Source organism: Dama dama, chromosome 21, assembly GCF_033118175.1.
Source record: "Dama dama isolate Ldn47 chromosome 21, ASM3311817v1, whole genome shotgun sequence".
Lineage (NCBI taxonomy): Eukaryota > Metazoa > Chordata > Mammalia > Artiodactyla > Cervidae > Dama > Dama dama.
Genome location: NC_083701.1, coordinates 40,485,006 through 40,773,363, shown reverse-complemented (window position 1 = coordinate 40,773,363; position 288,358 = coordinate 40,485,006). Strand labels below are relative to the sequence as shown.

The 288,358-nt window shown below is 36.4% G+C and overlaps 1 non-coding gene across 1 annotated transcript; it reads left to right on the top strand.

Annotated features, from left to right (window-relative positions):
• The first annotated feature begins 152,315 nt into the window (after positions 1-152,315).
• LOC133042896 (U6 spliceosomal RNA) lies at positions 152,316-152,420 on the top strand. The gene has a single exon (XR_009689604.1). It is a non-coding gene; the product is annotated as a U6 spliceosomal RNA (small nuclear RNA).
• Positions 152,421-288,358: the final 135,938 nt, after the last annotated feature.

Genomic DNA, 288,358 nt, shown 5'->3' with positions numbered 1-288,358 from the left:
TGCTCTAATTCCACACTACAAATCTTTAAATGGCAGTTATATTTTAATTAATGTGATTATGTGCTGCCATTAGCAAAACCTCCCCCAGCACATTTCTCCTGCCAGGCCCATGAATGCCAGTAAACCATTAACATAAAAGGGCTGTTTGCTTATTAAATTCATCTACACAAATAGGCAAGGGTTGCAATTGTTGATTTGCCACTGAAAGAAGAGAATGAGAAGGAGTTGCTCTGTGCCTGGCAGTTGCAATTATCTGGTGTAATTAAGTCTAATTTATAAAGCCCCCCTCAAATGAGAAAGTAACAATTTTTGTTAATTAACAAGAGCATTTGTAAAGCTCGTTAACTCCATCATTCAGAGGCTGCCTGGAAAAAGGGGAGCATATGGCTATGACGATGGGACATGTTGCCTATGTGTATTTGTGCATTAATCTGTTTGGAAGGTCTAATGATTGAAATGGGAACTAGAAATGGAGGTTATATTACCGAGGAAAGAAGATCTACTGTTTTCATTTATCTTTACAGCAATGTGAGTGCTTTGTCATTATCTTCTGCATATGGTTTCATTATCCTGATACAGTGCTGAGCATTGCCTCATACCATCAGGCCCATAAGCCTGCAGGGTACAAGAGCACTTATCTTTCCTGATGACTGTTGAATCATTTAAAACAAGTTATTAGTGAAACAATTAAAATGATATTGGTTCACAATTGTATTTATAGCTGGCAGGCATAATGGAACATTCTGAATAGCAGTCGGGGGTTCTCAGAATGGATGGAAAATGCTGTTAATCAGAGACAAGAGAAACCTCTAAAGAAAACCTAAATTGCAAGAGCACATTAATTGTATTGAAGTATTTCATTTAATTGAGAACAAAGGGAAGGTAAAAATCATATTATCAATGTTTTATGAACATGAAGAAATAGGAAAATTACTATGTCATTTGTCACATATCTTTTGCTGGAATTGAAAATTAAAAAGGCAGTATTTAACTTTAACCAGAGCAGGCCAAATGCATCATGTTGTTATAAATTTTCATTTTCAAAGGGAGCTCCAGAATAAAATAGAACAAATAAGTTAATTAACTCATAAATACAGAGGAAGACCTTTGGGCAGAACACCCATGCACATGGGGAGGAGTCCAATGAAATTTAGAGTTTGTTAAATGGCTATAAAAGACATTGAGTACTGTCCGTACTCCATTCCATTCATGATTCTTAAGAAACTGCTGTGATCAGATTTTCAGCTAGGAGTATATAAATGTTATTTCTTTATTGCTATTGGTGGTAGAAGAGCCTGGAATTTGTCAGACATGGTTGACAACATGTAGATGAATGAATAGCCAACTTCTTTCACATAAACCAACCTGAAACATGCCCTGAGTGGTACTGTGAACAGGAACCAGTGATCACACCACACTGTATGTGTGGAGGTGTTGATATGTACTTGAAAGAGGTAGAAGTGAAAGACTAGAGCTGGAGTAGGTGGCAGTGAAAATGAAGCTGATTGGAATAAACAAGACTCATATTTGGGAAATCAGGTTTTGTAAGTTGCTCTACAGGCAGCAACTCTTTGCAGGAGGCCCTTTGCCTTGTCCCTTTAGCAAAGTGAAATTTTAACTTAACCTTTACACCAAAATCCCCTGTGCTTCACCAATCTCTAGCCTAGGCATACCTCTTAAATCTTTTGATCACACAATGCTTTGTCTGACCTGTTGATTCTTTTCTTAGATTGAAGAAGTAGGAATGGAGAATAAGTAGTTAATGCTCATGAATTGGCAGGCAGATCCTTTACCACTGCATCACATGGGAATCCCTGTTCATTTTGGGGTTGTGTTCAAAATATGGGCCCTGACATAAGTAGCTTTATTGATATCAGCAACTTAAAATCTTTACATTGGACAGAAATATAGATTACAAATAGCATAAAAATAGCACTAGCTATCAACCTGACCATTGCTAATCCAAGATGGCAGTTGTGTGGATAAGCATACCATGGATCTAGAACAGAAAACACATTTTTATGTACAGAAAAAACTTAAAATGGCTATTAAAATAATGTGATGACTTTTCAAATGAGGAAATATTTTATTGACAAAGTCTGAACTTGTTGACATAATTGCATCACAACATCATAGACAATTTAAGGAGACTTGAAGAATTGTGACTCTGAAAGGAATAGATTATAATAGTAACAGTTAACGCTTATTGAATTCTTACTGCAGAACAAGCATTGTTTTAAATTTATAAATTGAATTGCAAAAACTACATAACATTTCTCAAAAATCTCTATGAAATATTAATATATTTATTTTATAGATGAGGAAATTTACTTGCAGAAATTTTTTATAATTGTGTGTCTGAGGACACATAATCACTGAAAGAAGTCCTTTTCAATTGATTTGGTGGGTTATAATTCATTGAACTCAACATCTGAATGCATATGTTTCTTCTATTCATATATCCTCTTTCACTGAGAAAAATACTTTAAAATAAAATTCTTATGAAAATTTCAGTATATTAATTTTTCTAGTTTCTGAAATTTTTAACTATACACACACACACACACACACAAGGCAATGGCTACCCACTCCAGTATTCTGGTATGGAAAAATCCCATGGACAGAGGAACTTGGGGGTCACAGTCAGACATGACTAAGCACATATATATATGTGTGTGTGTGTGTGTGTGTGTGTGTGTGTTAAAGTTGCTCAGTTGTGTCTGACTCTTTGCAGCCCCATGTAACCATGTGTGTGTGTATATATATATATATATATATATATATATACACACACATATATATATGAAAATCGCTCAGTCATGTCCAACTTTTTGGAACCCCATGAACTGTGGCCTGCCAGGCTCCTCTGTCCATGGAATTCTCCAGGCCAGAATACTGGAGTGGGTAGCTGTTCCCTTCTCCAGGGGATCTTCCTAAGCCAGGGATGGAACCAAGGTCTCCCAAATTGCAGGTGGATTCTTTACCATCTGAGCCACCAGGGAAGAACATATATATATATATATATGTAAATATATATATATATACACATTTATTTATACAAAGATAGAATAATTTTCAGTCTTATCAGATAAATAATTAAGATAACATTTTCCTGGCTGCATTTAATTGTCTGTTGACGTGTAAAGTGAGGTAGTGGCAGCCAGGTAGTGCAAACAGTGATGGAGTGCAGAAGTTAATTATTCTTCACTATTTTTTTCTCCTTTTGGCTTTCTCCTATTCACCCTCATCCTGCTGCTGCCACCGCCGCTGCTGCTGAGTCGCTTTAGTCGTGTCTGACTCTGTGCAACACTATGGATAGCAGCCCAGCAGGCTCCTCTGTCCACGGGACTCTCTAGGCAAGAATACTGGAGTGGGTTGCCATTTCCTTCTCCCCACCCTCACCCAAGTACATGGAATTCTCTGGTCCCAGTACTGTTCCTGATTATGAGAAAAATGGCAAAAATATGACTGACAGCAATGACCACCTAGTTTTTCTGCCAGTAGATCTGAGTTGGTTTAAGCTCATTATTATTGAAAATTTGCCTACAACATATGTATACTCTTGACTCTTGCAAGAAGTAGAGATATGAATGTCTGTTTTTTTGCCTTAGAGTTTTTAAACTGCTACTGGTACCAAGTACTAGACTGATGGTACAGAAAAATATTTCATAATCTGATATACAGTATTTTAAAATTTTCTCCTGAAAATGTATAAAAAGGAAAATCTAACTCTTAACTATTTGTTTAGTTTTCAATCAAAATTTCAGTATGTTACACATGAGAAACTAGGAACGATATTTCACACAAAACGTGTAAATTGTGATGACAGGATAAGGCATAAGATGATGTGTATTGGGTCTATATAAGAAAACAAAAATGGACATGAATATTATGGCAACTTTCTTCTATTTGAAAGTCTATCTTACTTAGAAATACTAGGAACCAGTGTTTGATGAAGATATGAAAACTTAGTTATATTTGAGTTTCTTATCTATGTGTACCATTCCATTCCATTTGTTTTACTTACATCTTTCTTATATATTCTGGGGCCTCTTCAGAGAAGGCAATCTCAAATGATAAAGGATCATTATAAACAATTTAATGAGACAAAGTGAGTGTGAAGTTCAGAGAGTAAAGGAAAGATGGAGTTGTTTTTATTTGTCTCTCTTGTTATTCACAATGTCCATAGTAAAATACATGCTACAAGATGCAGATTTAATTAAACATGATGACTAAAGAGAGTACAGAAACTCTCAATATACATGCCATTAAACACTGAAATGGGCTATCCTGAGAGCTTATTGAATTTCCTAGCCTGAGAATGCTAGTAATTGTGGAGAATTAGTCTGTTATGAATCCTAGAAGAAGAGATAAAGGAGACCTCTTCTAGTCTGAAAATCTTAAGAAATGTTTATTAAACTATGTATGCCAAAAGGTCATTAGGTAAAAAGAGGAGTCCCAAATACACAGTTCAGCACCCTCTCACACATTAAAAGCTTTGTAAATACTATGCTCTATTACAGCTTAAACTACATTTTAACTCTTAAAATACTCAATATAATCACGCCATCAACGGCCAAAATCTGCTAGCGCTGAAAGCCAAAACTGTGTGCCATTGTTATTCTCACTGTACAAGGACCAATTTACACAAGGTGATTACTGAAAAAACAATAGCCACTGATAGACGTAACTCCTTTATATAATCAGATTTAATGTTTTAACTTAATGGCAAAACATAGACAACATTAGATGGGGGAAGGTATTCTTGGGTTGTGACAATGTCATAAAAATTTGACTCACAAGTTTGACTCCTTCATACTCACAAGGATGCCCATATACACAGGCACTTGCTATGAAAACTAATTTCAGAAAAAAACAAATTTTAGAGAAAATTATTCTTCTCAACATAGGTAATCAAGATAAATGGAATTTGTCATTACCCTACAGCATCTTTCCAGCTGGTGGTGCTATGTTTATTATTGTTGTTTTAGTCACTAAGTCAAGTCCGACTCTTTGTGACCCCATGGACTCTAGCCTGCCAGGCTCTTCTGTCCACGGGACTTCCCAGGCAAAAGTATTGGAGTCGGTTGCCATTTCCTTTTCCAGGGGATCTTTCTGACCCAGGGATTGAACCTCCATCTTTTATGTCTCCTGTATTGGCAGATGGGTTCTTCACCTCTGAGTCACCTGAGAAGCTTCAGTGGTGCTGTGTGCTCAGGACTAAATTCTGCTTAGGACACTGTTTTAATGGAGTTTATCCTGGCTACAGTCTGATTCCCAGCCTTACCACCCTCAAGACAACTGGGAGCCAGGGAAATGTACAAGGTAAGAAAAGTAATGAGTAATTTTTCATAGTATCTTTCTTTAAACATACCCAGGTTATGGTTATATATTTACTATCAAAATTTATCAAAGTTCACTCAAATAGTTGTTCTTTTTTAAATTTTTTCTTCCAGTTTTATTGAAATACAATTGACATACAGCACTGTATAAGTTTAAGGTGTATAGCATTATTATTTGATTTACATGCCTCAGGGAGTGATTATCACAATAAGTTTACTGAATGGACATCATTTCATAGATATAAAATTAAAGCAGAAAAAAAATGTTCTCATGATAAGAACACTTAGGATTTACTCAACTGCTTTCACATATAATGAGTAGCATCACTAATTATATTTTTCATGTTGTAAGTTACATTCTTAATATGTATAACCAGAAGTTTCTACCTTTTGACTACTTCTGTTTCTCACAATCTAGAAGTGTTTAAGAACAAGTCATGTGCTGAATTTTAGATTCTTCTACTTCAGAGTTACTGAATAAGGAGACTAGGAATGGAGAAGAAGACATACATTTCCTAATAACACTTTATTCTGTCTTCTCTTTGCACTCCTTCTTTAGAGAGAGAGAGAAAAGAGCCAAGAATATGAAGCTAAAGTCGAACCTGAGACCAGGATTGCAGTATCCCCTCATTTTGTCCAAATTCCAGCCTTCTTAAGCATTTCTCTGGTTTCTCCATGGCCAAAAAATAAAGCAGGAAAAAATGAGGAAATCAGGAAAATTATTGTTTGGTTATCCCAGTAAGAGGTCTTTCCTTACTGATAATGGAATTCAGTGTGGTTTCATAACAAGTCCAGTTAAATTTAATTTATGCTTTCTAAGTCATGTGAAAAGAAAGTCAAACCCTGCTCTGTGTTTTGAGAACTATCTTTCAAGTTTCTCTGGTATGTTGACATGTTACTAGAGCAGCGAGTTACCAAGTGGAGCATTCTCCTTGGCAAAGCTCCCTTAATTCCTCTGTTTGACTAATTTCAAATATTATTTTCCAATTGCATTTAATCTAACTACATCACATCTCCTGTTCCTTTAATCCTGGTCACTACTGAAACTTCTAGGCTCATCAGTTATTACCTATCTTGTTTATTACCTATCTTGCTTATATTTCCTTGCTTCATCTCTTCCTCTTTTTGCTTCCCTCCCTCTCAGTCCTTCACAAGGAATATTCTGAATCTTGATGCAATACTAAACCCTCTTACTCCCGTTCTTAACTAATTATTTATCAAAGGATCTGAAGGTGGGAAGATGTTCTATTTCCTAATCTCCGGATTCAGACCACACTTGTTGTCCAAGTGCCTACCTTTCCCACACACCACACCACCCACCCTAATGCTTGCCACCTTTTATTTCCCTAGTACCTGCTCTTTGGTTAAGGATTTATGTTGCATTTCCTGATACCAGGACACCATGATCTGTCACACCAGTTGTCATTCAGGCTGTCCACCCAAATGTCCACATTTATAATTCTTAACTTTTGATCTTCTCTGAGAACCTCACTCTGCTTATTTAACTTATATGCAGAGCACATCATGTGAAATGCTGAGCTGGATGAAGCACAAGTTGGAATCAAGATTGCTGGGAGAAATATCAATAACCTCAGATAGGCAGATGACACCACCCTTATGGCAGAAAGCAAAGAAGAGCTAAAGAACCTCTTGATGAAAGTGAAAGAGGAGAGTGAAATAGTTGGCTTAAAGCCCAACATTCAGAAAACTAAGATCATGGCATCCAGCCCCATCACTTCATGGCAAATAAATAGGGAAACAATGGAAACAGTGAGAGACTTTATTTTTGGGGGGGCTCCAAAATCACAGCAGATGGTGACTGCAGCCATGAATTTAAAAGATGCCTGCTCCTTGGAAGAAAAGTTATGACCAACCTAGACAGCATATTAAAAAGCAGAGACATTACTTTGGTAACAAAGGTCTGTCTAGTCAAAGCTATGGTTTTGATGGTAGTATGTAAGTATGGATGTGAGAGTGGGACCATAAAGAAAGCTGAGTGCCAAAAAATTAATGCTTTTGAACTGAGGTGTTGGAGAAGACTCTTGAGAGTCCCTTGGACTGTAAGGAGATCCAGCCAGTCCATCCTAAAGGAGATCAGTCCTGAATATTCATTGGAAGGACTGATGCTGAAGCTGAAGCTCCAATACTTTGGCCACCTGATATGAAGAACTGACTCATTTTAAAGGACCCTGATGCTGGGAAAGATTGAAGATGGGAGGAGAAGGGGACAACAGAGGATGAGATGTTTGTATGGCATCACTGACTCGATGGACATGAGTTTGAGTAAGCTCCAGAAGCTGGTGATGGACAGGGAAGCCTGCTGTGCTGCAGTCACAAAGGGTCAGACATGACTGGATGACTGAACTGAACTGAACTGAACTGAGAACCCCACCTGCCCTTCCACTCATGCACAGATTACACCCTCAGTTCAGTTGCCCATTCCCAAGAAGATATTATGGGTTTGTCACCAAGAAATGTCATCAGATCAAAAAAGTTGAACTCTAATTCCTTCATCTTTATTCAAAGCTGTATATTCAGTCTGACTCTCACATGATTTCACATAGTGGTACCTCTAAGTGACCTCTGTTTTCTATTTTCTTCACCTACAACTTTCTCCACCTTCCTCATCCCACTCATTAGCAATCACTTGCTCTCACATCTCTACCAAACTTTGATTGTAGCACTCAGGAGTTCAGGGACTATAATCTACCCATTGCAGGTTCCCTGGTGGCATAGATGGAAAAGAATCTGCTTGCAATGCAGGAGACCTGTGTTTGATCCCCGGGTTGGGAAGATTCCCTAGAGAATGGAATGGCAACCCACTCCAGTGTTTTTGCCTGGAGAATTCCATTGACAGAAGAGCCTGGTGGGCAACAGTCCATGTGGTTGCAAAGAACTGGACATGACTGAATGACTTCCACTTTCACTTTCAAGCTACCCATTTCTCTATGTATGCAAAGAGTGCCAGGTAGTAGTAAAACTAGGCAGAGCCATCCTTAATCACCATAAAAGCTTAACTTAGCTTCATGCTATTCACTTGCTTTTATCCTCAGCCTCAACAATAAGTTTGAGTTTGTCCCTGGCACAGTTGGACAAGACAACCAGACAACTATCAATCTCTTCTGTGCTCCACATGTAGAACACAATTCTAAATCAAGTACAGAGGCACCCTTCATCTTGTACACCTCTGCAACTAAATGAACTGATGGGAAAAATACCATAGGTCTGAAAACTGCTACAGAGGGCTTCCCAGGTGGTACAGTGGTAAACAATCCATCTAACAATGTAAGAGTTGCAGATTTGATTCCCTGGAGGAGGAAATGGCAACCCCTTCCAGTATTCTTGCCTGGGAAATCCTGTTGACAGAGGAGCCTGTTGGGTACAGTCCATGGAGTTACAGAGAGTTGTACCCGACTGAGCATGTACACACTGCTAAAAAATCCACTTTTTTTTTTTTTTTTTTTGCCTTGCCTCGGGGCTTGTGGAATCTTAGTTCTCTGACCAGCGTTTGAACACCAGCCCCCTACAGTGGAATCATAGAATCATAGCCCTTGGACTGCCAAGGAATTCTCACAAACTCACATTTTCTAATCTTCTACCTGATCTTTCAGTTTTAACACCTAACCCTCTTAGTGTATTATAATAGCTCTTTGCTGAGATGAAAAAGGCCTTCAGACTCTTGGTATATTTAGTACAAGTTTATCTCTGCCCACTCTAGCCAGATTATAGGCTGTCTTTCTTCCATGTAAAGTTGAGCTTTCTTCCCTGCTCTTCCATCTTCAGCAAGACCAGGGTTATCTTGCTTTCCTTGTTTCTGTCTTGTCTTCCTCCTGACTTTTAGGCACACATCCACATCAAAGTGATTTTCTGAAACACAAATCATATTATATCACCACTCTCCTAAAATCCTCTCAGTAGTTCTCCACTGCTCTTAAGTGAAATCTAAATATTTCAACTTTGCTTTCAAGACCCTGAATTACTTGATTCCAGATGTCTCATCTCTTGCACTTTATTCCTGTTGCATTAGGACTTCCTGCTGAATCTTTTGCCTAGAACATCACCCTTTCACCCACTCAACCCTTCACTTTGTAACCAGGCTGCTCTGCCCTCCAGTGAGTCACTCTAATTTCACCTCTACCTCAGGGTTCATTTGAATCTTCAGATTTCAAATTAGACTTTTACTTTCTTGAAGAAGCTACCTTCGAGGCTCCAGATTTGTACTGAGTGATGTGTTCCCATGAAGTCCTGTGTTACCCCTAACAGAGCCTTTATAATGTGCTTTAATTTTGTATATACTTGTCTGTTTCTCACTAGACACTAAGCACTATAAAGCCAAGTATGCCATTCATCTTTTTCACTGATTTTTCTTAGAAGACAAGCATTAGGATCTGACACATAAATATTTTGTGAACTATACACATTAGAATTGGCCCAAGATCCTAGATCCAAGAGCACAGGTAGATCAGCAATTCAAATCTGAAAGGATTCACAAAAGTATATGACCTATTTTGCAAAGACAACCAGACATGATGGTTGTGTGATCTAAAACAAAAGAAAACAAAAATTAAAGTCATTTATCAAAAAACAAAGGACACTAAAGAATCAAGATAAATGGTAAATGTTATAAAAATTCCTAACTCCTTAGGAATTACCTAATGGTTTACTCCAAAGAAAATAATGAGTACTCAGATTAAAAACAGCCTTTGCCTCCACAACCTTACCACAGCCTGACCTCAAATTCCAAACCAAGTAGAGTGTCTTCTAGAGAGAATACCAGTAGTCTCTTTACATTACCAGATGTATCAGAGGATCTGGATACATGGGCTGTGTGAGAATTCAGATGCATAGAATGAAACTATTTAGAAAAATCGTTGACTGCCAAAAATACATGGGAGACATAAATAGTATATTTTTATTTTTGACTGCTTGACTGTTTCTATTAAATACACCAGAGCACTCAAACTGGTTGAAAAAGATTTCTTCTGCTTGAGTTCAATACATTTACATTGTTTACATGAAGTGATCTCCCTGTATTCATTTTTAATTATAGATTTTATTTATTAAATGTCAATCATACAAGGCCCAAGTTCAGCGCCACAGAGGACAAAGATAGAACCTTGCATTTGGAGTGGTTCTTTCACAGAGAGAGTGGGCCAGCAATTTGTCAGAGAGGTCATGAATATTTTGGCCAAAACTTATCACAGATAAAGCTAGTGTTGCCTTGAGGTTATTTGAACAATACCCATGCAGTTGTTACAAGCAAATTAATGGTCACCTAAAGCCTTTATTTCATAACAAATATTCAGATTACTTGGTTTTCTCAAACTGTATAGTAGGATCAACAAGGCAGGTTATAAGCCTATCTATATCCTGGGTATTAAAGTAAATGAAACATTTTGGTTATAGATTCATAATTTATAAATCATTGAAGCATCTGGCATTATGCACATTATCTACCAGAAAACATACTGAAAGAACCAATTTATAAGGAGCAAATTTATTTAGATTTTGTAGGAAAAAAATTCTGAAAAATTTTTTGTGTCTGGCAAATGAAAATTAGTTATAATATTTCAAAATGCATAGCTCCTCATAGCTATTCTCTTAATTTCCTCTCTCCTGTTTTATTTTAGTGAACATTAAGATATTTGTATGTAATATTTCATGTACATACACTCCTGATCTCAAACTTTCTACTTCTATTTTTTTACACTATCACAAATCTCGAGATTTTAATATTACTGTCATACGTCTTTTAGTAATATCATCATCCCGAAAGTTGGAGAAGTACTTCTTTTTAGGTGAGGATTTTTTTTAAGTTTATTAATTTTTTTATAAACTTTAAGTCAAGCTTCACAAAATTTTAAACTATAATCTTGTTTAATCTACTTAATTTTTAAAATGACTATTATGATTGAAATGACCTTCCCACAGAAAATCATCTCAGTTGGCGGGGGAACAGGAATCTTTAGCATTTAATTCAGTAGCAAAGTCCTAGATCAGGGTCATAATTATATCTATGAAATGATGCCATGTGGTTGGGAGCCACAGGAAAACAATCATATACCCTTATCCTTAGATAGCCCAGAATAGCATGTCCCTGGAGCCTGTAGTTTAAGTGAAATGTATGGGCAAAGTCAGAGGAATGAATGCTGGAGGCAGCTCCCACCAAATTCTAGTTCTCCCCAAATGATTCACTTAAAGCAAGTAAGTCAACCCTCAGCCCATATAGCACACAATTAGTGGGAATGAAAACTCACCCATTGTCTTTCCAAAATGGCTGTTCCTTCCAGCACGACCCTTAAATCCACAGGTCTCCAAAATCTTGCTTACATGAAGCACAAGGAGTTTGAATTACTGGCTGAGTCATCAGGTCACAGAGACCTCAGATAGAAATTTCTATTGTTTATTTAGGAAATGAAAGAGATTTGTAGAAATATGGAAATTACAGTCTGTCATTTGTAGGGCAGTCTCTTTGTTTTAGGCATTCTGAAGAAATAGGCCAGTGCTATAAACAACCTCACACGAAAATTTTTTCAGTGCCACAACTTAGAGAAATAATAAAATGTAATTGATAGGCTTGGAGATCGTGAAGGAGCTGTTGTTTGTTGAGGGGGTTTTGCACCACCGTGTTCTATTACTGAAATAATTTACTTTTATATCCGGAGCTGATATTGAAATCAGTACATTTCTGGTACAAAATAACTTTCGGCATTTTAAATATCTTTTATGTTCAAGTAAAAACCAGAGAAGGAAGCCTTGGTGTTCCTAAACCACTCTGGATGTCTTATATTTCCTTCTTTTGGAAGAGTGTACCAGTCATTTAGTGCAGAGAGAGAACCCTTGTGCTCAGGCTATTGGGCGGTGGTTGAGAACACGCAGCCAAGCTGAATGCCTTGCCAGATTGAGGCGGTATGTTGCACTTCCCCGGCTGATGGATGCCGACACACACATTGCTCCCTAATCAGCCGACTTTAATAATATCCCAGCCCTGCTGAAGGGACTGGGTAGGTGTGAGCCTCAGTCCAAGCCTGACCCTGCTGGATTTCATTCAGCTGGAAAAACGAACATCTAACACCCACTGGGAATGGGCTTTGCTTATATGGGAAGTCCTCCCAGCCACTGCTTTAACTCCGTTGACCTTTTCTCTAACACTTAAAACTGCAAGGAACTTGGCGATGTTAGAGAGGGGAAAAAACACAGTTTTCAGAATTTTGGTTGGCAGGGATGCAAGCTACTGAGACCAAATGAATTTTTGCAATAAGAGGCCAACTGTGATTGCTGAGGTTCACTCATTTTTGTCTAGATAGCCTGCTGAGTGATACATGTGCCCTATTTTTAATGACTATTTCTGATCCTGGTGGTATACACCTGCTCACGTGCCTTTTTCTGCCCTAAATTAACAAATTCCTCAAGCACTTCAGCTTCAGTTGTGATGAGATTCATCTCTCCTTTAAGATGCTGAAGACTGGACACTTGCCTTTGGTTAACTAACTTTGGTCTGTAAACTTCCAACATGTCTCATTTTTCCCATAACACCTTGGAAGCCAGCACATGCTTGTAAGTATGATTGTCTTGGTTGTCAGCAGTTAGGAGGTGGGTGCAAACCAAGCCTCACTTTTCCCTGGACTTTGGTTCTTATTTTGCTCCTGTCCCAATTCATACCTGCTTCCCTGGTAGCTCAGCGGTAAAGAATCTGCCTGCAATGCAGGAACCCTGGGTTCAATCCCTGGGTCAGAAAGATGCCCTGGAGGAGGAAATAGCAACACACTCCAGTATTCTTGTCTGGGGAAATCTCATGGACAGAGAAGCCTGGCAGGCTACAGTCTGTGGTGTTGCAAAGAGTTGGACATGACTAAATGATTAAACAACAACCATAGATAACCAAAGAGAGGCAAATTTACACCATGTCCTAGAGCATATGAGAAATATGAGTCTGTGACAGGGAAGAAGAACACACATTATTTCCTATCACAATTCTGGACTTTTCATTATTTTCAAGTTTACCTCATACTGAGCTCCTTTGAAAAGTCAGTAGATCCAGTTAAAACACCATTTTTAGGAAGTAAATAATTTTATTATCGCGGGTACCACAAGACAGAATTCACAACACTTAACAAAACCATAAAAACAGTAGTTGCTGTTTCCTTGGAAAGAAATCCTTGGTTTCTCAACCCTCATTTATTACAAAATGAGTTTGATTCATTAGAGAGAATTGGGAATTATTTTCAATCCCAAGAGGGAAGGTTTCTACAAAGAAGTTTGTTCTTTAGTTAGTTTGCTCCACTAATGGCTTCTAACTCTGCTTTGTAAGATTTACAACATCTTTTTGTATGATGTGGAAGAGAGCAGAGGCTTCCTTCCATATTATCCTGGCTTATAGCTCTATTCATGTGTGTTTAACTTGCATTTGGTAGATACAAATGAAATGCATTGGTTCTCATTTATTTCAGGTACAGATTAGTTAATGAGTTTATAATAGCAGTCTTGATATTTCTGTAGGTGAAGTAGTCTCCAATTAGATGAATACATAGTGCCTGGTGAGACAGTTTCATACAAGCAAAACACCTACTATTTGGTGCCAAATGAATGCTATGCCTCTCACACTTCGTAGCTAATCAGTTACAAAGTGAATTGAATCCTCAAATATTGCAGACATATTGAGCTGTCTACAAAGTTTATTCAAGTTTCTCCTTATGATACAAACTCCATATTTTGCTGCTAAAAGTGTTATAATCTCCAGAGAGCATTAGTCCTTAACATTTCTGAAACATAGACATGGTGATTTTTATTCACATAGAAGTAAAAATAGAATCCTCTCACCCAATGTAGCAATAAATACAGGTAAACAAACAAATGGGAAATGAAAAGACTGACTCAGAATATCATATTCTTTCACTCTATTGGATAAATCCTATGCAGATGTTAATGACATTATTTACTTTCTGCATCAGAAGCAATATATTTCCTAAGGCAATATCACTAGTTTTTAATGATGGTGGACTGAGCTATGATAATAACTTAAAAAAAAGAAATGTAATAAATTTTACCTTAGGTCCTGTTATGTGAAAACTTGTATGAAACAGAAGAATGTTAGCTAAATAACATTTACTAGAGGTGAGTTGGACTTATAAGTGATAGCGTCTTAATTGCCAAGATTGCTGTATTAACATAGAAGTGACAAGTTTAAGAGAGAATAACATTTCAGGATTAATGCTTTAAATTAAGAACTCCGTAGGCTCCACTGCAATCTATCATGTTGAAGATGGGTGAAGTTTATATTCAAGGATACCTCTTACATTTTCTAGGATTTCTTGGCCTTATTAATTCAAATCTTACTCTCAATGCATGCATGTAGCCAAGATAATTACTAGAAGGCAAGATCAAAGCCAGCATATTATAGTCCTATTCCATTTTCTGCTGATGTGAGTGATCTGCCTTTCCTTTGATGTTGTATGCTTCTACAGCGAAAGCACAGAGGATAAAAATACTACACCATGTAATCTGGCATTTATCCCATGAGAGCAGAATTCCAAATGGTGACACATGTCAAGAAGTTAAAAAAAATAACTTAAAAGAGTCCTATGCTTTATAAAGTGACATACTCTGCATTTAAACACCATCAAACATCATTTTCCATTACAAATTTAGTCCCTGATATAAAATCCAAAGAATTTTTGTAACTTTAGTAAAAGAAAATAGTTACCATATTTACTAGCAATTACGTTAAGCCTGTGCCCGAGCCTTTATCCCACCTAATGAGGGGGGCTGAGAGGAAGCAGACACACAGGGTGCGCACATTTACATTTGTGTTTGTGCCTCGATTCAAGGATTCAGTCAGTCAATGGGTCCTCAACACGCACAGACAGCTGGTTTTAGTTTGCTGTGAATCTTCTGTCACCTTAGGTCATGAGGTTGAGCAACTGGCAGAGCTCTGGACTACTTGTTGATTAGAGAAAAAGAGTTCTTGTTCTATAACATTATGTTTAACTTAAGTGTTTCTTTTGTGCTATATAGTCGCTTTAGTCGTGTACAACTCTGTGCGACCCCATAGACGGCAGCCCACCAGGCTCCCCCACCCCTATATCTTTGGCAATATTCTATTAGATACAATAAGTTGTTAATATGATCTTGCTCTGAGAGTGTCCGTTCTTGTCCTAGTTCACATTTTAGAAATATATTAAATATGCAGGACTGTGTGTGTTCGTGTGTGTTTTGTTGCTTACGTGCGCATGAAAATAGACAATGCAGTATTCTTTCTAAATTACCTTTCCTGGTAAATTAAATTGAATTTTTGCCCCTCTGAAGGAAAATAGTATTTTCCATTCATTCCTAAGTCACTAGTTGATTCTGGTCCATTCTATTTTGGACTCCGAGGCCTCCAAGCTACCATGCTCAACATAGGAGTTTTGTTAGGAAAATGGAAAATTGTTTAGATTTCATGACTGTCATCTCTAAAGCACAACAACCAATATTGAGAGAATTGGTTTGATAAAATACAAAATAGCACACACACTTCACTTCAAATAAAAATCAAAACTATTTTTTATTTTGAAAAATAATTTCTTTCCTCTTTGCCATAAACTAAACTTTCAAGAACTTCCAAATGCCAGAATGATTGTAAAGAGTGGCAACTTGGCAAGACATATGTAGACATATTTAAAATACAGTTATATACACTTGTTATATACATAGTTTATATATATAGTTTATGTGCTTGTATTTATTTTTATGCTATATCTATAATATATATTAAAGATACTATAATATATTATATATATATTATTTCTTGCTTCTACCTTCACCATTGATTGAAATAATTCTCTAATAGTAAGGTAAAATAAAATAAAATAAAAATCATTAAATGTAGTTGAGAGCATCCCTGATGGCTCAGTTGGTAAAGAATGTGGGAGGCCTGGGTTCGATCCCTGGATTGGGAAGATCCCCTGGAGAAGGGAAAGGCTACCCACCCCAGTATTCTGGCCTGGAGAATTCCATGGACTATATAGTCCATGGGGCTGCATGTAGTTGAATACCAAATATAGACAAACAATTTTGGTGATCTTTGATATATCGTAGAATGCAGTCAGGAAAGCATACAGAATATGAGCATATGCCATATGTTATGATGACTTTTGGAGACTAAACATACAGCCTTCATATAGATCGCTAATAAAATTTTAAGGTACATTTTAATACAAATGTTTCTGAGATGGAATTAAAATAAGGATCAAGAGTCATATTTTGCCAACATGGGTTCAGTTGGAACAAATTACATCTGTGAAATCTCAGTCCCTTTAATTTGAGTGCTTCAATAAGAAAATACCATTTTGGGGAGGAGGGAATCAAGATGGCAGTGTCGGAGGACATGGAACTCACCTCTCCCATGAACACATCAAAAATACATCTACATATGGAACAATTCTCCCTGAAAACTAACAGGAGACTAGCAGAAACACTTCTGTAAGACAAAGGTTATAGGAAATATCCATATGGAATTGGATAGGAAAGAAAGAGATGTGATCAGGTCAAGACTGTGTCCCTGGGAGGAGACTCAGAGAAAAAGGGAGATTATAAAGGTGGAGACCTCCCCTGGAAAGTGAATTGTTCAAACCACATTCTGGGCACCCCAGCTCTGGGGTCTGACAAAAGAAAAGTAAGCCCCCTTGGCTGATTGATGAGTCAGTGAGATCAGCAGGAGGGTTGTGGGAAGCCCAATTTCTGCTCATGAAGAGTATACCAATGTTTGCTTGCACCTGAAGCAGGGAGGAGGGGCTAAATGGAAACCACAAAACTGGCTGATTGCTTTTTTCCTGTGACCACCTTGGTGCATGGCTCAGTCTGAGCCAAGCAAATACTCCAGCAGTTTGCCTTGTGTTGCTGCTCCATGCTGGAGGAAGAGTCGGCATGACTGAGGGAAAAGCTCAACTGTGAGATACTGTTGGGACTGAAACCCTGAGTCTGAATCGTGAGGAGGGAGCAATTCCTGGTGATTTCATAGGTGGCACATCAGAGGCAGACCAGGCCTCTGACGACAGCTGAACCTCCGCACCCTGTACCCTGAGCTTTGCTGAGCACCCACACTAGCCCCTCTTGTTCCATCAGTGCTTCCCACTAAGGCCAAGGGTGCTGGTGCTATGATGGCCACGGAGCAGAACAGAAGCCCTTCCTCACACCTGGCTCCGGCCCTAGCACCTCCAGCTCCAGCCTCACTTCCTACCAAGGTGACCTCTGCCAACACAGCCTGGGGAAAGACCTGACTTGTTTTCACATCAAATTCAGCTCTGCAATTAAAGCCACTGGGCACATCCAATTGTATAATGACACTCCCACATAAGGACACACCTTAAAGACTGCCACAGGTAACTGTTTCACCTAATTTCATAGACACAGAGAAACATAAGCAAAATGAGAAGACTGAGGAATTCATCTCAGCTGAAAGGGCACCCTTTAAACTTAAAGTTAAGGAGATCAGTCCTGGGTATTCATTGGAAGGACTGATGCTAAAGCTGAAACTCCAGTACTTTGGCCACCTCATGCGAAGAGTTGACTCATTGGAAAAGACCCTGATGCTGGGACAGATTTGGGGGAGGAGAAGAGGACGACAAAGGATGAGATGGTTGAATGGCATCACTGACATGGGTTTGAGTAAACTCCGGGAGTTGGTGATGGACAGGGAGGCCTGGCGTGCTGTGATTCACGGGGTTGCAGAGAGTCAGACACGACTGAGCAACTGAACTGAACTGAACTGAACCCTGAAAAAAAACCCCACAAATAATGAAATAGAAATAAACAATTTACCAGATAAAGAATTTGAAGAATTAGTAATAAGAATGCCAACTGAATTAGAGAAGAAAACAGATGAATAGAGATAATTTTAACAAGAAACTAGAAAAAAATATATAAAGATAATCAGAACTGAAGAATACCATAGATGAAATGAAAAACACTGTGGAAGGAATGAATAGCAAACTAGGTGATATAGAAGAACACATAAGAAATCTTGGAGGTAGAATAATGGAAATTCCCCCATCAGAAAAACAAAAAGAGAAAGGAATTTTTTAAAAAGTGTAACCAGCTTAAAGAATCTTTGAGACCAAGTGTACCAGCATTTACATTATGGTGGTCACAGAAGGAGAAGAGGGAGAAGGGGGTTAAAAATGTGTTTAACAAAATTGTCTTTGAATACTTCCCATGCCTGAAGATGGAAATACATCCCGGTATAGGAAATAAAGAGAGTCCCAAACAAGATGAACTCAAAGAGGCCCACACCAAGATACATCAAAATTAAAATGGCAAAAGTTAAAGAGACAACTCTAAAGTCATCAAGAGTTAATGAGTCAATTACAAGGGAATCTCCCTAAGGTTATGAGCTGATTTTTGAGCAAAATCCTTACAGGCTAGAAAGGAGTGGCAAGATATATTTAAAAAGCTGAAAGGTAAAGCAACCTATGATACTCTACTCAGCAAGATTATCATTTAGAATTGAGAGAGATAAACAACTTCTCAGACAAGCAAAAATTGAAAGAGTTTATCAGTACTAAAGTGATCCTGAAAGAAATGTTAAAGGATCTACTCTAAGTGGAAAAGAAAAGCAAGTAATTTTATATGCGAGAGGAAAAAAGTAAAAGCAAATATACAGTAAAGGCTGAGAATCAACCACTTAAACAAGCTGGTGAAAAGTGAAAGTGTTAGTCACTCAGTTGTGGCCGATTCTTTGAGACCCTATGGACTGTAACCTGCCAGTCTCTTCTATCTATGGGATTCTTTAGGCAAGAATACCAGAGTGGATTGCCATCCCCTTCTCCAGGGATCTTCCCAAACCAGGGATTGAACCCAAGTCTCCTTCATTGCAGAAAGATTATTTACTATCTGAGCCACCAAGCTAGTACAAAGATTAAAAGACAAAATATATGTGTGTGTATATATATATATATATATATATATAATCAAGTAAAACTATAGTAATTAGTAAATGGATAAACATAAAAATGTAAAACATAGCATCAGAAACACAAAATGGGAAGGATGTAAAAAAATGTAATCTGTCAGAGTATGCTTGAACTTAAAGGACTACATGTTTAAAACAAATAGATATAGGTATAGGCTGACATACAAGAGTCATAAACCTGCAATATATACACAAAAAACAAATAAATTAGCATAGGCATACAGCTAAATAAAATCATCAAACTGTAAGAGAAGAAACTAAAAGAAAAAAGAACAGGGAAGAATTAAAAAAAAAGTTGCAAGTAATAAAATTTCAAGAAGTGCATATCTACCAATAATTACTTTAAATATTAATGGAACACACGCTGTGGTCAAAAAAACCTATCTATATGCTACTTATAAGAGAAGCATTTCAGAACTAAAGACAGACTGAAAGTGAGGACATGAAAAAAAAATTCATGCAAATGGAAACAACAAGAAAGTGGAGGTAATCATAGTTATATCAGACAAAAAGTCTTTGAAACAGATTCTATAACAAAGGGCAAAGAAGGGTGTCATGCAGTGATTAAAAGGTCAATACAAGAAGATGGTAGTACACTCATTAACATATACACACCCAATACAAGAGGACCTAAATATGTAAATCAAATATTAACAGATCGAAAGGAAGAAATTGACAGCATTACAATGGTAGTAGGGAATTTAATATCTTGATTACATCAATGGACAGATCATCCAGACAGAAAACCAATAATGCAATTGTGGTCTTAGTGACACGATAGGTTGGCAAGTTGGAGTGAAAAGATATATATGGAACATTCCATTTAAAAAAACAGCAGAATGCACATTCTTTTCAAGTACATTTGGAACATTGTTCAGGACACATCACATGCTAGGTCAGAAAACAGGTTTCAACAAATTTTAAGGACATAGAAACTACTTCAAGCTTTTTTTTCCCACCCAAATGGTATGAAACTAGAAATCAATTACAGGAAGAAAAAATGGGAAAAGCACAAACACTTGGAAACTATAAACATGTTATTAACAAGCCAGTAGGTCAATGATAAAACCAAAGAGGAAATCAGAAAATATCTTGAGGCAAATGAAAATATATAAAGAGCACATAGAAACCAACATCAAAAACAAAGATCCCAATTAAAATATGGGCAGAAGACCTGAATGGACATTATCCCAAAGAAGATATACAGATGGCCAATAGGCACATGATATAATTCTCAATATTGCTAGTCATCAGAGAAGTGCAAATCAAAACAACAGTGAGATATCACATCATACCTGACTATGCCAAAAAAGTCTACAAATAACATGTTGGCAAGGATGTGGAGAAAAGAAAACTCTAGTAGTACACAGTTGTTGGGATTGTATCTTTGTGTAGACACTATGGAAAAACAGTATGAAAGTTCCTCAAAAAACTGAAAACAGAGCTACTGTATGATACAGCAACTCTACTGCTGAGTATATATCTGAAGAAAATAAAAACACAAATTCAAAAAGCTATCTGTATCCTAGTGTTCACAGCAGCATCACTTAAAATTGCAAAGATGTGGAAGCAACCTAAGTGTCCATCAACAGATGAAAGGATGAAGCTGCTGCTGCTACATCGCTTCAGTCGTGTCCGACTCTGTGCGACCCCATAGATGGCAGCCCACCAGGCTCCTCCATCCTTGGGATTTTCCAGGCAAGAACACTGGAGTGGGTTGTCATTGCCTTCTCCAATGCATGAAAGTGAAAAGTGAAAGTGAAGTCGCTCAGTTGTGTCCGACTCTTAGTGACCCTATGGACTGCAGCTCACCAGGCTCCTTCGTCCATGGAATTTTCCAGGCAAGAGTACTGGAGTCGGGCGCCATTTCCTTCTCCATAAAGGATGAAGAATATGTGGTAAATATGCACCATGGACTAGGAATATGAAGAATAAAAGAGCAAATAACTGATGGCTCACAGTTAATGGTTAATATGTGTATCAAACTATCATTTTGTACATCTTAAGTGTATACACACTTAAGTGTATACACACACGTATATTTGTGATTTTTACCTCAATAAAAATGAGGTAAAAGAAAATGTACCAAAGAATATTACTCAGCTATAAAAAATAAAATTATGCTATTTGCAACACTGTGGATATTTTTATGTTTAGTGAAATAAGTCAGAAAAAGACAAATACTGTATGATATCACTTACATGTGGAATCTGAAATATAAACCATATAGTGTATACAAAAAAAACAGAAACAGAGTTGCAGATACAGAGAACAAAATAGTGGTTACTAGTAGGGAGAAGAGTGGTGAGAGGGTCAAGATAAGGAATTAAGAGATACAAATTATTAGCATAAAATAAACAGTAAGGATATATTGTACAGCACAGGGAAATATACTCATTATATTGTATAATCTATAAAAGTATTCAATTTCTATGTTGTACAGTGAAACTAATATAATATTGTGAATCAAATATACGTTAATACAAAAAAGAAAATATAATTTTGCTCAATTTATTAATCTTGATCTTTCTGGCCTGCTGTATGTCTTGTTGGAAATACCAAGTCTTTATCCCTGTTCACTAAGTTCTTCTATTTCCTCACTGGTTAGTGCTTTTCAGTTTCTTTTACTAGGTCTTCATTTTCCTCAGTTCAAACACTGGATTTAAACAGCTATCAAGTATCTGAGGGCTTCCCCCCCCCACCCTCCTGGCTCAGCAGTAAAGAATCCACCTGCAATGCAGGAGACTCAGGAGATGTGAGTTTGATCCCTGGGTTGGGAATATCCCTTGGAGGAGGGCATGGCAACCCACTCTAGTACTCTTGCCTGGAGAATCCCATGGACAGAGGAGCCTGGAGGGCTAAAGTCCATAGGGTCTCAAAGAATCAGACACAATTGAAGTGACTGAGCGTGCTCGCACACAAGTATCTGGGCGCCTTGTTTGTCTGCTGCTGCTGCTGCTAAGTCGCTTCAGTCGTGTCAGACTCTGTGCGACCCCATAGACGGCAGCCCACCAGGCTCCCCCGTCCCTGGGATTCTCCAGGCAAGAACACTGGAGTGGGTTGCCATTTCCTTCTCCAATGCATGAAAGTGGAAAGTGAAAACTGAAAGTGAAGTCGCCCAGGCAAGAGCACTGGAGTGGGGTGCCAGTGCCTTCTCTGCCTTATTTGTCTACTCATACTCATACCTACTAATACCTAGGCTATCTCATACACTTACAACAGGTTTAACTACCACCAGATGCTAAAACTCCACCAATTCTACTCCTTGTTTCTGATCTTCTCTCTGAGTCATTGTCCAACTTCTTTGCCCAGTTTTGTCTTTGGCCATTTACATTTTCTGTTATTCAAACCCCATTGAGCCATAACTGTGTTTTAGGCACTGTTCTGGGCTTCCTAGGTGGTACTAGTGGTAAAGAACCTGTCTGCCAATGCAAGAGACCCAAGAGATAGAGATGTGGGCTCCTTCCCTGAGGAGGGCACAGCAACGCATTCCGACATTCTTGTCTGGTGAATCCCACTGACAGAGGAGCCTGGCAGAATACAGTCCATGTGGCTGCAAAGAGTTAGACAGGCCTGAAACAACTTAGCATGCAAGGCACTGTTCTAAAAGGGTTTACATATCATAACTAATTTAATCTTCATAAAATTCCATGACTTGATTACATTGCTACTCTCAAATTATGGTTACTTCCAATATACTCACAGATGGACTTATATCTCAAAAGTTATAAGTCCCAAATCTCTCTTTCCCCTCCACAGCTGACTCTTTGCCAGTTTCATGGACTGTGTAGTCCATAGGGTTGCAAAGAGTTGGACATAACTGAGTGACTTTCACGTCAAGAGATGGAACATCCATTCATTTTTCCAATTGCTTTAGAGTTCTTGGATCAACCTAGATTTATTTTATTGCTTTTCACAGCACATCCAACCCAACAGCAAACTTTGTTCATTATCGGACCACATCTCAAGGCCAATGTTATCATCTCTCTCAGAACTATTGCAATATCCTCCTCACTGGTCACTCTGAGCCTGAGTAATTCTATTGCATTAAAAGAGAAATTAGTAATTCTACATTTAACGTCACCTTAGGGTTTTCCAGCTTACTTGGAATAAAATGTGACATCCTTAGTATGGCCTAAAAGATTCTCGTGACAGTGCTAGTCCATTTTTGGATTGTCTATAACTCACTTAACCTACCATTTTTTACCTCATTTCTGTTGATCTCTTTCCTAATATCATCCTTATCAAAGTTGCTTTTCCTTACTGCATTAACTGTAAGTAAATCTACCTCACCTCATTATCCTATGTCCTTTTTTAAAACTAGCCTTAATTGTCAAATAATGTGTTCTATAGTATTTGTTCTTCCCTGGTGGCTCAGACGGTAAAGCGTCTGTCTAAAATGCGGGAGACCTGGGTTTGATCCCTGGGTTGGGAAGATCCCCTGGAGAAGGAAATGGCAACCCACTCCAGTACTCTTGCCTGGAAAATCCCATGGATGGAGGAGCCTGGTGGGCTGCAGCCCATGGGGTCGCTAGGAGTCGGACACGACTGAGCGACTTCACTTTCACTTTCATAGTATTTGTTTATAGTCCCTTTTCCTTACTGTAATATTGTACAAGTTCCATAGGACTATGGCATTTTACTTTTTTATATTATTGAATCCTGAATGCCTAAATTTGTGTTTGGGACAATTAAGTATCAATTAATTTTAAGTGAGTAAATTAGTAAATATCTTCAATAGTTTTGTGAATTGTTCCAAATTCACTAGTTATTATTTCTCTGGAGGTGGACCAAAGTACAGTAAGAATGATCAGTTCTCTAGAGGAATCCACTAATTTGGATAAGAAAAGGAACTGACATGTTAAGAACGTATTAGTGAAGCAATTAATATGATTTAAATGGTAATTAATTTAGCTGTTAAACAAAAGCAATTTGAATTGGTTATTAAAATTTATCTAAACTATTTAGCTTTGCAAATCTCTATGTGCTCATGAGGATGTTCTTGCTCCATTGTTCCTTAGTCATTTTACTTCTGATAGCACTGATATACTTTTCCTTATACATTATGCTTTAAATTAAAATTGTAATATCCTTTGCTTAATACATTTACTGTGATTATGTGGTCTAGACAAGACGCAATTTTCTTATTATTACTAGAATGTGCCTTATTTTTATTTTCCTTTAGCTGGGCCCACAGCTGTTTAGCTGTTCCAGTAAATGAAGGTGTTGTGTGTGTGTCTGTCACACATGTCTTTAGAAGGAATATATAGAACATTTGCAAAATAAATTTGTAGCTGGGAGGTAGATGCCTAGGCAGACACTGGATTACTTAGCCTCAATCACTTTTAAATGTAGCCATGTAATGGCATCCTTGCCAATAAAAGATGAGTCAAAGTGATGGATGTGCGTCACTTTTTGGTTCAGGACTTTAAACACTGCCCATATGTTCTATTATCTTCTCCTTCCTATGATGGAACTGTCTACGTTCCAAGTTCAGCTGTTTAAATTAAGAATGAAAAGAAAAGATGAAGACTCCTAGTGACCCCATGGGCTGCAGCCTACCAGGCTCCTCCGTCCATGGGATTTTCCAGGCAAGAGTACTGGAGTGATCGAACCCAGGTCTCCTGCATTATAGACAGACGCTTTACCATCTGAGCCACCAGGGAAGTCTGTGAAAGTGAAGTGCTAAGTTGCTTCAAGTCATGTCCAACTCTTTGTGACCCCATGGGCTGCAGCCTGTCAGGCTCCTCTGTCCATGGGATTCTCCAGGCAAGAATACTGGAGTGGGTTGCCATGCCCCTCTCCAGGGGATCTTCCAGACCCAGGGATGGAACCTGAGTCTCTTATGTCTCTTGCATTGGCAGGTGGGTTCTTTGCCACTAGCACCACCTGGGAAGCCCCACCCAAATGAAGAGCAGCCAATTTAACCAATCTCCAGTAATACACTAAAGTAAACAAAATTCTCTGGCCTTTAATCACATCAGTAGCTGAGCATTTTTTCCTAATAATGCACATTTTCTTATCCTGCAGCCTTCCTTTTGGTTAGAATGTGAATTTGGGATGTTGGAGCTCGAACAGCCATTTTAGACGATGAGATAAAACCTACATGCTGATGATGTAAGAAACTCCGATTACTTTTAATCTTGGAACATGTGAGAGCTCTGAGGGGCTTATTCCCAACTTTGTCTATATGAAAAAAAAATAAAATAAAAAAGTGGCTTTATTTTAGCTTTTATTTCAGGTTTCTATTACTGGAGATGAATCTAATTCCACCCAATAAACCACATTCTACTTTCTATTAATTTAATTATTTGCATTCTGTCAATTATTAGTGGAGAAGGAAATGGCAACCCACTCCAGTGTTCTTGCCTGGAGAATTCCATGCATGACAGAGGAGCCTGGCAGAGCCAGCCATGGAGTTGCTACTCCAGAATTGTACACAACTGAGTAGCTAACACACACAATTATTAGAGAGCTAATTCTGAAGCAGTTCTGCTATGGCCAGCAGGGTTACCCCAGTCTGAATATCAGCCTGTTCTCTATTTATTATCCAAGAGAATATGGTTCTTCTACAGGTAGTCCTTCTTTATGAGCTATTATGTCATAAGTACAGCTGAATAGGTATTATTGTAAACCTGAGATACCAGAGTTTTCATTACAAAATTTCCATTTATCTTGCTTGAAGAGTGGCCTATTTCCTTCCTTTGATATACCTAGAAAAAATTGTTGCAATAAAATAAAGGAAATTCTTCATGGAAAACCACAGCAAACAACTCAGGTCAGTTTTAAAGTATATTTTCCATGGCTTCCCTGGTGGCTCAGATGGTAAAGAATCTGCCTGCAATGTGGAAAACTTGGGTTCAGTCCTTGGGTTAGGAAGATCCCCTGGAGAAGGGAATGGCAGCCCACTCCAGGACTTTTTCCTGGAGAGTTCCATGGACAGAGGAGCCCTGCAGTGTCCATGAGGTTGCAAAGAGTTGAGACAATTGAGCAACTAACACTTTTCTTTTTCCTCCACACTCCACAATATTAAGGCGGATCCAATTAACTTTTAGTATCCAAATATAATTCTTGCTGTTATTTTTTAATAGAATTTGATCTAATATCATCTTTGAAACAGAGTTTCATTGCCCTCCTAACCTACTCTGCCTTTACTGCCTTTGTGTGAAATCCCTCTGAAGATATGGAACCCAGCTTATCATCAAACTCACATTCTATAGTTCCTGGCCAAGATTGGGATTTTTTTTAGAATCTCTCCTATTTCAGAACAAACTCCTATTATCACAGTCAAGAAAGGAAGAAAGAACTTTGTAAGTTGATTACCTGATATTTATCTGGAAAGACTTTTCTCTTGTTTATATAGCTATCAAAAGTAAGATTTTAGTCTGTTTCTAAAGTCTTAGGCAATTAATAGTTGAGTAGATCTTGAAAATAATAATATTAGGTAATAGTGATAGACTAAAATAGTTTAAGCCTAATGTGGATGTGTGTGCTAAGTTGCTAAGCTGTGTTGCACTCTTCGTGACCCCATGGATGGTAGCCCTCCAGGCTCTTCTGTCCATGCGGTTTTTCAGGCAAGATCACAGGAACGGTTTCCCATTTCCTTCTCCAGGAGATCTTCCCAACTCAAGGACCAAACCCACACCTCTTACGTCTCCTGCATTGGCAGGCAAGTTCTTTACCACTAGCGCCACCTGGGAGATCTAATGTGGATAATTATAACTATTATTTTGTGGTACACCGCTGTTTCTAAAACATTTTAACAGCAATTATTCCATTTGGTTTTTAGTATATGTGCTGCCGAAGTGAGCACTCCATTTGGTTTTTAAGCAGTTCTATGAAGTACAGTGCGGAGAAGGCAATGGCACCCCACTCCAGTCCTCTTGCCTGGAAAATCCCATGGGCAGAGGAGCCTGGTGGGCTGCAGTCCACGGGGTCGCGAAGAGTTGGACACGACTGAGCGACTTCACTTTCACTTTTCACTTTCCTGCATTGGAGAAGGCAATGGCAACCCACTCCAGTGTTCTTGCCTGGAGAATCCCAGGGACGGGGGCGCCTGGTGGGCTGCCGTCTATGGGGTCACACAGAGTCGGACACGACTGAAGGGACTTAGCAGCAGCAGCAGCAGCAACAGCATGAAGTACAGTGAGCAGGTGTTATCATATTACACATTAAAAAATATATATATATAACCTCTATTCAGCCATTAAAAAGAATAAAATTTTGTCTTTTGCAGGAACATGGATGGATTTGGAGGACATTATACTAATAAAACAAGTCAGACAAAGACAAATACTCCATAATGTCACTTATATGTGGAATCTAAAAAAAAAGGAACAAACTATTAAATATAACATAAGAAAGCAAACTCACAGATATAGAGGACAAACTTGAGGTTACCAGTGGGGAGGGGGAAAGGGAAAGGACGATATAAGAAAATGGGACTAAGAGGTACAAGTATTGTGTGTAAAGTAAGCTTCGTGGATGTATACACAGATATATTATACAACATGGGGAATACAGGCAATGTTTTGAGATAACTATAAATGGAGTAATACCTTTAAAAACTGTAAATCGTTACACTGTATACCTGTAATTTGTATAATGTTGTACAACAAACTTCAACCAAAATTAAATATTTATGTATCAAAAATAATAAAAATAAAGATATATAATCTAAGTGTCCTAAACTTTATATGAAGATCTCTATTTACCTATCTATCACATGCAAAGGTAAGTTTCTAGATTCCAGAGTCCATCATTTCTTACTCATCACACACTGTGTAAATTAAAGCTTAAAATCTCTTTGGAAAATTGTATTGCTATCTCATGTTACATGTATGGATAAATACTACCAATTCATGCAATAATAGAATAAAGGAGAGACAAAGCTTAGTAAAACTTCTTCCTGCTTCTCTGGAATATTGACCAGTAATGAGAACATGCTTTGAATTGAAGGAGTGGAGGTTTTAAATTAATTCAATATTTTAATGAAGTTAGGCTTCCCTGGTGCCTCAGACGGTAAAGAATCTGCAGGAGATTCGGGTTCAATCCCTGGGTTGGGAAGACCCCCTGGAGATGGGAATGGCTACCCACTCCGGTATTCTTGCCTGGAGAATTCCGTGGACAGAGGACCCTGGCGGGCTACAGTCCATGAGGTTGAAAATAACTGAACAAAAATATTGAAAAAAAAATTTTTTTTTTTTGTCATGAACCAGGTTTTTAATGATATGGCTTCTTCTAATGCAAAATTTGTTCAAAGAAAGCATCTTGTGCCAGACAGCAAAGCTATACTGGGAAATATTTATAATTATTATTACTAAAACCATTACCATCATTATGAAAAATAAATCATCTATTATATTTTAAGTGAGAAGGACCTTGTCTTTTTGTATGTTTTTATAAAACTAAAATTTGAGAATAGGGAAAATTTTTATCAATTAAGCAACAGGTAACTTTCTGATCTGTGTGCCTACAACCTAACGGTGTATTTTGAGAATGATGTGATTCCTTTTGAAAAGTCTGAGGCAGTGATCCTGATGCCTCATCATCCATGGGTGGCTGACTGCCTGAACGTTTTGAGAGAAGTATTTACTCAGTCTTTTCAAACAAATTGTGATATTTTTGTTGTTGTTTAACAAAATTTAATTTTTCCACAAAACTGCTTGATTGACTGGACCTTTCAGCATCTTGTATAGACAGCCAGTTTCTTTAATGAGTATTCCCAAGCCTAGTGAACAGTGATTTCTTAAAGGAACTCATCTGCTACAAATGCTTTAAGTATGATTTAGTTATTCAAGGCAGACACAAGGAAGGTTAAAAGGGGAGGTCATTGAAGCAGCTCAGAAACCACTTTAAATGTATGAAAAATGTGTATTTTCCCTTTTCTCTGGGTAAATTGCACAGTAAGCTACCTAAATGGTGCACACAGCTCTCATGGCTTGGGCTATAGACTACATATTTAAGTGGTCCCCATTGTGTTCACATCATAATGAAGCATTGCATATTAAGAATCACAATAATAGCAAAACTACTATAACATTATTAGCATGATTTTATTTTTCTTATGGCTTCTTGACTAGTTTGACAACTACCTACTGATTTTTAAGAAATGCCTAAATTGCCAGTTATACATACTTTATATTGTAGAAGATAGACAGCTTTAGCTTTACTCGCGGGGTCATCCACAGGAAGCTTTTCAGACAGATATTTGGGGGTCTTGAGTTACAACGAACCTTCCATACACAGGCCTCCTTGTTATCAATTAATTCTACTTACTTCTTCATCAATTTTCTCCCCCTTCAGTCTTGACGGTTTTATGACCTGGACCCAGGCAATACCCTTAGGCGGTCCATGTGATAATTGACACATTTTCTAACACGGTATAGTGATGCCCAAGTCACTGCTTTCAGGCTGTGACTTGAGCTTATTGGAGTCTGCAGCAGGGGCTCCTTTTATCCTCATACATCAGAATACACTGACAGCTCTCCCATGCAGGGACCACGCGGCTCTCTCCCCCAGGAAAATATATGCAAACACTTCCAGAACATTGTAATGGTTGCTAGGCATCACAATGGTGACATCTTTATGATAAACACAGTATGCAGAAGAAGGTCTAATAAAAGAATAACAAATTATTACATCCAGAGGGCAATTTTACAAGATTAACGGGTATAATAAATTACTGCTAGAGTCAGAATACCGTGTTACCTTTTAAGGTATTTCGCAGTGGAGACAAAATGAACTGGCCTATAAAAACCCAGAGAATGTAGGAGAGAATAATAAACTGCTTTTTCACGTATCTGAAAGATAGTCACAATCCTTGCCTTACAGTATGGTGAGTTCAGCAAGAGATTAGTGTAAATAGGGTCACACACAATTCATGCTAAGATGTTTATTATTATTTTTCATACTGTTATTGTATGTTCAGTTAACATTGGAATCTATTTAATATATACTTCCACCTTAACCAAACTTGTAGCAATTTGCTTCAACACATATAATATTGGATAGTAAATATCAGGGCTCGAATATATTTAATTAAAATTAGTAAACATATGCTTTTGATAGAATATTAGGAGTTTTGGTTTTCTTTAAAAGACAGTGAATTGCTTCTCTTGATTATTTTGATCTGATGTTCAAAAGTGAAAAAAAAAATTTCTACATTTCCATATTTAATCTATTTATTTTTAAAAGTAACCAGTACTTCTTTTTTTTTATGCCTGTACTTATGACATATTATGAAGAGGCAAAAATAGAGACTTTTGTTGCTTTAACACTTTAGATATGACATTTGTGATATATAGAATTATTATTATATTTTATTAATATTAAAAGAATAGTAGCTATTCAGATATTTCCAGTGGTGACTCTGATCTTTTCTAGGAATACATAAAATTCACAAAAAGAACAGAGGGGATGGAGGAAGGGAAAGAGAAAAGGAGAGAGAAGAAAGAAAAGGAAAGAAAGTAATGTCATGAGGTTGTTCAAGTATGTTCTTCCCAAATATTCTGATATTGAAGTTGAAAAGTTGTTTTCTATTAAAATATATTTCAATAGCTGCTTTAAGTATGATTTGTTGGTTGTAAATGATGCAGTCAGCTTTTTATTGATGATTGTTTTGAGCTGCTGGTTGCTGTTTTGGGTGGGACATTGAACTGACCCAAGAAAATTTTGCAGTAAAAACATTGCATTTACATTCCTTTCATTTTTTGTTATAGCGCATGAATATGTAAGGATTCCCAGGTGGCACTAGTGGTAAAGAACCTGCCTGCCAATGCAGGAGATTCAAGAGACATGGGTTGAATCCCTGGGTCGGAAAGATCCCCTGGAGTGAGAAATGGTTACCAGCTCTAGTATTCTTGCTTGGACAATTCCATGGACAGAGGAGTCTGGCAGGCTACAGTTCATGGGGCTGCAAAGAGTTGGACATGACTGGGTGAGGACACACACACACATACACACACACCCACATACACACTCACACGTGGATACTTAAAGTCAGGAGTATGTTCTATTTATCTCTTTCCTATCACCCACCACCCTCATAGTGCTTTCCACTGTGGTTGTCACATAGTGGTAATTTACAAGTGGGAGAATGTATCAAGCGTCCAGTGTCCTAACAGCATCACATTTAAGGGTCTAAAAGGATGGTCTTCCCCTGATCAGAATTATAAATAGTCCTTTTGACTGATCCTGTGTTCTCCTCAAGGTGAGGTTGCTAATGCTGATGGTATAGTTTTGTAGGTGAAGAAGAGGAGTAGGTAAGAGTGATAATTACTAGGTGTAGATTGGAGAAAGAGTTGGGAGTGAGGGATAGGGAAGGGATTGAGCTTCCTCAAGAAGAATTTATGCATTATCCAACTTACTGGGAGATATATAGAAAGAAAATGGAAGCTCGTTCAACTTCAGTGTTTTTAATTGGATATCTGTGGGAGTTCTTACCCATTTTTAAAATTGTCATCTAGAGAATGCTTTATTTACTCCTTCTTTGATGCACTCCCTTTCTTTATGTAAATCCAAGTTTCTGACCTATCTCAGAGTATTTCTTGCATATCTGAAGTTGCAACTTATTAAACTTATAGTTAGCTGCTGCATCTTATCTACTTTGCACAGGCTTCCCTGGTGGCTCAGACTGTAAAGAATCTGCTTGCCACATAGGACACCTGGCTGGATTCACTCTCTCCATTGGGAAGTTTCCCTAGAGAAGGAAATGACTACCCAACTCCAATATTCTGTAATAAAATTTCATTTGGTAGATGAAACATTTCAAAGTAAATATGCTACATACATAATGGACAAAAAGCAGGAGTTCTTGACAGAAAAAAAAATGTCAAGGTGAACCACCAGCCTGTGTTTTATAAATAAGTAGTAGAAATTTTTACAGAGAAGAGGTTTTAGCTTTCTACCACTGTATCCCCCAGGTTACATGCCTAACCTGTGTTCTGTAACTGCTAAAGATTAGCCCATTTTTAGTGTTCTTTATGACACTTTGTACTTGGCTTGGGGTTAAAAAAACTTCCACTAGCACCTAAACCAAAAAAGGTCTTTTTAGCTCTTATTTCAATAATATATTCTATGCACTTTATAGTAATGAAACATAGCCATCTTCCATGGATTAGCAAGAAGTATCACTGGTTTTTCACAGGCTTCCAGGTGGTGCTAGTGGTAAAGACCTTACTGGTAATGCAGGAGATTTTTTAGCTTCCCTGATAGCTCAGCTGGTAAAGAATCTACCTGCAAGGTAGGAGACCTTAGTTTGATTCCTGGGTTGGGAAGATCCCCTGGAGAAGGGATAGACTAACCCACTCCAGTATTCTTGAGCTCCCCTTGTGGCTCAGCTGGTAAAGAATTGGCCTGCAACGCAGGAGAGCTGGGTTCACCATGATTGGGAAGATTTCCTGGAGAAGGGAAAGGCTACCGACTCCAGTATTCTGGCCTGGAGAATAAGAGTCACACAGGACTGAGCTACTTTCATTTTCACTTTCAGGAGACTTAAGAGATGCAGATTCGATTCATTGGTTGAGAAGATCCCATGAAGGAGGGCATATCAACCTGCTTCAGTATTCTCACCTGGAAAATCCCACGGAGCAAGGAGCCTGGCGGGCTCTAGCCCAGAGGTTTGCAGAGTTGGACATAACTGAAGTGACTTAGCATGCATGCATTAGGAACTGTGCCTTTACTTACTCTCATGGTAATGAAGATTTGTTGTATGTATAGACTCCTCTATAGAAGCTCAAAATATTTTATAGTCATTAAATATAAATATTTTCTACCAATTAATCTTATATGCCAAGCATTACTATTCCCAGTATACAGATGAAGAGCCAAAAAGGCGGCTGTTGTGCCAGCAAAAGTTTGTTTTATATCTTGGGAGAGAGAAATGTGTATCATACCCAAGAATTTTCTACTAAGAATGCCTTGGAGACTGAAGTTTCGGAGGACTGCAGAAAAGGCATAAGTCAACAGTAACTTTTAAACTTCTTGGAGCTAAGTTTGCATGAGGGCTTATTTGCTAAGTCATGTCAGACTCTTTGTGACCCCATGGACTATAGCCTGCCAGACTCCTCTGTCCATGGGATTTTCCAGGCAGGAATAATGGAGTGGGCTTTCATTTTCTCCACCAGGTGATCTTCCTGACCCAGGGATTGAGCCCACATATCCTGCTTCCCTTGCATTGGCAGACAGATTCTTTACCACTGAGCCACCTGGGAGCTAAGTTAGTATTAGCCTAAAAAACAGAAAGAACATCCATGAATTCATTAGCCACTCATTCTTACTAGTCTGAATTCACAACAGGCTAAAGACACCAATGGATGTTTCAGTAATTTTGCTTTATTAAATGAGGACATTTTTCTTAGAGACCTTCCTGCCTTAACTTTAAGGAATGGGCACAAATACCTTCATTTGCTGTTCGGATGGGAATTGAGTGAATTGGTGGGTTACAGCTCACTGTGTGACTTTTTTTGTTTTCATTTTGTGTTTAGCCTTTCACCTGACCTCTGATCTTCAGCTTAGTTTAGCGCCTTCATTTTTTGGTTTTGTAAATTTTGGCCTTTTGTTGAATTTTTGATTTGTGTTCTTTTTCTTGACCTTTGCTCTTATATATTTTAGATCTTCATAGATAAAGCTAAGAAGATGAGACTCTTCCTCTAAGTCATTGAATGAATGAGTGAAAGAAAGAACTGCCAGTTGCAGAGCAAAGATCATGTCAAGAACAGGCTTGTAATGCTTTACAGATGGCTGGTATAGAGCAACACTTTTAGCTCTGTCAAAAGATGTAAAAACTTGAAAGGAGTCCTTTCTTGTAGATTTAAAGTTCTGATCAAAACTCTGTTTAGTATCAATATCCAGTATTAATGGCTATGAATAAATACCAAACCTATAGGAAGATTATTCTAGACAAACTTTTTATTTAAAATTGGTAAGTCTAAGTGCTTTACTACTATTCTTATTTAAGAACGATCATGTATATTTTAATTGTTTTCTGATTAAAGTCCTTCAATAATTTTTTTACAGAATTAACTAACTTAACACCTTTAATGGAAATAAATGCTATTTCTTTTATTGTGACAGAATGTTGGTGAACTTTAAAACATAGTAAAAATAGTTTATATTACCTAAATTTACTTAAAATGATCATGTATAATGTTCCAGAATTTCTTTTTGGGTTTTGCTCTGAACTTATTCACTGATTATCTCTAGTTCTGGTAATCATAAGATTGTTTTCTACATCTGTGACTCTATGTCTATTTTGTATATAAGTTCAGTCATCATTTTAATTTGCAACTCTCTAGTTACATTTAATGCCAAACATATCTGCATATGTTCTTTTGTTACCCTTATATCTTTTTTGGTGAGATGTCTATTCAGAACTTTTACCCATTTTTTAATTCAAGTTTATTTCTTTACTTAAAGATTTTTTTAAGATTTTTTGTGTATTTTGGAAAATAGTTCTTTATCAGTTGTATCTTTTACAAATATTTTCTCCCAGACTGTGGCTCTTTTTATTCTATTGACACTTTTTTCCCCCACAACAGAGTTGACATTTTAAATTTTAATGAAGTCAAGTTTATCAATCCTGTCTTTCATCAATCATGCCTTTGGTGCAGTATCTAAAATGTCATCACTGCATTCAAGGTTAAGTAGATGTTTTATAGTTGCTTCTTTTTTTTTTTTTTAACTATACATATAGGCCCATTGAGATGGTCTCCTTGTGTGAGTTTTGATGCACTGCGTTTTCCAAGGAATTGCTTCATTTTATCTAGGTTATGAATCTGTGTGCTTAGAATTGTTCATAATTCCTTTTACTGTCCCTAAGATCTCTAGTAACATCTCCTTTTATTTCTGACATTGGTGGTTTGTGTCTTGTCTCATTTTTTCCTAATCGGCTGGAGATTTATTTATTTTAGCAATGTTTTCAAAGAACTAGCTTTTGATTTCTTATTTTTGATATTGATTTCTGTTCTAGCCTTATTATTTCTTTCTTCTGCTTAGTTTGCATTTAATTTGCCCAATTTTTCTACTGTCTTCATATGGAAACAGATTTTTGATTTTAGATCTTTCCTATTTTCTAATGCATACATTCAATGCTATATATTTTTCTTTAAGCATTGCTATACTGTACCCCACAATTTTTGATAAGTTGTGTTTTCAATTTTATTTAATTCAAGTTCAGTTCAGTTCAGTTCAGTTCAGTCGCTCAGTCGTTTCTGACTCTTTGCAACCCCATGGACTGCAGCATGCCAGGCTTCCCTGTCCATAACCAACTCGCAGAGCTTACTCAAATTCTTGTCCATCGAGCTGGTGATGCCATCCAACCATCTCATTAAAATGTTTATTAATTTCTCTTAAGATTTCTTCTTTGACTTGAGTGGTATCTAGAGGTGCATTGTTTCATTTTCAAGTATGTGAGGAATTTTCCAGCTACCTTTCTTTTATTGATTTTTCATTTTATTCCTTTGTGTTCTGGAAACAGCCATTGCATGATTTCTATTATTTTAAACTTGTTAATGGGCACTTTATGACACAAAATGTGGTCTATCTGGGTAAATGTTCCAAATGAGATTGAGAAAAAGATGTCATCTGCTCTTATTGGAGGAAGTAGTCTACTGTTGTCAATTACATCCAGTTAGTTGATGGTGCTATTGACTTCTTAAACCAGTTGAAGTTCAGGAATGTTACTGAATGCACTTGATCCACCAGCCATTTGATTCCTTGTGATTATATGAGTACTCTACTTTGGTCTCTGAGCTTCCATGCCAAGCCTCTGAAACCTATCCATTGCCAAGATTTGGTGTTTCTGATTTTTATAGGTGAGCATGATCAGGCAATAAAAACAGTCAGAAAACATTGTCTTGACTAGGAAATACCAAAGGAGATGAATGGGTATTATTTCTAGTGCAGTGCTGGACATTACCTAGTAAACTCTCTTTGTATTTTCTGATTGTGTGGAGATGTGCACATGTGTTTGTCTTTCTGTTACTTAGTCTATTATACGGTTCTACTGAGGTAGATGTTCAGTAATTTAAAAAGAATTAAAAGCAAGTGATTCTTATTCATAGAAGTAAAAAAGCATTATTTTTCTGATAGAGAAAATTTTATCCTAGTTAAAAATATGAGTCCACTAATTATACTTCATTGCTTTATACATATGAACCAATTTTTCATCTTAGCAAACTTATTTCAACTTTCCAAATTGCTTACATACATGTGTTTTTCTTCGAATTGTACTTTGAACTGGTTTTAGCATCTTACTGGTTTCTTTAATTAACGCATTTAATTAATCTTAGACAAGTTCATTTTAAACTTGCATGTGAGGCACAATATTATCTTTTTGAAAATTATATTTTCATATAATTAAGACATAATAGTCACCTGTGCCTCAGTGATTATAATAATTATTAAAATATTTAAAAATTAAATATGAAATTGTACACATTAAAATTGGTGAAATGTGGTAATTCCTAAATTGTATTATATTTTCTTCAAAAAACTCTTGAATATATCTTCCTCCTTTAGTTCCCATTACCTTCATTTGAGTTTCTTTTTTTTCTGCATAACTTCCTAACGTATCTCCTTTCTTTGAGATTCCACTGTCTCCAGTCTACCCATTGCAATACTGCCTGAGTAATAATTCTAAACTCAACTGTTTATGTTGTGATTGTTTCAAATCTTGCAATGATTTTACTTCTTTATATTGAATATTTGGATCTTCACAATTTAAATCTTGCATATATCACTTCCAATGTCATTTGTTCCTTTATTTGTCTCAATTTACCTAACCTTCTTAGAGACCTTTCACTTAGAGTATTACTTTCTGGTTAGAGATACTTCAAGTTCTACAAGCTTATCATTGTCTCAAAATAAACAGCAGATTGAACACCTTTTTGTCTCTATTTTGTTTGTATTTAAAAAGGTAAATTGCTTTCTCATAGAATTAAGGGTTTCTGATATGTGTTACCCTTTGGACAAAAAGTTTATCAAATTCCAGTATATTTATACTACCTGTTGAGGTTTAATTTCACATTCATGCTCAAAGGTAGTAATCATATACATAGATTCTGAAAATAACTAGCAAGTTGACTTGGGTCTTCTCATTCTATTTTGTACATCTAGGATATAAATTAAGAGCATTTTAAGGAGTTTTAATGAACTAAAATAAAATAATACTTATTATCATTATATTTTGAGATTTTCTTGTAGTTGGTTTAGACAGATACAGAAATTGATATGGATATAGATATAAATATAAGTATGTGTGTGTTTAAAGTTTGGTATACACACAAAACATTAATTTTAAGCAAATCTTTCAATTAAAAGGAATCTGTCATGGAAGGAGTAGATTTTCTTTTTTAAAAAATTAATTAATTTATTTTAATTGGAGGCTAATTACTTTACAATATTGTAGTGGTTTTTGCCAAACATGGACATTAATCAGTCACTGGTGCACATGTGTTCCCCATCCAGAACCTCCCTCCTTCTTCCCTCCCCAACTCATCCCCCAGGGTTATCCCAGTGCACCAGCCCTGAGCACCCTGTCTCATGCATCAAACCTGGACTAGTGATCCACTTCACATATGATAATACACACGTTTCAATGCTACCTTCTCAAATCATCCCACCCTTGCCATCTCCCACAGAGTCCAAAAGACTGTTCTTTACATCTGTGTTTCTTTTGTTGTCTCACATGTAGGGTCATTGTTACCATCTTTCTAAATTCCATATATATGCATTAGTATACTGTATTGGTGTTTTTCTTTCTGACTTACTTCACTCTGTATAATAGGCTCAGGTTTCACCTACCTCATTAGAACTGATTCAAATGCATTCTTTTTAATGTCTAAGTAATATTCCATTGTGTATATGTACCACAGCTTTCTTATCCATTCTGCTGATGGACATCTAGGTTGCTTCCATGTCCTGGCTATTGTAAACAGTGCTGCGATCAACATTGGGGTACACGTGTCTCTTTCAATTCTGGTTTCCTTGGTGTGTATGCCAAGCAGCGGGATTGGTGAGTCATATGACAGTTCTATTTCCAGTTTTTTAAGGAATCTCCACACTGTTCTCCATAGTGGCTGTACTAGTTTGCAAGGAATAGATTTTCTTATGAAATACATATTTTTCATATAAAAATTATTTTTGCTGTAGACAGTTGAGAAACAAATTACAGAGAATTTTAAGATAAAATACTTAGTTCTTTATATATTTTTTAAAGTTGCATTAGACAAAATGGCATCACATTATTAATAATAAGTCTCTTTGATGACATACTTTTGTTTCCTAGCCCTGAAGTTGCTAACTCATTGAAGTGGAAACACAGATTTTAGGAAAAGTTTTTGCATAGAAAAATGAAGTATTTGTATCCTGAAAATATGGATATTTTATACCAGAATTTCACTTTGCAAATTGGCTTCACTTGAGCAAGCTATATAGAGTGGATGATATGTTTATACATATTGATTCACCTAAATTTTGTTCTTTTTAAGCTAGCCCATGGATATATAATACTCTTTATCTCTCATTTTTATTGCATTATATTTGTAAGAAGGATTGACAACATTTATTATAAATCTTAATTTATTTATTTGTTTAAGAAACACATTTTTCTCCACTTGTACCATGAGGACAACACAAACAACAAACAAGCAAAGCAAAAAACATTAATGCATTGCGAATCCCATTTCTAGGCATATGCCCTGAGAAAACCATAATTCAAAAAACACATGTACCCTAGTGTTCATCACAGTACTATTTGCAATAGATAGGACATGAACACAACCTAAATGTCCATCAACAGATGAATAGATAAAGAAGTTGTGGTACATATATACAGTGGAATATTACTCAGCAATGAAAAGGAAAGATATTGGATGATCTATAGCTATCTGGATGGACCTAGAGTCTGTCATACAGTGTGAAGTAAGTCAGAGAGGAAAACAAACGTTGTTTATCAAGGCATATGTGTGAAATCTATGAAAACGGTATAGGTGAACTTATTTGCAGGGCAGGAATAGAGACACGGATGTAGAGAATAGACATGTAGACATGGAGGTGGGGAAGGAGGGTAGGATGAATTGGGACATAGGGATTGCTGCATGTTCATTCTCGTGTATAAAGCAGATAGCTACTGATGTATAGCACAGGGAGCTCAGCTTGGTGCTCTGTGCTGACCTAGATGAGTGGGGTGGGGGTGGAGTGGGAGGAGGTCCCAGAGGGAGGAGATACATGTATACATATTGTGGATTCACTTTGCTGGTCAGCAGAAATGAACAAAACATTAGAAAGCAACTGTACGCCAATGAAGCATTTTTTTTTTTCAATGAAGCATTTTTAAAAAAAGAGAAAAAAAATAAAGTATGTCTTCTATCTTAAAGCTGTCTTTTTCAAGTGTCATTATCTCAGTCAATTATGAATTTCTGCTCAAGAATTCATTGACTTTTATCTTCAGTCTTGTTCCCATCTGTCTATAGCTATCGAAATTTTTAGAGAGTTTGAATACCATCTTGGCAACAGGAAGAGTTGCCTGGTTCCTATACTGGCTTATTCTGATGTTAATCTTAACTAGTCTGATTTCTAAAAGATCTTCACTGGCATCCATTAAAATATGACTGGAGTCACCTTATACTTGGGACCTTAGGCTGGTGCACATTGCTGAAGTCCACCATCCCAGGTCACGAGACCTGTTTCCCACCCTCCCTTCTAAAACTCGGGTTTATTTTCACTGTTTCTGTAACTTTCCTAGGGCACCTGCAACTCCTTGGGTCATATAGATCAGTGATTTTGATGGTGTAAAAACAATTGGGAGTAAAATTTTTCTGCAAAATTCAAAGCAGTGGATGGTATCATCTGTAACAATAGTTATCTTAAATCTTCACCACAGCAAACTGATAGCTTGCAAATGACAGCTACAAAGTGAATGGGTAAAATCACAAATTTAACTAAAAGGTAGACCAGTAGATTTTGATATAGCAAAAGAAACCACTTTTTGAGTTTTGGCATAATACCATTGAAAGATATTCACAATTATCTTTTTAAAAAAAAGTCATTTCACTAGTCCCCTGTCATTCTTATCCAAATGCTGGAATACTTTTCAATGACAGCAACATATCACAAAAGATATGTAACTAAAGAAGCAGATATGGGACATCAACTGTCAGGAATTTTTAAAAAATTAGAAAAATATAAATCAAAGCCTCTCTCATGACTATATATTTTTTTTAAATTTATTTTTTTTCTCCATGTTAACATTAAAATTTTTTGTTTGGATATAGTAAATATCATATTTTAGATTCCTAATACAGTAAATACTATGACTATGATGGTTCTTAATAATTTTTAAACTATAAAGTCAAAATGAGACCAATGAATCAGTCTTGCTGTAAATACCACACATAAGCAGAGGGCTTGGTGCATGCTTAGTCACTCAGTCATCTCCAACTCTTTGCAGCCCCATGGCCTACAGCCTGACAGGCTCTTCTGTCCACAGAATTTTCAGGTAATAATGCTGGAGTGGGTTGCCATTTCCTACTCCATGGGATCCTGGGGTGCTTCCCAAACTCATCTTGACTCAGTTAGACCCTCCCACAACTACTTCCATGCTGCCATCTCAAGAGCCCCATATTGTGCTGAGAAGCAAAAAGCAATGCTTGCTCATTTAGGCTTTTCTATCATTCCTTCCCACATCCCCAGACACATCTGATTTCTTAATCCATCCTCTTTCTCTTCAGAATGCAACCTCTCCCCCTACTTCCTCCTTCATCTCAATGGACCATAAATACTCTTATTCTTGTCTGGAAGGTCAAGCTTTTGCAGCAATTGATGCACAGTATAGTTTTTAAAGTATATTTTGAAACTCAGAGCTTAGAAATGAAGCAATGACCTTCATTGTTCTGTCATGTCTGCATTAACTTTCCTGGAAAAATGTTTTAACCATGGGTTTTATTCTTATTGGTTAAAAGATTAAAGGAGAAAATAAACATCTACCTACATTTGTACACACATGAATGCCTAAAAAGTAAAGTAAGTTGGATGATATTTCAGAACACTATCCCACTAAAATTATTTTTTACTGCATGGTGTACCCTCTTTAAATTCATCTATCCTATGGGTCATTTTCTCTGTAATAACATTCCTACTTAACCCCTCTTCTTTTATAAATGTCTTCATTTATGAATTTTTAGATTGAGCACTGCAAAGAATGAACTGTTGAATTCATATGTTGAAGTCCTAAAGCTCAATACCTCACAGTTTGACTGTTTTTGGAAATAAGGCCTTTAAAGAGGTAGCTAAAGTAAAATACGGTCCTTAGAATAAGCCCTAATCCAATGTGACTGGTGTCCTCATAAGAAGAGGAGAAGAGGTCAGAAAAAATGTACAGAAGAAAGATCATGTGAAGATAGGGGGAGAAGATGGCCATTTATAAGCCAAGGAAGGAGATCTGCAAAGAAATCAACTCTGTCGATATCTTAATCTCAAAGTTCCCAAACTGCAAGCATGATTAGGCCAGTTATCCTCTGTATTCTTAAAGATTGAGCATAAGTATTGGTTTTTCTAGGACTTTCTTGATAGCTCAGTTGGTGAAGAATCAACTGCAATGCAGGAGACCCTGGTTCGATTCCTGAATCTGGGAAGATCCCTTGGAGAAGGGGTAGGGTACCCATTCCAGTATTCTTGGGCTTCCCATGTGGCTCAGCTGGTAAAAAAATCTGCCTGCAATGGGTTTTTTCTAAAAACATTTTTTAAACATTCCACCTTATTTATATGTTTATCTTATTCACTATGGTATCAATTCCTACTAGACTATATTCACATATTATTTATTGACTTTATACATATCAAAATATAGTTATACCTATTACTATATCATAGTATTTATCTAATTGAATGTAATAATTTGCTTGATTCTATTTATCTTGAACCAAAATATCTTAATAAATGATATTTATTCATCCACCTTATTCAAGAACTTTTACTCACCAATAAAGTCGCTCAGTCATGTCCCATTCTTTGCAACCCCATGGACAGTAGCCTACCAGGCCTCTCTGTCCATGGGATTTTCCAGGAAAGAGTACCAGAATGGGTTGCCATTTCCTTCTCCAGGGGATCTTCCTGACCTGGGGATCAAACCCGGATCTCCAGCATTGCAGGCAGGCGCTTTACTATCTGAGCCACCAGGGAAGCCTGGTATAAACTGGATGTAAATTACCAGTATTTCAATATTTCTTTTTTTCTTAGTGAAAAATTAACTTTCTGGGTATTAAAGGGACATAGTGTTTTGAAAAAATGTGAAATCTTTGAAACAGGTAAAAAGATTATAGTCTACTTTACTATGGAATACTTGGTGTTGTCCAACTGGCCCTTGAAGCTATCTAATTCTAAAGGAGTCTGTTAATTGATTTATTTTGCAAATTTAGAGATAGACGTCAACTTTTGTAGGTCTGATGGCGATATAAATGGTTCTTATTCATTAATATGCCAGTGAAATTTGAGGGTTAGAAATGCAAAAATGCCTTGATTCCATCCTCCCCATCTGAAGAGATGATTCTAACATTCTATTTCATTGTCTTTTGGATATTAGGCAATTGTGCATCTATTTGTAAATTAACTTCAGCTTTCCTGATTGTGTGTGTGTGTGTGTGTGTGTGTGACTTTTATTTTTCAGTTACTTTGAAGTCTTACTGATTACTTCACTTATTAATAAGTTAAAAATCTGACATGTTTATTTTATAGTTATACGTCATATAGTTAACTTTTAAAATGATTATTTAATAGCAGTATATTAACAGAAATCATCTCTATGAAATATCAGTTTATCCATTGTAATCATAAATAGTTTACTATTCGTCAATTTTCTAGCTTGAAAAATCTATTACAAAGATGGACTTTGTACTTACTAAACAATAAGAGATGATCTCCATTCTTTCCTATTTTTCTTCTTCCTTTATTTTCTTTCTTTGTTATCTTTTTATAAATCATGTTAACTTTATTTGAAAGAGGCATTGGATTGATTTATATTACCTGGCTCTCACAGGACCATTAACACTTCTTTTGTTTATTTTTGTTCTTCACAGTTCATATATAAATTAAGTCATTTGAGTGAGATACTTTTTAAATTCATTATTTCTATCATGTTGCTAGCATACCATTATCCTGAAACCTGCTAATTTTAAGGTATTTTAATATTCTTTATAATATTTTGATTAGAATAATTTTGTTCTAATTAGAAATGTGAAATTCAAATGGAAGATGGCAATGCTCAACCTTCACTTCAAAGGATCCTACAGTCATTTCAAGAAGAGGTCAAAGAAATAAACTGTAATACATTAGCCTGGGGCTATGAGTGATCTCTCGCCATACTGGAAATTGGCAGTCCTTCTGTCTTTTGTCCTTAAGGACTTGAGTATTAAACTAATTGTTAAATATTCCAAGTGGACTGACAGTAAAATAACAGGCTCTGTTGACATGCATAGAATAGAAAAGGCTATTAATTTCACAAAAGATCCCTCTTTGGTTAATATTTACAAGCAGTCTTGATTTCAGTAACTTGTGACATACTATAGAGAAATCTTTAAAGTACAGATGGCCTGAACTTTCTTTGTTTCTGTTATGTAGAAAGGGTTTTAATGATATTTCAAGCGATTATATAAAATGATCCTTTTTGAAAGAGAATAAAAACACTTCATATGTTTTATTTATGGTGAGTGATATGCCTGTTATTTGGGGCATATAATTAGCTGCAGTAATAATTAGCATATCTGCATATTAATATTTGAACCACCTTTCTTTTAAAAAAGTAGTGCTTTGTTAAAATGTTTTTATTTCGAAATGCATTATTCTTCTCAATGTCTAAATATTGTAACACCTTTTGATCTTGATTTCATGACACAAATACCTCTGGTCTGATGCAAAATTGTAACCTCAGAATTTATTGAGTACCTTTCTGAATCCATTTGAATACTTCTGCTGGGCTCTTCATAAACCAAGTGATTCATAAGCACTTTGGATTGCTAATATTTTAGTGGGTTATTCTGAATAGGTTATATTAAGCTGGCCAAAATTTGTTTGGATTTTGGTCCATGTTGTATTTTAGTTCAGGTTCCTACCAGGATTACAGGCTGAATGAAATGTAAAATTCACAGATTCACTGTATTAGTTTTTTGTTATTGCAAAAATGAATTACCAAAAATTTAGCAGCTTCAAATAATATCCAATTATTAGCTCACAGTTCTGTAGGTGAGAAGACCTAATGAGCTCAATAGAATTATGATTGGAGTCTTAGAAGTCTCCAATCAAGGTGTCAATTTAAAGCTCTCAGGAAGAATTGACTTCATTCATTCCAATCACATTCAGGGTAGACTTCTGTTTCTTGTGGTCATGAATCCTAGTTTCTCACCCTTGTGAGATGTCAGACAGGAGCATCTTCTGCTCATAAATACCACCCACGTTCTTTCTCAGATGGTACCTCCATTTTCAAAGCAAGATACCTTGAGTCCTTCTAGCAGTTTGAATCCACCTGATTTCCTTTTCTTCTGTGATCTGGATAACATTTTCTGCTTTTAAAGGGTGCATGTGTTTGGATTAAGCCCAGCTGAATAATCTCCCTTTTGCTACATTATCATAGGAATAGTACCATCGGGTGGGCTTCCCTGGTAGATGGTAAAGAATCCACCTGCAAAGCAGGAGACCCGGGTTTGATCCCTGGGTCAGGAAGATTCTCTGGAGAAGGGAATGGCAACCCACGCCAGTATTCTTGCCTGGAAACCCCTTGGATAGAGAAGCTTGGTAGGCTATAGTCCATGCGGTCGCCAAGAGTCGGACATGGCTGAACGACTAAGCACACCAAACAATGGGGCAGTGGTCACAAGGGCCGTTTTAAATTTCCACTTACAGAGATATGTGTGAACTAATAGACAAGAAGACATTTAGGGGAAAAATGTGATCATTAGAATTTTGATTTTTAATCATAGAAGACTAAAGGATAATTTTGTATTTTGTTAAGTTTATAAAGTCTTGGGCTTCCCAGGTGGTGCTAGTGGTAAAGAACCTGCCTGCCAATTACAGGTGACATGAGATGAGGGTTCGATTCCTGGGTTTTGAAGCTCCCCTGAAGTAAAAAGTGGCAATCCACTCCAGAATACTTGCCTGGATAATCTCATGGACACAGGAGCCTGGCAGGCTAGTCCATAGGGTCGCAAAGGGTCGGACACGACTGAAGCGACTTAGCATGCATGCAAGTTTATAAAGTAGTTCTCTCCAAAAGCCAGCAAAATGATTTATATCCTTTAAGACAAAAATAAAATTTGTGAGTAAGTTGTGCTCTGGACTAAATGCTTTCCTATCCCCAAGTCCATATGTTGAACCCTAATCCTCAATGTGATATTATTTGGAGGTGAGGTCTTTGGGAGGTAATTAAGTTCCTTATCAATGAGATGAGTGGCCTACTTAAAAGAGACATGAGAAAGATGATCTTTCTCTCCATTATGTGAGGCTATAGTAAGAAGACAGCCGTGTGCAAGCTGGAAAGAGAGATTCTCACTGGACACCAGACTTGGCAGTGCCTTGATCTTGGACTTCCTTGCCTACAGAACTGTGAGCATGTTTATTGTTTAAGCTGTCAAGTTCACTGCATTTTGTTATAGAAGTCTGAACTAGGAGAGGTTGGAAAGACAAAATGTGAAGTCTCCTTGTAATGTCTGAAGAAAGATACTATCTCTCTGCACTTTCATCCAGTAATTCCAACTGAATTAACTTGCAAGTTTAGTCAATCATGGGTTAAGAATGTCTAGCCAATACTCTGAACATGTGAAACCTTAGGACATAGACATCATGCTTCATTAAGAAAGAACAAATTTATGGAACTCAAGACATTTTTTTCTTTTATATAAATATAAATATTTTTAATGAAATACTCTCATTTGCATATAGAGGTAAATTTTTGGAGAGCTACTTATCATTAGAGTCAACATGAATTTGATGCTCATTTGAGATTCCAAATTATTTTGTGTGAGGGACAAGTGAAATGATCAGGCACAAGAATCTTGAAAATGGTAAAGTTCTGTGCAGATATTAGCAAATATTAGCAATAATTTAGTTATGTGTCTTCTGTCCACTGAAGATCTTAGTTGCTGAGGAAACTGGCATTGAAGAATCAGTCAGTACTCTGACCAAAGACTTATAATCAGAATGAATGTTTTATCATCTTGAATCCATATGCAGCCAAAGATGTACCAAAGCCAAAACACGTGTGAGCCTCAACATAGAATGTATCTATACTATATTGCTATAAATAGATCAAGAATTTTTGGTCATAGTTTTTATAATAATGACTAGTGCATCTTCACTATGTCAGTGAGTGTTTCATGACCTAATATATCTAACTAGGTAGAAATAAATCTTCAATATCTCCCAAGATGCTGTGAAGGAGGTAATATCTATAACAAAATCAATTGAAATAAACTCATAATAAAGCCATTTTCTAAATATTAGAAGAATAATGGAAGTACATGACCCTAGACTTAATTTTAGAATAATAGAAAATACTTCAGTTAAGTCATTGCCTGGATTTTTTTGGCAAATCAAAGTGAATATGGGAAAATACAATGTTTAAATCAAATTTTCACCCAAACATATACTGTGCTTGAATTCTCATTATTTTCAATGAGCTTAATGTTCAAAAACACCAAATTAAGATAGGATGAAAGATAAGGAACTTGTTTTGTGGGTTTTGATACAGTCTTAGAAGACTCTTGAGAGTCTCTTGGACTACAAGGAGATCAAACCAGTCAATTTTAAAGGAAATCAGTCCTGAATATTCATTGGAAGGACTGATGCTGAAGCTGGAGCTCCAATACTTAGCCAACCTGATGCAAAGAGCTAACTTATTGGAAAAGACCCTGATGCTGGAAAAGATTGAAGGTAGGAGGAGAAGGGGATGTCAGAGGATAAGATTTTGGATGGCATCACCAACTCAATGGACATGAATTTGAGCAAGTTCCAGGAGCTGGTGATGGTCAAGGAAGCCTAACTTGCTGCAGTTCATGGGGTCGCAGAGTCAGACATGACTGAACGACTGAACTGAACTGAACTATACATATACTATAGGAAAATTTTTAAAAGTGATCAATGAAAACCTTACTTTTACTTACTTAATTGTTAAATTATCTCAATTAAAAGAGCTCGATATTATATGGTATTAAGATTTTAATCAGGACTTTTTTTGATGGATTTTTTCTTAATGTTTTTATAATCTTCACATATTTTTGAATCATACACTATGTCTATAAAATTTTTGTTTGTAAAAATGAGTTTATTCATATTCATCTAGAGATTTACTGATTTGTACTATTTATCCATATATGCTTTTTCTCCATCCATTAATGTGAAATTTTTATATAACATTAAAAACTGTATTTGAACAGATGCCATTGTTGTTTCTTAGTAATACAACAGAAAATGAAGTTTCATGGATTTGCATTAATTATTTCAGTATAGAATTGCTAGTAGAGCTATGCTAATAGTAACACAGTTATCCTCATTTTTATATCAGTCCTTGTAGGACACAATATTTAAATGACTTGGTTTGGTCACAAGAATGCCAACATTAGACAATTTGACCAGATTTGCCCTATTTTGTCCAATAAATTATCAGTATATGCACTTTACTATTGAAATAAGGCTTATGAGATATTTAGTAAATAAATAGAAAGCATTAGTCAATTTTCTAATAATGTGTTTGTCTATAAGGGAAAATTGTTTCTGCAGGTGATAAGTATTGACCCTCTAGCCTGAGATCTGGTTTCCTTGTCATAAAGAAACAAGTGATTACATAGAGAATGCATCTTCATAAGCATCTCTATAAGGAAATGAGAGGTAGGAAAAGGCATGAAGGAATATTACCTGGAAACCCTAAGTGAGGCATTTTATTATTTTTTTGAAATTTAGCCAGCATTGCTGTGATGGCTTCTGTGCTTTCTGCTTTCATAAATATGTCCTACTGGTGATAAGCACCATGAGGTTTTCTACATCAAGGGCTTCTTGCTAAATCCAATATTATAGAAACTTTTTGCTTTCCCTAAAATTACTGTGTCACTGAAGGCAACTTTTTTTAATAACCATTTTATTTATTTATTTATTTTTACTTGAAGGTCTTTGCAAATTTTCTCAGCTGCTATTATTGGTATTGTATAATTTATCCTTGAAAGAAAGACAGTCTTTTGTCTCTCTCACCATGTCACATAGTCACTCTGGTCCATAGACTTGTGGATGTTCAAAATGAGAAAAAGAAAAAAAAAATGTGACTTGGAACCTGAGTAGCAAAAATGCCTGAAATTTATGGAAATCCAAAGAAACAGACAATGATGTTGGTACTTTAAAGGACTGCTTCCTATACTTGGTTGGAAGAGCTGCAAAAACCCAAGATATTATCATTTCAATATTTATATATTGTGTAATAATTCTCTGTGTTTATAATTGTTTTTATATTTGGAAAAAATGACATATACTCATCATAATAGCTCTGTGGAATTGCATTTATGATTGCAGCCATGAATAATGCAACTTGAGTCATTAAACTATTTTTAATGATTGTTTCCATGATCATTTTGTGAATGAGTTACTACAACGGTCAAAATTTCTGATAACTATCTTTTGAATACCATAGGGAAAAAAATGTGGTTTTACTTTGGTTAGATCAAAATACTAGGGTTTGATAAAACTAAGTTAAATTTTAAATGATTGTCTTGAATTTTTCCCTTAAAAATATATCCTTAATAAACAAATTTTTTCATTTACTTTCAGTTCAGGTCAGTTCTGTTGCTCAGTCGTGTCCGACTGTTTGGGATCCCATGAACCAAAGCACTCCAGGCCTCCCTGTCCATCACCAACTCCTGGAGTTCACCGAAACTCATGTCTATTGAGTCAGTTATACCATCCAACCATCTCATCCTCTGTTGTCCCCTTCTTCTCCTGCCCTCAATCTTTCCCAGCATCAGGGTCTTTTCAAATGAGTCAGCTCTTTGCATCAGGTGGCCAAAGTATTGGAGTTTCAGCTTCAACATCAGTCCTTCCAATGAACACCTAAGTCTGATCTCCTTTAAATGTTATATATTAAATTTATAAGACATATAAATAACTGCCTCTTCAAGGATTGTTGAGTTTTTATGAAAAAAATTGTAACTTCTGACAAAGCAGAATTGGGACCAAAATATTTTGACCAGAAATTCTATTTTATGAAAACGTTTAAACTGACTACTTTTTTTCTCTGTGTTTTCCACCAGCTTTCTCTTCCTCTATTTTTCCATCTGATATATAGACTGCATAAGCATCTAAGAAAACTGGCAAAGTTTTGACCACAGTCCCTGTAGAGTAGATGATGGTCAAATGTTGCAGACTCTGATGAAGAATGGAGATATTTATTTCCATTGCTCTCAGAAATAAAATAAAATTACTATTTTTATTATCTAATACCTCACATCAACACTTCAGAAATAAGTGTTGATATGAGGGATTAAATAATAAAAACATGATTGTAACAAACTGATATTCAGCCTTCCTAAGACACAATATGCACTGTATGTTAACTTTGCTAAATTTAAATAAATGATGCTAATTAACAATTTTTTATACCTATTTACTTGCATATAAATGAAATTGGCAGCAACTTTCTTCTAAAAGAATAACTTGCACAATAAAAATTCAACATAATTTTCCACTTGTTTAAAATTTTAAATAATATTTAAAAAAATTAGGTCCATACATTCTAGGTAGTAGAATAGAAAATGTATTTGAGTAAAGCAAGACTGGAGAAAAGAGTCTAAGAATTGACAATAATACATGGGACAGGTGGCAAATCTAAACCAGAGCTATAGATGGACGGCTGGAAAAGAGAAGGTGGAATGAAAAATTCTAAGAAACAGTTGATTAGCGATTAATTAAAAGTAGGGAGTGTGAGTAATTAGAGAAACGAACATTACTTCTAGGAGTAGGACTTGGGCAGGACAGTGGCTTTGTAACTGATGAGACAGAAAATATAGAATGTATCAAGGGGAAGGGTGGTGGGGAAAGCTGTCAGGACTTGCTGGATGTCTAAAAGGTAAGAAGACATACATTCTGCAAGCTGTTAATTCACTGATCTACCTTTCTTAAGAATATTTAACACTTCAGACACTATAGGAATTTTCTTTAAGGGGCAAAGCTATGTTGACACTGTTGGAGTCATGCTGGATTAAAGTGTGTGACATAAAATCAAAATATCGGGTAGATTGTTTTCTGTTGTTTCCCTGCAACGTGATGGTAGCAAGTTAAATCTCTCTGAAACTTGATTTCCTCACAGGATTATTGTGAAGACTAAATGAGTGAACATGTCAAAATAGTTTCTGACATGTAACAAATGCTAAATAAATCATGTTAGTCCCCCATTTCTTATTGAAAGAGATCTCTGCTATCCTTCCAATCATCTCTGCTATGTCTCTACTTCATCACCACCATTTAAAACATTCTGAGGTCTATCTCATCTTCCTTCACCCATTTATGGAATTTAATCACTAAACAATCGTGTTTGGCAAGGCCTGCAATGAACCAAATGCTTCTTTTGATATTGGATATCTAGCAGTGGTTCTTCTAATCTTTCATCTTGACATAATGGTCACTGTTTTAAAATTCAAAAATAATTTTTATTAAATAACAGATTAAATGTATCCTATGTCACTGGAACTCTTACAAGTGAAGATCTAAATTCCTTAACCAAGCATAGGAACACTTTAATAATCTGTCTTTAGTCTTCTGACTAACCTCTTTTACAGCTCATCCTCAAATCTCTAGTTATCCTTCCCAAATCTCCGGCAGTTCTACCTTTTAGTCTCAGACTTAATCTCACATACCTTATCTGAGAACACGGTTGCTTTGGTTGAACATTCTTGTGGTTTAAAAATGCTTCTTACATTTAAAATATATATTAATATAAACTTACATTTAAAATAGGTGAATTTATATAAAATATAAATATATTTAGCATATTATGTAAATAATGAGTGTATATCTATATTACATAAATAAATATATTTCATATTGCACGCAAGCTCAGTCACTGCATTTGTGTCTGACTCTTTGTGACCCTATCGACTGTGGCCCACCAGGTTCTTCTGTCCGTGGAATTCTCCAGGCAATGGGTTGCCACACCCTCCTCCAGGCAATCTTCCCAACCCAGGGACTGAACCCACATCTCCTGCATTGCAGGCAGATTCTTGCAGATTCTTTACCACTGAGCCAAAGGGGAAGCCCATATTTCATATTAAGAACATATAAAAAAACCTAAGATTCCATCTTTGTACTGGGAAAATATCTTCAGTATATCATTCTATTCCCAATCAACCATTTCAACTTTTAGAATAAATATTTAGAGATTTAGCCTGTGGATTGTTTACCTATGAGCACAAAGGTACCTGTCACAAATTTATATGGCGGAAATTTTTGCATATGAAAAGCAGAATGTGTGCACATGTGTGCTTAAGTGTCCAAAATCCTGTTTCTAAATATGTATGTGTAGGATGGGCACAAATACATAAAGATATCTGGGAGATACACAAGGAAATATTCATGTTATTACTTCCAGATAGTGGTTATCAAGGAAGAAGAGTCAGAATTTTATATTTTTTACTGTACATTCTGCTGCACGGTTTGATTTTTAAATCAAATTTGTATATGTTAATCATACATATTAAATACAACTGTTTATAAGAAATATATGCTCTGAGGGAGGTGGGAGGGGGGATCGGGATTGGGAATACATGTAAATCCATGGCTGATTCATATCAATGTATGACAAAACCCACTGGAAAAAAAAAAACAAAAAAAAAACTGAGATTAAACAACAGAGAATTATGATTACAGAACAGAATGTAAGTGATCCTAGCACAAAAGTCAAGAGTGGGCTGGAAGAATAAATGTGCTGATTTTCTCATCTTGCATCACATCACATAGAATTCATAGATATAGTCTAGAAGAAAATTTTTTAAAAACCTTTTACATAATGATTGAAAATTCAGTTTTTTCATAACTTAAAAATATTCAGGAACTAATAACTTTCATGGCAAATAAACGTTTGTCTGAAGTTCAAAAAAAAAAAAAAAAAAAGAAATATATGCTCTTGTCCATAAACAATTAATTACAAAGATGATAATTTCAGGAGCAAGATAAGTCACTTTGCAATTGTTGCATCTATTCTTTTTAGATGTTCTCCAGGGGTACTAGTGGTAAAGACACCATCTGCCAATGCAGGAGACATAAGAAATGTGGGTTCTATCCCTGGGTCAGGAACATCCCCTTGAGAAGGGAATGGAAACCGACTCCAGTATTCTTGCTTGGGAAATCCTATGGACAGAGAAGCCTGGTGGGCCATAGGTTGCAAAGAGTCAGACAAGACTGAAGTGACTTTGCATACGCGTTCTTTTTAGTGTTCCTTGATCTCCCCTTTTTCGTAGCTGTGATTATTTCATTTAGATAGGTGTTCCCAGAATACTTTATGTCAACTCTCATTAATATATTGTCTGTGCGTGTGAATCTTTACAGGATTGAGCAGCAGATCTGAACACATGCTCTCTGCTGGCAGCCAACTCCCGAAGAATCAAAAGATGAGAGCATATAATTTATATCAAAATCATTAATTAATTAGGATAGCTATTGTCTCCAGGGAATGTGTTTTTCTAATTGATGTTTCTCTATTTGAAAATTGGAACAGTGGGCAAGTATTCATTTATTTTTTTAGATTTTTATTCCCCTCAGTGCTTGTTCAGTTGAGTATCTGTAGAAGTGGAGATGTTTAGAAATGCACACCTGGACCTCAAAAGTCACAGAACTTGAAATGACTTATTAGGGATTAATTTGTAAGTCTACCACAGTTTGGTAATTAATGACTGTATTGTAGATAATTTAAAGTTATATATATATATGTCAAGTACAAAGAATCAAGAATAGAAAAATTACAGTGAAAGAAACTCCAGAGTAAAAGGAGCTAGTGAAAGAAAGAGGAAAAGAACATTTAAGAAAATCCAAAGAGCATAGTATCTTAGAACCCGAGGTAGATTTCAAAAGGTCACAGGGTCAGAAGTTCTAAATGCTTGGTACATGACAAAAGATTTGAAGGGTCAGGAAGACTTGGACATAATGGCATGAATTACTGGAGAAAAAGAAAGTGGCATTGGAAAAGAAAGAAGGAAAAATACATGAATTGAACATTGAGAGAAAACAGGAGAAGATGTGGAGGTGGGAAAAGAGCCCAAATAAATTAATACATTGTTAATTTTGGAAAGTAGTTAGGGAGATCAGAAAGATATAAGATCAGGTGAACAGGTGAAAGCAATTGGGGGAAACGTGAGAAAGCTCAGGCTGAGAACTGTGTATTTTTGATGGGCTAAGCATAAAAGGCAGCAGGATTAGAGAAGAGCTTGGGGTGAGTTTTATAATACCTGTGGTAGAAAATGGAAGGGACAGTCAACTGAATCTAAGTTTGGGGGTGATGATTCTGGGGTAGCTTGAGGGCTTAGATGTTTCCCTAGATCATTTAAAAAGTGTTAGTCACTCAGTCGTGTCTGACTCTTTGCAACCCCATGGACTGTAGACCACTGGGCTCCTCTGTTAATGGAATTCTCCAGGCAAGAATACTGGAGTGGATTGTCATGCCCTTCTCCAGGGGGGCTCTTTCTGACCCAGGGATCGAACCCAGATCTCCCGCATTGGCAGGCAGATTCTTTACCACCTGAGCCACCAGGGAAGGTCATTTAAAGAAAGAGCCAATTTACTAGACAGTCATGCTCACCAGTTACTATGTAAGTATGCACTGTTTTTCTTTTTTTAATCTGCCTTTATCTTTTAATAAAAAAAACAAAACAAAAGCCTTTAGTTCTGAGTTGCCACAGCCTTTGCCCCTGAAAATCTCTGTGTTCTGCAGAATTATGTAAGGCTTTATACGAACATCTGCTTTTTATTTATCTTTGTTTATTTAAGTCCCCACTTTATTATTTTATAAACAGTAGCACAGATAACGAAATTAGGGATGGTTATTTTTGTTGGAGAAGAGTTTTAAACAGTGCTCAGCAAGAATAAAAAATTTTAGCTGTCAGGAAAAGTTGCAAATTCACCTCTTTGGAGAAAAAGCTGGTTAATATTTATTTATTTGAGCAGAAAATCTGAGTTCAATCCTTGGGTTGAGAAGATCCCCTAGAGAAGGAAATGGCAATCCACTGCAGTATTCTTGCATGGAGAATTCCATGGACAGAGGAACCTGGTGGGCTATAGTCCATGGGGTTGCAGAGTTGGACATGATGAGAGACTAACATTTTTACATTTTTTGAACAGAAAATGTGTTTTCTCCAATTTTAACTTATGCACTATGATAGTAGAAGGTTGTTAAAGGCATTGAAGCTTTTGGTAATGCAGATTTGAGGGTAGCACTCTGTGGCAAATCCATCTGGGCTGAAATACAGAAGGGCGCTTAAAGTATGATGGGACTGTGCTTCTGTCTGTCAATGTTTAAAAGCTGAGAGGGATATACTGGAGTTTCCATATAAAGGCAATTATACTAACAATTTAGGATTTTCAACACATGCATTTGATACTGTTGAAAAACAAGATTCAAGTGAGTAAACTTAAAGACTGCATTGGCTTTATTCAGGGGCTTCCCAGGTAGAGCTAGTGGTAAAGAATCCACCTGCCAATGCAGGAGATGCAAGAGACAAGGGTTCCATCCCTGGATTGGAAAGAATGGCTGGAGTAGGAAATGGCAACCTAATTCAGTATTCTTTCCTGGAAAATTCCAGGGACAGAGGAACCTGCTGGGTAACTGGGCAGGAGGTCACCAAGAGTCACACACAACCGAGCAACTGAGCACACTGGCATTATTCAACAACGCACGATTCGGGAGGCCTCCAACACAGCGAATAGAAAGGGGATCTAAGGAACTGTAAGAAATGGAGGACTTTTAAGGGCAGATGTGGGCAGAAGCAAGGAAGTTATCCTAGACAAAAATGCAGATTGGTTATGGTAAAGTCACTGACTTTAGGGGATATAATGGGTCAAATTTAGGGGACATAAGGGGTCAAAGAAGAGGTGGCAAGAGGACACAGAAGAACTGTACAAAAAAGATCTTCATGACCCAGATAATCACGATGGTGTGATCATTCACCTAGAGCCAGACATCCTGGAATGTGAAGTCAAGTGGGCCTTAGGAAGCATCACCATGAACAAAGCTAGTGGAGGTGAAGGAATTCCAGTTGAGCTATTTCAAATCCTGAAAGATGATGCTGTGAAAGTGCTGCACTCAATATGTCAGCAAATTTGGAAAACTCAGCAGTGGCCACAGGACTGCAAAAGGTCAATTTTCATTCCTATCCCTAAGAAAGGCAATGCCAAAGAATGCTCAGACTACCTCACAGTTGCACTCGTCTCACACGCTAGTAAAGTAATGCTCAAAATTCTCCATGGCAGGTTTCAACAGTACATGAACTGTGAACTTCCAGATGTTCAAGCTGGATTTAGAAAAGACAGAGGAACCAGAGATCAAATTGCCAGCATCTGCCGGATCATCGAAAAAGCAAGGGAGTTTGAGAAAAAGATCTATTTCTGCTTTACTGACTATGCCAAAGCCTTTGACTGTGTGGATCACCACAAACTGTGGAAAATTCTTCAAGAGATGGGAATACCAGACCACCTGACCTGCCTCTTGAGAAACCTGTATGCAGGTCAGGAAGCAACACTTAGAACTGGACATGGAACAACAGACTGGTTCCAAATAGGAAAAGGAGTAAGTCAAGGCTGTATATTGTCATTGTGCTTGTTTAACTTATATGCAGAGTACATCATGAGAAATGCTGGGCTGGATGAAGCACAAGCTGGAATCAAGATTGCCAGGAGAAATATCAATAACCTCAGTTATGCAGATGACAGGACCTTTATGGCAGAAAGTGAAGAAGAACTAAAGAGGCTCTTAATGAAAGTGAAAGAGGAGAGTGAAAAAATTGGCTTAAAACACAACATTCAGAAAACTAAGATCATGACATCTGGTCCCATCACTTCATGACAAATAGATGGAGAAACAGTGGAAACAGTGAGAGACTATTTTTTGGGGCTCCAAAATCAATGCAGATGGTGATTGCAGCCATGAAATTAAAAGATGCTTACTCCTTGGGAGAAAAGTTATGACCAACCTCAATAGCATATTTAAAAGCAGAGACATTACTTTTCCAACAAGGGGCCATCTTGTCAAGGCTATGGTTTTTCCAGTAGTCATGTATGGATGTGAGAGTTGGGCTATAAAGAAAGCTGAGTGCTGAAGAATTGATGCTTTTGAACTGTGGTGCTGGAGAAGACTCTTGAGATTCCCTTGGACTGCAAGGAGATCCAACCAGTCCATCCTAAAGGAGATCAGTCCTGGGTGTTCATTGGAAGGACTGATGCTGAAGCCAAAACTCCAATACTTTGGCCACCTGATGTGAAGAGCTGACTCCTTTGGAAAGTCCCTGATGCTGGGAAAGATTGAAAGTGGGAGGAGAAGGGGATGACAGAGGATGAGATGGTTGGATGGCATCACTGACTCAGTGGGCATGAGTTTAAGTAAACTCCGGGAGTTGGTGATGGTCAGGGAGGCCTGGTGTGCTACAGTATTTGGGGTCACAAAGAGTTGGACATGAATGAGCGACTGAACTGAACTGAAGGGGTCAATCAGGCAGATGACCTAACTAGTGCTGATTAGGTGATTCCAGATCGACTGGTTTAAGACTCCATTTCTCCATCTGCATCTCTGTTCCTGACCTGCACATAGGTTCAACATTATCATTTTTCTCGATTCCACATATATGTGTTAGTATACAAAGCTTGTTTTTCTCTTTCTGACTTACTTCCTTCTGTATAATATGCTCTAGGTTCATGCACACAGTAGAGGAAGGAGAGAGTGTGATGGATTGAGAAAGTAGCATTGACATCTATTCACTACCATGTATAAAGTATCTACAGGGAAGCTGCTGTGTAATACAGGGAACTCAATTTGGTGCTCTGTGATGACCAAAAGTGGTGGGATAGGGGTGGGCAGGAGGAAGTCTCAAGAGGGAGGGGATATATGTGTACTTAACACCTGATTCATGTAGTTACACAGCAAAAAGTATCACAACATTGTAAAGCTATTATCCTCCAACTAAAGTTTAAAATAAATAAATTGAAATATAAAAAAAAAAAGTCAAAACCACTCCATTTCTGGGATAGCTGGAATGTAATAAAATTAAGTCTAGGTTTGGTGACATGGGACTTAGCATAAATGACTCCATTTGGGGCCTGTTGTCTTGTTTTTAAAGGGTTTCATTGTTGTCCCCAACCCTATATTTTCCATGAGGAAGGCTATTCTCTGATATTTCTTGGTTATCAGTTGCATTTCTGTTCCTTCCAAGAAGATAGAACAAATCATCTGATTGATGAGTCATGGGGAGGCAGTAGCCTGTGTAGCTAGGTTCTTTGTTTCCCGTTTTCTCAGAAAGCTCATCCACATTGTATGTTTTTACAGGTGAGACCATCACATAATAGGATCATTTTCTTCTTCCTGGGACTAAGTGAATCCGCTGGTCTAATTTTAAGTTTCAAGATTCAAAACAACCACAATTGTTGCTACACATTTAAGGTATGTCCCTAAATTTAGCATTTTTCAGTAATAAAGATGAGTTTTGCCTTTATAGCAGTATCATCTGACAACACATTTGTCTCTCATAATGAACTCAAAACACAGGCAGTATAGATTTGTTAGTTGAGGATGGAGAAGATCAATTAATGTCCTTCACCAGAAAACGTCCTGATGGTAAAGGAGACAGTTGACATTTGTATAGAAATTACAATAATCTTGCACTGTGACTTTACAGGACTTTTCTCATACCTCCACTCTATAATCTATCTCATTGTTAAAATGGTTCATTTATTTATTTCTTATTCATTTCTATGTTCATCTCTAGTTGAGTGGAGCCTAATGTGTACTTAATAATTATTTGCAGAATGAATAAATGAATGGAACTCAATTATTTTTAATGAATAGCAATCTCATTCTCTTTTCTATAGCTTTAATTTTAAATTAATAAAATATAGAACCTGATATTTAAAAATTATAACACTAAGCATTTGGTAATTCTTCTATAACATCTAGCATATTATGATGAATAAAACATCCCATATTTTATGACTAATTTGTCATTTTACAATTATTAGGTGTGAATCTGAATTTTAAAAGGGTCATTTTAGTTAGATATAATGATTACAAAGTATTAATAGCAGAGATAGAAAATCGTGCAATTGATCCCAAAATAAAAAAAAAAAAAGTCACATGAAAATAAGAGGCAGCATGATGTAGACCAAGGTAAAATTATTACTATTATAACTGTGTTGTTACTGTTATTATTACAAACAAATGTTATCAACAGATATAATGAAGATACAATTAGACTTCTTAGTTTAACTAAAAATTAGCTGTGGAAATTATGGACAAAAATTAAATTGAAAATAAAGCCACAGAAGTCTATAATGATTTAAAAGAAAATGGATACAAAATATTACATCTCTGAATTTGAGACCATGTAGTTTAAAACCTTCAAAGACCTTGCTAGCTTTCCAATGAAGTTTGCATGCCCATATGCATACAGTGTTTTGAATAATTAGAACTTGCATTTTCACAAAGGAAACTGGGTTCTTTGTAGTTAGGACAAGAAAACTCAATTTGAAAATTATTACAGTGGTAAGACTGAAAAGAATTTTTCATGTTATTCATATATGAATTTGTCAACTCATACAAGTCACTTTTGGGATCGATGTGTATGTTAGTTTCTTGATCAGTTAATATTAACAGGGTACACAGTTCTGGTGTATACTAAAACACACCCTCTACTAAAACCAATGCAAGGAATGGGGGGAGTACCATTAATATGGCTAAGAGTTGTTGAAGCCATAAAGTCTCATTGCAAATATATTTTTCAGTGAAAAAAAATATATTGTTTAATGTGGCCATTCACAATTCACATGACTAGTATTTGTTCTTGATGACTAGATGTAATTGAATATTGAATATTAAATAAACAAATGGAAAAAATATTTATGTGCCAATATTTATGTGTTTGATCCCTGGGTCAGGAAGATTCCCTGGAGAAGGGCATGGTGACTCACTCCAGTACTCTTGCCTGGAGAATCCTTTGGACAGAGGAACCTAGTGGGCAACAGTCCATGGAGTCGCACAGAGTTGGGCATGCCTGAAGCGACTTAGCATGCATGCACATGGCATGAAAGGCGATCTACTCTGTATGCACAACCTCTTTATATAAGGAATATAATATTTTCATAGAAAAAGCACAAAATGGTTCAACTCTGCTGATAAATTTTTCCAAATAGATGTATTCATCCTAGGGAAAAAATGTGATTACGAACAAGGATCTTTACACACACGAACGTCAAACACTATCCTGATAGACTCTGCACCATGTTTGCATGAGAGCTAAGTCGCTTCAGTGTTGTCCTACTTTTTGCGACCTTACGGACTGTAGCCCGCCAGGCTCCTCTGGCCATGAAATTTCTCAGGCAAGATATTGGAATGGGTTGCCATTTCCTCTTCCAGAGGATCTTCTCAACCCAGGGATCGAACCTGCATCTTCTGTCTCCTGCCTTCGCAGGCAGGTTCTTTACCACTAGCACCTCCTGGGAAGCCCCATGTTTACTTTTCCCCAAACACTTCAAGCAGCTATTACAAGTCAGATTGTCAGAATCTAGGAAAAGGCTGCCCGTCTCAAAACCAAGTTGCAAGAGTAATAATTTAGTGAATTACATGATAAAATATAAAATTATCTGGTAAAACAAAAGAGAAAAAATGACAGATATTAAAAGTTATTGTACAAGGTGTATATTTCCTTCTTATACTCATAAATTCTGTTATTTTCTGTAACATTGCATGGTCCCAACCTTCCTATTAACCATGCTTTCAGTGGCAAGAGACACTAATTAATAAAATGAATTTTTGTAAGCCTGCTTGGGCAGTTGGATTTGGAAGAGTTTTAAGGTTTCAAAGAGTGCAATCATCCATTCCTAAAGAGTGATGCATTAGATCATGTATTGGTGGCAAGACAGACAATTCCAAAGTGCATTTTCCCCCCCATAATGAAAGCTTTAAATTTTCCGTTGTTTTTCTTAGAAATTGAATTTTTGTTGGAAATGGATTAGATTGTTGAAGATTTTTAAAAAAATATATGTCAAGGTTTTAGAAACCCCAAACTATAATTTTTCAAAGTCATAATTATATATAACATGGGAGAAATCTGGCACCGTTGTGTCCTTTAATAATATAGTTTTACAAGAAACTGATTTTTTTTTCTTTTCAGAATTGTTTATGGGGTTCATGTTAAATCATAGGAAAATAATTTTATCAATATGTAATCTTGGTGAAAAGCACAACATATTTTCTGCACTGACATAAGTAAACAGATGTACCTAACTTGTTTTAAAGTACTTTCCTTCTGAGAATCTACTCTTTCCAGTTACAGAAGTTTGTAAAAATTCAGAATATAATTTGCTAAGGTCAAGTCTCTTGTAGATATTTTCTACCACTGATGGAGGTGTAAATCTACAATGCAGGATTGTCTTTCTCGATGACCAGGGAACCATTCCGGTGAAATATAATCATCAAGAAAGAGGGTCCTATCTCATACTCACTGTGAGTTGGTAGGTGCCTACTTCCATGGGCAGCAATTAGAAAACATCAACAGACCTGTCTATTCTATTCCTCCAGCACATTTCCATTAGCTCATTCTGGTGTCCTCCCACCTTCTGTTTCAGCAAAGTTGAGCTCAATCTCTTTTACCAATTGCAGCAAACTCTCTGTTCTATTAAAATAGTTTTATATTTGCTAAGTGAAGTCTGCATTTATTGTTAATGTTACTGTACTATTAAACTGGTCCAGTGAAATTTATATATATATGTATATATATATACTCATAGCCAGACTTGATAGCCTGGTATGAATGATGCAGGGCTTGATATATGCTAGAAACAGCCTGTTCTCATTTTCACTTCCTGGAAAATCACAAAGGAAAAGGTTGCCATTTAGTTACAAAATTACTCTGTGGATGTTGTGAAAGTTGCAAAACACTTGAAAACTCTAGTTTTCAATTAGTGGAGAACCTAGGGAAGAGAAATATGAAGAACTCAGACTTCAAAAAAGCATTATTGCCTGCCTGATATCCAAGAAAGTAAAATGTCCAAATTTAAAAATAAGAATAAAGCTTGATATCTGAGAAATAATAGTTATAGCATAATGAATTTGTGTATGATGCTTTATTTTAACATTGTAGCCTATGGGGAAAAATAAGTTAAATCTCGATGATACGGAAATTGAAAAAAAAAGAAAAGTACTCCTGCATCATTCTACTCAAACTAGTATTCTTTCTGTTTTTAATTCAAACTGACTCAGTGTATTCCAAAGTTTTGGTGGACAAAGTTTATGAATTTGGAATATAAAGGAAATAATCTGTAAGAAATTAAAACCCTCTCTATATCATTCTGGGTTTCCCTGAAGGCTCAGTAGTAATGAATCTGCCTGCCAATTCAGGAGACACACAACCCTGGTTCGGAAAGATGCCCTGGAGTAGGAAATGGCCCCCCACTCCTGTATTCTTGCCTGGAAAATTTCATGGACAGAGGATTCTGGCAGGCTCTGGCAGTCCATAGGGTTGAAAAGAGTTGGACAAGACTGAGCACATACACACCCACAAATAGCATTCCAGTCCCAATCAATCAATTCAACTTAGAAGTTTTAGAAATATAGGATATGGATATGGTTACCTGTGAACACAAAAATACATGTCACACATTCCTAAGGCAGGAATTTTTGTATATGAAAGGTAGAATGTGTACATGTGTGTGCTTATGTGTGCCAAATCCTGTTTTTACATATGTGTGTGTAAGATCTGCACAAATGCATGAAGATATCTGGGAGATACACAAGGAAATGTTTACAGTATTACTTCTAGGCAATGATTCTCAGAGTCAAAGAAGAGGAGTTAGATTTTTATATTTCTTATTGTACATTCTGCTGCATGGTTTTATTTCTTAAATCATATTTGTATATGTTAATCATACATATTAAATATAGCTGTTTATAAAGAGAAAATGATCTTGTCCATAAACAAGTACAGAGATGATAATTTCAGGAGCAAGATATGTCACTTTGCGATTATTGCATCTAGTGACATAGGATGAAATATGTTTATTCCATGATTTTGATCAGTAGAAAGCATCCCCTTTGCTTGTTTGAGACTTAGAAAGACAGGGAGCCTTTTGTATGCACGGCAAATACATGTCTAGCAAGAAGACTATCTTGTAGAATTTAAACGGGGACCCTGAAATTCCATCTTATATCATAGGACACTAGTTTACATCTGGACCATCAGTACCTGGTAATAATAATACACTGACAACTGTATCTTGATTTTCAGAATTAAATGGCAAATATAGACACTCTATGACCTGAAACTGCTGGAGTACAGTACGATTTATGTAGAGACACCAGGCATTAATCATTTAGGTAAAACCAGTTAAATAGTCACGAGTTTGATTACTGAATTTAAACATTCAATACGGTTTAAGGCAATTAGCTTTGCGCATTTGGGGGGAATGAGAAGTGTTGTGTCTCGGGAAGGGCAATGCGGGCTTGTTAAAGAATCCATGACATATGAAGAGAGTTAACCTAAGTCGCATGCACCGAGCGTGAAATAGGAAATGCAGCGCTCTGAGCCACCGCTAAGATCCTCTTATCTCCTTGCAAAAGGAAACTGAACTTTACGTCTTGCCGGGGCGAGTGAGGCAGCCTACTATGTTTATCACGAATGGGGGCTGGGAGTCTAGTTAAAAGGATTTTATACTCTTGGCTTCAGAGCAAAACCAGCTGCAGAAATAACCCCCTCACCACCACCATTACCAAACACAATCTATTGAGCACCCACATCTACATGGATTCTGTCAGAGCCAGGCTAACGGAAATCAACCCCAAATCCCATTGGCAAATGGATAAATGAACATTGTTTTCATCCTGTATTCCTATTTTTCTTAGAATACTCTGATTTTTCAGGGTTAGGGGGCATTGTTTCTATGTTTTCTTTCAGAAGTGGTAGCAGCTCTCAGTTTGAGAAAGTGGACTGATGTTAAACCATAGGCAAGACCCTGTTATTGATAAAGAGTTACTGGCATTTCAAAGCTGTGAGACAATTTACCCTTCTGAGTCTCATAGCCAGGTTGGCTTATTTGAGATTATATTTCTAAAAAGCCACAGGAAGATCAAACCTTCCCTCTCCTTTGCCCTTGCCCTTGCTAAAGTCTTAACAGAAACATTTTATTCCTGATGTCAAACTCTTATTCCTTGTTGGATAATAGGTATGGTTCAAGTTCATATTTATCTATTTTTTCAGTGTTTTATCTTCCTTTTCGGATGCATTTTGGCCAGAAGCACACCCATTAGAATGGTAGAATCAAAGCTTAAATGTCTACTGCCCCTCAGCAATATATTACAAATGAGTTGACACTGCAATTAAAATAAAGACACCAGACAGATGTCTTCAGATAGAAGACCTATTTACACTACGTTTTGTTGACACCTGGTGACATCACATGAGCCATTTCCAATGATTTGAATAATGAGGGGAAGTCCTGCCCCTGAATCATCCACTCCAAGTATCATTTTAGATGCAATTCTGATTTATTTGGGAAGTCCTGGGACATAAGGAGCAAATTCCTATTCCTTACTCTAAAAACAAAGAAAAAGATCTGGGGACTATAATCCACCAATGAGACTTCCCATGGAGAATACTGAATGTTCTAAAGCAGTGGTTTTGACTTTAAGTTATGGTTAAGGATTAGGATAATTGAATTTTTGAAATCTAGGGCTGTTATTCTACCCAGCAAAGAAGACAAAGTAGATAATTTAAAGTTACTTTAATAAGGATGCTTATAAGATGGGAAAATAAATTTAAGTCCAATAAATCCTATTTCTTTAATGCACATGGATTTTCATAGATTAAAAATTAATCAAAACTTTTGAGAAATCAGAGACTGATGAACTTGAAACCTTAAGATACATTGTTGGGAAAAAAAGAAGTTATGTTGTTGATTTTTTATAATAATGTGCTATTTGTTAAAAATGAAGTGCTAAAAATATTAGAAGTCCTGAAGATTTCAGAGCAGTAGTTTGGCCTCAGTAATCATAATGACTAATCCCTTGGACTGCAAGGAGATTCAGCCAGTCAACCCTAAAGGAAATCAGTCCTGAATATTCACTGGAAGGACCGATGCTGAAGCTGAAACTCCAATACTTTGGCCACCTTATGTGAAGAACTGACTTATTTGAAAAGACCCTGATGCTGGGAAAGATTGAAGGTGGGAGGGAAAGGGGATGACAGAGGATGAGATGGTTGGATGGCATCACTGACTTGATGGACATGAGTTTGAGTAAACTCTGGGCGTTGGTGATGGACAGGGAAGCCTGGTGTGCTACAGTCTTTGGGGTCGCAAAGAGTTGGACATGACTGAGCGACTGAACTGAAAAATAATAAACTTTGATAAACTGCAGACTGCATTCTGAATTATATAATACATATCTAGTGCTATGCATAATTCTGATAAAAAGATTTATTATAGCGCATAAGTAGCTGGATAGAACTGAAATCAAGAATGAGAAAAAATATCAAAGAAAAAACTCAATCAGATTCCTATTATATTTCCATTAGCAAAAGATTGGAGATATCACTGAAGTTCCATTCATTTATGTGAAGAATGAGGAATTACTGTGATCACCTCTTTGATCTTTACACCTGGCTTTTAGCAGGTTCATTGGTAAATTTTTTGTAAAATTATCCTAATCCTTAAAAATCTTCTATGTTTCACACAAAAAGAAGCTTGGTAAAAAACTTTGACTATCTCTACTGGCATACTTGGGTCTTGAATCTTGGCTCTAACCTAACCTATACTTAAATTTCATTATTGGAACAATTATATAGGCACTAGGAATGTGTTATTTGTGGAAGACAAAGACATGAGAGAAAACATTTTGAATTGACCCTTTCTTTTCTGATAGGATCCAAGTAAGAGGACAATAGCCTATCTTTTGGTGCATGAGACAGAAAGGGTGTAGACAAAATACCAACTTTACAAAGATGCCAAATGGAAGGTTGAACTGAATTATATCTTTGATGATGTCTTTGAGTCACTGATATCACCTAGAAAATCTAACCTCCAGACATTTACTGACATAAATAAAAATGACCTAAACCACTGGTTCTCTGTTCAGTTCAGTTCAGTCACTCAGTTGTGCCGACTCGTTGCAACCCCATGGACTGCAGCAGGCCAGGCCTCCCTGTTCATCACCAACTACCAGAGTTTACTCAAACTCATGTCCATTGAGTCGGTGATGTCATCCAATCATCGCATCTTCTGTCACCCCATTTCCTCCCACCTTCAATCTTTCCCAGCATTAGGGTCTTTTCAAATGAGTCAGTTCTTTGCATCAGTTGGCCAAAGTATTGGAATTTCAGCTTCAACGTCAGTCCCTCCAATGAATATTCAGGGCTGATTTCCTTTAGGATGGACTGTTTGGATCTCCTTGCAGTCCAAGGGACTCACAAGAGTCTTCTCCAACACCACAGTTCAAAAGCATCAATTCTTCAGTGCTCAGCTTTCTTTATTGTCCAACCCTAACATCCATACATGACTACTGGAAAAACCATAACCTTGACTAGTCAGACCTTTGTTGGAAAAGTAACATCTCTGTTTTTTAATATGCTGTCTAGGTTGGTCATAACTTTTCTTCCAAGGAGTAAGCCTCTTTTAATTTCATGGCTGCAGTCACCATCTGCAGTGATATTAGAGCCCCCCAAAATAAAGTCTCCCAACTGTTTCCACTAATTCCTCATCTATTTGCCATGAAGTGATGGGACCAGATGCCATGATCTCAGTTTTGTGAATGTTGGGTTTTAAGCCAACTTTTTCACTCTCCTCTTTCACTCTCATCAAGAGGCTCTTTAGTTCTTCTTCACTTTCTGCCATAAGGTTGGTGTCATCTGCATATCTGAGGTTATTGGTATTTCTCCTGGCAGTCTTCATTCCAGTTTGTGCTTCATCCAGTCCAGTGTTTCTCATGATGTACTCTGCATAGAAGTTAAACAAGCTGGGTGAAAATATACAGCCTTGACTTACTCCTTTTCCTATTTGGAACCAGTCTGTTGTTCCATGTCCAGTTCTAACTGTTGCTTCCTGACCTGCCTACAGGTTTCTCAAGAGGCAGGTCAGGTGGTCTCGTATTCCCATCTCTTGAATAATTTTCTAGTTTGTTGTGATCCACACAGTCAAAGGCTTTGGCATACTCAATAAAACAGAAATAGATGTTTTTCTGGAACTCTCTTGCTTTTTCGATGATCCAACAGATGTTGGCAATTTGATATCTGGTTCCTCTGCTTTTTCTAAAGCCAGCTTGAACATTTGGAGGTTCATGGTTCACATACTGTTGAAGCCTGGCTTGGAGAATTTTGAGCATTATTTTACTAGCATGTGAGATCAGTGCAACTGTGCTATAGTTTGAGCATTCTTTGGCATTGCCTTTCTTTGGGGTTGGAATGAAAACTGACCTTTTCCAGTCCTGTGGTCAATGCTGAGTTTTCCAAATCTCCTGAGATATTGAGTGCAGCACTTTCACAGCATCATCTTTTAGGATTGGAAATAGCTCAACTGGAATTCCATTACCTCCACTAGCTTTGCTTATAGTGATGCTTCCTAAGACCCACTTGACTTTGCATTCCAGGATGTCTGGCTCTAGGTGAGTGAGCATACCATTGTGATCATCTGGGCCATGAAGATCATTTTTGTATAGTTCTTCTGTGTTCTTGCCTCCTGTACTTAATATCTTCTGCTTCTGTTAGGTCCATACCATTTCTGTTCTTTATTGAGCCCATCTTTGCATGACGTGTTCCCTTGGTATCTCTAATTTTCTTGAAGAGATCTCTAGTCTTTCCCATTCTACTGTTTTCCTCTATTTCTTTGCACTGATCACTGGTGAAGGCTTTCTTATCTTTCCTTGCTATTCTTCGAAACTCTGCCTTCAAATGGGTATATCTTTCCTTTTCTCCTTTGCTTTTCACTTCTCTTCTTTTCATAGCTATTTGTAAGGCCTCCTCAGACAGGCATTTTGCTTTTATGCATTTCTTTCTCTTGGGGATGGTCTTGATCCCTGTCTCCTGTACAATGTCTTGAACCTCCATCCATAGTTCATTAGACACTCTATTAGATCTAATACCTTGAATACATTTCTCACTTCCACTGTGTAATCGTTAGGCCTATGATTTAGGCTATACCTGAATGGTCTAGTGGTTTTCCCTAATTTCTCCATTTTCAGTCTGAATTTGGCAATAGGGAGTTCATAATCTGAGCCACAGTCAGCTCCTGGTTTTGTTGTTGCTGACTCTATAGATCTTCTCCATCTTTGACTAGAAGAATATAATCAATCTGATTTCAGTATTGATCATCTGGTGATGTCCATGTGTAGAGTATTCTCTTGTGTTGTTGGAAGAGGGTTTTTGCTATGAGCAGTGTAATCTCTTGGCAAAACTCTATTAGCTTTTTCTATGCTTCATTCTGTACTTCAAGGCCAAAATTGCCTGTTACTCTAGGTGTTTCTTGACTTCCTACTATTGCATTCCAGTCCCTTATAACAAAATGGACATTTTTTGGGGGGTGTTAAATCTAGAAGGTCTTGTAGGTCTTCATAGAACCGCTCAACTTCAGCTTCTTCAGCATTACTGGTCGGGGCATAGACTTGGATTACTGTGATACTGAATGGTTTGCCTTGGAATTGAACAGAGATCATTCTGTCATTTTTGAGATTGCATCCAAGTGTTGCATTTCAGACTCTTTTGTTGACCATGATGGCTACTCCATTTCTTCTAAGGGATTCTTGCCCACAGTAGTAGATATAATGGTCATCTGAATTAACTTCACCCATTCTAGTCTATTTTAGTTCACTGATTCCTAAAATGGCAATGTTCACTCTTGCCATCTCCTGTTTGACCACTTCTAGTTTGCCTTGTTACATGAACATAACATTCTAGGTTCCTATGCAATATTTCTCTTTAAAGCATCAGGCTTTGCTTCCATCACCAGTCACATTAACAACTGGGTGTTGTTTTTGCTTTGGTTCTGTCTCTCCATTGTTTCTGGAGTTATTTCTCCACTGATCTCCAGTAGCATATTGGGCACCTACTGACCTGGGGAGTTCATCTTTCAGTGTCCTATCTTTTTGCCTTTTCATACTGTTCATGGGGTTCTCAAGGCAAGAATACTGAAGTGGTTTGCCATTCCCTTCTCCAGTGGATTACATTGTGTCAGAACTCTCCACCATGATGTCTCTGTCTTGGGTGGCCCTACATGGGATCGCTCATAGTGTCATTGAGTTAGACAAGCCTGTAGTCCATGTGATCAGATTGGTTAGTTTTCTGGGATTGTGGTTTTCAGTTTCTCTGCCCTATGATGGAGAAGGAAAAGAGACTAATGGAAGCTTTCTGATGGGAGAGACTGACTGAGGGGGAAACTGGGTCATGTTCTGATGGTTGGGCCCATGCTCAGTAAATCTTTAATCCAATTTTCTGTTGATGGGTGAAGCTGTGTTCCCTACCTGCTATTTACCTGGGGCCAAACTATGGTGGAGGTAATGAAGATAATGGCGACCTCCTTCAAAAATCCCATGCATGCACTGCTACACTCACTGCCCCCAACCCTTTATCAGGCCACCAACAACCCACACCTCCACTGGAGACTCCTGGACGCTCCTGGGGAAGTCTGGGTTAGTCTCTTATGGGGTCACCGCTCCTTCTTCCTGAGTCCTGGTGCACACAAGGCTGTGTTTGTGCCCTCCAAGAGTCTATTTCCCAGTCCTCTGTAAGCTCTGGCAGCTCCGTGGTAGGGTTAATGGCGACCTCCTCCAAGAGGGCTTATGCCCTACCGAAGTCTGCTGCACCCAGAGCCCCTACCCCTGTAGCAGCCCACCACTGACCCGCACCTCCACAGGAGATGCTGTCTGTCTGGAGTTCCCTGGGTCCTGGTGCACACAAGGTTAGTTTGAGCCCTCTTAGCGTCTCTGGAAGGATGGGGTTTGATACTAAACATGAATTCACCCCTCCTACCGTCTTCCCGGGGTTTCTCCGACCGTGGACGCGGGGTGTCTCCTCACGGCTTCTCCAGTGCTGTGCTGCCACAGCTCCAGCACCGCTCTTTTAATCAAAAATCATCCTTGACTGATTAAATAGCTTCTTAGCTAATTATATCAACCGTTAAAATAGCATGTAATATCTTCCATGAAAGTGTCCTGACTAATGCATTTCCCATCATCCCTCACTATACTCAGAGATGTACTGCCTTTTTTCTCTCTTCTTGTCAAAAACATTTCCTCAATGTATATCATACACACTCTCCCCCAGTTCTTGTCAAGTTCATTGTAACATTGTCTTCTTATCCTTCTAACATTCAAGTCTCCTTTGGAATGCCCTTTCTCAGAAATAGCTTATCTGATCATTATAGATAAGGAAGTGGCCCTCAACCAATTATTTTTTTCTGTTACAAAAACATTTTTTGTTTTCACTTCATGGCACTTTTTGCAATTTTTAAAATTTATTTCTGGTTCCTTTAATCATATCACCTCATATTGTAATACTGAGGAAGGCAGAGTCAAGTGTGTTTTAGTTATCTCTGATACCTTCCTCCAAGCCAGGTATAACATACAGTAGGTCCCTGGCAAATACTTCTTAAATGAATAGATGCAGAGATTGGTGCTTCAAAGTAATACATGTAGAGGCAACACCATTTAAATATTTTAGTCCCTTAGAAGGAGAAGGCAATGGCAACCCACTCCAGTACTCTTGTCTGGAGAATCCCATGGATGGAGGAGCCTGGTAGGCTGCAGTCCATGGGGTTGCTAAGAGTCGGACATGGCTGAGAGACTTCACTTTCACTTTTCACTTTCATGCGTTGGAGAAAGAAATGGCAACCCACTTCAGTGTTCTTGCCTGGAGAATCCCAGGGACGGGGGAGCCTGGTGGGCTGCTGTCTATGGGGTTGCACAGAGTCAGACACAACTGAAGCGACTTAGCAGCAGCCCCTTAGAAAGCCAGATATTAGAGTGATAAGGACTGAGTCTGATGCTCCAAACATTAATGCTTATTATTTTTTCTACATTGTGATCTCCCTGCTAAAGTAGCATTTTTGTCAAATAAGTAAGGTCCTATGATGTTGCTATTATGTATTCTGATTTTCTTTGAGCATTTTAATGTGTTATATTTGTTATGTGTTTATATTATTTCCACTAACAAAGAAGTTTGAGTCACTATGCTTATTTCAGTTTTCATGTGATTGCTTGCTAAACAAATAATTGCAATTTACTTCAGTAACATTGTTACAAAATTCTCCTTTATTAATTTATATCTCTTTTAAGAAACAGTATGACATCTTTCTATTATCCTTTATTTCAGAAATAAAGTTGCTACAGTGTAATAATGTGAAAACAAGCTTAAATCAGGAATTTAAAAATGCTGTGTATGGGAAAATTATTTAAGTAATACTAGGAAAAATAGCAAAGTGTAATGGAAAAGCAGAAATAATAACATTTACCTGATTGTAGCTCAGATCATGAACCCGTTATTGCCAAATTCAAACTTAAATTGAAGAAAGTAGGGAAAACCACTAGACAATTCAGGTAGGCCTAAATCACATCCCTTATGACTGTACAATTTAAGTGACAAATAGATACATGGGATTAGATATGAGAGATGGAGTGTCTGAAGAACTATGGATAGAGGTTTGTGACATTGTACAGGAGGCAGGGATCAAGACCACTCCCCCAAAAAAGAAATGCAAAAAGGCAAAATGGTTGTCTGATGAGGCCTTACAAATAGCTATGAAAAGAACAGATGTGAAAGACAAAGGAGAAAAGGAAAAATATACCCATTTGAAGGCAGAGTTCCAAAGAAGTGCAAGGAGAGATAAGAAAGCCTTCATCAGTGATCAGTGCTGGTGAAGAGCAGGAACACAATAGAATGGAAAACACTAGAGATCTCTTCAAGAAAATTAGATACACCAAGGGAACACTTCATGCAAAAATGGACACAATAAAGGACAGAAATGGTATGGACCTAACAGAAGCAGAAGATATTAAGTACAGGAGGCAAGAATACACAGAAGTACTATACAAAAATGATCTTCATGACCCACACAATGATAGTGTGATCACTCACCTAGAGCCAGACATCCTGGAATGCAAAGTCAAGTGGACCTTAGGAAGCATCACTATGAGCAAAGCTAGTGGAGGTGATGGAAGTCCAGTTGAGCTATTTCCAATCCTAAAAGATGATGCTGTGAAAGTGCTGCACTCAATATCTCAGGAGATTTGGAAAACTCAGCATTGACCACAGGACTGGAAAAGGTCAGTTTTCATTCCAACCCCAAAGAAAGGCAATGCCAAAGAATGCTCAAACTATAGCACAGTTGCACTGATCTCACATGCTAGTAAAATAATGCTCAAAATTCTCCAAGCCAGGCTTCAACAGTATGTGAACCATGAACCTCCAAATGTTCAAGCTGGCTTTAGAAAAAGCAGAGGAACCAGATATCAAATTGCCAACATCTGTTGGATCATCGAAAAAGCAAGAGAGTTCCAGAAAAACATCTATTTCTGTTTTATTGAGTATGCCAAAGCCTTTGACTGTGTGGATCACCACAAATTGTGGAAAATTCTTCAATAAATGGGAGTACCGGACCACTTGACCTGCCTTCTTAGAAATCTGTATGCAGGTCAAGAAGCAAACCTTAGAACTGGACATGGAACAACAGACTGGTTCCAAATCAGGAACGGAATACATCAAGGCTGTATATTGTCACCCTGCTTGTTTAATTTATATGCTGTCCCTCAGTCGTGTCTGATTCTTTGTGATCCCATGAACCACAACATGCCAGGCCTCCCTGTCCATCACCAACTCCAAGAGTTTACCAAAACTCATGTCCATTGAATTGGTGATGCCATCCAACCGTCTCATCCTCTGTCATCCCCTTCTTCTCCTGCCTTCAATCTTTCCCAGCAAGTCTTTAAATTTATGGATGTTTTTGCATGTCGTTATATCTTTTTAATTTGTTTTTCCAACGTTTTGTTCTCAGTGTACATGTCATATTTATTTGGGTACATTTGATTTTAAGAATTTTATTTTCTGTTGTTATTGTTAAACATAATTATTTCCTTGATTTCTTGTATAGATTACTCATTTCTAGTACACAGAAATAGTGCTTTATGTTCTAAATTAATCTTATATCCTACAAACTTGCTGAACCTGTCTACTAATTCTACTAGCATTTTTTGGGGGGGAGATATTTAATGACTCTCTATATTACAAGGTCATGATATTTTCAAGTAGAGATACCTTTACTTCTTCATTTTCAGTATGGGTGCTTTTCTACTCCTTTACCTTACCTAATTGCTTTGGGTAGAAGTTCTAGTAAAATGTTGAGTAGAAATAATGAAAGTGGACATCAGATTATTTGAATTTTGCTCATTAAATGTGAATTGATTTTCATACATTGAATAAACCTGGCATTCCTAAAATAAATCCCATTTGGTCATGCTGCATAATTCTTTTTATATATTACTAGATTCAGTTTGGTAGAATTCTGGAGGGATTTTGGCATTATTTTTCCTTAAGGAATATTTTTAAATATTTTATAATCTATTTTAATTATTCTTTAACTTTGATGTCTATGCTGGGTCCGGGCTTTTCTCTAGTTGCACAAGGCAAACGGGAGCTATTCTCTAGTTCAGCGCATGGATTTCTCATTTCCATGGCTTCTCTTGTGGAGCACCAGCTCTAGGGCACTAGGACTTCAGTGTTTGCAGCACATGGGCTCAGTAGTTGTGGCTTCTGAACTCTAAAGCACAGGTTCAGTAGTGTGGTACATGGACTCAGTTGTTCCCCGGCATATGGGATCTTCCTGGACCAGGGATCAAACTCTTGTCTCCTGCACTGGCAGGTAAATTTTTTTTTACTTTCAAGCCACTAGGGAATCCTTTTCCTTAATAAATATTAGTCTCTCAGGCTTCCCTTATATCTCAGTCGGTAAAGAATCTGCCTGCAATGCAGGAGACCCAGGTTTGATTCCTGGGTTGGGAAGATCCCCTGGAGAAGGAAATGGCAACTTGCTCCAGTATTCTTACCTGGTGAATCCCATGGACAGGGGAGCCTGGCAGGCTACAGTCCATGGGGCCGCAAGAGTTGGACACGACTTAGTGACTTTACTACTACTACTTTCTTTTCATGTGATGGCTTTGCTAGTATTTCCAGGGTGTTTTTGGCTTCATAGAACGAGTTGAAAGTGTTTCCTTCTCATTTTTTGTTGAAAGAAATAATTATCTAATATGTTGGCATACAATTGTTCATGATGTTCCCTCATAATCTTTTCATTTTCTGTAAGGTCAATATCCACTTTCATTCTTCATTTTTCTAATTTGGATCTTCTTCCTTTTTTATCATTTTCAGTCTTATAGAAATTTGAATAATGGGATGAGGAGGAAGTCTAAATGTTCTCTCTTAATACAGAAGAAAGCAAATGAAACTATAAGATGGTTAAGGTGAGTGATATGGAACCAAAGGAAAATATATAAAATGTATTAATTATTTGATTTTCCAAAGATAAAATAATATAAAAAGCACTGGTATTAAATATAGAAAATAAACTGAATGAAATGAAGAAAAATGAAGTTGAAAATTAAAATGATTACCTATACCAAAGTTATCATTTTACATAATCAATTGTAAAAAATAAATTTCATTTTCATAATCAATGAAAAATGCACCTAAATATATTAATGAATATATATGGAATCTAAAAAAGGCAACTTATACAGACAGTAGAAAGATTGTTTCCAGGGGCTGATAGTAGAGTGAGGGAAATGGAGAGATGCTGGTTGAAAATTACTAATTTCCAGTTATAGGATTAATAAGTACTGATAATCCAATAAACAGCATGATGACTACAGTAAAAAGGGAAAATAGAAATGTAGGGAGATAAAAGAACACTTACTATGGTTAAGAAGCTATATGAAGCTATGCCTGGGCTTCCCTGGTGGCTCAGTGGTAAGGAATCCACCTACCCATGCAGGAAACACAGGTTTGATTATTGGGAAGATCCCCTGGAGAAGGAAATGGCAGCCCACTCCAGTATTCTTGCCTGGGAAATGCCTTGGACAGAGGACTGGCCAGCTACAGTCCACGGGCTCATGAGAGTCAGACACAACTTAGCAACTAAGCAGCAAAAACGAAATTGTAGGATTTTAATCCATGGATGTCATTCTCCATTTTCCTTTCTTTACCAAATATGGCATCCCACTTGTAATTCTTACACAAGATTTAAGTGTTCAGATGTATAGCAATTTATTCATTTGATGAAAATAAAATTACATATGTATATAGTGAATCATTCAGTAAGCTAACAGAGTTTACTAATGATATCTGGCACTGACTTTTGATTACATATTATCATGAACTTGCATCAGTTGCATTAAGTAAGAAGAAATTGCTTGTTTATAACTTAGAGTATGTATATATGTGTGTATATATATATATATATATATATATATATATGTGTGTGTATATATATATATATATATATCTCCAACTGAGTTGAGTTGAATTCAGTCGCTCAGTCATGTCTGCCTCTTTGTGACCCTGTGGACAGCATGCAGCATGCCAGGCCTCCCTGTCCATCACCAACTCCTGGAGTTTACTCAAACTCCTGTCCATTGACTCAGTGATGCCATCCAACCATCTCATTCTCTGTCGTCCCCTTCTCCTCCCACCTTCAATCTTTCCCAGCATCAGGGTCTTTTCAAATGAGTCAGTTCTTCATATCAGGTGGCCAAAGTATTGGAGCTTCAGCTTCAGCATCAGTCCTTCTAATGAATATTTAGGACTGATTTCCTTTAGGATGGATCTGGTTGGATCTCCTTGCAGTCCAAGGGACTCTCAAGAGTCTTCTCCAACACTACAGTTCAAAAGCATCAATTCTTTGGTGCTCTGTTTTCTTTATAGTCCAACTCTCACATCCATACATGGCTACTGGAAAAACCATAGCTTTGACTAGATGGGCCTTTGTTGGCAAAGTAATGTCTCTGCTTTTTAATATGATGTCTAGGTAGGTCACAATTTTTTTTCCAAGGAGCAAGCGTCTTTTTATTTCATGGCTGCGGTCATAATCTGCAGTGATTTTGGAGCCCCCAAAAATAAAGTCTCTAACTATTTTCACTAATTCCTCATCTATTTGCCATGAAGTGATGGGACCAGATGCCATGATCTTAGTTTTCTGAATGTTGAGTTTTAAGCCAACATTTTCACTCTCCTCTTTCACTTTCATCAAGAGACTCTTTAGTTCTTCTTCACTTTCTGCCATAAGGGTGGTGCCATCTCCATATCTGAGGTTATTGGTATTTCTCAACTGAATATATACATATTCTGAATATCTATACATGTATACACACACGTATAGTTATATATGCTGTTGTTTAATGTGAAAAATTAGTATTTCATTTACTAAAGATATGTGCTTCTTTCTAACTTTTGGTTTATGTAATTTGCCTCATACTTAAGCACATGTATTTGAAAGTTCAGGTTTTCCCTGGTGGCTCAGCGGTAAAGAATAGGCCTGCGATGCAGGAAACCTGGGTTTGATCTCTGGTCAGAAAGATCCCTTGGAGAAGGGAATGGCTGCCCACTATAGTATTCTTTCCTGGAGAATCCCCATGGATAGTGGAGCCTGGCAGGCTATATAGTCCATGGGGTGGCAAAGAGGTAGACACAACTGAGCTACTAAAAGCAGGAAAAACATATATAAAATTTCAGATCTGGACTATGATTTGAGTGAGACACATATTGCATATGAGGAAACCACAGGCTCAGCACCAGATGCTTTTTCCATCTTGTCCAGTCCCCTTCAAAACATATGTTGGCATCAACTAGAAAGATACATAACTTCTCAGAAAAGACTACAACAAAATGGGGTCAAATAAGCAAAATGCTATATGAGTTGCTGGAGAAATATCTGGTGACAGAAATAGATGGTGATTGTTATTCTACAATCAGTGTTTAAGAGGTGTTGAGGTCATGCTATGGACTTTAGCAAGGATTGAGGAAAGCAGTACGATTGTGGAGCGTTGCCTTTAAGTGCTCGATCCTTGGAGTGGCATTTGTCTTCCTTTTTAATTGTGGATTTGAGTTTAATTGCAGAGTTTAATTGCCTCTTTAAGAATGTCAAATATGGGGCCAGAATGTGTGGGTGTGATTTGCGGCCCAGTCTTAAACAGCTATGTGACTTACCCTCTGTGGGCCATGATGTTCTCTTTTACAAAGGGCTTTTGTGGTGCTTCAGTAAGTTCAACCACAAAAAGAAGTTAGAACAGTGACTGGTACAGAGCAGGGTCTCAATAACATTAATGTTGTTGCAACGATTATCTCAAAGCCAGATTTCTTTAAAGCCATTTGCCAACTAATCTCCAACAAGGTATTAGCTGTTTCGGTTAAGGTGTTTATACGTAATAGCATTAAAATTTCATTAGGTGACTTCCAAATCCGAAGGATAGGACATCCATTTGTGGTATTTCAGCCACTTTGTATCAGGCCCCAGGAGAAAAAAGGTGGCTATTGTAGTTGTTTGACAGACTGGCACTCCCGCGTTACGGTGTGTGGTCAAATGTTTTCTCCATTTGTCTGTAATGGAGGCCCAGAACTAGGAATTAAGAGAGAAAACAAAACAACTAAACTCGGGGAAGGAAATGGGTGCATGCTGAAGAAAGAGCAGAGCAGGAGAGTTAGACGGCAGCATGGCTGCCATTGGATACTCAACTTGCCTGATGGGATGAGTTGTGACGTTCTTCAAATGCTGTTGAAATGACCTTGATTTGTGGTTTCACGTGGCTTCTATATGTTTCTCCTGAAAATATAAGAATGAGAGACTCAAGTCTGCTAAATCTGTTATAGTGGATATTTGATGAAATTATCTAAATGAGAGAAAGTATGCATATAGACCGTGAACCTCAGTGATATTTGACTATTCTTTCGGGCCTTTAGATTTGTAAGGAAGCTACACTAACTCTTGTGAATAACCAACCAAGCAAACAATGGGGAAAATGAAAACAACTTAAGACTATCGTAGAGCTTTTATACCTCTCATATGGCTATTAGTTACTCGCTTGTTATCTGAGCAGAACTATGGCAAGTAGGGCAAATTAAAAAGAAACTGAAAGAAAAAGAAAGAGAGAGAGGGGAGAAATAAAAAGAAAGGAAGAAAGGAAGAAAAACAGGAGGAAAGAAGCAGAGGAAGAAAAGAAAAATGGTGGAAACACAAGACTTCTTGAAATAAAGTAATAAAATTAAAACATTGGGAGAGTGGGGGTGTTACTCTGCTCTCAGATGCTGTATGGAGAGCATTCAGTTAACCTGATGAAATGACTAAGGTTGGGAGGATCAGAGAGGTGATATCTTGACTGCTGTTCATTTGCCCTCGGATGGCAAAGGTTATGCTCTCTTCCTTTGAGTTATTTCCTGTCATTTTTCTTGGGATATATGAGCCATTTTGTTCAAGATACTGTTGGTAGTCGCTCTCTCAAAGGATTCCTAGTAACTTCCACTAGCTTGCTGTTTCTTTCTTGCCTGCCCCTGATGAAACTCCTCCCTGAAATCCTAGAATACGCAAGCTGGTTCATACCTCCAGCAGTGGTGATGGTTAGGCCATTCTGCAGTGTTCTCCAGAGGTAGGATTAAGCTGGTCAGTTGTAAAGACTACCTATTAAAACATGCTCCTAATTAGCTTACTGACTATTGGGAGAAAGCTCTCCTGGCTTCTCTGTGCCTAGTCCTTATTGAATGAGCTACTCCTGGATGAAATAAATGTGTTCTTTATAACAACGAGGTCATGTTTTTACACTTATTAGTCTTTAAAGCAAGCTGTTTCTTTATAGAACAAAGTGGGATTTGAGAGAGAGAGGGAGAGAAGATGATGACTTATTGAAAGAAAAAGAAAAGAAGCTTTTGTGTGTATGTGCCCATGTATTTTATTAAAAGTTTTAGTGGCTTCTCCAAGAGCAAGGTGTCTGTGCCTTTAATCATTTTCATTTTAAAAACAGAGCCTTATATTTCCACATCTTCAGCCGTCCCAGAGGGCAGCTAGGCCAACTTTAACAACATTAATTTCTCTTTATGACAGGACTAGTGCTGCCCCAGGTCTTCAGAACTGCCTAAAATGTCTAGAAAAGTAGATAATGAAGAGGATATTAGAATTGTAAACAAGAACAATTTTGTAATAAAAACCATATATTTTCTCCATTGGACTCTGGGCTTAATACTGCAGCAGCAAAAGTGTCAGGAGTCATAATTTGTTGATGGCTACTGAGCATTAGTTACAGTCAGAGCGTGTTCATAAAGGCCATGTCCCCCTGGCTTCCCATTACAGGGGATCTCGGCTGGGTAATTGCAATTTTGTTGTTCTAATGTGTCTCTTTCATTTGATTGTTCATTGTGCTCCCTGATGAAAAGAACTTGTGTCTTACAACTTCCCAAGCTGCTCACAGAGACTTTTATTCTTATGCAGAGGCGTTTTGCAGAAGTTTAAAGGATTTACTAATAGTGAACGTGGAAGGATCACCCTACTAAAAGTCAAAGGAGACCTACCCCCGATTAGCTTCAAATGTTTAGGAAGAACCCAGATCGGAGCATTGGAAAAAGAAGCTCTTCCTTCCCTGCTCTGTGTTTCTCCAGCAGCACAACCCGGCTTCTATCATCTATTCATCCTTCTTGCTGACAGGGTTTATGAGTCTGGTACAATAGACTCGGAAACAGTAGATTTTCCCCAAGAAACAGAGTGCTCTTCTTTGTTTGTCTGCAAGAAATGTGGGAGCGAAGCGTAAAGTGTTAATATCATATTATCTGTTAATAGCATAAACGAGACTGTCTTCTTAAGATGCAGGACTGCTGAGAAAGTTCGTACTGTGCTAAACCTTCTGTCTTTCTCTCATCCTTTGTTGTCCAATTCACATGGAAAAAGTCAAGCACGTAATCCTAAAAACATAACAACTTCCCATAATATGTTTTTTGCTTGCATGTCATACCTGCTTTTATTGTACTCGGTGGCCTATATTCCACAATCCATTCTCTGAATGTAGTTTTGCTGGAGAAACAACGGTACACAAAGCTCCTCAATTTCTTTTGAGATCATTTCCTATTGGAGGTAATCATGAAAAATATTTATGTTTTCTTTCAATTAGCCAGAACTTACTTGCACTGTTGTATGATTTTCTCTTCAAGATTGGCAGTAGCATACAAGCACATGTTTCAAAAAAGACAGTAGTTATTCTTATGAAGCCTAGAGTAAGATCCCAGATACGTTACTATTGAAGCAAAAAGAGAAAGCACATCATGTTTTATGAACTCCTTTGAAATATTGAGATGTAAAAAAACTAGGACAGAAACCTTCCATCTGCATTTATTAGCATCTAATTCATTTCTTACAGCTAGGACGCACAGGTAATCAGCTTCGTCCTTGTAGTGGGATCAGGTTAGTTGTAGGTGTCTTTCAGCTGAGCTAGGATTGTGGGATGCAATTCTGAGATAGAGTTCACTTGGACTCTGCACAAAGTGAAAGACAAAAATGACACTCTTCTATTATTTAGGCACCTGTCCAGAAGCTGGGGGCGGGGGGAATATCTTCCATGTATAGATTTAGCCTAAGAGAGCACAGATAACCACCTTGCTCTCTCTAATAAGATGTGAAAAGGGGCAGAAATAATGAGTATTACATTGTATTTTTCATGTAAAAGCCCAAGAAACAAAACGTCCTGAACACTGGCAGTGGTTCCCGTCATTTTCAAATGAAAAGGGCTATTTGTTCCCAAATTACAGCAGCCACTGGAATGCATACATTTATGGCTCAGAAATCCTCATTTTGAGAAGTAAAATTACCTTTCAGTAATTTAGTCACTGCAGGCTTTCTCCTGCTGACTGGTCAGAAGCTATCAGATAGCTTGCAGCTGCGGGTTGAAGCCTGACCATTTTTTTTTTTCCCTAGGACAGGCAGTTAGTTAGTAGAGCCATCAGTATGGCATCTGTCATCCTGCTAGGCCCAAATTGTTTTCTATGATGGATGTCACAGTCTGTATGATCAAAATAGAAGCCCTGCTGCTTTTAATTGCAAAATCGGAGTACTTGCACATTTGTTATTATGCCGAGGTTATTACCTCACACAAAATGAATTAACAGGTGAAAATAATTGATGAGAGGCGTCTCGGGATTTTTAGCCTCTTCAAAGAGACTTTGTAATTATGGCATAATGAATGTTCTGAGACATATCTGTGGGGGGCAGCATGAGACCACCAAAGATCTCTTCAGATTGATGATAAATTCTCTTGAATTTTACTGTAATACTGCTTAAATTTACTTAGCAATTAGTTTAATAGGCCTACATGATTCATGAGACCATACTGAGAATTTTTAAATAAGTTTGTCCCATCAATCTATAAATTAAGCTACTTACCTCAGCTTTCTTCCCAAGGTGATGGAAAACGTGAACACATCAGACTTTCTGAAACAAAGATGACAGGACAGGGGTTTGGGTTTCAGAAAATCCCTGACCGAATGGGGCTGGCATCTCAAATCCCTTGCCTTCCCCTCTTCCAATAACTTGTGAAACGAGCCTGACCGAATTTTGTCCAAATATAGTTTTAAGACTTTCCCAGCACATGAAGACTCTGCATTTGTCCTGTGAAGTAAATCGTTTAAACATTTTGCAAGCTGAAGTAATTGCTTTTGGCTTTGTGACCACTCTTCCATTCAGACTTGGTCATATTTCAAATTCATTCAGCCCCTGAGTGCATCCAGAGTGATGGAGTCCGGCCATCTCTCCCCTTCCTCGTGACATCCTGGAACTTCACGATGGTGTGGGGGAGCTCTGTCACCATCAACTCACTTCCAACCTTGCTTTGGAGCACAGAAAGCACTTTCCTTGTATTAACCCAGGGCAGCCACAGGCTGGGGTATGGCTTTTCATATGCACCTAACTCCATACAGAATGGTAGTGTGAGATAGACAACCTAAGAGTCCAAGGGCGGCACAATATTATCACGTGAAATAGAAGAGCATTTCAAGAAAAGGAAAGAAAGCTGAATACATCATGAGCATGCTTCTTTTCCATAACTGCATATTATTCGCATACAGTATGTGTCTAAGTCTCAAGGTAATTCTTTAATTAGCAGGAGCTGAAAACTCCATTAGTTGAGTACTCTTATGTGAAGTATATGTAAAGAAATCTTGAGACTAAGGTAACCTTTAGTTAAAAGTAAAGGAGAGAAAAAGTAATGGAAAACAGGACTGTGAGTGCTGAGGAATTATAAACTCAATAAAAGAGTCACATGTGGAAAAACATCTATATTCATTTTTTAAGTGACAGGGAGCTTTATCACAGATTCAAACTAGATTGATTAATCCATATTTCTAGAAGACATGCATTATTTACCATTGTTCCTTTTGTCACACACACACACACACACACACACACACTTTCCTACCCTCATAAAAGAATCCTTATAAAGCATCTCTTCTTTGTGAAGTAGTTTTACTGTTTAATTTGAAGTTTAATGTTTAAACTGAAATTTAATTTGAAGTAGTTTTAATTCTCGTCCTGAGATTAAATGAAATGCATATTTGAGGTGTGCAATCAATAGTAAGGTATGCAATTGATACTGAGGTGACTCTTTTTACATTATGTATATATCATCATATATAGAATATAAATGCGTAATAGATGTATATATCTCATCCCTTTCAGATCTACTGTCAGCATTTTGTATTTAAGAGTATATTATATCAAAGGGTCTCAAAAACAGGAAGAACAAAATACGTGGCCAGCAAATATAATGAATGCAAGGCAAGTAGCGGATTCATGGATTGCCCCATATGTGAAACGGACTGTGGTAACTCATACCAGGCTGCGTGTCACTTGCAGAGGCATTTTTCATAAACCTTCACATGCCTGCATTTATCTTCAGTCTAAACCCCAAGATGAATTCTCCAAAGACATTAACAATAGATAAATGCTTTTTAAACAAAATAGTCTATTTGAAAAAGTCTGTGACAAAGGTAGGAGAGTGTTATACAATCAAATTTCAATTGCTTCATAAACCAATGCACCAATCTGGCATATTACTTTATCGTGGTCTTAACTTTAATTGGAAGTAAAATAACCTCAAATTCAGAGGTTAATGCTGTAAAATTTTGATACCTGTTTCATTTAAATTATATTGGATTATTGTTATGAAACACCATGGAAAACACTCAAGGGATTCCAACTTGAACAACAAAAAAATGCAGGCGAAAGAGTGAATTTCTGAAAAATTTCATGGTAATGAAGGTCGAATGCAATTTAAAAAATTTGATTATTAAAAACAATGCCCGATCTTATTTGTAGCACCAACCCAAGAGCAATAGATTACATGATCTAAATTTCACAGTAAGCTATACAAACACAAATAGATGTCTCTTATGCAGAAATGAAGAACAGAGGGGCTGGGTGTGCTTTATGATAGCTTTGTGACAAATGACACATATACAGAGTGCACTATAACTGACTCTAAAGCAAATTCAGTTGCTTTTTTCCGGTGTCATTTTTTTTTTTCTGTGTATAATATTTACAGAAGTACAAATGTTTAGACGGTGTCTAGTGACTACAAACAAAGAACATTCAATTCAATGTGTATGTTAACCAAAGAAATTGTATTTTAGATGAAAAAATCTGATGTCTTTTTTAATGACTATAGTATGTGAGGCAGTGAGGATAGGGAAAGAGTATTTGTTTTATTCATGGGCCTTTGCAAAATAATTCTTGTGTGTCATAGAGGATGGTGAGCTCATGGAGTCTGAATCACTGACTTATCAGACAGTTCCATTTCCAGGAAAGAGAAAGATTTTTGTTGATAATTTAATGAGAATGCAAATAATTTCTTTGATGATGATCAGATTTTGGTAGTGTTTGTCCGCTGCTAGCGTGCTATGAATTCTGTGTAATTAAATGGAATTGGATTTTGGACCCAGCTTTATGTAGACGGCACTGGTCTCTGAGTAATATCCCATTCAAACACCTCACTCTGATGTATTGCATTAATAGATCATCAGAAGCAGTTGTCATTCCAATGATGTATTAGTGTAATACATGAGAATGAGACTCACTGATGATGTATTTAGTACTCACAAGATGGCAGTGTCCGAAGAAGAAATGCGCCCAGGAAGGAAACCATTATGAGACTCCAGGATGAAGTCAGTCAGCTTGCATCACTTTACTAGCTTTCAGGCTGCTAAGTTGGTATATGGGTGCTGAAGCTCCTTTTAGAGCACTTTCACTGGTATGGTGAGAAGACAGTTACTTTACCAGTTCAAAATATTTTCCATTGGTGACCTGCAAGACAGTGTACAGACATGTCTGGTTACCATTCAATATTTTAGTGTGTATCACTATCTATATTGGCAGAAAGCCTTGTGTACTCAGTGCTTGCTTGTGCAGGGGAAAAAAAAAAATCTCTTAAGGAGAATTTTCTGAGTTGATACACAACTATATTATCATAACAGCAGTTTTCCAACTGATATTTTCTGCCAAAGGGGAAGCTTTTGCTAGTAAGTGTATACATGCCACCAATCATGGGCACAGCTTCTGGCATTAGCTAGAGAGGTAGATATTTAAAGTAAAATATTAAACTTAGATCTGACTGCCATACATTTTCTGCTAATAGAGCTTGCAACACCTACTATAAATGTAGATGAATTAGAGACTTCAAGTGACCTCTATCTACCTCCTGCTGTGCTTTTTTCTAAAAGGGTAAGAGAGACTTTTAAATGTTTATAACATAGGGCTAAAAAGGCTTTTTTTATGCAATGGAATAGCAGTTACAGTTCACCTTCTTACAGCAGCTGATTGCATCATAAATAAAACAGTAGGGCTAGTCATCCCAGTTGTGGAATGGATACAGCCAGATAGCAGCCAAAAGGCATGGGTGAGGGTATGCATTTTCTTCCCAGGGTGTGGGCTGGTAAAAATTGGGGATGCCCTAAGGGGTGTGTGTGTGTGTGTGTGCACCTGAAGTTTGGAAAGGAGGAAGTGCTGGTAACAACAGAGGATGTCAAGGTGACGGCTTACACGTGTCATTTTCCTCCCTGGAGGGTAATAACTGAAGAATTGTTTCAAGGAAGTTTCCTGAGCTCCTTCTTATTCAGGAAATGGAAGTAGCAGTGGAAGGAAAGGATTCACCATAGGGCCAGCAGGATGCGAAATATGGTTTTTCCCATTTCTCTAGCTAGGCTGGAAGTGGCTTTCTCAGGCTTGCTCAGGTTAGAGCAGAAGATGAAATTTGGAAGAAAAACAGGGGGCATCATTTTTCTTTGTCTTAAATCTTTACTGGGACGTAGTTGATTGACAATGTTGTGTTAGTTTCAGATGTACAGTACAGTGAATCTGTTATACATATACATGTATCTACTCCTTTTTTAGATTCTTTGGCATTCTTTTGCTTAAGTGGCATTTCTACTTCCAGAGATATTTTCAATTCTTAAATTTTAGACAGAGGAATCATTTTAAGGTTTATGAATGATGAATAGTAATTCTTTTTTGTGAACTCATTTAACCACCTCCATTTTGTGTGAAGGCTAAATGTTACGGAAAAATGTATTGCATACTTTAAATTGATAAGAAAGATGATTTTGAAATGTTTAATATAATATATCTAATCTGTTTTAAGAATAATAATGTTATGTAATGCCCATTAAGGTGTACATTTCCCAAAATGTCTTTTGCTTTATCAAATTATTAACCTCTAATGCTCAGTTATATTTTAGACTCAATACTAACACTGCTAAATGTTTATTTTGTACTATGTAAGTTTTCTTAAATCTAGGAACTAAGGTTTTGGATATAGAAATTGAACTCCTCTTCATGGATCACTGCCTTGTTGTGGCAAAGGGGCTTGTGTAACTCAATGCAGTTATGAGACATGCTGTGTAGGGCCACTCAAGACAGATGGGTCATAGAGGAGAGTTCTGATCCACTGGAGGAGGGAATGGCAAACTACCCCAGTATATTTGCTGGGAGAACCTCATGAGCTGTATAAAAGGACAAAAAGATATGACACTGAAGGATGCGGGGAGGCCTGGTGTGCTGCAGTCCATGGGGTCACAAAGAGTCAGACATGAATGGGCGGCTGAACAACAACATAGACTTGAACTACAGAATGAATAAATGTTAGGTACCATTACTAAAGGAGAAGGGTAGGAGGGAGGGATAGACTGGGAGTTTGAGATTGACATATACACACTGCTATATTTATAACAATATACCTTTCCATAAAAATATACATTTTTTAATTTTAAAAAGAAATAAAATAAAATAAAAAATATTTTGAGGGTTCAAAGACACCAAAAGAAACAAGCCATGGACATAAACTTGAGGTCATTATACTATAGGTAACCACCACTAATTTTTAGGTGATATAGAAATGATTTTTCACACTAACTGGGTTCAGTTTCATTACATAATTAAACGCATATGTATATTCTTACTTTTGCCTCAACATGTTTACATGAAACAGGTTTAATTATTTGTCAAGTGAGTTTAAAGTCTTTACACTGAAAATGTACATGATTAATGCAGCAAATATTTGTTATAGACTTCCACCCGATTAAGGAATGTGTATTATCAAGTTTCTATGAAGTTAAACAACAGCGTTAACTATCTAAAACAAAAGCCCAGGGGTATTTTTTTTTTTTTTTTATATAGTGGAAACAACTCAGACACACCTCAGAATTCCTTTTCCTTCCTTCCTTCCTATCTCCTTCCCTCCCTTTCTGCCTGCTTTCCTTTCCTTCCTCCCTGTCTTCCTTGGGTAAGTAGAAAGGTTAGAAGAGAAAGGTTAGAAAGAGAGGCATTGTCACCTTCAAACTGTGAAAATCATGAAACAATTGTTTACCTAAAGCTGTAAAATATTTTTAAACTGTTACCTAGTTGCAAGGGTATATTAATGATATCTTCATGTATAAGATATGCTTTTCTAAATACATGCATTAACTGTAGTGGATGAGTAACAAGGATGCAAATTCACCATAAAATAAGTGACCAGAAAATTTACCACTGGAAAACTCTAGTGCTTTGAGGGATGCTTTCAATAGAAGACCAAAATAAATAAATAAATAAATAAATAAATAAATAAAAGTGAGACAATGAAAAAAAAAAGTGAGACTATGAAAGATTGAAAGGGTTAGTAGCTCAGTTCTGTCTGACTCTTTGAGACTCCATGGACTATAACCTGCCAGGCTCCTCTGGCCATGGACTTCTCTAGGCAGAATAATGGAGTGTGTGTGTTGCCATTCCCTTCTCCAGGGGATCTTGCCAACCCAGGGATCAAACCCAGGTCTGCTCCATTACAGGCGGATTCTTTAATGTCTGAGCTACGAGGGAAGCTTGTTAAGAAAAAAGAGCTAAGCTAAGTTAGTTTTATGGGAAAGTTTGGGATTTTGAATCTTTATACTAATAGTTTAAATGCATTCATTTTAAGTATATTTCAGTGTCTTAAATCCTATGAATGAGCTGAAACAATTTTATATGCCTCAGGTTGCATTAACTAAAAACAAGAAAAAGAATACTAACAGAAAAATGAATTCTGATCTTTCAAACATTGTGCTCTATTCAACAGCATCTAAGATAGCATTAAATCTAAGCTCTTACCTGGTATATGTCACATTGTCTAAGAAGTAACACCAACCAGAAAATCCAGAGTTCTCACAGCCATTGCAGGAGATCAACACCGATCAAAGTCATTTCTGATGGTTTGTAGCTAAAAAAGATATTTTAATGTGTAAAAAAATTAAATATGCCATACCAAATATCTCTATTCTTTTTCAGGAGAAAAACTATTTAATCCATTACTATATGCCTCATTAAAGTAAAAGATTAGATTGTTAGCTAATGAGGAATTGTAAGAAGTAAGTTCCACTGAACACTCGTGAAATAAAAAGGAAAACCTCTTTTAGCAAAATAAAAATCTGCCACTTCCATCTGATCTTAATACAGAGATCTTCATCAGTTAAGTAACCACTCAAAGTTTTCCCTAAAATTTCAGCAAGTGCTCACGGTGTTTGCACTGTTTGATATTTGCAATTCTTGGCTGAGTTTTGGTGCCCAGTGTCGCCATGTACTTGAATTCATCCCACCATTACCATACTAGTTTATCAACTATAACTATGATTTACCATGTAATAAGTGCTAGTTCTCTGATGATTCCACCTATGTCTTAATTCTAGATTCTTCCCCACACTATTCCATTGTTTGTCTGATTTCTTCCCCTTTTCACCAATTTTCCCACCCTCCTCCAATTATTGTAGGAAATACTCTTCTTTCAGCCACATAAATGTTGTCTTCTCCATTGATGGAAATTCTGCTTATCATTTTTCTCTATCTTTTTCGGGCTGTCTGATAGTCTCATTCTGAAAATGACTATTTTTCTTTTACTTTTTTTCATGAGGAGTTATTTTTCCCAATACTAGCCTTCATCTTCACAGATATAAAAACCTAATTGTGCACTGTGGTACAAACGAAATCTGAAATTATCAAGTGAAAAATTAGCATTAAAAATCATAAGACAACAAACAATAGGGCTTTTATGTGATTTTTGTAATTGCATAAAACTAGTTACTCTGCCAATAATTGTTTGTGCTTCATTAACATGCAAAATGGTTTTATAGACTAACCCACACACAAAAGAAACCATTTTTGATGAGAACTGTGCTTTGTTTAATGTTAGACACTATTGTATTTGCTTTCCTAATATAACAGTTCTAATTAGTACCTAGCACTCATCCTGAATTTTTCAGCTTGAACACTCTAAAGGTGACAATTGAGTCACAATTCCATGACACTCTTTGTCACTACCTGTCAAAATATAGCGAAGCCTTAGGAGTTGTGATCTAAATACTGAAAAAAAAAGTTAATAGTCCAGAAACAATATGTCTCTTGGTAATTTTAAAACAAAATTGCTCATTAGCTCTTGCTTAAAAACATAATACTAAGAATATTAACCCATTAAATGCAGTCCTGACGAAACCATATTTGTCCTAATAATTTCTTAGCATTTTTTTTATCATATGACCTTTATGCATTTGCCTGATTCATTTGATTTTACCTCCTTGATGAGGTAGCACAGGTAGATGAATATCAACATTTTAAATCATCTAAGCTGTAGGTGCACTGTTTTCAGAGATGCTTAGCTGTTCAACTTAGAAGCATGGGAAAAATATATATATATTTATATATATTTCCTGCAGTGAAGAAGTGACTCCATTGGTCAAGACTGTAAACCTAGCCATTCCGACTTGATTCTACTGTGGGAAGGATGTAGGTCCTTGTTTGGGGCCTGTCTCTAGTTAGAACTTTTATTGAATTCCACGACCTTCTCTACATGACACTAACTCTAGAAGGCCATATGACTTTGGAGGACTAAGTTTACTATGGGATGCTGCTATTCATCAGTCCTGATTACCAAAAAAATTATCAAGCATAAGACATGTTATTTTTGGGGAAATTATGGAAAATTGAGACTGATTTAAACCTTTACCAATGATTAGGTTCATAAGAATTATGGAATCACATTTATATTTTGGGGGGGTGCCAGATTCATGTCATTTTACACCAAATATTTGAAGTATCTTATAAAAACATTCCATATAACTTCAGTTTATTTAAAATGCTGATGAATTTGCTAATTTGCAAAGCTGATCCATTGAATTTGTTATCTTCTTGAATTAAATGAGGTTGACCAGTTGACCAGAAGCCTTTGTGGCTTTAGGAAAGCATTTTCTAGAGTATTTTGTTCCTCTTTGCTTCTCATTAAAACTGAACACAAATGGCTTTTATTAATCTTGTAATTTGTTGTTGTTCAGTCACTAAGTTGTGTCCAACTCATTGCAGCCCCATGCAGCACACCAGGCTTCCTTGTCCTTCACTATCTCCCAGAGTTTGCTCAAACTCATATCCATTGAGTTGGTGATGGCATCAATGTAATTTTAATGATAGAAAATAAAGTGACTATAATTTTATCCTTACAATTCTGAGTCATTTGAATCCTTGATTTCTGGATCACCTATAAGGAATTTTTTTTTTTTTTTTTTTTTTAACATATGATATATGTGTGAGTCTTAGGACACATCCACTTACTTATGTCCTGGAGATATTTGAATTTAAGAAGTCTTGAGTAGAATTTCCTGTCTTTGAAAAATAAAAGAATTGCTGATAGCCTTAATATTTTGGATACATATAACTTCTGAAAATTTTTTGAAGACATAATTTTTGCTACAAAGAACTTAAAATCCACAAATAAAGTGAATTGGTTTGATGATTGATTTTGGAGGAAAAATTGTGAACAAACATTTTAGTAGAATAATGCACACATGAAAATAGAATCCATAGATCAGAAAGTTAGGAGGGTCTTAACCATACATCATCTATCCACCTCCCAACTAAGATATAATTATAGATTCTAATTTTTTGGATAAAGAATGATTAAGCTTCTGTTTAGAGACATCTAATAATTGTGAATTTATTATTTTACACTATAGGATCCTTTCACGGTTTTTACCATAAGATGTGGCTTCAATATTCCTCTCCATCCATTTTTCTGCATGTTCTCTAGCTTGTAAATTACTCTCTTAAAAAATTTAAAACTTCTCTCTCTCTGTCTCACCTTCTAGCTACTCACTCTATCTAGTTTTCATATGAATACTATGTTCACAGTGTGCACAGTGGTGGATTCAGACTAATTCATTAAGTCATTATCTTCACCCTAAAGTAATTTATGGTCATGAATGGAGATAACTGATAAAGAACGATGTCGTTCAGTAAAACTTATGAGCAAGGGCTTCCCATGTGGTGCTAGTGGTAAAGAACCCACCTGCCAATGCAGGAGACGTGAGATGCAGATTCAATCCCTGGGTCGGGAAGATTCCCCTGGAGGAGGGAATGGCAACCCACTCCTGTATTCCTGCCTGGAGAATCCCATGGACAGAGGAGCCTGGTGGATGATAGTCCATGGGGTCGCAAAACAATTGGACACAACTGAAGAGACTAAGCACAACAGTTTTTTAGATGATTTTTTCTTAAGAGACAGAGACTTGATTTAATGGAAGTAGAAAAGAAAGTCAAGGGTACTTTCCTTAAGGAAAAAACAATGATATTTTCTTTCTTTTTTCTTTTTTTTAAGTTTTTTCCCTGAGGACTAAATGATACAAAGACTGAACCAAAACTTCTAGTATACAGAAGATTATGCATTAAGCTTTTGAGGCAACAAAAAGAGATGTTATACATAAGCTACTGTATATATTAGACAATCACTATCAAGCAAGGATCTTATATTGCCTGTATTCACATTCCTACAGTGACTATATCTTGAGTCATGGTAAAATAGACCTAGCTTCACTCCATACAAGTCCCAGGGAATTAATTTTTAATTTTAGCAAGAATCTTATGTGTTTCAAAAAGCTCATTAAATGTAATCTAGAATCCTGCATTGACCATGAGAGATTCATCTCAAACTTAGATAGTCGAAGATAATTCTATTTGGGATTTTGACATTTTTTTCACCCTTATTTGCTATCTGACTCTTTCTTCAATCTAATTTGCCTCACATTGTATTCTCCAGATTTTCCAGAATCCTTAAATGCAAAGAACAGCTACAGTATTATCAGAACACATTTTAAAACAGATGAAAACATGTAGCTACTTCTTTTGGAGGAGATCATTCTTCAATCACTAATAACATCCTCTATGTTAATTTGGGACCCCAATTCCACCACAAGGTGACATATTCAGAGCAGTATTTTGATGATAAGGAGGAGGAATCACAGTTAACTAAGTTCTCCTGAATAGCCCACTGACAAATATAATGACATTCAAACACCCTTCTATTCTTCATTCCACTGATATTCAGACCTCATCATCAGCTAAACCCAAGCAAAGTGTGTGTTTGAGGAAGGGAGGTGTTTTGCAACTGGGCAAATAATCAAAGCAGAGGAATGAATACAACCATCTGTATGGAAATTGGTAAACTGCAAATTGGTCCCCTAACTGGGATTAGGGAGAATGCATGTTTTCCCCAGCTTCGCTTCTTTCCCAGAATTTCACGTACATCAATAACAATGGCTTTTACTTCCCTCAGCTGAAGATGGAGAGAGAGATGCTTTAAAGTTGTCAATGTCAGGGAGGGTTTGGCCTGCATAGTTATGAGCCCATTATTTAGAAGAACAAAATGCAGGCTTGTTTTCTACAGTGAATTTAATATTTTTCCTGCTCTATATTATGGTGACAGTGCTGAAAAGGAGAATCAGGAAAAAAATGGAAAAAAAAAAACAAAACAGGAATGAATTTTTTTAACTCAAAAACAAACTGCAACCCTTTCCTGCGTGATGGCCATACTAGGATGTTTACCTACCAATATAACCTTTACAAGCACAGTTAGAACCAAAGAATATTTGATAATCTCTCCTTTTATTTTCCTGTTAATTACTTTTTATAGGAATCCCTTTTGGGGTCTCCTAGGAGACTAATATAATATAATAGGGTAATATAATAGGGTATGATGTAAGCACTGACATTTTGTTATTGTTGTTTAGTTGTTAAGTCATGTCCAACTCTTTGAGACCTCATGTACCCCAATACACCACTGTTAAATAATGTTTAAACTTTGAAGAAATAAACCAAAGAGAAGCAAATAAGAGTAGATGATCTCGTCTGAGTGATTAGATCTAAAGTTTATGATTTATGTAAGCCTAAAATATGAGTTACAGAATTCTGAGAAGTTCTACAATCTTTGCTAAATTGGAGAACTGAGGAAGAGCACATCATAAAATATGTAAGAATCTACATGAACGATTAGAATGTTTTGTCTTAAAAAAAAATATCATGTATATTATTATATTTTTAGCTATTTCTGATTATAAAGTATGCACTCTTTTCATTTAAATACAAGAAGAAAAATTCTTGGAAGCATTTTCAAATTTCACTGGTCTTTTTCCTCTCCCATAAATATGAATGTAAGAGCTAGCTGATTGGAGACACAAATATGTTGTTATGACATTGTGGGACAATATTAATACCTATAATTGTACTGGGTTGAATAGTAAACTCTTAAGAAGATACGTTCAAATTCTAACACCTCATACCTGTAAGTTAGTCTTATTTGAAGAAAAAAGAGTCTTTATAGAATAATCAAATGAAGTATCTCAAAATGAGTATCATCCAGGACCGAGCAAGTGCCTCCCAAATTCAAGGACAAGTGTCCGTGTAAGAAGAAGAGAGGTTTAAAGACAGAGGAGAGAAGTTAAAGAAAAGCTGAAGGTGGAGATTGGAGCACTGTATCCACATTCCAACTGACAACAAAGATTGCTGACAGCCTCCAGAATATGAGAGGGAAGGAGATGACAAACTTCTTTAGGCAGTTCCAGAAGAAATCAACCCTGCCAACACCTTGTTGTCAGACTTTTCACTTCCAGAAATGTAGGAAAATAAATCTCTGTTGTTTTAAGTTATCAAGTTGGTAGTCATTTTTTTTTGTTGCAGCCATGGAAAACGAATACACTAATTTTCATGATACCAGCATTCAGGTATCGCATACAGCCTTCCATGTGCAAATTAAAAACAGTCATTTTTCATCATCAGAAGTGTCACAGAAAGCAACAGACCAAATTCATAAATGAAAACAAAATTAACAAAGAAATGATAACTCCAACCTTATAATAAATAGTTTAGCATAGAAGAATGGAAAGCAAACTTGACTTCAGGGAACCTTCTCTGGGCACCTAACTTCTGATTACTCTATTTGAAGGAGAAAAAAAAGACATTTCAAGAACAGTTTTAGGGTCACAAGGAAATTGAGCAGAAAGTACAGAGAATTTCCGTATATACCCTAATCTGCACACACACAGCCTCCCTGTCTATTGACATCAGCATCAGACAGGTAGATTTCTCATAATATATTAATCTACAATGACACACCATCATCCTAAGTCCATAGTTTGCATTAGGGTTTATTCTTGGTGTTGTGCGTTCTATCGATTTAGACAAATGTATGATGATTGTTGCTGTCATTGTTTAGTCACTGAGTTGTGTCTGACTCTTTGCGACCCCATGGACTGTAGCCTGGCAGGTTTGTATGTCCATTGGATTTCATAGGCAAGAATATTGGAGTGGGTTGCCATTTCCTTCTCCAGGTGATCTTCCTGACTCAAGCCTCAAACCCTTGTTTCCTGCATTGGCAGAAAGATTCTTTACCAGTGAGCCACAAGGGAAGTCCAGATGATGAATATTCACCATTAAAGGATTATACAGAATAGTTCCATCCCCTAAAAATTCTCTGTGCTCCATCTATGCATCCTTCCCCCTTCTCCCAAATCTTGACAACCACTGATCTTTTTACTGTCTCTATAGTTTTACCTTCTCCAGAATGTTATCATTGGAATCCTATAGGATGTGAGCTTTCCGATTGGTGTCTTTCATTTAGAAACACATACGTAAGTTTTCTCTGTGTCTGCTCATATCTTGATAGCATTTTATTTTAGCACTGACTAATACTCCATAGTCTAGATGTACCACAGCTTATTTACCGATTCATCTTGATTGCTTCCAAGTTTTGATAATTATGAATAAATCTGCTATTAGTCTGTGTGCATGTTTTTGTGTACACATAAGTTTTTACCTTATTCGTGTAAATACCAAGGAGACAAATTTGCTGGATAGTATGGTAAAAGTATATTTAGTATCATAAAAATGGCAAAACTACCTTCAAAATGGGCTGTATCAGTTTGTATGGGCTGTACCAGCAATGACTGAGAGTTTCTATTGCTTTTCATCCTTGCCATCATTTGGAATCACCAATGTTTTGCATTTTGGCCATTTTAATAGATACATGGTAGAATTTCATTTTGTTTTAATTTGCAATACCCTAAGGACAGGTGATGCTGAGCAGATATTCATATGTTTATTTACCATCTTTTTCTATCTTTTTTCAGTGAGGTTCCTGTTCAGGCATTTTGCCTATTTTTAAATAAAGCTATTTGTTTTCTATTGTTGAGTCTTAAGAGCACTTTACATATTATGGATAATAGTTATTTATCACATATGTATTTCCCAAGTATTCACTCTCTTTCTATGGCTTGTCTTCTCATTTTCTTAATACTGTTACTCCAGAATAGAAGTTTCTCATTTTAATAAAGCCTAGCTTGTCAGTGATTGCTTTCATGGATCATGACTATGGTGCTGCATCTAAAAAGTCATCCCCAGAGCCAAGATCATGTTGTTTTCTCGTATGTTATCATTAGGAGTTTTGTAGTTTCCTCTGTAATTTTTAGGTCTATGGTTCATTTTGAATTATTTTTGGTGGATGATATAAGGTCTGTGTCTAGCTTTATTTATTTTCTCTCTCTTTCTCTCTGTTTTGCATATAGATGTCCTGTTGTCCTATCACTCTTTTTGAAAATGGTATTTTTTGTTAGTCTTAGGTAGTGTCAGTTTCCCAACTTTGTTCTTCACATCTAATATTGTATTGACTATTCTGGATCTTTTGACTCTCCAAATAAACTTTATAATCAGTCAATACCCAAAACATAACTCACTTGGGTTTTAATTGAGATTGTATTAATATATAGATGAAGTTGGGAAGAATTGGCATTGTGTGAATAGTGAGTCTCCCTACCCATGCACAAGTAATATCTGTCCTTTTATTTAGTTTTCTTGTGATTTCATTTACCAAAGTTTTGTAGCTTTCCTCACGCATATCTTGTACATATTTTGTTAGATTTATACCAAATATTTCTCTTGGCAAGATGTGCTAATATTAATGTGCTTTTGATTTCAAAATCTATGTGTTTATTTGTGTTCATTGCTGGCATATAGGAAAGTGATTGAGTTTTGTATATGAACTTTATTTATCTTTCAACCTGTTAGAGTTGTTTATTAGTTCCAGGAGTTTATTTTTATTAAATCTTTTGAGTTTTCTACATAGATGATCATACTATGTGTGAACAAAACCAACTTTACTTTTTCTTTTCAAACTATGTACCTTTCATTTTCTTTTCTTGACTTAATGCATTAGCTTGGACTTTCAGTTTGATATTGAAAAGGACTGGTGAAAGGTGACATCTTTGTCTTATTCCTGATTGCAGTGGAAAAGCTTTTAATTTCTGGCTGTTAATATTTTGTTATCTGAAGGTTTTTGGTGAATGATACTTCTCAAGTTAAGTTCCACTCTATTTTTAGTTTTGAGATTTGTATCAAAAATTTTGTCAAATCCTCTCATCTATTGATAGGATCAAATAAATTATCTTCTTAAGTATGTTGATATGATGGCTTACATCATATTGAGTTTTTCAAACCTGGGATAAATCCCACTTGGTTGTGGTGCGTAATTCTTTTTATACATTGTTAGACTCAATACACTCAGATTTTGTTGAGGATTTTTCCATCTGTGTTCATGAGAGACATAGGTCTATAGCTTTCTTTTTTTATAATGTCATTTCTGGTTTGGAGTTAGGTGATGCTGGCTTCTAGAATGAGTTAGGAACTACTTTCTGCATTTTAATCTTGGAAAGAGAATGTAGATAATAATGTAATTTTAAGTGTTACTAGGTATCCTAATTTTTTAAGCAGTGAAATGGAATTAAAAACAAAGACAATATATATGAAAATAGTGTAGACATTTAAAATACTATTTTCAGTAACAATATTACTAATAGCAAAAATTAGGATTTATTTTCAGAAACTTCACTAATTTGGCTTATGGAAAACTGTGTTCTATTTCTGAATAACACCCATAAATAGCAAAGTATAAGTGAAATAAAAATATATGCTATATATGTTCTGAAAAAGGTAAGGTAAATTTATTATAATTTGGAGCAATATTACAAAGAAAGCACTAAACTAAGTCCACTTTGAAAATTCCTTTTGATTATCTTTAAAAAAAGTGTCTAGAGATATACTTACTTTTTAAACAGACTAAATTTTTATAACTTGAAGTAAGTAGCAGTTTGGAACTCTCCATTATGGAAATAATAAACTTTTAAAATTAGACATTATGCCATGCTTACCAAGACTTTCATTAGCCCTTGTTTTTTTGAGGCCTAGAGCCAGGTGTATTTTCTCAGTGCTATTCTGAATCATTTCAAGTCAATTATTAGCAATAGATTTATTATCTATTTATTTATCTAGCAAAGGCAATGGTTTAGGAATAATAATGACACTTTTTTTTTTCCTTGAATAACTATATCAAGTTTCATGGTGAGGGAAATGCCTATTTATGAAATATAAACCAACTGAAAAATAAATAGCAGATATCAATGAGAAGGGTGACCATTTTCTAGGTATAGAATTTTAATACTTTTGTATTTGAAATTAGCAACCTGGAAATAGCTAAGTAGAAGACTTGCAGGTCTCTGTTCATTCTTTGCCTTTTGCCACTTTAAAAAAAAGTTATTTATTTATTTTTGGCTATGTCAGTTCTTAGTTGTAGTGTGCAGTTTAGTTGTCCAATAGCATGTGGGATCTTAGTTTCCTGACTAGGAATTGAACCCACATCCTCTGCATTAGAAGGTTTATTCTTAATCACTGGACGACCAGAGAAAGCCACTCCATTTGTCATTTTAATGCCTTGTATAACTGAGAGTAGTTGGTCTAGGAAAAATTGCATTAAATTGTCATTTTTCATAAGCCATTACTTAATTGTACACATATGCATGCATGTTACATTCTAGATACTGTGTAATGACATTGCAATTCAGCACTTGGGCATATGGAACTTACATTTGGTAATGGGATACAAAAATAAATGAAACATATATATGTAATTTCAGGTAAGGATGATTTTCATGAGAAAATAAAGTTTGGTAAGAATGGGAAAGCTCTAATAGTGTTGGTGGTGGAAGCATTTTTGTCCAACCTATTTTATATAAAAACAATGTCAAAAGGAGAAATACTCTGATAATGTGAATTTTGAGCAGAAACCAGGGTAAGGTAAAGTTTTGAGTCACAAATTTTTCTTGGAGGGAGGGATGTCTAGGGAAAATTTATAACCTGAGACTTGGGTCAAAACTACTTGAATTTTTTTAAGGAAAATTCAGAAAGCAGAGTGAGCAAGATAAACAATAAAATCACACAGGCTGAAGAGTAAAAATAGCAGGTATAAAGCCATGTAAGCTGTTGTAAACAGTTTGGTTTGTCTTCTAAGGAATTGGAAAACTACTGCCAGGATGAGAGCAATGTGCTAAATGATCTAATTTATAATTTGAGTGGATAGCACAGTTGTTTTAAAATAAACTCTGAAAAAAGAAAAACTCTGGAGAGAGATGAAATAGATCAGCTAGGAAGTGATTTCAATAATCTAAGTGTTAACTAGACACAGTCTAACTAGAGTGGCAGGGCAGAGTTGGTAAGAACTGGCAGATTCAAGATGTAATTTGACATTAGAATTGGCAGACTCTATTAATGTCTATTTATGAATTAGAAATGAAGTATAAAAGAAGAGATCAATTAATGATAATTCCAAAGTTTTTCAGCCAAGATATTTAAAATGGAAGTTTTTAACTTCCCTGCTGTGAAGGAGAAAATTGTCAGAGGAGTAGAGTTGGGTGTAAAATCAAAGTTTAGCTTTGAAGGTGTTCTATTTAAAATGTTGAATAGGAACTTTGGTATTTGTGTGTGAAGTTCAGTAGAAAGTTCCAGATTGGACATATACATTTGAATCACCAAAGTCCAGATGACATTTAAAATAGTGAATCTGACTAAAATTCCCTAGTAAGTGAGTGAGACAAAATAGCATTGGAAGGCTAAGGAATGGAGATCTTAAATGTTTACAGTTTTTGACCCAGATGGAGTCAGGTTTTATGGATAAGAAACTAAGTATGCCTATTGTAATATTATTTTTAAACAATCTTTCCTCTTTTAGTCAGGTAAGCCATAATTCACAACAGAAATAATACACTTAACTAGAAAAATTATTGACAGTTGATTGTGAGACAAATCTTTAGTTCAGTTACCCTCAGAATCTCACTAAATTATGCTTATTAGGAGAAAATAATGCTTAAGGATGTCCCCCCAAACAATAATTTATCACAAAGCCTTTACTCCAAAAATCACAATGTCCCAGAGTATTTCTTTTGACCTAGAATTAGTTGAAGAATTGATAAAAGAATCATCATAAATAGAAAAAAGTGACAGGAACTGATCTCTCTGAGGTCAATAGAGTTTGGATGAGGAAGCTTGTGATTCTATCCAAAGGGCAGAATCCAGACTAAAGGTCTCTCAGCTCTGTTTGATCTTTTGATCTCTACTTCATGCTTCAATGTCATTATCTGAAAGTAAAAGAGAAAGGCCATTTTTTCATTAAGATGTAAGCACTTAAACTTCAGTCTGTCTTCATTTCTCTCTTTCTTTTGTGGTATCAATTTATCTCACCTGATGCATGGTAGTCCAAATTCTCAAACTCTTAATAATGTGGAGACAAAGAAATCTCCCCACAAAAACCAAGTCAAACAGTGTACCAAAGTTATTAAAACATTCATGAACTCTGCAGCCAGGTAGACTTGCTTCTACCTCTAATTCTGTTTCCATTTAGCTAGGTGACTGCATCAATTGCTTAACTTTTTCTGGTTTTAATACGTATAACACAAAACAGCAATACTCAAGTCTTGATTTTACGTTCTTTCTCTGTAAGAAAGAATTATTAATCCTCATCTCTAACAGATGGGTGCTTTGGAATAACCAGGGAGACACTTATGATTTTGGTACTAAGAAAAGCATTTGTACTTTTGGAATACAAATAACCAGAGAGATGCTTATGATTTTGGTACTGAGAAAGAGAAAAACATTTGTACTTTCCTACATATTAGCCTATTCATAGGTGATTTTTATAGCAGCCATTTACTGTTTCCTGTTCAGTTTGCAAATGAATGTTGCTGTCTGAACATCTTGTATAAATTGAGAGCTTTCAAGTTACTCTTCCCAGATAAAAACCAACCTGCCAGTGCAGGGGATGTAAGAGCCGTGCCTTTGGCCCCTGGGTCAGGAAGATTCCCCGGAGGAGGACACCACAACTCTCTCTGGTATTCTTGCCTGGAGAATCCCCATGGACAAAGGAGCCTGGCAGACTACAGTCCATAGGGTCACAGAGAGTCAGTCACAGCTGACGCAACTTAACATTTAGCATGTTCAAGTTACTCTAACAGTCTAGCCACGATGGGTGACTTACTCCTTCTGTGTATTCAGAAGGGACTAAGGACCTCATCTGTTGTCCAACCTGGGATACTGAAATAGAGGAGTGGGATTGGGGAGGCAGGAAGGCAGAAACGAGGAAACACTAATATCAAATGGAAGGATTATATGGATAGGAAATAATTAGTGACGCTCAACTAAAAGAAGAGGGCTTTCAGATTGCTCTGAATTGCACCTGTCTCATGCAAAGAAAAGCCATATAGAGTTTATCTCACACAGGGAAGCAGGCAGGTAGCCTAGAGAGGCTGGATATAGAAAATAATAGCTGATGGACACTAAGTCTAAATTTTCAACCAGCAAAAATACAAAATGGCATCAGTAGGTGAATGACCAAGGTATTCCACAACAATTACTGGGGAAGAAGTGAATAAAAGAAATAACATCACAGTCCCATGGTGGTAGCTGCTCAAAGACTCAGACAGACATGATGTTGCTTAGGTAAACATTTTATCCAGGCTCTTTTTAAAATTTTTCTAAAGATATTTTTGATGTTTACCATTTTCAAAGTCTTTGTTAAATTCATTGCAGTATTACTTCTGTTTCATGATTTAGTTTTTTGGCTGCAAATCATGTGGGATCTTAGCTCCCTGACCAGGGATTGAACCCACATCCCTCACAGTGGAAAAATTCTTAACCACTGGACCACTAGGTCCCTTTCCAGGTCTTTTGACAAAGGACTTCTGTATCTTCTTAGACGTGAAATCAAAACTTCATTAGCTCAACAAATAATTTTCAAGAAGCTGCTATATATCAGCAATGTCTTTCAAAACCTTTTATTAACATCATGCCATCCTTCCTGTTCCTCCAGATTTGCTTATATTTTGTATCCTCAGAGTTTTAAATTACTTCTGATTCCTGGAAAATTCCTTAATATCTAGTCTTATTATCCTGCAGTCCTCTCTCCAAAATATTTCAGCCTAACCCTAGTATATCAGCTCAAAGGCTGTCTCCCTGCAGAAACCTCCCCTGACTTTATCAGGATGACTCCATCTCTCATCCTCCTGCCACCTGTTCATTTCACACAGTGAACATCCTTGTGAATATACAATTTTATTATATCATGATTGCTTGCATGTTTCTTTTCAGTAGAATTTAAGCAAGTGTATGCAGGCCCATCTTCTTCAATGCCTGTGTCTCCTCTTTCTAATCTCAGACCTAGCACTGTGCCTGATACAGTTAGTTTTGCCAAATGAAGGAGCCAGAGATGGCTGCCAGTGCAGGACTGGGGGCAATTTTGGGGAACATAATAAATAATCAGCTCTATATAGGCTATCATGGGGTACATAGTAATCGTTCCAGGTGACTCATGTCTCACCTGAGGCTCGGTGGGGCTCAGATGGTGAAGATCTGCCTGCAATGGGGGAGACTCGGGTTCCATCCCTGGATTGGGAAGATCCCCTGGAGAAGGAATACTCTAGTATTCTTGACTGGAAAATTCCATGGACAGGAGAGCCTGCCGGGCTACCGTCCACAGGGTTACTGAGTTGGACACAACTGAGTCACTAATACTTTCGCTTTTACCTTCTTCATGTCTTACTTTATAACCTAAACCTGTCTGAAATCTGGTGGCCATGAATATCTACCAAAATATAACTCAATATGAAAATCAAAATACAGTGGAATGCATTGCACTAACACATTCAATAAATACGTTTTGACTGATCCGTTGTGTGAATACATAAGAACAAATGAATGATGAATGAATGGATTCATTTTTCCATAAACCAAAACAAACAGGTGACTTTTATATTTCTTTTCCATTCTGAATTTAAATTGTGACTCTTATAGTCACATAACTACCAAAATGGTTTTAAACATGCAATCCTGTTAATCTAGAATGCTTTTTTCCTACAGATGGTTTTTTAAAAAATTATCCCTCATCTGTTGATGAGGAAAAATAACATTTTCTGTGAAATGGTCTATTCATGACTTTCTATAGAAGCTTCTACCTGAACTCTTTATTTTAATCTCCTTTTCTCTTTCTCTCTGGGGAGCCATTCTTCTAAAAGACCTACTTTTCTTCAAGAGAAACAATTACATTTAACAAAAGACAAGGACTAATGCTATTACTATGTATATTCTGGTGCATTGACTACTGGAAAATCATAGTAGATAAATTTATAAACATTATTGCTGTTTTGCACTGTAGGAAACTTGCAATTTGGTCAAGATACACATTTACTTCCTGTCCTTATATTCAGATCTCAGTTGTATTTTCTCCTTGGCATCTTTAAAAGCTGTTCTATACAAAAGAATTCTATTAATAATGAATCAGTCTGCCTTTATATCTCACTATGAGCCCCAAATTGCTTTAGATAAGTAAAGAGATAGGTAGCACCATTGATAAATAAAAAAAAATAATAACACTGTATCATATGATTTGTTATTACATTGAGGATTATATCTTGTAACTTATGAGAAGGAAGATTTAAATGGGTTTCCAAGGTCATAACCTTATGGTGATGAAAATATATACATAATCCAAAGTCTTCTTACTTTGTTTTTGTAATAACATATTCCTTCTTTAACAATAAAATATTAACTTATATATTTTTAAAAGTCTGTTATGATTATCATATATGTATGCTGAGAAGCATGCTTGTGTCAATAATATATATTCATTTCTTTCACAACTGGATTTTGGTCAGGCATCTTGAGAAATGATTAAACTTTTGAACATATGTATCTTTTTGTTTCAAGAAGTCTGAAAACACCACTGACAGAATGAAATTTTATAAAATGCTATTATTTGCTTATATAAAAATTTCTTTCTAATATAAGCATGCATAGCACATATAAAATCACGCACAGAGACCATAGAGTAGCTTTGCAAAAAGTACAAAAACACTAGCTATAATAACAAGTCTAAATTTAATATGCTCAGTTGAGATTATAAATAATATATGCACATACTTTGTATGGTAGCAATTCTGGAGGTGACTGTGATAATTAATGTAAAAGGAATAATTAATGATTGCTTTCTTAGTATATCTTGTTCTTTTAGAACATAGCCCTACTCTTAGAGTTAAGACTCCATTCTGTTCAAAACTAGAGATTTGAAAGTATTATTTTCCACAACCTGATAAAAAATGGGGGAAAGGAACTATGTCTATGTTTAGGTATTTGTGTAAAATGAAATATATATGAACGGTGAATGATTCTTTCCAAGAATATTTGAAATGGTTTGTGAGTATTGATTACTCCTATCTTATGTGTTTTGTCTTAAAGTTGATGATTATTTCAGTGCCAAATCTCTACTGTTATTTGATATTTATTTTTAAGACAAAAAGTGTCTAACAACAGTTTGTTTCCTCCTTTAGTGATGAAAGTAAAATCACAGGAAAATACAGATTCCTGAGATGACTAAGACATGGAAAATTCATCCTAACAAGAAATGAATATTATTCTTTTTATAATGAGAAGATTTAAGGCTATCATCCCAAAAGGAATGGTACTCTATGTGCTATGGGAGAATAGGTTCACACCTAGAAACTCCATCCCTCATTCCAGTTCAGTCTTGATGACCAGTCCATCTGAAATTTCTAGGAATAAGCCCAGAAGTAGTGATCAAGTTGCACCTAACAAGCTATACAAAGTCTGTAGAAACTGGTTCTCACCATGAGTGTCTCCAAGCTAGTAGTATGTGGTTAATCCCTGGATGGTCCCTGGGAAGTTTCCTGATTAACCGGATTTGCTGGTGCAGGGGACACGTTTCAGCATCTCAACTGTGACAGTGGCTGGCAGCATGCTACAAAGGACCGAGTCAGAAATCAGCGGCTCATTCTGTGAAGGCCAAGAGGAAAACCTCTTTAGAAGAAGTCCCGAAGGGTTTCATGCCTCAGAAGTGCTAAGATTTAGCAGTTGGAATGATTTTAGAGAAATTTACAAGGAAAACTTTATTATGAATTTCTCATACAGAATGTCCCCAGAGAAGCTTATCACTGTTTGTCAACTGCAACAGAAGGCATAATACTTTTTTATTAATAGGGTTCTCTTTTTTCCCCAAAGGGACTGTTGTAAAATACCATGATTAATTGAAGATTTCTCTTTACTTCTGATTTGCCTGATTGACACTATAACCCTTATTAATTTCCCCAGATGCCTAAAGCAGCAGTGGCAAAGGAACATAAGACGATGCATTATTTATTCTGATATTCAATGGTCATTTTCATACTCGTCACAAGTATTAATTTAATAAGGTCACATTACCATGCTACCCACCAACTCTGACATGTGTAGTATTGATAAAACTGATTAAACTCTCTAGATTAAGCACACTTACTCAAATCCATGTTCAGATACTTAAAACTCTTGTCATGCATTACCATGCATAATGTGTCTCATAGCCAGTTGCATTGAAAAATGATAGAACAAAATAATTAATGCCAAAAATTAGAAACTCTAACCAAATGTATCACATCTCTAGTAGTTTCCTCCTTAAAGCATTTTAACAATGGCAGGCTTAAAATTTAATGAACTTGATCAACTTTTGCTTTACTCATTTGCTTAGAGAACATAATATTTTTACTGATATTAATACTTCCTATATATTGTAGCCTTGTGAGACTCAGATAAAAGAACACTGTGTGTTACTCTGTCAGTTATATACTGGGGGCTGTATATTCTACTAAAATATGTTATTAATCTTTAATAAGGCATGATGTATGTCTCCACCCATGTAATAAATTCTAGAACTCTCCCATTACCTCCATGGGCTCTTGTTTTCAGTAAACATTTAAGTATATATTCATATGTTAGACATATAATATTTCTTAAACTAAATATTCCTTTAAACATAGACTTTAAATTTTTGAGGCCCAAAATTCATGTGATTAATACTTTTTCTTATCTTCAAGTATGAATTGCAAAACATTTGTTTCAAACTGTTGAAATTATTAGCAGTAAATTGGTAATATTTTCAGAAAGCCTAGGATTGTGCTGATTAATGAAGAGTTTGGAGATCTGTATTCAAGAAGTTGAAAATAATGGCTTCCAATATTTTTAAATTGTGTCTATCCTCTATTTAAATCCCAGAATTGCCTGTCTAAAATACATAGTCCTATCATTTTGCTCTTATAAAGTATTACTTGAATTTTTAGCCCATAAAGGAAAAGAAATACTGCTTAAGACTTGACGTTATTTTTCTTTTAATCCCATGACATTGTCTATACAATTTCTCTTCATTCTTCTAGAAGAACTTGCTTTTTTTTTTTTTTTTTCTGAATTAGTCTTTAAGGGCCAGTTCTTATGTAACCTTCTCTGTGACTCCTCATGGTTCCTCCTATGATGTTATCTCTCTAACTTGAGTGCCTAGAAGAACCTTTAAGGTTGCCCTGGACTATATATGACATTGCTGCATTGTGATCTTTTGTGGATGAGTTACTTCATATCCTACAGAGTCCAGAACTATGTCTGACATAAAGGTGAAAATGAAGTCACTCAGTCGTGTCCGACTCTTAGTGACCCCATGGACTACAGCCTACAGATTTCTTCATCCATGGGATTTTCCAGGCAAGAGTACTGGAGTAGGTTGCCATTTCCTTCTCCAGGGGATCTTCCCCACCCAGGGGTTGAACCCAGGTCTCCCACATTGCAGGCAGATGCTTTACCCTCTGAGCCACCAGCCTAACATCGGTGATTGTATAGATGAAAGAATACAAAAATGAATTATTTCAGGCCACTGAGAATTACCTAAAATTGTGTTACTTCTGAAGGCAGATCTTAAGAAATTTGGTGACCCAATTTCATTCCTTTTAATAGCTGAGCAATAGTCCATTGTGTATATGTACCACATCTTCTGCGTCATCCATCTGTCAATAGGCATTTAGGTTGCTTCCATGTCCTAGCTATTGTAAATAGTGATGCAGTGAGTACTGGGATGCACATGTCTTTAAATATTATGGTTTTCTCAGGAAATTTGCCTGGTAGTGGAATTGCTAGGTTATATGGTAGTTCTGGGCAATTGGGATTGACATATATACACTATCATGTATAAAATAGATGTCTAGTGGGAATCTGCTGTATAGTGTAAGAAGCTCAGCTTGGTGCTTTGTGATGACCTAGATGGGTGGGATTGGGGGATTGGAAGGGAGGTTCAAGAGAGAGGAGATATATGTATACATATAGCAGATTCACTTTATCATACATTAGAAACTAACACAATATTGTAATGCAATTATATCCCAATAATAAAAAAAAATCAGTGAAGTTTGTCCAAGGATCACAGATATAAAGAATGAAAAGATTTCATCAATATGAAAGTTAGCAGTCAGCTACTTCTGCATCCTTTGGAAAACTGCATTCTGTCTTTTACAGGAAAAGTGTCTCCAAGCTTCCATGTATAGGCCAGATAAGAGAAACTCTAGGCTGCCTGAATCAGTAAGAAAGGACAAGTCGGGATAAGTTAGGAGGAATTGTTGGGGCCAGGGGTCTGAAACTACTAGTTACATTAGAAAATCTGCTAAGATCCAAAATTTCAAAGGCAGAGGAAAAGTGGCTTCTTTGTTCTGCCAATGATGTGCTTGAGGCTCTCTTTTTGGGAACTAAATGAAATCCAGCAGTTATTCTTAGCTTCACAAGTCTGCCTCTTTCATCAGACTTCATGCTCTGTAAAGACTAGAACCATGCTTCTTTCCCTCCCAATTTCTCTCTTTCTAAGCAGAATCATTATGTTTAATAACAGGATGCGAGTTTGTTGAAAAATCGTTATGTTTGAATGTTCTCTAAGTGCCAGGCACTGTTAAGATTTTTACTTAATTCTCATAAGTGTCATATTCCTCTCTTTTCATATGAGATGACAGAACGTACATACATTTTGTTAAGTTGAATCTGGTGATGCTTTTATTTCACACATTTATATTCTACTATCTTGTGAGGTTCCCAGTCATATTTCCCCATGTATTTGGAGGGATCTAAGCTTCCCACCAATGCGCCCCGATTATTCACAGGTGTCTCTCAGGAAACCTCCTATGACTCCAAACCAGTGCACCATGGTCATAATGCCATCTTAGTTTTTCTTCCTTCCCTGCTCTTTACTTGTACACGTGCCCCATGGCTGTTACTGCTCATCACAAGGAGTGCTGTCTCTGGATGCTTTCAAAACTTTGAATTTCTGGACCAACAGAAAGATGCTGGATCCTAAGTCAGAGGAAAGGAGAGATGAGCTGCTTACTGGGGACATGAGGACCTTGTCTTTCTACTCACTTTACTTTCCAAGGCTAGCTGTACTTTCAGACTCTGTTAAGCTTGAAACTGAAGAACAAATGGCAATTAAGTAGTCACAAAAAGATGAACAAAGTCCTCGTTTGCTCAGTATATATCTCTTAAGCACCTTTTCAGTTCTAGGCATTGTTCTAAGCCCTTAGAACACATTTCATTCCAAACAAAATAAGAATGTCTACTTCGAAGTACTTACTTCCTAAGTGCACTCAGTCGTGTCTGACTCTTTGCAGCCCCTTGGACTGTAGCCTGCCTGGCTCCACTGTCCATGGAATTTTCCAGGCAAGGATATTGGACTGGATTGCCATTTCCTATTTCCAAGGATCTTTCTGACCCAGGGATTCAACCTAAGTCTCTTGCATCTCCTGCGTTGGCAGGTGGATTCTTTACCAGAAGCTTTACCTGGGAAGCCCTGTTTATGTTCTATATCAGTACCTTACCCTAGGATGCAAAGGTTTTAGGACCTCGGTTCTATTTTAGTCCCCAGCCTCAGTTCCTAACTTGCCCACACATGTAGCAACCAAGTCTGTCTTCTATAGCTCTCTGTGTTTTTGCATTTATAGTAGCTTTCATGTTTCTTTAATTACTACATAGATGTGGGAGTAATTCCAACAAACTCCAAGAAGCTTTCTATCTCCTTATCTCACATTTGCTCTACAGAAACAGCAACATAAAAAAAATCTATTTAGGAAACTATATTTTGTAAATATACCATGCTTCAAAATAAGCCACCATATATTTATATGTCTTTTGACTTTTAAATAACGTTATACAAATGCTATTATTGCTTTACATATATTATTTTGGTTTAACTGTAACATGATTTTTTTTAAACTAAGGGATAAATTAAGGAGTGATTTACTGAGAGGTCCATTTGGAAAGAAGTCTTTAAAAAAGTGAACATACATTTAGTATTTATAATGTGCTAAGAACTGTTCTACGTAATCTACCATTACTATACCTCTCTTTTTATTTTTTAAGGACACAGACAACTGTTCTCCAACATAGGGACAAGGACTATAAGCATCCCATCCAACAGAAATACAATGGAGGGCCAGGAAGTTTCAGTGTCTTGTCCAAGGTCGAGTTTCAGTTCAGTTCAGTCACAGTTGTGTCTGACTCTGCGACCCCATGGACTGCAGCACGCCAAGATTCCCTGTCCATCACCAATTCCCAAAGCATGTCCAAAATCATGTCCATTGATTTGGTGACACAATCTGAACATTTCATCCTCTAACGTCCCCTTCTCCTCCTGCCTTCAATCTTCCCCAGCATCATGGTCTTTTCCAATGAGTCAGTTCTTCGCATCAGGTGGCCAAAATATTGGAGCTTCAAATTCAGCATCAGTCCTTCCCATCAATACTCAGGACTGATTTCCTTTAGGATTGACTGGGTTGATCTCCTTGCAGTCCAAGGGACTCTCAAGAGTCTTCTCCAACACCACAGTTCAAAAGCATCAATGCTTCTGGCACTCAACTTTCTTTATGGTCCAACTCTCACATCCATACACAACTACTGGAAAAACCATAGCTTTGACTAGACAGACCTTTTTTGGCAAAGTAATGTCTTTGATTTTTAATATGCTTTTTGGGTTGTTCATAGCTTTTCTTCCAAGGAGCAAGCGTCTTTTAATTTCATGGCTACAGCCATCATCTGCAGTGATTTTGGAGCGCCCCACCAAAGAAATCTGTCACTGTTTCCATTGTTTCCCCATCTATTTGCCATGAAATGATGGGACTGGATGTCATGGTCTTAGTTTTTTGAATGGTGAGTTTTAAGCCAGCTTTTTCACTCTCCTCTTTCACGTTCATCAAGAGTCTCTTTGGTTCCTTTTTGCTTTCTGCCATAAGGGTGGTGTCATCTGCATCTTTGAGGTTACTGATACTTCTGTCAATCCTAATTCCAGCTTGTGCTTCATACAGACCAGCACTTCTCATGATGTATTTGGCATATTTGCTAAATAAGCAGGGTGATAATACACAGCCTTGATGTACTCCTTTCCCAATTTGGAACCAATCCATTGTTCATGTCCAGTTCTAACTATTGCTTCTTGAGCTGCATACAGGTTTCTCAGGAGGAAGGTCAGGTGGTCTGGTATTCCCATCTCTTTAAGAATTTTCCACAGTTTGTTGTGATCTACACAGTCAAAGGCTTTGGTGTAGTCAATAAAGCAGAAGTAGATTTTCTTAAGGAACTCTTGCTTTTTCTATGATCCAACAGACATTGACAGTTGGATCTCTGGTTCCTCTGCCTTTTCTAAATTCTGCTTGAATATCTGGAAGCTCTTGGTTCACATACAATTGAAGCTTCACTTGGAGAACTTTGAGCATTTCTTTGCTAGCATGTGGGTGAGTGCAATTGTGCAGTAGTTTGAACATTCTTTGGCATTGCCTTTCTTAAGGATTGGAATGAAAACTAACTTTTTTCAATCCTGTGGCCACTGTTGAGTTTTCCAAATTTGCTGGCATATTGAGTGCAGCACTGTCACAACTTCATCTTTTAGGATTTTAAATAGCTCAGCTGGAATTCCATCACCTCTACTATCTTTGTTTGTAGTGATGCTTCCTAAGGCCCACTTGACTTCACATCTCAGGATATCTGGCTCTAGGTGAGTGATCACACCATCGTGGTTTTCTGGATCATTAAGATCTTTTCTATATAGCTTTTCTGTGTATTCCTGCCACCTTTTCTTAATGTCTTCTGCTTCTGTTAGGTCCATACCATTTCTGTCATTTATTGTGCCCATCTTTGCATGAAATGGTCCCTTGGTATCTCTAATTTTCTTGAAGAGAACTCTAGTCTTTCCCATTCTGTTGTTTTCCTCTATTTCTTTGCATTCATCACTTAGAAAATCTTTCTTATCTCTCCTTGCTATTCTTTGGGACTCTGCATTCAGATGAGTATATTTTTCTTTTTTCTACTTTGCTTTTCTCATCTCTTCTTTTCTTGGCTATTTGAAAGCCCTTCTCAGACAACCATTTTGCCTTTTGCATTTCTTTTTCTTAGGTATGGTCTTGATCACTGCCTCCTGTACAATGTCATGAACTTCTGTCCATTGTTCTTCAGGCACTCTATCAGATCAAATCCCTTGAATCTATTTGTCACTTTCTCTGTATAATGGTAAGGGATTTGATTTGGGTCTTACCTGAATGATCTGGTTGTTTTTCCTACTTTCTTTAATTTAAATCTGAATTTTGCAATAAGGAGTTCATGATCTAAGCCACAGTCAGCTCCAGGTCTTGTTTTTGCTGACTGTATAGAGTTTCTCTGTCTTTGCTGAAAAGAATTAAGTCAGTCTGATTTTGGTATTGACCACCTGATGATGTCCATGTATAGAGTTGTCTCTTGGGTTGTTGGAAGAGGGTGTTTGCTATGACCAGTGTTTTCTTTTGACACAATTCTGTTACCTTGCTTTATTTTGTACTCCAACACCAAACTTGTCTGCTACTCCAGGTATCTCTTCCTACTTTTGCATTCCAGTCCCCTATAATAAAAAGGACATCTTTTTTCATTGTTAGTTCTAGAAAGTCTAGTAGGTCATCATAGAATCATTCAACTTCAGCTTCTTTGGAATTAGTGGTTAGGGCATAGACTTGGATTACTGTGATATTGAATGGTTTTCCTTGGAAACGAGCAGAGATCATTCTGTCATTTTTGAGATTACACCCAAGTACTTACTGCATTTTGAACTCTTTTGTTGACTATGAGGGCTACTCCATTTCTTCTAAGGAATTCTTGCCCACTGTAGTAGATATAATGTTCATCTGAATTAAATTCACCAATTCTGATCCACTTTAGTTCACTGATTCCTAAAATGTTGATGTTCACTCTTGCCATCTCCTGTTTCACCATTTCCAATCTACCTATGATTCATGGAACTAACATTCCAGGTTCCTCTGCAATATTGTTTCATAAAAAAAAAAAATACAGCATTGGGCTTTACTTCCATTACCAGTCACCTCACAACTGGGTGTTGTTTTTGCTTTGGCTCTGTCTCTTTATTCTTTTTGGAGTTACTTCTCCACTGATCTCCAGTAGCATATTGGGCACCTACTGACTGGGGAGTTCATCTTTCAGTGTCATATCTTTTTGGCTTTTCATGCTGTCCTTGAGGTTCTCAAGGCCAGAATACTGAAGTGGCTTGTCATTCTCTTTTCCAGTGGACCACATTTTGTCAGAACCCTCCACCAGAACTTGTCCATCTTGGGTGGACATACACAGCACAGCTCAGAGTTTCATTGAGTTAGACAAGGCTGTGATCCATGTGATCAGTTTGTTTAGTTTTCTGTGACTGTGGTTTTCATTCTGTTGGCCCTCTGATGGATAAGGATAAGAGACTTATGGAAGCTTCCTTATTGGAGAGACTGACTGTGGGGGAACCTGGGTCTTGTTCTGATGGGTGGGGCTATGCTCATCAAATCTTTAATCCAATTTTTACTGATGGGCTGAGCTGTGTTCTCTCCCCATTGTTTGGCCTGGGGCCAAACTGTGGTAGGGTTATTGGTGGTAACGGTGACCTCCTTCAAAAAGACTTATGCACACACTGTTTTATTCAGTGGCTCTGACCCCACAGCAGGCCACTGTCAACCCATGTCTCTGCCGGAGACTCCTGGACCCTCACCTTCAGTCTAGTTCAGTCTCTCGTGGGGACGCTGCTCCTTTCTCCTGGCTTCCGATGTCCCTCCAAGAGTCTGTTTCCTGAGTCTTGTGGAAGTTCTGTAATCAAATCCCACTGACCTCCAGAATAAAATTCCTGGGGATTCTCAGTCCCTTTGCTGGATTCCCAGGTTGGGAAATATATTGTAGGTCCTAGAACTTTCTTAACAGTGTGAAAATTTTTTTTGTATAATTATTCTGCAGTTTGTGAGTCAATTGCTCGGTGACTCTATGGTGGGGCTAGTAGCAAGATGAGAGCTTAGTTTATATTTATTTGATGAGAGTTTAGTTTATTTATTTCAAAACATTTAGTATTTCCTTTAATATTAAAGTCATCATTTTTGTGTAATGTTTCACTATTCTAAGTGTTAAAAGGAATCTCATAATGACTCTATTCAGATTAAAAGCCCACAAAATTTTGACAACTCGTGTATTATAATATAATTATACTTGCTTTTCTGTGTCTTGTGTCAAGTGGATTGCTTTGTTATGGATTTAATGCTATAGGATTACAGAGTCTGGGTTGTTTTAGCACTGCCCTGTTATCAAACATATACATAAATTCACCTAAATCTTAGAGAATAAAAGAATATTGGACAAATTGAGAGAGTAGTATTGAAGTGCATACATTGTCATATGCAAAATTAGATAACTAGTGGAAATTTGCTGAATGATGCAGGGAGCTCAAATCCTGTGCTCTGTGACAACCTAGAGGGGTGGGAAATGGGAGGAGGTGGAAGGGAAGTTCAAGAAGGGGACATATGTATACCTATGGCTGACTTATGTTGATATATGGCAGAAACCAATATAATATTGAAAGGCAATTATCCCCTAATTAAAAATAAATAAACTTAAAAAGAATATATACAGTCCTATTTCTAAGCAAACAGTGCATTGAATGAATACTTGAAAAACTTTCCCTTTATCTTTAAAAAAGTGTGGAAATTCCAAGCTTCAGAGCAGCTGGAACTTAGATATAAATTAAGTAATACCGAGGACATATTATTGAACTTTAATGCTTCATTATCATACATTTGTAAGGAAAAGGTTATAACAACATCAACAAAGGTTACAACAACATCAGAACTGGTCCCAAATTTGAAAGTATATTGGAAGCTGATAATCTCACACTATTAAAATTTGTATTCTTTAGGCCTCTAGAGGAGAAGCTGAACATAGCTTGCAGGGAGGTTGAGACATGTGTATTCAGTCTGCCTGCAGACTCTACACACAAAACTAAAGGTCTTTAGTTCACTGATTCATTCTCATCAAAATGGAGTTTAGCTAATATCTGTGGTTTCTCAAATATCCCCGAGGGTGCTTCACCTCTCACCTAAGCAGCAAATTAAAATTGCCCTTTTATCTACATGCAAATATATACATGATATATTTTATATATGATCTCATATCTATGCAAATTTGTGTCATCTATCATCTATTAATATCTATATAATCGACTATCTATCCAGCACCTTAAAATTTCAGAAATGTTTCCTCTAGATGCTAAACCGACTGATCTGTTGTTTAACCATTCTTTACTTCTGCAATGTGCAAAAACCCAAAAATGGCTTCCTATTGCTCTTAAAATGAAATTCTAGCTTCTCATTGTAATCTCCAAAGCTCTGGATGGTCAGACCTCTATTTCTCAGAACTCTTCTAATGTTATTCTTCCTTTGGTCATCAGTAGCATACTGGGCACCTACCAACCTGGGGCATTCATCTTTCAGTGTCCTATCTTTTTGTCTTTTTATACTGTTCTTGGGGTTCTCAAGGCAAGAATACTGAAGTGGCTTGCAATTCCCTTCTCCACTAGACTACATTCTGTCAGACTTTTCTACCCTGACCCTTCTGTCTTGGGTGGCCCCACACAGCAAGGCATAGTTTCATTGAGTTAGACAAGGCTGTGGTCCATGTGATCAGATTGGCTAGTTGTTTGTGATTGTGGTTTCAGTCTGTCTGCCCTCTGATGTCTCCGCTCAGCGCCTACCATTTCACTTGGGTTTCTCTTATCTTGGACAGGGGGTATCTCTTCATGGCTGCTCCTGACCTCGGACGTGGGGTAGCTCCTCTCAGCCACCGCTCCTAGCCATGGACCTGTGGTAGCTCCTCACTGCGGCTGCTCCTGATCTTGGTTGTGGGGTAACTCCTCTCAGTTGCCGCTCCTGACCTTGGACATGGGGTATCTCTTCTCGGCCGCTCCTGTGCCCTGCAGCCACCTTTCCTAGCTTTTGCTCCTCTTGTATAGATCCAACATGTGCTGGATCATTGAAAAAGCAAGAGAGTTCCAGAAAAAATATCTATTTCTGCTTTATTGACTATGCCAAAGCTTTTGACTGTGTGGGTCACAATAAACTGTGGAAAATTTTTCAAGAGATGGGAATACCAAACCACCTGACCTGCCTGTTGAGAAACTTGTGTGCAGGTCAGGAAGCAACAGTTAGAACTGGACATGGAACAACAGACTGGTTCCAAATAGGAAAAGGAGTACGTCAAGGCTGTATATTGTCACCCTGCTTATTTAACCTATATGCATAGTACATCATGAGAAATGCTGGGCTGCAAGAAGCACAGGCTGGAATCAAGATTGCCAGGAGAAATATCAATAACCTCAGATATGCAGATGATACCGCCCTTATGGCAGAAAGGGAATAACTAAAGATCCTCTTGATGAAAGTGAAAGAGGAAAGTGAAAAAGTTGGCTTAAAGCACAACATTCAGAAAACTAAGATCATGGCATCTGGTCCCATCACTGGCAAATAGATGGAGAAACAGTGGAAAAATGCAGATGGTGATTGCAGCCATGAAATTAAAAGACACTTACTCCTTGGAAGAAAAGTTATGACCAACCTAGACAGCATATTAAAAAGCAGAGACATTACTTTGTCAACAAAGGTCCATCTAGTCAAAGCTATGGTTTTTCCAGTGGTCATGTATGGATGTGAGAGTTGGACTATAATGAAAGCTGAGTGCTGAAGTATTGATGCTTTTGAACTGTGGTATTGGAGAAGCATCTTGAGAGTCCCTTGGACTGCAAGGAGATCCAACCAGTCCACCCTAAAGGAGATCAGTGCTAGGTATTCATTGGAAGGACTGATGTTGAAGCTGAAACTCCAATATTTTGGCCACCTAATGCAGAGAGTTAACTCATTTGAAAAGACCCTGATGCTGGGAAAGATTGAGGGCAGGAGGAGAAGGGGACGACAGAAGATGAGATGTTTGGATGGCATCTCTGACTCAATGGACTTGAGTTTGGGTAAACTCTGGGAGTTGATGATGGACAGGGAGGCCTGGCGTGCTTTGGTTCATGGGGTTGCAGAGTCGGACATGACTGAATGACTGAACTGAACTGAATTGAACTTTGGTCACCAACTTCCAGACACTTGCACTTCTTTTCTTTTCCTTAGACATTTCAAGCACTTTTCAAGCATTTTTGTCTTCTAGCCCTTACATGTGACTCAGCTGGTAAAGAATACGCCTGCAATGTGGGAGATCTGCGTTCGATCCCTGGGTTAGGAAGATCCCCTGGAGAAGGTTAAGGCTACCCACTTCAGTATTCTGACCTGGAGAAGTTCATGGACTGTACAGTCCTTGGTGTGGCAAAGAGTTGGACACGACTGGGAGACTTTGACTTCACTTCACTTCAGCCCTTAAATATGTTCTCCTATCTTGAGAAAACTCTTTGCCACTGTTTAATAATTGGAACGTTCTCATTCAAATATTGTAGCCTCAATGAGGTCTTTCCTTCCCATCACACAATTAGTCACTGTCATATCATCAGTCTACTTTTTACAACAGAATTTTTACTATTTGCAATTAATGTAGTCACTCATTTCCTTGTTGATCTATTTTTTTAATTCCCTGTGGTGGTTAGTCATATGTGTGTCAGCTTTACAAGGGCATAGAATGCTCAGGTATTTGTATAAATGTTATATCTGTGACTAAAAGAATAATTCTGTCTTTCTGCCAGTCTTTCAGTTGGGACATCAGTCTTCCTTGCTTTTGGACTTGGACTCTGACTGGAAATTACAGGCACCATTGGCTCTCCTGGATCTCTAGCTTGTTGACTACAGATTTTGGGCTTTTCAGGCTTCATACTCAAGTAATATCTCTATATGTACTGGTACGCAGAATCAATAGCATATATAGTTGACCATTGACAAACACCAGGTTTGAACTACTGTGGGTCTACTTTATACATAGATTATTTTCACTAAACAAGTAACTATAGTATTACATGATCTGGGGTTGGTTGAATCCTGTAGATGCTGAAATTTCAAACTGGCTGCACTAGTTTACATTCTCACCAACACTGTGCAAAGTTTACCTTTTTCCCACATGCTCACCAACACTAGCTATTTGATGATAGCCATTCTAACAGGAATCTTCTAAACATTCTAAAGGGACTTCCTTATAGCTCAGATGGTAAAGAATCTGCCTGCAATGCAGGAGACCTGGGTTCGATCCCTGGGGCAGGAAGATCCCCTGGAGAAGAAAATGGCAATTCACTCCAGTATTCTTGCCTGGAGAATACCATGGAGAGAGGAGCCTGGTGGGCTATAGTCCATGGGGTCACAAAGAGTTGGACATAACTAATAAGTGACTAACACAACACACACACACACACACACACACACACACACACACACACACACATTCTAACAGGTGTGAGATGATACTTCATTTTGGTTTTGACTTGTATCTTCCTGATGATTATAGATGTTGGGCATCTCTTAATGTCTATGTCTTCTTTGGAAAAATTCTATTCAGGTCTTCAGCCCATTTTTAAATCAGGTTGCTTGTTTTATTGCTAATGGAGTATGTGTGTGCATGTGGTCAGTCATGTCTGACTGTAACTCCATGGACTATAGCCCATGAGGCTCCTCTGTCCATGGAATTTTCTAGGCAAGAATGCTAGACTGAGTTCACATTTCCTACTCCAGGAGATCTTGCCAACCCAGGGATCAAACCTGTGTTTCTTATGTCTCTTTATCACTGTGCCACCTGGGAAGCCCATTGGGATATGAGTTCTTTATATATTTTTTAATATTAACTCCTTATTGGAGATACCGTTTGCAAATATCTTCTTTCATATAAAGTAGGTTGCCTTTTCATTTTATTGATGGCTTCCTCTGTGCAAAAACTTTTAGGTTTGACTAGGTCTCATTTCTTTGTTTGTTTTTGTTTCCCTTGCCTGTGGAATTAGATCCGAAAATGCTAAGGACTCATGCCAAAGGGTGCATTTACTATGTTTTCTTTCATCAGTTTTATGGTTTATATTTTTAAATTTAGGTCTTCAATCTACTTTAAGTTTATTTTTGTATACATTGTGATAAAATATTCTAATCTCATTCTTTTATGGACAATTGTCCACTTTTCCCAATACCACTCTTAAAGAGAATGCCTTTTCTCCATTTAGTATATTTTTGCCTCCTTTGTCACAGATTAATTGACCATATGTGTGTGGATTTATCTGTGCTCTCTATGCTGTTCCAGTGATATGTTTTTGAGCCAGTATCATACTGTTTTTATTACTATAGCTTTGTAATATAGTCTGAAGTCAGTCAGTTTGATATCACAAGGTTTTTTTTTTTTTTTTTTTTTCAAGATTGCTTTGGCCATTTAGGGTACTTTGTAGCTCTAGAAGAGCAGGAGATCAAACCAGTCAATCCTAAAGAAAATGAACCCTGGATATTCATTGGAAGGACTGGTGCTAAAGCTGAAGCTCCAATACTTTGGCCACATAATGCAAACAGCTGACTCATTGGAAAAGATCCTGATGCTGGGAAAGGTTGAGGGCAAGAGGAGGAGGGGGAGACAGAGGATGAGATGTTAGATGACCTCATCAACTCAATGAACATGAGTTTGAACAAACTCAGAAAGATAATGAAGGACAAGGAAGCCTGGTGTGCTATAGTCCATGGGGTCACAAAGAATAGGACCTGACTTAGCAACTGAACAACAGCAGCAACAACATACAAATCTTAATATTATTTGTTCTAATTCTGCAAAAAAAAAAAAAAAAATAGAAAAAGAAAAAGGACTGTAGCCTTCCAGGCTCCTCTGTCCATGGGATTCTCCAGGCAAGAATACTGGAGTGAGTTGCCATGCCTTCCTCCAGGAAATCTTCTTGACCAAGGGATCAAACCCAGGTCTCTATGTGTCCTATATTGGCAGGCCTGCAATGCAGGAGACCCCAGTTTGTTTCCTGGGTTGGGAAGATCCATTGGAGAAGGGATAGCCTACCCACTCCAGTATTCTTGGACTTCTCCTTTTGGCTCAGTTGATAAAGAATCTGCCTGCAATGAGGAGACCTGGGGTTGATCCCTGGGTTTGGAAGATCACCTGGAGAAGGGAAAGGCTACCCAATCCAGTATTCTGGCCTAGAGAATTCCATGGACTGTATAATCCATGGGGTCGCAAAGAGTCAGACACAGCTGAGAAACTTTCACTTCCACTTTCTTTATCACCAGGACCACCTGGGAAACTTCAGATAATATTGATACTTGTGATCCATGAATATCTTTCCATTTATCTTGTTATGTTCATCCATATCATAATTTTCAGAGTATAGGTACTTTTATTAAGTTTGTTCCTATATATTTTATTTTTCTTAATACAATTACAAATAAGATTGTTTCTTGTTGTATCTTTTTGATGGTTCATTTTTATTATATGTAAATGCAACAGTTTTCTGTATATTAAATCTTGTGTCCATCAAATGTAGTAAATTTATTTATTAGTTTGAATAGATTTTTGGTTGTGACTCTATGGTTTCTACATATAGTACCCTATCATTGATAAACAGGATGTTTTAGTTTTCTCTTCCTGCTTGGATCCCTTTTATTTATTTCTTTCTTTATTTTATTGTATAATCACTATGACTAGGACTTTCAGTAATACGTTAAATAGAAGTGGCAGAGTGGGCATCCTTGTCTTGTTCTTGCATTTAGAGGAAAAAATTTCAACTTTTGGCCTTTGAGTATGATGCTAGCTTTGAGTTTATCATAAATGGTCATTATGCTGAAATGCGTTTCCACCATTCCTACTATTCTGAGAGTTTTAAAAACATGAATGGGTGCTGATTTTGTTGATTTTTATCCATCATTTTGTTAATGTAGTCTATCACATTTGTTGATTTACAGATATGGAATCATGTTGGATTAAATCCCACATGGTCATGATCCTTTTTGTATATTGTTGAATGAGATTTTCTAATATTTGCTGAGAATTTTTGCATTTATATTTATAAAAAATACTGGTCTGAAATTTTCCTTTTTTGTAGTGTCCTTGTGTGATTTGTGTATCAGAGTAATGATGTCCTCATAGAGTGAATTTGGGAGTGTTCTATCATCTTCAAAATTTTGGGGAATGATTTGTGAAAGATAGGCATTAACTCTTCTTTAAAAATTTGGTACAAATCCCCTGTGAAACAATCTAGTCCTGGGTTTTGTTTGTTTGAAGACTTTTTTCTAACTTTGATTCAATGTCAATACAAGCAATCAGTCTGTTCAGAGTATCTATTTCTTTCTGAGTTACTCTTTTGTTTTAGGAATTTATCCATTTCTTCTGGGTTGTTCAATTTGTTGGAATATTAATGTTTGTCATGTTCTCTTATGATTATTGTATTCCTGTGCTATTGTTTGCAGTTTCTGCATTCATTTCTTGCTTTGTTTATTTGGGTCCTTTCCTTTTTTTTTTTTCTTTATGAGTCTGACTAAAGGTTTGTCAATTTTGTTTATCTTTTCACAAAACCAGCTCTTGGTTCTATTAATCTTTTTTATTGTTTGTATCATCTATATTTTATTTATTTCCTGTCTGAGCTTTATTTTTTCCTTCTGCTAACTTTGGGCTTTGCCCATTCTCTTTTCCTAATTCCTTTAGATGGTAGGTTAGGCTATTTATTTAAATTTTTGTTGTTTATTGAAGTAGGCCTGCAATGCTAGAATTTCCCTCTTAGAAATGTTTTTGTTGCATCTCATAGATTTTGAAAAGTTGTGTTTTTACTTTAATTTGTTTCAATATGTTTTCTGATTTCCTCTTTGATTTATTCAAAGACCCATTACTTTTTAAATAACATGTTGTTTATTCTCCACATGTTTGTGTGGTCCTAACTGGGTTGATTTTCTTCCCTTCCTATCAGATTCTGTGTCATTCCTTCTTTACAACCTCAGTTGAAGAAGAGCCATTCTGTAAGACTTTAGGTCAATTTTAGGGGAAAGTTGTTCTATATGTAATTGTAATTTTGATGTGCTTGTGAGGGGAAAGGAGCTCAATGTCTTCCTACTCCACCATTTTGATCCCTATTTTATTTCCTTTACATTTTTTGTGAGAGTACCTGAACTCACAGAAGTTAACTGGTAAGTTCTGAGTCAATATTTAAAATATTTATTGAGATTTTATTTTTCTGGTCTATATAAACAACGTGTGGTTATTAGCACTATGTTCAAATTTTGCTATCCCTAAACTTTATGACTTCTTTCCTATGGAAATTCTCTACTTCCACTGAACGGATGAATCTACCAAAGAACATATTGCACATAAAAATGTTTTACAATCTCAATTCCAAGATAGGAAATTCTACTTCACATTTTCCCTGCTACAGTAAGAGTTCAACACTAGCATAGACATTTGATATATATGCTCCATGATGTCTATTGTATTCTATATAACAGCCACATATAATATTTTGTAAAAAAGAAGCTTCTTATTCCTTGGGTCTTTAATTATATGATAATTTTAACTTAAAAAATACTACCGATTCTGTCAGAATACAGGCAAATATACTCCTTTAAATAGTGTTAGTTATTCAGTCATGTCTGACCCTTTGTAACCCATGGACTGCAGCCCAGCAGGTTCCTCTGTTCATGGGATTTTCCAGGAAAGAATACTGGAGTTGGTTGCCATTTCCTCCTTCAGGGAATCTTCCCAACTCATGGATCAAACTAGTGTCTCCTGTGTCTCCTGCATTGCAGGTGGATTCTTTACCTGCTGAGCCATCTGGGAAGCCCCCTTAAGTGGACTATAAGCTTTATGGGAGAAAGAACTTTTATGTCTCATTCACCATTGACTTCTCAGTACCTAGAATAATGCCCAGCTCCTAGTCGCTCTTTAATAAACTGCTGCTAACTAAATGAATATTGTTCAACTACTGTATTACTATTTTGAGAGGGATCATGATCTCAAGGAAAGAGCAGTTTTTAACTATGTAACATAATGAATAATGAGTTATTTATAATAGTCATTTACTTTCTCAAATTCTCAATATCTTCATCTTTAAAACACTAATACTATTTATTTCATTTCATTTGATAAGGTATTTGTTATTTATTTCATTTCATTTGATAAGGTATTTGTTATTTATTTCATTTCATTTGATAAGGTATTTGAGATAGTTTTAAACATTTATGGTGTTACTCATCATGAAATAAATGTAAAAATTAAAGAAAAGAAATACAACATGCAATCTAGGAAGAGGTAAGATGAAGATAAATTTGGAAGATTCTAAGTTTAGTAACTACTTAGAAAATATTTTTTGAATATTTGTTTTATTTTTATCTTTAAAATACCCCAAATATATGCATGTGTATATATACACACACACACATGTATATATATGTTAAACTACATAACAGCAATATCTATCCCATGATATTCATAGGTTTTGGGGTTGAGTGAGTCAGTGAGCAAAACTGAAAAATTCATATTTGAATGGGCTCTGCAAACAATGAATATACATTTACTATTATTCAGTCAGTTCAGTTCAGTCGCTCAGTCATGTCCTACTCTTTGTGACCCCATGGACTGCAGCATGCCAGGCTTCCCTGTCCAACACAACTCCCAGAGATTGCTCAAACTCATGTCCATCAAGTTGGTGATGCCATCCAACCATCTCATCCTCTGTCGTACCCTTCTCCTCCTGCCTTCAAACTTTCCCAGCATGAAGGTCTTTCCGGTAAGTCAGTTATTCAAATCAGGTGGCCAAAGTATTGGAGTTTCAGCTTCAGCATCAGTCCTTCCAAAGAACGTTCAGGACTGATTTACTTTAGGATTAACTGGCTGGATTTCCCTGCAGTCCAAGGGACTCTCATGATTCTTCTCCAACACCACAATTCAAAAGCACCAATTCTTCAGCACCCAGCTTTCTTTATAGTCCAACTCTCACATCCGTACAGGACTACTGGAAAAACCATAGCTTTGGCTAGAAGGACCTTTGTTAGTGAAGTAATGTCTTTGCTTTTTAATATGCTGTCTAGGTTGGTCATAACTTTTCTTCCAAGGAGCAAGCATCTTTTAATTTCATGGCTGCAGTCACCATCTGCAGTGATTTTGGAGACCCCCAAAATAAAGTCTGTCACTGTTTCCATTGTTTCCCTCTCTATTTTCTTTGAAGTGATGGAACTGGATGCCATGATCTTAGTTTTCTGAATGTTGGGTTTCAAGCCAACTTTTTCACTCTTCTCTTTCACTTTCATCAAAAGCCTCTTTAGTTCTTCTTCACTTTCTGCCATAAGGCATATCTGAGGTTATTGATATTTCTCCAGTCAATCTTGATTTCAGCTTGGGCTTCACCCAACCTGGCATTTCGCGTGATGTACTCTGTATATAAGTTAAATAAACAGGGTAACAATATACAGCCTTGATGTACTCCTTTCCTGATTTGGAAGCAGCTTGTTGTTCCATGTCCAGTTCTAACTGTTGCTTCTTGAGCTGCATACAGGTTTCTCAGGAGGAAGGTAAGGTGGTCTGATATTCCCACCTCTTTAAGAATTTTACACAGTTTGTTGTGATGCACACTATCAAAGGCTTTGGCATCATCAATAAAGCAGAAGTAGATGTATTCCTGGAACTTTCTTTCTTTTTCAATGATCCAACAGATGTTGGCAGTTTTATCTCTGGTTCCTGGTTACTATTACTAGTATTACTTATATTCTTTTGTATACCCTTCTCCCTAAACATTATTCTCTTATTTTATATTACTTAAAATATTTTCTAATTTTATTTTAGCCACAATCTCTTTTTTATATCCAGGTGTACTCTCTCCCTAAGGAGATTATAAGATGCTTGAAAGCAGCATTCCTTTTTTTGTTTTTTTGTTTTTTTAACTTGCTGCAAATGTTTTCTGGACCATAGTTTTTCTTTCCTGAGGCAACCTTCATGCTAACCATGTAATAGATATAACCTGGGAGCTGGTGGCTCAAGAGCTAAGTGGTTCAACACACTTAGAATTCAAAATGCCTAAAAACTAAAGAGACATTGTAAGTTTTTTAATACAAAAGGCAGATTTTACAGCCTTGAGAGAATCCTTCACTTTTCAGAATTGAATTTTCTGGTTTGTTGCAGTATATTGATTTTTATCTTGCTTTTCATGAGCTGTTTAGATGTTACTAATGAAGAGTATGTGGTTTCCTAGGTGGCTCAGTGGGTAGAGAATATGTGTTCAGTACAGGAGACGTGAGTTCAATCCCTGGGCTGGGAAGACCTCCTGGAGAAGGGCATGGCAACCAGTCCAGTATTCTTGCCTAGAGAATCCCATGGACAGAGGAGCCTGGAAGACTACAGTACATGGGACACAAAGAGTTGGACATGACCAAGAGATAGTAAATGTGTACCCTGAACTTCAGCCAAGACTGCTGAATAATTGGATAAAACATGAGGAATTTTTTAAACATTTAAAGATTACTTTTTAAATATTAAAATGAAGAACTACTGCAAACAAATCAAAGTTATCTAACTTGTTAAAAATATAAGAAACTATGTCAGTGTCTTTTAGTTCAAGGTCAAGGTCACAAACATTCTAATATGACTGAAGTGACTGAAGTGACTGAGCATGCATGCACACACACGATGAGCACAAAGGTTTGTTCATAGAAATATCCTCCTGCCACAATGAGATAATTTTTGCACAGTCTCCCCCTCTAGAATTGGTTTGCTATCTCAGGACTCAGAGGATATCATCAATATAAGACCAAAAAACTTGAAACATGTATCCATGTGTGTTACACATAACACACAGAACATTTAATGTGACTTATCTGATTTAAAGGAAAGGAAGGGAAATCCATCATGAAATTTCACAATATAACAAATGACTTTATCATATCTACAAATGATGGAGGTAAAAATAATGTATACGTAAATAAACTGTGTAAGTAAAGAAATCTTGCCTATATTAGTGAGAGAAGTAAAGTTCATCTCATACTAAAACCTAAGAAGAAAAATTTGGGAGAATAAGTAAGAAAGACAGTTCTGATATTTTATATGTGACTGGAAAGTGACATTACGGATGCAAAACCATGGATTTTTTTCTGTCCCTCCCGCCTTGGCAACTAATCTTCAGTGAACAAATGGAGATATCTTCATGGAATTTCCTCCAATATTTTCCAGAAGAAAACGTTTTTCTCTATAGAAATAGCAGTTAATTAAAAAAAAAACTATTATAATGTTTAACAAAGTATACCTAGTAAAAGAACCAAAGTTTTAAAAAAATGAACAATGTAACATATTATAGCAGCATAAACAGAACCTTAAAAACCCCAGCACAATTTTTTTTTTTTTGGTATAAAGGTATAAATGTTATAAACAGGAAAAAGGCACAGTCTGTTTGGAGTAATTATGGGAATACACATTTAAAACTAACAACATTAGCATCAATTAGCAATCTATAAAGAATTTATAGCTGCATTTAACATAATAGATTTTTTTAATCTTCCAAAACTGTTCCTTTATTGGATTACTTTTGGATAAAGCTGTTAGGAAAAACAACTCAAATTAAACTTTATATTAAATACAAATGTCTCAACTATTTTTAATTGTTTTATTATGGGTAAAATAGAACTTTGGTGTACTTTGAAAGGACATTGAAGGTTGTTGTTAGAAAAAAGTGACCACTGTGAAGAAGACAACTTTAAGCTGAGCTTCCTCTTTAAAAAATCCCATGAAATCCTTTGTTTGAAATAATGAAAATTACTTTGTGGTTGTGCAAAGCTATAATTCTTCTGTGATAAATCAAAGTATATATCTGATGGCAAAATTCATAAAATGATAATTTTTCATCCATTTCCCTTGGCTTCACACTTTGTTTATATAGTAGTGTGAGGGTTTGTTATTTCTCTATCTGTGAAGTTCAGACTTTTTTCAGGGGGTGAGAGAACATTTAAGATTTACTATTTTAACAACTTTCAAGTGTATAATACAATATTGTTACTTATATTCACTATGTTGTACATTAGATTCCCATAACTTAATCATCTTGTTACCCGAAGTTAGTATGTTTTGATCAACATTTCCCACTCAATCTAATTATAGAATGATGGTTACATGCAAAGGCAATAATAATGAAATATTTTATGTAAATAAACATTTCCAAAAATGTTATTTTAATTTCTTTATATAGCAAAGACATTTGGCATAAAATTCAGATATATGCATATATACTCTTGCTGTTTAGTTGCTAAGTCATGTCTGACTCTTTATGACCCCTTGGATTATAACTTACCAGGCTCCTCTCTCCATGGGATTTCCCAGGCAAGAATACTGGATAGGTTCTCATTTCCTTCTCTAATATATATATGTGTGTATGTGTGTGTGTGTATACATAGATACAAATGTACTTTTTATATCAGGATTAAAGGAAAATTGAGCAAAAAGTATAGTTTCTGCCTGTGGCTTGCTCTCTATTTCTCCTATTATTAACATTTTTGTATTAGTAGGGTAGATGTCTTAGAACTGACCAGCTGATACTGATATAGTATCAGTAACTAAAGCCCATAGAAAATTCTTCAAGAGATTGGAATACCAGACCACCTGACCTGCCTCCTAAGAAATCTGCATGCAGGTCAAAAGCAGCAGTTAGAACTGGATATGGAACAACAGATTGGCTCCAAATCAGGAAAGGAGTACGTCAAGGCTGTATATTGTCACCCTGCTTATTTAACTTATATACAGAGTACATCATGTGAAATGCCACGTTGGATGAAGCACAAGCTGAAATCAAGATTGCCGGGAGAAATATCAATAACCTCAGGTATGCAGATAATACCACCCTTATGGCAGAAAGTGAAGAAAAACTAAAGAGGCTTTTGATGAAAGTGAAAGAGAAGAGTGAAAAAGTTGGCTTAAAACTTAGCATTCCCAAAACTAAGATCATAGCATCCTGTCCCATAATTTCATGGCAAATAGTTGGGAAAACAAAGGAAACAGTGAGAGAATTTGTATTTTAAAAGATGCTTGCTCCTTGGAAGAAAAGTTATGACCAACTTAGGCAGCATATTAAAAAGCAGAGACATTATTTTGCTAGCAAAGGTCCATCTAGTCAAAGCTATGATTTTTCCAGTAGTCATGTATGGATGTGAGAGTTGGACTATAAAGAAAGCTGGGCACTGAAGAATTGATGCTTTTGAACTGTGGTGCTGGAGAAGACTTTTGAGAATCCCTTGGACTGCAGGGAGAGCCAACCAGTCAATTCTAAAGGAAATCAGTCCTGAATATTCATTGGAAGGACTGATGCTGAAGCTGAAACTCCAATACTTTGGCCACTGGATGTGAAGGACTGACTCACTGGAAAAGACCCTGATGCTGGGAAAGATTGAAGGTGGGAGGAGAAGGGGACAGCAGAAGATCAGATGGTTGGATGGCATCACTAACTCTATGGACATGAGTTTGAGTAAGCTCTGGAAGTTGGTGATGGACAGGGAAGCCTGGCATGCTGCAGTCCATGTAGTAGGACATGACTAAGTGACTTAACTGAACTGAACTGAAAGTCCATAGGCTACATTAGGGTTGACTTTTTGTGCTGTACATTCTAGAGTCTTGACAAATATTTAAAGACACATAACCACCATTACAAGGCTTCTTTGGTGGCTCAGTGGCAAAGAATCTGCCTGCCAAGCAGAAGACACCAGTTCAATCTCTGGAGAAGGAAATGGCAATCCACTCTTGTAGTCTTGCCTGGGAAATTCCATGGACAGGGATCCTGAGGAGCTAAAGTACATAGGGTTGCAAGAGTCGGACATAACTTAGTGACTAAAACAAAAAACAAACCACAATTACACCATCAGACAGAATAGTTTCACTGTCTTCTATTTGCCCAAACTGTTGATAGTGAGATTACTATATATGTTTTATGATTTACTAATTTATAACTGTAGTTCAGACTTCTCCTTCATCATGTAGATTCATATATTCAACTACTCCTTTGATGTGTAAACTTGGATGTTTAGCAGATATTTTAAATTAAAATGATAAATGTTGTTCATCCTGCAATCTCTTTTTCTAGTGTTTTACCAATTCAGTTTGATGGCCAATCCATTTTACTGACTGATCAGTCCAAAAAGTTTGCAGTCATTCTTGATTCTTCCATTCCATCATATCCTACATCCAGTTCATTTGGAAATCTTACCAGTTTTAACTTTAAAATACATCCAGAATTCAATCAATTTTGACTTCCTTTGTTTCTATTACCTTGGTCTGAGCCACCAGAGTACGTAGACTAAACTATTGCAGAAACCTTGTAACCGCCCACCTCCCACCCCCAGCTTTACATGGTTGTTGCCAAACTGTCTTTTATTATAGAAATATCAAAATGATTTGTTTTTAAAACATGACCATATATTTTTAAGCTTATGTAGGAATCCAGTGATATTTGATTACTTATTTTTAAATAGATACAAAAAGTTAGCTAAGTTTATAAATTATGTCTTCAAACAGCCTGGTTGACTATTACAACCTCTTTCAATTTAATTAGATATTTTGCTTCTTCAGCTTACTGAAAAGAGGTAAAAAGCTTCAAATCATTCTACTCTACTAAACAGCAGGTATCAGCTCCAACTGCCTCTGAAAATATTTAATATACTCAATCAAATTCTTTAGAGAGTGTTACAGTTCTGTTCATTCGTCCTTGTAGTAGATTTTCTTCTTTATTTACTGTGCTCCTTTACATTCCATAATAAAATTATATTTCAGATATTTCTGGATTCCCGGTAAACTTTGTTTTAGCCTTCTTTAGCCTTTCAATCATGGAGAAGGCAATGGCAACCCACTCCAGTACTCTTGCCTGGAAAATCCCATGGATGGAGGAGCCTGGTAGGCTGCAGTTCATGGGGTCGTGAAGAGTCAAATACGACTGAGTGACTTCACTTTTGCTTTTCATTTTCATTCATTAGAGAAGGACATGGTAACCCATTCCAGTGTTCTTGCCTGGAGAATCCCAGGGATGGTGGAGCCTGGTGGGCTGCCATCTATGGGGGTCACACAGAGTCGGACACGACTGAAGTGACTTAGCAGCAGCAGCAGCAGCAGCCTTTCAATCAATAAACTGAATATCCCACTAGCTCCACATCCTGACTTCTAGAAACACAGATTTTCCTTCTAAGAATCCTAAGACTAATTCAGCAGTTTTGGAAATTTTACTTATCTCAAATTAACAGACAGTATTGTCAAATATCTTAAGGTTCCATACATGGGTATATATCAAAACAAGTAATTTTTTTCTCATAAGGCTATGAAGTGGCTTAAAATTCTTCCACTGGAGAAAGTGCTACAGGCTACAGAATTTGATCTGTGGCAGTATTTAATTGAACAGTTAGAGGCAAGTGGTCAACTTTTTTTTTATGTTTGCAAGCCCAATTAGGTAGATTCAATTTGAGATAATTCATTTAAGGAGTGTTTTGTACTTGAAGAAGAAGTGAAGTCGCTCAGTCATGTCCAGCTCTTTGTGACCCCATGGACTGTAGCCTGTCATGCTCTTCCATCCATGGGATTTTCCAGGCAAGAGTACTGGAGTGAGTTGCCATTGCCTTCTCCAGAGGATCTTCCCGACCCAGGGATCGAACCGGGGTCTCCCGCATTGTAGGCAGACGCTTTACCATCTGAGCCACCAGGGAAGCGTTATCTTATATCACATATTTTAGTTTTTCTATAAGAAATCATGTGGTTCCACAGTCATAAGATGTGAATCAGTTCTTTTCTTGAAGGTAGCCACCATGGAGCAACTAAGCCCATGCGCCACAACTTTTTGAGCCTGTGCTCTAGCGCCCAGGCGGAAAAAGAAATTTTTATTTCTTTATTGCTAGGAAAATCACATGGACAGAGGAACCTGGTAGGATATAGTTCATGGGGTCGCAAAAAAGTTGTACATGACTGAGTGACTAAATATGCTAGAATCCAGGAGTAGCAATTATTGAGCCCATATGCCACAACTACTGAAGTCCTTGCACCCTAGAGCCTATGCTCCACAACTAGAGAAGCCACGTCCATGAGAAACCAGTGAACCACAACTAGAGAGTAGTCCCCACTAACCACAGTTAGAGAAAAGCCTTCAGAGCAATGAAGACCAAGCACAGCCAAAAATAAATAAATAAAATGGGGGTGGTGGTGGTTTCATTTAGGAGATTTCACTTACTAGAGTTGAGCATTAATAATTTTGGTGGTGATTCATGAAGTTACTCACCTAGAGTGTAAGTGAGCTGGTTTGCACGACTAACAAAATCTGGATGGACATAGTTTTCTATTCCTTCTAGGTCCTTTTTACTAGGAGAGAATTTGTTCAGTCAATTAATAAACAGAGTTAAAAGCTACCTAGGAGAAATCAGTATCTAAAGGAAGACCAAAATTTTCTCTAAAAATAATCTGATGTCAATTATAATATTCATGAACAGGTGTATCAGATTTTTGTATGCAAGCCTGAGTTTTGTCCCAATAAAAAGACATTGGAATAGTCCTAGGAATTGTTTGATGAAGTCACCTAGTGAAGGTGAAGGAAGTTGGGAGAGCTGGAGTCAACAAAGTCCATGACTTTTCACTGGCTGAGTCCTTGTCAAGAAAACTGAAGTCTGCCTTCTTAGTGCAGTAGGCAGCGCGTCAGTCTCATAATCTGAAGAAAACTGAAGTCTCTTCTTCCTGTTGGGCTCTGCTATCATTGCAGGGTGTAAAAGTTTCCTCTTCTGGTCTCCATACTTTATTTAATTAAGATTTCTGTGTATTAATTTTTCATATAAGAAACATAATTTAAGATGTGTGGCATATTTATGTTAGTCAAGAAAAAAGGCAGTCTCATATATCTAAGTATAATGCAAATGGAACATGTTCATGAAAAAATAAACTTTTCATAAATCATCATTCCAAAAATAATCAAGCAACTTTTGCCTTTTGTTTTCTCTTCACTGAGCTTTAAAAACTCTTATAATTCAAATTCTAAATGAGTCTGTCCATTCTAATTAATTGATATTATGTTCAAACTGGCAGAGATTTGTTTAACATCTATTCAATCAAAATACTAATTGATTTGGATATATGCGAGTGTGATATGTTTACTATACGTGTGTTTGTTTAAATATTGTAATGAGGAACAGTTGGATATCAAATCTTAGTGCTGAAAAAAATAGGTTCAGAGAAATATTATAAATACTAAACATCATTTTGTTTTACAAATTAAATGAAATATTGGTAAGTTATTTTGAATTAATTCACTTATTTCCACCATAGTATGCACCTTAATTGTGACTGGGTCTTAAATTTCTGGGTAAATATTTTTCTTGTTTTTGTTATATTTTACTTTGCTATAATACTTTCCATTTTATTCTGTAGAAATTGTATAATTGATTACAGTGATCAATAAATATTATATAAACTAAGTAGTAAGAAAATATGCAACAGCAGTTTGACTATTTTTCCTATACATATTCTGCATCTCACCCTTTGTATACATTTCTATCTATTTCTAACATGTTAGACAATTAAATGCTAGAAGCATCACTATGAACAAAGCTAGTGGAGGTGACGGAATTCCAGTCGAGCTATTTCAAATCCTAAAAGATGATGCTGTGAAAATGCTGTATTCAACAAGCCAGCAAACTTGGAAAACTCAGCAGTTGCATCAGATTGGAAAAGTCAGTTTTCATTCCAATCCCAAAGAAAAGCAACGCCAAAGAATGTTCACACTACCGCACAATTGCACTCATTGCACATGCTAGCTAGTCAGTCAGTTCAGTTGCTCAGTTGTGTCCGACTCATTGAGACCCCATGAACTGCAGCAACAATTGTTGAATGACTGAACAACAACAGATGATTACATTTTTATTAACCATTTGAATGTTTTATTGCTCTCTCTCGCTGTCTCACTCTCCTCTCTGTTTTTTTAATTTGTACTTCTTTGAGAACTTCTCTGTGCTTCTCAAGAATCTTTATTATTTGCCTGGAATCAACACAATAAAACTCAGGCTCCTTAATTTGTCAATAAAATTTATCATTTTGTTATAATTTATTTTCTAGGTTAAAATATTGTATCTTTTACATCTTCTCTTTCAATCAAGAGTTTGTGTGTGTGTGTGTGTGTGTGTGTGTGTTTTAATCATCCCTGGATAATATTTTTGCATTTTTCAATCCTTTGCATTAACACGGATGCAATCCATTTCTACTATAGAAGTTTAACCCTCCACGTAAGACTAAAGCAATCTTTCGCTGTTGTTCAGTCACCAAGTCATGTCCAACTCTTTGCGACCCCATGACTGCAACATGCCAGGCCTCCTTGTCCCTAACCATCTCTTGGAGTTTGCCGAACTTCATGTCCATTAAATCGGTAATGCCATCCAACTATCTCAGGCTCATTTGCCTTCTTCTCATCCTGCCCTCAAACTTTCCTAGTATCAGGGGCTTTTCCAATGAGTCGGCTCTTCACATCAGGTGGCCAAAGTATTGGAGCTTCACCTTCAGCATCAGTTCTTCCAATTCAGTTCAGTTCAGTCGCTCAGTCATGTCCGACTCTTTGTGACCCCATGAATGCCAGGCCTCCCTGTCCATCACCAACTCCTGGAGTCCACCCAAACCCATGTCCAATGAGTCAGTGATGCCATGCAACCATCTCATCCTTTGTCGTCCTCTTCTCCTCCTGCCCCCAATCCCTCCCAGCTTCAGGGTCTTTTCAACTGAGTCAGCTCTTCACATCAGGTGGCCAAGTTTCTTCCAATTATCTCCTCTGAAATTCTACACTGATTTACTATATTATTTTTCAGCCTGATTATAATGAATAGTGTTGCAACATCTTGTCCACCATCCTTTTGATTAAGACTTTATTTTTTCAAAATTTATTTTCTCTTCTAAATTAAATTGTAAGTTCCCTGAGTGCAGGGTCTAGTAAATATCTCCTGATAATGTTTAGCAAAATGTCTTACATGTAGTGGAAGTTCAATCAATAGTTCTTGCTAATTTCACATTCAAAACAGTTTAGTGTGTGTGTGTTCAGTCGCTCAATCATGTCCAACTCTTTGCAGTCCCATGGACTGTAGCCCACCAGGCTCCTTTGTCCATGGAATTTTCCAGGAAAGAATTCTGGAGCTGGCTACCATTTCATATTCCAGGGGATATTCCCAACCCAGGGATTGAACTTGCATCTCTTGCATCTCCTGCATTGGTATATGGATTCTGTACCACTTTGAAACAAGATCCATTGCACTTAAGATTTACCATGTGTTCTGTACATTATTAAGACTGATTATCATTTTGCTCCTGATGTTTCTTCAGAAAAATTTTGGCTGATGGACAAATTCATCTGAAAGGGCTTTCTTTATTTTTTATTGAAGGGTAATTGCTTTACAGAATTCTGCCGTTTTCTGTCAAACCTCAACATGAATCATTCATAAGTATATATATACCCCCTCCCTTTTGAAGCTCCCTCCATTCTCCCTTCTCATCCTACTCCTCTAGGTTGATACAAAGCCCCTGTTTGAGTTTCTTGAACCATACAGCAAATTTCTGTTGGCTATCTATTTTACATATGGTAATGTAAGTTTCCATGTTACTCTTTCCATACATCTCACCCTTTCCTCCCCTCTCCCCATGTCCATAAGTCTATTCTGTATGTCTGTTTCTCCATTGTTGCCCTGTAAGTAAATTATTCAGTACCATTCTTCTAGATTCCACATATATGTGTTAGAATATGGTATTTATCTTTCTCTTTCTGACTCACTTCACTCTGTATAATAGTTCTAGATTCATCCACCTCATTAGAACTGACTCAAATAAGTTCCTTTTTATGGCTGAGTAATATTCCATTGTGTATGTATACCACCACTTCTTTATCCATTCATCTGCAGATGGACATCTAGATTGCTTCCATGTTCTAGCTATTGTAAATAGTGCTGCAGTGAACAATGGAATACATGTGTCTCTTTCAATTTTTTTTTCCTCAGGAGTGGGATTGCTGGGTCATATGGTGGTTTTATTCCTAGTTTTTAAAGGAATCTCCATATCATCTTCCATAGTGGCTGTATCAATTTACATTCCCACCAAGAGTGTAAGAGTGTTCCCTTTTCTCCACACCTTCTCCAGCATTTATTGTTTGTAGACTTTTTGATGAGTGCCATTCTGACTGGTGTGAGGTGATATCTCATTGTAGTTTTGATTAACATTTCTCTAATAATGAGCAATGTTGAGCATCTTTTCATGTGTTTGTTAGCCATCTGTATGTCTTCTTTGGAGAAATGCCTGTTTAGGTCTTTTCCCCACTTTTTGATTGGGTTCTTTGTTTTTCTGGTATTGAGTTGTATGAGCTGCTTGGATATTTTGGAAATTAATCCTTTGTCAGTTGTTTCATTTGCTATTATTTTCTCCCATTCTGAGGGTTCTCTTTTTACCTTGCCTGTAGTTTCCTTTGCTGTGCAAAAGCTTTTAAGTTTAATCAAGTCCCACATGTTCACTTTTATTTTTATTTGTTACTCTAAGAGGTGAGTCATAGAGGGTCTTGCTTTGATTTATGTCTTCCAGTGTTCTGCCTATGTTTTCCTCTAAGAGTTTTATAGTGTCTAGTCTTACATTTAGGTCTTTATTCCATTTTGAGTTTATCTTTGTGTATGGTGTTAGGAAGTGTTCTAATTTCATTCTTTTACATGTAGCTGTTCAGTTTTCCCAGCACTGTTTATTGAAGAGGCTATCTTTACCGCATTGTATATTCTTGCCTCCCTTTTCAAAAATAAGGTACCCATAGGTGCCTGGGTTTATTTCTGGGCTTTCTATCTTGTTTCATTGCCCTATATTTCTGTTTTTGTGCCAGTGCCATGCTGTCTTGATGACTGTAGCTTTGTAGTATAACCTGAAGTCAGGAAACTTGATTCCTCCAGGTCCATTCTTCTTTCTCAAGACTGCTTTGGCTGTTTAGGGTCTTTTGTGCTTCCATGTGAATTGTGAAATTTTTTTCTTCTAGTTATGTGAAAAATGCCACTGGTAATTTGATAGGGATTTCATTAAATTTGTAGATTGCATTTGGTAGTATATTCATTTTCACAATATTGATTCTTACTACCCAGGAACATGAAATATCTCTCCATCTGCTTATGTCATCTTTGATTTCTTTCATTAATGTCTTATAATTTTCTGTGTACAGTTCTTTTGTCTCCTTAAGTAAGTTTATTCCTAAATATTTAATTCTTTTTGTTGCAATGGTGAAGGGGATTGATTCCTTAATTGCTTTTTCTGATTTTTCATTGTTAGTATATAGAAATGCAAGTGATTTCTGTGTTGATTTTGTATCCTGCAACTTTGCTAAATCCACTTATTAACTCGAGTAATTTTCTGATACTATCTTTAGGGTTTTCTATGTACAGTATCTTGTCATCTGCAAATAGTGAGAGTTTTACTTCTTCTTTTCCAACCTGGATTCACTTTCTTTCTTTTTCTTCTCTGATTACTGTAGTTAGGACTTCCAGAACTATGTTGAATGATAGCGGTGAAAGTGGACACCCTTGTCTTGTTCCTGATCTTAGGAGGAATGCTTTCAGTTTTTCACGATTGAGAATAATGTTTGCTGTGGGCTTATCATATATGGCCTTTACTATGTTGAGTTAGGTTCCTTTTATGCCCATTTTTTGAAGAGTTTTAATCATAAATAGGTGTTGAATTTTGTTAAAGGCTTTTTTTGCATCTCTTGAGGCAATCATATAGTTTTTACCTTTCAATTTGTTAATGTGGTGTATCACAATGATTGATTTCTGTATATTGAATAATCCATGAATTCCTTTAATAAACCCAACTTGATCATGGTGTATGAGCTTTTTGATGTGTTGCAAAATTCTGTTTGCTAAAATTTTGTTGAGGATTTTTGCATCTGTGTTCATCAGTGTTCAGTTCAGTTCAGTTCAGTTGCTCAGTTGTATCCAACTCTTCGTGACCCCATGGACCACAGCACACCAGGCCTCGCTGTCCATCACCAACTCCCGGAGCTTACTCAAACTTATGTCCATTGAGTTAGTGATGCCATCCAATTATCTCATCCTCTGTTGTCCCCTTCTCCTCCTACCTTCAATCTTTCCCAGCATCAGGGTCTTTTCAAATGAGTCAGCTCTTTGCATCAGGTAGCCAAAGTACTGGAGTTTCAGCTTCAACATCAGTCCTTCCAATGAACACCCAGGACTGATCTGCTTTAGGATGGACTGGTTGGATCTCCTTGTATTCCAAGGGACTCTCAAGAGTCTTCCCCAACACCCCAGTTCAAAAGCATCAATTCTTCGGTGCTCAGCTTTATTTATAATCCAACTCTCACATCAATACATGACTACTGGAAAAACCATGGCCTTGACAAGACAGACCTTTGTTGACAAAGTAATGTTTCTGCTTTTTAATATGCTGTCTAAGTGATATTGGCCTGTAATTTTCTTTTTTGTGTGTTTTCTTTGTCTGATTTTGGTATCAGGGTGATGGTGGCCTTGTAGAATGAATATAAAAGTGTTCTTTCCTCTGCAATTTTTTGAAAGAGGTTTAGAAGGATAGGCCTTAGCTCTTCTCTAAATGTGTGATAGAATTCTCCTGTGAAGCTGTCTGGTCCTTGGCTTCTGTTTTTGGGGAGATTTTTGATCACAGCTTCAATTTCAGTGCTTGTAATTGGGCTGTTCATAATTTCTATTTCTTCTTGGTTCAGTCTGAAAGATTGAACTTTTCTAAGAATTTGTCCATTTCTTCCAGGTTATCTATTTTACTGCCATATAGTTGTTCATAATAGTTTCTTATAATCCTTTGTGTTTCTGCATTGTCTGTTGTAACCTCCCCTTTTCATTTCTAATTTTGCTGATTTGATTCTTCTGTCTTTTTTGCTTGATGAATCTCACTAAAGTTTGTCAATTTTGTTTATCTTCTCAAAGAACAAGCTTTTAGTTTTGTTAATCTTTACTATTGTTTCTTTCATTTCTTCTTCGTTTACTTCTGCTCAGATCTTTATGTTTTCTTTCCTTCTACTAATTTTGAGATTTTCTTCTTCTTTTTCCAGTTGCTTTAGGTGTAAAGTTAAGTTGTCTATCCGTTGTTTTTCTTATTTCTTGAGGTAGAATTGTATTGCTATAAACTTCCCTCTTAGAACTGCTTTTGCTGCATCCCATAGGTTTTGAGTTGTCATGTTTTCATTGCCATTTGTTTCTAGAAATTTTTTGATTTCCCTTTTGATGTCTTAAGTAACCTGTTGGTTATTTAGAAACATGTTGTTTAATCTCCATGTGTTTATGTTTCTTACAGCTTTTTTTTTCTTCTTGTAATTGATATCTAATCTCATGGCGTTGTGGTCAGAGAAGATGCTTGATACAATTTCAATTTTCTTAAATTTACTGAGATTTGATTTGTGATCCAAGATGTGGTCTATCCTGGAGAATGTTCCATGTGCACTTAAGAAGAAGGTGTATTCTTTTGCATTTGGATGAAATGTCCTGAAGATAACAATGAGGTCCATCTCATCTAATGTATCATTTAAGACGTGTTTCCTTATTAATTTTCTGTGTTGATGATCTGTCCATTGGTGTGAGTGAGGTGTTAAAGTCTCCTATTGTTATTGTGTTGCTGTCAATTTCCCCTTTTATATCTGTTAGTGTTTGTCTTATGTATTGCGGTGCACCTATGTTGGGTGCATAGATATTTACAATTGTGATTTCTTCCTCTTGGATTGATGCCTTTATCTCTTGTAATCTTCTTTATTTTAAGGCCTATTTTGTCTGATATGAGGATTGCTACTCTGGCTTTCTTTTGCTTCCCATTTGCATGGAGCATATATTTCCATCCTCTCACTTTCAGTCTATATGTGTCTTGATATCTGAAGTGGGTTTCTTGTAGACAGTATATATATGCATCTTGTTTTTGTATCCTTCAGCCAGTCGGGGTCTTTTGGTTGGAGCATTTAATCCATTTACTTTTAAGCAATTATTGATATATACATTCTTAATGCCATTTTCTAATTGTTTGGGGTTGATTTTGTAGATCTTTTTTCTTCTCTCATATTTCTTGACTATATAAGTCCATTTTACATTTATTGTACAGCTGGTTTGGTGGTACTGAATTCTCTTAACTTTTGCTTGTCTGAAAAGCTTCTTATTTCTCCATCAATTTTCAATGAGACCCTTGCTAGGTACAGTAATCTTGGTTGTAGATTTTTTCCCTTTCAGTACTTTAAACATATCCTGCCATTCCCTTCTGGCCTGCAGAGTTTCTGCTGAAAGATCAGCTCTTAAGAGTATGGGAAAAAAAAAAAAAAGAATATGGGGTTTCCTTTGTATGTCACTTGTTGCTTCTCCCTTGCCCAAAAGGATTTTTAAAAGAAACAGTTCACACAATGTGTTACTGCTCTTCTGATTTCCTCTATGAATGCATGCTAAATTAATTCAGTCATGTCCTCTTTATTTTGAAGATGATGTTGCATTGTTAATGCTGCTATGACTGATGATAATAAAAATATTTTTCAATGATAATGTGTGGCTTCCAAAAAGTTATGTAATTTAACTACTCTGATTCTCAAAACAATCCTGAAGAACACAAAGATGCTAAAGTATATCACTTAAATGAGGAAACTGGAGTTGAAAGTTATTATGGAACTTACACAATTATACATATTAGCATTGGGAAAAATGCCTTAAAGTTGTTCTAATCCAGTGATTTCACTTACGGTTGAGAAAATTGCAACTCAAATAGGTTAAGTGACTTGTTCAAGGTTCCATAGAGAATGAATGGATAACAAAACTAGGGCTCCTTAAGTCCAGGATATTTAGACTGCACTATTCTGTGTTTTATTTAATTAAGCACATCCCAAAATATGTATTGTTTTAAAAAGTTGTTTAAAGCAGCATCTACCTGAAATGGACTAAATGTCAAAAGGACTTCATAAGTCATAGGTTTTTAATGTATTTGCTTCTCCTCAATAAATGGGAAAAATCTTTGGGAAGACAGGAGAGAAAGAGAGAGAAGGAGAGAGTTTTCTCAGGTAAGAGTGTTCAGTTTAAATCTTGAACCTTAATTATATTTAATTTTAAATTAAGTATGCAGAAAATATGTGAAGTTAACTATAATCTTAAACTTCATTCAGTGTTTTGACAGATAGGAACTATAGCAAATGGAAAGACAACATGAGATATTTAGAATTCTTCTTATTATAGAATTGATGCAACCACATTTGGTAATATTTGGTATCATTTACTTTAGTAACTGCAATTCGACTATGAATTATTTCTGCCATTATTTTAGAAATAGAATACTGTTGATAGTATTTAATATTAACACTCTCTATGTCTTAGATTCTGTAAGAAACAAATAAAATATGCAGTTCTGTTTCCAGGACAGTTTCATTTGCATTTCATTACACTTTTAACCCTCAATTTTTATTCTTTTAGAGGCTATTACAGGGGCTGGTAATCATACCTTATATATTATGAACAACACTTGGGTCATCAAAGAGATCATGTGGTCCATTCTTCTGATTCTGAGCATGACAGCCTTAGATCATTCAAATCTACCCTTACTTTTCTAATTTTTCAAGACACCAGGTGTAAAGATCAAATCAATAAAAAAGAAAGTATATTTCCTCAAAGGCAAATATGTGAAATAAATTGAGTTATATATTGTGAAGAATAAAATAATTAGCATTTGGTCTCAAGCTCAGAATCAAAGGATAAACTAAAACACAATACAATAGGTAAAATAACATTTTAATAAAACAATAACAATGTCATAAAGTGATATTCAATTTATTCTCAAATGATTGATTCAGGCAATACATGCTGGCAGATTTCAGGGAAGGGAAAAAATACATCCTAATATTTGATAGAAATTATCTTTTGCTATAACTAAATGTCATTTTGACTGAGTCTTTTGTAGAACTGGCAAGTTACAAGTCCGCATATTCATTTGAGCCTATGGGTATATGTTTCTACATCACCCATAACTTCTTGGATGTCTTTGAAACTTTTCCTCTAGGGTTGAGTCGACTATTTGTTAAATAATCTAAAATTATTGGCACCTCTGTGTGTGTGTGTGTGTGTGTGTGTGTGTGTGTGTGTGTGTGTGTGAGTTACTCAGTTGTGTTCAACTCTTTGTGACCCCACGGACTGTAGCCCACCAGGGGCCTCTGTCCATGCGATTCTCCAGGCAAGAATACTGGAGTGGATTGCCATTCCTTTCTCCTGAGGATCTTCCTGACCCAGAGATTGAACCCTGGTCTCCTGCATTGCAAGCATATTCTTTCCTGTTTGAGCTACAGGGAAGTCCTTATATACAATGCTTTCTTGAAATAATATGTACTCTGACCCCACTACTATATCTTATTTTTTAAAGCAACTTGATTCAATTCAGTTCAAGTATATTAATATTGCCATTGCAAATAATTCATTTGGTGAGGACAAAGAAGTTCTTGTGTCAATGTGATTAGAAGAGAGGGTGAGGCACTAGAATAAGTGAGATAGGCAGTTTGGAATTAATCAAGATAAGAGTACCATCTCATTACATCTCATATTTTACCCAAACAAAAGCATTCGTTGTATGCAATGTATGTTTTTCCTTGGCCTTATTATTGTACTTTGCCCTGTAATTGATAAATCATTCCTTTAATTAATCATTTCTACTTCTAGACAAAATATTAGATAGAATGCTTTTTAAAAATTTTTTTTTCTTGCAGCTTAAATTTCTGAATATATATATTATTGAATCAAGAATAGAAATTGCTTATTTGGGACAGAAGGCAGATATTAAAGACTACAGTGAAAAAGGGAAAATAAAACTATTTTAGTTACAAGGTAAAATTCAACACACACAAATCTGAAATATCCTTGAAATGATTTGAGGGGATTTTCTTTTACAGTGATGAAATGCCTGTGGACTCAGTAATGTATGTCACTGTGTTCATGATTGGTAGATGCAAAATGCCTATTCTTTTTCAACTTCTTTAAGTCACTGTTATAATATAAAATTATCAGTAGGTAATAATACAACAAAATCTGTAACACTCCTTCCTAGGTAGATATATTGCTGGAGATTTTCTGTCAATGAATACATGAGGGTGAAAGGGGGAAAAGCAGCCCTCTCTACCCAAACTTTCCTTCATGTTTATTGCACCTTGCAAAGAGGGAGGAGATCTGAGTATGGAACAAAGAATAAGTAACATAAAGCCATACAGAGCAGTGAATCTTACATGCTTCCTACTCACAGGTCTGATATACTTTCTCCCCAGAGGAAATAGTACCTCGCTTGTAAACACTGAAGACTGTAAACCAACAATTTACACAACAGAAAACATAAACAAGCAAATGTGACATCAATCTTTAGGTAAAATTTTATTTCCACTTAATTATCCTCAATGTTTTTAATAACACTCAAAATGGGCAAGAGTGCAGACAAACTGGAAGAAATTTAAACCCAGGCTCCAGTTGAAAATATTTAATACAAATACTCTGGTGCCAGTGGTCAATCAAATTACTACATACCAATAATTACATCTTTTGCCCTAGTTACTCACATCATTTCACTGAATAAGTTTCCTGGAAGTCAAACTGGGTATAACAAGTGCTTTCCCAGGAGTTCAGTCTATAGTTGTTGCTGGGAAACAACAGAACTATTGTTGATAATAAATCAGAATCTGAACCACTCACACTCACCTATATGATATTGAACTATGTTCATATATTTTGTGTATTTCCAATGTTTTATAGAGCCATCTATAATTATAATAGATCATTCATTCAGCCAAGAGTTAAATGACATTCTTTTAACGTCAATCATTATGCCAAATGATAAGTTTTCAAAGAAAACTGCAATCTGTTGCAAATGTCAGTTCCTTTCTTTGTGTTTATATAAAAACAGACTGAGGTTCAGACCCATTAGATCTCTAAGTTACGACTGCAAGGCCACCACAAGTACAGATTGCATTAAGTTAGGAAGAAATGGTATACTTGTCACAAAAGCATGTGTTTGTTTAAATAAATACTACTTTGAGAGTGTAAAAGTATTGTTCCATATTACTATCCCATGATCACAATGAAGATTCCCTCAAGTCAGGAGGGGATAAAAAGGAACCCATTGAAAAACTCACAGCTTCCTGTAGCTTAACAATTGACAATGTAATTGGACCAAAGAATTTTTTTTGATGTATTATTCATATTCTTTATGAGTCATATCACTATCTCTCAGCAACATGAGTACTGAGTATAAGGCTGTTGCTATATGTGTGTTTGTGTGTGTTATACACACACAAAAGCTATAGAAATATGCATTATATGTATATTTATATATACACATACATATTTAGAAAATATATTACAACCATAATTATTCAGAAAAAAATAGAAATGAGAGCAAAATGTCTACTTTACAAAGTATAAAACTTTGATAATGAACTCACATATCAGAAAATTCCACATTTAAAAGATATATTTTAAACATATATTGTCAGAACCATAAGCGTTACTGTTATTACTCCCAGAGAAACAAGCTTAGGAGTCATTTCATTGGGTTTCACTTTAAGAAGGTTTCAATTCTTAGTCAGAAAGAATATATGACAGGATATGAAAGGTCTTGTCACTATGACGATATTCTTGCAAGAAAAAATTAAAGTTGAGCAAGTCTTCTTATTCTAGAAATAAACTTCAATATGCCTTTCACCTTTCTAGACCCAGAGGAAGTTGCCCTTGGTTATCTGCATAATTCTCATTGATTCCAAGAAAGTATTTAATTGGATAGGAAAAATAAGAAGCTAATTTGTTCATCACATTTTTTATATGAACTTTGATTCTTCTGGGGTTATTTCTTTTGCTGTTGTTATATGACCCCTTTTCATAATATGGAACTGGTATTGTGAATGGTGTAATTTGACATAGGCAAAATCAATCTTTTTCTCTAAGTGGAGTTTCTTATAAAGAAGCATTTGAAATCAAGAGAGAGAGGCTTAGTTAAAAATCCTCATAATACAAACACACACACACAAACATACTAGCCTAGTTTTCCATATGCTTCTTTGAGTGATTGTTCCTGACCACATACACTGAATGACTGTGCTGATTAAATTCTGTGATCTTTTCTCCACATTTAATTCATCTTGTCAGGTATGGAAGACCAATGGCTTCATTTAAAAAAAAAAAAAAAAAAAAGACAAAACCACAGGGCTTTGTTCCTTGACCTTTAGTTCTGAGAAAAACACAGAAACACTGAAATACACCCATCTCACTGACCAACGTTTATAGCTAATTTCTATTTTATGAAAGAAAGCGGAGGAATTTTTCAGCTTTAAAAGGAGGCTGCTTTTTGGAGTCAAGGCAGTGTTTCTCCTCTGCCTTGGGCAACCGGTAGAGAAGGGCCGTCTGGGTTTTCTGTCGGATTCCCACACACAGCCTGTGAAGTTTCCCGGAGTCCAGGCTGGTTATCTCACAACTCTGTGCAGAGCTCCAGTGAATAATTTATACCAGGCAGGAGGTGACAAGTTAAACACGCCCATTTTGTCTAAAATGCTATGAAGGCATCAAGATGGGAGCCGAGCTGCAGGGTGAGGGGAGCGAGGGTGATGGGAACCCGGGTCCGTCTAGAAGCGAGGACGCCGCTGTAAAGAAAATGAAATGTAATGAGATCCGCTTTCATGCATAATTCATAGGTGAAAACACGACTGCATAAAGAGCTATGGATTTTAACAAGGCAAGCCTGCAATCACGCACATTATCTTCCCAGAGGAACTTTATATAATATTGGTCAAAAACGGGATTCTGAATCCCAGTACAAAATAAAGCTGACAGGTTTTCGAATGCAGCAGAATTTACTCTAGTGTAAAATGCCTGTGAAAGAAACAATTTCTGTTTACACCTGAAAGACTACTGCTTAGCCAAAATTTTACTTTAAAACATCTGCTATCTCTTCTTTAAATGAAAAAAAAAAAAAAAAAAGGAGGTGAGCAGAAGATTCACATTGACAAACATAACAAAAATGCATAAACTGTATTTACTGAAAGTTATGGGGTTAGGTAAAAGCGGACTTGGTAGGCATTTTTACTCCACTGGCAACAAAAGTTTAGATAGAAATGTAGGCAATGAAGAAGCTTTAAGAGCGGTAACATGTTAGCTATTGTCAGTGGAAATTTAATCTGGATGTGTTGTCAGAGCAAATATTATAATTAAGTTTTCAGGACCACTTTAGGGGCTAACACATGTCTAATGTGAAATGGTGTTTAACACATGAGGTTCTTAGTTGTGAGATTTAAGAAAAACATTGATTAAACTTGGGATGCCTTAAATTTTATCACCATCAAATCCTAAAGATGTCTTAAAGAATTGGTGGGATAGGAGTTGGGGATGGAGACAGTCCTTCATTGTCCAGACTTAGGATGTACACAGAAAACAACAGAAGGAGTCAGAGGCATCTTCAAAATATACAAGGTGGAGAGCTGTGTGGGCTTGTTTTCTTGGCTTATGCTGTGTCATATTTGAAAGAAAAGCAAAGTAATTACGTGGCATTCAGTCACGCTCTGGTATTTGACTGAAGAAAGTAGTAAATATTGAAAAGGTTTGAAGTATCAATATCATAGTGGTTGTTTATGGTGGGAATTTTTTTTTTTTTAAGGTTCCTAAGAAACAGAGATACTCTATAAAGCAGGTTGAAGTGGCTTAGATTTTGAATAATCTGTTCCACTTAAAACTGTTTCATTAAACTCATTTTGATGTTCCTCAGTTGTGCTTCAGGTTTTGACAATATTTGGAAAACATAAGATTTGGGAGATAGTCAATGGGACTATCACAGTGGGACTAAATTCCCACTTAATTTCTTAAGTGGGAATCACAGTTTTTGTGATTCAGTGGCAGAACAAAGCCCAGTCATGCCTGGAGCTGGTCACAAAGGAAGTTCTTCCAGGATTCTAGTCTTCCTCTTGTACTAATACATCCAGGTTCCCCCTGGAGGAGGGCATGACAATGCACTCCACTATTCTTGCCTGGAGAATCCCATGAACAAAGGAGCCTGGCGGGCTATAGTCCACAGGGTCACAAAGAGTTGGACACAACTGAAGCTATGCAGCATGCACACGTCCAGGTTCCAGCGATAAATTTGGAGCCTAAGGTTTACTATTGCTTTATGTTTTACTATTCTCTTTAATGTTACTTTGATATACTCTTGGCACTGTTTTACTGGTAAAGGATGTTTACAATCCCTTGTGCCCTATGTAGCCTAAGTGACATGAGCTTATCTGTCCAAGGCATCTAGAATTAACCAGCTAGTTATGCTTGTTTAAACCTAACAATTGAGTTTAATACTCCACTGCTTGATTTTTCTTATTTTCTTCCTTCTTTCCATCCTTCCTTCCTCCTCCAGTTCCTTCTTTTCTTTCACAAAAACACACACAGAGTGACTTATCTCTGCCTTTAATAAACCCAGGTTTGTAGTGTGGCTGGGAAACAACAGTTCAGGTTGACTATCTATTCCCGACCCCACTGGAAGGTGAGAGGAGCCGATCACATCTGTTCCCTCTACCTGACTGCTGTGGGCTCCTCCACCTCTTCCTGCCAGGGCAGCATGCTGCTGGGAAGTTTGCTATATGGAAGGATCAGTTTTCAAGCGCAGAAAGAATTTGTTTGCTTGTACACCTGTGCTCTAAAGGAAGTTTTCCTATTGCTCCTGCCAGTTGGATGACTTGCTGAATTCTTTAGCATATATAAAAATGCAAAGTGCCTGAAATGGGAATGAAATGATAACATGATTAGAATTCTCTCTTGGGGTCAGATGAGACAGATGGTTGCAGTAGGAGGATTTTCCTAGGTACAGCTTCCCTTGTCTGAGTTTGTTTCCTATTTGTTTCCCTTTCTGTGGAAGCAATGCACATATTAAATATCATACAGGACACAAAGCACATTTGAAATAAAGAGGTGACAGGCTGAGCCATGAATGTTAAAACTCCCATTGACTTAGTCTCAGGCACAAGCTTTGATAAAGGTCATTGGAGATCTGTTGGATCCCACAGCTCTCCTGCAACCTCCTGCATTCACAAAATCTCATTGAAAACAAATCATGTGTATATGAAGATGCAATCCCCAAACCAACTGAATTTGCTTTTTTCACTCATTCAGATAAAATCAGACTATATCATCATTTGTTTAAATTCTTTAAATGTCTTCTTACGAAGCTTAGAGCATATATTCCTTTTGGGGTTTGGCCTCTGCCTCTCCCTCCAAATTCACTTCTCACCATTGTCCCATCTTATTCTGCTTTAACCACTTGGATTCCATGATAATAAGGAAGTTGAAGGGATCTAGAAAGAAGAATGAAAAAATGTTGGCTTTCAGGGTAAGAACCATACTCCCTCCATTGTAATGAGAAAAAGATATAGAGAGACAGATAGAAAAACTAGGGAATTATTCTTTAATAATGTATCTTAATGAGTGACACAAGATATTAAGAAAAATTTTAGAAAGAAATTCAGATTTCATGTTTTCTTGTAAAATGACCTGTGGAAATTAGTGCCATTCTATGCATCTAGATAAGGAAATGATGGTAACTAGAAACTAGTATGGGTTCACAAGGAGTAACAATTTGGGGCATACTTTCTTTCTGGACAGTGTTATTAGATGAGAAGATTAGGGTATAGTGATAGCCTTTGACAAGGCCTCTTGTGATGGAAACCTTGACTCTATGCTTATAAATCTGATAGATTAGAAGCAATAAAAATGATTTTCCCCATAGCTGCCAACCATTAAAGCAACCTGGAAAGAGGGGTTTGGTTGCACATTACAGGGCTTTATCCTCCTCCCCTTTGTTTACAATGTATGAATAATTTGGATGAAAAAATGCAAGACAATTTTGAAACTGAATGGAGAATGGATAGTTTGCATGCAAATTTCTTTCTTTAAATCATGGCAAGAAGAAGCATGTGCTAGATTCTTGAAGTCTTTAATATGTTGTGTTTCCTTTTCTTTAAAACACTTTAAAGGTTGAAATGAAATCCATGATTTTAATAAGACTAGGTTTGGGATGGGGCTGAATAATAATTCTGAATGACTGAGAGTGCAGGGTAATGGCATCTCTCTAGTTCTAAACATGTTTGAAGGAAGGACGAGGTGGTCATCATTACTTCCCTCCTACCTGAGGAAGACGGTTTCCTTGTCTTTGCCCCTCTTTTTATCCTGATTTTTTTAAATTTTATTTATTTATTTTTATTTTATTTTTGGCTGTGCTGAGTCTTTGTTGTTGCACATGGGCTTTCTCTAGTTGTGATGGTCTGGGGCTGCTCTCTTGTTGCTATGCGTGGGCTTCTCACTCTGGTTGCTTCTCTTGTTGCAGAAAACAGGTTCTAGGGCATGTGGGCTCACTTCTTGTGGCACATGGGCTTAGCTGACCCCTGGCATGTGGAATCTTCCCAAAGCAGAGATCAAACCCGTCTTCCCCTCAATGGTAGGTGGACCCTTAACCTCTGAACTGCTAGGCAAATCCCCTGATTGCTTTTGGATTCACATTTCTAATCACTTCCTGATTCTCTCTTTTAATTTAATTCTGTCCTGAAAGCCAGGAACAGCTAACACACATACCAGATTTTCTCCACTTTTTAGATTATTTTTTCTCCTAATAGGCTCTAACTTCTTGACCGGAAAGAACATGACATATTTGGTCTAAACATGAAAAAGTTGAGCTCATTTGCCACAAACAGACACTTGTAATTAAGTAATATAGAAATGTGGAGTTTATGACTGTATTCAATTCAAAACGGAAGTTTCTATAAATGAACTTTATGCTGAGATGTTTGCGAGTTAGTTTCACTGCAAGAGGTAATATAGAGAACTTCTAAAGCCTCTGAATATTTTGGTAATTGTGTTTTTAACTGCCACCTATATTTTAATTAAGAAGAACCAGAAGATGGGTATTCCATTTATTTTAATATGTCAGATGACTAGTTCCTAGAAACCAGCTGATGTTTACTTAGCTGCTTCCTGAGATCAAGGACTTTACACTTTCTTGTTCATGTAACAAAATGCTTAAACATGCTGAATTATAATCTGTGAAGAAAAAAACAGGGGCATTGTAGATTGTTCAAGGGACAGTAAGAATTCATTTTAAGATACATTTCGTGGGAATGTGAGACCGCACTCATTTACCATTTACTGAATGAATTAAATAGAATCTCAAAAACTGCAGAATTTTTTGCTGGGAATTACAGAACTTGAGAAGAAATTTTGGAGAATCTGATGGCTGTCAGTAAGTCCTCTTGTCTGTTTTCCTTCTAAATTGTATTAATAGGATACAATTAAAAATACCTTTCAGATGTTTTCAAATTTTATGTGGTAGAATTATTATGGAATTAATATATGTTTCTCATAATGTATGGATCTGAACAACTTTCTACATAGTATACCAAATTTTAGTAGAGACACAAAGTATATGTACAAACTGAAAATGTACATTAGCATGTGATGGGTAAACAAATTATGGTATATAAGTATAATGGAATACTATTTGTCAATGAAAAGGGTTAATAAATGCAATGACATGGGCGAAATGAAACAAAAATAGCTGAGTGAAAGAAGCCAAACATAGAAGTATAAACACTGTATGATTTCATTTATATGAGTGTCTGAAACATGATCTTGATTATGCTGGTGGTTATACAGTGTCAAAATACATGTAACTGTATATTCAAAATTGGTGCAGTTTATTCTGTGTAAATTATGCCTTGGTAAAGTTGATTTAAAAACAAAATCCACAAAACAAAAAAACAACCTACATATGTGAATTTCTGATCACATGGTCCACCATGAAAATGTGTCACATCTCTTTTAAAACATCAAGAAAAAAATTGTTAACTTGTTGAGAATAATTCCTTCCTAAGTACAAAAAGTATCTGTGGTCTGCAGTTCTACCACAGTTTAAAGTGGAGGTTGCCTTGGAGAAAAGTGAAGAGATAGCTAATCAAGCATTTTTTTCAGATCTGCATAAGGTACTTTCAAAGCCTGTGTTTTGTGTTGTGTTTGAAAATTTCTTGGGGAGAGACCTTCTGTTGTCAGGAAACTTCAAGATAAGCCAGAGGGTGGGAGCATCTTTTATTCAAGAGGCCTGAGTGTAATAGAACTATCCCACATGAGCCAAGGGCAGGAGTGTGTTAATTGCCATGGGAAAGAATTTAGAAGGATGAATGTAGTAGGTCAAGTGGTCGAAATCAGTAGATGGGGTAGGTTTGTGTGATTCACAGTGGAGCCCTGCCACATAATCTACCATAGAGTCTGTAAATGTTTACAGCAGAGTTGGTGGCTTGACCCTGGGGTAACCCAGAGTAAAAAAGAAGTCAGAAAGGTGCAGGAATTGGACTACCAATGCCCAGTCCCTGGAAATTAGCTGACATTTTGCAAGGCCCAATAATGTTTGCATGCTTCCTACGTAAATCTGTAGCACTCACTTGGCTGTCTGGGTTGCACATTTATACAATCTTAATTTTACAAAATAAATGTAAAATTAAAAAAGTTATCTCAGTGCAACAAATTATTTTAAAAAGGCTAATCATGTCAGAGTTGAAAAAGGGGAATGAAATGTAAGGGCTGGCTTTCAGTTGGGTGAAATCCACAGACTCCAAAAGTCTGTTGACTATTTTATTGTGGCTTGTGGGTAAACGCCATAATATCAAATCTGTGTGTCCATACATATTCTGAAGACAAAATCTGTTTGTGTGGGACGTTGTTTTTGAATAATCTATTATGTTACACTGTCACTTGAGGTGGTCAAAAATTTGAGAACAAATTTAAGTAAACATTTCAAGTATAACTCTTAAAAGTTTGTTTTATAAATGTTAGATGCACTATTGTAAAGTTTTAAAACTGATAACTTTTGCTCTTTCACTATAATTCCCTTTAGAACTCTCTACTGCTAAATTCTTAACTACTTCTTTTCTTCATTCTAAAGGATAAATGAGACCAATACAGGGGGCCAGAACAAAGAAAATCAGTTTTCTTGTAAGTAAAGATATTCTTTATATTACTTCATTAAATATAATCATTGCCATCCTAGCAAATGTAAAATTAGAGGCAAAGAAACAGATAATTTTGTTTTTTTCCTCAACTTAGTGTTTGTCTAAATATTGTAGAACTATATTATTTTTTTCCCTGAAAGGGTAAATAAATTTTATTAGCTTATAGTAATTGGCTTACTTGACTGTTTTTGTTTTTAATATATAGATTAGAGTGTGCATATTGCTGAATGGCTTTTGGAGCAGTCTTTCAGTTGAGATCCATTGGTAGGTCAGGAAATCAGTTCAGAAAAGCTGAAATAAGCATTTTTTAAAATGAAGTAGTAAAAATACCTAGAAACCAAAAGCATTAGCCATATGTGCATGTGGGGTGTGTGTGTGTGTGTGTGTGTGTGTGTGTGTGTGTGTGTGTGTGTGTGTGTAAGTATTGGGTTGCAAAATAAAGGGTATTTCTTACTGTGGGGTGAAACAGCAAAAAATATTTCTTAAATAATTTGTAAAACTATTTTAGGGAATTACCTAAAATGTGATAGCTGAAATAATTGAGCAACCTTCCTATGATGAAAGAGATAGTAAGTGATAATTGAACTGAGCAGTCAGATTAACAAATTTGGTTACAATGAGACCAAACAGGAAAATTGGATTTAAGATGGCTCTCCTATATTTTTCTGGAGTCATTGGAAATCTCTTTTATTCCATAAATAGCTTAACTTAAAACACTACATCATATATTTTCAGAACATTTCAGAAATATAAATATCATCAAACCTCTGTGGGTTACATTTTGATGAAATATAAATATTCCGATAGGTTGTTTTTCTTAGTGTTCTACTTCATATGGACAGGACTCATCAGAAAACATCTCTAATATCTCTTTTACAGATGGGTTCCTGAACCAACCAAATCTAAAATGTACTCCATAAGTATGTCACAATATTTTCTTCTTTTTATAACCCTTATCATTACCCTGAATTATCTTGCATAATAAAAATATTTGTTTTCTTCCTCATTTTCCTACCTAAAACCCAATCTAATAAAAACTAGTTTCCTAACTAAAACTCAATCTAAAACCCACCCATCCATCTTTCCACAATGTAAACTCCACAAAGGAAAGTCTTTGCCTCTCTTGTTCACTGCTTGCCTCAGAAAAGTGTCTGACACAAAGTCATTCTTCAACGAATACTTATTGACTGTGGGTTAGTTGCTCAGTTGTCTCTGACTCTTGGCGACCCCATAGCGGGTAGCCCACCAGGCTCCTCTGTCCATGGGATTTTCCAGGCAAGAATACTGGAGTGGGTTTCTACTTCCTTCTCCAGAGGATTGTCCTGACCCAGGGATCAAACCCAGGTCTCCCTCATTGCAGGCAAACTCTTTACCATCTGAGCCACGAGGGAAACCTATTGACTGAGTCACCAGGAAAACACTTACTGACTAGATGACTGATTTAAGAAATGATGACAAAAGCCACTTACTGCTTTATAAAAACTTTCTAAGAGTGGAAATCAGGACTTCATTATCAATATACCATTCATAATGATTTTGGGGGGCCTGCTTTGTCTTCATTAGGCTTTATATTTTCTTTATAAGTAGGAGTGTTTGGATTCTAAACCTTGACTAACTTAGGGAATCAACAGGAAAAAAAAAAAAAAAAAAAAAAAGCTTATTACCAACTCCGACCAGCAATCACATTTAAAACCAGAATCAACAATTCTTAAGATGCAATGTAAATACAATTTGTAACTAAGGTGGCTATGTTACTATATCACTCTGTTCATCTGCTATTTAGGGCTCAATCCAACCAGTCCATCCTAAAGGAGATCAGTTCTGGGTATTCACTGGAAGGACTGATGCTGAAGCTGAAACTCAAATACTTTGGCCACCTTATGCAAAGAGTTGACTTATTGGAAAAGACCCTGATGCTGGGAGGGATTGAGGGCAGGAGGAGAAGGGGATGACAGAGGATGAGATGGCTGGATGGCATCACCGACTCAATGGACATGAGTTTGAGGAAACTACGGGAGTTGGTGATGGACAGGGAGGCCTGGTGTGCTGCGATTCATGGGGTCTCAAAGAGTCGGACATGACTGAGCAACTGAACTGAAGTGAACTGAACTGAATGAGCCCTTTGTGCAATAAAATCTGTCAAATATACTCCCAAGAATTCTTTTTTTCAGGCAGCAAATTAAGAGGAGTGGATGATAACTATCTCTAATATAGGCTGGGAAACTAATATATCTGCCTGAGTGCACTTATTTGAATGGAAAATAGGTGGATATAATGTATACTGAAAAGAAATATGATAAGGCCTTTAAGTTAACAGGCAGCTGACCCTATGTTGAAGGCTAAGTATTTAATACTTCAAAACTAATATTATCGGGGAGAAATTTTGCCTCTAAGTGGTAATTAAATTTAGTCCTTAAAAATTTGGAGAGGTAAGACATTTAAATTAATAGATGAGTTTTTAGCAAAACTGTGACATTGAGACCACATTCATTTTGTACCTACCCTATTTAAGATATTACTGCGATGAGAAAACCATTATTTGAAATATAGTATTTGGCAGATAGATACTGCAATAAATATGTTACATCTCTCTAACACACCATTCAATCCTAAAGGAAATCACTTCTGAATAATCTTTAGAAGGACTGATGCTGAAACTGAAGCTCCAATACTTTGGCCACCTGATGGGAAGAGCTGACTCATTGAAAAAGATCCTGATTGGGAATGATTGAGGGCATGAGGAGAAGTGGATGACAGAGGATGAGATGGTTGGATGGCATAACTGATTCAATGGACTTGAGTTGGAGAAGGCTCTGGGAGTTAGTGATGGACAGGAAGTCCTGAAGTGCCGCAGTCCAGGGCTTTGCAAAGAGTTGGACATAACTGAGTGACTGAACTGAACTGAACAAATGCTAGCAAAGTAATGCCCAAAATTCTTGCCCATAGTAGTAGATATAATGGTCATCTGAACTAAATTTGCCCATTCCAGTCCATTTTAGTTCACTGATTCCTAAAACATCAATGTTCACTCTTGCTATCTTCTGTTTGACCACTTCCAATTTGCCTTGATTCATGGACCTAAAATTCCAGGTTCCTATGTAATCTTGTTCTTTACAGCACTAGACTTCTAATACTAGGTACAATTAATAACTTTCAAGTTGAAATTCAGTTTATTTATATACATCCTCCTCCAAGGTCTCATCAAGTACTTCATTTGTTATGTTAGAGCAGATGTAGCAAAGAGCAAAGAGGAAGTATGTCAAATCAAACAGTTTATTATTTGACCTTGTGAATAATCCAGAGAAGCATGTACAGTGTTTAAATTCTGAGGCTTAAGATAAATATTTCAGAAAGACTCTCTACTTTGTTGATTGGTAAAATGCACCACAGAATATCATTTCCTCATTGTTCAGTGCAAAGAAATATGGAACTTTTTGAAAAGAATTGCTTGTCTGGTAAAGATGGAAGGTCTACTGAAATAGGCCTTAAAAAATAGATTGTGCTAGCTTTGCCAGCACATATACTAAAATTGGAATGATGCAGAGAAGATTAACATGGCCCTGTACAGGATGACATGTGCATTTGTGAAGGATTCCATATTTTTGGTATATTTGTAGGTTGTTAAGAGAATTATCTTTCTCATCACAATAAAAATATATTTTTTTCTTTTTTTGTAATGATGAGATTATGGATCTATATAAGATGATGTTAAACTTGTAGTAATCATATCATGATATATGTAAGTCAAATCATTATGCTATACAACTTAAACTTATACAGTGCTGTATGTCCACTGCATCTCAACAAAACTGGAAAAAAATAGATTATGCCATTAAAACATAAAATTGAAAGATAATAAGAATAGCAACAAAATAAGGTTAGTTTATTTTGTTGTATCCTGAGTTAGTGTCAGTTTCTGAATCAGGTTCTTTCTCACAAAAACCTTAGGAAGCATTGGGTTGACCAAAAATTTTGTTCAGATTTGGTCCACTGGCTAAGTTTGTAAGTGTTGGTAGGTAAGAAAGAATACCTCTGATACATGCAGTGTCTTACTTTGTGAAAACATGAAAAAATTTGAACAGTGACTTTTATTAAAACATAATTTAAAAAATTAAGAGCACGGCTTTGGTGTTTTAATTCCATTGTGTCAATTTTGATTTCCTTCAAACAGTAGAGATTGAAGTCTTCAAAGGGATCCCACAAGAGTGTATGTGCTAAAATGCCATTTCCAAAAGATCACAACTAATGCTCACAAGTTATTCTCACAAGGATCATAAACAACAGATATAAGCTTTTGGTAATATACAATCTGAGGAAGATTGGTGAAGCCAAGGAGCCACAATTGTCACACTCATAGGATGATAATGTTAGTTGTTCAGTCGTGTCCAACTCTTTGCGACCCCATGGACTGGGCTGTAACTCACCGGGGTCCTCTGTCCATGGAATTCTCTGAACAAGAATACTGGAGTGGATTGCCATTCCCTTCTCCAGGGCATCTTCCTGACCCAGGGATCAAACCCAGGTCTTCTGCACTGCAGGCAGATTCTTTTACCATGTAAGCCACCAGGGAAGCCCATATACTCAGAGGAATACCACTCAAATATCCATGCCTTTCAATGGAAGCACAGCAAATATGCATATACAATTAAATTGTTTGACATTCGAAATGTGTGACATTGCCCTATGTAACTCTAACACATTAGCCAGTATACGATAATCCCATGGTGGCAGTGATTAACTCAGGATGGTACAATCAAAGTGAAGCAATTTATTCACTGGTTGTGGGAAGCAGCCTCTTCCTGCACTGAAAAATGAAGCTATGTAAGTCAGGTTGCTGCAACTATTTATGCCCACTATGAGGACAACTAGTTTGTAGGTGAAGTTGCAACACAGAAGAGGGTAGAAAAAAATGATTAATTGTAAATCATTTAGTTTAAATAAGTCTTTACCTTCAGATATTTGACTGGTTACAAGGACTGCTTCTCTGGCTGAGTTTTAGTTATAGTTAGTTATGTAAATGATGTAGGGACATATACATTTATAAACAATACAGACACCTAGTGCTCTCAGGTGATTCCTATGATGGGTAAGATATTTAGAAATTCATTTAATACATACTAAGTGCAAAGAGCTACTATAGACTTTGAGAAGAAGAAATCATTATAAATTAATTGCTTTGAGAATAATTCTGAATCAAATAACTCCAACACCGTGAATTACAAATTATGTGCTAATATATCTATATATAAAGTGTTATCAATGGTGAGAAAACTGTGAAAACTCATAGACTGTGATTCATATGAAATACTTTTTCAAAGCAAGGCTTCTGCAATCCATTTTGGACCTCATTTATACTATTATCTATGTAGAATGGGCTAGGGAAGAGTGGAATTGCTGCAGTCTATACAAAACAAGTGAACAGGATTGGCTTGGAGTTGTGCCATCTTTGCAGAGGTAGTAATTTGTCTCAATGAAGATTGTTGCCTTGATTAATGATATAAAAATATAGAAGTTTGTAAGATCAGGTTCTCTCTAAGAAGGGAAAAATTTGATAGTATAAGCACACTTTTGAAATAACGTTTTATTTTCAAGCTGACACTTTAGACTTTTATTTGTTGTCAGTAAAATAGAGCAAAATTGGTTATATATATATATATATATATATCATTTCTTCCCCCCCCTACTTCTCAAGCCACATTCTCCACAGCACACAGAAATATTCATGCACAAGAAGATATATGACTAAAAATGAAGGAACTTCACACACATTGCAAAGGGGATGCTGTGGTAGTTAGTATGAAATATTAAGTAAAAGCTGAACAAGTGACTGGGGAAAGAGGTCTTCATTAAATAACTAGTTTTTTTTTGTGAGATTCAGACTATGTAATCTAGCATGTAACAATTTAGTACAGATATAAGCCATGTATAAGGAAAAGTTGGTAATAAAAGTAAGTGATTGATTCAAAATAAATGAGCTACGAACAGTATTTTTACTGAGTATTAATACATTTTTCTTGCTGTTATAGGATAAAGAGTTTTGATTCAATCAGTTAATTTGGGATTGGAGTGTAAAGAAGATACTCAAAATAGGGTTTTGAAGATTGTTACAATTTTGTTAAGTAAAGGACACATGGGGGCCATTTTATTCATGCAGTTATTCAAGCAGTCTATAATTCATTTACTTAGTAAATTAGGATGTAAGGAAAAATGTTGAGTATCTAAGATGGACATATTTTAATTTTTTTAATTTTTATTTTTTTACAGTAGCTCCCTGTTGGTTATCTGTTTTAAATATAGCAGTATGTACATGTCAGTCCCAAACTTTCAATCTATCCCTCCCTGGTAATCATAAATTCCTTCTCTAAGTCTGTGAGTCTGTTTCTGTTTTGTAAATAAGTTCATTTGTGTAAGATGAACATCTACTTAGCAAGATGGGCTTGTCATTACATAGACAAGTGAAAACCAATTAGATATGATCCCTGACCATGTGGAATTGCAAATTTCACGATAAATGCGATGAAATAAATGTGCTATAATATTAAATCTGATGACTTAAGATTTAGAATTCATATAGGTCACAGACACAGTCCATTTTTGGAATGAATACTTGAGAAGAATGAATGGAGCACAGATAGATCAGAGCTTCCACAGTGGCTCAGAGGTAAAGAATCTGCCTGCAACACAGGAGATACTAGAGACATGGGCTTGATCCCTGAGTCAGGAAGATTCCCTGAAGGAGGGCCTGCAACCCACTCTAGTATCCTTGCCTGGAGAATTCCATGGACAGAGGAGCCTGGCAGGCTACAGTCCATAGGGTTACATAGAGTCCAACAAGACTGAAGCGACTTAGCATGCACAGAGAGATCAACATACTCTCTGAAAATCAACCTTAGGAGCTCTTTCTGGTTGCCTGGCAACTGCTTCCCTTCCAATGGCCAAACTACACATCTGTCAGAAAGGCCCTATTTGTGGTCCTAGAAGAAATTTCTCATTCATAGAATATTACACAGCTTGATAATCCTCAAAACACAGGATCAGAAGCAAGGGGACTTGTCTGTCCAGTGATTCCTTCAGTCTTTTGGGCCCTAGAATTATCTTTTAAATGGACAGGGGCTTCCCCGGTGGCTCAGTGGTAAATAAATTGCCTGTGGTGCAGGAGCTACAGGAGACACAGTTCGATCTCTGAGTTAGAAGGATCTCCTGGAAAAGGGCATAGCAATCCACTCCAGTATTCTTACCTGGAGAATTCCATGGACAGAGGAGCCTGGTGGGCTACACAGTCCATGGGGTTGCAAAGAGTCAGATGCAACTGAAGTGATTTAACAGCAACAGCACTAACCAAAGGTATAGTATTTGCTTCCCTGATAGCTCAGTTGGTGAAGAATCTGCCTGCAATGCAGGAGAACCTGGTTCAATTCCTGGGCCAGGAAGATCCACAGAAGAAAGGATTCGCTACCCATTCCAGTATTCTTGGGCTTCCCTTGTGGCTCAGCTGGTAAAGAATCTGCCTGCCTGTGCAGGAGACACAGGTTCAATGCCTGGGTCAGAAAGATTCCCTGGAGAAGGAAATGGCAACCCACTCCAGTATTCTCGCCTGGGAAATCCCATGGACAGAGGAGCCTGGTGAGCTGCAGTCCATGGGGTTACAAAAGAGTTAGAAATGACCTAGTGACTATACAATAACACAACAACAACAAAAGTGTTGCTACAAGATAAATTCAGACTGAAATTGAAGAAAGTGGGAAAACCACTAAACCATTCAGGTATGTCCTAAATCAAATCCTTTATGATTATATAGTGGAAGTGAGAAATAGATTTAAGGTCCTAGATCTGATAGACAGAGTGCCTGATGAACTATGGACAGAGGTTCGTGACATTGTACAGGAGATAGGGATCAAGACCATCCCCAAGAAAAAGAAATGGAAAAAAGCAGAATGGCTGTCTGAGAAGGCCTTACAAACAGCTGTGAAAAGACGAGAAGTGAAAAGCAACAGAGAAAAGGAAAGATATACCCATGTGAATGCAGAGTTCCAAAGAATAGCAAAGAGAAATAAGAAAGCCTTCCTCAGCAATCAATGCAAAGAAGTAGAGGAAAACAGCAGAATGGGAAAGACTAGAGATCTCTTCAAGAAAATTAGAGATACCAAGGGAACATTTCATGCAAAAATGGGCTCAATAAAGGACAGAAATGGTATGGACCTAACAGAAGCAGAAGATATTAAGAACAGGTGGCAAGAATACACAGAAGAACTACACAAAAAAGATCCTCCTGACCCAGATAATCACAATGGTGTGATCACTCACCTAGAGCCAGACATCCTGGAATGTGAAGTCCAGTGGGCCTTAGAAAGCATCACTATGAACAAAGCTAGTGGAGGTGATGGAATTCCAGTTGAGCTATTTCAAATCCTATAAGATGATGCTGTGAAAGTGCTGCACTCAATATGCCAGCAAATTTTGGAAACTCAGCACTGGCCACAGGACTGGAAAAGGTCGGTTTTCATTCCAATCCCAAAGAAAGGCAATGCCAAAGAATGCTCAAACTACCGCACAATTGCACTCATCTCACACGCTAGTAAAGTAATGCTCAAAATTCTCCAAGCCAGGCTTCAGCAATACGTGAACCGTGAAATTCCAGATGTTCAAGATGGATTTAGAAAAGGCAGAGGAACCAGAGATCAAATTGCCAATACCCGCTGGATTATTGAAAAGCAAGAGAATTCCAGAAAAACATTTACTTCTGCTTTATTGCCTATGTCAAAGCCCTTGACTGTGTGGATCACAGCAAACTGTGGAAAATTCTGAAAGAGATGGGAATACCAGACCACCTGACCTGCCTCATGAGAAATCTGTATTCGGGTCAGGAAGCAACAGTTAGAACTGGACATGGAACAACAGACTGGTTCCAAATAGGAAAAGGAGTACGTCAAGGCTGTATATTGTCACCCTGCTTATTTAACTTATATGAAGAGTACATCATGAGAAATGCTGGGCTGATTGAAGCACAAGCTGGAATCAAGATTTCCAGGATAAATATCAATAACCTCAGATATGCAGATGACACCACCATTATGGCAGAAAGTAAAGAAGAACTAAAGAGCCTCTTGATGAAAGCGAAAGAGGAGAGTGAAAAAGTTGGCTTAAAACTCAACATTCATGGATCATGGCATCTGGGCCCATCACTTCATGGCAAATAGATGGGGAAACAGTGGCTGATTTTGTTTTTTTGGGCTCCAAAATCACTGCAGATTTGATTGCAGCCATGAAATTAAAAGATGCTTACTCTTTGGAAGAAAAGTTATGACCAACCTAGACAGCATATTAAAAAGCAGAGACAATTACATTGCCAACAATGGTCTGTCAAGTGAAGGCTATAGTTTTTCCAGTAGTCATGTATATGGATGTGAGAGTTGGACTATAAAGTAAGCTTAGTGCCAAAGAATTGATGCTTTTGAACTGTGGTGTTGGAGTAGCCTCTTGAGAGTCCCTTGGAATGCAAGGAGATCCAACCAGTCCATCCTAAAGGAGATCAGTCCTGGGTGTTCATTAGAAGAACTGATGTTGAAACTGAAACTCCAATACTTTGGCCATCTGATGTGAAGAACTGACTCATTGGTAAAGACCCTGATGCTGGGAAAAATTGAAGGCAGGAGGAGAAGGGGACAACAGAGGATGAGATGATTGGATGGTATCACCGACTCAGTGGCTATGAGTTTGGGTAGGCTCCAGGAGTTGGTGATGGACAGGGAAGCCTGGCATGCTGCAGTTCATGGGGTTGCAAAGAGTCAGACATGACTGAGCTACCGAACTGAATTGAAATGTGTTATACAATATATCCTTATTATAATATTTATCTATTTACATTTAATAGTTTTCATCTCTTACTCTTACACCTCTATCTTACCTCTGCCCCTTTCTCCCAGTTGGCAACTACTAGTTTGTTTTCTCTATCTGTTTCTGTTTACTCATATTCTTCTGGGGTTTCCCTCATGGCTCAGATGGTAAAGACTCTGCATGCAATGCTGGAGACTTGAGTTTGTATCCCTGGATTGGGAAGATCCCCGGCAGGAGGGTATGGCAACTCACTCCAGTATTCTTGCTTGGAGAATCCCCATGGACAGAAGTGCCTGGAAGGCTACAGTCCTTGGGGTCACAAAGTGTTGGTTTTCTCCATCTGTGAGTCTGTCTCTGTTTTACTTATATATATTTGACTGTTTTATTTTTTAGATTCCACATAAGAGTGAAATCATATATTTGTTTTTCTCTGTTCAACTTTTTGTAAGCATGACATTCTCTAGGTCCATGCACATTCCTGAAAATGGCATGGCTGAGTAATATCCCATTCCTTATCCATTCACATCTGTTCTTCTCCATTCTCCTGTTGATAGGCATTTGGGTTGCTTCAGTATCTTGGCTATTATAAATAGTGCTGCTATGAACATTGATGCTTTCATATTGTGGTGCTGGAGAAGACTCTTAAGAGTCCTTTGGATTGCAAAGAAATCAAACCCATCAATCTTAAGGGAAATCAACCTTGAATATTCATTGGAAGGACTGTTGTTGAAACTAAATCTCCATACTTGGCCACCTCATGTGAAGAACTGACTCACTAGAAAAGACTGATTATGGGGAAGATTGAAGACAAAAGGCAGATGGCATGGCAGAGGATGAGATGGTTAGATAGCATCACTGACTCAATAGACATGAATTTGAACCAACTCCAGCAGATAGTGGAGGACAGAAAAGCCTGGCATGCTACAGTGCACAGAGGTGAAAAAAGTTGAATGTGACTTAGTGACTGAACAATGGCAACAATGAACATTGAGCTGCATATAGCTTTTCAAATTAGTGTTTTCATTTTTTTTTTTCTGGATATATACCCAGGGGTGCAATTGCTGGTCATGTAGTAGTTTTATTTTTAGTTTTCTGAAGAATTTACATACTGTTTCCCATAGTGGTTGCACCAATTTATACTCCCACCAGTTCCATGGACAGAGGAGCCTGGCGGGCTACAGTCCATGGGGTCACAAAGGGTCAGACATGAGAGCGACTAAACAGCAATAGTGTGCAAGTACTCCCTTTTCTCCACATCCTCGGTAACATCTGTCACTTGTAGACTTGGTTGTTAAGTGGTATATTATTGCTTTTTTGATTTACATTTCCCTAAAAATTAGTGATGTTGAGGGTTATGTCCATGTGCCTGTTAACCATCAGTATGTTAATTTTGAAAAATGTCTACACAGATCTTCTGTCCATTTAAAATTTCGTTTCTGTTTTTTGATATTTAGCTGTATGAGCTGTTTACATATTTTGGATATTAACACCCTCCCCCCCATGCTGTGCTGTGTTTAGTCACTCAGTCTTGTCCAACTCTTTCTGACCTCGTGGACTGAAGCCCACCATGCTTCTCTGTCCATGGGGATTCCTCAGGCAAGAATATTGAAGTGGGTTGCCATGCCTTCGTCCAGGGGATCTTCCCAACCCAGGGATCAAACCCAAGACTTCCATGGCAGGTGAATTCTTTATTGTCTGAGCCAACAGGGAAGCCCATTAACCCCTCATAGACTTTATCATTTAGAAATATTTTTTCTTATTCCATTAGTCATCTTTTCATTTTTGTCAATGGTTCCCCTTGCTTTGCAAAAGATTTAAAGTTTAATTAGGTCCCATTAGTTTTTATTTTCTTTGTCTTAGGAGACAGATCAAAATATTGCTACATGTCAAAGAATGTTCTGCTTGTTTTCCTCCAGGAGATTTGCAATCTCAGTTCTTACATGAAAGTCTTTAATACATTTTGAATTTGTTTATATTGTGTGAGAAAGTGTCCTAATCTCATTTTTTTTTCACATGTAATAACTGTCCAGTTTTCCCAGAACCCTTTATGGAAGAGACTGTCTTTTCTTTGCTGTATATTCTTGCCTCTGTTTTTGTAGATTAATTGATCATAGGTGTGTGTGTGTGTGTTTTCTGGCCCCTTTATTCTATTGTGTTAATCTATATGTCTATTTTTGTGTCAGTACAACACTGTTTTGATTACTGTAGCTTTGTGTATTTTTTTTACTTTTGATTTTGTTTTGTTTTATTTTGTTTTATTGAAGTAAAGTTTATTTACAATGTTCTGTTATTTTCAGGTGTATAGAAAAATGATTCAGTTATACATACACACATATCTTTTTTCAAATTTTATCTTATAGGTTATTACAAAATATTGAGTACAGTTCCCTTTGCTACAGAGTAGGTAATTGTTGGTTACCTATATTATATGTAGTAATGTATATATATTAATCCCAGGATTCTAATTTATCACTCTTCTACTCTCGTTTTTTTGGTAACCCATAAGATTGTTTCCTGTGTCTGTAGATCCATTTCTATATAAGTTCATTTACCATTCTCAGCAAACATGAAAGAAACCTAAAAATTATCATACTAAGTGAATTAAGCTATACCAGGAAAGACAAATATCATATGATACTATTTATATGTAAAATCTAGTTTTGTAGTTTAATATGAAGTTAGGGAGTATGATACTTCCAATTTTGTTCTTTTTCTCAAGATTGTCTTGTCAGTTCAAAGACTTTTGTGGTTCCATACGAATTTTAGGATAGATTATTCTAGTTCTATGAAAAACATCATGAGTATTTTAATAGGGATTGCATTGAATCTATAGATTGCTTTGGATAGCATAACTATTTTAACAATATTAATATGTTCAGTCCAAGAACAAAGGGTATCTTTTGATTTCTTGGCATCATTTTCAATTTCCTTCATTAATATGTCATAGTTTTCAGAGTATTTCCCCTCCTTGGTTAAATTTATTCCTTTGTATTTTATCCTTCTTGATCCAATTTTATTAAGTTTTTTTTCCTTTTCTCTTTCTGGCAGTTCATTGTTAGTGTATAGAAAAGTAACATGTCTCTGTGTAGTAATCATGTACCTTGCAATTTGCTGAATTCATTTGTTAGTTCTAATAATTTTTGGTGGAGACTAGAGTTTTCTTCATGGAGAATCATGTTATTTGCAAATACCAATAGTTTTATTTTTACCTTCCAATTTGGATGGCTTTTATTTTTTTCTTATCTAATTGCTGCTGTTAGGACTTCTGATACTATATTAAATGTTCTTGATTTTAGAGGAAAAACTTTCAGCTTTTCATCATTAAGTATTATTTTAGCTGTGAAACTGTCATAAATAGCCTTTATCATGTTGAAATATGTTCCTTCTATCCCAACTTTGATGAGAGTTTTGTCATGAATAGATGTTGAATTCTGTCAAATACTTTTTCTGAATCTATGGAAATAAACATATTATTTTTATTCTTCCTTTTGTTAATGCAAAATCACTTAATATGATTGATTTGTGACTATTGTATCATCCTTGAGTCCCTGGAATAAGCCCAATTTGCTCTTGCTGTATGGTGTTCTTTATATGTTGTTAGATTTTGTTTCCATTTTAAGGTGAGGTTTAAGCCATAATTTTATCAAATATATTTTATATCCCTATCTCTATTCTTCTCGGACACTGTAATGCAAATATTAGGATGCTTGATGTCTTCCCAGTTTAAACTATCCTCATTTTTTAAAAGAATTGTTATTCTATGTGCTTTTCTGATTAAGTGATTTCCATTATATTATCTTTCCAATCACTTATTGTTCTGTGTCACCTAGTCTATTGTTAATTCTTTCTAGTGTATTTTTCGTTTCAATTATATTCTTCAGCTCTGTTTTGTTTTGGTTTTTCTTTAATATCTTCTAGTCCTTTGTTGAAATTCTCATTCTATTTGTTTATTATTTTCTGCTGTTCAGTTAGCCTTTTTATTACTACTACTTGGAACTCTTTATCAAGTAAATTATTTACCTCTGTTTTATCAAGATTCTTTTCAGGTTATTTCTTGGCTTGTGAAATATAATTCCTCTGTCTTCTCCTTTTGTTTAACTTTCTCTGTCTCTAGAAAATTAGGTGAGACCTATCCTGATCTTAAAAGTGTGCCCTTGTGTGAATAAGTCCATATTCATTCTGTGACTGCCACAGAATGAATAGAAGAGTTGGATCTGAAGTGAGCATGGGCCACATCTTCCAGGGAATGCTGACAGCCACCACCTTTATTCGGAAGTCGGGCTGACATTGGAGAGGCTAGAGCTAAATTTATGTGCAAGCCTGGGCTTCGCCTATGCTCAGTGATCATTACTGCCCTATGGTAACGATCCCTGATGGAGCTGGGTTTCTCCCAAGTGTCTTGGTGGTCTCCACTTTGGCTGGGGTCATAGCCAACATGTGAGGCCTTGGGCCTACAGTTCTGTGCTGGCTGCACTTTTTCCTGATGTGAGCTCCTTGGTAAAGGCTGGGTAGGCACTGGAGGAGTTGATACCACACAACTGAGCTATTTTTGTTTCCATATGCAATGGCAGTACCTTCCCCGAAACTAGTTTCACTTCTCCTAAATGTGAGTAGGGGCATGCTTGCTGTCAATGGCTGTCTCTGTCCTGGTAGAGGCAGGGTTGGGGCCCAATAATACCTAAGTGGCAACAGCAGCCCCCACCTTAGTGAGGAGCAGCAAGAGGGGCTGGGGCAGGAGGTTGGGAGACAAATTGGGGTGGGTGAGCAAGCCAACCACAGCACCAGGCAGTTTTCAGCCTGTTGCCTCTGTGCTGTGATCAAGAAAAGCAAGACTATATGCACACTCTTCAAGAACAGAATCTTGGTTTCATATAACCCTTTGGTAAACTCCACCTAGTTTCAAACCAGCTAAGAGGACTTGTCTCCCTGGTATCAGATTCCAAGGACAGAGGTGCCTAATATATAGCTCAAACCTTTTGCTCCCCAGGGAAGACCTTAGATCCCATCATATGCCTCTCCTCTTCTGGATACCCCCATAAAGGTTGTGGGTTCCTACCAGATAACTTTTTCTCCCTTCCTACCGAATTCTGTGTGCATCTCTCTTTACAGTCTTGGTTATAGAATTGTTCTGCCAGGCTTAAGATTGTTTTCAGCAAGAATTGCTCCATGCTTTTTTGATGTATTAAGAGAGGTGAGCTTAGCATTCTCTTGCACCATCATCTTGATATCCATTTTCTAACATCTTTAGCTGAGCAGTGCAATATTCTCACAAATTATTTTGCACACCCAAATTCTTTTTTTCATTTGATGCAAATGGGCCTTCATGCTAGAATGAGAGGCAGATACCACTCTCCTTATCTTCTCTTTTCACATTCTCACAAAAAAAGTAAATCAGTATAAAGTTTACATGTATCTACTCATACAAATATTTAAATGTTTCCATCAAGTAGGAAATGTGCTAAATTATCTTGTAAAAACATTAGAAATTTATGATAACAATTTTAAAATATCCATTAGAGAAATTCCTTAAGGCATCCAAGGTGATAAAAGCAGGTATGATACTGGCTATTTAGTAGAGAACTCAGGTAGTGACTATAGCAAATATTTTCAAATACACTAGGCATTTGTCCTGTGGCACCAATTCTAAGTAATCTAGGCAAGAATGATCAATTCTCAAATTTTCTTTAATTATATTATCAGTATCAGCAATTGTAAATTATACTGTGTTCTCCATTGTATAATATTTAAAAAAAAAACAAGAAAATGTGCAGTGGACTATGATTTACTTTCATAGACACAAAAATACATAATTACAGACAGTGAAAAAAGTGTTGAAAGATGACATCAACATGGTACAAGTTCAAAGACAGAGTTTTCATTAACATTATTTTAGTTACTTTCAAAACCTCTGATTTAATTACAGACCTCTCAGAATATGTGCATGTAAGAATCTGTAGGATAAAAATGCATTCCTTGGAATTCTATTAATTATATTAATTCTATTCTGTGCAGAAATAACTGTATGAATGGAATGCTGCTTCCATATCCTTCTCTACAATGCTTTGATGGAAAGATTTCCATATCTAAAGTATAAGACATTATGCCCAATACAACCTAAAAAAAGCTGTTGTCACAAAACATTACATGCAATCTCATCCTGACACATTTAACTCCTCAGGGAAAAACAAATGTCATAAAAATCTCACCAGTCTCACAATAGTAACAATCCAATATGGCTACCTATCTCTTAGCTTCAAATTATGTTTTCTGTTTGGCTAACACGAAGACTTTTTCCAATGCCTGCATTTAATAATGTGCCTACTACACACAAATTAAAGTATTTAATCTTAAAACAAACATGAAAAATTGGGAGAACAGATGAAAAATACATATAGTGATGTTTGTTTCTGTGGCGTTAATGGATGATATGTAATTAAGCTAAATCTAGCCTAAGTACTATTATTACTATGTTTTGGTAACTCTGGACTTTTAATTACCTGACATGATGTGTGTCAACATACTAGTCACATGTCTCTATTTTCAGTTGTATTGTCTTTTGTTATACTTACATTGTCATCTTTTCTGTTAATATTTTAATTTAATGTTAACCATGGAGAGCTTCTAACCTTTATGTCTCTGAATATAAATCTTAATGAAAATGTCCCTAGCAGTTTTGATTCTGTTTTCTGTTGTTTGGAACTGGCTGAAAGCTATGAATATTAAGTACAATTGACTCTTTCAAAAGAAATCCAGCAGAGACTGAATTAATATGTGAGAAAAGTTAATTGAAGTGGTTCTTACTTAGGGATTTTCATGAGATTTCAAGATGTTGGCTGGAATCATAGTTATTTGAAAGTCTGACTGTGGTTAGAAGATTGGCTTTCAAGGTAATTCACTCACGTAGCAAGTTGGTACTGGTGTCAGCAGACGAACTCAGTTTTTCCAAGTAGGACAGTCTGAGGTAGAAGGTAGACAGTACCCCTCAGGGGAAAGCAATTGGAAATGTATTCTTTGTGAATAGAAACTTCAAAATATCAGTAGCAGGACAATTGAGAGAGGAGGCTAGGCCTTGCTCAGATGGAAGGTAAGAGACCACATATTTCTCATTTTCGAACTCAAGAGACCTCCCCAACTACACATGCTCAGAAAAGCTCCTTGGCAGTCAAATGGTAGTGATGTTATCTGATGGTACTACCATATGCCTCTTAGGTGGAATCCATCTTGGCTAAGAGATGCATGCACACACATGGGAGGAGACTGCAATATACCAAATACGACCTCTGAATCAGGAAAATAAAAATGATTGGACAAAGTAAACCTGGAAGAAATGTCCCATAAAAGTAATTCAAATTATATTTGCAACTCAGCAGCTCTCCCTCTGAGATTGCCTGTGTGTCTCCCTCCATGGACTGTACTTTTTTTCTTTCCTAATAAATACTTTACTAGTTTCAGTACTTTCTGCCTTTGTGGAAATTCTTTTTCAGCAAAGACAAAGGACCAGGGACTTTTCACTGATCACTGGTCTAGTGGATGGGATTCGTTGTTCTCATAACCACAACCTGACCTCAATCTCTGTCAGGGGAACCAAAGCCCTGCTTCAAGCTGCTGCAGGCCAAAGCCATCCAAGATCAACTCCAGGGGACTTTTTGAAGTCTGACATCTGACTACTTCCAAAGAGCAATGTGTAAGTAGCAACATCATTTTAAGACAGCCTCAAAAGTCACACACCACCACTTCAGCAGGTCCTTTTCATCATACACATCAGTCCGTTTCCCTGTGGGAGCTACTGCCAAGTTTATGAACACTAGGAGGCAGAAATTATTAAGGCCCATCATGGAGTCTTGTTACCAGAGAATATGTGATAGGAAAGAAGGTATTTAATATGCACTTGAGATAGTACAAGAAATGAAAGGCACTGCTACTTCAATCTAAGAGGGAGAAAAGTCACTTGTTTTCACTTTCTGTATTTTGATTGATTAATAATGGTGATGGATTATTTGATGTATTAACTTTATTCATATCAAATTGTCTGGCACTTTCAGTCTTCTTTCATAAAATCTAATTATTCCAACTCATGTATAATTTATTTCTTTCTTCTTACAGCCTTACTACTTTATTTTTTAAATTTATAATCACAAATGTTCAGTTGAATAGGTTTGAACTGATACTGAACCAAAGGGAAGAAAGTAGGGTATCTTGCTACAAATTCATGACAAAAATATCATTAAAGTGTTATTTTGCAATGCAATTCAATGCTGTTTTGCTAAGAAACATTAAAAATATTTTAAAAAATAAATATAGTAATTGTAAAATTCACATAACCTTCTGACCTTTTGTTGTGATGCTGTTAAAGTAAAATTATATTACTGAATGATACAATATGGCAGAGACCATGAAAGCAATAGTTGGCAGTAGGAGAGTATGAAATGTTTAAAAAAATTTTTTTTTTCTAAAAATGATAAGAAGAAGTAAAAGGAGGAAAAGTTTGAGTACATAGACCAAGAGTTACAAACTCAAGTGTGTAAAGAAAACAGGCAGAAAAAAAAAAAAAGAAAACAGGCAGGTAACATAAATGGGTAAAGCAAGGCTAATTGGACACTGTAGAAAACTGAGAAGATGTCACACTTAAAGAGGGCATGAACATGAGGTCCATGACAATTTTTGGAATTACTATTCAGATACTAGCTAAAGAAACAAGAAAACATTGAAATATGAACTTTTAGGAGAACTCTCTTTATGTAACAGTTTTATTGACACATAGTTAACATATCATAAAATGCATTATTTTAAATTTCAAAATGCACTGTTTGGCAGTATATTTGGTTGTACTGTAGCCTGGTGGGCTACAGTCCATAGGGTTGCAAAGAGTCAGGCATGACTGAGCAACCAGCACTTTGTTGTACAACCATCACCACTATCAAATTTGAGAACATTTTCATCACACCAAAATGAAACTGTGTACCCATTAGAATCAATTTCCATTTCTCTCTCCACCCAGTTCATGGCAATGGCAACCACAAATCTATTTTTTGTCTCTATGAGCTTGATTATTATAGATATTTTATATAGATGAAATTATATAATATGTAGTCTTTTGTTAATGACTTTTTCTGTTTATGTTATATACATGAGCCAAAGATGGCTTCTGTAAGTGATTCTTATGTTGTTGACTTCTTCATAGCAGGCTAGCACCTGTTAGCTTAAAAGTTCATTGACTGCAGACTCAATCTGTTACACATCCAGATTTTTAAATAAAGTTCAAATAAGCAATAGCCATAGATAAGATAAACTCCAGGGCTATGGTGACCTCCAACCATTGTTGCCCTTCAGAGATCTCTGATCCAGATTCTCCCCATCCCATGGTGCTGTAGAGCAACATCACTTAGACACATAAAAGTCTCTCTGATTCTTCGTTCCTCTGTGAGTTCCCCATTCAGCTCCTCTGTAAGTAGTCTTGCCGTTCCCCTCTTTGTTGATAGTCTTCATTACATAGCCTCAGACAAGTTTTGACATCATTTGTGTTTAGAACTTTGAATGTGTTATTCCACTTCCTTTTGACCTCCATAATTACTGATATTAAGTCAATTCTTAATATTGTTGTGTGTAATAAATAACTTTTGCTGCTTTGAAGATTCTCTATTTATCTTTTTTTCTTTCAGTACTTCGACAGTCATTTGTCTATGTGTGAATTTCTTTGAGTTTACCCTAATTGGAGTACATGGAGCTTCTTGCATGTTCTTTGCAACAGTTGGGAATATTTGATTATTATTTCTTTATATATTCTTTCTACTTCTTTATTTTCCCCCTCTCCTTCTGAGAATCCTATTATGCATATATTAGTGTGCTAGATGGTCCATTATATATCTTTGAAGCTCTTTAGTAGTTTTTTTCTTTCTTTTTCCTGTTTCTCTGACTGTATTATCTCAGTTGTCTTATATTCAAATTTGTTGATTCTTTCTTCTTTCTCCAAATGTGTTGTTGAGCTGCTATAGCAAATTGTTCCCATTGATTATTTTTATTTTCAACTTTAGAATTTTTTTATTTTTTAATAATTTATATTTCTAGGTTGATAATATATAATTGATGAGACATTGTACTTGTATACTCCTTTAATTCTTTAGCCATAGTTTCCTGATTATTTTTATCATAGCCAATTTGAAGTCACGTGTAGTAAGGTCATCATCTGGGCTTCCTCAAGGACTGTTTCCATTGATCCTCCCCTCCCCTCACACAGACATGGGCAATACTTTCCTATTTATTTGTATGTATCATTTCTGCACTTGTTGAAACTAGAATTTTAAATAATATGATAAATCTGGAGGTTAGTTTTCCTCCCCTCCTTAAAAGTTTTTGTTGCTCTATGCTCTTGATTTTTTATTCCCATTTGTTTTTATAATTGTTTCTTTAAACTGATTTCAAGCCTATCTGTTTGCCATGTACAGCCATTAAAAGCTCTGCTTAGATAGCTTAGTAGTGATATGATGTTTGACTGAGATTTTCTTAATGCCTTGAAACTTTAAGATTCCCAACCTATCACCAAGGACCTCTGTGTGTGTTGGGGCACACCTCTGTCATTCCAGCAGTTTAAAGTTCTTCTGTAGCCTCATTTCCTGCTTGGGCAGAGTCCTGAGGCTTAGCCAGAAATGAAAGATAAGGGACTTCTCAGCGCTTTCTTGGACATGCATATAGCATTACATAATGGCAAGCAATTCTGTATCTACAAGAATATGTCAAACTGTTCCAAAGACATTTGTGGGTATCTCATTTCCTAGCAATTCTTTTGAAATTCTTTGGTCAGCCTCTTATTTCCCTTCTTATGTTGCCACTGCAGGCATCTGATGGTAAACTATTGCCTGTTTTGTTTTGTTTTGACCAACTCTTTGTAAGAAGAAACTTTTCCAGTTCTGCATTAGATCTGATAGAGATAGGTCCTGTGGATGGTGCTTTTTCAAGAAACTATAGAAATGCCAAATACTGATAATTTTCTGATGATGTTTTTGTGTGCGTGTGTGTGTGGGGGGTGGCGTCTAATCGTATTTTTTTTGGTAATGACTAGTGGGTACTCACTTTCACATCTGCTTTGTTGAAAGGCTTGGTTTTCAAGACTCCTGTGAAGTTAGGGAGAAAACGGTGAAAACAGGACAAGTTAAAATGTCCCAATGCTCATCTGCTTACAGAGAGTCACCTGTTTTTCTTGAAAAAGCATTCTTAGAATTTTTGCAAGCTTCTGGTAATTTCCAAGGTTCTAAAGAAGTTAATTTTGACAATTTTCCCACTGTTCTGATTGCTTCTGTACAAGAATGAATTTTTTAGAAGTCATTACTCCATCATTCCAGAAGTTCTTCCCCATTCTCTCATTTTGAAATTTTGAATATTCTGATTATTTACTCTGAATTTTTCAGTGTGGTTCAGAGGAAACATATCTGTGGGCAGCATATGACCAAAGAAAGAGAAACAATTTGTGATTTCTTACATAAGCTCATGTTATAAAGGTCTACAACATTAGCTGAATACTGTTTAACTAAAGAAAAAAGAAAAAAACTGCTAATGTGGAGAGTCTCCTAAAGTTATCTCTTTATTATGGTAATATGAATGAAATTATATTATTTTATAATCAGGCAAAAATTAAAGTCTGTTTATTGTCATATTTTCAAGTCAGTAAAGTGAGTGTGTAATTTTAAAATGTTTCAAAGAAGAAAATAACAGATTTAGACACAGAGATAATGGGGTCATATCTCAATCTGCAAGTGTATTGGTTGAAGAGTGAGTCTTAACATTCTGTAAAATTAATTCTATGGACCACATTATTCTTGACTGAAGATATATTCTTATTCTCGAGCCACAAGTTACTTTTGACTCCCCATTCACTAGTTTAGACTGTATCACCTCCTTTTTCTTTCAAACAAGTGCCAGAATTTGTTACTATATATCCATATATGCAGAGAAGACTTGTTTGGCAGCTAGATGAAGACAGATGATGTTCTTTCATGATAGCAGTGAGATATTGGGTTGAAAAAAAGAAAAGAAGTATAAAGTAGAAATCTTTTATAGCACTCTTGGAGTGGATTTAAATTCACTATAGAATTGAAGTTAGAGGCAGATGCACATGAAACTAGTCAAGAGGATTCAGAAGCCAAAGCATTATTTCTCTCTCTCTCTCTCTCTCACTCTCCAGAACTTAGTCCAGTCTTCCCTCAGTATCCATGAGGAATTAGTTCTGGAAGATTCTGCAGATATCAAAGTCCCCAGATATACAAGTCCCTTATATATAATGGCTTCATATGATGAGTACAGTCATATTCATGCATATGAGACCTGGGTTTTGCATCCTTGGATATGAAGTGAAGACTCTCCTTTCCTGTTTTCTCTAATATATAGGACTCTGAGAGTATTAGAATATAACAGATATACACATTAAAGATCCCAAGATGTGTTGCGGCAGCATCTGGAGGTTCCAACTGGCTTTGCTCAAGAATATGCAGAGGAGGGCATGGCAATCCACTCTAGTATTCTTGTCTGGAGAATCCCATGGACAGACGAGGCTGGCAGGCTATGATCCATAGGGTCACAGGAAGTCGGACACGACAAGTGACTTGAGACTCATGCCCCCATGCAGACAAATTGGAGAAAGAGTAGGAGAGGAAGAAAAAAGTCACCAACACATGAAACTGCAAAGAGATTTTGAAAACTCCTCAGAACAACTAAGCAAACACCTGTGGGTAGAAACTGTGGCCTTATTTTAAATGAGTAGCTGTGTTTGAGACCAAAGACCTGCGGGCTATATTTAAATTTTATTTTCGTTTCATCTTGATGAACTTTTTTGAGGTGACCTGTGCCTCAATTCAACCTTCTTGTTACCTCAGAACATAACTGGTGATCTGTCGTTTGCCTGAACGTTCATTCACTCAGTTGTGTCTGACTTTTTGCGACTCCATGGAGCCCACCAGGCTCCTCTGTCCATGGGATTTCCCAGGCAAGAATACTGTAGTGGGTTGCCATTTCCTCCTCCAGGGGATCTTCCCAACCAAGGGCTTGAACCCACATCTCATGTGAGTCCAGCATTAGCAGGCAGATTCTTTACCACTGAGCCACCTGGGAATTGGGGCTTCTGTAGTTCAGTCGGTAAAGAATCTGCCTGCAATGCAGGAGACCTGGGTTTGATTCCTGGGTTGGGAAGATCCACTGGAGAAGGAAATGACAACCTACTCCAATCTTCTTGGTCTGGAGACCAACTGGAGTTGGTCAGAGAAGCCTGGTGGGCTAGAGTCCATGGGGTTGCAAGAGTCGAACACGACTTAATGACTAAACCACCACTACCACCACCTGGGAATCCCTTGTTGTTGTTCAGTCACTAAGTCATGTCCTACTCTTTAAGACCCCATGGACTGAAGCATTCCAGGCTTCCCTGTCCTTTACTATCCTCCATAGTTTGCTCAAATTCATGAACACTGAGTGGGCGATGCTATCTAACCATCCCATCCTCCGCCACTCCCTTCTCCTTTGCCTTCAGTCTTTCCCAGTATCAGGATCTTTTCCAATGCATCAGCTCTTTGCATCAGGTGGCCAAAGTATTCGAGCTTCAGCTTCAGCATCAGTCCTTTCAACGAATATTCAGGATTGATTTCCTTTAGGATTGACTGACAAACTAACTCCTTGGTATTAAGATTCTAATGAGTTTACTTCAAAGGTGCCTTAGGGTGTATTATACAAATAGACTGTTGTTAGAAATCTGAATACCCAGGTTGACATTGTCCAAATATGTGTGAAGTTCAATTTAGCTGTTAGAAATGATTTATTATTTATATCTGCAAATAGATATGTTTCTGAAAATTCTGTTTACTGTTCCCTCAGAGAAACATACTTGTAAATTAGTGAATTGCTGATCTAAGCCTTAGGTTTTCTCTTAGGTGTTCTGGTCATTGACTGGAGGAAATCTGGCCAAAGTCCACTGGTTTAGCCAAACATTTCACAACCTCACACAAAGTTAGATTCCTAGATTCAACTTCTTGTCTTGAAAATTCCAGCACAAGTTGACAATTAGAGATTTTCCTTGGGATGAGTGGATGGTTCTATTCAGATACCCAAGGAACTCAAGCAGCATTGGTCTACTTTATCCCATGTGAAATCTGACCTTTTAATTAGAGCCTGTCTCTATTTTGACTTGATTCAGCAATCATTTGTATTAGTCTTGATGTTCTACTTCAAAAGCCTTTAAACTTGATAAATGGCCTTTAAGTTCCATGTGCTAAATTAATTTCTTCATAAAGAAATTATTTTTTAGTATTTTGTCTGATCTATGACATTTTTTTGAGAAAGATAGAGGCCATTAACTGATGGGACGCTAGAACGATTAGCGCAAACTGCATCAATAACCTCCTTACCTGTGAAGCAAAAGAACAGAGTATAGAGGTTGATGAAAAATATTGAGAGCCACATGAACTCATCTTTGTGTATGTACGTATATTTCTTCTTTACAGAAAGAGTTGAGAGACTCTAGGATGTGCCATTTTTCTTTATCTTTCCTTCTCTCTCTTTCTCTCATATTCTCTGAGAGTAGAACAATGATAACTTTGTTTGTGAATAAAATAGATCATGAGAAAAGCTTTTTCATTAACTTGCCTTATTGCTTATTTGCTTCAAGAGAGAGAATACTCTGGAAGCATGCTTTTTGTGATAGCACTGCATTTAAAATCAGTTTTAAGGCTCTATGTTTAAGTGCAGAGTTGCATCAGAGAAAATTAAACTAAAAGTGTTATAAATTAAATAAATGTTCAAATTAGCACAGGCTAACTTTTGAAATGAGTTTCCTTGATAGCTCAGCTAAGAGTTCACCTGCAATGTGGGAGACCTGGGTTTGATCCCTGAGTTGGGAAGATCCCCTGGAGGATCTTCAGGCAATCCACTCTAGTGTATTCTTGCCATGGAGAATCCCCATGGACAAAGGAATCTGGCAGGCTATTATCCATGGGGTTGCAAAGAATCAGACATGACAACGAATAAGCACAACTTTTAAGGTAATAAGAACCCTGAAGATCCAGCTGAGAAACTGGGACATTGAAGAGGGTGTCACAATGATAGGATTTTGTCCTGACTGTGCAACATTTGAGTTCCTTTAGGTGAAGGTTCTGGGGAAAGGAACACATTAAAATCTTTAAGTCTAGTCTAACAGAGTGTGTCTTACACAATATCAGTGATGCTAACAAGTGATAACTTCGGCAGAGAAACCAGAGATCAAATTGCCAACATCTGTTGGATCATCTGGAAAGCAAGAGAGTTTCAGAAAAACATCTACTTTATTGACTATGCCAAAGCCTTTGACTGTGTGGATCACAGCAAACTGTGGAAAATTCTGAAAGAGATGGGAATACCAGACCACCTGACCTACATCCTGAGAAATCTGCATGCAGGTCAAGAAGCAACAGTTAGAACTGGATATGAACAACAGATTGGTTCCAAAAAGGGAAAGGAGTACATCAAGGCTGTATATTGTCACCTTGCTTATTTAACTTATATGCAGAGTACATCATGAGAAATGCTGGCTGGATGAAGCACAAGCTGGAATTGAGATTGCTGGGAGAAATATCAATAACCTCAGATATGCAGATGACACCACCCTTATGGCAGAAAGTGAGGAAGAACTAAAGAGCCTCTTGATGAAAGTGAAAGAGGAGAGTGAAAAAGTTGGATTAAAGCTCAACATTCAGAAAACTAAGATCATGGCATCTGGTCCCATCACTTCATGGCAAATAGATGGGCAAACAATGGAAATAGTGACAGACTTTATTTTGGGGGGCTCCAAAATCACTGCAGATGGTGATTGCAGCCATGAAATTAAAAGACGCTTCCTCCTTGGAAGAAAAACTATGACCAACCCAGACAGCATATTAAAAAGAAGAGACATTACTTTGCCAACAAATGTCCATCTAGTCAAAGTTATGGTTTTTTCCAGTAGTCGTGTATGGATGTGAGAGTCGGACTATAAAGAAAGCTGAGTGCAAAGAAGAATTGATGCTTTTGAACTGTGGTTTTGGAGAAGACTCTTGAGAGTCCCTTGGACGGCAAGGATATCAAACCAGTCAACCTTAAAGGAAATCAGTCCTGAATATTCATTGGAAGGCCTGATGCTGAAGCTGAAGCTCCAATACTTTGGCCAACTTTTGTGAAGAACTGACTCACTAGAAAAGACCCTGATGCTGGGAAAGATTGAAGGTGGGATGAGAAGGGAATGAAAAAGGGTGAGATGACTGGATGGCATCACCGACTCGATGGACATGAATTTGAGTAAGCTCCAGGTGCTGGTGATGGACAGGGAAGCCTAGTATGCTGCAATCCATGGGGTCACAAGGAGTTGGACACCACTGAGTGACTGAACTGAACTGATGTCAACCTTCTCTAATTTTTCTGTGTGTATGTTAGTCGCTTAGTCATATCTGACTCTTCGCGACCCCACGGACTGTAGTCCAACAGGTTTCTCTGTCCATGGGCTTTCCCAGGCAAGAATACTGGAGTGTGTTGCCATTTGCCTACTTTCCTGTTTTTTTGTTTGTTTTTATGTTATCCCCTAATTGGTTAACTTGATTCCCACTCAAACTTACTTGGCCAAAGAAACAGGAAAAACAAAAATGTTACAAATATCAAATGAATACATTTTTAAAATATTTAAGTTTTGCCATAGATGCTTCATTATAATTGCTTATTAAAAAATTGTTTTTCTTAAGCTTGTTTAAATTGTCACAGAGTGGAATCTAGATAGTATTATGGAAGGAAATAAAATGTACTGGGTATAATCAGAAATTTAGTCAGACTGACTTGAAAACAATTCCTGGGTCAACATTTACCACCTTTACGATGTTGAGCAAGTGATTTACTTTTGTGTGTGATGCATACTGTTACTATCACAGTTTCAGAAAAAAACCCTAAATTTCCTATTTTGTGTTTAACTCATATGTTTGAAAACCCATATAATAAAATGCTACTAACTGAAATTTTCTTTGAAATAATGGTATTTTACTTTGCAACAAAGTCAATATTTTAACATTAATTGCACAGTTTGTTGGGAAACAAAACTGATGATATATTTCATAGCAGCCCCTGCAGGCACCATATTTGAATTCTGAATGGGCTCCTATAGCTCATATAAACACTGGATGAACTAGAGGGCTTTCTTACTTCCCCTCTTGATTAGAAATCTCTGAGCCTGTGAATATCCCATAGAAAGTAAGCACCAAATAAGATTTAAATATATTAGCATGATTCACAGCACAAATATTATAAAGCTGAAAGAATATAATATCAGATAGGATATGATAGTGAACACTGAAACTGAAATTAGTCTGCAGTCAGCTTAGTTGCCCTGCCATCCTCCTTCTCTGCTGCTTCTTTCATACCCTGATTCTCACTCACTCACCAACTTTTCCCAATTGTCCAAGCAGACCTTGCTCTGCTCTTTGTACTGCTTAGTACTCCAGGCCTCAGCCATACAGATAGCAACATGTGCTAGGACATTTTTGTGAGTGTTGATCAATATGCGTGATCATCCTCAGGGGCCAAGCACTTAACTCTATTTCATGAGTTTTGAAAATTATTTAGTCATTTTAATAAAAATGAAAAGAAAAGGGTCCTTATGTTTATGCAGGTTAATATTTTTAAGCTTTGCTGATCTCAAGCAGATCCCTGATACACTCAGTAAATATTCTTTCCAAAACCATGGAATCAAGTCGTGTTTTAGCAAATGTGCTTTGGCATATCTACAACAAATAGATGTCAATCTGAAAAGCATTATTATCACAATTAATAATAATTAGTAAAAGAAAGATAAGAAAGCTAGATGTGTAGTTCTCTATTTCCAGTTGAACAGGTTGACCCTACCACTTGTCTCTCTGGCATCCTGGGAAAAATGTTCACTTTTTAAACTTTGATTTTAAAAGGATAGCTACTGTTCTCCCGAGGGAAATATACTCAGCAGAAAAATCCAAGAGTCCTATAGTCAATAATAAAGGGAAAAAACTATGAGAAATGGAGTAAAGGATCTTCTGAATAAATACATAGGTCAAGAAAAGAATGATATACTTAGAAGCATTTTTATGGTATCTGTACAGCCTCTTTTAAAGGCTGGATTTATCAGGGAAATGTCCAGCAATGCGTGACTTGGTGTGATGTTATAGCATTCAAAAGGATACAAATTTTTGAGCAAGGTTGTAAATGATATAAAATATCTCCTTTTAAATCTGAGTACCATGCAGTTATATCAACTCTATAGTTGTAGCACACGTTAAAGTAACTATAAACAATAATGTTTTCAACTAATAATATCTGGGATAGTTTTTTTATCTTGTAATAGGTAAGTTCAGATCACCCCATAACCAGAGCGTAATGAAATTGTCAACATTTTCTTCATTTCTTCTTTTCCTGACAAATGGTGTGAACATATCACCTTTTTCTCTTAATGGAAAACCTAACTGGAATACATCAAAATGCTATTAGGTTTTTCATTTTCTTTTACAATGCAATGCTGGGGAATGCATGCAGCCTTCATCTGGGCACCACTGTGGAGTATTCCTTGTCCCTGATAAAATGACTGCAACGGAAAATCAAGCAGGATTGTTCTCTGGTTTGTCTCGCTGTTCCTTTGTTCCAGTCTCTCTGAGGATGTGTGCAGGGGGATTATCTGTGCTACAGGAATACGCGTGGGTTATGTTAACCAAAATGTGTTTAAAATTTTACCCGAGTAATTTTAATGTGCAAACATGCTTAATGAAAAAGCCTTCATGTCTAACACGAGTTCAGCATAGGCTGTATTTTGGAATAAAATATTGCAGCCATGTAGACTTCTTGCTAGAAGTTTCAAAAGATGCTCATTGCAATATTATGTAGGAAGAGGGGAAAATAAAATCAAGAGTCCTTACCCCCTGGGAAATATCTGTAGCCTATTCATTGTTTAATTTATTTTGTCTTGAACTAAACCAATAATGGGACATAAAATAAACCCAAGTGAGCATACGTGAGGCATAGAAGTCAGTAAAGGAAAGGAAGACACTCCTTTCATCTGTAAAATTTTACATATGGATTACAATTATTAAAAGAGAAAGTAACATTTTACTATAATGGCAGTTGAACATTAAGAAAACCTTATTTTTTTGACATCATGGTACTTTGATTATCTTGTGGTAAAATGAAAACAATAATACCTAATGGAGTGTATATAAACACACATATGTATATATATGACATCAACCTATAAAGAAGTTATGTGGCAGAAACACATATTTTTGGGTAATCAACACAAATTCAAATGTCATTTTTAGAGAGATAGCCCAGTGTGATGTAAGCAATCTGACAATTTAAGAAATCATATGCATGTTAAATAATTTAAAGCTATTTTGAACCCCCTTAGTATTTAGCACAATAAAAAATATTTCGTGTTTGTGTGTATCAATAAGTTGTAAGAACTCTAAATTGTTAATAAATGAAGAGACAACTGAATCCTTTCTCCAGTTATAGTATTCTTGACAATGCTTTAGTGATTCTTCTGGCAACATCTGAGCAGTGGTATCTTGATTCGCTCTGAATGACAGGTCTAGAGCAAGTGTTTCAACTAATGTTTGGGAAGAGCAATAAATATTTTCTTGGAGCTCTTGTTATGATTTATTTTTAAAATCATAACTAGAGTTATGGGAAGACTTCATAGGGAAACCTTTTTATTTTGTTTTCACCTCAACAAAAATGCACCAGCTGCTGACTGAAACTCATTTCAAGTACAAAAATAACACCACAATATTCAATAACTGAACTTCTGAGAACAAATGGGTATTAAGAATACACAGTGCCGTATATTCAATTCCCAAATAATTTACTACTAAGTGTGGGATGAACACTCTAAGGTCAAAACAAACATATTTATGCCAATGTCCTTTTCTCTTTTCTGTGTCTAAATAATTTAAAGTCCAAAAACCAAATATTTATGCTTCACATTTTCCTTAGGGAGTTAATTTATCAAGAAATATTCCTCTAACTTGAAAATGAGCATTTAGTATTGCACTGATTGTATATGTGTATGCAATACATGCACACACACACATACATACTTATACATCCACATTAGAGTGAGTTGGAGTTTACTGAGCTACTATCTTCAAATTTGCTTGATTCAGTACATTACAGTAGTCAATATAGAAAAATCCACATTTTTTAATTCATTCTCATCAGGGTGGTAAAACTACTGTCTCAGATAGATATATTTTCAAATCAGAAAATAAAATAAAATGCACCTAGAAATCAAATGTGAAGGTCATTAGCTACCACCATTTGGTCTTGCCGTAATAACATAGCAATAGCATTCATGGCAATTTACATAGCATTACCCATTATGCTCTGTTCTGCAGTTTGGCTTTTGGAGGTCACTGTACCTTGATTTACTTTGTTGAAAGACAGCATTTTCTAAGCATCAAAGCTATGCAGTTTCAGGGCCCGCTATGTCTCTGCTGGCAGCCTTTGTAAAAACAAGGTGTAATGACAAATTGCACAGGGAATCTTGAAATTTTAACCATTAAAAAATGTTTTAGGAAAATTTCACAATCTTCTATTATATAAAAAGAAGAAAGCGAAATGAGAAGCCAACGTCTATCAGTTTCATCGTTTGGTGCTTTTTGCAGCGATGACAGATTTCTCACGCTTCTGTTATTCGTGTGGCGTTTATTTGTTTTATTTTTAATTAAAGGTGTGAAGAAGCTGCCTCACTGATTCATTTACTTCAGCATTAGCTGCTCATGGTAGATGCTCAATCCACAAGATATCTGTCACAATTTTGGATTGGATACCCATTACCGAGATTGATAGCAGTTATCAAACCTCAAAATACGTGTGTGTTCTCTTTTAAATATTAGCTGTCAGCGTGTGATAAGTTGTGTTGGATTGTATGGAGCAGGCTTGAACATATGACACAGTGAGGCTTAGTTTTAAAGACGAATACACTTTATAGCTGAAATCCATGACAAAAGAGAAAGGCAGGCAGAATGCCAATGAATGGGGAAGACAAACACGAGGGTTCAGTAACCGTTCCAGATAAAGGAAAACAATTTGACCTTCCTACTTTTGTCTTATGAGATGATTTGTTTAACATTTAGTTTTAAAGAGCATAACAGGGAGAAAGAGCATAAAGTGGCTCTCCTCCAATGGGGAATGGGAACTTTATTCTAAATTCTCAAGGAGGCCATTTCTGCCAAAGAATTACGAAATTCTTGAAATATGTATTCTGTGTAATGCCATATTTCATGAAAGTATGAAAAATATTTTCATTTCAGAGAGTTAATTGAAATTGGTGTGGAGCACTTCGGGAACTCATTTTTATAAGGGCCAAGATGAAATATCCTTTCTGTCACATATATAACATGTTTATGTTAAAAAAAAAAGCACCCATCACCTTAGAAGCAGTATCGCACAGGCATATCAAAGCTGCAGCATATTTATTTTGTCTTAACAATTGTATTTTTTCCATCCCTGAAAGGTTTTTAAAGATTTTGCTTACATATTTTTCTGCAGAAATTTGTACATTAATTCTATCTAACTGGCAACTACCCAACCTTTGTGGTCTCCTGGCAGAAGAGACAGTATTAATAAGAAAGCTCTGACACAGAGTTGCCTCTTTAATGGGTACTTCAAAAGTATATAATTGTCCCTTTGTCCATACTACCTAACAAATAGGTTCTGCTTCTGACAAAGAATTACTGTGATTTTTATTACTATGATGTTCTATATCTTTAAAATACACTAGTGAAGAGATCACTTTTAACCAAGTAAATGCTGTGTTTTAATTAAGCGGAAAACTTGAAAAGAAAGACATCTGCAGAGAGGCTCGGTTGCTTCCTGTAACCTTTATGAAAAGGGCAGGGTGTTAAAACAAACCTCCCGCTTTTATTTTCAAAGGAGAAAAAAAAAATCAGAGCTAAAGATAATCTCTCCATTAGTATTATTAATAGTGTTCCGCTTTCTTGACATGCTTTCGAAGCAGACAGACCTGTCATGAGCATCACGTTTGCAAGCAGTGTCACAGCTCCTGAAGGCTCCGGTGAAAGCAGGGAAAGTGTGTTAACGGTAACTGAGAACGGCCTTTGGGGAACAATAGGCCTACCTGAGACTGCCCAGCTTTCCAAAACACAAGTTGCTATTTTATACTTTATACTTACGTTAGCGCTCACATAATACTTGACCCAGCATCATTGTTTGAAGTACCGTTTCCAATTTTAAACTCCTTACTCATCCACTTTGGATCATCTAATTAAAGTGCTATAGCACTCACCCACAAAACTGATTCCAGCATGCTCGTCCAATGGTTTCTTGCAAAAGGGCTTAGCACCTCAGATTGATGGATCTGATTTCCATTTAGTCCAAAATATTTGACTTTTTAGTTCTGCTAAGTCTCCTAGCATTTAGGTGTCATTAAATAGTTATCTAATAAAACCTATGTATAAGCTAATAGATATAGAGGATCTTACGATTTTCAGAACCATTGTGTCACAAAACTGTTCAAGCAAATCTGAAGCATTCAACAAGAAGCTTGTGAAACTCCTACAGAAATGTGTGTCACTAGGATATAATTCGTTTCATTATTCTGTCTCATGATTAATCTGTTCTATGTTGTTGGGATCGTTGAATAAAATACACTGCAATGGCAATTTCTCTGTGCACACTGGCCAAGGGAATGGTCTAAGTTTGCTACACTGTATTTTGTTCTAACAGAGCAGTGGCTGTAGCATAATCATTTTGAATAAGTAATCAACTTGGATATTGTTCCGAGATTTGTTTTTGCCTTAGGTCAAGTAAGTCTCTAACTGACATACTTTTATAGAATTAGGCAAGGACTAACTGAGTTTGGCATCTAATCTGTTTTAGCCAGTAGATCATTTTATCCATTGTCGACATCCATTGGGAGAATTCAAGCTTCCCATCATATAAACAATGCACTCTCTTATTTCTTTGTAAATGGTGTAAAACTTTGTTTCAAAGATGAAATATGAAATAAAATGTTTCATTTGATCATGTGAAATAAATATATCATAGAAAAATCACTAACAGCGAAAGATATCCAAAAACAAGACAGATACACACACACACACACACACACACACACACACACACACACAATATCAAATATATTTATACAAACAAAAAAAGTCATCATAACTTTAGAAAGTTGTAAATAACAGTAATTTCTTTTTTATTTGCAGAGATATATTTAACATGCATTACAATTTTCATTACAATGTAATGTAACATACAGTACAATATCTTGTTCTGTAACATTTTTAAAAATATAGGATGAAAAGTCATCTTATAACTGAATTTTTACTGCATACATTTCTATTTAGAATCCTAGGTAAGAATATCACAGAAACATACACAAGCCAACCAACATGGGGATTTTTATTTTAAACATGGCATTGGGGCATTGGCATCTTAAAATAGAAGTTATTATAGGATGAATAAAAAAAAGAGTGTTTATCATATAGTACACAAGACATGATTTGCATAAAATACATAATAGAAGGTAACAGTCAAAAGGAATACGCACTATTATTTTGTTGAATTTAAGTGAGTCATGGAAATTTCTCAAATATTTTACAATTATTGTAATCCAAGAGAAAAATGTGCTCAAGTAATTAGGACTTGAAATTATAAAATTATACATGATCCCATGCATATATATTTGTGTCTGTGTGTGTATACACACACACACACACATATATATATATATACCTGTTTATACATGTATATGTGAATGTTTTGGGTTTGTGTTCAAATGTACACTCACATGCTCTAATAACTTTTTATTCTTTTATTAATTTAATTTGAAAATATTTAAAATATAAATGGGAATAAAGGATAACAGACTCATCCATACCTATGATAAAAAGGAATACAGTATAATGTAACCTTATTTAGTGGGGCAGTAAAAACTGCTGTGGCTTTGTAGCCTAGAAGAAATTCAGAGATGTAATATGGTTTCCTCTGTTGTTATTTTCTCCCACTGAGCAGACCTCTCTAACTCTCGGCTCTGACGCTCAGGGAAAGTAAAACGCAGCAGTTGAATTTCACCCACTCACACTCTACCTGACTTGAGGATAAAGATAACAGTTCTGGTCCCTGTTGCTTTCAGTTCTCTCCTTGAGATGACTTAATTCATCACAAACAGGGTAAGCAATAAAAAATAAGGTTGGAGCTTGTGCTTTAGTACGAACATAAACTGTGCCTTATATATATTCAAATTCATGTCTAGTTGGAGGAAATATTCATGACTAATATTAAACGAAACCCAGAATTAGGCAAAATGCAACAGACATATATTGAAGTGAACATTTTATTATGTGCCATGTCGGTCAGATTAAAGAAAAGAGTGCATGCCACCGACAGGATATTGCATGTATATCAAACAATCTATTTATATGTGACAGGGAGGGTTTGATTTCTGGAAAGAGTGACAACCTGGTGAAATAACTGCTTGCCTTCAAAATTACTATAGTATCAATGTACATCTTTTAAGATGGAATTTTAAATTGCAATTAACAAAATGTAGATAAATATGCTCAGGAATCAATAGTGACACAGAGAAAAGGGGGATGAAGAAATCTGTATAAATGCAGAGGTTTTTCGATCCTTTGCCATTGTCCAGCACAGAATGCTAGAGGAAGCTTGCCATGTCCCTTCACCTAAGAGCAAGAAATTTCAAACAAGTTAATATTATTCTGCTACCCAGACAGAGAAGTACTTGGGTGTAGAAAGGACTTAAGTCACCAACTGGGAAAAACTAGAATATAAAATATAAATACTACTCTGTTATTGACCATAACTAACCAGAAAATGAATATATTTGAAAAATTCAGGTCTACTCTATTCCTTATATGGGCACCTCTTCAAATAAAACTAAAGATTTTGCTCTATCAGAAGTCTGTTTTTATTTATCTAATTCTTCTCTCATTATTAAGGATTCAGAAAGGAAGAAAGGCAGACCATAGTGCTAAAACAGTAGAATTACTATTTGTCTGTCATGGACATGCTTTTGGAGAGGGAGAGAGATGGGGGTGGGGGGAGGAAGAGAGAGAAAGACTAAAGTTGAAGCCACTAACTTCATTACCAGTAAAAATAAAGTGCAGTGAAACAGAAATTCTTTGAGTTCACAATCATTACACTTGGATGCTCTTACCAGGTACTGGGATAAGAGAAAAGAACAATCGATGGTCAATTGACTTTATTTCCTTTTCTTAAATTATAATTTGTATGACTTTTACATGTTTCTAGTATTAGCTGAGCAAACCACACACAGACCACCGGACAAGCAGTCCATAAAATAAGTTAAATGAGAAAAACAGAGGTCGGATGTGATGCTCATCAAACTGGGCTCTCATAGCAGCAGTGGGAAGAGCAATGGCTGAAGCTTCTCTTTCATTTCCAAGATTTAGGTAATATCCGAGTGGTACATGTGGGGGAGCTACAGGATAGATGCAATCAGAGCCGGCTTTGTACATCAATAATGGCAAACTGTATTTTCTCATAACCTTTCTTTCTTTGTTTGAAAGAGGGCTTCCATTTTAAACTGTAATCTGTGACTTTTGAAACGGACATTAAGGCATCTTGCCGACAAATACTTCTGGCTGATTTTCTTTTGCTCTTCCTCTTACTGTTTTAAAAGAACTTCATCATGGCAGCCCTATGTGCAGGTGAAAAGTATCAGACTTTCAGTAGACAATTAAGCTTCTCCCATCCCAAGATTTCTGATGGGATTAAGTTTTTAGGAACTGTTAATCAGAGTTGTTACACTTCAGTGAATACTGACTACACTAGATCAGATAAAGCCATTTCCACAATACCCAGACTAAGATCTTGGTTGGAATATTTTCTACTTTCAATTTACATTTTTGCTTAACTATCTTCAGTTTCTGAGTAGATTGTTAATGCCATCATAAGCATAAATGGATATTTGACTGTGTAACAGCAGTGGTAAAAATGGTGAATTTGAAACTGTAACACTCTAATACCTAAAGTATGATAAAGATGATTTTTCTGTCTAACTGGTCATTGTAACATAGTCTGGACAATCCCAAGGTTGACAAATTTAACAATGTTTGATTGGAAATGGTATAGTAACCCTTTCTCTTTCTCCACCTCCCTCCTTTCCACTGAGAGCAAGACTTTTTGATTGCATTATCGATATATATGCAGCCTACTGGCTAAATCTTAGACATAAAAAATTATCTTTTCCCAGGAGAGGTACACACTTTGCACCCTTTATGATACATCACCCTTGACAAAATATATCTCACTTGGACACCCCCTACTAGGCAACCTCACATAGTCTAAGCCTTTTGGGAAAATATTGATAATTTTGATCTTTAAAATACTTATGAAAAATATAGAGGAAAGAGTGGAAATAAGCAATAGGATTCTTTAAGGTTTAATTATAAATTGGGCACCAATATTTTCCTTGGGGTGAGTTTACAATTTGCAATGTCATGTGCCATGGACAAAATTTAACTGTTTCTGGCATATGTACCCTTCAAATGAAAAGCAGGAGGTGGCTGGTCATCTGGTGAAGCAATTTCAATATACTCCACCTACAATTAATCTCAGGAGAAACTTTTTCTGAGTAAGATACAGAATAGTGTTTTATCTTTTCCTAGAGCCTTAGAAGACACAGGATATTTGAAAATTAAAAATATCATTCTAATTGCTCACAAGCTAAATATATATACAGAAATAATGATTGTGAAAACGCATTGGGGTAGTCTATGTTCCAATAGCGTTGTTAATTGGGGGGTGCAAGCTAATGATTATGACCACAAAATCAAATTCAAATTAGTGCATTGTTTCCCCTATGATGTTATTGCTACTAGCTTCTTTGTATGTACTATTGTGCTTGGAGAATAAAAGCTTTTTCTGAGCCCTGGTCCTTTGTCTTCTCAATATGCTGAAGTCTGTCTTTGTGCTTGCATGGTAAGTCATTTCAGTTGAGTCCAGTTCTTTGTGACCCTATGGACTATAGCTCTAAATGCTCCTCTGTCCAAGGGAATTCTCCAGACAAGAATACTTGGTGGATAGCCATGCCCTCCTCCAGGGGATTTTCCAGCCCAGAGATTGAACCCAAGTCTCTTACATCTCCTGCATTGACAGGCAGCTTCTTTATCACTAGCACCACCTGGGAAACCTGTCTACAGAAGCAATTATTAGTCTACATACTGTTGCCTCTATGCTTGTTGAAATGTAAAGAGGCATTACTTAGATGCAGCTCCATATCTCATAAGAAGTGAATGCATTGGGTCAGGAGAGAAGTGTTATATATTCAAACAGCTAAATGTTTGTTGTTGCTTTTATAAATGTGATTAAACAGTCATTGGGCACTTATTTGTATCTAAAAACCAATATGAAGAAATAAAAGATATTTTGTTCCAAAAAGAAATAGGAAAAACTCAGTTAATAACTAGTATTTTTCCTCACATGCCCTAATATTTTATTTAAATTTTTTTTCACAAATAGCACAGTAGATAGTTGACTTGTTATTAAGTCTGCAGTATTTGCAATTATTTTGGTAGCATGCATGGAGATCCAATCAATGACTGACTAAAAGTGCAAAGAGAAGGCCAGAGAAGTGTCATTTTTTATTTACGTAAAAAAATCGACCAAGTGCTGACTCATTGGGAAACACCCAGATGCTGGGAAAGATTGAAGGCAAAAGGAATAGCTGGAAGCAGAAAAGGAGATGGTGAGACAGCATCACTGACTCAAAGAACAAGAATTTGAGCAAATTTCAAGAAACAGTGGAGGACAGAGGAGCCTGGGGGGCTACAGTCTGTGGGGCTGCAAAGAGTTGGACACAACTCAGTGATCAAACAACAACAAAAAATCAAAGTCTAACAATTTTTTTCCATGTGAAGTTCTTCATACATTGTTTAATAAATGAATGAATGAATAAATACACAAATAGGTGATACATGGAAATTTGAATGTGCAATGGCAAAAAAGTAAAATAAAGCTAAAATTGAACTTGGAAACATGATAAATATTGAATGATATTAAAATTATTACTATTATTATTAAAAACAAAGATTCTATAAATACGTGACCATATAGCTAGGTTGTTTTTTTTTTTTTTTTAATTTATTAGGTGTCCATTTTACACCCAAAGCTCTGTTAGGCAGATTGTAAACAACAGAGCTCCCAAAGAGTTTTAATCAATTTTCTTCCAGTGCATCTCTCCTATAGGCAACTTAAGGATATAATGCAATCCAACACCCTGCTTTTAAACATACAGTTTCCTCTGTACCTATTTCTTTCTTTTGATACTCAATCCATGCCCTGTCTTTTTGCTGGCATTTTCCTTACCTCTCCCAAACACTTTACCACTGGTTCACTACTGGGATAACCACCCCAATCCCACAAGACTCAGTGTGTATACTTTTGTGATATCTTCAGGTTGATATTATGCCAGTTCATTCCACTGTGTGGGCCCTTCAGGTAGCTCAGTTGTAAAGAATCTGCCTGCCAATGCAGGAGACACAGCAGATGCAGTTTCTATCCCTGGGTTCGGAAGATCTCCTGGAGTAGGAAATGACAATCACTCCAGTATTCTTGCCTGGAGAGCTCCACGGATAGAGGAACCTGGTGGGCAGCAATCCATGGGGTTGCAGAGTTGGACACAGCTGAGTGACTGAATGTGTGCACGCGCACACACACACACACACACATTCCACTCTGCACCTCTTGAATTAACCCTTGTTCTATTCATTTTTAAACAAAATATTTAGTCCTCTGACTGATAGAACTGGACACTCAGTACACATTTGGTGAATAAATCTAGACAGGGAAATATGAATAACAGATATAAAATGATCTTGATAATGAGTTTATCTAGGATGGAAGAGAATAGATATTATGCTAGAAAATAAGCATCAGAAATAAATAAGTAGAAGTATTAACAGCTATATTTGATAGGGACAAAGATATAAAAAAGTGTAAAGTATAATGATAAGGATTTGACTGTCAGGTATTTAGTAAATACATGAAAGCAATAACTGGTTTTCAGTTTAAAACCTTTTTGAGCTGGTCTCACAAATGAATTGCATATCTTAACATATACCAGGGGCACTCCTGTTTTAAAAATACTTAGATATTAAATACATCTTATTTTTTAAAAATTTTGTTTGCCGAAAATGTAACCCTTGGCGTTTATAACTTTTGAAAATAACTGAAGCTTTTTCTATGGTACAATGTATGATTGGGTTTGCAAACTTTAAGGTTTGGCAGATACTAAGTTTGATGTATGGGGCTTCCCAGGTGGCCCTAGTGGTAAAGAACCTGCCTGCCAAAGCAGGAGATGTGAGAGATGTGGGTTCAATTCCTGGGTGGGGAAGATCCCCTGGAGGAGGGCACGGCAATCCACTTGAGTGGATTCTTGCCTGGAGAATCCCATGGACAGAGGAGCCTGATGGGCTACAGTCCATAGGGTTGCACAGAGGCAGACATGACTGAAGTGACTTAGCAGGCACACATGAAAGTTTGATGTATATATATGGTATTTTAACAATTACATCATTCTTTGATTATATTTTATTTTATGCAGTAAATCTACTAGAGCATGAGAGTATGATAGTAAAATTTCCCATAGAATTTTTACTTACACTAATTTCTCCTAGTATTTCTCTATTTTATAATAGTGATGCAATGGTACTTAGCACATATAAATTTAATATACATATTCTGTATAAATTATAGGATAAAATGCTTATCAATAAAAAATAGTCTTGTTCCATTCATCCTTCTAACCTCAAATTTACTATCTCTTGCAACCTTGTTTCATTTTGTTTACATTTGTTTGAAACATTACTTACTATTTTGTCCTTAATCCTTGTAAGTCATTGTATTTTATTTTAAACTGAAACTGAAACTGAAGTCACCCAGTCATGTCTGACTCTTTGCGACCCTGTGGACCATAGCCTGCCAGGCTCCTCTGTCCATGGGATTCTCCAGGCAAGATTACTGGACTGGGTTGCCATTTCTTTCTCCAGGGGATCTTCTTGACCCAGGGATTGAACCCAGGTTTCCCGCATTGCGGGCAGACGCTTTAACCTCTGAGGCACCAGGGAAGCCACTGCTTAAATCAGTATATGTTTAGATTTTGACTGATTATACTTACTATCATACATTATTGATTGGAGTATACCTCTTGAATTGTTAATGCTTATGTTCTATGTTTTTGTTTTGAGTACCTCTTTGATATTTCCTTTGTTTTCTGGATTTTACTTAATTATTGCTTTCTGTATTGCATTAAAGGTAAATATGTGGTTAGTACTTCTACCTGTTGGCAAGTACTTTTCTTTCTTTTTTTTTTTTTGGCAAGTACTTTTCTATGTACTCAAAACATACTTTAATTCTCATATATTGAAAGCTCAATGACAAAACAAAACAGAAAGCAATGACCTGATTCCACACAAATGTAATATTATGGACAATTATGGACTGTCCTCTGAAAATCATACTTTAGGAAAGATTAAGTTTTTTTGAGTCTTCAAATTAAATTTACATCTATTCAAGTGCCCACTTGCTTTACAGGTGACTTCCCTCTCTTCCTTTCTCTCTTCTTTATCCTTTTACCTCGTTCCTCCCTGTCTACCCCCCAAGAAACCAGAGACATTTACAAATTTCAAACAGAAGGACTATCTGACTATGCTTAGAAAACTCTGGTTTATAGCATTCTTCAGCTGATATTCCTGTCACTATTCTCTGTTATCATGAGATGTTGCTGATAAACACTCGAATGGTACCCTGCAATAAGACCGCTGTTACTTGTCATGTTGGTCAGTCTCTCAGTCTGTCCGACTCTTCATGGCCCCATTGACTGCAGCATGCCTGGCTTCCCTGTCCTTCACCATCTCCTGGAGCTTGCTCAAACTCATGTCCATTGAGTCAGTGATGCCATCCAACTATCTCATCCTCTGTCATCCCCTTCTCCTCCTGCCTTCAATCTTTCCCAACATCAGGGTCTTTTGTAATGAGTCGGCTCTTCGCATAAGGTGGCCAAAGTACTGGAACTTCAGCCTCAGCATCAGTCTCCCAATGAATATTAAAGATTGATTTCATTTAGGATGGACTGGTTTGGTTTCCTTGCAATCCAAGGGACTCTCAACAGTCTTCTCCAACACCACAGTTCAAAAACATTAATTTCTTGGCACTCAGCCTTCTTTATGGTCCAACTCTCACATCCATACATGACTATTGTAAAAACCATATCCTTGACTAGATGGACCTTTGTCAGGAAAATAATGTCTCTGCTTTTTAACACATTGTGTAGGTTTGTCATAGTTTTTCTTCCAAGGAGCAAGTGTCTATGAGGTAACAAATATAGGCTTGTCTGCAGTGAAGTAAGTACTTTTTGAAGGATGCCAAGCCTATGGTGACTCATGATTTCAGGGTACCATTTGCATAGGAAAGCGTGAACTCTTTCAACTGAAGATTTCCACCACAAATAATTTGAGTATCTTTTAGAATTCATAATTGTCTCTCTTCTTCCTACACCTGTTATGTTTATGTCTTTTGTCATGCTTGATTCTTTAATAGACAATCTTTATAGCAGTATTAAGCTTACAACAATATTTAGCAGAGGTAAGAAATTTTCCACCCCCCACATATGCATAGACTCCATTATTATTAGCATATCCCACAGAGTGTTATCATTGTTGGAGCTGATGAACCTATATTAAACCAAAGTCTATAGTTTACATTAGAATGATTTCTGGGTATGATACATTCCATGAGTTTTGACAAATGTGCTTTAACATATATCCATCATTATAATTTCAGGCTGAGCAGTTTCACTCATTAAATATCTTCTGTGCTCTGTGTATTCATCACTCCCTTCTCCTTAAGACCTAAAAAGACCTCTGATTTTTTTTTTTTCAACTCTGTGGTTTTTTTTTTTTTTCCATTTTCCAGAATGTTATACAGCTGGAGTCATAAAATATGAAGTCTTTTCAGGTTGACTTTCTCCTTTTAGCAAAACGCATTTTTCTCCTTCACATCTTTTCATGACTTTATACACTGAATGATATTCCATTGTTTGAATGTATCATAGTTATTTATACATTTACCTAATGAAGGACAACTGGGCTAATCCCAAGTTTGGGTGAGGATGAATAAAGTTGCTATAAACATCCGTGTGCAGTTTTTTGTGTGGATATAAATTTTCAATTCATTTGGGTAAATACCAAGGAATACCATTATTGGAATACATGGTAAGAGTATGCTGATTTATTTAAAGAAACTGCCAAACTATTTTCCAAAATGTCCATATTATTTTGCATTTTTACCAGCAACTATTGAGAATTTCTGCTATTTCATTTTCCTTACCAGCATTTGATATAAACAGCATTCTGGATTTTTGCCATTCTAATAAGTCTACAGGACTAATTCATTGCTGTTTTAATTTGCATTTCCATGATGACTTATGATGTGGCAAGTCTTTTCATGTCTTTCGTATTTGCTTTTTTGGTGAGATGTCTGTGAAAAGTTTTTGTCCATTTTCTAATCAGTTTGTTTGTTTTCTCGTTATTGAATTTTAAGCTTTTGTATATTTTGTATAGTCCTTTATCAGACATGCATTATGCAAGTTTTTCCCCTTGTCCATGGCTTGTCTTAGCATTGTTTTGATATTGTCTTTTTCCGAGCAGAAGTTTTTAATTTCAATGAAACCCAGCTTATCAATCATTTTTTTTCATGGGTCCTGCTTTTGCGTTCTGTCTGAAAAGTCATCATAATTTCCAAAGTCATCTTGATTTACTCCTATGCAGTTTCCTAAAATTCTATAATTTGCCCTAGTATATGATTCATTTTGAATTAATTTTGTGAAAAGTATAACATTTATGTCTAGATTTATTTGTGTGTGTGTGGATGTCTAATTGTTCCAATACCATTTGATGAAAAGTTTATCTTTGCTTCATTGCATTGCCTTTGCTCCTTTGTCAAAAGATCAGCTGACTTTATTTATGTGTGTCTATTTCTGGGTTCTCTACTCTGTGGCATTGATCTATTTGCACTGATCTACTTCAACTATGCCACGTGAGTAGTGGAGATTTAAGGAAAGTCTTGAGTCAGATGGTGTCAGTCTTGCAACTTCGATCTCCTTCACCATGAGTTTGACTATTCTGGATCTTTTACTTCTTTGTATAAACTTCAGAATTAGTTTGTTGATATTTTCAAGACTGTTTCCTGTGATTTTTGACTAGTATTGCATGAATCTATAGATCAAGTTGGGAAGGAAGACCACCTTGGCAATGATGAATCTTTCTCTGCTTGAACACAGAATATCTCTCCATTGATTTAGTTCTGCTTGACATCTCTCAACAGTTTTATAGTTTTCTTTCTGTAGATCTGCACATATTTTGTTAGGTATATATTATTTAATTTTTTGTAGAGCTAGTGCAAATGGTTTTTAATTTCAGATTCATGCACTGACTGCTAACTGACTTTTGTACATTGACACTGTACCCTTTGGTCTCACTGTAATCACTTTAGTTCTAGGAAATATTTTTATTGTTGCTCATTCTTTTAGATTTTCTACACAGTAATGCCTTTTGTGAACAAAAGCAGTTTTATCTCTTCCTCACCAATAAGTATACATTTTATTTCCTTTTCTTATTTACTACATTAGCCAAAATTCCCATTACAATGATGAAAACAGTGATAAGAGGGGATAAACTTGCTTATTTCTGATCTTAAGGAGAAAGTTTTGAGATTTTCACTATTAAATATAATATTGGCTGTAATTTATAGGTATTGTTTATCAAGTTGAAGTTTCCCTCATTCCTAGTCTATTGGCATTCCATTTGTGAAAGTGGATATTAGATTTTGTCAATTTTTTTTTTACATTTATTGATATGATCATGTGATTTTTTGTTTTTTTGCTTGTTAATATCATGGAATAGATTAGTTGATTTTCAAATGCTGAGCCATGATAAATATCTAGAATAAATCACACTTGGTCCTGGTATGCAATTCTCTAAATACATGTTGGATTGTATCTGCTTACATTTTGTTGAGGAGATTTGCAGTTATGTTCTGGAGAGACATTGATCTGTACCTTTGTTTTCTTGTATTGTCATTGTTTGGCTTTGGTACAGGGTTGCTGTTGTTCAGTTGCTCAGTTGTGTCCAACTCTTTGCAACCCCATGAACGGCAGCACGCCAGGCCTCCCTGTCCTTCACCATCTCCTGGATTTATCCAAGTTTATGTTCACTGCATCGGTGATGCGGTCCATCCATCTCATACTCTGAAGCAAACTTCTCCTTCTGCCCTCAATCTTTCCCAGCATCGGGGACTTTTCCATTGGGTGTCTGGTCACATCAGATGACCAAAACACTAGAGTTTCAGCTTCAGCATCAGTCCTTCTGGTGAATATTCAGGGTTAATCTCCCTTAAGATTGACTGGTTTGATCTCCTTGCTGTCCAAGGGAATTTCAGTAGTCTTTTCCAGCACCACAGTTCAAAGTCATCAATTCTTTGATGTTCTGCCTTCTTTTACAGTTTAATTCTCAGAATTGTACAAGCTGGTATAGGGTAATGCTGGCCTAATACAAAGAGTAAGGAAGCAGAACCTCTGCTTCTAACTCCTGAAAGAGATTACAGAGACTAATTTTTTTTCCATAAGTGTTTGGTAGAACCCAGGGAATCCATTTGGGCGAGATGTCTCTAGAGAGTTATTAAAAAAATCATCCAATGTCTTGAATAGATTGTTCACTTCTTGTGTGAGATTTGGCAGACTGTGTCTTTCAAGGAATCAGGTCATTTTATCCAGGTTATGAAAATTGAGAGCATAGAGTTCACAGTATTCTATTATTGTTTTTAAAGTCCATGGGATCTGTGTTGATTTCCCCTTTCATTTCTGATATTAGTAATTTGTATTCTCCCTCTTTCTTTTTTCTTAGTTAGTTCTGCCTACAAGCTTATCAATCTTATTCATCTATTCAAAGAATAAGCTTTTTGTTTCACTGATTTTCTTTCTTGATATCTTATTTTCAGTTTCACTGATTTCTGCTCTAAGTTTTATTATTTCTTTTCTTCCACTAGTGTGCTCAGTTGCCCAGTCATGACCAACTCAATGCTACATCATGTAGCCCACCTGTCTCCTCTGTCCATGAAATTCTCCAGGCAAGTATACTGGAATGGGTTTCCATTTCCTACTACATTTCTTCTGCTTTTTTAAAAAATTTAATTTACTCTATTTTTTCTGGTTTCCTATGGTAGAAGATTATAGATTTTAAATCTTTCTTTTCAAATATATGTATTCAATGCTATTAATTTTCTTCTAAGCACTACTTTTGTATGTACTGCAAATTTGGATAAGTTGTGTTTTCATTTTCATTTAGTTCAAAATATTTAACATTTTTTTCTTGAGATTTCCTTTGGATCCATGTGGTATTTAGAAGTTTGCTTTTAAATCTCCAATTATCTTTATGTTATTTATTTTTGAGAGCAAACATTGTAAAATTTTTATTATTTTAATGTTTTCAAAGTTTGTTAAGAATGTGATTTATCTATTTAAGTATTCCATGCTAGCTTAGAAAAAATATGTATTCTGCTCTTGTTAGGCGAAGTAGTTTTTTGTTTTCAGGTGCTATGTCTGACTCTTTGTGATCCCATGAATTGCAGCACTCCATGTTTCCCTGTTCTTCATTAAGTCCTGGCGTTTGCTCAAAATCATGTTCGTGGAGTTGGTGATTCTATCTAACCATCTCATTCTCTGCTTCTTCCTTCTCCTTTTGTCTTCAATCTTTCACAGCATCATGGTCTTTTCCAATGAGTCGGCTCTGTCTTTTAATTGGTTCATTAAAACATTGATATTCAAAGTGGTTAATGATATATTTGAATTAATATCTACTACATTTGTTACTCTTTTCTATTTGTTACCCCTATTCTTTGCTTTTTTCCTTTCACTTTTTTCGGCCTCTTGTGATTTTACTTTGGAATTTTATACAATGCCGTTGTCTCTACTTTCTTAGCATAACAATTATACTCCTTTTTAAACTTGTTTTAGCAGTAGGCCTAGAATTTGCAACACACATTTATAATAAATCCAGTTTCACTTCAACAGCACTATACTATTCATGAGTAATGTGAGTTTCTTATAATAATAAATTAACATAATTCATCCCTCTTTTCTTTTGTATCATTGCTATCATTAATTTCATATGTGAGCATACATTAGCTTATGTATATGTGTATGTATGAATATATAGACACAAAAGTAAGCATAGTCAACAACAGTGTTGCTATTATTACTTTAAGCAAACTATTCTCTATTAGATCAATTAAGAATAGGAAAATAAAAGTTTTTAGCTTTACTTCACTTATTTCTTCTCCTATGCTCTTCCTTGATTTATGCAGATCTGTGTTTCTGATACTCTAGCACTATATAATACACCTCCAGTCTCAAAAATCTTGTGTCTTGTTCACTATTTTGTATCCAGCCCCAAGAAGAGTCTCTAAATCTGGAAGGCACATAATGAACATTTATTGACTGAATGAATAAGGAAATAAACCATTATCTTATAGAAAATTTCCTTTGCCTTCATCACAGATGTCACCCTCATATCACCATTAAAGGACCTAAGAACAATGTGGCTGCTTATGTGTTCCAAGGAATGGATATCTTTTTAGCATCAAGTGATATTTAATGAAATGGAGGGAGAACACTATTAAATGTTCTCTTACCCTGAACCTATGCAGATGTTTGCATTCTATAATATGTCATTTCTCACCTAGAGACCACAGTTACAGATCATACACAGAGTTTTAAGACTCTTTTAAATTGATGTTACAATTCCTTTTAAAATGCTAATCTTCAATATTTACAAAAGTGTTTTAATCTCCTCATTAAATACAGTAAAAAAATTACAAATAATCAAGTTTCTCTGAAACTAAAAATCTTATGAAAATCCAAAACTCTAAGAAACAGAAGAGAGCTGGGTGTAGCATTTTTTATTCACTTCTTAAGGTTCTTGAATATACCCTCATTTCCTTAAGGTTATGAATAAAAATGAATTTTACATTACAAGCACAACATTTCAGGATAAACTGGGGAAATGATTTGTACTATTAAAGCACAGCCATAAGAGTCCTTTTTTAAACAGTGAATTATTTTCCCTGCCTCAATTCTGATTATTATTGTAAATCTTTAATTCGGTTGTTGAGAGTACATGTAGAAAACCCTTGGCATAAAATTTCAAACGGACTTGTCATCTGTAAAAGGAAAACTTCCATTTCTACTTTCACACTGAGGGTAGTTAATATGCCATTTTCTTAATACTTTGAGTTCCATAGAGGAGGATATCTATATAAACATATGATATTTTAAATAAGTTTTGGAACATTAAAAAATTGAGAGAAAAGGTAATAATAACAATGATGGCTCTCAGAATTACAAAAAAACATTTTTCTTACCTAGAGCCTGTTAACTAGTATAAAAGATCAACAGGAAGAAAAAAAATCAGTGGCATTTGATTATGATACTTTTTGTGAATAGAGGGTTAAAATGGAAATAAGGATGTTTAATATTGGAGACTATATTGAAAGCTACTAGACAAAATATTTGTGCATGCTTGACGGACCATTTCATGAAGTTTAAATGCCGCAGTTTTTCACATTTGCCCAAGTTTTGGTATCCAAGAATAAGGAAGCTGTTTTGTCTATGAAAACCTCTCATTTATACAAAGATGGACTAAAAAAGAAAAATCCACAGTAAAAAATTTTGCAACCTACTGAAATTAATTCAAGTAATTTGCAGACATGTTTATTCATCACAGCAGTTTCAGAGGTGTATATTATTATCAATTGGCCTGTTCCTATGGTGAACAGGAGTGAAGAGAAAGAGCTTTCAGAGAGTAAAGTGCTTCACAGCAGAGACTAGATTAACTCTTTATGAACAATGGGTCTCATGTACAAGTAACCTCTTCTATGGCGTGAAGTGGTTTCCTAGAGACTAGGTAAAGTTAACTTATCAGACTGTAGATATAATGACAAAAATAGTATAATTTCCTTCTTCTTCAATTGATTTCTAGAACATGTTTTGTTTGTATAATCATTGATTCCAAATTTAAAACAAACAAAAGTGCCTGTACACAGAGAAGAAAACCTAGTTCTGTCAGAAGCAACTGAATGAAATAGTTCCCTGGAATGAACGTTTTTGTCTCATGTTCATTCATCACCTGATTCTAAGGCAGACTTCTTTGTTTTCATTTTAAAAGATTAGTTATGGTATATTTCAGTTCTAGCTCAATCTATTTTGAAATTACTTAAGGAAAAAAGTGCTTTTTAATATGTAAAAAAGTTAGTATTCTTTATTTAGAATTGAAATATTAAGACATAGTAACTTAAATGTTACTACTGAGTTAAGAGCACTGTTCATATAATTTGTTTTTCTTAAATTCCTTTTGAGGTTTCTGAATTTTTATCTTCTTTTTATTATATTATTTTTGACATCTTCTAATTTAGTGGGATATATTTACCAAAACACAGCCATTTGTCATATTTGGATAATTATAAATCTATGTCTTCTAGACTGATGCTGAAGCTGAACCTCCAATACTTTGGCCACCTGAAGGGAAGAGTGGACAAATTGGAAAAGACACTGATGCTGGGAAAGATTGAAGGCAGAAGGAGAAGAGAATGACAGAGGACAAGACAGCTGAAATCATCATCGACTCAATGGACATGAGTTTGAGCAAGTTTTGGGTGATGGTGAAGGATGGGGAAGCCTGACATGCTGCAGTCCATGCGGTCACAAAGAGTTGTATAGGACTGAGCGACTGAACAACAATGTCTTCTATGAAGTGTTTCAAAAACTTTGAAAAATGAATAATTTATTTAAATAGCTTATGGTCTTGTCATCTTTTAAAATTATGGATATGCTTATTACTCTCATGAATATGAATATGTGTTTACATATATGTATGCATATGTGCCATCCTTTGTCACTCAGTGATGTCCAACTCTTGGTGACACCATGGACTGTAGCCTCCCAGGCTCCTCTGTCCATGGGAGTTCTCTAGGCAAGAATACTGTAGTGGGTTGCCATGCCATCCTCCAGGGGATCTTCCCAACCCAGGGATCAGTCCCAGGTCTCACACATTGCAGGCAGATTCTCTACCCTCTGAGCCACCAGAGAAGCCCATGTATCCATTTTGGTTCAGTTCAATTATTCAGTTGTGTCCAACTCTGCAGCTCCATGGACTGCAGTATGCCAGGCTTCCGTGTCCAACCCCAACTCTCAGAGCTTACTCAAACTTGTGTCCATAGAGTCAGTGATGCCATCCAACCATCTCATCCTCTGCTGTCCCCTTCTCCTCCTGCCTTCAATCTTTCCCAGCATCAGGGTCTTTTCTAGTGAGTCAGTTCTTCGCATCAGGTGGCCAAATTATTGGAGTTTCAGCTTTAGCATCAGTCCTTCCAATGAATATTCAGGACTGATTTCCTTTAGGGTTGACTGGTTGGATCTTCCCGAAGTCCAAGGGAATCTCAAGAGTCTTCTCCAACACTACAATTCAGAAGCATCAATTCTTCAGTGCTCAGCTTTCATTATTATTTGACTTTTACATCCATAAATGACTACTGGTAAAACCATAGCTTTGACTAGATGGATCTTTGTTGGCAAAGTAATGTCTCTGCTTTTTAATATGCTGCCTAGGTTGATCATAACTTTTCTTCCAAGGAGCAAGTGTCTTTTAATTTCATGGCTGCAGTCACTATCTGCAGTGATTTTGCTGCCCAAGAAAACAACGTCTCTCCCTGTTTCCATTGTTTCCCCATCTATTTGCCATGAAGTGATGGGACCAGATGCCATGATGTTAGTTTTCTGAATGTTGAGCTTTAAGCCAACTTTTTCACTCTCCTCTTTCACTTTCATTAAGAGGCTCTTTAGTTCTTCTTCACTTTCTGCCATAAAGGTGGTGTCATCTGCATATCTGAGATTATTGATATTTCTCCTGGCTATCTTGATTCCAGCGTGTTCTTCAACCAGCCTGGCATCTTGCATGATGCACTCTCCATATAAGCTAAATAAGCAGAGTGACAGTATACAGCCTTGATGTAGTCCTTTCCCTATTTAGAACCAGTCTGTTGTTCCATGTCCAGTTCTAACTGTTGCTTCCTGACCTGCATACAGATTTTTCAGGAGGCACATAAGATGGTCTGGTATTCCCATCTCTTTAACAATTTTCCACAGTTTGTTATGATCCACACAGTCAAAGGCTTTGGCATAGTTGATGAAGGAGAAGTAGATTTTTTTCTGGACTCTCTTGCTCTATCGATGATCCAGCGGATGCTGGCAACTGGATCTCTGATTTCTCTGCCTTCTGTAAATCTAGCTTGAACATCTAGAAGTTGACAGTTCACATACTGTTGAAGCCTGGCTTGGAGAATTTTGAGCATTACTTTACTAGCATGTGAGATGAGTGCAATTGTGTGGTAGTTTGAGCATTCTTCAGCATTGCCTTTCTTTGAAATTGGAATGAAACTGAACTTTTCAAGTCCTTTGACCACTGCGGAATTTTCCAAATTTGCTGGCATGTTGAGTGAAGCACTTTCATAGCATCATCTTTTAGGATTGGAAATAGCTCAACTTGAATTCCATCACCTTCACTAGCTTTGTTAGTAGCGAGGTTTCCTAAGGCTCACTTGATTTCGCATTCCTGGATGTCTGGCTCTAGCTGAGTGATCACACCATCGTGATTATCTGGGTCATGAAGATCTTTTCTGTACTGTTCTTCTGTGTATTCTTGCCACCTCTTCTTAATATCTTCTGCTTCTCTTAGGTCCACACCATTTCTGTCCTTTATTGAGCCCATCTTTGCATGAAATATTCCCTTGGTATCTCTAATTTTCTTGGAGAGATCTCTAGTGTTTCCCATTCTATTGTTTCCCTCTATTTCTTTGCATTGATCACTGAGGAACGCTTTCTTCTCTCTCCTTGCTATTCTTTGGAACTCTGCATTCAAATTGGTATATCTTTCCTTTTCTCCTTTGCTTTTGGCTTCCCTTTTCACAGCTATTTGTAAGGCCTCCTCAGGTTACCATTTTTCCCATTTTGCATTTCTTTTTCTTGGGGGTGGTCTTGATCGCTGCCTCCTGTACAATGTCACATTCGTGACAGTGTATGGATATACATATATACAAATGAAATTGGTTCTTCTCATGAGGTGGCCAAAGAACTGGAACTTCAGCTTCAGCATGAATCCTTCCAGTGAATGGTGAAAGGCCAGTGTGTAGTAGGAACTCAGCATTTTTATGTATATCTATATCACCTATGGGGCTTCCCTAGTGGCTCAGATGGTAAAAAAAAAAAAAAAAAAAAAATCTTCTTGCAATGTGGGAGACCTGGGTTCAATCCCTGGGTGGGGAATATCCTCTGGAGAAGGGAATGGCTAGCCCCTCCAGTATTCTTGTCTGGAGAATTCTATGGATAGAGGAGCATGGAAGGCTACTCTTCATGAGGTCAGAAAGAATCAGACCAGACTGAGTGACTAACATTTGCAATTTTATTTTGGGGCTATATCTAAAACTGTACCTGTGTCCTTATCTGAAATGAAATTCTCAATAGTGACAGTTTTTGCTAGCTTTCATTGCTATTGTATCAGTTCTTTCCAACAAATTTTTAAAAATTTGTCCCACACTACCAACTAGTGGACTAAACTTGAGAAATGAGGCATCAGTGACATAGAGAAAATGAAAAGGTGTGTCTGATCACAATGACAAAGTTGCCTTAATAGCTTATGATTTAGTGAATTGAAACCCCTGCCTCAAGAATCCAGATTTTATCTGTTTTGTGACTATATTGCATTTGACCACTCTACATAGTAGGGGAAAACACTCACTTTAACTTTTAATTTTATTAACATTGCATAATAGTAAAATATGAATTAGTCTTTATCTATCTGTCTATAACTGTCTATCCATCTATCTCTATCTCTATGTATATTAATATATGTATTTTCATTTGAATATATGTATATGCAATATATATGAAAATATTTGCAAACTCATGTATACATTTATACCTTTAGAGATAGAAATAGATGGATAGATCATGATAGATAAGATAGATAAAAGCTTATTCATATTTTACTATTATGCACTGTTAATAAAATTAAAAGTTAAAGTGAGTGCTCCTTATCCATAGAATTCTCCAGGCAAGAATACTGGAAGGGCTAGCCATTCCCCTCTCCAGAGGATCTTGCCTGCCCAGCAATTGAACCCAGGTCTTCCACATTGCAGGAAGATTTTTTACCATCTGAGCCACTAGGGAAGCCCCATAGATGATATAGATACACATAAAAATACTGAATTCTTACTACACACTGGCCCTTCACCATTCATTGAAAGGACTCATGCTGTAGCTGAAGCTCCAGTTCCCTGGGCACCTCATGAGAAGAGCTGATTCATTGGGAACAATCTTGATGCTGGGAAAGATTGAGGGCAACAGGAGAAGGAGGTAACAGAGGATGAGATGGTTGGATGGCATCACTGACTCAATGGACGTGAGTTGGAACAAACTCTGCGGGATAGTAAAAGACAGGGAAGCCTGACTTGTTGCAGTTGGTGGGGTTGCAAGAAGTCAGACACAACTTTGTAACTGAACAACTATGCACTGGCCCTTCACTGAACACTATAATAAACCATATCTGAAGAGTAGAATCAGAAAGATGGGAAAACTTTGTACTTCCTTTACAGTATTCAGTTGTTTCATTCTTTATTTCTTTGTTGTCCCTTCCCATAATGGTTTTAAGACTCAGTATGACTTCTCACTAAGACTCCTGCTTCTCCTCTACATTTATCACTGGTAAGGTTAGAGGAAGAAAGATAGGGGGAAATAATTTTTTCTTGAGTTTTTAAAGGGTTCAATAGCATTTTTTAATGTGAGGCTAAAATGTTCATGAGTAAAAGCTGGGAAAAAGTAACTAGGGATTTCAATAAAAGTAAATGACAAAGAAGAAAGTGATGACAAGATGAAGCTGATAGCTCAGATTAACGGAAATGATGAAAAGTTGCATACAGATAATCAAATGTGGCTCATATAATCAAATGCTTGCAAAATAAGGACACTGACAAAATAATCCTACCATTTTCATTTAGGTTTGAATAAAATATTTCTTCGTATGTTTCTTATGTTAATGGCATATTGCTTTAGCCTTAAAAGCTCCTAAAATTGTAAACTTGTCATCATCTTGGATTAATTTCAGGGAAAATCTATGTGAGCATAGATATCTAGTAAAGGACATGTGCTGGGCCTGAAAATAATAGTACAGTGATAAAGTAGATATTTATGACTTTATTATTAATAGTATTTTTGCAATTATTTCTCTATGGCATTAAAAAATCAATCAAATTTTTATAGAGATGATACGAGAGCAGTGTTTTAAACAAATGAAATAAAAGAAAGGAAAATCATCATTTTAGCATTTCAGAAATCCACCTGTATCTTTATCCACTCATTGTTAGTACCAGTGTAATAAAATGGTCATGACTTGTCCTCAGGCTATAAAAAGTAAAAGAGGGATGCCATGCCCTCCTCCAGGATATCTTCCCAACCGAGGGATGGAAACCAAGTCTCCCACATCTCAGGCATATTGTTTACTGTCTGAGCCACCAGAGAAGCTAATAAACTTGGTGAACATTAAACATTAAACTTGGCATATGTTAAATGATTAGGACTTCCTTAGATCTGGGATGACCCTGCCTTGATTATTTGGCTTTAGTAAAACCCTCTAGTATGCTTTCTAGTATCTCCTCTCCTTAAGGGGACAAAGTTTTATGCCGCCAATGGGGCATGCTCACTCAAATGTCAGAGCCTGCCTCTAGGCAAACTGGATCCTCGAATGTATCTGTGGCTTCCAGCAGATAACTAATTTGCCAAAGCCATAAAGACATGCAATGGTTCAGAGTCTAAATTTGGATCTAATTATATAATTTGTGTTCTTATGTACTTTGTGTGCATAATTAGCAGTTTATGCAACCCTGCTATCTAGAAAATTTATGCCAGCATTTTAAGAATCAAGAAAAACAAAATTATCATTTGAAAATTTTCAAATTTTTTTCTTGTATATCAGTCTTTAAGTACTATCTTCTAGACATCTACTACTACCTTGGTTCAGAAGGTGATTAGACTCTGTCAAAGTTTAATCAGCTATTTTTAGTATTACTCTCTTCTGACCAATTTGATTTGATGATTTGAAGATCAGCTTGATTTTCTTAAATGAAATAACTTAATTTTGTTCAAGCAGGTAACAGGCACCATGCATTTTGCCTATAAGACCACATTGTCTAATATGGATTAAACTACACTATGCTTATTTGCCTTGAATTTCTATTCATGTCATTATACTCTTATCTTTTTATCTTCCACTTTCTGTGTCCCTATAGTTAAGATGTAGCCCTTGAAAGAAACATTTGATTTTATTTTTATCCATTCTGTTGGTGGTTTAAATGGAATATTTAATCCACTTATTTAATATAGTGACATGTATATGTAAACAGCATTTGTCTGTCTCACCTTTTATATTTTATCAAACATTTTATTACCTATTTCTTACTTTTAATAATTTATAAATTACATTTTTACCATTACTTTATATAGCTATGGAAAGTATAAAAATGCAACTTCTCTATATTATAATCTGTTCATAAGCAAGCTAGTATTTGGACACTTTTAGTTGCCTTTTCCTCTTAGTAGACATTTTTCTTCTTTTCTGCTTTTTAAGTCATTATGTTATTAATTTTAATTCTATCTTTTATACTTTAAAGACATTATAACTACTACTACTACTATATTATGATTTATAATGTAGTCAATATTTATTTAGATTGATCCATGTATTTAACATATCCATTGCTCTTCATTCTTTTCAACATTTTCATGTTTCTAAGATCATTTTCCTTCTGCCTGCAGTATCCTCTTTATTACTCCTTTGGATTTAGTTTACTTTTCATGTTTGTTATTATGGATTTCCTTTTAATTTCTTCTTCTATTTTGAGAGTACATTTTACTGAACTTTTATTGCCTTTTTTCAGCACTTAAAAGACAATATACTGTTGTGCATTATCTTTACATTATTATTCTTAAGAAGTGAGATGCTTGCTGCTGCTTTAAAAGTAATTCAATTTTATTCCTCTATTCACTTTTTAAATGTTTCTTAAATTATTTTTTAAGGTTCATAGACTTTTTAATATATGCTTTTATATTTTTTCATTATTTTTCAAATTCTCAGCCAGTATTTATTCAACTATAGTGCTGCCTTACTTTCTCTCTCTTTCTAGTCTAAGACTCTAGTTGTGCATATTGTTTCTAATCCCTTTTCATAAATTTTGTTTGTTTTCTCTGAGCATCATCCCAGATACTTTCACCCCATTTATCTTTCAGTTCAGTAATTTCCTCTTCTTCAGTGTCCAATCTCCTACCAAATGTATCATAATTTAATAATTTCATTTTTTAAATTTGTAGATGCTCCACTTAATTATATTTCAAACATTTAATTTTGGTGATATTTTTCATAAATTTTTGAACTTATTTATCACAGCTATTTAAAATTCTATGAGTAACTGCTAACACTAAGCTTGTTTCTATTGTCTGGCATTTTTGTTACTGTTTGCTTGCATTTGTGGTATGTGTGTATGTGCTGTGTGTTTGTAGGACTGTTTATTGGTTTAATTTTTGATTGAATGCTATGCTGTCTGTATGATACATGATATGGTGATGTGATCTTCCCCTGGAGATGATGTATTCTTTCCTTTGATAGGCTGATAGTGTTAGGGGGAATTACTGGATAACGATCTGATTAAAAGCCAGATTTTAATCATAAGAAATATGACTTTAATCATATACGAAATCAGATCAGATTTTTTATAAGGTTCCACTCATGTTTGGTTTACCCTGGCTCTTAAAACACATCTCTTCAAGGATCCCAAGAGAGAGCTATATCTCCTGAGGACTTTCTTTTTTAGCAGGTCCTGACCTATTTTTTTGTCTTCTAGAACGTGAAATTGTATAAAGCTCCACTTTGCCTTTCAGAAGAGTTTTACTTATATTTTAGGGCTCTTTTTCTGTGCTACTTAAGATTTTTTTCTAACATTAAGAAGCAAAATTGCTGAATATCAAGTTCACTTCTTTGAACTCCACTTTTGAATCAATACTTGCTTCCACAAGTCTTAGCACTTTGATAGCCTTGACTCTGTTTTATGATTCTCCAGCCCTTATATAAGTGCCAAAATTTCTGCTTTTGTTACTCAGACACTTCCATGTAGGCTTCTGTTTCACTTCTTGGAATCCAGTGTAATACCAATAACCAGAAATTACCCCAGGAGAAAATTCACTTCTGAGCCAGACTCTCCGCTGTTCATACTTCCTACTTTCCAATATCTTAGCTCCTTATGTCCTGATTAATTTGGCATCTCATCAATATTTTCAAACATATTTTTTAAGTGTACCTGGATTTCTTAAGTATTCTTGGTCTGTTGCAAGATGAATTGTAACCCAAAACAAAAGTTTCCAGAAAAAAAAAGAGTTACTGAAAGAGAATTATTAATTTGTGTTATGGTTGAAATGTATAGAACTAACAACAAACTTAGAAAAGACCTCTTGTTTAGATGAACAATTTGTCTAATTTTAAAATAATCTCTTTCTCAATCCCCAACTTAGAAGATTCATTCATCAAACAAACATAGGAGCATTTTTCTGCTTTCATTAACTGTATTCCATCCCTAGTCCATGGAACTAATCCTTAAATTATTATTAAAATAAAAATATTGGATAACTGCTCTTTAGAGAGTAAAAGAATCTAATCTAAGGTTAGCTTATTTATTCTGAAAAGAAAATTGCTATAAACTTCTGTATAGTAGAAACAGAAATTTATAATAGAAAATAAAATTACTATACATTTTAAAGTCCTTCCTTCCAATCCATGAACACGGTATGTTTCTCCATCTGTTTGTGTCCTCTTTGATTTCTTTCATCAGTGTTTTATAGTTTTCTATGTATAGGTCTTTTGTTTCTTTAGGTAGATATACTCCTAAGTATTTTATTCTTTTTGTTGCAATGGTGAATGATATTGTTTCCTTAATTTCTCTTTCTGTTTTTTCATTGTTAGTATATAGGAATGCAAGGGATTTCTGTGTGTTAATTTTATATCCTGCAACTTTACTATATTCATTGATTAGCTCTAGTAATTTTCTGGTAGAGTCTTTAGGGTTTTCTATGTAGAGGATCATGTCATCTGCAAACAGTGAGAGTTTCACTTCTTCTTTTCCTATCTGGATTCCTTTTACTTCTTTTTCTGCTCTGATTGCTGTGGCCAAAACTTCCAACACTATGTTGAATAGTAGTGGTGAGAGTGGGCACCCTTGTCTTGTTCCTGATTTCAGGGGAAATGCTTTCAATTTTTCACCATTGAGGGTGATGCTTGCTGTGGGTTTGTCATATATAGCTTTTATTATGTGGAGGTATGTTCCTTCTATTCCTGCTTTTTGGAGAGTTTTAATCATAAATGAGTGTTGAATTTTGTCAAAGGCTTTCTCTGCATCTCAATATTGTCAAAATGGCTATTCTACCCAAAGCAGTCTATAGATTCAATGCAATCCCTATCAAGCTACCAATGGTATTTTTCACAGAACTAGACCAAAGAATTTCACAATTTGTATGGAAATACAAAAAAACCTCGAATAGCCAAAGTAATCTTGAGAAAGAAGAATGGAACTGGAGGAATCAACCTGCCTGACTTCAGACTCTACTACAAAGCCACAGTCATCAAGACAGTATGGTACTGGCACAAAGACAGAAATATAGATCAATGGAACAGAATAGAAAGCCCAGAGATAAATCCACGAACCTATGGACACCTTATCTTCGACAAAGGAGGCAAGGATATACAATGGAAAAAAGACAACCTCTTTAACAAGTGGTGCTGGGAAAACTGGTCAACCACTTGTAAAAGAATGAAACTAGAACACTTTCTAACACCATACACAAAAATAAACTCAAAATGGATTAAAGATCTAAATGTAAGACCAGAGACTATAAAACTCCTAGAGGAGAACATAGGCAAAACACTCTCCGACATAAACCACAGCAAGATCCTCTATGACCCACCTCCCAGAATATTGTAAATAAAAGCAAAACTAAACAAATGGGACCTAATGAAACTTATAAGCTTTTGCACTACAAAGGAAACTATAAGTAAGGTGAAAAGACAGCCCTCAGATTGGGAGAAAATAATAGCAAATGAAGAAACAGACAAAGGATTAATCTCAAAAATATACAAGCAACTCCTGAAGCTCAATTCCAGGAAAATAAATGACCCAATCAAAAAATGGGCCAAAGAACTAAACAGACATTTCTCCAAAGAAGACATACAGATGGCTAACAAACACATGAAAAGATGCTCAACATCACTCATTATTAGAGAAATGCAAATCAAAACCACAATGAGGTACCATTACACTCCAGTCAGGATGGCTGCTATCCAAAAGTCTACAAGCAATAAATGCTGGAGAGGGTGTGGAGAAAAGGGAACCCTCTTACACTGTTGGTGGGAATGCAAACTAGTACAGCCGCTATGGAAAATAGTGTGGAGATTTCTTGAAAAACTGGAAATAGAACTGCCATATGACCCAGCAATCCCACTTCTGGGCATACACACTGAGGAAACCAGATCTGAAAGAGACACGTGCACCCCAATGTTCATTGCAGCATTGTTCATAATAGCCAGGACCTGGAAGCAACCTAGATGCCCATCAGCAGATGAATGGATAAGGAAGCTGTGGTACATATACACCATGGAATATTACTCAGCCATTAAAAAGAATTCATTTGAACCAGTCCTAATGAGATGGATGAAGCTGGAGCCCCTTATACAGAGTGAAGTAAGCCAGAAAGACAAAGAACATTACAGCATACTAACACATATATATGGAATTTAGAAAGATGGTAATGATAACCCTATATGCAAAACAGAAAAAGAGACACAGAAATACAGAACAGACTTTTGAACTCTGTGGGAGAAGGCGAGGGTGGGATGTTTCGAGAGGAATCGGGTGGAGAGGGAGGTGGGAGCGGGGATTGGGATGGGGAAGACGTGTAAATCCATGGCTGATTCATATCAATGTATGACAAAACCCACTGAAATGTTGTGAAGTAATTAGCCTCCAACTAATAAAAAAATTAAAAAAAAAAAATAAAGTCCTTCCTTATACTTCCTCTGAAGTATTTTTATTAGTTATCATTATAAACAAAATGTTTTAGGCCTAGTGCTTGAATTGCTTCACATGTCCTCCTCTGTATTGGCATTAGGCACAGAAAGCTTATTTGCTTTCTAAATTCCAGTTTCATTCCTTCATGTTTTATTTGATAGAGTGGAACACACAGATACTCCAAAGGGGACATAATCACTTGCATGTGTAATCATAAGACAGAGAAGACAGAGATATAAATTAAAATTGGGCTACAAGACTTTTTTTCTAATACTAATTCTGTTGACTTCAGAATTATTGTATTTTAATAACTTTAAAACATTGTATAGAACTTATCTACCAATATTTTTTCACAAGAAAATATCTATCTAAATAGGTGTTGATAGTTTTTTATTAGCATTCAGAGCTCAAAATAAGAGATCATTAGTTTCAAAGTCTCCAATCTTGAAGTTCTTATAGTCAGTGATTACTTATGTAAGGGTAATTTTAACAGATAGTGATCATAATAAACTATCTAATGAAGTGTTCATTTAAGAGTTAATACAATAAATTAATTAAATAATACAATAATTAAATTAATACAATAATTTTTAATACTACGGTCTACCTATATCAAACTCCATCCTTTGATCACTATACAAATTCTTTATTCTAATTATTTTCTTCCTATATATAGAAAAAAAATTAATTCAAGTAAAATTAAGAACAAAGAACACATTTATATGGCAAGAATATCCACAGAATTGGTCTAGGTACCAGACTGAAATTCTTTACAAATTCTTTATTCCAATTATTTTCTTCCTATATATAGAAAACAAATTAATTCAAGTAAAATTAAGAACAAAGAACACATTTATATGGCAAGAATATCCACAGAATTGGTCTAGGTACCAGACTGAAATATTTAAATAAGTACATGGTGGTGATTTAGTTAAGCCGTGTCCAACTCCTGCGACCCCATGGACTGTAGGCTGCCAGGCTTCTCTGTCCATGGGATTCTCCAAGTAAGAATACTGGAGTGGGTTGCCATTTCCTTCTCCAAAATAAGTGTGTGTGTACGTGTGTGTGTGTGTGTATATGTATATATATATATATATCTATATATATATACACTTCTTTTGTCTTAAATGTGGAACTAGTTCTCTGCCATAAGTATAAAATTCTTAAAGAACTATGGTTTCTAAATACCCATAGACAAAGAATAAGAAGTAAACATCTTAATTCTTTGATGATGACATGTTGTGACAAAAAAAGCAACTTATGGGGCTTTATATTTCCCCAGAGAAAGCACAGTGTGTTTTAATGAAGGACCAACACAACCTTTATGTTGCAACACACAGAGGCAATTTGTAATTCCAAGTTTTGAATAGTTTTTAAAGGTGAACAAAAACTATTTTCTTTTCACATTGAGCATCTTTTTATATCTACCATGTTGTTTTTTTGTGCATATTGATTGCCATTTAGAAGCAAGTGAAAAATAACATTAGAGTGAACACATTGTAAAGACACATTATTTTCCACTGAACGTATGTTTAACTTGTGTGAATTCCAATTTCTTTATTCAGAAGTTGGATTAACTATGTAAAGCCATGTCTCAAATACTACCCTAACTGTCTGCATTTTATTAATATGTGATTTAGTAAATGTTGACTGAGCTAGGGCTCAGACTGGGAGATTCTTAGTGAAATAATAAGGACACCAAATGTGGTTTATGTAACAGAACTAAACTAAACACATTTAGTTTTCCAGAGGTTAACATACAAGATTTTGAAGAAAGTCACATAACAGTGTAGGGCCTACTTCCTGGTTTTATTACAGATTGAAATTGCCTAAGATAGGTTCAGTATTCAAAGAATTTCCTGGGACATGAACATGACTGGAAAAATAATTTTCAGCATTAAATTTGGTGAACTGCTGAACTTTGTTAATATTTTTTGCAGTGCTCAATTTAATTTTAATAAATTGCATAGCTCTGGCAGCAGAGCGAAGTCTAAAGATTGAAAGCCTGAATAGGTCAAAGGAAAAGTTGGCTTGCCAATGCAAGCCTGTTAAAACACTAACTAGAAAATTGGGCAGGAAAAACAGTTTAAAAAAATATTGTGAGTATCTTTGATCATCAGCTGGTTGAAAAGAAGTAATATGACAAACAGGAAATTACAAAGAATAACTATTTTGACTGTAGTGGAAATAGAGACTTAGGTAGCCACATTTCAAACCAAATGCAGAATATTTTCCTGGAATTTAAAGAAAAAGTATCCAGATGTCTAAACATTCTACTCAATGCAGCTCTTATTTGGAGTTTGGCAAGCCTTCAGAAAACTAGTAGTCAAGTTTAGTTGGAATGCTTTATCCAGCCTATTTACATAATTTCATACATATTTTATGCTTCTGCATTATGTTTTTTAGCTGTGGCTATATTTAATTGTAGGCTTTCTGCAATGTTATATTTGTTTATATGAATTATTTTATTGCTTCCCGTCAAAATGCTTTGTGGATAAACTCAAACTTGTGAACCACTACTGCAAATGATGGTGAAGACAAACTTACATAATAATATCATTAAATCTTCTAATAAGTGACTCCATATAATTGCACCATACTGCCCTCAAATAGGAAAAATTACACTCCCAAAAAAGAAATGGAAATACTCTCTTATTTGTAAACCTTACATGAATGTGTTTATTTTTAGGATTTAAAAACACTATGTAAGAAAAATTTGCTTCAAGGATATAATACATTGAACAGTTGGATTTAGTGTAATTACATGATAAAATTTCTCTTAAAAATTATATTATGAAAAGATAAAAACACACAAAAAACTGGCAGGTGCTCTATAAATGATTGTTAAGAACAGAAACAAAAATAGCAAATAAATCATTTATTTGTATTATCTGATTAAAACTTAATAGCTGGCTATCCTTTGTGCTAAATACCACAATCATGCCCATTTTTAATATGAAAAAGCTTAGCCATCTGGAGGTTTAATGCAATGCCGAAGGCCAAAAGTTTCCCAGGTGGTGCAGTGGTAAAGAATCCCCCTGCCAATGCAGGAGAGGCAAGAGATGCTGGTTTGATTCTCAGGTTGAGAAGATTCACTGGAGTAAGAAATGGCAACCTGATCCAGTATTCTTGCCTGAAAAATTCTATGAATAGAGGAGCCTGGCAGTCTGCAGTCCATGGGGTCATAGAGTTGGACATGACTGAGTGACAAAGCATGCAGCGCAAGGTCAAAAACTAGTAGAATTTAGATTCAGTATTCAAATCCATTTAGTCTGACTTTAGAGACTTTTAAACAGTCTGGTTAAAAAAAAAAAATATATATATATATATGGAAGAATAAACAAAACAAACACAAATAACAAGAAAGCAAAAAGATGAGCAAACAATTAAGCCAAATTAGTTGGAAAAATGACCACAAATGCAGTAATCACATTCATATATTCATAGGTGCATGCAAGAAGCATTTCTTAGGTAACACTAGAAAAGGACAGAAAAGAATCAGAATAAACAATTCCTGATGTTGGGGAGTTGAGTCTAGGTGGCAAATATACCCATCAACATTCTTCATTGGAAGCAACAAAAGCAAGTGGCTTACTTAATAAGATAAGAAATGTGTTGAAAGTATATCATGCAGTTCACAGATAGCTTGAGAATACTGGTACACTGGGATAGGCAACGGTTAGGAACAAAGACTATGGAGATAGAATCCTAACACAGAGCTTTTTCACTGATGACTCCCTGTTACCTTTACTAGATCCTTGAAGCTGCAACGCCCATCATCAATTGAACAGGCACTCGATTCTGTACTTGTGCTCTGGTAGTGCTAACATTGAGTGCTGCTAGTGTCCTTGCCAGTGAAGTAGCATCACTGTATCTGCTTCTTTGCATCACTGCTCTGATGCAGAGCCTTGGATGGCTGATCCTTCTTATCCTGCCCATAAAAAATATTTGCAAGGAAGCCTAAACGTGAACATGAGTGCTAAACTGCTTCAGGTGTGTCTGACTCTGTGACTCTATGGACAGTAGCCCACTAAGCTTCTTTGTCCATGGGATTCTCCAGGCAAGAATACTGGAGTGGGTTGCCATGCCCTCCTCCAGGGGATCTTCCCATCTCAGGGATAGAACCTGTGTCTCTTATGTCTCCTGCATTGGAAGGACCCATTCTATCTTTAAAAGGCTCTCACTGATTTATTCAGGATATGCTCCCTTTTGGTTATTTCAAAGTCACCTGATTAGAACTGCAATTCAGTCACTCAGTCATGTCTGATTCTTTGTGACCCCATGGACCACAGCACGCCAGGCTTCCCTGTCCATCACCAACTCCTGAAGCTTACTCAAACTCATGTCCACTGAGTCAGTGATGCCATCCAGCCGTCTCATCCTCTGTTGTCCCCTTCTCCTCCTGCCTTTAATCTTGCAAAGTTCCCTTACAGTAGTGTGTAGGCTAATGTTGGATAGAATAACACTGAGAAGTTTCATGTGTGCTGTCAGTGGCTGACTTCTCCCTACATTCTTCAAGGGTCACTAAAGAAACTCTCTTATTGTCTACCCTAACTGGAAACCTATCAGAAAGGGAATTCCTAGTAATGCAGTTCAGCCCACCCATTTAGACACATCACTAAAGTCATTGGAAGTGACCTTTTGTCAATCTGGTATATGTACACATATCTTTAAGCCATATTGTGTCTTCGACTAAAGACAAAAAAGTGATACTTTCACTTAACATTACACAACTTCCTACACACACCAAAAACACGCTAAACTTGTCTGTAGAAGGGATGTGGATGACCTTGAACATAAATATTCATGCACTCTTTTTATTGCTGATTCATATTCTCTCTTTGACATTTTAAACTTAAATGCTGAAAATAAATCTATTATTTTATTAACACATCCTATGTTAGATAAGGGGAAAAGATGAGAAAGATAAAAATAATTGGCTAATATATATGCAGACTAAATCCAAATAAATAGCACAGAATTACAATTATTACATAGGTCTTTGTATCTGCAACTAGCCATAAGAGTAGAGCTGGTATGTATAACTACTTTTTCTACTACCCTTTCTATATCCCCTTTGATCTCAGTAAATACTCCAGCTGATTATGTTTCTTTGCCCAGTGTATGGGCCATAGTCTTGCCAATTGGACTTTAGATTTTCCACTTACTTTAGTCATAAGACAGAATATCACCTGTATTCCAGATGCACTTCTCTTTACTCCCCTTGCATAATAACAACTCAATTTCCCCTTCATAGTAACGATCAATCACCCCAGGCAGCACAGTAACTCCTTTCTTTTCCTGTTGATTCAGAGACATAAGAAGACCAAAGTGTCCAGATGCCAGTCTAAATTTCCAGTTTAATAGAATCAATGTACCTCCTGGTGAAAGTATTTCTCCCACTGAAACTAAGACCTCTAGACTAGCAGAGTCTAGTCATGGGTGCAGGAAAAAAATTATTTTTCAGCAGATCATAAGAAGGAATAGTTAGAGAAGCCATACCTACTCCCCTCCCTTTTTCCTGACTATGGGAGAAATAGGAGTGTATCTTAGACAGATTTAGAGCATATACCACATCTTGAAGGGCATCATTTCAGCCCTATAAGGTAACAGCACACATCTGACATGTAACTGGGACTTCAAAAGGCTATTCCACCTTTCTATCAATCCAACAGTCTGAGAATTTTGGAGAACATGGTAAAATCAGTAAATTCCTCGAGCATGGACCCATTGCCACACTTCATTTGCTGTGAAAAGGATTCCTTGGTCATAAACAATACTTCATAGAGTACCATAAGAGTGAATATGACATTCTGTTAGTCCACAGATGGTGGTTTTGGCAGAATCATTGCAGGCAGGAAGTACAACTCCATGTCCAGAATACATGTCTCTTTCAGTAAGAACACAGTGCTACTCCTTCCATGAGGAAAGTAGTCCAATGTAATCAACCTGACACCAAGTAGTTGGCTGATCATCCTGGGAAATGGTACTCAATGTTGGCCTCTGATCCTGATAGGTTGGGCACCCAGCTGTGACTGGGTCAGCTGTCCAGGTCAGCCTTGGTGAGTGAAAGACCATGTTGCCAAGCTTATGCCTAATCTCTGTTCCTACCACTGTGGCCCCTTTGTTTAGGGACTCATTGGGCTATGAGAGGAAAGGCTTGAGATGGAGTCTGACAGCTATCTGCAGACCGAGCTATCCTTTCCAGGGGTTATTTACATTTTTTTCAGGTCATCTTTAGGGATCATTCACATGGGACACAAGTATCTTGACACTGTATACACATTCAGAGCAGGTCTCCATCCCAGACTTCCTTGCCATCAATTTTCCAATCATGTCTTTCTGCATCCTTAACCATCCAGCCAAACCATTGTCCACAGCTTATGAGTTGATGTAGATTTCTATCACCAACCCTCATTCCAGGCAAAATGAATAACAAGTGAGTGATTTGTTCTTACCACTTTTATAACTTCCTTTCAGAACTCTTCAGAACTTTATCAGAGTGGGGATGATGTAATGCAACTGTTGACTCTCAGGTTGTCCAGGACCATAAGTTATATAGACTTGAGTTTTTAGTTCTTCAGTAAACTAGTCATAGAGAACTTCTCATGAAACTGTATGTGTTGCCTGAGAGAAAAAGCAATGTATTAGGAGTAAGAGCCATGGCTGACTACTTCCATGCAACTTTCTTGTGCATTCAGGATATGTTTGAGACTGGTAGTATATACACCACTTTTATTGGATGATGAAGAGTGCTGCTATGCACTTCCAGTCCTTTGCCTGGGTGGGTCAGACAAACATCCAGTTCATGATGGAGAGTTCAAGTTACATGGAAACATGATCCATAGTCATGTCTCTGCTAAGGTCCTAAGCTTTTTTCCTAAGGCAAAATCTCTTTCTAAAGGGAGAAGGATTGTCTCCAGAGAATCTATAATCTTACTGCAACATTCTAAGGATATTAACTCTCTTTTACCTATACAGCCCTGCCATAGGCTCCAAAAAGCAAGAAGTAAAAACCAGGCAGAAACTTAGGCACTGTGCTTGAGATTCTCCTTCACTGTTTTACAAAGTTCATCCATTATATATTCTGTTTTCCACAGGATTGTAGAAGCTATTTTTCTAAGCTATCTGTTAGTACCTGACAACCATCCCCTTTCTTCTACTCTCCAAGAACATTTTCCTCATGATCTTTTGAACTCTCACTAGCTGGGGCCTAAAATGCTAGATTTTTACTAACAGTCTGGTTCAGGCAATTTAGACTTTCTCTGTTATGCCTCTCAAGATTCTTCCCAGGCTCAACTAGCCTATATAGATCTTAGAAGTCACCCCTCTGTCCTAACAATGAGTTAAAAAACTGAAGAGAACTAAAAATTCAATAACTCTTCTTAGAGAAATTTGATCACACAGCAACATACAGCCCGAAAATTTGGAGAGACAGACAGATTCAGAGAATCACAATTTACTGGAAACAGGAACCCATGAGGAGAAACTTCCACAGGAACAAATGCCAGGATAGGAAAACTTACACTGTAACTGCCTAATTACTGAAGGCTCATTGTGGACAGCTTTGTGAGTTAAAAGTTCCAGGAGGACCAAGTAATCTGTGTGGGACCACCCACACTTGTGTGAATTTTATTTTATTTTTGAAGATTTTTTTTAGTGTGGGTCATTTTTAAAGTCTATATTGAATTTGTCACAATACTGCTTTTGCTTTATGGCTGCAAGGCATGTGGGATCTTAGCTCCCCAACCAAGGATTGAACCTTCAGCCCCTGCATTGGAAGACTTCTTAACCAAGGAAGTTCCAACTTCTGTGAATTTCATATCCTGGAATTCTAGTAAGTGCCCACAATAAATATCAGACACAAATTTTCCACATATTTCTGGCATGGAAAGTAGAGAAGGAACCATGTTGAAATATTTATGAGTATTCTATTCTTAACATGAGTTGCTCTCAGGGAAGCTATTTAACCAGAATCTAACTTGCTGGGGTATCCCCAGGTGGCACTTGTAGAAATGCAGGTGGATATAGTGATGCAGGTTCTATTCCTGGGTTACTAAAATTTTCTGAAGTAGGAAATGGCAACCCACTCCAGTATTCTTCCCTGGAGAACCCCATGGGTAAAAGAGTCTGGTTGGCTGTAGTCCATAGGATCACACTGAGTTGGACATGACTGAAGTGAGCTAGCATGCACACAGCCTAACTTGGGGAAGCGAAATACCGAACTCCAGACCCCTTTAACCATCCTGTCCCATGTCAATAGGAGTGGGGAAGGGACATCATTGAAAAACACTTTGTGATGGTCACTGTTAAGGGATACAGGATAACTCAAAGGCTGAGATTCAATCCTAGGACTATAAGACACTTTCCCTCCCTGATACTTTACCAGTATGGGGGTAAGTTGAAGATAAGCTCATGTTGTTGTAAATGGCATAAGAACATCTCTGAATATAATTAAAAAATAATTATAACCCATGTCACATACCGTACCTGTGGAAAAATGTTTTCACTGGATGATTGAAGCAAAGAAAGGATGATGCAAAATCATTACACAGTATGCTATGGTCTGAATTGTATTCCAATTGTATTTTTATTTCTGTTCAACAAAAGAAGTATTTACCCCTTTCAAGATATAGAGGAAGTCCAGGACCCAGGTGAATAATTTTAAACTAAGTATTATATTGCTTTAATATCAATAAGATAAGAATAATTTCTTAGGGGAAGTTATAGTTTTATGGCAAGAGCATTAAAAATCAAACTACACTCTCTGAGAACCCCTAAAACTTTTTTTTTTTTAATATAGTGTCATCTCTGAAGAATCTTTGTCTTTTCCCGTTATTTTCTCTTTTAGTTTTTTCCTGGAAATTATTTGGCTCTTCCTCATTTCAATCTTCTTTGTGGTTCATATTGTAATATTACAGACAACACCCAAGAGAAATGAGAAGAAGAAAAAAAAGAGATTGTATTACAGTCTCAAATAGAGAAGTGACTTAATTAGTTAAGTCAGGATTCCTTGTTTCTCTCAACTATCTTTTCTTTAAAATGGGAACACTCAATTTAGAAACTGTGTTGATATTTAGATAAAACCGAATGTTTCATATATAGTCATAAGATACTTTAAAACTGTCAAATTCTCATCTATAAACCTATATCTGCCATTTTTTCAAGCTGTCTCTTCTGCTGGATGGTTTTCTGCTTTAAGTTTTTGTTTATCCCATACCTTTGTGGTGGGCCAAAATGCAGTTGGCATCATAATTTTGTTAAGGGGTTATGACTTTGTTAACACTTGTTCATTGGAGTATAGGTGCTGGATGGTGAGCCACACTTGAATAGTTCAACAACAGATGACAAGAGAGGCTGAAATAGAGAAGTTTATTATTCACAAGATCTGGAGGAAATATATGACATGCTCCAGGGGCCAGTCACATGGGGAGTTCAAGGCAGAGGGCAGTCAGAGAGAGAGGCAAAACTGGGGCAGGGGCACATGTCCTTATTAGGGTCCATGGGTGGAATGCTTCGAAGTTCTGGGGGTAAGATTGGATTAGTCAGTTTAAATTACAAAGAGAAGGGTTTTGGTAAACTCTGTAGAGGAATTTTGTCTAAGGGGAGCTCAAGGAGAAGGCCCTGGGAGGTGAGGAAGACTATTTCTCATACAAGAAGTCCTATTGACCCACCTCCCAGAATATTGGAAATAAAAGCAAAACTAAACAAATGGGACCTAATGAAACTTAAAAGCTTTTGCACTACAAAGGAAACTATAAGTAAGGTGAAAAGACAGCCCTCAGATTGGGAGAAAATGATAGCAAATGAAGAAATAGACAAAGGATTAATCTCAAAAATATACAAGCAACTCCTGAAGCTCAATCCCAGAAAAATAAATGACCCAATCAAAAAATGGGCCAAAGAACTAAACAGACATTTCTCCAAAGAAGACTTACAGATGGCTAACAAACACATGAAAAGATGCTCAACATCACTCATTATTAGAGAAATGCAAATCAAAACCACAATGAGGTACCATTACACTCCAGTCAGGATGGCTGCTATCCAAAAGTCTACAAGCAATAAATGCTGGAGAGGGTGTGGAGAAAAGGGAACCCTCTTACACTGTTGGTGGGAATGCAAGCTAGTACAGCCGCTATGGAAAACAGTGTGGAGATTCCTTAAAAAACTGGAAATAGAACTGCCATATGACCCAGCAATCCCACTTCTGGGCATACACACTGAGGAAACCAGATCTGAAAGAGAGACGTGCACCCCAATGTTCATCGCAGCACTGTTTATAATAGCCAGGACATGGAAGCAACCTAGATGCCCATCAGCAGATGAATGGATAAGGAAGCTGTGGTACATATACACCATGGAATATTACTCAGCTGTTAAAAAGAATTCATTTGAATCAGTCCTAATGAGATGGATGAAACTGGAGCCCATTATACAGAGTGAAGTAAGCCAGAAAGATAAAGAACATTACAACATACTAACACATATATATGGAATTTAGAAAGATGGTAACGATAACCCTATATGCAAAACAGAAAAAGAGACACAGAAATACAGAACAGACTTTTGAACTCTGTGGGAAAAGGTGAGGGTGGGATATTTCAAAAGAACAGCATGTATACTATCTATGGTGAAACAGATCACCAGCCCAGGTGGGATGCATGAGACAAGTGCTCAGACCTGGTGCACTGGGAAGACCCAGAGGAATCGGGTGGAGAGGGAGGTGGGAGGGGGGATCGGGATTGGGAATACATGTAAATCCATGGCTGATTCATATCAATGTATGACAAAACCCACTGAAATGTTGTGAAGTAATTAGCCTCCAACTAATAAAAAAAATAAATAAATAAAATAAAATATGGTAGAAAAACCCAAAAAAAAAAAAAAAATTCCTATTAGGTACTTATACTTGCTTGTAAGCCTGAGGGCTGTTATTTAGCTGTGCAGTTGTTTAAGGGGACTAGTGTTAGGCTAACGTCTTCACATGACTTGACCAAAAGAAATCAATGCTGAGACATTAATGCCATGGAGTACCCTAGCTGAACTCTCCACATGAGATTTTTCTCACAGTAAGTTCCAGAAATGTTTGCTGTGTCACATCATTGATATCATTGGTATCATTCAAGACTTTATTTGGAGATGTAATTTTGTTCAGATAAATTGCATACTTTGTTCTTCTTAGATGATACATTCTTATCCCTACCACCACACCTCTACCACTACTACTGTCATCTACTATAAACAACTTTTGCATCATCAAAGAGATGCTTAATTCTTTGAAGATCCCCTTGGGTTGTGATTGCTATAGGCTGTCTTTGACTATGCTTCCATTTTTCAAAGAAGCTTCACATAATTTATCACAAGTGTAAGAATCACTTTTTCTATATTTACTCATGAAACTTTTGAATTTTATATATCAGCAGTACACATTGTTAGAAAAAGAGGGAAATTTTAAGTGATAGCTAACTTTTCTTGAGGTTACTGAAAAGTATGCCAAAGGCTTTGACTCTGTGGGTCACAATAAGCTGTGGAAAATTCTCAAAGAGATGGGATACCAGACCACCTGACGTGCCTCTTGAGAAACCTATATGCAGGTCAGGAAGCAACAGTTAGAGGTGGACATGGAACAACAGACTGGTTCCAAATTGGAAAAGGAGTACATCAAGGCTGTATATTGTCACCCTGCTTATTTAATTTATATGCAGAATACATCATGAGAAACGCTGGGCTGGATGAAGCACAAGCTGGAATCAAGATTGCTGGGAGAAATATCGATAACCTCAGATATGCAGATGATACCAGCCTTATGGCAGAAAGTGAAGAAGAACTAAAGAGCCTCTTCATGAAAGTGAAAGAGGAGAGTGAAAAAGTTGGCTTAAAGCTCAACATTCAGAAAACTAAGATCATGGCATCTGGTCCCATCACTTCATGGCAAATAGATGGGGAAACAGTGGAAACAGTGGCTGACTTTATTTTTCTGGGCTCCAAAATCAATGCAGATGGTGATTGCAGCCATGAAATTAAAAGACACATACTCCTTGGTAGGAAAGTTATGATCAACCTAGACAGCATATTAAAAAGCAGAGACATTACTTTGCCAACAAAGGTCCGTCTAGTCAAGGCTATGGTTTTTCTAGTAGTCACATATGAATGTGAGAGTTGGACTGTAAAGAAAGCTGAGCACCCATGAATTGGTGCTTTTGAACTGTGGTGTTGGAGAAGACTCTTGAGAGTCCCTTGGACTGCAAGGAGATCCAACCAGTCCACCCTAAAGGAGGTCAGTCCTGGGTGTTCATTGGAAGGACTGATGCTGAAGCTGAAACTCCAGTATTTGGCCACCTGATGTGAAGAACTGACTCATTTGAAAAGATCCTGATGCTGGGAAAGATTAAGGGCAGGAGGAGAAGGGGACGACAGAGGATTAGTTGGTTGGGTGGCATTACCGACTCGATGGACATGAGTTTGAGTAAACTCTGGGAGTTGGTGATGAACACGGAGGCCTGGCATGCTGCAGTCCATGAGGTCACAAAGAGCAGCACATGACTGAGGGACTGAACTGAACTGAAAAATATGGATGCAGCATTTCATTTTTATTTTTAATATAAACCTATGAAATGGTATTGTCAATATGACTGATATACAGTTACCAAAACTGAAGCCTCAGAAAGCCAGGAAAATTGCCCAATATAGTTTAGTAAGCAGTCTACCAACTCTAATTCAATCCTACAACAATGATTAATCTTTACCATGATACCACACTCTCCTCTCTGTATTATTTTCATCTAGAATCTGGTGACATTTCACAAAAGGGGACTGAGGGGAGCAGAAATGATAAACAGCTCCCTTTGCCTTCAGGAGTCTCATACGAGGTATGCTTCTTAAGGAGCAATTTGTCGTAATACATTGAAAGAGTATATTTTCTTTTTCTTCCTTTATTTCATTTTTTTGCCACTTCCAAGTTGCTTCATTTTCTCTGGGAACAGTTTTTTATTATATTAGTGTACAATTTAGTGGTTCAATATTTTTATAGATTATACTCCATGTAAAGTTATTATAAAATATTTGTTATATTCCTTGTGCTGGACAGTATATACTTATAGCTTATTTATTTTGTACATAATATTTTGTACCTCTTAACCCTCTACCTCACTGCCTCTCCATCTTCCCTTTCTCCACTGGTAACAATTAGTTTGTTCTCTATATCTGTAAGTCTGTTTCTTCTTTGTTATATTCATTTGTTTATTTGACAAAGATTCCACATGTAAGTGAATCTTTAGAAAAACTCTGATGCTGGAAAAGATTGAAGGCAAAAGGAGAAGGGGATGGCAGAGGATGAGATGGTTAGATAGTATCACTGATTCAATGGACATGAATCTGAGCAAACTCTAGGAGACAGCAAAGGACAAGGGAGCCTGGCATGCTGCAGTCCCTGGGACACAAAGAGTTGGACACAACTTAGCGACTGGACAACAACATTCCGCTTTTCATAGTGGTTGCACTAATTTATATCCCTATGAACAGCATACTAGAATTCTCTTTTTTTCCACATTCTTGCCAACATTTGTAATTTGTGTTCTGATGACACCTATTATAAACAGGTGTGAGGTGATTTCTCATTTTGATTTTTATTTGAATTTCCCTAATGATTAGTGATTTTGAGAATATTTTCATATGCTTGTTGGCCTACTGTTTATTCTCATCGTGAAAACATATATTCAGTTTTACTGCCCATTTAAATTTTTTTTATATTGAGTTGTATAATCTATTTATATATTTTTGATGTTAACCCCTTATTGGCCATGAAAGTCAATTTTTTTAGAGTGTAGTAAACATAAACAAAGATCATAGATATTTGACTTTCTCAAGAGATGCTTTTGAGACCTTTACCAACTATCCATATCATAAATGCTATAAAAATATATTATTCATTTAAAGAATAATGGGAACACCTTATATAACTATCAGTATTTAATGACAATTATACCTTTAAGATGATGAGTGGAGAACAACAAAGGCATGTTCATATGTGAATGCTGGGTAGCTCTCAAGTTCTCTTTGTTTGGAAGGAGACTTAGCCCAGCCTAAGGAGAACACAATTAAAATTTCTATTACACCATTTAAGAGTGGAAACTGCTAATGCCAAACTGCAATTGCCAAGAGTTTCTTTGACTCTGTCAAAGACCAGTTAAAGACAGCAGAAAAATTAAAGTCTCAGGCCAGTGCTCAGTGCCCAGTCTCAGTGAACCATAGAAAGAGATACTGTGATGGGATATATAGAGTAGTATATAAAGTGCTCCAAGAACTACAAAATTGCTGGCAATTTCAGTTATCATATCATCCTTATACAAAAAGGTACTGAAATTTTTTTTTAAATATGAGCAGAATATTTGGTATGTATAAACATCAGAAAGCAATTGTTAACCTGAAAATAGCTATGTTTAAATTCCCTTACTTAATCTGAACAACTCTCACACATTTTTGTAAGAGTATCACAGGTTTTGTGATCAGTGTTTTTGTTTCAGTCATCTTTTAAAGTTTGCTAACTTTGTACTTTAAGAAAAAAGTCAATGGACAATTCAGAGGAAAATATATTTGAAGGAGACCATATATTTTGTTTCTCAATCTTTTTAAATATATGCTTACTTTTGATAGATATTTTTCATATCCAACTTTATAACAATTGGAGTATTACACTAAATTATACCACATGAGTATTAAAAAGGAAAATCAAAACAATAATTATTTCATAAAATACTTGTTCAAATTATCTGAACTTCTGTAATAAGGTGTGTGCATATGTGCTCAGTTGAGTCCAGCTGTTTGAGACCCTATGAAGTGTAGTCCACCAAGTTCCTCTGTCCATGGGATTCTCTGGAAAGAATATTGGAGTGGGTTGCCATGCTCTCCTCCAGGGGACCTTCCCCACCTAGGAATCAAATCCACATCTCCTGTGTCTTCTGCATTGGCAAGTGGATTGTCTACCACAAGCACCACCAGATACTTGACCATTTATAGGACCATCTCCTTGTTTAATGGCTGCTACTCATCTCCATTAAAGTATATATAACCAGATAAAATCAAAGGAAAACACTGAAATAAATCAGCCCCAGTTCCAAAGGAAGTTGAGGGCACCAAGAGGAGAGATCTATGTCTTGGGCAGGGTGAGAAGCTTTAGAAGTATTTGAGAAGCAAGACACATAAAAGTGGCAAGAAGGCACTAGGTTAGAATGAGAAAGGAGATCAATCATAAGGTAGAACATAGAATAGATAGAATGAAAAACAGAAAATATACACACTCAAAATAATTTGATTAGTGGCTGAAAATTTGCATGAGAATAAGGCAAAATAAGATTATTTTTAATGCATCAAAGGTTGACTAGACAATATGATAGGCATATGTTCTGATTTGAATAGTGTCACCCCTCAAGTTTATGTTCACTTGAAACCTCTAAATGTGACCTTATTTGGAAATAGGGTACTTCAAATGTAATCAAGCTAAGAGGAGGTCATACTGGATTAGGGTGGCCCTAAATTCAATATGTTTGGTGTCTTTATAAAAAGAGGGAAGTTTAGACACTAAGGCACAGGCATAGAGAGGAAAAATGCTATTTGAAGACATAGAGACACAGAGGGAACACCATGTGAAGACAGAAGCAGAAACTGGAGTGATACAGATTCAAGCAAAGGAATGCCAAAGTTGTGCCAGCAATCTGCACAACTTAGCAAGAGGAAGAAGCCTTCAGAGAGGACAATCCAGCCAACACCTTGATTTGTGGCTTCTAGCCTCCAGAACTGTGGAGAATTTCTGTTGCTTTAAGTTACTAAGTTTATGATGATTTTTTCTAGCAGCCTAGGAAATTAATATGAAGATACAGCAAAAAAAAAAAAAAAAAAGAAAGAAAGAAAGAAAGAAAAAAATGAACTTACCACCTAAAGATGATACAACCTTGAAGATTAAAGGCAGAAATTGGTTAGGGTGCATTTAATACTGACCAAGTAGGAGCCTGAATCAGATTTCAAAAAATCCATTTCCTTGAAAAGATTTTCACTAAATTAGGAAACAGTCTCAAGCAATCTTAGCCTAAGGACTTTTTTTAGAATGTTTATATATCTCCTACTTTAGTTCTATACTCACTAGAGTATTTAGTTGTTAAATTGCTATTTGGTTCCTTGTTCATCTGTCTTACAAGAGAGAATGTCTTTCATCACTTAAACATCAGGTTTTACAGTTTTCATGGCAATGGTGCCTTACTGAAAATTAATAAATTGAGAGCCATGGGTACCTTAAGCTTGATTCGTGCCTTTGTGGGGCCTGATCACCCCTGGGCACCAATATGAGTAATAATTCTGAACAGACTAATAGCAGGATTACATGATCACTCAACCATGACCTCCAAATGCCCATACCTCTGTTCCTAAAACTTGCATATCACCATGTCAGGCTCTACATATACAAATGAAATTGCAAACTAATTTCAGAATTGAAAGGGGCTCAAGTAGGCTACTAAATCCTATCTCTGCATTAGTGGATCTCAAATGATTCAGTGGAGCCCTGAGGTGGTTCTCAAGAAGCACCAGAGGTAACCCCACATCTGTTTCCACTTTTGTTAGATGCCAAGTTAATCTGTTTTTTAAAGTGAACACTGTAAGATTTTATTTGAAAGAATATTTCCAACACACACACACAAAGTTTGAAAAATGACTGCTCCTTCATTGTCTGTATTCTACTTCTTCAGACTATAATAAAGAATCACATAGTTTTTAAAGTTAAATGGTACAATATTAACTTTAAATGGAGTGTGAACATTAAAAATGCATAATGTAAATCAACAACAACCAAAAAGTTGAACAAGTATAATTCCCTTCCTCAAAAAAAAATCACAAATGATCCAAATGAAGGAAGAAAAGCTGGAAAAAACAAACAGAAAGGAAAAAGAAAAACAGAAATAAAATTATTAGCATAACGACTCTAAATACAACCATATCCAAATATATGGTAAATGTTAATGGTCTAAACCACTCAATCAAAATTCATGGACAGCTGGAATGGATTTTTTTTTTTTAATGTGACTGTTTACTTTCTAAATGTGATATATTAGAATTATAGTTTAAAAAACAGTATTGATGGTAAAAAGGACATTTCAGGATGAAAAAAACAAATTCATCAGAAAGGTAATATTTATAAATCTTCATGAACCTTGTAGTAGAGCAGCAAAGCAGATGAACGAATAGTTAAAAAAATATCAAGCAGAAGCAGAACATTTCTGTTAACATAGCAAATTCCATAATTAAAGATAGAAAATTTTACATTCTGCCATTGGCAACTAACAAATAGCACAAATTACTAAAGACATAAAATATATAATCAACACTATCAACCATTTCAACCAAATTTTTAGTTTAAAGCAGCTATATAGAGTACTCATATTTTTCATGTATACATTGTCTGATTGCCATATGCTAATCATAAAATGTCTTAATAAATTTAAAAATAATAGAAACCTTACTATAGTCTCTCAACAAACTAGAATTTAAATAGAAATCAATAATGATAAGAGACATAGGGAAAACACAAATATTTGTAATGTAACAATATACTTCTAAATAATTCATGAATGAAAGAAGATATGGTAAAGAATATTTTAATAAATTAGGTACATTAACATCCTAAAGAATCTATTTTAAAAACTGCTTTTGAGAATCTATAAAAAACAAGTAGACAAAAACAAAAAATTGAAGTTGGTGAATTTGCACAATATGCAGTTAATGTACAAGTCAATTATATAGTTCTATATTAGCAGCAGAAACTTGGAAAACGAAGGTACAAAATATATTTATCATGATGTCAAAACATAAAATTTTTAGAAAATACATTAAAAATTGTTACTTTTTTGTAGTAAGAACATTTAATACCTACTCACAGCAAATTTCAACTATACAATTCATTGCTATTAACTGTAGTCATCATGCTGCACACTAGGTCTCCAGAACTTATTCATCTTATAACTGAAAATTTATACTATTTGACCAATATCTGCTTTTCTTCTGTACTCCTAGCCTCTGCTAACTACCATTTATTCTCTGATATTAGTTCATTGTTTTTCAATACTCATATAAAAGACATAATGTTATATTCTTGTTCTGTCTGGCTTATTTTAATCATCAACATGTCCTCTGTGTTCATCTCTGTTGTTGCAAAGGCAGGAATTCCTTACTTTTAAAACCTGATATTTTGGTGTGTGTGTGTGTGTATAACCAAACTTATAATGTTCTACTGTGGGCATATATCTATATAAATAAACTAATATTATTAAGATGGAATAATATTTATTGTATATATACATGCACTGTATTATCTATATATTATATATTAATGATTCATATATATATATACATATAACATCACAGTTTATCCATTTCATTTATCCACAGACATTTAGTTATTTTTTTTCTTATTAAAATATAGTTAACTAACAATAACATGCTGGTGTTAGGTAAATAGTGTAGTGAGTTGATATTTTACAGATTATACTTCATCTAAAGCTACTACAAAATATTGGCTATATTTCCTGTATTGTATATTGCATCTTTGTATCTTATTTATTTTATAGCTAGTAGTTCATAGCTTTTAATCCCCTTCACCTGTTTTGCCCTTCCTCCATCCCTCTCCTCATTAGTAACGACTAGTTTGTTCTCTGTAACTGTGAGCCTGTTTCCATTTTGTTATGCTTGTTCATTTGTTTTATTTTAGATTCCACATGTTTGTCTTTCTCTAACATTTCAGTAAGCATAATACCCTCCAGATCCATCTATATTTTTTCAAATGACAAAATTTCATTCTTTTTTTTTTATGGCTGAGTGATAGTCCATTGTGTGTGTGTGTGTGTGTGTGTGTGTGTGTACACCACATTGTCTTTATCCATTCATCTATGATGGATGTTAAGTTGCTTCCATATCTTGACTCCTGTAAATAGTATTGCTATGATCATTGGGGTGCATGTATCTTTTTGAATCAATGTCATTTTCTTCAGCCATTTACCCAGGAGAAGAATTTCTGGATCATATGGTAGATCTATTTTTAATTTTTTGAGGATTTCTATAATGTTTTTGATAGTGGCTGCACCAATTTACATTGCCATCTCCAAATACTAGGATTTCCTTTTATCACAGCCTTGTAGGCACTTTATTATTTGTCTTTTTGACAGTAGCCATCCTGGCAAAGATGAGATGATATCCTTTTGGTCATTAGAAGCATTTTCCCTAATGTTTAGCAATATTGAACACCTTCCCATGGGTCTGGTGGCCATCTTCCTGTCTCTGCAAAACTCCTATTCAGTCTTCTACACATTTTCAGCTAGGTTGTTTGGATTTTTTTTCAATATTGAGATGTATGAGTTTTTAATATACTTTGGATATTAACCCCTTATCAGACATCAGTTACAAATGCCTTCTCACACTCTGTGGGGCTGACTTTTTGTTTTGCTGATGGATTCCTTTGCTATCCTAAAGCTTTTAAGTTTGATTATGTCCCATGTGTTTTGTTTGCTTTTGTTCTCTTTGCCTGATGAGATCAATGCAATAAAATGTACTGTCAAAGAGTATTATTGTTGTTGCTCAGTTGTGTCCAACTCTTTGCAACCCCATGGACTGCAGCATGCCAGTCTTCCCTGTCCTTCACCATCTCCCAGAACTTGCTCAAACTCCTGTCCATTGAGTTGGTGATGCCATCAAACCATCTCATCCTCTGTTGTCTCCTTCTCTTCCCACCTTCAATCTTTCCCAGCAATAGTATCTTTTCTAATGAGTTGGCTCTTTGCATCAGGTGGCCAAAGTATTGGAGCTTCAGCTTCAGCATCCTAAGATTTCCTTTAAAATTGACTGGTTTGATTTTGCAATCCAAGGGACTCTCAAGAGTCTTCTCCAAAATCACAGTTAAAAAGCATCAAATCTTTGGCACTCTGACTTCTTTATAGTCCAATTCTCACATCCACACATGACTACTGGAAAAACCATAGCTTTGACTAGATGGACCTTTATCGGCAAAGTAATGTCTCTGCTTTTTATTATGCTGTCTCGGTTGGTCATAGCTTTCCTTCTAAGGAGCAAGCATCTTTTAATTTCATGGCTGCAGTCACTATCTGCTGTGATTTTGGTGCCCCCCCAAATAAAGTCTGTCACTGTTTCCATTGTTTCCCCATCTATTTTCCATGAAGCAATGGGACCAGATGACATGATTTTAGTTTGTTGAGTGTTGAGTTTTAAGCCAGGTCTTTCACTCTCCTCATTCACCTTCATTAAGAGGAACCAAAGATCCTCTTTACTTTCTGCTATAAGAGTGGGGTCATCTTCATATCTGAGGTTATTGATATTTCCAGGACTTTTATGATTTTTTATCTTAAATTTAGATCTTTAATCCATTGTGTGCTTATTTTTGTATAGGAGAAAATGTTCTAAATTGATTCTTTTACATGTAGCTATACAGTATTCATAACATGACTTGTTGAAGATAATATCTTTTCCTTATTGTATATTCATGCCCCTTTTGGATAGATGAATTGGCCATATGAGTGCACAGGTTTATTTCTTGGGTCTCTATTTTGTTCTATTGATCTATGTGTATGTTGTGTGCCAGTACCATACTGTTTTCATTTCTGTAGCTTCATACTAAAGCCTAGAATCAGGGAGTGTAATAACTCCAAGTTTGTTATTTTTTCTCAAGATTGCTTTGTCTATTTGAGGTCTTTTGTGGTTCCACACAAATTTTGCAGTCGTTTGTTCTAGTGCTGTGGAAAGTAATAGGGGTGTCTGAAAGAAATTGCATTAAATATATAGATAGCTTTGAGTTGTATGGACATTTTAATGATATTAATTCTTTCAATCCAGGAACACTTGATATTTCTGTTTATCTGTATTATCTTCAATATCCTACATAAATGCCTTATAGTTTCCAGAGTATATGTTGGTTAAATTCATTCCTAGGTATTTTATTCTTTTTTGTGCAATAGTAGATGGCTTTGATTTCTTTTTCTGGTAGCTCATTGTTAGGGCATAGATATAGAAGAGGTTTCAGAGTATTTAATCTTATACCTTGCAGTTGTACTCAATTCGTATACTAGTTCTAGTTTTTGGTGAATTTTAGGGTTTTCTTTATCTTCAATCAGTTCAGTTCAGTTCAGTCACTCAGTCATGTCCGACTCTTTGTGACCCCATGAATAGCAGCAAGCCAGGCCTCCCTGTCCATCACTAACTCCCAGAGTCTACCCAAACCCTTGTCCATCAAGTCAGTGATGCCATCCAGCCATCTCATCTCTGTCGTCCCCTTCTCCCCTTGCCCCCAATCCTTCCCAGCATTAGCGTCTTTTCCAATGAGTCACCTCTTCGCATGAGGTGGCCAAAGTATTGGAGTTTCAGCTTCAACATCAGCCCTTCCAATATATAATCATCAGCAAATAGTGACAGTGTTGCTTCATACTTCTTAAAGCTACTTCTTTAATTTTATCAAATTTTCTATATTTTTAGCTATATAAACTAGGTACATTTTTTTTTCTATAGCTTTACTAGTTTATATATTACCAGTATAATCTTTATTATATTTTTTCTTCTGTTGACCTTGGGCTTTGTTTGTTCTTTTCCTAATTTTTTTAGATGGTAAATTTGAGTTATTTAATATTTTTTGTTTAATTAAGTACACTTATATCACCACAGATTTCCTTCTTAGAACTAGTTCTTTTGTGTTTATAGATTTTGAAAAGTTGTGCTTTTATTTTCTTTGGTCTGAGCATATTTTCTGATTTCCTTTGCTAACCTGTTGGCATTTTAATAGTAAATTATTTAGTCTCCACATGTTTATGTGCCTTTTTCACATTATTTTTATTTGATTTCTAGTCTTAATATTTTATGTCAAAAAATATGCTTGATGTAATTTCAGTCTTCTTAAGTGTGCTGAGACTTGTTTTGGAACCTAGAATATGATCTATCCTGAAGAGCATTCTATGTGCACTTGGAAAGAGTGTATATGCTGATTTTTTAAAAATGGAATGGCCTGTTTATAATTAGTAAGTTCATCTGGCCATTTAACACTGCTCTTTCCTTATGGATTTTCTTTCTTGATGATCCATCCTTTGATGTACATGGGGTGTTAATGTCATCTACTTTTATTGTGTTACTGTTTCTCCCTTTATTAATATTTGCTTTATATATTTACATGTTCCTATATTAGGTGCATATGTGTTCATGGATGTTATATCCTCTTCTTTCATTGAACCATTTATCGTGATATGCTGTTTATCTTTTGTTATAGCCATTGTTTGAAGTTTACATTGTTTGATATGAGTATTGCTACCCCAGATTTCTTTCTATTTCTATTTGCATGAAATATCTTTTTCCATCCCTCACTTTCAGTCTATTTCTGTCTTTAGCTCTGAAGGGACTCTCTAGCAGGCAGCATATATACATATATACATAGGTTTGATCTCTTTAACCAGTCATCCATCCTATGTCCTTTGATTGGCACATCTATTGACCTTTACCATGATTATTGACAGGTATATACTTATTGCCATTTTGTTACTTGTTTTGGTGCTGTTTTTGTAGTTGTCTCTCTCTCTCTTTTTTTTCTTGTTTTAGACTCTTCCTTTATGGTTACCCATGGACTAACATGGAACATCACAGGGAGATGCTATGCATCCAGTGGGTTTGTATCATACTGTGAAGCCCAGACTTCAGACAATCCAAATCATTTGAAATAGGCTTCAAGCAAACCTGACCAGCCATTTTCTGGAAGGAGGTAGTTTTCCTATCTTTCATGTTGTTTGCTCTACAGTCTTCATGAAAAGACAAGCCAGAAAGTTGATCATCTCCAAATATAAGAAGAAACATTAAAAAGCCAAGAAAAATGGTTTCTCACATAGTGAATTACAGTTTAGTTAATAAATGGCACACTTTTGTGGGAGATGTTTGTGTCTTCTAGTTTAAAATAATCTTGTTTCTATAGGATCATTAATATCTGCTACCTCCTTCTTTTTTTCCTCTTTTATTTCCAAGTATCTAAAAAGAGTCTGTTCTAACTTCTTCCCTCCTAGAAATGATGCTACACAAAACTGCTATTCCAATACCTATGAGCTCTCAAGCTTTTCCTTTTTTCCCTCATCAAATTATTTTCTGATAAAATTAGTCTCATATTTGTTATAAGGATTTCCTCCCATAATGTATAACTATTTTTCATTTTTGATAGGTGTTATTTTGTGTCTTCAGGTACTGGTTCTATGCCCACCACCCTCTCACTTTTTATTTGCCTGATACTCAGTTCTGTTGTATATTCAGAACTGGCTAAAATAGTTTCAGAAAGTTTATATCCTTACAAGTGACATTGAAATTTTAACATTCTTGTTCCTATGGGATTTAAGTGACTTTATATGTTCTTTTTGTTGAATTAAATGGCTTGGGGAATGTGTAAAATGATTAATATTTAGATGGCTTTAATTATCCAATATGTGAACATGAAACTTTTTATTAAAACTAGATTAATTTTGTAGATTACTTAGGAGAGAAAGAATACCTTTACAGTATTAGAGTTTTGCATCTAGAATAATGCCAAGGATCTTCATTTATTCATAATTCTTTTTCTACTCTTTTATAAATTTTGGTCTATTTACAAAAAATATTTCTTTATTATTTGTACTATGGTATTTATTATTATTTTTATTATAAATTATATCCTTTAAGTTGTCTTCAGCCTGATTTTTAAAGATAGTATGCAATGCAATTTAATTTTGCATATTTATTTAATAAAAGACATGTTTTCTGAATTCTCATGAGAGTTTTCATATTTTCTAAAGTTGTTTCTCTTTTTTTCTCTCCCAAGAGAACTTTCAACTAATGAAAATTCATTTTCCTCCCTTCCAATATTTATAACTCATATTCTATCTTCTGATTTCTTTGGATAAACTTATGAAACAGAATTGAATTATGAACATGAGGGTAGATATCATTGTTTTGGAATTCACTTTAATGGGATTACTCATAGTTTTACTCTTTATATAATGTTTGCTAATATTTTTATATAGATATCCCATATCATATTAGGAAATTATTCTATCCTTTTGGTAAAATTTACCTTCATAATGAAGACTGAATTTAATCACGTAACTTTTTAGCATCTATAGGTACAATTGCAATTATAGATAATGACTGACGTATTTTGGGAGAGAGGAGAAATAAGAATCTTACCTGATTAGGACATTGTTATGATACCACCATTATAAGAACTGTCTCAAACACAAAATCCACCTCTTTGGTTTCCAAAAGCCCTGCTAATGCAACTCATCAAGACACTAGAGACAGAAGAGGAAATAACAAGTAATCCTGAAGAGATGTCAGAAGAAAATTTCAAAACTCAAACAGTGGGGAAAAAAAAAGATTGACTAGAATCTCAAAGAACTGTAGGCCAATTATAAAAGGTATAACATAAGAGTAATGGTATACCAGGAGAAGAAGAAAAAGATAAAAAAAGACAAGAAATCTCTGAAGTACTAATGATTGAAAACTTCCCCAAATTAATGATACCAAACCCTATGGAGTTTGCTTTTTTATCAGTTCTTCCCATCTTATTATCCACACCTACATTTACAGTTTATTGTAAATTCATATACAATCATACTATAAATTCCTTGCCCTGCATTGAAACTATTTTTATTATTGAAAGGAGAACATCAATTGCCTTTATCAGTAGCTTTCTTACATATGCCTTCTGAATCACATAGCATGCATTACCTATATCAGATTTTCTTTTTTGTTTTTTAACTTCAACTGTGTGGAATTTCCTAGCCAGGGGATATTTGACAACGTTAGAAACAATTATTGATTGTCATCATGAAGGAAGGATGCCATTAACATCTAGTAATGTTAAACATGCATAGGACAGCCCTCAAAATACACAAGAAATTATCCAGTTTCAAATATCAATAATACAGAAGTTTAAAAACTATTTTCTATACATATAAATTTCCAGACATCTTGATACATTTATATAATTGTTCCACTTGAAATTTCCTTTCTTTTTTATCAAACCAGTCAATCTTAATGGAAACCAACCCCTCATTGGAAGGACTGATGCTGAAACTGAAGCTCCAATACTTTGGCCACCTGATGTGAACAGCTGACTCATTGGAAAAGGGAGGGGATATAGTGAATTTCTTCTCCTCAGAAGGAGAAGGGGATGACAGAGGATGAGATAGTTGGATGGAATCACCAATTCAATGGATATCAACTTGGTTAAACTCTGGGGGATGATGAGGGCTGGGAAACCTGGTGTGCTGCAGTCCATGTGGTCGCAGAGTCAGATATGACTTGATGACTGAACAACAGCAAGAACAACAACAAATTAAAGAAGAAATTATAAGCTGACTCAATCAATAAAATATAGTGTATGTCCTGAAGCCTAGAAGATAATACTTAATTCTCCTATCACTTCCTCCAATGCTTCAATTGCATTTCAGCAGACCACTTCAATACTCCATCAAAAAGGTGGATTATAGATGGAGTGATGTGGAATATGGCCAGTGGATTTATGGTCATAGTTTTGCAACCACACATTCTCTGTTGTAAGGTTGCCCATTTTATTTAAATGCAAGCTGTTCTGATTGTCTTTAATGATTAAATTATAAAATGTTTAACTAATCAATGGATGCATTTCATGTGGTTGAGTTCATATTAATTCACTCTAGTAAAGATACTACATCTGTTACAGCAACTAAAATGCAAGACTAGATTGGTAAATTAAATGAAAATTTATTGGGGATTGCTATCCCTGCATCCTTTAGATCTTTAAGGATAGCACTAATTTTCAGCCATTCTTGGAATGGAGTATTGTTTTATTTTTTATTTTTTTGCTTTTTACTGTTTTGGAGGAGGAACAGTTTCAAAGGTTTCTACTGCCCTTCTCTACTGTAATGGATAATTTTATGTGTCAATTTTTTCTGGGCTACAGGGAGCCCAGATAGTTGGTCAAACATTACTCTGAGTATGTCTGTGAGGGTGTTTTTAGATGAAATTAAGCTTTTTTTATTAATTTATTTTTTTATTGAAAGATAATTGCTTTCCAGAATTTTTTTGTTTTGTTAAACCTCAACATGAATCGGCCATAGGTACACATATGTCCCCTCCTTTTGAAACTCCTTCCCATCTCCCTCCCCATCCCACACCTCTAGACTGATACAGAGCCCCTGTTTGAGTTTCCTGAGCCATACAGCAAATTCCCATTAGCTATCTACTTTACACACGGTAATGTAAGTTTCCATGTTACTCTTTCCATACATCTCACCCTCTCCTCCCCTATCCCCATGTCCATAAGTCTGTTCTCTATGTCTGTTTCTCCATTGCTGCCCTGTAAATAAATTCTTCAGTACCATTTTTCTAGATTCTGTATATATACATTGAAATATGATATTTATCTCTCTCTTTCTGACTCACTTCACTCTGTATAATAGGTTCTAAGTTCATCCACATCATCACAACTGACTCAAATGTCTTCCTTTTTATGGTTGAGTAATATTCCATTCTGTATATGTACCATGACTTCTTTATCCATTCATCTGACAATGGACATCTAGGTTACTTCCATGTTCTAGCTATTGTAAATAGTGCTGCAATGAACAATGGGATACATGTGTTTTTTTCAATTTTGGTTTCCTCAGGATATATGTATAGGAGTGAGATTCCTGGATCATATGGTTGTTTTATCCCTACTTTTTAAAGGAATCTCCATACTGTTTTCCATAGTGGCTGTATCAATGTACATTCCTGCCAACAGTGCAAGAGCCTTCCCTTTTCTCCACACCCTCCCCAGCATTTATTGTTGTAGACTTTTTGATGAAGGCCATTCTGACCAGTGTGAGGGTGATATCTCATGTGGTTTTGATTTACATTTCTCTAATAATGACCAATGCTGAGTATCTTTTCACTTGTTTGTTAGCCATATGTATGTCTTCTTTGGAGAAATGTCTGTGTAGGTCTTTTTCCCATTTTTTAATTGAGTTGTCTGTTTTTCTGGCATTGAGATGTATCAGCTGCTTGTATATTTTGGAAATTAATCCTTTGTCAGTTGTTTCATTTGCCATTATTTTCTCCCAGAGGGTTGTCTTTTCACCTTGCTTATAGTTTCCTTTGCTGTGCAAAATTTTTTGGTTTAATCAGGTCTCACTTGTTTACATTTGTTTTTATTTCTGTTACTCTGGGAGGTGGGTCATAGAGGATCTTGCTTCAGTTTATGTCATCGAGTGGTTTGCCTTTGTTGTCCTTTAAGAATTTTATAGTTTCTGGTCCTACATTTAGGTGTTTAATCCATTTTGAGTTTATCCTTGTGTATGGTGTTAGGAAGTGTTCTAATTTCATTCTTTTACACGTAGCTGTCCAATTTTCCCAGCACCAGAAGAAGCTGTCTTTGCCCCATTATATTTATTCTTGTCTCCTTTGTCAGAGATAAGGTACCCATAGTTGCATGGGTTTACTTCTGGGCTTTCTATATTGTTCCATTGGTCTATGTTTCTGTTTTTGTGCCAGTACCATACTGTCTTGATGACTGTAGCTTTGTAGTATAACTGAAGTCAGGAAACCTCATTCCTCCAGCTCCATTCTTCTTTCTCAAGACTGCTTTGATTATTCAGGGTCTTATGTATTTCCATATGAATTGTGAAACTTTTTGTTCTGGTTCTGTGGAAAATGCCATTGGTAATTTGATAGGAATTGCATTGAATCTGTAGACTGCATTTGGTAGTATAGTCATTTTCACAATATTGATTCTTCCTACCCAGGAACATGGAATATTTCTCCATCTGAATATGTCATCTTTGATTTTTTTCATTAGTGTTTTAAAACTTTCTGTGTGCAGTTCTTTTGTCTCCTTAGGTAAGTTTATTACTAGATATTTAATTCTTTTTTTTTGCAATGGTGAAGGGGATCGATTCCTTAATTTCTCTTTCTGAATTCATTGTTAGTATATAGAAATGCAAGTGTTTTCTGTGTGTTGATTTTGTATCCTGCAACTTTGCTAAATTCACTAATTAGCTTTAGTAATTTTTGATACTATTTTTAGGGTTTTCTATGTATCATGTCATCTGCAAACAGTGAGAGCTTTACTCTTTCTTTTCCGATCTGGATTCTTTTATTTCTTTTTCTTCTCTGATTATTATAGTTAGGACTTCTAGAACTATGTTGAGTATTAGTGGTGAAAATGGGCATTCTTGTCTTGTTCCTGATCTTAGAAGGAATGCTTTAAGTTTTTCACCATTGAGAATAATGTTTGCTGTAGGCTTATCATATATGGCCTTTACTATGTAGAGGTAGGCTCATTCTATGCCCATTTTTTGAAGAGTTTTAATCATAAACGGGTGCTGAATTTTGTCAAAGGCTTTTTTCTGCATCTGTGGAGAATATCATATGGTTTTTACCTTTCAGTTTGCTAATATGATGTATTGCTTTGCATATATTGAAGAATCCTTGCATTCCTGGAATAAACCCAAGTTGAGCATGGTGTATGAGATTCTTGATGTGTTGCTGAATTCTGTTTGCTAAAATTCTGCTGAAGATTTTTGCATCTATGCTCATCAGTGATATTGGCCTGTAGTTTTCTTTTTTTGTGTTGTCTTTGCTTTTGGTATCAGGGTGATTGCGGCCTTGTAGAATGAGTTTGGAACTGTTCTTTCCTCTGCAAGTTTTTGAAAGAGTTTTAAAAGGACAGGCATTAGCTCTTCTCTAAATGTTTGATAGAATTCTCCTGTGAAGCTATCTGGTCCTGGGCCTTTGCTTTTTTTGTGGGGGAGATTTTTAATCACAGCTTCAATTTCAGTGTTTGCAATTGGCTTGTTCATAATTTCTATTTCTCCCTGGTTCAGTCTTGGAAGGTTGAACTTTTCTAGGAATCCGTCCATTTCTTCAAGGTTATCCATTTTATTGCCATATAGTTGTTCATAGTAGTCTTTTATAATCTTTTGTATTTCTGCATTGTCTGTTGCAACCTCTCCTTTTTCATTTCTGATTTTGTTGATTTGATTCTTCTGTCTTTTTTTCTTGATGAGTCTGGCTAAAGGCAGGTCAATTTTGTTTATCTTCTCAAAGAAGCAGCTTTTAGTTTTGGTAAACTTTGCTCTTGCTTCTTTTATTTCTTTTTCATTTATTTCTGCTTGAATCTTTATGATTTCTTTTCTTCTTCTTCTTTTTTTTTTTTTTTTTGTTATTGTTCTTCTTCTTTTTCCAGTTGTTTTCCATGTAACATTAGGTTGTCTATTCAATGTTTTTCTTGCTTTTTGAGGTAGAATTTTATTGCTATGAATTTCCCTCTTAAAACTCTTTTTGCTGTATCCCATAGGTTTGGAGTTGTTGTGTTTTCATTGTCATTTGTTTCTAGAAACTTTTTTATTTCCCTTTTAATATCTCCAGTAACCTGTTGGTTATTTAGAAATGTGCTGTTTAATCTCCATGTGTTTGTGCTTCTTGCAGTTTTTTTCTTGTAACTGATATCTAGTCTCAATGCCTTGTGGTTGGAGAAGATGCTTGATATGGTTTCAATTTTCTTAAATTTACTGAGATTTGATTTGTGACCCAAGATGTGGTCTATCCTTGAGAATGTTTCATGTGCATTTGAGCAAAAGGTACACTCTTTTGCATTTGAATGGAATGTCCTGAAGATATCAATGAGAGTCATCTCATCTAATGTATCATTTAAGACATGTTTCCTTATTAATTTTCTGTTTTGATGATCTGTCCACTGGTGTGAGTGGGATTTTAAATCTCCTACTATTATAGTGTTACTGTCAATTTCTCTTTTTATGTCTGCTAGTGTTTGTCTTTTATGTATTGAGGTGTTCCTCTGTTGGGTGCATAGATATTTACAATTGTTTTATCTTCCTCTTGGATTGATCCCTTGTCACTATGTAGTGCCCTTTCTTATCTCTTGTAATCTTTATTTTAAGGTCTATTTTATCTGATATGAGGATTACTACTCCAGCTTTCTTTTGCTTCCCATTGGCATGAAATATATTTTTCCATCCTCTCATTTTCAGTCTATAGGTATTTTGAGGTCTGAGTGGTTTTCTTGTAGACAGCATATATATGGGTCTTATTTCTGTATCCATTCAGCCAGTCTGTGTCTTTTGGTTGGAACATTTAATCCATTTACTTTGAAAGCAATTATTGATATATATGTTCCTATTGCCATTTGCTTAATTTGTTGAAGTTAATTTTGTAACTCTTTTTTCTTCTCTCATATTTTTTGACTATATAAGTCACTTTAACATTTGTTGTAAAGCTGGTTTCGTGGTACTGAATTCTCTTAACTTTTGCTTGTCTGAAAAGCTTTTTATTTCTCCATAAATTTTTAGTGCGATCCTTTGAGTGAGGACCAACAGTAACATTGGTTGTAGAATTTTCCCTTTCAGTACTTTAAATATATCCTGCCAGTCTCTTCTGGACTGCAGAGTTTTCTGCTGAAAGATCAACTGTTAAGCATATGGGGTTTCCCTTGTATATTACTTGTTGCTTCTCCCTTGCTTCTTTTAATATTCATTCTTTGTGTTTATTCTTTGTTAGTTTGATTAGTGTGTATCTTGGAGTGTTTCTCCTTGGGTTTATCCTGAATGGGACTTTTTGTGCTCTTATACTTGATTGACTATTTCCTTTTCCATGTTGGGGAAATTTTCAACTATAATCTCTTCAAAACTTTTCTCGTACCTTTTTTTTTTCTCTTCTTCTTCTGGGACCCCTATAATTCAAATGTTAGTGTGTTTGATATTGTCCCAGAGGTCTCTGAGACTATCCTCAGTTCTTTTCATTCTTTTTACTTTATTCTGCTCTTCAGAAGTTATTTCCACCATTTTATCTTCCAGCTCACTGATTCATTCTTCTGCTTCAGATATTCTGTTATTGATTCCTTCTAGAGCATTTTTTATTTCATAATTGTGTTGTTTGTCTCTGTATGTTTATTCTTTAATTCTTCTAGGTCTTTGTTAATTGATTCTTACATTTTCTTCATTTTGTTTTTAAGGTTTTTGATCATCTTTACTATCATTATTCTGAATTCTTTTTCAGGTAGTTTGCCTATTTCCTCTTCATTTATTTGGACTTCTGTGTTTCTAGTTTGTTCCTTAATTTGTGTAGTATTTCTCTGCCTTTTCATTATTATTATTTTTTTAACTTATTTTGTTTGAGGTCTTCTTTTCCCACGGTTCAAGGTTGAATTCTTTCTTCCTTTAGGTTTTGGCCCTACTAAGGTTGGTCCAGTGGTTTTTGTAAGCTTGGGCTGAGTTTTTGTTTGTCTGTTTTTCCTCTGATGGGCAAGGCTGAATAAGGTGGTAATCCTGTCTGCTGATGACTGGGTTTGTATTTTTGTTTTTGCTGCTTAGATGAGGTGTCCTGCACAGGATGCTACTGGTGGTTGGGTGATGCCATGTCTTATGTACAAAATCTGTTTCCTTTGTTTGAGTTCTCATTATTTGATACTCCATAGTTTTAGTTCTCTGGTGTTCTAGTGTCTTGGAGTTAGTGCTCCCACTCTAAAGGCTCAGAACTTGATCTATTTATGAAGAGGCACTGTGGGAGAGTCTATCAGTAGCCACCATGTCTTGTGTCCTCTGGATGACCTTCTCCTTCAGCAGCACCACGTTCCAGCAGGTCCTGAGGAGACCAGCTCCTGTCAGCATAAACTGGACACCATACAGTCCCAAAGCTGAAACCCCAGCAGGTCCTGAGGAGATCTTACTTCCATTAGCAACAATTCACCCTCTGGTTGTCTGGAAGCCTGGGCTGGCAGCAGGGACTTACCCCTGAGTGTTCCACAAACCAAAGTCCCAGACACGGCTTCCATTAGCTTTGACTCACCCTCAGTTTGTCTGGAAGTCCAGACTGTTAGCAGGGACTCAGCTCCAGGTGTTCCTCAAGCCAAATCTCCAGCAGAGCTTGAGGAGACTCAATATTAGCATGAAATTAGTAGACTGAGTATATTCCCCTCCTTGAGGTGGTGGACTTCATGCAGTTAAATGAAAGACAGCATAGAACAAAAGGATGAGATCCTTGATAAGGGACCACTTCCTGCCTCACTGGGTCGAGACATTATTATTATTTTTTTTTTTTGCTTGCTTGCCTTAGGACTCAAGTTGAAACATCAGCTCTTCCTTCGGTTGCCAGCTTTCATTCTGAAACTGATACCTTATTTTTTGGGTCTTCAGAGTTAGACCAGATTTACATCAACAGCATTCCTTATAATAAATCTCATATATATAATATACTATTCCATATATGTATATGTGCAAGTATATATCTTTATATGTATATTGTATATATATATGAACTTTTGGGTTATGTTTTGCTGGAGAGCCCTGAATAATAATCCACTATGCTTTCACTTTCCAAAGGCCAAGGACTCCTCAGTGCACTCAACTATAAACTTTGCCAATCTCAATTAAATATTCAGGGACAAGATCCAATAAATATACATACAGAAGCTGATAATCAAATTTATTACCTAGTGGTATATGTCCCACTGTAACCAAAGCAATAAACTGCAGGTATCAATGTTGTCCCAATCCCTGTATCCAAAAATGGTCCTCAGGGTATTTTTCTTTACCAACATACAAATACCTAAGAAAATGACTACAAGGCCCTTTGAGGAAGGACTAGGAGAATCATAATTGTGTGTGATTGTCATAGAGTCTTTCTGCTTCTGGACATGGTCGCCTCTTAGGACTCTCAGTTCTAGATCTGAAAACTTGCTTCGGTCTGGAATTTACAGGAAGAACTGCGGCTTATACGGAAATAATGCTTACGTCATGCCACCTATCCCTGATTTCTTCTGATGGCACAAGTTGAATATTAGCTGCTCATCTAGTTTGTTTTCAGGAATGCCATTATTCTATTAACAATCTCCATGAATGTGTGGGTCAAACATCCTTCACGGTCACTCTGATCCTGCATCTCATTATGATAATTGCACCCTCCTACTGCTAGTGTTTAAGTTTAGCTACCAGGCCTCTATTGTTTTGATGTCCTATCATTGTCCTTGCTATTAACGCGTCTCTCCTACTGCCAGTCCTCCTTATAGAGTGGAGTTGCCACCAAAGTTTTAAGTACTGCTCACTAGTGCATTCCTTAGTCGCTTAGTCGTGTCTGACTCTTTGTGACCCCATGGACTGTAGCCCACCAGCCTCCTCTGTCCATGAGGATTCTCCAGGAAAGACTATTGGAGTGGGTTGTCATTCCCTTCTCCAGGGGATCTTCCCAATCCAAGGATCAAACCCAGGTCTCCCACATTGCAGGTGGATTCTTTACTATCTGAGCCACCAGGGAAACCCAGCACATTCTTTAAGGTCTTGGTAATGGCATACCTCTGTGTCCTCCATGGTGAGTATTCCTACCTTACATGGCTTATTTACTTTAGCATGTTCATGTTCCTGAGACTTTTAATCCTATTTTTCACAGTCTGCCATGCAGTTCTGGCATTTTAATTTCATTTTTTATGGGCCATTGTGTTTTCCTTCTTCCTAGAAATCATGCTAGTGGTAAGTTCCCTACATCTTATGGGGTCATTGCTAGAGCATTTACATCTATGTCTTGGGAAAATGCTCCCAAATAAAGAATCTTTGATCTAATTTTATGTTTAAGTTTCTTAGTTTAAGTATTCTAAAAATCTAGTCCCATACACTCTCCTGAGTCCTGCTTGTATGGTGATACATGTTGGCTAAGTCTTACCACTTTGGGGAGACTATATATATATATATATATATATATATAACTGTAGCCTTCAAGGCACTTCTCTCCATGAAACTCCACAGGCAAGAATACTGCAGTGGATATTCCCTTCTCCAGGGCATCTTTCCAGCCCAGGGATTGAACTGGGGTCTCCTGAATTGGCAGGGGATTCTCTACTGTCCCCAAGTCACACCTTATCACTTGCTTTCTAGGGTGACTTTCACTATCATAAATCAAAAGGAGGTGGTTTCTTTCAAAAACAGACCAAACACGTGGGAAGAGTTTTGTGTGTGGAATGTTTATTAAGGGTAACAAACATAGAAAAGAGAGGTGGAGTGATAAGAAATTGGTCATAGGAAAAAGTCAAACGGCAAATAAAAGTCAGCAAAGTTTTAAACATAGTCATATGGAGTTATGAAGCATGTACAAACCACAAGAATTGTCCTCAATTCTGGTGAGAGCTGGGCTTTCTTACCCATGCCTTGATCAGTCATTAGATTTGGGTCATCAGAAGAAGGACGTATCCATGCATAGCATGGCTTTCAACAGTGCACCAAACCATAAAAAGGCTGTTAAAAGGAGTTTTGATTGATGGGTGGGACAAGAAGTCTTGGAAAAGGATTTGGGCAGTTTTTACACATCTTTGTGTCCACCACAGCATTCCACTTATAATGTTGACTTACATGGTTCATTAACTCTGTGTGTGTGTGTGTGTGTTTTATTCATCTAATTAAAATTGTGTGTTTCCAGGAGACAGAATGTGTGTATTACTTGTCTTACAAGAGTAAATAAACAATAACTTGAGTAATTATTTCTTTAGAGTCTGGGTGGGGCATAAATTTGATAAAATCAAAAACAATCTCTCTTTCTCTTGTTCAGTGTTCAACACTCAATAGCCAGCACAATGATTGCTACATATTAAGTAAGCAATATTCATAGAATATTTTAATGAGTTTCTGGATAAACATTTTATCAATAATTCAAATGGCAATGGTCATTATATAATTTTCAGAAGATAAATTTTGAAATAAAATATATAATTTAGCACTTAATAAACTGAAGTTCTTCTGAAGTAGACACTTTTTCATGCTTATATTTACTGTTACCCCACTGACACCATGTTATAACAGTGAAGGAAGTTATAGTAATGAGCATTAGTACTCAAATTGATTCATCTGAATTTCATCTCTTCATCACATATATTTTAAGATCTAATGAGTCTTTTGAAGTATCATTATAATGATTGATAACATGATCGAAATTGTGTTTGACTAGCAGTTATCATTACCACTTTTCACTATAAAGTGCCAATGAGGCAAAGATAATGGTAGAAGCTCACAACAACAAGCTACAAATGACAATCACTGTAACTTTAGAAATGGGGAGAATGCCACACTGACTCTAAAGCAGTGAGTTGAACAAATTGGAAAGAAATTGATGCTTTTCTCATCTTAGGATATCCTTAGGTTTGTTTTTTAGCTCATGAAGTAGACAAGATCTAAAAAAAAGAAAAAGAAATGAAGAAAGATAATACTTTTTACCTTCTCCCACTGTTTGCTCTCCACAAATATTTTTTTCTTCAATATGTTTATAAGTTTTAGCATGCTCTTATGCAAAGACATCTCTTTTCATTTTAGAATGCAGACATTTAAACTTCTATAGTTACATTTTTTCCTGATTATATTATTAAGTGTTAGTCACTTAGTCATGTCTAACTCTTTGTGACCCTATGGACTGCAGCCCACCAGGCTCCTCTATCTATGAGATTCTCCAGGCAAGAATACTAGAGTGAGTAACATTTCCTTCTCTAGGGCATCTTCCCACCCATGGATGGAACTCGGGTCTCTTGCATTGCAGGTAGATTCTTTACTGTCTGGGAGACCAGGGAAGCTCTTTTGTTAATATTGTTATTCATACCTAATTGTTTTCTGCTATACTTAATCTATACACTGATCTTGAATTTGGTACTAAATAAAAGTAGTACTGTTGCTTAAGCTGTTTTATCTGCATAAAGTTTAAGTGGGAGTTGACAAACTCTAAGTCCTGGACCATGAAAGATAGAAAATGCACTAATATTCTTGGTAGGCTATAAAATCTGTAAATGTGGGATTTCCACTCTAGTTAAACTGAAGAGCAAGTTAGTAGGCCATATTGAGAGGAAAACTTTGTCTAGGAGCCCCAGCTCAGAACTACCATCTAACCTATTACTATAATCTGAAATGTGCAAATAAAATGACACATAACTTTGTCTTTCATTCTTTCATGTACTTTTTCTTCTTAAGTAGATTCTATAAACCTTGATTTTAAGAAGCACATATTTTTAGAGGTTGTTTTCCTTATGTCTTCTACAATAATGGGGCAGTATGAGTTCTAATTAATGTCTTCTTGCTTTAAAATTAACAGTTACAGTTAATTCCTAGTCTAGTTTTTCCATATATATGCTAACTAGATGCTGTACATTTGTATCACAAATAATTTTGAAGTTTAAATAAACAAATTTTCATGACAATTTGACTTATATGTAGAAGTGTATTGATACCATTTTGAAAATATGTAGAATGTGCATGCATGAAACTGCAAATCAATAATACAGCATCCTTTAAGAGAGGATATTAATTTGAAAAATACATGTAAGTATTACTTTGTATTTTTTAGTTTCTTACAAAATGAACAGATATTCTATAACCTTTCTCAGAATGTTAGATGTTAAGAAAATTCCTCTTTTTAAGAAAGGAAATATCATGTTTTACTCTAAATATCCTGAACCAGTATTTATTTATTTATTTATTTTTGGTCAATGCTTTTCAATAAAAGTAGGGTAACTATACTTCAGGAGTATACTTTTAAAAGATTTTTCCCACTTCTAAGTTTCAAAATATTTCAAATATTGTTTTGACTTGCTTCAGATTTTACCTTAGACAAAATAATTCCAAGTCTTTAATACTAGGAAAAAATACAGTATTTGTTTCCCATAAATTATTTTAATAGAAATCTATTTTATTTTTTTAATATTTTGAAGCATCAATGCTGTAGGACCAAAATTTTAATTGAAAATAATTGAAATAATACAATACAGATCTTTGGGGACAGATTTTTGCATAACCAGCTAAAAGCTTTTTAAAACATAGCTATCCAGAAAGAAAATTTTGACTCACATGCACCATCAATCATTTTTTTAAATTTTATAACATATTTAAATGTAAATATTCTCTAAAGGATGTAGCATACTTGTGAAAACTCAAATAATAATCTCTGATTAAATATATTATATAATTATTATATGATTCTTGTAATATATTAGCTATTTTCTTCTTTTCCTAAAATAATAGTTGTTCTAACTTGCTTTAGTCATGTTCAACTCTTTGTGACCTTATGGACTATAGCCAGCGAGGCTCCTCTGTCCATGGGATTCTCCAGGCAAATATACAGGATTAGATTGCCATGCCCTGCTCCAGGGACTTTTCCCTACTTAAGGATTGAACCCACATCTCTTATGTTTCCTGCATTGACAGGAGGGTTCTTTACCACTAGCACCACCTGGAAGCCCCTAAAATAGTAGGTATTATTATATAAAAACTTTATGATAGTCATGTATCCACTTATTAGAATGCAAAACCAGCTTTACAGATTTAAACAAAGAAAAAATATCCCTGATATTTCCCAGTGATATTTTATCCAAACGGATAGTTTTGAGTAAGTAGTAAGACATTTTCCATAGATATTCATGGAAGTAGACACATTTTTATTTATAATGAATCCATTATGTATCATAGAAATGCATTTTTAAATAGCCCATCTTTACAATTGTTGCTAAGTGCTAGTTATAAATGGTGAACTCTTATTTTATAGAGAGCTATTAAAGATAATGATCTCATAATATTTTACTATAATAAACCAAGCATTTATCATATATTTCAGTAAATGTTCATGAATATTTCGATGGAGATGTCATGTGATTAAAAAAATTGTTTTCCATTGATACCATAAATATTTTCATTGGAGAGGTAAATAATAGAAGTTTTTGTGCAGTAATATCTATGCTCTATTTAGGACAGAGATTTTATTATTATGTATTTATTTTAAAATTTTTATTGAAGTATACTTGGTTTACAATGTTGTGTTAGTTTCAAGTACAGTAAATTGAATCAGTTATACATATACCCCTCTTTTTTAGATTCTTTTCACATATAGGCCCGTACAGACTGTTGAGTAGAATTCCCTGTGCTATATGGTAAGTCCTTATTGGCTATCTATTTTATATACAGAGTAGTGTGTATATGGGTTTCCTCAGTGGCTCAGAAATAAAGAATTCACCCGCAATGAAGGAGATGCAGGTTTGATATTCTATCCCTGGGTCAGGAAGATCCCCTGGAGAAGGAAATGGCAATGCACTCCAGAATTTTTTCCTGGGAAGTTCCATGGACATAGGAGCCTGGCAGTCTACGGTCTGTGTGGTGGTAGAATAGTTGGACATGATATGGAGATAAGAACAACAACAAAGTGTGTTTATGTCAATTCCAACCTCCCAACTTATCATCCCCTACTAACCCCCTGATAACCATAAGTTACATGGAACCACAGACTGGTTCCAAATTGGGAAAAGAATACATCAAGTCTGCATATTGTCACCCTGCTTATTTAACTTATACACATGCAGAGTACATCATGTAAAATGCCAGGCTGGATAAAGCTCAAGCTGGAATCAAGATTGCTGGAGGAAATATCAATAACCTCAGATATGCAGATGACACCACCCTTATGGCAGAAAGTGAAGAAGAACTAAGGAACCTCTTGATGAAAGTGAAAGAGGAGAGTGAAAACATTGGCTTAAAACTCAACATTCAAAAAATGAAGATCATGGCATCCGGTCCCATCACTTCATGACAAATAGATGGGGAAACAATGGAAACAGTGAGAGACTTTATTTTCTTGGGTCCCAAAATCACTGCAGAAGGTGACTGCAGCCATGAAATTAAAAGATGCTTACTCCTTGGAAGAAAAGCTATGACCAACCTAGACAGTATATTAAAAAGCAGAGACATTACTTGGCTGACAAAGATCCATGTAGTTAAAGCTATTCCAGTACTCATGTATGGATGTGAGAGTTGGACTATAAAGAAAGCTGAGCACTGAAGAACTGATGCTTTTGAACTGTGGTGTTGGAGAAGACTCTTGAGAGTCTCTTGGACTTCAAGGAGATCCAACCAGTCCATCCTAAAGGAAATCAGTCCTGAATATTCATTGGAAGGACTGATGCTGAAGCTGAAGCTGAAGCTAAAATACCTTGACCACTGATGCAAAGAACCGACTCATTTAAAAAGACCCTGAAGCTGGGAAAGATTGAAGGTAAGAGGAGAAGGGGATGACAGAGGATAAGATGTTTGGATGGCATCACTGACTCAATGGACATGTGTTTGAGCAATCTCTGGGGGCTCATGATGGACAGGGAAACCTGGTGTGCTGCAGTCCATGGGGTAGCAAAGTGTCAGACACAATTGAATGACTGAACTGAGCTGAACCATAAGTTTTTTCTGACATTCATAACTATTTCTGTTTTGTAAATAACTTCATTTATAACTTCTTTTTTTAGTTTCCACACATAAGTGATAGCCATGATATTTGTTTTTGTCCGACTTGCTTCACTCATATGATAATCCTTATGTCTATGTTACTGAAAATGATATTATTTCATTTTTTATCATGGCTGTGCAATCAATATTCCATTGTACATATGTACCACATTTTCTTTATTCATTCCTGTGTTGATGAACATTTAGGTTGCTTCTGTGTCCTGGCTATTGTAAATAGTGCTTCAGTGAACATTAGAATGTATGTATCTTTACAAGCTATGGTTTTCTCTGGATGTATGCCTGGGAGTGGGATTGCTGTATTATATGGTAATTCTATTATGAGCTTTTAAGGAACATCCATACTGTTCTGAATAGTGGCTGTATCAATTTGCATTCCCACCAACAGTGTAGGAGGGTTCCCTCTTCTTTGCACCTTGTTTAGCACTTATTGTTTCTAGAGTGCTGCTTATGGCCATTCTGACTGTTGTTAGTCGACACCTCATTTGTAGTTTTCATTTGCATATTTCCAATAATTACTGATGTTGAGAATCTTTTCATGTGCTTTTTAGCCATATGTATGTCTTCTTTGGAGGAATATCTATATAGATCTCCACCATTTTTTGAATAGGGTTGTTTGGCTTTTGATAATTGATCTGCATGTGCTCTTTGTGAATTTTGGAGATTAATCCCTTGTTAATCACTTAGTTTGCAAATATATTCTTCTATTCTCAGGGTTGTCTTTTTGCATTGTTTATGGTTTTCTTTTCTGTGCAAAAGCTTTTAAGGTTAATTAGGTCCCAATTAAAAAATTTTTGTTTTTATATTCATTACTCTCAGAGGTGGATCAAGAAAGGTCTTGTTGTGATTTATGGCAGAGAGTGTTCTATTCATGTTCTCTTCTAAGAGTTTTATAGTATTTGGCTTTACATTTAAGTCTTTAACCCATTTTTATTTTATTTCTGTGTATGGTGTTAAGAAGTGTTCTAATTTCATTTTTTTAACATATAGTTGTCCAGTTTTCCCAGTACTACTTATTGAAGAGACTGTCTTTTCTCTATTGTATATTCTTGTCTCTTTTGTCATAGATTAGGTGACCATAAGTGTATGGTTTTATCTCTGAACTTTCTGTCCTTTCATTGATCTATATTTCTGTTTTTGTGCCAGTAACATACTGTTTTGATTTCTGTAGCTTGTAGTCTAGTCTAGGTCAGGGAGTTAGGGCAGTTTTAGTATGAGCAACTTCAACACAGACATCTCACTTTCTGCTCTCAAGTTAATCTTTTGCCCAGTTAAATTCTTTTGTAACCTTATGAAAGGGTTAACAGCCTCGGTAGGGAGGCCAGAGGTCCTCAAGGGGCAGGAGGAAGTAAATTACAAGTGGCAGACTTTTATCCCCCTTCCCTATACAAAAGTAAAAGAGGTTCCTTTTAACTCTGTGTTGCCATGTACCACATGAACTTAATATTTCTCAATCCTTGAGCTAACCAGTTTTTTATGGACATGTTTTTCTTAAGATATTTTAATAAAACTATTTACTTTGGAATCTGCCTTTCTTCAAGTAGTTCCACCTGAAGTTAACTTTTCTCAAGGCTTGAGCTAACCAATATGGTTTTTTCTTGGAGATATTTTTCTTAAGCTCAGTTAATGAACTGTCATCCTAAAGGAAATCAGTTCTGAATAGTCATTGGAAGGACTGATGCTGAAGCTGAAGCTCCAATAGCTTGGCCACCTGATGTGAAGAACTGATTCATTGGAAAAGACCTTGATGCTGGGAAAGATTGAAGGCAGGAGGAGAAGGGGATGACAGGATGAGAATGTTGGATGGTATCACCGACTCAATAGGCATGAGTTTGAGCAAGCTCCAGGAGTTGATGATGGACAGGGAAGCCTGGTGTGCTGTAGTCCATAAGGTAACAAAGAGTCCAACACAACTGAATGACTGAACAGAACTGATGCTAATGAACTGTGTGTTTGCTTGGAAATCTGCCTTTCTCCAAGATTCATATAAATTGTTTTATGACCAGAGATCGTAAATGTTTTATGACCAGAGAATGACCTGTCATTCTATCTCAAAATGCAAGTTTTGGAAGAGGGACCGGATACAACTGTTTCACTCTTGAGTCATTTCTTTTATATAATTAGCAACTTGGATCAGATTGATTAGATTCTTTGCAACCAAAGATGGAGAAGCTCTATACAGTCAGCAAAAACAAGACCGTGAGCTGACTGTGGCTCAGAACATGAACTCCCTATTGCCAAATTCAGACTGAAATTGAAGAAACTGGAGAAAACCACTAGACCATTCGGGTATGACCTAAATCAAATCCCTTATGACTAAACAGTAGAAATGAGAAATAGATGTAAGGGACTAGATCTGATAGACAGAGTGCCTGATGAAATATGGGCAGAGGTTCATGACATTGTACAGGAGACAGGAATCAAGACCATCTGCAAGAAAAAGAAATGCAAAAAAGCAAAATGGCTGTCTGAGGCCTTATAAATAGCTGTGAAAAGAAAGGAAGCAGAAAGCAAAAGAGAAAAGGAAAGATATACCCAATTGAATGCAGAGTTCCAAAGAATAGCCAGGAGAGATAAGAAAGCCTTCCTCAGTGGTCAATGCAAAGAAATAGAGGAAAACAATAGAATGGGAAAGACTAGAGATCTCTTCAAGAAAATTAGAGATACCAAAGGAACATTTCATGCAAGGATGGGCTCAATAAAGGACAGGAATGGTATGGACCTAACAGAAGTAGAAGATATTAAGAAGAGGAGGCAAGAATACATAGAAGAACTGTACAAAAAAGATCTTCATGACCCAGATAACTGTGATGGTGTGATCACTCACCTAGAGCCAGACATCCTGGAATGTGAAGTCAAGTGGGCCTTAGAAAGCATCACTACAAGCAAAGCTAGTGAAGGTGATGGAATTCCAGTTGAGCTATTTCAAATCCTGAAAGATGATGCTGTGAAAGTGCTGCACTCAATATGCCAGCAAATATGGAAAACTCAGCACTGGCCACAGGACTGGAATAGGTCAGTTTTCATTCCAATCCTAACAAAAGGCAATGCCAGAGAATGCTCAAACTACCGCACAATTGCACTCGTCTCATACACTAGTAAAGTGATGCTTAAAATTCTCCAAGCCAGGCTTCAGCAATACGTGAACCATGAAATTCCAGATGTTCAAGTGGGTTGTAGAAAAGGCAGAGGAACCAGAGATCAAATTGCCAACATCTCCGGGATTATTGAAAAAGCAAGAGAGTTCCAGAAAAACATCTATTTCTGCTTTATTGACTATGCCAAAGCCTTTGACTGTGTGGATCACAATAAGCTGTGGAAAATTCTGAAGGAGATGGGAATACCAGACCACCTGACCTGCCTCTTGAGAAATCTGTATGCAGGTCAGGAAGCAACAGTTAGAACTGGACATGGAACAACAGACTGGTTCCAAATAGGAAAAGGAGTACGTCAAGGCTGTATATCATCACCCTGCTTATTTAACTTATATGCAGAGTATATCATGAGAAACTCTGGGCTGGACGAAGCACAAGCTGACATCAAGATTGTTTGGAGAAATATCAATAACCTCAGATATGCAGATGATTCCAACTGTATGGCAGAAAGTGAAGAAGAACTAAAGAGCCTCTTCATGAAAGTGAAACAGGAGAGAGAAAAGTTGGCTTAAAATTCAACATTCAGAAAACTAAGATCATGGCATCTGGTCCCATCACCTCATGGCAAATAGATGGGGAAACAGTGGAAACAGTGGCTGCCTTTATTTTTCTGGGCTCCAAAATCACTGCAGATGGTGATCACAGCCATGAAATTAAAAGATGCTTACTCCTTGGAAGGACAGTTATGACCAACCTAGACAGCATATTAAAAAGCAGAGACATTACTTTGCCAACAAAGGTCCATCTAGTCAAGGCTATGGTTTTTCCAGTGGTCATGTATGGATGTGAGAGTTGGACTATAAAGAAAGCTGAGCGCTGAAGAATTGATGCTTTTGAACTGTGGTGTTGGAGAATACTCTTGAGAGTCCCTTGGACTGCAAGGAGATCCAACCAGTCTATCTGAAAGAAGATCAGTCCTGGGTGTTCATTGGAAGGACTGATGTTGAAGCTGATACTCCAATATTTGGCCCCCTGATGTGAAGAACTGACTCATTTAAAAAGACCCAGATGCTGGGAAAGATTGAAGGCAGGAGGAGAAGGGGAAGACAGAGGATAAGACGGTTTGATGACATCACTGACTCAATGGACATGGGTTTGTGTGGACTCCGGCAGCTGGTGATGGACAGGGAAGCCTAGCGTACTGCAGTTCATGGGGTCACAAAGAGTTGGACACGACTGAGCGACTGAACTGAATTGAACTGAGCAGGTATATAATGCCTTGCTAAAAACTTGAAAGTGGGCACTCTTTCTGTCACCTTCTGAGGTCTATGTCAGAAGCTCTATCTCTTTTACACTTTAATAAAATCTTGCTACACAAAAGCTCCAAGTAATCAAGCCTCATCTCTGGCCTCAGATTGAAATCCTCTTCTCCAGAGGCCATGAATCTTGGCATCATTCACAGTTTGAGGCAGCAACCTTTCACCTATTAATATTTTGCCTGCTTTATCTATCAGTTACATTAAAATATCTCACTATGATTTAACAGTTGGAAATGTCTGCTTGTAATCATGTAAATTTTGCTTTACGTATTTTAGACTATATTATTAAGGGCAAAGAAATTCAAAATTATTAGTATGCATTATATCTTTTTTCTCCAGTGACTTGTTTTCACTTTAAAGTTATATTAACATGAGTCAAAATAAATTGCAATAATTCTCTTTATTTTTGTAGTGTAGCATATTTCCTCCTTTTAAACATTTTAGGTTCTTCCAGGAACGGGGCTTCTATAGAATTTACCTCAGGTATCTTAAAAAAAAAAGAAAAGAAAAGAAATCCTGTTATCTTTGGTGTTTTAAATTGCATTAAACTGTATTGTTCCATCTCCTTCTTTAAACACTAGATATATTGCACTTTTTAGGAACAGAGAAGCCAAGAATATACAATGGGGATAAAAACAGTCTCTTCAATAAAAGATATTGGGGTAAACTGGGTAGTTACACAAAAAAGAATGACTCTGAACATTTATCTTACACCATACACAAAAATAAAGTCAAAATGGATGAATTTAATGGAAGAACAGAAGAACAGAAACCATAAAATTTCTAAAACAAAACATTGGAGTATACTCCTTGTCAATGGTTTTAGCAATGAATTTTTGTCTGACATCAGAAACAAAGACAATAAATGGAAAAAAAATTAACAAGCTGGGCTATGTGATCTTAAAAAGATTCTACACAGTAAAGGAAACCATCAAGAAAATGAAAAAGCAACCTAGGGAATAGGAGAAAATATTTGCAAGCCACATATGTGATAAGGGCTTAATATCCAAAATATGCAAGAAACTTATACAACTCTATACAATTCAATGAGTCAATAAATCAATTATAAATTGATAAACAATCTGAATAGATATTTTTTTCAAAGAAGATACATAGATGGCCAACAAACAGATACATGAAAAGGTGCTCTCAACATCACTAATCATCAGGGAAATGCAAATTAATACCACAATGAAATATCATCTCACACTTGTTAGGATGTCTATTATGAAAAAGACAAGAGATAAAAGTGTTGGTGATCATATAGAGATAAGAGAATCATTGTACTCTGTTGATGGGAATGTAAACTGATAAAGCCACTATAGAAAACAGTACAGATGTTTCTCAAAAAATTAAAAATATAACTACAATATAACCCAGCAATTTCACCACAGATACATATCCAAAGGAAATGAAATTGTATCTTGAAGATATCTGTATCCCCATATCAATAGCAATATTCGTCACAAAAGCCAAATTATGGAAACAACCTGGTGTCCATCAATGAATGAATGGATAAAGAAAATGTGATATATGTGATTATATACATATATAAATGTGATCTGTATCTATACATATATGAATATTATTCAGCCATAAAAGAAAAAAGGAAACCTTATCATTATAACATGAATGAACCTGAAGTGCTTTAAATCAGACAGAAAAAGACAAATACTGAATGGCATCACTTACATATGGAATTTAAAAAATAAATAAATAAGATGAACAAAGTAAAAAAGTAGTTGCCAAGAGTGGGGGATGGATAAAATGGGGAGATGTTGGTAAAAGGGTACAAATTTCAGTTATAAAATGATCTAATATTTGACATTGTGATTACAATGGACAACACTATTGTATAACTGAAATTTGTTAAGAGAACACAACTTAAATGTTCTCACCAAAGAATGGTAAATGTGAGAGATAATGGGTGTGTTTTAAATTGCTTGATGGAGGGAATCCTTTAGTTGTAGGATTTTCATTGTAGATTAATTAATTGACTGTTAATTGTAGGATTTATGTAGATACTGCCCATCAAGTAGAGGAAGTTCCCCTGTATTCCTAGTTTGACAAGAATTTATATTTTTAATAGGTATTAAATTTCTCCAAATATTTTTGCTGCATATATTGATATAATTATGTGATTTTTGTCACTTTGGCTGATTGTGTCTTTCAAGGAATTGTTCTATTTTATATACATTGTGAAATTTGTGGACATAGGCTTTTTCCATTATATTCCTTTATTACCATTTTAATATTCATGGGATCTAGAGTGATGTCCCTCTTTCATTTCTATATAAGTAGTTTCTGTCATTTCTTTTTTTTTAAAGGTCTATCAATTTAATTGATGTTTTCAAGCAAACAGCTTTTTATTTGTTGATTTTCCCTATTGATTTCCTATTTTCAAATTTGTTGATTTTTGCTTTATTATTATATATTTTCTTTTACTTTGGATTGTAATTTGCCCTTATTTTAGTTTCTTAGCATAGAAGAATTGATTATTAAGTTTACATTTTTGTTTTTTCTAGCATATGCTTTCAGTATTATAAACTTTCCTACATAAAACACTCTTTTATTTTTACAGTTTTTTTTCTCTTGATCTTACATCCACCTTGTTTGGGTATTTAAAACCAATTTTGTTTTTATATTTATTGTCATCAGTATTTCTTTAAATTTAACCATACAGGTATCTTTTGTTCACTACTGCCTTTTTAATGTTATTCCTTCCTTTTGGGTTATTTATTTATTTATTTATTTTTACCCTAACTTATGCACTCTTGAAATTCATTCAACAAGATTATAGTTAGAGATCTTTAAACACTTACGTGTATATATGTAATTTATTTTGCTCTTGATTGATAGTACTTGGATAAAAAATTCTAATTTGGCATTCTTGTTCAGCATGTGGAAGTTATTTTATTAGCATTCCTTATTCTCGGCATATATTGCTGTTATTAAAATCATCTGTTAGTTTATGTATCATTATTTGGATTGTGAATTTGTTGTCTTTGCCTACATTTAGTATCATCTCTTTGTATTTATCATTCTGTATTTCACAAATGTATCTTCATGTAAATATATTTATACTTATTCTTCTCAAGACATATCTCTGTCTATGGAGTTCTCCAGGCAAGAATACTGGAGTGGGTAGCCATTCCCTTCCCCAAGGGATCATTCTGACCTAGGGATTGAAACCAGGTCTCCTGCATTCTAGGCTGATCCTTTACCATCTGATCCATGAGGGAAGCCCAAATATGAGTCATATCATTAACTAAATATGTTAAATTATTAGTTATGTCAACCATCTCTTTCTCGCCATTCTTCCATTACCTCAGTTTTCTCCTTTTGAAATGTGTATTAACTTTATGTTAGTCCTTCTTATTTTATCTTAGCTGTTTCCAAATGTTGTAACCCTATGTAAAATTCCAGATTATTTTATTCTACCTATTATCCAATTTACTATTGTTTAGTGTTTATGTGAAAATTTTAACTTGTGTAATTATTTTTATATCTTAAAATGTCTACTTTTTTCAAAATATATTTTATATTTTATATTTTAATCCTTTACTTTGGTATCATTAAACACTGTTAGCATTTACCTTACGGTTTATATTTTACTGATCAATTATATTGGACTTCCCTGATAGCTCAGTTGGTAAAGAATCTGCCTACCATGTTGGATCCCACCAAAAAAGGATACCCCAATGCAGGGGCAAAGGAGAAGCCCCAACAAGATGGTAGGAGGGGGAGAATCACATTTAGAATCAAACCCCATGCCCACAAGACACTCTTGGAGGGCTCAAACAAAACCTTGTGTGCACCAGGACCCAGGGACCCCACAGAGACTGACCAGACCTGCCTTTTATGTCTCCCATGGAGGTATGAGTCAGCAGTGGCCTGCCACAGGGGCAGGGGCTCTGGGTGCAGCAGAGTTGGATTACACAGCATGTGGCATGGGCCCTCTTGGAGGAGGTCTCCATTGCCCCCACCATGGGGCCACCGAGCACCTGACCCACAAACTGCAGAGCAATTATACCAAAGAAATTATTGCACTGTTAAGAAAGTTCTAGGACCCACAACAGATTTCCCAACCTGGGGATCTGGCAAAGGGACTGAGAAACTCCAGGGTTTGACCTTGGAGGCCAGTGGGATTTGATTACAGAACTTACACAGGACTGGGGAAACAGACTCTTGGAGGGCACAGACAAAGTTTGTGTGCACCAGGACCCAGGGGAGGGGAGCAGTGACCCTACAGAAGACTGACCCAAACTTGCGTGTGAGTGTCCAGGAGTCTCCGGTGGAGGCAGGGGTTGGCAGTGGCCTGCTGCAGGGATGGGGGTACTGAGTGTGCCAGTGCCTACACGGGACCTTTTGAAGGAGGTTGCCATTGTCTCCATTGCCTCCACAATAGTTTGGTCTCAGGTCAAATTACAGTGACAGAACACGGCCCTGCCCATTGCCATAAAATTGGATTAAAGATTTACTGACCCTGGCCTTGCCCATCAGAACAAGACCCTGTTTCCCACACAGTTAGTCTCTCCCACAAGGAAGCTTCCATAAGCCTCTTATCCTTATCCATCAGAGGGGAGAGAGAATGAAAACCACAATTACCGAAAACTAAGCAAACTGATCACATGGACCACAGCCTTGTCTAATTCAATGAAACTAGGAGCCATGCTGTGTAGGGCCACCCAAGATGTATTGGTCATGGTGGAGAGTTCTGACAAAATGTGGTCCACTGGAGAAGGGAGTGGCAAACCACTTCAGGATACTTGCCTTGAGAACCCCATGAACAGTAAGAAAAAGCAAAAATAAATTAAACCGAAAGATGAATTCCCCAGGTTAGTAGGTGCCCAATATGCTACTGGAGAAGAGTGGAGAAATAATTCCAGAAAGAATAAAGAGATGGAGTCAAAGTGAAAGCAACATCCAGTTGTGGATGTGACTGGTGATGGAAGTAAAGTCTGATGCTGTAAAGAACAATACTGCATAGGAACCTGGACTGTTAGGTCCATGAATCAAGGTAAATTGGAAGTGGTCAAATAGGAGATGGCAAGAGTGAGCGTCGACATTCTAGGAATCAGCGAACTAAAATGGACTGGAATCAGTGAATTTAATTCAGGTGACCATTCTATCTATTGCTGTGGGCAAGAATCCCTTAGAAGAAATCGAGTAGCCATCATAGTCAACAAGAGTCTAAAACGCAGTGGTTGGGTGCAAACCCAAAAACAACAGAATGATCTCTGTTCATTTCCAAGGCAAACCATTCAATATCACAGTAATCCAAGTCTATGCCCTGACCAGGAATGCTGAAGAGGCTGAAGTTGAACAGTTCTATGAAGACCTTCTGGAGCTAACACCCAAAAAAGATGTCCTTTTCATCATAGGGGGCTAGATTTCGAAAGTGGGAATTCAAGAGATACCTGGAGTAACAGACAAATTTGTCTTTGAAGTACAAAATGAAACAGTTCAAAGACTAACAAGAGTTTTGCCAAGAGGACACACTGGTCATAGCAAATGCCCTCTTCCAACAACACAAGAGAAGACTCTACACATGGACATCACCAGATGGTCAAACAAAATCAGACTGACTATATTTTTTACAGCCAAAGATCGAGAAACTCTATACATTCAGAAAACACACGACTGGGAGCTGACTGTGGCTCAGATAATCAACTCTTTATTACCAAATTCAGGCTTAAATGGAAGAAAATAGGGACAACCACTAGACCATTCAGATATGACCTAAATCAAATCCCTTATGATTATAGAATGGAAGTGACAAATAGATTAAAGAGATTAGATCTGATAGACAGTGTACCTGAAGAACTATGGACAGAGGTTGGTGATATAGTACAGGAGGCAGTGATCAAGCCCATTCCCAAGAAAAAGAAATTAAAAAATGGTTGTCTGAGGAGGCCTTACAAATAGCTGAAAAAAGAAGAGAAGATAAAGGAAAAGGAGAAAAGGAAAGATATACCCATTTGAGTGCAGAGTTCCAAAGAAGAGCAAGGAGAGATAAGAATGCCTTCCTCAGTGATCAGTGCAAAGAAATTGAGGAAAACAACATAATGGGAAAAACTAGAGATCTTTTCAAGAAAATACCAAGGGAGATACCAAGAGAATATTTCATGCAAAGATGAGCACAAAAAAGGACAGTAATTGTATGGATCTAATAGAAACAGAAGATATTAAGAAAAGGTGGCAAGAATACACAGAAGAACTATACAAAAAAGATCTTCATGACCCAGATAACTGTGATGGTGTGATCATTCACCTAGAGCCAGACATCCTGGATTGTGAAGTCAAGTGGTCCTTTAGAAAGCATCACTATGAACAAAGCCAGTTGAGGTGATGGAATTCCAGTTAAGCTATTTCAGATCCTAAAAGAGAATGCTGCTAAATGCTATACTCACTATGCCAGCAAATTTGGAAAACTCAGCAGTGGCCACAGGACTGGAAAAAGTCAGTTTTCATCCCAATCCCAAAGACAGGCAATACCAAAGAATGTTCGAACTACCGCACAATTGCACTCATCTCACACACTAGCAAATTTATACTCAAAATTCTTCAAGCCAGGATTCAATAGTAAATGAACCATGAACTTCAAGATGTTCAAGCTGGATTTATAAAAGGTAGGGGAATCACAGATCAAATTGTGAACGGATGTTGAGTCATCAAAACAGCAAGAGAGTTCCAGAAAAAATATCCACTTCTGCTGTATTGACTACGCCAAAGCCTTTGACTGTGTGGATATCAACAAATTGTGGAAAATTCTTAAAGAGATGGGAATATCAAAATATGTGAGCTGCCTCATGAGAAATCTATATGCAGGTCAAGAAGCAGCAGTTAGAACCAAACATAGAACAACAGACTTTTTCCAAATAGGAAAAGGAGTACATCAAACCTATATATTGTCACTCTGCTTATTTAATTTATATGCAGAGTACATCATGTGAAATGCCAGGCTGGATGAATCACAAGCTGGAATCAAGATTGCTGGGAGAAATATCAATAACCTCAGATATGCAGATGACACAACCCTTATAGAAGAAAGTGAAGAAGAACTAAAAAGTCTCTTGATGAAAGTGAAATAAGAGAGTGAACAAGTTGGCTTAAACTCAACATTCCAAAAACTAAAATCATGACATCCAGTCCAATCACTTCATGGCAAATAGATGGGGCCACAATGGAAAGAGTGACAGGCTTTATTTTCTTGGACCCCAAGTTCATTGCAGATGGTGACAGCAGCCAAGAAATTAAAAGATGCTTACTCCTTGGAAGAAAAGCTATGACCAACTCAGACAGCATGTTAAAAAGGAGAGACACTAGCTTGCCAACAAAAGTCAAAGCTATGGTTTTTTCCATAGTCATGTATGGATGTGAGAGTTGGACTTTAAAGAAAGCTGAGGAGGGAAGAATTGATGCTTTTAAAATGTGGTGTTGGAGAAGACTTTTGAGAGTCCCTTGGACTGCAGGGAGATCAACCAGTCAATCCTAGAGGAAATCAGTCCTGAATGCCCATTGGAAGGACTGATGCTGAAGCTGAAATTGCAATACTTTGGCCACCTGATGTGAAGAACTGACTTTGAAGGCAGGAGGTGGGAAAACAGAGGATGAGATGGTTGGATGGCATCACCAACTCGATGCACATGAGTTTGAGCAAGCTCTGGGTGTTGGTGATGGACAGAGAAGCCTGTTGTACTTCAATCCGTGGTGTTGCAAAGGGTCAGACATGACTGAGCAACTGAACTGAACTGAACTGATCAATTATTATCCATCAGGATAACTTATCTTATTGTTAAATGTGCCTGATACTTCTCAATTTTACCAGTAGCTCCACCCATATGTGTTTTATAGTTTATTTTCACTGAGTGTATGTGAAAACAAGAAAGTTGCCTTTCCTATGTTAGTAGGTCTACAACTTTTCTGGTTCACATTTTTGTTCAGATCTGATTTTACAAAGCCCCACAGGCCCATGGCTTCATTCTCATCCTACCAATATACAAACTGAATTTAAATGTAAATATTATGAAGACAAATATTTTCTCTTGTTTCCTACAAAATCTTAGCTATCTCAATAACAACATGTAGCTTATTGTGCAATTCTTTACTCCCCTCTTAATTTGTACAGAATGAATAGAATTTATATTACTAACTCTATTTTTGTTTAAATATATAAATACTTATACATTTAGATATTTGCTGAATCAAGTGCAATTTAAAGGAATGTAAAATATCTGTAAAATGTATATGTGCATGTATTAGTGTGTGTATGTGTGTATTTGCTTTTGCATTTCTTTCTAAGAAAGGCTTTTTTAGATTTATTTCTCATTTACCGTATTAATAGTTCTATGGTGTGCCATTTTCAGCAAGTAATTTCCCAGCATTTCCAGAAAATAACAAAAAGCACTTAATTGTCAATAATTCAATTTCTGTTAATAAATTTTAGGAAATTGAATGGAACAAAGATTTGAAAAGAAATATGCTTACTATAGTGGCATTTATTATAAAATTATAAATTGTAAATAAACAATGTAATTGTCAGTGGATGGTTAAGAACTTCAAAGAATCAATTTGTTAGAAGCCACTAACTTGTATTATTGAAGGCTACTTAATTTGGAACACTGAAAAAACAATGTGTTAACTTAAATTTGTAAAATAACTTGAATAGAAAATCTGATTTATTCTACGATCCCAAATATGTTTCAAAAATAATGTAAATCAACCATGATGTTAATTGCATCATGAATTAAATTTTAAATATTTAGATTTTCTTCTACTGTAAAACACATTTCTATTATAATCAAAGAGAAAAACAGTACATTTTAAAATTCTGCATAACGATAACTACTAAGGCTTATCTCCTCTTTGGGTTCCATTAGTTTGCTAGAGAGTGATGAAATGCAATTTATATTTTAAGGCAAGACAAGAAAAACATAGACAAAATTTATTTCCTCCCTATATGAGGTTTTTGCCTTCCTTCTACTGTGCATTGTATGCCTTCATTGAGCATTACTTAGATCTCCCTAATGGTAGAAATATCTGCTCAACCATAAAGATCATGTTTTGTTTCTTGTAATGCCAGCCATGTAACTCCTTAGAAGATTACATTTCTTTCTTAATCCTCTAAGGGGGCACAATGAGCCACCACTCATCTTACACATTCAGGTGTCTTTGGTGAACTTTATGTACAATGCCAAAATTGCCTTGCCTCTTAGGAACTGTCCTCAGAGATTTCTGAAAGGTTGTCTCCCAGATTATAATCCTCAGATTGGCTCAAATACAATTTCCGTTACTGACATTGACTTTTGTTTAATTTTTTCATTGACCAGAGGCTCACAGAACTCAGAGAAACATTTTAGAGTACTTACAGTATTGCTGTTTTATTATAAAATGATATAATTTAGGAATAGACAGATGGGAGAGATGGATGAGGTAAATATGCAGGATGGGTCCAGGGCTTACCCTCTATGAGCTGGCCACTCTTCCCAAATCTCCTTGTGTTCACCAACCCAAGAAGCTCTCTGAACCCATTCCTTTTGAGATTTTTATGGAGGCTTTGTTAAATAGGCATGATTAAGTCATTGGCCACTGGCAATTGATTGAACCTACAGCTCCTCAGATGGCATCACTGACTCAATGGACATGAGTTTGAGTAAATTCCGGGAGTTGGTGATGGACAAGGAGGCCTGGGGGGTTGCAGGCCATGGGGTCACAAAGAGTCAGACATGACTGAGCCACTGAACTGAACTGAACTTAACTGAACTGAACTGACAGCTCCTCTTGGTTCCTCTGTGGGTCAGGAAGGTGGTATTGAAATTCCAACCCTCTAATCACAAGGCTGGTTTTCTTGGCAACAGTGAGAATCCTTAGGTATGGTCCCAAAGTAGCCTCATTAACCAAACCAAAGACACCTTTGCTGTTCTTATCACTTTCCCTAATCCCAATGGATTAGGAGCACTATATCAGAAACCAGGAAAAAGCCATGTACCTATCTATTTATGTATTTATCTACCTACCTATAAAAGGAAATAACAAGCTCAAAATGGAGTCATTTGTCCCCATGACAGCAAACAAAGATTTAATTGCAGTTTCAGCCTCTCCTAGGAACATGACCTTTAAACAGACAATTTGAAATTTTCTGATCAGTACTAGTGAGGATATCTGCATAATAAGACCCTGACCTTTTCTTCCCCCCTAAAGAAGCTTACCAGGCCTGAAATAATTCTTTCTTTTGCTAATAACTTCCTTGCCCCTCAGTCCTTGTGTCTATGAAAATCTTCCATTTTTGTACAGCTCCTCTGTTTACTAGATAGGATGCTGCCTCATTCATGAGTTACTGAATAAAGCCAATTAGATGTTCAAATTTACTTGGTTTAATTTTTTTAACAAGTATGAATCACAATATCACATTTTCTCACACATATAAAAAATAAAATATGCTTAATTTTTGCTAGCCAAGTTTTATCTATTCACTGGAGAACTAGTATATTGTTGACAAATCTTTTGAGAAGACTGTTTTCATTAATGTACTTTGTAATATATTTCCTATGCATTTATTTTTTCTCTGTCTTAAATTACACTCAGTTCAGTTCAGTAGCTCAGTTGTGTCTGACTCTTTGTGACCCCATGGACCCCATGCCAGGCCTTCCTGTGCATCACCAAATCCTGGACTTTTCTCAAACTCATGTCCATCGAGTCGGTGATGCAATCCAACCATCTCATCCTCTGTCGCCCCCTTCTCCTCCCGCCTTCACTCTTTCCCAGCATCAAGGTCTTTTTAATGAGTCAGCTCTTTGCATCAGGTGGCCAAAGTTTTGGAGTTTCAGCATCAGTCCTTTCAATGAACACTCAGGACTGATTTCCTTTAGGACAGACTGGTTTGATCTCCTTGCAGTCCAAGGGACTCTCAAGAGTCTTTGCCAACATCACAGTTAAAAAACGTCAGTTAGTTCTTTAGTGCTCAGCTTTCTCTTATAGTCCAACTCTCACATCCATACATGACCACAGGAAAAACCATAGCCTTGACTAGATGGACATTTGTTGGCAAAGTAACGTCTCTGTTTTTTAATGTGCTAAGTTGGTAATAACTTTCCTTCCAAGGAGTAAGCGTCTTTTAATTTCATGACTGCAGTGACCACCTACAGTGATTTTGGAGCCCACAAAAATAAAGCCTCTCGCTGTTTCCATTGCTTCCACATCTATTTGCCATGAAGTGATGAGACCAGATGCCATGATCTTAGTTTTCTGAATATTGAGCTTTAAGCCAACTTTTTCATTCTCCTCTTTCACTTTCATCAAGAGGCTCTTTAGTTCTTCTTTGCTTTTTCCCATAAGGATGGTGTCATCTGCATATCAGGTTATTGATATTTCTCCTGGCAATCTTGATTCTAGCTTGTGTTCTATCTAGCCCAGGGTTTCTCATGATGTACTCCGCATATAAGTTAAATAAGCAGGGTGAAGATATACAGACTTAACATATTCCTTTTTCTATTTGGGACCAATCGTTCCATGTCCACTTCTAAGTGTTGCTTCCTGACCTGCATACAGATTTCTCAAGAGGCAGGTCAGGTGGTCTGGTATTCCCATCTCTTTCAGAATTTTCCACAGCTTATTGTGATCCACACAGTCAAAGGCTTTGGCATAGTCAATAAAGCAGAAATAGATGTTTTTCTGGAACTCTTGCTTTTTCAAATATCCAGCAGATGTTGGCAATTTGATCTCCACTTCCTATGCCTTTTCTAAAACCAGTTTGAACATCTGGATGTTCACAGTTCACGTATTGCTGAAGCCTGGCTTGGAGAATTTTGAGCATTACTTTACTAGCGTGTGAGATGAGTGCAATTGTGCAGTAGTTTGAGCATTCTTTGGGATTGCCTTTCTTTGAGAGAACTTTGAAATGTTGCAGGAAGGCGGACTCTTGGGGGACTCCTTCCATGGCCTGAGAGTGGGTTCTTGTCTAATACTCAGAAATGAATTTTCCAAGGAGACACACGTACTGACAAATCAATTATTGGGAAAAGATTCACAGGGGAGAGCATAGAGTAAGTGAGCCAGGCGAACTACTCTGTCATGTGGCACACAGACTCAGATTTTATAGTAACGAGGTTAGTCTCTGGGTTGTCTCTGGCCAATCATCTTGCTTGGCCCATATTTGGTCTGACTCAGTGACCTTCAGAGTGGTGCATGCATCTCTTAGCCAAGATGGACTCCACTGAGAAGGATTCTGGGAGGGAAGTCATCTCCTCCTTGTGGCCACATCCAAATTTTCCTGGTTAGTTTTTGACTGCAGTACCATGTTCTTTATTGGGCCTCCTCTTGTGAGACAGCTCATGCAAGAGGTTATCACTGTTTTTGTCAACAGGTTTGGTCAACGGTTCCCTAACAGAAAGAGAAAAAATGTTTATGAAAAGATTAAATAAAGTGCCTGGTGTTTGGTGAAAGAATGATATATGTATCCCAGGATTTGGGCATAGTTACTCTTGTTTTTTCTTCAGTAACATGCTGATTTCTGAAGTTCATTGAGGTTACTTGAACCTGTGACTAAAATTAACTAGTTAGCTTGCCTATCTATCTAACTTAGCTCCTCATTTGTGAAACTATTTATATATTTGCTTGCAAAAGGATTGGGTACTTTGTCCTTATGAAATATTTTTCATTGGGATTTTAATAATGATGTCTGAATCTGCATTTCTTCTGTGTGGAGCTGGGTAAAAGTAGAATATGAGACTATAATTTCTCTGCTAGAGGTTTTAGAGGTTTGCATATTGAAATTTCTGTGATCAACTGAAACACACACACACTTGCACACACACACACACACACAATGTAAGAGCTTTGAGTCAAGTTTACTCAGTGTCTTACTGAGGACTATAGCCTGGAACACAGGCTCTCAAATAGCCCTGAGAATCTGTTCCAAAATGTAGGTGAGGAACCAGTATATATACTGTAATATTTGCCTTCAAGACTTCCATGAAAGGTTACTGCTAGTAAAGAGGATCACATATTTAACTAATGATTTTAGTGCTTTTCTATGTATGAGAAGATGCAAGAATCTGGGGTCACTGAAATTCTTTATTACTATGCATTTTAACTATCAAGGGTGCCATCTTAGCCCAAACACAGATTACTTTATCCTGAATTCTTTTCGGGGTATACTTGTAGGTAAGCAATTCCAGTGGCTAATGACTTGATCCTCGTAGAACTGTAATGCCAGGCAATATTCTTTGTTTACACTGCATACCAGTCAGCACCCACAATTTTCCAATTCTCTCTAAAATGTATCTGAGTGCTTGCACACACACACACACACACACACACACACACATACACACGTCTCAACTTATCCTTGCTTTTAAAACTAATGTAGGACACAGTAATTTATTTGTCTTACACAGTCACATGTAACTCCAGGCAAGATCTGCCCTGCCTTATTTTTCGCCTTAAGATTTCAGAGTCCTTTACACCCTCAAATAGCTCATGCCATTTAGGAATGGGAGTTAAAATGTTGTAACAGCAGTGAAGCACTCAGCCTTTAGAGCGTAGGCCTAGCAGAAACTTTCCCAGGTTACTTATGCTAAAAAGAACTTGCTCCAAGGGACTTGATCAACCACTCTACTGTTTGACATACTTAAACTTAATGCCCTTTTGCTACAGTTTAGCATGTGTCTTCTAATCTTGGCTTGAGGGCAAATTGCAAACATCTGGTTAGTGTTTTAGGGTAAGAGGATTTGATAGCTGTTGGAGGTTTGTAGTAAAAGGAGAAATTCTTCATCAAGGCATCAATAGATTTTCAACAATGTCATTGAGTGTATTGTTGTAACTTGTGTGAAAGGTTTAACTAGACATTTAAAAACATAGTTGTTCTCTATTGTGGATTGTGCAACTAATTATTTAATTAATCCTTTTAAGCAAATTTCACAACGAAAGCATTTCCTCAAGTAATAGCAGTAAGAGAGAAGAGCAGGGTAGGCAATAGAGGAAGAAAGGCAAGAGGTGGAAGGGTGGGAGGAGACATTGGCATCACTGGTAGACAAATAGGAGGATGCCTACTGAATAAGCCTCTGGAGATGGCAGTTTAATAAAAACCTACACTTTAACAGAAGCAACATATACAAATAAATTTGAAAAAGATTTTCATAGTAAAGAAGAACCAATTTTGTTCAAGCTTTATTTAGCTAATATGTAATTCTCTTTTATAAATGTATAAATCTCTTGGATTCCTGGTGCTTATCTTTCAATGAGGATCCATTCATATAATTATGGTGATCTTGCATAAACACAAATGAACAAATAAGATCTACAGTTCTTGTCTCTTTGAAAAAATATATGTATATAAATATATATAATAAATATATTTTCATGGATTCCAATCACACAAATACATATAAATATAAGCTTGAATATAAACTATGGGAATTATATATGATATGATTTTTTTTTAATTTCTTCAGCAGATGGAAAAGTTTAAAGGAAATATATCTGAACATATTTTAAACTACCCTTTAATTGGAAGTCTCTGGGCTGAGAGAAATTTGTGTGCGTGCTTAGTCACGTTTGACTCTTTGTGACCCTATGGAATGTAGCCCACAGGCTCCTCTGTCCATGGGCTTTTCCAGGTAAGAATACTGGAGTGGGTTGCCATTTCCTACTCCAGAGGATCTTCCCAACCTAGGGATCAAATCTGCATCTCCTGTGTCTTTTGCATTGCAGGTAGATTCTTTACCCCTGAGCCATTGGGGAAGCCCTGAGATAAGTTTAGGTATGTCCATATCAAATCAAACTGTTCAAATGAAAATTTTTAAATTATTCCCTTGGCTGTGACATTTCTATCAACCTGAAATATGGGATAGGAAATTTAAAATGTAAAATAAGACTTTGGTAAAATGATGATAACAATAGGTTGGCAGCAAAATTGGATATGGAAATTGGATATCTTTCATATCAAGACATATGGTATAGCAAAGAGATTTTCTGTTCTGAAAATATGTTTATATATAAAACTAAATGTGCAGGAAATGTTTATTGTTATATAAATTTCCTTGGAACCTAAATCCATTGCTTCTGCTGGCATGGTATACTGGGTGGTACCAACCAACAAAGAAACAAAAAACAAATAGAAAGAAAAATAACTACTATAGATGCTAGGGATTTGAGTTAATGAGATAGCTTAGGAGAAGGACACAATTCAGATGTATCTTGACTTTCTCCTCAAGGTTTTTTTTTGCTTTTTTAATAAAGCATAGTTGCTTTGCACTATTGGATTAGTTTCAGATGTATAGCAAAGTGATTCAGTTTTATATTTATATGCATATATATTTCAGATTATCTTCCATTTTAAGTTATTATAAGATATTAAATATAGCTCCCTATGCTGTACAGTAAATCCTTATTGTTTATCTATAGAAATATAGAAGTTCATATCTATTAATATTCATCCCATACTACTAATTTATCCCTTCCCTTTATCCATCATAAGGTATAATTTATCCCTTATCCTTTTGTAAACCATAAATTTGCTCTCTATGTCTGTGAATCTGTTTTGTGTACAGATTCATTTGTATCATTCTTTTTTTGATTCCACACATAACTGATGCATAGTATTTGTCTTTGGCTTACTTCACTAAAGCACGTGAGACCCATGTGGCCAGAGTGAACCTATGAGCACCTATGCAGGCATTTCTGCTCAGAAGCCACTAAAGGTCACATCCTTTTCTCTGTTGTGCTCATCACAGACCTAGTGGTAGGCTTTTGTGTTCAATGGGCTGCTGCTGGGAGCTGAGGTTCTGTGGCTACAGGAGTTGAGGTGGTTGTGTTGCAACCTTGATTCCTGTGCTGGATCCTGGCACCCAGTCTGCCTCTGTAGCCAACCTCTTCCAGGACCTGTTGCCCCAGATCTGACTCCAATCTGTGATATGGGGTGGAGGGAAACAGAGTGCTCCTGCTGGGAAACAAGCCTCAGAATACTCCTCCCCAGGGGCTGCCTGTCTAAGACATGCATTTCATTGTTGCTTCCCAGAATGCGTACTGACAAAGTTCTCCAAGGCCAGACCCATCCCACCCTGTGAGTGCTCACAATAAATACTGCAGTTAGGCTTAAACCATAGCTAACTGTCAAAGCACAGCTAGATGGAGTCCTCTCCCAGAGCCCGTTCTCTCAAGATACAGTACTTGGCTGCTGTGTGTAGTAGCAGCCCTGCCCGATGCGATTTTTAGACTGGGGGGTGTGATGAGGTGGTAGCCACCAATACAGATCTCTCTCCTCCAGCACAATCCACTACACTCCTCTCAAGCAGAGTTTTCAGCACCCCATCCCCTCTGTTATCCCAGTGGGCCTCCCAGAAGGCAAGGAGGCTCCCCAAGGTGATGATCTGCCTGGGTGGGCCTTTTCTCCTTCACATATTCTTCCAGGGGTGCCAGTTCCATCTGATGACTCCCCACCCCCACCCCAGACCTACCCAGAGTTTCCTTGGTGGTTCAAATGGTAAAGTTTGTGCCAGCAATGCAGGAGACCTGGGTTCAATGCCTGGGTCAGGAAGATCTCCTGGAGAAGGGAATGGCTGCCCACTCCAGCATTCTTGCCAGGATAATCCCAAGGACAGAGGAGCCTGGCGGGCTACAGTCCGTGGTGTCGCAAAGAGTTAGACATGACTGAGCAACTTTCACACTACCACCCAGTTATATGAAGATCTTTGCCTCAGCTTTGGTTGTACAGGAGACCTTCTACCAGTTTCTGGTTGGTTTTGTGTAAGAATTGTTCCACATGTAGACAATTTTTGACATGTTTTGAGGGGAGCTGAGCTCCACATCCTCCTACTCTGCCATCTAGATCCTTTTCCATCCTTAAGTCCTAATGAGATGTATGTTCTCACACCCAAGCTTAAAGTTATAATCTGTATGTAGAACTTGAAACTTTGCATTTGATAGAGGCAATTTAGAATTTTTGACAGCTTTATTGAAATATTCTTCACATTCCATATACTATATCCATTTAAATAGTACAGTTTAATGACTCATTATATTTACAGTTATATTATTATCACCACACACAGTCAATTTTGAAATATTTTTATTAGCACAAAAAGAAACTCCAAACTCCATTCTTATTAGCAGTCACTCTCCTTCCCCACTTTCCACAAGCCCTTTAGACAACAATTAGCTATGGTTTCTCCAGTGATCATGTATGGCTGTGAGAGTTGGACTCTAAAGAAAGCTGAGTGCTGAAGAATTGATGTTTTTGAACTGTGGTGTTGGAGAAGACTCTTGAGAGTCCCTTAGACTGCAGAGAGATCAAACCAGTCAATCCTAAAGGAAATTGGTCCTGAATATTCACTGGAATGACTGGTGCTAAAGCAGAAACTCTAATACTTTGGCTACCTGATGTGAAGAACTGACTCAGAAAAGACCCTGATGCTGGGAAAGATTGAAGGCAGGAGGAAAAGGGGACAACAGAGGATGAGATGGTTGGATGGTGATAGACAGGGAATCCTGGCATGCTGCAGTCCATGAGGTCACAAAGTCAGACACGACTGAGTGACTGAACCGAACTGAATCAATACTCTATTCCTTTTTATTGCAGAATACTATTCCAGGATATAAATAAATCACATTTTATTTGTTCATTCAGAGGTTGATGAACAGTTGAGCTGTTTCTAATTTTTGATGGATAATGCCAACATAAACTTTATTGTGCACATTTTTACATGGGCATATATTTTCATTTTTCTTTAAATAAAGCTAGATGTGAAATGCAGGTTTAACATTTGATTAGCTGTCAGACTGTTTTCTAAAGTAGATAACCAGAAATTTATCAGGCTTCCAATTTCTCCATGTTCTCACCAGGTTTGTAATTATCTTCTTTGTGACTGTGAAGTGAAAGTAGCTCAATTGTGTCCAACTCTTTGTGACCCAATGGAATTCTCCAAGCCAGAATGCTGGAGTGGGCACCAGGTCTCCCACATTGCAAGTTGATTCTTTACCATCTGAGCCACAAGGGAAGACCAAGAATACTGGAGTGGGTAGCCTATTCCTTCTCCAGCGGATCTTTCTGACCCAGGAATTGAACTGGGATCTCCTGTTTTGCAGGTAGATTCTTTACCAACAGAGTTATCTCCATTCAAATAAATGAGAAGTATTTCTGTGTTTTTAATTTCCTTAATGACTAAAATGTTGAATATATTTTCATGTGTTTATTAGTCAGAGTTGAGAATGGAAATATTGTCCTACTTTTCTTGGGATGACTCATCTGCTTTGTGGATGGGATGCTGGTTGGTGTAGATAGCCTCTGGTTTTTATGGATTGTGTCTCTTGCTATGGAAATTCCACCTTTCACCTGAGGCAAGGGAGATTGAGACCCAGTAGTAGTAGAGCTCTTGCCATAAATTAAGGAGGTGGATTCAAGATTTCTCAGCCTGTTTTTCTTGTAATAGAGTTACTCCAAATTAGAGGTGGAGGGTTGAGGTATGGTAGCAACCTGCACCTACTGGGAAAGATTCTGTAGCCTTACAGTGAGACCTGAAAGGAGACTTGTTTTCTTGGATTCACCCTCAGTGGGTAGAGATTCTGTCTCATGTTGCTGGGAGCAGGGAAAGGAATGGGCTTCCCAGGTGGTGCAGTGGTAAAGAATCCACGGCCAATGAAGGAGACATAAGAGAAACAGGTTTGATCTCTGGGTCAGGAAGATCTCCTGGAGTAGGAAATCACAACCCACTCTAGTATTCTTGCCTGAAAATTTCCACAGACACAGGAGCCTGGCAGACTACAATGGGATCCCAGAGGACTGAGGATAAGCATAGGAAAGGGAATGGCCCAAATACCACAGATTCTTGTAGTTATTAAGACTTAGTAGATTTTCTTGAACAATTATTTCTCAGTTGCTACACAACCCTGATGGGAAAGGTTACCCACTCCAGTATTCTGGCCTGGAGAATTTAATGAACTCCATGGGGTCATAAAGGGTCAGATACAATTGAATGACTTTCACACAGGACTATTTCAAGAAATGTCAAGTGGTAGTTTTTTTTTGGTTTTGTTTTGTTTTTTTAAATAATTTAAAACAATTGTAACTGTTTTATTAAGGAGAGGATCCTAGAACTTTTTGTTAATGTTGCATCTCCCTGAATGTTTTAAATTTTGAAAGTGTTCTTCTGCTTTGAAAATGATTGATTTTCAGAATGATTTTCTAAAATAAAGGTCTATCCATTCGTCTGCTGATGGGCATCTAGGTTGCTTCCATGTCCTGGCTATTATAAACAGTGCTGCGATGAACATTGGGGTGCACGTGTCTCTTTCAGATCTGGTTTCCTCAGTGTGTATGCCCAGAAGTGGGATTGCTGGGTCATATGGCAGTTCTATTTCCAGGTTTATTAAGGAATCTCCACACTGTTTTCCATAGTGGCTGTACTAGTTTGCATTCCCACCAACAGTGTAAGAGGGTTCCCTTTTCTCCACATCCTCTCCAGCATTTATTGCTTGTAGACTTTTGGATAGCAGCCATCCTGACTGGCGTGTAATGGTACCTCATTGTGGTTTTGATTCGCATTTCTCTGATAATGAGTGATGTTGAGCATCTTTTCATGTGTTTGTTAGCCATCTGTATGTCTTCTTTGAAGAAATGTCTGTTTAGTTCTTTGGCCCATTTTTTGATTGGGTCATTTATTTTCCTGGAATTGAGCTGCAGGAGTTGCTTGTATATTTTTGAGATTAATCCTTTGTCTGTTTCTTCATTTGCTATTATTTTCTCCCAATCTGAGGGCTGTCTTTTCACCTTACTTATAGTTTCCTTTGTTGTGCAAAAGCTTTTAAGTTTCATTAGGTCCCATTTGTTTAGTTTTGCTTTTATTTACAATATTCTGGGAGGTGGGTCATAGAGGATCTTGCTGTGATTTATGTCGGAGAGTGTTTTGCCTATGTTCTCCTCTAGGAGTTTTATAGTTTCTGGTTTTACATTTAGATCTTTAATCCATTTTGAGTTTATTTTTGTATATGGTGTTAGAAAGTGTTCTAGTTTCATTCTTTTACAAGTGTTTGACCAGTTTTCCCAGCACCACTTGTTAAAGAGTTTGTCTTTTTTCCGTTGTATATTCCTGCCTCCTTTGTCGAAGATAAGGTGTCCATAGGTTCGTGGATTTATCTCTGGGCTTTCTATTCTGTTCCATTGATCTATATTTCTGTCTTTGTGCCAGTACCATACTGTCCTGATGACTGTGGCTTTGTAGTATAGTCTGAAGTCAGGCAGGTTGATTCCTCCAGTTCCATTCTTCTTTCTCAAGATTACTTTGGCTATTCGAGGTTTTTTGTATTTCCATTACAAATTGTGAAATTATTTATTCTAGTTCTGTGAAAAATACCGTTGGTAGCTTGATAGGGATTGCATTGAATCTATAGATTGCTTTGGGTAGAATAGCCATTTTGACAATATTGATTCTTCCAATCCATGAACACAGTGTTTCTCCACCTGTTTGTGTCCTCTTTGATTTCTTTCATCAGTGTTTTATAGTTTTCTATGTATAGGTCTTTTGTTTCTTTAGGTAGATGTACTCCTAAGTATTTTATTCTTTTTGTTGCAATGGTGAATGGTATTGTTTCCTTAATTTCTCTTTCTGTTTTCTCATTGTTAGTGTATAGGAATGCAAAGGATTTCTGGGTGTTAATTTTATATCCTGCAACTTTACTATATTCATTTATTAGCTCTAGTAATTTTCTGGTAGAGTCTTTAGGTTTTTCTATGTAGAGTGTCATTTGCAAAGAGCAAGAGTTTCACTTCTTCTTTTCCTATGTGGATTCCTTTTACTTCTTTTTCTGCTCTGATTGCTCTGGCCAAAACTTCCAAAACTATGTTGAATAGTAGTGGTGAGAGTGGGCGCCCTTGTCTTGTTCCTGATTTTAGGGGAAATGCTTGCAATTTTTCACCATTGAGGTAATGCTTGCTGTGGGTTTGTCATATATAGCTTTTATTATGTTGAGGTATGTTCCTTCTATTCCTGCTTTCTGGAGAGTTTTAATCATAAATGGATGTTAAATTTTGTCAAAAGCTTTTTCTGCATCTATTGAGATAATCACATGGTTTTTATCTTTCAATTTGTTAATGTGGTGTATTACATTGATTGATTTGTGGATATTAAAGAATCCTTGCATTCCTGGGATAAAACCCACTTTGTCATGATGTATGCTTTTTTAATATGTTGTTGGATTCTGTTTGCTAGAATTTTGGAAGCTGTGGTACATACATATACACCATGGAATATTACTCAGCCATTAAAAATAATTCATTTGAATCAGTTCTAATGAGATGGATGAGACTGGAGCCCATTATACAGAGTGAAGTAAGCCAGAAAGATAAAGACCAATACAATATACTAAAACATATATATGGAATTTAGAAAAATGGTAACAATAACCCTATATGCAAAACAGAAAAAGAGACACAGATGTACAGAACAGACTTTTGGACTCTGTGGGAGAAGGCGAGGGTGGGATGTTTCGAGAGAACAGCATCGAAACATGTATATTATCTAGGGTGAAACAGATCACCAGCCCAGGTTGGATGCATGAGACAAGTGCTCGGGCCTGGTGCACTGGGAAGACCCAGAGGGATCGGGTGGAGAGGGAGGTGGGAGGGGGGATTGGGATGAGGAATACATGTAAATCCATGGCTGATTCATGTCAGTGTATGGCAAAAACCACTACAATATTGTAAAATAATTAGCCTCCAACTAATAAAAAAATAAATTGGAGAAAAAATTAAAAATAAAATAAAGGTCTAATTTGAAACACAATCCAGTGCAGCAAATCCTACAATTTCAACTGTATTCATCTTTTTCCCTGAACGAACTGAGGGCAGATTATATAAGAATAGGGAAAAGCCAGAGATATCAACTAGGAGTGAGTGTTTTTAGAGGTGAAAATATTGTCTCCAGATATTGGTCTGACTATGTATGTGATGTATATCTCACATCTGAGCCATGACTTTGGTAATGCTTGTTGTTGTTGTTGTCGTCGTCATCATCATCATATTTGTTTGGTTTTTATTGTTTTCCTGGGAAATAGAATTGCTTTTTAAATTTAATCTATTATATGTGTTTACTTTATTCTGAAGTATTTCCATTAATTTCATTGTTTCATATTCTGTGGCATCTTCCATTCACTGATAATCCCTCCTCTGGAGATTTTCTTCTATATTCTGGAGTCCTTATTTTAATTGTCCAGGTCTAGACTATTTTTTCTCTAAACCTACCATGGAGTTGTCATTCAGAAATATCATCTCAGATTTTTAGTTTTTTTCTACTGATTTCTGAATCTAATATCTTTCTATTTCTTGATGAATGTCACCTTTTAGCCAGATACATCCTTAAGATGTTTTATAACAATTTGTGTTTTTATGTATCCTTGCATCTTTGAAAATGTCTTTGTTTTGCCTTATTTTGTTTAACATGTTAGATAGAGAGAAACTAAATTTTCTTCCATATGCTAATAGTTTAGATGTTTTTAAGTGACTTTTTTTTCCTTTCTATAGGTGGATTTTTTGGTACTTTTTATCTTTTTTTTTTTTTCCAGAATGTGAAGCTTCTCCTTGCTATAGCATGGATCTTACTTAAAAGTTTTCACTCTTCAAGTCATCATGGCCACCCCCCCACCACCAATCCAACTTATAAATTCCTAATTAAATAAAAGGTTCCTCTCTACATGTTCCTTATATTGCTTTATGCTCACCACTGCTTTATGTTCATCTATTTCCAACTACTTAGTTTGTTTCCTGATATCATTCATTAAATATTTTAATAGATAACTGAGCATCACTTAGAATATAATGTCCTTATAGTAGTTTATAGGTTTCAGAAACCTTGTCTATGCCTCTCTTACCTTTTAGTCTGCCTGTTTCCCTGTATTCACTTCCTATTAACTGGACAGGTCAAGCCATTCAGCTAATCATGTAGACTCAACTTGGCCTTAAACTTGGAGATCAATCAATCCCTATAGTTAGCAGGCATCAATAGATAACATAGCAGTAGATTTGGGACCACGCATATTGGTTTCACTGCATTTAAATTGGTAAGGAAAATTTAATCTATATGGGGCAACTAATCCTAAAATGTGTCACACTGATTATTAGTTCAAAGTAAGTTCATAAAAAAAAAGAAGATTTAAAGTGACTACTTTGTTGTAAAAGTCAGAACTTGAAGTAGATCTAAATAGCTACAGTTTATTGGAAACATACTATGTACCGCATCCTTTATTTTTATTTGCAATCTATGCAGCCATTTTCAAGATGTTATTTCATAGATTAGTATGTCAAACTTTAAAAACAAGCTGCTGCTCAAGTTTATCTGCATATTATTTACATTACTCTGCTGCTGCTGCTGCTAAGTCACTGCAGTCGTGTCCGATTCTGTGTGACCCCATAGACGGCAGCCCACCAGGCTCCCCCGTCCGTGGGATTCTCCAGGCAAGAACACTGGAGTGGGTTGCCATTTCCTTCTCCAATGCATGAAAGTGAAAAGTGAAAGTGAAGTCACTCAGTCCTGTCTGACTCTTAGCGACCCCATGGACTGCAGCCTACCAGGCTCCTCTGTCCATGGGATTTTCCAGGCAAGAGTACTGGAGTGGGTTGCCATTGCCTTCTCCCTCACATTACTGTATCAGGGTGCAAATTCAAGTCTCTGCCAAAGCAGTTAAAATTTTACTAGGTTACTCTGCTTTAAGGAAGTAGATCTTAGACCACAGAAGTTTAAATGGAAGGAGCAATAAGTACACAAAGGAACATATGTTAGCATGGCCCTATAGGAGGCAGACTGCTTAGCCTAGACATTCTCCAGGCTTTGAGGTTAAAGCATCAAGGAGGCAAAGGACATAGGAAAAGCAGAAGAGGCAACAGCAGCAGCATTAATAGCAACATTTTATGATTCTATTTCGCCTATAGAGGGTTCACCCAAACACTATTCCTTCTGAACTCATCTGACTTGTGGGTACTCTACAACTTCTAAGGTAAGTTTAATTTCTGAGTCTCCATGAGATTTTAGCAGCATTGTATCAATTACTCCAGCCTAGTCATACCATAGATACTTTGCTGAGGCATGAAATTCCTAAAGCAAGACACAAAGACTTTCTTTCTACCATTTCAGACACAAGTTTAAAATGCAAATACTACTTAGAGATAAGTAGTGTGAAATCAATAACAGATGTTTTTCAGTTTTGAAAGGAAGGTAGAAGACAGCAGTAGATCCTTAAGAAGGGAGAAGAGTTAGCAATTGTGAAGAGGCCAGAGATACACACAAAATGTCAGTCATATATTCCTTATGGCTTTATACCATACTTTAAAAAAAATTGTTCTTAGGCAACCTGTGCAGTGGACTTCCAAGCTGGCTCAGTGGTAAAGAATCCACCTGCAATTCAAGAAACACAGGTTCAATCCCTGGGTCGGGATGATCCCCTGGAGAAGAGACTGGCAACTCACTCAAATTTTCTTTCCCTGGGAAATCCCATGGAGAGAGGGGCCTGGTCTGTTATAGTCCATGGGGTCACAAGAGTCAGGCAGCATTTAGCAACTAAACAACAACAACAACCTGGGCAAAATCTATGTACATTTGACTATGTACCTTGATATAGATACCACTCTTTCAGAGTGTATTTTTACTTTTCCTGCCCTCCCTGCACAGCTAAATTTTACTACTGTAATGATTAGTTGGGTGATGAGCCAATAATTCTATAGGAATTATGATAAAATTTTGTATTTTAATGACCTCAACATAAAGCATCATTTGAGAAACCTGAACATATAGAGTATGTTATGTATAATAATTTATTTGTGTTATTATGCACTGAAAAATTTATGTTGGTTTATAATCTTTATTTCCTAGAAGAATTGATGAGGCACTGAGTCAAGTCTTGGCAAGGACATTCTGAGTATTTTTTCCCCTCTTTTTAGTCATCCACTGCTCCATCTTGATGTAAAGATGATGTTTCTGAGGTTTCTGGGCAACCATGTTATTCCTTAATTCTATTTTATGGAACTGATAATTAGAATATATAATCTAAAAGGACAAAATAGATGGAAAATCATTGAGGGTATTGCAAAATACAGTCAATCAAAAGAAATCAAGGATAGAAATGACTTTAACAAAATCTCATGAATCCTTGCCCTGTTTCAGAACCCAAATTTCTTTCCAATCCAGAATTGGGGGAGAAACAGGATCATAAGAAGGAAAGAATATGCAATATCACAACAAGTAAATATGGTAAAGATTCCCCTGAACCTCATTCAAGTGCCATTTACTCAATGAGCTATACCCTGGAGAAGGTTTCCATTAGTACACAGGGAACCAAAGTGTTACCATGGTATTCATATTAGAGAAATGGATACATGAATCAAGTGATAAATGGAGGCCAGGCCCAAGGGTGACTCACAGTGAGTACAATGGGTTCCCAGACCCAGCTTTCATTTTCAGTATAAATTATATACTTGGTAGTTGAAAGAACCTCCACATCAGTCACTTAGCTTATGGAGAGGAGTCATTATAGTAGGGAAGGCAGAACTATATGAATCCTAGAAGATGTTAGCTGGTTACCACAAATTCAGTCAAAAAGAAGCTTCATTTTCACATGTTGTGTTAATGAAATATTTTTCTAAAAAAAAATTAGCATGATTTTAAGTACATGGCATGTGGCTACTGAGCTGGAAGAAGCTTCTTTTCTATGCCTATCAGGCTTGAGAACAAGAAGTAGCTCTCATTCACATGTGATGGGTCACATAATAGTTTTATGGCTTTGTCCCAAAGCTAGATTAACCTTCTCCCCTTCTAACATAATATAGTTTGAAAAGATTTTAGCCATCTGGATATTCTGCAGAATATCACTTTGGTCTGCTATATCAAAGCTATTATGTTAATCCAACTAGATGACAAGATATGGGAACCACATCTGAGACCTTGATAAAGCACATATGTTCTAGACAGTGGAAGAAAAACTGTATGAGCATTTGGGGTCTTGCCACATCAATGTAGTTTTGTTATAAATTCAATGATCTGATGCATGACAGGACTTAAAAAAAAAAGATAAATGATTGTGTCTTTCATAGCCCATTGTGACTCACACCTTCCACTACCAAAGAAGCTCAATATCTATAAGGCTTCTTCAGTTACTGAAGCCAACATATTCCAAAAGTGGAAATAGAGCCCTGGTTCTCTATTGAATAACAATGAAGGCTGCTAGCTGGGAGTAGGGCCCAGTGCTGAAAAGAATTCTTAGCAGGTATAGGCTGTGTTGAAAGCAGCACTGTTGCTTTGGCATATTATCTCAACAGAACCTACAGAGTTAGATGGTTTGCAATAGGAAAAAAAAAAAAAAAAACCACCACATGGAGTTTAGGGCAAGCCCCTATGAAAAAATTATAACATATACCATAGACCCGAAAAATTTGGCATAAAGCCATGCTACCTGCTTCAAAGCTTTTTGTTCCATCTGAAAAATAGTCTCTGAAGTACCATTAAACCTCACGAGACATACCTAATATGACCATGATCATGTGGCCAGAGCTGCCCACTGTAAGCTGAGTTTTGTCACAGTAATAAAGTCATAACTTTACACTGGTCTAGCAGAAATTCATCACATGATAGGAGTGGTGCCTCTTGGATAGATAGGAGCAGGGCCAATGAGCACAAGTAAGCTGCATGAGTAGGTAACCTCACCCCCCTGCTATGTGATCCTCCATTGTCATTACACTGGTGCCTCTCCCTCACAGTATTGCTATACCATCATAGGATTGTTACCCTAGGACCAGCAGACAAAAAGGAAACAAATCAGTCTTAGTACCTGTGTGTATTGACTTAGTTTTGTGGTTGAAACTGCAAATAGACTACTGCTGCATTTCAGCTTAAGTCAAGGGTGATTTGAAAGACACTTGTGTGGGAATATCCTTCTAATGGGCAGTTCACACTGTGTGGCTCTCACTTTCCATGCTGCATGGAATGAAAAGTGACCTGATATAAGGATGTATGTGGGTTCATGAATGTCTTGGATGTGCCAAGGAAGAACAAGCTTAGTACTCAGGTAATCTACTGATGGGCTTCCCTGGTGGCGCAGTAGGAAAGAATCTGTCTGCCAATGCAGGAGATGCAGGTTTGATTCCTGGGTTGGGAAGATACCCTAGAGGAGGAAATGACAACGTACTCCAGTCTTCTTGCCTGTAAAACCCTATGAGCAGAGGAGCCTAGTGGGCTACAGTCCATAGAGTTGCAAAGAGTTGGGCACGCACACATTCATGATCTCCTGATACATCAGTTTGCAATTCTCTGCTTAATTTAATGATAAATAGACAAGTTCAGCATCTTTAGCTTGAAAAGAGCATGATGATCATGGGCTTACTTTTCTATATTACACTTCATCTCATTATATTTTGTCATTTTTCTTTTTTCCTTTGGGCCACATTGTGCAGCTTGTGGTATCTTAGTTCCTCAACCAAGGAGTGAACCCAGGCCCTTGGCAGTGAGAGTGTGGAATCCTAACCACTGGACAGCCAACTGGTGGTGGTGTTAGTTGCTGAGTCATATCTGACTCTTTGTGACCCCATGGACTATAGCCCACTGGATTCCTCATTCCATGGAATTATCCAGGTAAGAATACTAGAATGAGTTGCCATTCCCTTCTCCAGGGGATCTTCCTGACCCAGGGATCAAACACAGCTCTTCCACATTGCAGGCAGATTCTTTACCATCTGAGCCAACAGGGAAGCCCTTTGAACTGCCAGGGAATTCCCCAGACTTAATTTTATAATTTTTCCCAGGAAAAGGCTGACCACAATACTGGTGGGGTTTTCCCAGATGGGGAAAACACACAAAAGCACATGCTTCCAAGTGACACCTGGATTAGGCTATAGTGAATACAATGCTACACCACTGAGATCCTCCTTCCAGAACACGGAGATGCCCATTCTTCCAACAGCTGGGAGTGTTGACTGCTGACAACTCACAGCTGGGCTCTTCTCCTGGCTGAATTACTCTCAGCCTAAAAAACTGCCCTCAGCAGTGATAGTCCTCTTCCTCAGGGGCAGTTCACTTCAATCGACTAGTCAGTGATAGGGTTCAAGTCCTGCATCAATCTAGAACAACTTTAAAGGGCTATCACAACTTCACTGCAATATGTAGTATTGGCTGTGATATCACTTGTAACTGTATCCCAGTTCAGTTTCTCACTCTGCCCTATCATCCTATCCTCAGTGTTTTAGTGGTCTGTTTGCTAAGAGCTTCCTAATTTGCACTAGTGGTAAAGAAGCCGCCTGCCAATGCAGGTAGAGATGTGGGTTTGATTCCTGTGTCAGGAAGATGCCCCGGAGAAGGGTATGGCAACCCACTCCTGTAGTCTTGTCTGGAGAATCCCATGGACACAGGAGACTGGCAGGTTACAGTCCAGAGGGTTGCAAAGAGTCAGACACAACTGAAGTGACAGCAAGCACACACACATTGCTAAGTACACCCTTTTAAATAAACCGTCTGCATGCAATCTTTATCTTGAGTTCTGCTATGATCTGAATGCTGGTATATCCTCAAAATTCATGGATGGAAATACTAATGCATAATGTGATATATTAAGAGGTGGGGCCTTTGGGAGGTAATTGGGTTATGTGGGTGGAATCCTCATGAATAGTATTAGTGCTTTTATAATAAAAAGTTGTGGCGACATCTTCTGCCTCCTTTTCCCTGTGAGGACACAAAGAGAAGGCACTTGTACACGAATCAGAAAGTAGACCCTTAGGAACTACCACATTGAACCTGCTGTTGCAATGGTTTTACACTTCTCAGCCTCCAGAACTGTGAGAAAGAAATCTCTGTTTACCAGTTACCCCTAGTTTGTGGTATTTTGTTTTAGCATCTTACATGGATTAAGCCAAAATCTATTTCTGGGAAACTCAACTTCTTGCTTCACTAATATTTAACTTTTTCCTACACTCTAGACAAAATTTCCACATACTATCAGAATAACACATATAGACAATTTCAAGATATCACCCACCACCACATAGAAAGTTCTCCTCTTCAGATTGCCCTCATCTTATTTCCTGGGCTTCCCAGATGGATTAGCAGGTAAAGAAGCTGCCTGGAATGTGGGAGATGCAAGAGACACAGGTTTGACCCCTGGGTCAGGAATATCCCCTGGAGGAGAAAACGGCAAGCCACTCCAGTATTCTTGCCGGAAAAATCCCCTGTACAGAGGAGCCTGGTAAGCTACAGTCCAAAGTGTTGCAAAGAGTCAGACACAACTGAGCATGCATACACCTATTTTCTGCCCTCACTTAATTGTTCATTGCATTTTTTTCCCTGTAAATTCTTCTTTTCTTTCCTACCTCTTCGGGTACTAATTTTATTTCAAAGAATTATTTTAGTATTAACTCACTGTAACAAATACTTTTATTTTCCAAAAATACTCCCTCTCTGTGCCCTTAAAAATACTTGCATCATAAATGCATCCATTAATATATTCTATTTTATATTATTTCTATTTTGTCTACATATTGGGCTAAGGGGGAAGTGCTCTGTGGTTTAAAAACTTGAGGAAATAGTCCTAAAATGCAATTTCCTACATTCAAACTAATGGACCCATGAAAATACATGCTATGTGTTGCATATACACTAAAAATGGGTTTTGAAGTCAGAAAGATCTAATTGCAAATCACAACTCTTCCACTTTATGTGAGCAAGTTATTTAATGTCACCAAGCCCAAATTTCCTCCCTCGTCTATGAACACAGCATCTTATTTTAGAGCAGCATTATAAAGATTAAACGATTCACTGAAAGAGCTTAGTATCTTTCTGAGCACATGGGTTCAGTAAGTGATGAGTACTTTTATTAATGAAGGAACACTTTTTTATCTCCTTAGATCCTTAAGCTTGATCTTTGAATAAGGTAGGTGTTCAGTGCATGCTTTTGACATGACTTTTAATGAATATTCTCCAATATTTTTCATAAAGAAAACAGTCAGGATATTAATAATAGGTTTCTACAATGGTATTGAATTTTAAATCTCTGATGAAAAGGATAACAGCAAGGCAAATACTGGGTATGCCCCTGGTGATTTTCAATAGCAACTGCTTTAGAAATGTAAAATCTGGAAATATAGGGCTCTCCATATTTTAATCATGGGATAGTATTTATGTTACCCATACCTAATCCTGCTTAATGTTGGCAGGTGATTTAAAGTTTATATTAATCCCAGAAAGTACTATGGAAAACCTATCTCCTCAACTTTGTTTCTTTGAAAATCTACCCCCCGCCCAACATGTATTATTTTCTTTGTATAAAACAGAAATCCACAGAGATACACATAATCTTCCTATTAATGCAATATTAGTGCAATGCTTGATAAAGAACCCTGTCTCTGGACAATGATAATAAAACACAATGTCAAAAAAAAGGGAAATGTTTCAAGAAGAACATACAAAATATTTAATATGTTTTTTGTAGAAAACTTTATCAGGGAATTTTAGAAATCTCTACTAATTTAGATAAAAAACTATCCAAGAATCTTTAAGCATATGTGAACTTGAGGGAAATAATGTACTGCTTTTATAATTGCAAATATAAAGTCATTAAAAAACTGTTAAATAATACAGAAATATTCATACTAAATTATAGAAGTCCTCTTTCATTTTTTTTCAATCCCCTCCCCAGAAGTAACCCCTGTTTACAGTTTGTTGTATATATTTTGTCTTTCCCATGCCTTTAATATGTCTATATTAACTATATTTGATTCATTTTTATACAGGACATGATGAGTATCTTTATTTCCATGGAGGCATAGTTGAAATAAGTAAAGTATAGAAGAAAATGTTCCATAATTAATAAATTATTTCCTAGAACTTTGAATATAGTTAAAACATAAAGCAAGTTGTAGGAACTTTGGGAGGAAGGGATATGTGTAGAAACGAGAAATCGCTTTGTAGCTTGGTTTTAACACTTTCTTATCATCACCCCTTCAATTGTCCACCTTTTCTTTAATCTTGTCAAGGTTTCAAGAAGATAAAATGTGCATTTTCCTTCTAAAAAGTCTGAAGATCTGAACTAGAGTTATACAGTTGAAATCTGAATTTTGGCTATGAAAAGTACTTCTTTTGAATTTTCGTATATTTAAACTATGGATCTCTAAAAGTCCTTTGCAAATTATTGTACAATATGGTTAACTGAAAGCAAATGGAAAAAAAAATAAGAAAACAACAGCAATAAAATATTTTAGTTAGCTCCATTTCTTTTGCCATTCTATTCCTTTCTTGGCCATTGGTGTCAATCAAGTATAATTGTGAAATTGCCTTGTAGATGGATATAAATGGAGATGAGTTTGAAACTCATTTTCTCTTTTAGCCTAGTCTGAAAATTCAGCTCCATGCCATTTCTTGGACATACAATGGATAACAGCCCTTTATTTAAAGGACATCTGGTCATCAGTATAATTTGATTTTCATCTACAGGAGGCTAGATGTGTATGTGTGTGTCTGTGTGTGTGAGTTCAGACTAATACTGAAGACCTAAGCATATGAATGATCATTAGCAGAAATAGTAAAGGAAGTTAAATGAGGAGATTATAATAAGAAAATGCAATAATGGGAAACTTGCTTAATGAGGACATCGGTGCCAAACTACATTATTCATAGGACATTCTGATTAGAGACAAATGTAAAATGAAACCTACATTCCTTAGTGGAAGTCTTCATTTACATTTCAAATAAATACTATTACTCCAACCTTTGGCTGAGAAAATGAGCCTTCATACTGAATAACTAAAGATCGCCCCCCACCAAAGATAATGTATACCAAATATATTATTAAGTAATAAATGGAGGAGTCAAGTACATTTTCTTGATTTTGAGAGTTACAATTTATTGTATATCCAGTGCAAGACACCACTAATAAATGTAATAAATTCAGGACCTCTGTGCATGAAATTAAATATGACTATAAACATATTTATATATTTTATCATTTTATTATATTCCAATAGTTCCTCTTCTCATTTTGGGTCAATCAGTTCTACTGATGAAAGCAAAGTGATAATGAGACCTGCTTATGGATTATAATTTTTCTTATTTTTAGGTTTCTTGGCCATAAAAGAGAATCACAAATAGTACAAAGTGTATATGAATTATCTCAGAACAAATATTCCTAGTGAGTGTGTGTATGTGTATGTGTATAGAGCAGTATGCTTATCCCAATCACCTGTGAAAATTTTGCACATTATAGTTTCTTTTGGATATAGAATATGAATTGAGACTGATCACTTGGTTGAGAGCTTCCTGCAGGAATCTAGGAAGCAAGAATTGTGAACAATTGGTAGAAGAGAAGCGTCTGAGTAAAACTCCAAGCATTAATTATACTTTTATACAATTCTATTAGTGAAGAGAATCCATAAAAAGAAAAGATACTAAAGATACTTTTTTGAATGGAGCATAAACTTATACATGGACTTTTGAGTAGAGAATAATTCATTCTGTGTGAAGAAAAAGTAAGGACTGGAAATCATTCTTTGATTTGATACACAGAAAGAAACAGATACAATATATTTTAAAGTTAAGAAAAAGTAGACTCTCTTAAACTATTTATTGATTTCCTTTGGCTTATTAGTAACCATTGTAGAACTTTCTCCAGAAGGAAATAATAATAATAATAATAATAAGACATATATCATTGAGAAGAAAATACACAACAAGTTTTAAAAATCTTAGGAAATTTATAACTAACTAGCTATGATTAGTGATATTGATACTAGACATTGAGAAAAAAGAGTCTTAGGAGAATTTGAACTCATAGTCTTGTGCTAGGAAGACTTCCATGGTACTTCTGTGGGTGGTTTGAAAAACATGTTAATACTATCCTTGCCCATTACCCAATCTTTGACCTTTGGTGACATTTAGATGTAGGTGGGTAACAAAGAAATCAGTCTTCACATAAGCCACATATCTTACACAGCCTTAAATTTCACTAAGGATCCATGCAATCATGAAATACAGATAAAGCAGGAGGATGTGTGGAGTACCCTGTATGGCTCTACTTCTTTCCGGTTAGGGTGTCATACTTTCTGCTTGGATATAGATTGGGTTGCTCAAGAGGTTTCCAGTTTAGTTCAAAAAAAGAAATTATTATAGAATGAAGTTGGACTATGAAGCATCTTCATTTCATACCCCAGAGATTTGTATAATTTACATGACATTCTCCAGAGAGTCATGCCTCATAAATCCATAGAGTATAGATTTGTTTATTATAAGCAATCCCAAACCAGGGTCATGTTACACAAAGCAGCTCATGCATTAGGACTCTCTTAGCCATCATCATTGGTCAATAAACTAGGAGGTCAATTATCAGCACGTTTACAAGGAATTAAGTTATCTGCCTCTTTATTTCTCCAGAAACACCTCCCCAGTAATGGAGAGGAATATTTCATGGCACATCTTTTTTTAAATTCCTTCCATAGGCTAAATTTCCAAAGAATTCATTTTTGGCTTTAATCATAGAGTAATGGTTATATTAGCACTTTCTAATATATAATTAGTGGTATTTGCTGTGCTACTAAGCTTGTTTTACACTGTAGCATGTTATATACTAGTGCAAAGGAAAACTGAGAGGACTCTGATATAGGTAGGATTTTGCAAGGAAGTTGAGATGTTTCCAAAAGAGCAACTAGTTGTTGTTTTTCTGAGTTGGAAGGTAGTGTATTGGTGCAATATATTTAGATTTCTCACTGAAAGACACTATATGCAGCAGAGTCAGGTGGCTGGCTATCTTTGAAACTTTCAGAATTGCATCAGAATTGGCATACTTTTGGTGGTAAGACTAGGAAGACTAAGTACATCTAGATTGTAGAGTGTGTACCAAATCTGTTAATATGAATATATTATTTCTTCCTGCCCTATCATTAAAATATGCCTGTTTTGTGCCACATACCCTTAGTCAGGAGCTCCCCTAACAAGGTAATCCGGTTTATTAATATCTAATGACAGAAGCAGCTTAATGTTTACATCTTCCAGATAACAACATCTAGAACCTTAGATTGCTTAACCTAAGTAATTTAATAAAATTTTTATTTTAGACTATGGACAGATCTATTTTATCCAATCATTTGTTTTTTTGGTATATTAACTACCCATTCTGACTACAAATTGCATTTATCTCCCAGCAAACAAATACTAAATGTTTTCTTGACCAAACAAACTGTGAAAAATGAGGCATTTCTCTTCATCGAGGCATTCTGAGTTTTTCTTTTGAAAAAAATCATTGATTTTCTCAATCATGCAGCAGTTGAGAAAGCTGCTTTCTTATGTTGAAAATGATGCATGTATTTCATGCAAATTACATTTTAATACTTCAGAGCAAGATATAAATGAAATTGAAATGAACATTTATCCCTGCAGTCATTTCCTAGAACACACAATGCCCACAGCTGTAACTTGGTATGAGTAATGGTGGTATCAATTATTAGTGCTGCTGTTTTAATTGACTACAGGGTACAATGGCATTTATTCAAATGTTCATCAACTGCACATAATAATTGTTTGGCAACATGCTACAGTAAGTGACACGATCTCTATTAATTCCTATGGTACTCGTTGTTAGCATATGAATCACACTGAATTGTTTCCATATTCATGTGGGTATAAACTGTAATTCCATGGGAATCCTATTATAATTTGCCAGAGCATTAATTAATACTACTGTGAAAATATGAGCAGGTAAGTTACATACAGAAATGAAGTAAGGAAAGCCAGCAACCTAAAGCCCCAAATGATACTATTTTCTGTTACGACCACCAGTGTATTTTAGATATGTGAAAGAACTGCCAAGTATAGGAAGTGATCCAATTAATCAACTCATATCTCTCATCAGTTCAGTTCAGTTCAGTCACTCAGTCATGTCCGACTCTTTGCGACCCCATGAATCGCAGCATGCCAGGCCTCCCTGTCCATCACCAACTACCGGAGTTTACTCAAACTCATGCCCATCGAGTCGGTGATGCCATCCAGCCATTTCATCCTCTGTTGTCCCCTTCTCCTCCTGGCCCCAATCCCTCCCAGCATCAGGGTCTTTTCCAATGAGTCAACTCGTTGCATGAGGTGGCCAAAGTATTGGAGTTTCAGCTTCAGCATCAGTCCTTCCAGTGAACACTCAGGACTGATCTCCTTTAGGATGGACTGGTTGGATCTCCTTGCAGTCCAAGGGACTATACCCAGTAGGTTATTGGAGGATCCTCAAAATTAATGCTAATTTCAGGAATTTCATCTCATCAGAAGGCCCTTGCCTCACCAATATTCAAAGGACCTCTGTATTTTAAATGCCTCAGGGAAATAGCCATCTTTGTAGTATTCTATCTAAAGGGAAATTTCTTGAGGATAACAATCATTATTTTACAGACATTCAGGTAAATATAGTTAGGTCATATAATTAGTAATGACATATGCAATTACAACTAAACAAAAAATACAATATCTAGGTTAAAATGTCAAGTTTTATTGAGTTCAGCATGGTGTTGCAAAGGTGCAAAAGATGACAGGTGGACATTACTTACCCAAATGATTATGGCTACACAAGCTTGGTCAATTGATTAAACTCACTGTGCTTCTGCTGATTCATCTTTTTAATGTGGATCATATAATGTTTACATATGAGAAGGGGGCTGCATCGAATGATTTCTTATGAGACCAGCTAAGTCATCCAGTGAAAATCTGTGACCTTAGACTAGTTTGTCTAGACTACAGCTGACTAGCCTTCTCTTTGTCTCGCAGGCTGACGTTGCTCCTGTTCCCAGGTACATGTATCTGTGTGTTTGTCTTCCCTTCCTGTTTTTCTCAGTGTATATGTATGTAAGTATTTGTTGTTCTTGTTGTTGTTCAGTTGCTCAGTTGTGTCCGGCTCTTTGTGACCCCATGGACTGCAGCACGCCAGGTTTCCCTGTCCTTCACTATCTCCTGGAGCTTGCTCAAACTCATATCCACTGAATCGGTGATGCCATCCATCTCATCCTGTCATCTGCTTCTCCTCCTTCTTTCAATCTTTCCCAGCATCAGGGTCTTTTCCAATGAGTCACCTCTTCACATCAGGTGGCTAAAGTATAGGAGCTTCAGCTTCAGCATCAGCAGCCCTTCCAATGAGTCTTCAGGGCTATTTTCCATTAGGATTAACTGGTTTGATCTCCTTGCAGTCCAAGGGACTCTCAAAAGTCTTCTCCAGCACCTCAGTTCTAGAGCATCAGTTCTTTGGCACTCAGCCTTCTGTGGTCCAAAAAAGGGACCGTATTATATTTTATATTATTGACATATTTCCCAAAGGTGTAATTTGCAGTAGCTTCTTTCATTCACTTTATGCCTAATGAGCACTTCATTCACTCAACCAGGACTATGTTCAGATCTTCAGACAGGTGTCCAATAACCAGCTTTCTGCCAAAGAAAGTGAAAGTGAAAATGAAGTCTCTCTATCATGTCTGATCCTTTGTGAACCCATGGACTGTAGCCTACCATGGTCCTCCATCCATGGGATTTTTCAGGCAAGAGTACTGGAGTGGGCTGCCATTTCCTTCTCCAGAGGATCTTAAAAAAATCTATTTTGTTCTCCTTAGTGTCTTTGTAGTATCTCTCTCTTTTTTTCTATCCCTCATACATAATCTATCTGTAATAACATTTATATTATACACATACAGCACACACATACTCACAGTCTTCTTTTTTTTTAATTATT